General features: G+C 49.0%; 8 protein-coding genes across 14 annotated transcripts; 3 read left to right on the top strand and 5 right to left on the bottom strand.

Annotated features, from left to right (window-relative positions):
- Positions 1–4,518: 4,518 nt before the first annotated feature.
- On the top strand, positions 4,519–12,093 carry DYNLL2 (dynein light chain LC8-type 2). Its single transcript, XM_060082108.1, has 3 exons — positions 4,519–4,818; positions 7,816–7,954; positions 10,044–12,093. Exons 2-3 carry the CDS (start codon positions 7,823–7,825, stop codon positions 10,179–10,181), a joined length of 270 nt encoding a protein of 89 aa, XP_059938091.1. The 5' UTR covers positions 4,519–4,818; positions 7,816–7,822; the 3' UTR covers positions 10,182–12,093.
- Positions 12,094–72,992: 60,899 nt separating this feature from the next.
- Positions 72,993–87,134, top strand: EPX (eosinophil peroxidase). The gene is made up of 13 exons (XM_060080586.1): positions 72,993–73,077; positions 73,185–73,278; positions 73,476–73,651; positions 73,796–73,913; positions 74,002–74,131; positions 74,990–75,196; positions 80,103–80,421; positions 81,910–82,070; positions 82,426–82,681; positions 83,104–83,274; positions 85,413–85,650; positions 86,214–86,426; positions 86,739–87,134. Exons 1-12 carry the CDS (start codon positions 73,002–73,004, stop codon positions 86,413–86,415), a joined length of 2,148 nt encoding a protein of 715 aa, XP_059936569.1. The 5' UTR covers positions 72,993–73,001; the 3' UTR covers positions 86,416–86,426; positions 86,739–87,134.
- A 799-nt stretch (positions 87,135–87,933) lies between these two features.
- On the bottom strand, positions 87,934–98,711 carry MKS1 (MKS transition zone complex subunit 1). 2 transcript variants are annotated; one of them, XM_060080584.1, is made up of 18 exons: positions 98,625–98,711; positions 98,102–98,211; positions 96,915–96,985; positions 96,284–96,439; positions 95,153–95,250; positions 94,852–94,980; positions 94,483–94,587; positions 93,934–94,042; positions 93,344–93,400; positions 92,229–92,271; positions 91,906–91,971; positions 90,344–90,414; positions 89,923–89,992; positions 89,716–89,823; positions 88,906–89,039; positions 88,406–88,488; positions 88,222–88,319; positions 87,934–88,114 (listed from the first exon to the last, which is right to left on the bottom strand). In XM_060080584.1, exons 1-18 carry the CDS (start codon positions 98,702–98,704, stop codon positions 88,023–88,025), a joined length of 1,680 nt encoding a protein of 559 aa, XP_059936567.1. In that variant the 5' UTR covers positions 98,705–98,711; the 3' UTR covers positions 87,934–88,022. The 2 variants fall into 2 exon arrangements, with proteins under 2 accessions (XP_059936567.1, XP_059936568.1); XM_060080585.1 differs by lacking the exons at positions 95,153–95,250; positions 96,915–96,985; positions 98,102–98,211; positions 98,625–98,711 and having other exon boundaries at positions 96,284–96,433.
- Positions 98,712–124,387: 25,676 nt separating this feature from the next.
- LPO (lactoperoxidase) lies at positions 124,388–143,563 on the top strand. 2 transcript variants are annotated; one of them, XM_060081296.1, is made up of 12 exons: positions 124,388–124,463; positions 125,684–125,771; positions 130,193–130,353; positions 131,671–131,788; positions 132,118–132,247; positions 132,983–133,189; positions 134,285–134,609; positions 136,242–136,402; positions 140,871–141,123; positions 141,988–142,161; positions 142,932–143,169; positions 143,356–143,563. In XM_060081296.1, the coding sequence occupies exons 1-12, from the start codon at positions 124,388–124,390 to the stop codon at positions 143,561–143,563; spliced, it is 2,139 nt and encodes a 712-aa protein (XP_059937279.1). The 2 variants fall into 2 exon arrangements, with proteins under 2 accessions (XP_059937279.1, XP_059937280.1); XM_060081297.1 differs by lacking the exons at positions 125,684–125,771; positions 130,193–130,353.
- Positions 143,564–146,443: 2,880 nt separating this feature from the next.
- On the bottom strand, positions 146,444–156,557 carry MPO (myeloperoxidase). Its single transcript, XM_060082818.1, has 12 exons — positions 156,464–156,557; positions 156,221–156,314; positions 155,720–155,895; positions 155,401–155,524; positions 155,168–155,297; positions 154,891–155,097; positions 152,842–153,160; positions 150,875–151,035; positions 149,039–149,294; positions 148,409–148,579; positions 147,358–147,595; positions 146,444–146,651 (listed from the first exon to the last, which is right to left on the bottom strand). Exons 1-12 carry the CDS (start codon positions 156,537–156,539, stop codon positions 146,444–146,446), a joined length of 2,160 nt encoding a protein of 719 aa, XP_059938801.1. The 5' UTR covers positions 156,540–156,557.
- A 15,259-nt stretch (positions 156,558–171,816) lies between these two features.
- On the bottom strand, positions 171,817–193,885 carry TSPOAP1 (TSPO associated protein 1). 3 transcript variants are annotated; one of them, XM_060081257.1, is made up of 31 exons: positions 193,556–193,885; positions 192,634–192,741; positions 192,220–192,348; positions 191,400–191,579; positions 190,653–190,838; positions 189,347–189,424; positions 189,179–189,262; positions 188,840–188,929; positions 188,567–188,689; positions 188,207–188,311; positions 186,736–186,786; positions 186,384–186,404; positions 185,387–185,591; positions 184,614–184,786; positions 183,294–183,409; positions 182,896–183,005; positions 179,223–180,053; positions 178,902–179,053; positions 178,189–178,566; positions 177,863–178,102; positions 177,356–177,535; positions 175,936–176,772; positions 175,188–175,287; positions 174,946–175,100; positions 174,169–174,337; positions 173,723–173,794; positions 173,265–173,297; positions 172,970–173,073; positions 172,812–172,883; positions 172,488–172,598; positions 171,817–171,846 (listed from the first exon to the last, which is right to left on the bottom strand). In XM_060081257.1, exons 1-31 carry the CDS (start codon positions 193,883–193,885, stop codon positions 171,817–171,819), a joined length of 5,553 nt encoding a protein of 1,850 aa, XP_059937240.1. The 3 variants fall into 3 exon arrangements, with proteins under 3 accessions (XP_059937240.1, XP_059937241.1, XP_059937242.1); XM_060081258.1 differs by having other exon boundaries at positions 173,723–173,767; XM_060081259.1 differs by lacking the exon at positions 191,400–191,579.
- Positions 193,886–210,199: 16,314 nt separating this feature from the next.
- On the bottom strand, positions 210,200–217,193 carry SUPT4H1 (SPT4 homolog, DSIF elongation factor subunit). Its single transcript, XM_060081568.1, has 5 exons — positions 217,084–217,193; positions 216,403–216,509; positions 212,591–212,646; positions 212,027–212,080; positions 210,200–211,359 (listed from the first exon to the last, which is right to left on the bottom strand). Exons 1-5 carry the CDS (start codon positions 217,150–217,152, stop codon positions 211,292–211,294), a joined length of 354 nt encoding a protein of 117 aa, XP_059937551.1. The 5' UTR covers positions 217,153–217,193; the 3' UTR covers positions 210,200–211,291.
- A 2,927-nt stretch (positions 217,194–220,120) lies between these two features.
- On the bottom strand, positions 220,121–279,579 carry RNF43 (ring finger protein 43). Of its 3 annotated transcripts, XM_060082170.1 has the most exons (10): positions 279,328–279,579; positions 234,605–234,727; positions 232,978–233,079; positions 228,101–228,175; positions 227,861–227,992; positions 227,140–227,244; positions 225,516–225,677; positions 224,894–224,996; positions 222,533–223,888; positions 220,121–220,164 (listed from the first exon to the last, which is right to left on the bottom strand). In XM_060082170.1, exons 1-10 carry the CDS (start codon positions 279,577–279,579, stop codon positions 220,121–220,123), a joined length of 2,454 nt encoding a protein of 817 aa, XP_059938153.1. The 3 variants fall into 3 exon arrangements, with proteins under 3 accessions (XP_059938153.1, XP_059938154.1, XP_059938156.1); XM_060082171.1 differs by lacking the exon at positions 232,978–233,079; XM_060082173.1 differs by lacking the exons at positions 232,978–233,079; positions 234,605–234,727.
- Between the last annotated feature and the right edge of the window lie 3,257 nt (positions 279,580–282,836).

Genomic DNA, 282,836 nt, shown 5'->3' with positions numbered 1-282,836 from the left:
AGAGAAATTCTCTTTGAATTCTGACCACACGGACAGAGAGAAAGAACAGAAAAGGGGCATTTAAAGTTGGCCTGAGGTAGAGGCTCCTAGCCTGAGAAATTTCTCCCATCCACATGGAATGTGCCCTTTGGGATGGGGTATTGAAATAAGAGAATCATAGACTTTGGGGCTGACAGGGACCTTACAGACATGACTTGACTAGAGCCAAATTGGGCTTAAGACTTCTCCTTTGACTCCCAGTCCAGGGCTCACCTCACTAGCTCCCAGTCATGTGGTTGACCTTGGCAATCCTCCTCTAAGGGGATTGGAGAGGAGGAGGGGCAATATTTGGGGCTTGGTAAATGGTTGCCTAGGGAAGTATGTCTTGCAAGGCCACCCAAGAAATCAGCAATGAACTGGAGCAAATTCCAGTAGTCCTAGTCACACTGTTTCTTCCTTAAGTTTTCCCAGTGGGGACGTGGCAGAAGGGACTGATAGCAGGGTTTGCACTGCAGTGTGTCAATGTGTGTGTTCCCACTCTCTTCCATCCTCCTGGAGCTCTTGAAGCAAGTCAATAGCAAAAGGGATTTGGTGAAATGACCTCTGTCACTGCCATGGTCTCTCTTCTGTAGGTGACCTAGTCAGCTGGGGTGGGAGAGCCTTGCTAGTCTTTACCTGTCAGGTGTAAGGATATCAGGCAAATAACCAGAGAGTGTGAGAAGGAAATCAATTCAGAAATCAGGCCTGGACTTCCCCCAGGGCTGACAGTGTTTTACCTTAGTTAGCAACTTGCACTGGGCAGGAAGGACCCAGTGTAAATAGTGTGCATTGTTGGTTCTAGGGAAAGAGACAGAAGAGCCCAGACAAGGTTCTTTGGGTGGAGAAGAGATGAAGTGTGTCCTTCCAAAATGTATTTTTCAGCCATTAATGGGCATGATCAGTTTAACTAATACTGACAGAGAATATCCCATGTTCCAAGAACTGTGTCAGGTTCTGCAGCCCACACATAAATAAGATGTGATCCCTGTATGCAAGGAACTACAGACAAACAAAAGACCAACAAGTTTAATAAAATGGGGTGGTTGATAAGCCCTGGATGTTACCAAAGCATAGAGGCGGGGTATGCTTCCCACCTGGGATTCAGGGATGGCTTCCTAGAGGACAAAGAGCCAGGAAAGAAAGCCACAAGCCTCACAGGCAAGAGAACCACATAAACAAAGGTGTGGAATCTGGGTTCTGGGGGGAAACCACAGGCAACAGCTGATGGTGTTACTAGAGCCTGAAGAGGGAGATGGGAAGTGTGGGGAGATAAGGCAGAGAGGCTGGGGTGTGTGTGGCTGGGAGGGCAAGTAAGTTATGGGAAAGAGCATGGGTCTTTTTTCAGAGCAGGGAAGAGGGAAGTGCCTGGGAGATTTGTATTTTAGATAGATCACTTCAGTGTGGATTTGGGGAGGAGGAGTTAAGAATGGGGGCAGGAAGCCTACTGGAAGTGATGATGAGTACTAGATGCAAGGTATTCACAATGAGAATGAGGCACTCCTTATGAAAGGGGCATGGACTGGAGACATGGCCAGGAGGTGAGTGATGATAGAAATGTGGTAGGGGAGGGAGAGACACAAATCCAGAGGGGACCGCAGGTTTCTGACTTGGTACCTGGATGGATAATGGGGCGAGGAACTGAGGTAAGAAATGCAGGAAAGTGGGGCTTCCCTGGTGGCGCAGTGGTTAAGAATCTGCCTGCCAATGCAGGGGACACGGGTTCGAGCCCTGGTCCAGGAAGATCCCACATGCCGCGGTGCAGCTGAGCCCGTGCACCACAACTACTGAGCCTGCGCTCTAGAGCCCGTGAGCCACAGATACTGAGCCTGCGTGCCACAACTACTGAAGCCCGTGCACCTAGAGCCTGTGCTCCGCAACAAGAGAAGCTACCGCAATGAGAAGCCTGCCTGCACACAGCAATGAAGAGTAGGCCCCGCTCATTGCAGCTAGAGAAAGCCCACGCAGCTAGAGAAAGACCCAATGCAGCCAAAATAAACAAATAAAATAAATTTTAAAAAAAACCCCAATGCATTAAAAAAAAAAAAAAGAAATGCAGGAAAGGGAAATAAATCTGGAAGAGAGATGTTGATGATAGCTAACATTTATTAATCACTTATATGGACCACACATTGTGCCAAGAGTTTTTCGTGCATTTTTCTCATAACTCTATAAAGTAGATATTATTAGTCTCAATTTATAGATGAGGAAAATGAAATTTTGAGATGTTGAATAGGTTGGCCAGATCTGCACAGCTGGTTGAGTGGTGGAAAGAGGTTAAAATCCAGGCATTCTGGCTCCCGGGCCAATGCTCTTAATGACCAGGCAGTATATATGTGTATGTGAAGAGTCCAAAGAGCCTGTGGGACACCCACAGTGGAGGTCTGGAATTTAGACAGGTCATCAAGGCTCAGATCATGGTATAAACTACTTAAGTTGACCACAGTGCCCTGGGGAACCCTTAAGTTAAAGAAATAGCCAGTGGGTAAGGGGCTCACAGATGAGACAAAAACAAAAGTCCCATCTGATTTTTAAATCTGAAGACATGGCTCTGCTATCGGGGCAACAGAAAACTGGACAATCATGAACATGTAGTGGCATCAAATAGAAATGTCCACCAAGTTAAGTAGACATATTAATTACAACAGTTACTATGTTGCATAGTAATTATCCTAAACAGTAAGCAGTTTACATAAATAGTAGTAATTAGCATAGCACAAGTTTCCCAAACTGTGTCCTGTGGAATAGTAGCTCCTGGAGATGTTAATAAATGTTTGGATAAAAAAGGTCTTTGGAGTCAGATAACCTTAGAAAATGCTGGTATAATTTAGATAGGACACCCAACACCTAGTTTACAGTTTTATCTTTTTTCTGTCAGGAGGATAGTGGAAAGGCTAAAAGTGTAGGCACTGGGAATTAAATACTGCTGCTGACAAGCTGGGGAATTTTGGGCAAGTTACTGAAATTCTCTAAGAGGTAGTTTCCTCCTCCCCACACATGCCCCACCCCCCATTCATTCACACTGAAGCTGACATCAGAATACCCTTGGTGTGAGGGGATACCACAGGGCTTGCCTATTTCTTTCAAATCTCCCCATTGAGGTTGAAGATGATAGAGCAGGTTGGGAAAGCATAAGTGAGAGGGGATGATTTTCTAGGTTTCCCCTGACTTATAATGAACACTAAATTATGATGCTCCAAATCAGAGCAGGTCAGGGCCAGAACAAGCCTGACTTCCTGACCATGGTTTGGGGCAATGAAGGGTTAGGGTTAGGGTTATAGGATGAACGGAAGCTTCTTAATCCATACTGTGTGGCCCAAATGCTTGGCTTCCCATAAAGACCCTCACCACCCCTTTAGGTAGACACTTCCTTTGGAAAGAAAAGAGCAGCTGCTTCCCGTTCTCCTTAGGAGGTGGGTGGTGTGGCATGGACGGCAGGCACTCCCCCAGTGTGCACAGGCACTTACACACACACCCACAAACCCCAGGGGGACTGCTGCCTAGAAGCACCACTTTTCAGCCTAGGAGCCAGGTCCAGGCCTGACCTGTGGTGGTCTGGCAAGGGCTCCCCCCTCTCTGTTCCTTGTTTCTCTCCTTTATAAGGTGAGGAATATGGATGGGGTGAATTTTAAGGCTCCTGGCTGTACAGACATGCTTTGGTTTGTACCTCTAGGGGATTCTATTCACTCCCCCTCTAGTCCTGTCTAACCAGGCGGGCAGACTGACTGGAAATGGCTTACTCTCATCTCTCTTCCAGGGGCCTGTGTGCCAAAGACAAACCTCCCCTCTCACAATCGTGCTTAGGGTTTGCCTCCATTGCTCTTGAAGGGAAACAGCACCTGGGGCCCCAGCTGGGAGTTTAGGTCCTGTGGCCTTGAGACTCCGGAACAAAGGCAGAGCAGGAAGGGGAAGGGGCCTTCCCAGAAAGTGAGCGGCGGGGAGCCCTGCGGCTGTTTGTGGCTTTACCTCTCCATAGGGCTGGCTGTCCTCTCCTTCCCACAGTTCTGGGGGGACGGAAGGGGTCCTGTCTTTTCCTCTAAAGCCGATGACGTCACCTCCTCCCCCTTCCTCGTTCTAAGGTCAGGATCGCTACCCCTTCCCCATGGACTCCCAGGGTCTGAAATCTCCATCCCACTCTCTTCCTTTATTTTTCCTCGAATTAGGGTCTTTACGCCCCTCCCTCTTTTTCTCTCTCATTGAACCCGGCCTCTTTATTCCTCTTTAGGCCTGGCCTCTCCAGCCCTGGATAGTGGGGTCTGTACACTTCTTTTTTCTCGTCTGAAGGCCACGTCTCCCTCCCCCAACCTTTTCCAGCTCCCCCTCCCCACCCCCTCCCTCCCTCCGCCCCGAGGCATTGTGGGAGGAAACAAGATGTGGGGCGAGAGCGGCGCGGGGAGAAGCCCGCAGTGCGGGGCCGAACGGGCCCAGCCAATGGGGAGCGCGGACGGCGGCGCGCGCGGCGGGGGGGGCGGGGCGGGGCGCTATTTCAGCGGGGGGTCGTGCGTGCGCCGAGCTCGAGGCCGAGCGGAGCGGAGCTGTGAGGTGCCAGCGCGGAGCCGGCTAGCTGGCAAGCAGGCGGGCCGGCGGGCGCGAGGCGGAGCGCGGGCGGCGGGAGAAGCTCGAGGGCGGAGGGCGGCGGCGCGAGTGCTCGGCCCGGGCCTGCGGGAGCCGGAGACCGCGGCGGCGGCGGCGGCGGCGGCTGCGGCTGCTGCCAGAGGAGCCGAGGGGACACCGCCCTGCCCGCGCTCTGCCGCAGGCCATCTCTGCTCCCCCGGGACCCCGCGCGGACTCGCCTCCGTGAAGGTGAGCGGTGGGTGGAGGTTGCCCCGGGGCGGCGGCCCGACGCGGGGGGTCCGGCCCCGAGGCCCGGAGCAGTGCTGGCCTCGGCGTGACGCCCCCGGCGCCTCTCCTGCCCAGGGCTGCGCCACCCTGTGCCCTCCCGAGCCCGGGGCCCCCGGCTGCAGCGGTGAGGCCTCCCGACCCCCCGGAATCTCTCTGCGTGCTCGGAGGCCCTTGCTGTCTGGGCCGAGGGAGAGCCGCGGAGCGGGCTCGGGCGTGACGCGGTTCGTCCCGCGGTCGCCACCCTCTGGGGCGTCCTTCCTGCAGCGAGGACGCCCAGTCACTACGGCGCTGCTCTAGGCCGGCCGGGGGAGGGCGGCCGGCCGGCCGGGCGGAGGTGCGGGGGGAGGAGGCTTTCTCCTGGCCCAGGTGCCGGCCTTCGGGATCGCAGCCACTGGAGGACGGGGTGGTGGAGGGAGACGGCCCCGTGGGGATCCGAAGGGAGGAAATACAAGCGTTTGTGCGTGTTGGGGGCTGGGGAGGGCGGGTCGTGTCGTTCGGAGGCTTGGTCTTTTTGTTGCAGGGCCGGGGAGAGAGGAGAGTGAGCTGTCCTGGAGTGCCCTCTTCGCTTTTCAGAGGAGCCCCTGGCTCGTGACTGAGGCAGCTGGCCTGGGGCCCTGTGGTCATCCTTCAATCTGGAGGCCCAGGTCCCTCGCCTTTTTCTTTTTTTTTTTTTTCCTTCCCGGGGGGGAGGGGCTACGTTGGCCCCTCCCTTTCCTTTTCTCATTGGCACCTTGGACAGGGGAGCCTGGGGCTGGGCCTCACCTCTCGGACGCCTGGGGGGTCGGGGGTGAAGAATCGTGGCATTGTAGTCACGAGAGCAACGTTATGTAACTGCAGGCTCTCCTGGAGGGTGAGGTGGTTTTCATTACTGTGACCACGTTGTTCCTTTGGACTTTGGGAATGCGGCAGTGGGCAGGTGAGCTTGCTGGGGAAACGGTGCTGGTTTCAGACTTTCATCAGGCCCCACCCCAGCCTTGGATTTGCAAACAGTGCCCCCTGCTGAGTGGTAACCTGGGAGAGGCCACCAGGTGACACCAGTTTTCTTCCCTGTGCTGCTGCTGTTGTACTTTTGCGCAAACCCGTTGAAGCTGCCACATGTATCTGATGTCAGCCATTGTTTTTTAAAAAGATGTTGGTTTGCCCCGGGTCACATAGACAGCTCGGCCTTGAACAGGGGTCTCCTGGCCTTTTCCTCAGCCCCAGCTGGTGCCCACAGACTCCTCTTGAGGCTCGGACTTGCCCTCGGGCGTGTGGGCGCAGAGGGTGCTGGGGCACTAACCCTTTGCTCTACCAGCCTTTGCAGGAGTGGAACCAGCCCTGCTTAATTGGCCAGTGTGAGACCGAGGTGCCCCGGATGCAGTAAAGGGTTGCCTGGCTAGCAGCTGGCACGCACGCATTCTTTGCGTCTAGTGAAGGCTGAAGAAGCAGTCATGAATTTTGCTTCCCTTTTCAGCCCACAGGCTAGTGTGGACTCAGATCAGGGTGGCCTGGAATGATACCAGGGATCTCTCCTTGAGCAGTCAGGTCCCTGGGTAGCTTTGTGTCGGACAGGGCTGCAACGACAACATCTTGTATCCACTGGGCAGGCCACAGAGTGGCGCTTTGGGGGAGTAGCACATGGGGTGGGGGGTGGATTGCTCCTGCTCTCTGTGATGGGACTGTGGCCAAGGACAGAGGATAGGATTTTGCAGCTCATCTCTTTCCCTGCAAAGCACCTCACATGCCATAGACTGCTAGGCAGGCCGAGGCCAGCCCTCTTGGAATTCCTGTCATCCTAGGAGGGGACCATGCAAGGTGAGCTCAGGACCTCTGGTTGCTATAGGATGAATGCAGTGTCTTAGACAGCATGGATATGAAAGAGTGCTATTAAAATCATAATTCTTTACCTTTTGTTGTCTCTGTCACCACTGGGCATTGGTAGCCTAGGGCTTGGCAGTCTTTTTCTGTGAAGGACCAGATAGTAAATATTTTAGGCTTTACAGGCCATACAGTTTCTTACAACTGTTCAACTCTGCCATTGTAGTGTGTTCCTATGAAACTGTTTACAAAAGCAGGTGGTGGGCTGAATCTGGCTAACGGGTGAGACCACTGTATAGACTGTACTTGTTTGCAGTGTTCTCATAGAACCTTAATTAATCCTTACAACAGCTCTTGATAGAGAGATATCCTCATTGCTAAAATAGAGGTAATCAAATGCACAAAGGCTAAGTAACTTGTCCACGGGCCAGAAGTCAGGCCTAATTCATCTTTCCACTTTGATACCAACGATATAATAATGGTCATTAAATCAAGGACTTATTATGTTCAGGTGTTATACCACCAGGCTTACCCTGAGGTTAACTCAAGTCCGCATTTTAAGATGATGAATGAGAGCACAAAGTTTAAGCAACTTGCCCAAGGACACAGCTGGTAGATGGTATATTGTAATATCTTGGCTATTGGTGCTATTCAAAATATTGGAAACAGATAAATTTAGAGTTGGAAAAGCCTCATTTTACATGTGATAACAACTGATGACTTATTATGTTTTTTAAATTATTTACCTTGTGTTTCCCAGACTTGGCAACCACGTGTCTGCTAAAATCTTAGGAGCTCCCTTTTCTGTTTTTTTTTTTTTTTTTGCGGTACGCGGGCCTCTCCCTGTTGCGGCCTCTCCCGTTGCGGAGCACAGGCTCCGGACGCGCAGGCTCAGCGGCCATGGCTCACGGGCCCAGCTGCTCCGCGGCATATGGGATCCTCCTGGACCGGGGCACGAACCCGTATCCCCTGCATCGGCAGGCGGACTCTCAACCACTGCGCCACCAGGGAAGCCCAGGAGCTCCCTTTTCTAATGCCTCGTATCTCTGTTTTCTATTGCCCTCATCTTCTGTGCTCTCCGCTCCCAGCCCCACGCCCAACTGTTAGTGTTCACTGCCCAGAGCATGGGATTGCAGCCTTACCTCTCTGCTTCTTCTGCAGTGTCACGATGTCTGACCGGAAGGCAGTGATCAAGAACGCAGACATGTCTGAGGACATGCAACAAGATGCCGTTGACTGCGCGACGCAGGCTATGGAGAAGTACAACATAGAGAAGGACATTGCTGCCTATATCAAGAAGGTGTGCGAGCTGGGGTAGCTGTGCTTGGTGGTCGGGGGAGGGGTGGACAGCTGAGCTATGCCCCAGGGAGGGCTGGAGCGGAGGCCTAGGAAAGTAGGTACATTCCATGCAAACAGAAACCTCGAACTTGCAAAGGAGATAAGTTAGGGGATGATTCTTATTTATTAAAGCATGTACCTTAAGAGTTCTTAATAGGAACTCTGCTGGGGTTGTGTGTACGTTTACAGATAGTTATGTGACTGCAAAAGCAATGGGGAGTGAAGCTTCAGGATTAAATATAACTGTCCCAATTCAGAACTATTCAAAATGAAGATCAAGGATGTTTGACTGGATAACATAAGATCATATACAAATTTTCAGGGAGCTGCATCATTTAAAATGGGATAGCCCTATAAGTGATTCTCATTATGTAGGAGGTTTCCTTTTCTTTAAAAGGACTCAGGTGGGGAGTTCCCTGGCCATCCAGTGGTTAAGACCTCGGTGCTTTCACTGCCATGGCCCGGGTTCAGTCCCTGGTCAGGGAACTAACATCCCACAAGCCGAGCTGCGCGGCCAAAAAAAAAGTGACTCACATACTAAATCGTCCCCTTCTCCCTACCTTCTTGAGGAAAGGGTGGGCTTGAATATATATATATATATATATATTTTAATAGATGAGCATTATTGGGGCAATAGGTTTAGTCCCTGAAGAATTCCTGGGTGAATGGATATAGTTTACATATATATAGTGAGGAAGCTGCTGAGCTAGAGGTGAAAGGTGGTACCCAGGGTCCCTGATTCCCAGTCAGGATCCATGTCCGTTGGTGGCATAGTCCCAGTCTTTGATATTCTTAACTCTGGTATCCCAAGGATGCCTAAGAGCCATGGCATAGAGCCATGGCATTCTGGTCCATACAGGTGGTAGAGTGTCCTTGAGTTTTACAGAACTCTTTCCTGTCTGTATGGGTGGTATGAGAAGAGGAAACGGGGGTCCTGAGAGACGTTTTCTTTCTGTGTGTGTAGCCAGGCGTGCAGAGCTGGCAAGGCTGCTAGGCGTGCTGGTTCCGTGTTGAGTGATGGGTTTTCTGTTCTATTCAGGGAGAAAATGTAGAATCATGGACTCCTAGGGCCAGCAGAATCGCTTTCTCGTTTTGCTGATGGGGGAACTGGGGAAGCAACTATGGCTCTCCTGTGTGACACAGGGTCTTCAGTCAGGAATAAGGCTGAGTGTGGTGACCCATGCCCTTTCCACCGTTTCCTAATACCTTTTGGAGTTACGTGGTATGGGGGCTAAACAAGTTGCAGGTGGAGCCCCCAGGGGCCAGAGCCCCAAGGTTGGCAGCATTGCTGGGCCCATGGTGGAGGGCTGCTGTCCTTTCACAGCCATGGCAGGATGCAGCTAGAACTGAGCCATCTGTTTCCTGCTGGGTCCACAGAGTGGGAAGGTCTGTCTGATAAGGTCGTGAGGATTTCCTTGCTGGCTTTGATGCTGAACTTGTACTACCCCTGAGAGAAGTGAGGGAATTGCCTTGATCTCATGGTTGAGGTCCTTTCTCTGGTGTTTACAGCCCACATAGTACCTGGCACACGGGAGTGTCTTTAATGTTGGCTTACACAGAATTGCTTCCTGGTACTCCTGCAAGTACTCCTGGTACTTTTGTTCCCCATCTTGCTTTAGTGTCTTGGTTTTGGGCATTTGGAAGTGCTGGTTTAGTAATGTGAGAGGTGGCAAGTGGCAAGTCACGGAGGCTTGCTCCTCTTTCACTCAATGCTGTGTGACACTGGAGTGGTCCTTTATTCCACTGGCTTTTCTGATTCCCTTGCTGAAGAATTGCGGGGTGGGCTTTTGAAAAGCAGGGTAGCTAGAGGAACGAGAGATGATCGGGGTGTAAAGTGCTAGAGAGAAATAATGGAGCCTTTGTGGTGTTACATTATTAATGAAGGAGTGTCCTAGCCAACCTCAGAACCTGAGCTCCTGAGGCTCAGAGAACCGAGGCCATGGACTGGGGGTGGGGTGGGGGTGACAGCTAAACTAATCAGACTCTCATTCTGATTTCTCATCCTCCCGCTGTCCTAATCACCTTTTTTCTCTTTTTTATTCTTCTTTCAGGAATTTGACAAGAAATATAACCCTACCTGGCATTGTATTGTGGGCCGAAATTTTGGCAGCTACGTTACACACGAGACAAAGCACTTCATCTATTTTTACTTGGGTCAAGTTGCAATCCTCCTCTTCAAGTCAGGCTAGGTGGCCGCAGTGAAGGTGTCGGTGGCGGCAGCAGTGATGGCAGGCAGGCGGCCTTGCTGGGACTGTTTTGCACTGGGGCCAGCATCAGGATGTCCTCTCCAATGGCTGTGCTACTGCATGGACTGTATACTCGATTTCATGTGTATGTCGCAGTAAACAAAACCAAACTTCTTTCTGTTTAGTTGCCTGTGGAAGAAGGCTGCTTTACGTTTATTTTTCAAGACTTAAATTTTTTTTTTTTTTTTTTTTTTTGGTTGTATTGCACTAGGAAATCTCTCCCACCCCTCTCTTTTCTCTTTCTCTCCTATACAAATAAAAAGCCCTCAACAAAGCCTGTGAGACTAGGAGGGCTGGGGAAAGGAAATAGGTTTCTGGAGGTGGAACTAAAACTGTAGCTGCTTCTTCCTGGTGGTGGATGCTGCTTTGGGAGGGCCAGGGAGGCTGCACGGGGGACAGTGTTAGGATTGACAAGGGGAGAGGGATAGGAAGGAGAGTAGGGAGATGGATCTAGTACCAGGGAGAATATTCCACTGAACTGTGATTCCACGCCTTGGGGCAGAGGGTGGGGCAGGGGCTGGATTCTTTAAGGGGCCCTGAGACGTGTTTGTCTGTGATGTGTGGGCGTGGGGAGCAGACTTCTCTTGCTGTCTTTGTCAGAAGAGTTTCTGAGTGAGGGCTGTGTCTTTTATTCTTTTATTCTTCCTGCCAGAGCTCATGCTAGGAGGATGTTGAGGGTGGGATTAGCTTGATTTTTTTTTTTCTTTTCATTCTTCTCTCCTCCTGTCTGCTCCCTGCTTAGCTCTCTGTTTTCTCATTCCTCCAGAGTTCTCTTAGAGCAGCCCCTGGTAGTTGGCTGGCAAGGGAATTTCTGGTGACTAGTTCTTAGTTAGGTCTTAGCAATCAAACCAAATCAGTGTGTCCCTTGATTTTCCTCTGTATATGTGTGTGAGTGTGTGTATATCTTGGTTTGGGGTAGAGGGGAGGGAGGGGCAGGACTGTGGAATCTCTAAGGTCTGTGGGTAGACAAGTGGGCCTTTATGTTAAAAACCTCTGGGGGCCTCTGTTTTGGGGGTGAAGACGGGTATCACCCTGCCCCCCCTCAGCCATCTGGCCTTGACACTGCTTGCCCTATGGCTGTCTGCTCCCAGGAGGGCTTTAGGAGGATAGTCCAGGATGAGGTGGTCATGCTACCATCCGTCCTGGAGCTGGGTCTCAGTGGAGAGGGAAAGTGACTTTGTGCATGGTGGCAGCCTCTTGTGGGAGGCCGGGGTGGAAGTGTGATAAAGGGCTGTTGAGGGGCTTTGGGGGAACTTTGGAGGTCAGTCTTGCAGTGGTGAAGCCAGGAATCGGGGGATGGAACAGGACCGCTAGTGGGAGGAGATTCCAAGGGGAGTGCTCGGGAAATCTTGTCTGTGGATCAAACAGTGATGGGGTGGGGGATGGGGTGGGGGGAGTCATTACTGATTGAGCTGTTGATTCTTGTAGATCGCATTAAAAACTCTCATGTGTAGGGTTGATGCTGTGGAGGGGGTTTGGGATCCAGCTCATTCTCTCTTTTTTTTTTTTTCCAAGTTCATCCTAGAGGTTGGTGAGGAGGCAGGAGAATGCCCCCTTCTCAAGCCTTTTGTGTGTGCTGAGCTTTCTTTTTGATGTTGACAAGGGAGAGTGGGGACCGGGATGGTGAGTGAGTTCCCTATATAAAACCCTTTGGTGTTGAGTTTAGGTTTATTTTTTTATGAGTGTCCAGATCTGTTTCCCCCTGCCCTCCCAGACTTGTGTGGCCAGTTGGAAATGTCTGGTTTGTGTTCATCTCTCCCTCATTTCTGGAGCAGGGGCTGAGACCCTGCCACATCTCCTGTGCTCTGCATCCACGCCTCTTTTGGACATTAAAGATCGATTGATGCACTTCTGAGCTGTTTGGGTTTCTTTGGGGGTAAAGGGGATGGCCTGGTGGCGGTGGTGCCACACATGGGTGGGGTGGGTGTCTAGGGTGGAGTAGAATGGGGTCCAAAGAGATACTGAATCAGGTCTGAGAGGGCCTAGGCTTGGGCCCCTTAAGTGGAGGAAAATAACCAGCAGCACTCACCAGCAAGATTTCTTGGGTCATTGGTGGAGGTGGTCTGGTGAGCCGCATTTTGAGTCTTCCATATAATAGGTGCTGAGACCTGGAGACTTTCTATCAGCTCTAGCCACTCAGGAACGGAGAAGCTGAGGGTCTTGAGAAAGGTGGAACCTGAGTGGTTCTCTGACTCTTGAGTTATCCTGGTTGTCCCACTTGGGGCTCCTGCCCACACACACCTGGAGAAGTCAGCAGTAGCAAGACGTTTCTGAGAGTATCTGCGCACCCCTGTGACCCTACGCCACTGGTGTCTGGGCTCGTGGCTACAACTCTTGTGGAGGGTGTCTGGGAGCAGAGATGCTTTGTACTCATTTCTGTTGTCAGTTATTCACTGAAAGACGTTTCTGAGTTTTATACGTGGGCCAAGGACGCTGTTCACATAGGAGAACAGGACAGGAAGTTCTGTTCTTTCACGGCACGTACATTGTAGTGGACAGAGCAGACGTACACACTAAAAAGTCAGTAGTGATCAATACTATCGAGGAAGTAAGCGGGGCAATGAGCTATTGGTGTTGGAGGTAGGTGGATCCGGCTCCTCCACATAGTTGAAAGTTGGTGGGCTGGATCCTGGGGGGAAAAACCTCCAGGGCAGTGAGGTCCTAAGGGAGTAAGACGAGGGGCTCTAGAACCTCCACTTCTGTTCCCACCTTTGCTGGTATGAATGATTTGACAGAGCTGGAGCTTTGGAGGAGGAGAGGAGGCCACGGTCCACATTTCATCTGCGATGGGTGCCTCTAGGGTCCAAACTCATCCTGTCCTGATGGGAGAGGCAGTCCAGGTAGCATCTGTGGACAGCACACTCCTGCACAGGTACGTACATGGTGCTCATCTAGAAGGTTAATTCTGCAAGGCTTCCTGATGAGCCCCCACCCCATGGGGCCCAGGAGGGGCAACACGGGAGGATCGACTACAGAAGGGGCTGTGGAAGGCAGATGGGAACTGTGGCAAAGAGGAATGCAGCCACTGTCGGAACTGTGGCCACGCAGAGGAAGCAGGAGCTTCAGTATCCCACCTCTTTCATCCTGTTCTCCAGTCTTCTGGGGACCTCCTTTTGGCTGAACCTAACAAAAGTCAGGCAGAGGATAAGGCTGACCCAGGGATGCAGTCTGTAGGGGTCAACCCCCTTCCCCCCAGGGAACATAGCAGGAGAATGAATCTAAGAGGGGCAAACCAAACCAGCCTGGTAGGAAATTCTCTGTTGCCGTGGACAATGTGTCTGTCTCTCCCCAGAGCTCTAGTGTCCTCTAGCCTAGACAGAAGGTGTGGCTGTCTCCTAAACTATCCCCTTACTTCCTTCAGGTCTTTCCTCAAGCATCCTCTTATCAGAGGGGCCTGCTGACATCCTACAGAAAAGAGTACCACTCCCCCATCACTGTTAACCTTACCCAGTTTAGTTCAGCATAGCACCTGCCAGAGCTTGACATTCGTTTACTTATTGATCTTTCACAAGTAGAACATAAGCTTGAGAGCAGAACCATTTTCTCTTTTCTTCACTGCTTTATCTTCAAGCCCCCAGAACAGCATCTGTGCTGTCGGGAATGCTTGATAAATGTTGATTGGCCAAATGAAAAAAGAGTGCAGGCAAGCATGGGCAACTCGGCTTTTCCTGAAGATACTTTTGCTTTTGGCTTGACTCCCCCTTGCTGGCCAAGCCCTGGAGAGGCGTCAGTGGGTCATTCTCCAAGTGTGTTCATGCCTCAGCCGTTCTTCCTTATCAGCTATGGGAGAATGAAAGAGTGTGTTCATAAAGTACATTTTATTTATTTATTTTTATTTTTATTTTTTGCGGTACGCGGACCTCTCACTGTGTGGCCTCTCCCCTTGCGGAGCACAGGCTCCGGACGCGCAGGCTCAGCAGCCATGGCTCATGGGCCCAGCCACTCCGCGGCATGTGGGATCTTCCCAGACCAGGGCACGAACCTGTGTCCCCTGCCTTGGCAGGTGGACTCTCAACCACTGCGCCCCCAGGGAAGCCCAAGTACATTTTATTTTTAAAACATTTCCGTTTATGTCCCTGAAACCTCCAAGCACCCCTCTGAGCTAGACCCCAGGCAGTCATTAGCCATGTTTTTGGATGGCAAACTGAATCAGAGAGGGTGGTTGACTTGCCAAAGCACACATAGCTGGTAGCGGTACTCGTGCCCAGGCACTGTGACTTATAAGGGCTGACCTGGGTTTGACAGCAGTGGCCTCACTGATCCTCCTTGAGATTTAGGCCCAGCTCTCCGAGCTTGGGAGTGTCAATGCCCTGTTCACTGACGTTCCCTTTCCTGGGCTCTGCTTCAGCAAAGGCAATGAGGGTAATTCCCAGGCCGTCTCTTCTCCTCACTACTCTTGTCTACTAAGCATTGAGGAAGTGCCCCTTCCTTCTTGAAGCTTCATGAAAGGGGTAATGAGCCTTCTGGATTTAGGAGAGAACAGACTCCCAGAGTTCTGGCTCAGGACTCCCCTGAACTAAAGGCATAGCTTCCCCACCACGCTGGTAACAAGGAGTGACCTCTCATCTGTGGAGGTCATGGGCACCGGTATGTATATCTTTGTGACACCATGAGCTTGGTGTCCACACCAGTGTACCTGCATGCTCCTACGCACAGACGGCTGCTGTACCAGTGTAGAAGGGTTCATAAGAAAAGGTCAAGGAGGACCCAAGTCCTTGTGCCTCTCCTCCCTTGCTTTGTCCAAACAAAGATGTGTTTGTAGTGAGGCTGCTGGACATGGCTGTCTTGGGCTTTAGAGAGAGGCCAAGCCTGCAAAAACAGTGTGGTGTTGTGGGCAGAACTGGAGTTGAGTCCCAGCTCCTACACTTAACCACTGTGTGAACTTGGGCAAGTCGTTTGACTCTGAGGCTTAATTTCTTCATCTGTAAAATGGGGATAATACCTATCTACCCTAAAGGGTGGTTATGAGGATCAAATGGCATCATGTATGTGAACGTGCTTTGAAATGGGAACATGATGATGATGAAGATGCTGGTTATTAGGGTCAGTGATGATAAATCTTGGGGAAAGAATAAAGGACTCTGGGAAGTCAGGCCCCCCTGAATCTCCCCTCATGTCTCATTGTACTGGCCTTCTCCTGCATTGTCCAATTGTATCATATTATAGAGAAGGAAATTAAGAACCCGACAGGAAAACAAACTTACCTAAGATCTCATGGATGTTTGGGATAATTGGGATGTAGAACTTGGTCCCCTAACTCCCTGGCTGGTCTGATCCTGAGGTGGTAGAGGGGACTAACTTATCACTCAGTGCTAAGCCCCCTACTGAACTCTGAAATGCCCTGTGCTTGGTGATGGTGTACAATTCAGTGGTTTTTAGTATATTCAAACAGTTGTGCAAACATCACCACTATCTAATTCCAGAACATTGTCACCACTCCTCAAAGAAACCTTGCACCCATTTGCAGTCACTCCTCATTCTTCTCTCTAGCCCCTGTAAACCACTAATGTATTTTCTATCACTGTGAATTTGCCTAGTCTGGACATTTCATATAAATGGAATCATACAATATATGGCCTTTTGTGTCTGGCTTCTCTCACTTAGCATAACGTTTTCCAGGTTCATCTGTGTTGTAACATTTATCAGTACTTCATTCCTTCTTCTGGCCAGGTAATGTTCCACTGTGTGGATATATCATATTTGTCATTTTGTTTATGTATCAGTTGAGTGACTTTTGGGTTGGTTCCACTTTTTGCCTATTGTGACTAGTGCTGCTGTGAACATTAATGTGTAAGTTTTTTTTTTTTTTTTTTGCGGTACGCAGGCCTCTCACTGTTGTGGCCTTTCCCGTTGCAGAGCACAGGCTCCAGACGCGCAGGCTCAGCGGCCATGGCCCACGGGCCCAGCCGCTCCGCGGCATGTGGGATCCTCCTGGACCGGGACACGAACCTGTGTCCCCTGCATCAACAGGCGGACTCTCAACCACTGCGCCACCAGGGAAGCCCAATGTGTAAGTTTTTGTGTGGACAGATGTTTTCAATTCTCTTGGGTCATTTTTTTTTTTAATGTCAGTTTACTTTTCTATTAAAAAAAATCTAGATTGATATTGGAAAATTTTTTCTGTAAAGGGTCTGATAGTAAGTATTTTAGGCTTTGTGGGCCATATGACATTGTGTATGTTGTGTATGTAGTTGTTCCAATTACTGAACTCTGCCATTGCAGCTTGAAAGCAGCCATAGCCAGTATGTAAACAAATAAGCATAAATGTGTTCCAGTAAAACTTTAAACAGACAGTGGGTTAGATTTGGCCTGTGGATTACAGTTTGCCAATCCCTAATTTAGATGATAGACTCACATAATCCAACATTCCAGAAGTACAAACAGTGAAAATCCTCCCTCCCACTTCTGTCCCAGAGCCCAGGGGCTCCCCTCCTTAGAAGCAATTAATATTATGCGATTTTGTATCCCCTTTCAGGGGCAGTTGATAAAGAGCATATTTTTAAAATTAATTAATTTATTTATTTTTGGCTGCATTGGGTCTTCGCTGATACGTGCGGCTTTCCCTAGTTGCAGCGAGTGGGGGCCACTCCTTGTGGTGCACGGGCCTCTCATTGCGGTGGCTTCTCTTGTTGCGGAGCTCGGGCTCTATGCGCGTGGGCTTCAGTACTTGTGGCACGCGGGCTTAGTAGTCGTGGCTCGCGGGCTCTGGAGCGCAGGCTCAGTAGTTGTGGCGCACGGGCTTAGTTGCTCCGTGGCATGTGGAATCTTCCTGGACCAGGGCTCGAACCCGTGTCCCCTGCATTGGCAGGTGGATTCTTAACCACTGCGCCACCAGGGAAGCCCTATAAAGAGCATATTTTTAAGTGGCCGTGTAGCATTCCACTGCGTTACAGATAGTTTAATAAATATGAAAGGACTAACATATGAAAGGACAGAACACTATTCTAGGAGTGTCGCCCTGACCTGCCCAATTGATTCCTCCATTAGAATAATCCTTTGAACTCCTGGAATTTGCCCAGGAGTTTTGGGGGGCATGTCTGATGAATATGTTGACTGACCCCTTTTGGATCAAAAACAAGCTCTGACTCTCAAGGGATGCAAGATTTTCTTAGGTGGTTTTTGTGGCAGTCAGTTCCACCACAGAGATAGAGAGATGCAAGCTGTGGATATCTATCCATCCATCCTCTATCTTTCACTTATCTATCAATCAATTTATCTATTATATCTATCTGTATCTATCTATCAATCTATATTTGTTGCGAGGAATTGGCTTTTGTAACTGTAGGGCCCAGTTAGGCAAGTCTGGAATCTGTAGTGCATGCCATGAGGAAGGTCAGGCTGCAAACTCTTAGGCAGGTGCTGACGCTGCAGTACACAGGTGGAATTTCTTGAGGGAAACCTCAGGCCTTTCAATTGGTTGGATCAGGTCCACCCAGATTATCCAGGAAATTTCCTTTATGTGAAGTTAACTGATTGTAGATGTTATCACATTTACAAAATACTTTCACAGCAACACCTAGGCTAGTGTTTGATTGAATATCTAAGTACTAGAGCCTAGCCAACTTGACACATAAAACTGATCATCACAGACCACATCTGGTCAACCTGGCACCAGTACACATCTCCTAAACCATACTTAATCTCCAAATAAAGACAATAACAAAGCCATACTTCCACCTAACATGATACAATTATCCTGTGTACAATTGAAAATGTGCTAACCCTTTCCCCAGAAGAGGAGGCAAAGTCTGTGGATGATGTTCACTCCTCTCCTTGATAATCCTATAACTTCTATAATGTAAACTTAATTTTTTGTTTTTTTTTTTGCGGTACGTGGGCCTCTCACTGTTGTGGCCTCTCCCGTTGCGGAGCACAGGCTCCGGACGCGCAGGCTCAGGGGCCATGGCTCACGGGCCCAGCCGCTCCGCGGCATGTGGGCTCTTCCCGGACCGGGGCACGAACCCGCATCCTCTGCATCGGCAGGCGGACTCTCAACCACTGCGCCACCAGGGAAGCCCCTAAGCTTAATTTTTATTGATACATTTTATGTTAGATGACAAGGGGATAAGAGAGGGAAGAAAAAATACACAAACATTCTCACAATAAAATAAGGAATAAATACTCATAATAATACAGCCTTCAGTTCTGAAATTGGTCAGGTGGTTGTAGCTGGTATTTATAACTACCCTCTTCTACTACACATTCCATATTTCCTTTACCCTCAGCAAGCACCTCAGTGCTGGTTGTGGTTCTTTTCCTGGTGGGATGCCCCCAAACATCCATTCTTGAAGGGTCTGTGCCATTAGAAGTCTTGCCTGAATTGTGTTGTTATAGTATTTCATTGGCTTTAGTCACAGGCTATGAGAGTACTAAGAGATGCCCTAAGGGATCTCCTGTATTCCAGAAAGACACACTTTTCCTTACCTCCATTATGTAGTAGCAGCCCGCTTTCCCCTTGGCAGTCAGAATCAATCAGCCCAGCCAGTACAGTAACTCCCGTCTTTGTCTGTTTATTTAGAAGGATGAGGACTCTACAATGGAGGTAGCACTCTTAACTTCCAATTCAATGGAATCATTGTTGTGTTTCCAGGTGGAAGCGTTCCTCCTTTTGGAATGAAGATGTCTATATCAGCAAGCATAAGGTTGCAGACAGGAAGCAAAATTTTTCTTATGAATCACTAGAGTTAATATTGAATGCTGCCATGCCATTTCCACTCCTTGATTCCTGGAACCATGAATCCTAGCTGTGGGAGAAATAACACCATACATGGAATGCTGATTTGAGTACGGACAGTCTCCTGAAGGACGTTGCCCCAGCCCTGCAAGGTGTTGCCACCTAGCTAGTTCTGTAACTGGATCTTCAAAAGGCCATTCAACCTTTCTATCAAGCCAGCTACTTCAGGATGGCGGGCAATATAGTAAGACCAGTAGAGTCCACGAACGTGAGCCCATTACTGCACTTCATTTGCTGTGAAGTGAGTCCCTTGACTAGAGGCAATGCTCTGTGGAATACCATGATGGTGGATAAGGCATTCTGAGAGTCCACAGGTGGCAGTTTTTGCAGAAGCATTACATGCAGGGAAAGCAAGTCCATATCCAGAGTAAGAACAAAGCACTATCCCTTCCACGATGGAAGCAGTCCAATGTAATCAATCTGCCATGAGGCAGCGGGCTGATCACCCCAGGGAATGGTGCCGGGTCTCAGGGTTGGTCTTTGCTGCTGGCAGACTGGGCACTCAGCACTGGCTGTAGCCAGCTAGGCCTTGGTGAGTGGACACCCACGTGGCTGAGCCCATGCATAGCCTCCATCCCTGCCATCTGGCTACTTTGCTTATAAGCCAGTAGACAATGTTGGGGTGGCTGGTCACCCTATCCACCCGATTACTAAAATCCTCTGTGGAGGTCACCCTTTGGTGAGCATTCACATGGGACATAAATATCTTCACATTCCTTGCCCATTCAGAGAGGCCTATGACCTAGATGTCACCAATTTTCCAATCACATTCCTTCCAAGTCCCTGGCTATCTAGTCAAACCATTGGCCACAGCTCATGAACCAAACTTATGCCTCTGGCCATTTCTTTTCAAAATGAACAACCAGGTGCCCTGATCAGAGTGCTGCCCACTGGGAAGATTTACCTTCACCACTGTCCTATAGGATGCACTAGAAAGGGCTGCAGTGCTGTAGCTATCCATTTTTGGGGAATGCCTACGTATCATGCAGAACCAACTGTGAACCAGTCCTGAGTTTTCTCTTCCTCAGTCAACTGGTTGTAGGGAACTCCCCATGAGGCCATAGGTGCAGGCTGGGAGAGAAAAGACAATGTGGCAGGAGTAGGGACTATGGGTGTTTGGGCCACTTCGTACCAAAGAAAAAGAACTGAGATACAGATATTTATATATATGTGTATATATCCCCAAACCATATATAATATACATTCATACATATATTATACTATTGATAATATATAAGCAATAAGATAATATCAGTATATGATTCTAATAAGTATGTTAGGATATATAATATATTAATATATAATGTATTCTCTCTGTGTAAAGAGATTTACTGTAAGTACTTGGCTTATGTGTTTGTGGAGGCTGGCTAGGCAAGTTTGAAATCTGTAGGCTGGCAGGCTGGGACTCTGATAGGAGCTGAAGCTCCAGTCCACAAGCAGGATATCTTCTACCTCAGGGAAACCTCAATTCTGTTCTTATTTATTTATTTATTTATTTGGCTGCGTTGGGTCTTCGTTGCTGCGCGCGGGCTTTTCTCTGGTTGCAGAGAGTGGGAGCCACTCTTCGTTGCAGTGCGCAGGCTTCTCATTGCGGTGGCTTCTCTTGTTGTAAAGCACAGGCTCTAGGCACATGGGCTTCAGTAGTTGTGGCACATGGGCTCAGTAGTTGTGGCTTGCAGGCTCAAGAGCACAGGCTCAGTAGTTGTGGTGCACGGCCTTAGTTGCTCCGTAGCATGTGGGACCTTCCTAGACCAGGGATGGAACCTGTGTCCCCTGCATTGGCAGGCGGATTCTTAACCACTCCGCCACCAGGGAAGCCCCCAATTCTGTTCTTAATGCCTTTCAACTGAGTGGGTCAGGCCCACCCATATTATCCAGGATAATCTCCTTTCCTTCTTTCTTTCAACTGATTGTAGATATTAATCTCATCTACAAAACACCTTCACAGAAACACCTAGATTAGTATTTGATTGAATAATTGGGTACCATAGCGTAGCCAAGTTGACACATAAAACAACTGACAGAATTTGTAAACTGAGAAAGTTGTAACTTCTCATAGAGGAACCCAAACATGTTCAAAGAGGCAGGTCATGTTTAAAAACAGTTTTATTGTAGTGTAATTGACATACAATAAATTGCATGGATTTAAAGTGTACAATTTAATAAGTTTTGACACATGTATATACCGTTAAAACTATCACCACAATTAAGATAGGAAACATTCCCATCACACCCAAAAGTCTCCTCATAACCCCTTGAAATCCCGCCCTCTCCCTTCCTTGCCTCCCTTGTAGCCCCTGTCACCAGACAACCACTGATCTAATTTTTGTCCCTATAGATTAGTTTGCATTTTCCAGAATTTTATAAAAATGGAATCATACAATGTATACTCTTTTTGGGTCTGGTTTCTTTCACTCAGCGTAATTATTTTGAGATTCATCCATGTTGTTCTTCTGTGTATCATAGTTTATTCTTTTTTGTTGGTGAGTAGTATTCCAGTGTAGGGATATATAAGATTTATTAATCCATTCCCCAACTGAAGGACACTTGGGTTTCCATTTTGGTGATTATGAATAAAGTTGCTATAAACATTTGTGTATAAGTTTTATATTAATGTCGGTTTTTATTTCATTTGGATAAATAAGAGTGGGATAGCTGGATTTTATGGTAAGTGTTTGTTTACGTTAAAAGAAACTGCCAAACTATTTTCCAGAGTGGCCACACCATTTTACATTCCCACCAGCAATATATGAGAGTTTCATTGGCTTCCATCTTGTTAACACTAGCTATTGTCAGTTTTTCTTTTTTAATTTTAACTTTTCAAATAGGTATATAGTGATATCTCATTGTGGTTTTGATTTACATTTCTCAAATGGCAAATGATGTTGAGCATCTTTTCATGTGCATATTTACTACCTGTATATCTTTGCTCATCTTCTTATTGTGCTGTTTGTTTTCTCATTGTCGAGTTTTCAAAATTTCTTATATGTTCTGGAAAGAAGTCCATTATCAAATATAAGATTTGCAAATATTTTCTCTTGATCTATGACTTGTCTTTTCATTCTCTTAATTGTCTTTTACAGAGAAAACGTTTAAAGCCTTTTGATAAGTCTAATTTTTTTTCTTTTTTCCATAGTGCTTTTGGTATATCTAAGGACACTTTGCATAACCCGAGGTAACAAAGGTTTTCTCCTCTTTTTTTTTCTAAAAGTTTTAGAATTTTACATATAGATCTATAATCCATTTGGAATTAACTTTGTATATGATATGAGGTATGGATCGTGGTTTATTTCTCTTCTCATCTCTTCCTCCCTCCCTTCCTCCCCTCCCTTTGTATATTGTTTCCCTTCCAATGGTTTCATCATCATTTTTGAAAAGACTCCCCATTCTCCATTAAATTGCCTTTGCACCTTTGTAAAGATTCAATTGGCCGTATCTTTATTTCTGGACTTTGTGTTCTGTTCCATCCATCTACTTGTCTATCTGTCTGCCAGCATTGTACTGTAGTTTTATAGTAAGTCTTGAACTTGGGTAATGTAAATCTTCCAAGGTTATTCGTTTTCAAAATTAATTTGGGTATTCTAGTCTCTTTGCCTTTGCATATAAATTTACAAATCATGTTATCAATATTTGCAAAATATCTTTCTGGGATTTTTGTTTGGATTGCACTGAATTTATAGATCAATTTGGAGACAACTGACATCTTAACAATATTGAGTTTTCTGATCCATGAACCTGGTATTTCTCTTTTTTTTTTTGGTCTTCTTTGATTGTTTCCCATAACTGTTCTGTAATTTTCAGTGTACAGATTCTGCACTTATTTTATCAGTTTATATCTAAGTGTTTCCTTTTTATGTGCTATTGTAATGGTACTTTTTTTATGGAAATAATGTAGAATTTTTATTCTGTTGTATTTATATATTTATTTAATGTGTCAACATTATTATCATAGATTTTTTAAAATGTTTTTTATTATCTAGTAGAGATAGTTACCTGCCATTATCCTTTTTCAGAGTATTTTTAGGTGTTTTGCTTGTTTAAATTTTTTTCTTTTTCTTTTTTTAAATTTAATTTTTATTTTATATTGGGGTATAGTTTATTTACAATGTTGTGTTAGTTTCAGGTGTACAGCAAAGTGGTTCACTTATACATATACATATATCCATCCTTTTTCAGATTCTTTTCCCATATAGGTTATTACAGAATATTGAGTAGAGTTCCCTGTGCTGTACAGTAGGTCCTTGTTGATTATCTATTTTATACATAGTAGTGTGTATATGTTAATCCCAAACTACTAATTTATCCCTCTCCTCCACCCTTCTCCTTTGGTAACCATAAGTTTGTTTTCTCTGTCTGTGAGTCTGTTTCTGTTTTGTAAATAAGTTCATTTGTATCATTTTTTTAGATTCCACGCATAAGTGATATTATATGATATTTGTCTTTGTCTGACTTACTTCACTTAGTGTGATAATGGCTAAGGCAACTTTAAAAGAATGTCCATTAACTGATGTATAGACGAAGGAAAGTGGTATATTCATACCATGGAATTTTTTGGGCCATGAAGAGGAATGGAGTGTGGATTCATGTATATAACGTGGATGAATCTTGAAAATGTTATGCTAAGCAAAAGAAGTCGGACACAAAAGGCCACATAAAACCTGTGAGATAACAGAAGTTTATTGTTTTAGGCCACTAAATTTTGGGGTAATCTGTTACATAGCAATAGATAATGAATTCAGTGGGTTTGTAAGGATTAGTGTGAATAAGGGAATATATGTGAGATGTTTAACATATAGAAGGCCACCATGGACTTCCCTAGTGGCGCGGTGGTTAAGAATCCACCTGCCAATGTAGGGGACACAGGTTCAATCCCTGGTCCGGGAAGATCCCACATGCTGTGGAACAACTAAGCCCGTGTGCCACAACTACTGAAGCCCGGCTGCCCTAGAGCCCATGCACTGTAACTACTGAAGCCTGCGTGCTCTAGGGCCCACGTGCTGCAACTACTGAGCTTGCGTACTGCAACTACTGAAGCCCATGCGCCTAGAGCTCGTGCTCTGCAACAAGAGAAGCCACTGCAATGAGAAGCTTGCACATCGCAACGAAGAGTAGCCCCCGATCGATGGAACTAGAGAGAAGCCTGTGCGCAGCAACAAAGACCCAACACAGCCAAAAAAAAAAAAAGAAAAAGAAAAAGGCCACCATGATGAATGGTAGCTAGTACGAGTGGGAAACATGTCATCCAGTTCCAGAGGTTGTCTCTTGTGGGCAACCAGGGATGAGGAGAAGGGTGGGCCCAGGGGCAGGCCCTCTTCAGGTCACTCTCTGCCTGCCCTGGAGGAAAAGGACATGGATACACATACACTCCTTCACCCCTTAATCTATATCTACCTCCCTTAGGGTGCTATCACTTCGTCTGTTGAATAGAGTTCTATAAAAACTAGTTATATACTATGTAACTAGCATATAACTAATAATTACCTATATAACTAATATATACCAGCTATGTAAATAATCTTTAGTATTTATGTGACTGAGGACAAAGCCTTGCCTCATTTACTTCTGCACATCTAACACAGTGCCCTGCACACAGCAGACACTCAGTGCAGATCTGTGAAAAGAACACATGAATAATAACGTGGGGAATAGCTGCTGAACTAAAAAAGAATGACCCACATGTATTGACCTAGCTCACTTCTAGGATCCATTAGAAAGGCGTGTGAGGAAGGAAGCCATATGTCCAAGGATGGGTATTGCAGCCTTGCTTGAAACGGTCAGGAAGGAAAACTTGGAAACAACCTGACTGTCCATCCTTAGGAGAGTGGGTGAGTAAATTGTGTCCCATCCATATTCTGCAATGTCATGCAGCCCTTCAGAAAGAATGAGTTGAGGGTCTACCCATTGACCTGAAAAGTTAAGATGATGTTAGTTGAGATAAGCAAGTGGAACTATCCTCTGTTGTCAAGGGATGACCAAAGCACCCTCTAAATAGGATGTGTGTGTTTGGACACGGCTGTGTGAGTATGGAGATGTGGGTAGAGAGTCACATCCAAGCAGCTAATATTGAGGGGGTGGGGAAGAGATTAATCACATTCCTTTTTTGGGGGTATTATACATACAACTGTCTCATTGGAAGCAATAAACATGTTATTTTTGTGATTTTTGAATAGTTTAGTAAAATTCTAAAGGAAACCAATGGCAAGATCTTGGACCTAACTGTTGCCACTCTCAGTTGCCTAGAGGTGGATCCCGGATGTTCTATTAATGAGCCAGGTGAGAGGAAAATGGATCCACTTCACCCTCAATTTTAAGGTACACCACCCTCTTGCCTTCCTGACTGAACCAGGCGAGAGTTGCCCATCTTCTATAGGGAACCTACTCTCAGCCTCAAAACAAACTGTCCCTGTCCCTGCCCCCAACGGCCGGGCAGGACTGGGGATGAGGGAAGGGATTGTCTCCTCACGGCCCTGCATCTGGCCTGGGAGTGAACTCTTCCCTGTTCTCTAGAGAGAGAGTTCCTTCCCAGCCAGAGAAAAAAATATCTGTGGCTACAGCCTCTTCTTTGAGGGAAGGAAGTATGGTCAGGTTAGGAAGTGTTTCTCTAACCTGACTGTGTGCACGATCCTTTTAAAGGGAAAGACATTCCCAGGGTCTCTCGGTGTTGACAAATTAATTTCATTATCATATTACTTAAGTATGTAGAAGCATAAAACTAGGTATACATGTATGCTTATAGCTCATATGTGACTATGAGACCAGAAACAAATTTACAAATTAAATACAAGCAAAATTACAAAATTTCTAAAATTCAAATGAATGACACTAATGCTATTTTTTCTTTTTATGTCTAAGTCACACTTCCCGCCGGGAACGAGTGCCCACCAGCCACGGCACAGTTTCGCCTGGCATGCTGCCCTGGGTGTGCCAAGCAGATCACTCACTTCTCCTCCTTGATTTAAACCCCTGTAAATCTTCCCTTCTAACAACGCATCTTGGGGTCATTTGACTTTCACGTGGTATGAGTGCATCATTTAGGTATTAGGTCTAACTCTCATTGGTGCTGAATAATTAAAGTAATTAAAGTAGCCGAAGCTACCGGAAAATACAAAAGAGGACACTGAAATTGGGAGGCAGCTGTTAGGTTTAAAGCAGCCGTTCATTAAAAAGAAAAAAAAATTATCATTTTGACAATATGAATAGCCCTTGAGGGCATTGTGCTAAGTGAAATGTCAGACTGAGAAAAACAAATACTTAATGAGCTCACTTAGGTGTGGAATCTAAAAACACTGAACTCATGGAAACAGTGAGTAGGATGAAGTGGCCAGGGGCTTGGGGGGTGGGGGAAATGGGGAGATGTTGGTCAGAGGGTACAAACTTCCAATTATAAGATGAGTACGTTCTGGGGGTCTAAGGTACAGCTTAGTGACTACAGTTGACAACACTGTGTTGTATACTTGGAAGTTGCTATGACGGTAAAACTTTAATGTTCTCACCATAACAACAACAACAACAAACTTGTAACTATGAGAGGCGGAGGATGTGGTAACTAAACTTAACTGTGGTAAAGGTTTCACGTTTTCATAAAACATGTCAAACCATCACATTGTGCACCTTAAACTCACACAATGTTATGTGTCAATTATATCTCAGTAAAGCTGGGGAAAAAGTGAACAATGAAAACACAAAGTGAAAAATTATTCTAGTGAGTTCTTGTACCCCCATAAACACTCGAGTTAAAAATGCACTGGTGTAGGGGATGAGGGGCAGACTCAGAAGCTCGGGACTTCATCTTTAGGTCTGCCCCTCAGCAGCTGTGTGTACTTGGGCAGACAACCTTGCTAAGCCTCAGTTTCCTCATCTGCAAAATAGAAATAGTAATACATACTCTTCACGGTTCCTATGAGGATTAAAATAAACAAAAGAGTGCATATGAAAGTGCTTGACCACTTATCAAGATCAATAGAAATAGCTTACAAACATTATTCTTAGGGGCAGGGCTCAATGTGCTTCGAAGTCACCTTGTGACTTTGCCAGGCCCCTTGTGACAGCCTCAGTTTTTCCATCTGTAAAATGGGGATAAAAACTATTGCCTTATGGAGTAAGGGATGATGTGGACAAAAGCACTTCATCTACTAATTCAGCAGATGTTTGGTGAGAACCTGCTTTGTGCCAGGCACATAGTTTTCTTTCTCTTTCTCTCTGGCCTTCATTTTATATCTAGAAATTGTAGTTTTGGACGGAATACTCTCTTTGGTCCTGCTACACTAGCTCAGCCTTTGGTTTTCTATCGACAGTTACAACTCAGTCAATCAATCAGTCAATCAGTCAATCAATACTTACTGATCATCAATCCAATGCCCTATGCTATGAAGGCTACAAAGATGGGGAAATCAAAGCAACATTTACTAAGCATCTACTTCTTCCTTTTATCATCTCTGAGCATGAGCGGACCTGGTTTTTAAAAGAAGGGTTGTAAAGTAGTGGCACAGTACCTGGCACGTTCCGGTAATACTTAGTTTCTTTCCAGAAAAGTCCCAATTCCCTTCTAATTTCGAATTGTCCTTGGTGCTTGTGATTCGAGAGTTCTGGAAAGGAAGGGACACACCGTTACCCTCTGCACTCGCTCTGTGCCCAGCTCGGTTTGTGCACATAGTAAATGCGGTTGAACGCACACGGAGAAGCAACACCACCTTCTGGCCTAAGGTGGTAATGCTGCACTAGAGCTGGTGAGGGAGAGCTAGTTCTACGTGCAAGAAACCTTTGGAGAGAGGCTCAATAAGAGGCTCTGCGCGCGCGCGCGTGTGCGTGTGCGTGTGTGTGTGTGCATTCCAACTGTGGTAGATACCACTCTGCTTTTCCAACTCTGCCATCCGTCACATCAGAATATTAGCCAAGGTATGACTGAGGCATCCTGGCTTCTGGAATGAGAGGGTTGCTTTGAGGAATCACCTCCTCCCCCTATCACAGGTGGGTGAATCAGTATCAGAGGGGTGAAGGCTGGCTCAAGGTCACCTTGAAAGATAGTGGCAGTACCCAGACTGGAACTAGCACCCCTAACTCTTCATTCAGGACTTTCCCCAGGACCCCAGCCAGAGAACACTTTCCTCCTGAAGTTGGAGTATTTGGGTTTTAAAAGCCATAATTTCTTTGAAGTACAAGTGCAGTTTGGGAAAAAACATTTGGTTGCTCGTGGTTGCAGGCAGGGAGGGAGGGTGAGGAGTTAAGAGAAATAGCATTTATTGAACATGCCAGCACTTTATATGTGTTATCTTAGACTTTACCATCTGTACAGTGGGGATAAAAACCTATTTGAAAGGGTTTTAATAAATAAAGTCATAGCAGTGTAGTAATATATGTAAAATGTTTATGTATATGTAAAGTTGCTGGAACATAATAAACACTCCTTAAGTTTTAGGTTTCTTATCAGTTAGATTTTCTGAGATGCAGTGAAGTTACTTAGACACAGTCTGATCATTTGAGATCGTGTTTTTATTAGGCAGGTCTGGAGGAGTGTTCTGTTTAGGACTAGTTATCCCCCCACTACTGAAGCATGACCTTCCTGAGTATTCCACTCAATGCCCTGTAGATTGAGTTTGTACAGTCTGGCTGGAGAAGCAGCCCCCATTTCTGGCTCTGGGTGAGTGTGGGGCACTGTTCTCTCATCCTTTCAAATGGGTCTTTCCCTGGCCTCAGGTAGTTTACTGACACGCATGTGCTAAGTACCCTGCTGAATACTCGAGGTGGGGACTTGCAGGTCTCCAGGGTTCTCTCTGGGAGCAACTCTCTCGTCTCCAGCACTCTGTCCTGAGAACACCACCCACCTTGGTCTCCCCAGGCTCTCAGTTATGTCTTCTCAGCTCAGACTCCATCTGGGTCCCCTCATCTGCACTGAAGCCTGGACAGTAAGCTGGGGTGATCTTAGGGCTCACCTCATTTGTTTTCCTGTCTTTTGGGGATCACCGTCCTTCAGTACCCACCCAATGTCCAGAGTCTTGCTTGAGTATTTTGTTTTTTTCAGGCAGGAAGATAAATCTGATCCCTGTTACTTCATCTTGGGCAGGAGCATAAGTCTATCAATTAGATTTTACTGGATAACAAACCACCCAAGACATAGTGGCTTAAAACAAGCATTTATTTGCTCATGATTTGGCAGCTTGGCAATTTGGGTTGGGCAGTTCTGCTGTCTTGGCTGGGCTAACCCATGGGCCTGCAGTCAGCTGTGAGTCAGCCACATGACTCTCCTTCCTGGGCATTTGCTGGCTGTTGACTGGAGTGATGGGGTCAATTGGGCCTCGTGTCTCATCATCCAGCAGTCTAGCCTGGCCTTCTTCACACGGTCTCTCGGTTCTAAGGGCATGAGAAAGCAAGGCTCCATGATTCAAGTCTATTCTAGCATCACTTTTGCTATTGTCCCTTTGGCCAAAGCAAGTCACGAACTCAGATTCATGGGCTTAAGAAATAGACTCCACCTCTTGTTGAGAGGAGCTACAAGGTCACATTGCAAGGGCATAAATACAGGAGGACAAGAATGTGTATGATTTTTTAGGATTAGTCTATCAATAGCCATTATTACTTCACTTTAATCCTCACAGCAAGCCAGGAAGTAGATCTTACCATTGTCGTTTTACAGATGAGAAGAAAACTGAGGCTCAGAGACATTTAGAGAGTTGCATACGATCTCACAGCTAGCAAAAGGCAGAGCCAGGACTCGAACCAGGGTCTGCTTGACTCTGAGCTCTGCCTGTAGTCACTGCCTCATATGCTTGGTGTGGCGTATGTGCACGCGTGTGTGATTCTGATTAGGTACGTCTGTGTTCACCACCATCAGTTGTTCATCCCCTACCCTGGTCCCTGCTGCCCTGTGGAGCTGCCCATGCTCTGGATCTTTCCTGATACTCCCACCCTCCCTCCCCAGACAGAAGGCCCTGGCCTGGGACCCTCCTCTCAGGCCCTCTGGGCTGATGGATGCTTGGAAGGGACAGCTGTGTGTCAGTGTCTGTGTGCAGGAGCTCGCAGGTGCTGTTGACCTCTCTTCCCACCCAGCTTGCTTCTCAGTTGGTTGGTCCTTTCTCTCCGTGCTGCTTCAAAAGCATCCTTACCTCCATGGTCTCCTTTGTCCCCATCTTTCCCTCAGGCCAAAGACAGATGGGCCCATGTCTGATCCCATCACTCTACTGTCATCAGACCTTCAGTGTCTTCTGATTTGTTTTCCTAGATGAAAGCTATATTTATGTTCCTGGCATCCAAGCCCTCCATGATCTCATCCTAACCTATTTTCCCAGCCTGTTTCTTACTGCTCATGTTCACTGCCTCCATAATTTAGCCAAGGGCACCATGGCTTTGCCCCCCTGGGTCTGGCCCCTGGATTGTCCTCCATGTCTGCATGGCCAACGCCTACTCCCTTGTAACACCTCCTTGCTCTAGTTTATGTGTCATGTCTGATCATTCCATTCAGGCTGTAACTTCCTGAGGGAACAGACCTTGTCTCATTTGTGTTTGACTAGTCGTAGAGCTTTCTGTGGTGTGTGGGACCGAACTGGTGTTCAGTGAAGTGCCCCAGAGAAAGACAACCTGAGAGGCACACTGCCTTACTCTCCACCCCTGGGAGGCTCCGCTGTCGAGTTCTGTGAGATGGACCTGTGTCCTTACAGTAAATTTCCCTTCTCTGCCCAAAACAGTTTAGATGAGTTCCTGTTACTGGAAATCAAGAGAATCTTGGTCAGGATAGGAAGAACGTGTGGTGTTTTAGCTTTCCTGGATAATATTTCTTGGAATCTTGCAAGCCTTAAACACAAAGATGCTCTTTAGTGGTGGAAACCTCAGGGAGCAGAGGCAGGTAAGAAGAGAAGATATTGTATTTGGGGATTAGGAGGGTGTGCTTTGCTGTTCCTCAGAGCCGAGTCCTCAGGGGACAGCTTCTCTGACTGTATGTATAGCTGGATCAGGGACAGGAGAGGGGAGGTGTGACAGAGGCCTCAGGAGACCACCAGTCGGCTCCCCATTTGGTAGATTCCTGGCTCTTCCTTGAATTACACTCTGAGGGACATCGCTTCTGTGACCACTTGTCTACAGCCTTGGTTTCCAGTTTGGACCTAAGCTCTGCCTTATTGTGACAAAAGCAGCTAGTGCTGCAGGAGAAAGCCCAGGCCCTGGGAGGGGATTGGGAGAATTCTCTGTCTTTGTGTGGTGCTTTCAGCCCAGAGACAGGCACAGAGAGCCTTTCCCAGGAACCCCTGCAGTTCCAGCCCAAGACTGAGGCCCTGACAAAGCAAGTGGAGCTCCAGTGGCGGAATAAAATCTTGTGGACTCTAGAGCAAGGTCAAGTGCCCCTCATGACCTTGGGGGGGTGAAGAGAGTACAAAAAATGCTGTGTGAATGCACCAGTGGGGTGGCAGAGAAGTGGGCAGTCTAGGGGGGCAGTGCCTCTGGCTGGGATACCCACAGTGCTGGCCATCAGACACTTCTCTTCTCCCCTCAGGCACACTTTGAGGTATGTAGACCATGAGACTTGCTGTGGCTAATGAAATATGAGTGAAAGTGACATATGTCCCTTCCAGGTGGAAGCTATTTTTAAAAAATCACATTGAGTATTTATTTATTTATTTTGGGCTGCGTTGGGTCTTGGTTGCTGCGCGCGGGCTTTCTCTAGTCGCGGCGCGTGGGGGTTACTCTTCGTTGCGGTGCACGGGCTCCTCATTGCGGTGGCTTCTCTTGTTGCAGAGCACGGGCTCTAGGCACTCGGGCTTCAGTAGTTGTGGCTTGCGGGCTCTAGAGCACAGGCTCAGTAGTTGTGGTGCACAGGCTTAGTTGCTCCAGGGCATGTGGGATCTTCCCGGACCAGGGCTCGAACCAGTGTCCCCGGTATTGGCAGGTGGATTCTTAAGCACTGTACCACCCGCTAAGTCCCAAGGTGGAAGCTTTAAAAGCCAGTGTTTGCGTTGCCACATCCCCTTGCCCATGGGCTGTGGTCAAGATGGATGAAGTCTCATTAGCCTGGTTTCCTGAGTAATGATGATGAGCAGATCTGCCCACCCTCCCGTGCTGACCATGAGATGTGGGGGTTATTTGTTACAGCAGCATAACCTAAACTGTCCTGAAGATACAAGAGAGGAGCGAGGATTTTAGATGTTTAAGGAAGGTGGAGAGACAGCTTCAGTTTGTTTCCTGGTATGTGTGTCAGCCTCAGAGAAGTCCTGCAGGGGAGGGTCTAAGAAGACAGAGACCACTTGTAGGGGCTCCGCCTCTCTCCAGCTGACCCTGGTTCCCTGGAGTTGGGGGATGGTGACACACTGACTATTCCCCCAAGTGTCAAACCTGCTCTATCTCCACAGACCTGGATTAGAATCTTGGCTCAGGTACTCACTAGCTTTGGCCTTTGGCAACTCACTTTACCTCTTGTGAATTTCAGTTTCTTTATTTGTAAAATGGAGTGAAGAGTACCTACCTTGAGGATTAAGGCAACACACATAAAGCACACCTCTTGTCATGTAGTAGACAGTCATTTAATGGCTGCTGATTTTTATTTTTCTTTTCCTCCATCTTCTATCCCTGGAGGTGGTGGATGGGTAGGGGAGAGGATGGGCCACTACCATTTCAGACTACCCTCCTTATCCACCTCAAAATTCTATTTCGCTTTGCTCAGCTGCCTCTGCTAGTGATGTTGGCCAAATGCAATCATGAAATATGGACCATCTCAGACAGATGTTGTATTGTAATAAAGATCCCTAGAGCTGCCTGAGTGTGTGTGCGTGTGCATGCATGCATACACATGCATGCGCAGGAAGGAGAGATCAGAGGAAGTGATAACCTGAAATCAGCAAAAAACAATTGTTTCTGGAAAAACTTGCACCGGCTGCTGGGGAGCCTGAAGGCAAAGGTAGGCACAGGCCAATTCAGAGAACAACAGGCCTAAATCAGGTGATAGTAATGATGGTGGTGGTGGTGGTGATGATGATGGGGAGGATGATAACAGCTACATTTGTTGAGCACCAGCAGATGGATGTAATGGTTCAGAACAGGGCTCTGATGTTAGGAAACCCTGAGTTTGAATCCTGTTGAATCCTGAGTTGAGGGGCATATTGGTTAACCTCTCTGTTATTCTTTCGTAAATGTGGAAACAGTGGCCTCTACCTTTTAGGGTTGATGTGAGGATAGAAAGAGATAATATGTGAATTCTTAGCAGAGTGTAGTTCATATTAAGTACTCAATACTTGGTGTCTATTGTTAGTATTATTATTCTCTTGGGCCACGTATTGTGTTAAGCACTTTACATACATTTTCTCCTTTGACCCTTCCCAAAAGGATGTCATGACAGTATTATTATCTTCATTTTGCAGGTGAGGAAAGAGAGGCACAGGGAGCCCAAATAGCTGGCGCAAAGTCACTTAGCCTGTAAATAAAAGCATAATTTAAACCTTGGTTGAACTTGCTCTGAGCCTTGGCCTTATGTCTAGAGGCTGTGATGGTTTTTATTACATCAAAAGGTTGAAAATATAAACATCCACTGGTTGGAAATTGGTTAAACAAGTTACAGGACAGCCTCTCAATATATGTAGCCATAAGCAAAGTATTTAGGAAGATTTTCAGATATAAAATTAAGGGAACAGGGCACAGTAAAGAACACTGTATAGCACATTACCGTTTCTGTAACAGGAGGAAATTATTATATGAGTGTATGCATTTACTTATATATGCACAGGATATGCAAGAAACCAATGACATTAGTTTCCTATTAGGAAGGAAACTGAGTGACTGGAGCACATGGATGTGGAAGACTTGGCTGTATATACCTTTTTATACTCTTTGCATTTTTCCATGTGGTTCAGAGCTGGTCTATAAATTAACATGTAACTAATCAACATGGCTTCACTGACTTAATTTCCTAGCATGCTCTTCCACTCTCAGCTGCCACAGCTACACTGAGCTCTTGTTGTTCCTCAAATACTTACTATATGATATCTTGCTCAGGAGAGTCTTCTAAGCCTGACTTGGAAGAAGAGCATGAATTTGACCTGCTTGGAAGAAGAGCATGAATTTGACCTGCTAAGAGCATGCATTTGACCCATTGCCAGCCCTGACTGGTCTCCTTGGAGGAACTTGCAGGGTGAGGGTTGGAAGCTTGTTTGGGCGTCTGTGGCTGCATGTTACTGTCCGTGGTTCTGAATCATTGCTCTTTAGGATGTGACTGATTCTTCTCACCCAGGGACACTAATGGACACTGATTCTTCTAACCCAGGGACTCCTGTGGAACATCTCTCAGAGATCTGGAAATGGGTAAGGAATAAGAAGGTGGAGGAAAATAGAAGAAGTCGAGGGAGAGAGCAAGATCGAGTGAGAGAAAATATAGAGGCTGTTAGAAAGGCACAGTCCCAAAAGAGTGCCCAAGAGTTTTGGTTTTGAAATATTTGTTTCCACCGTGAAAGAAATCACCTTAGACTTGCACAATGTCCAAAATACTGAAAAGCTGAAGACTATGGAGAAATTCATACACCAGCTTAAGCAAATGTGGGTGAGTATGGATGAGATTGGGAGAGCAATATCAAGATGGTTCAAGTGAAATGATATCAGTTATTATACTAAAGAGCCCATAGTTTTTATTTTCTTATCACATACTCATTATAAAATCAAACCATATGAAAATTTACATATTCATTGCATATTATTATGTATTTTTAATATTTGTAATATGAAATATTACATGTTTAATACATACTATATAATATATTAAAATTTATAATGTATAATATATTATACATAAAATATATTATAAATGATATGTAATTAAGATATATAATATTACATGTAATATGTAATATTCCTTATTATATATTCATTACAAAGTTAAGCCATATAGAAAAATTTAAAGATGAAAGCAACAAACCATCCAGTTATATCACTCAGAAATACCATATTTCATCAAATCCACGTTTTGATTCTGACAAATCATTTTTTGTATCATATAAAAATGCTGCCAATTAAACCATGACACAATGCTTTTTATCACTTAGAATTTTTATTGAAAAACTCTTTTAGACTTATTTAAACATATGTTTTATATTGTTTTTTTGTTTTGTTTTGTTTTTTTGGCTGCACTGGGCCTTTGCTGCGTGCGGGCTTTCTCTAGTGGTGGCCAGCAGGGGCTACTCTTCCTTGTGGTGCGCAGGTTTCTCATTGCAGTGGCTTCTCTTGTTGTGGAGCATGGGCTCTAGGCACATGGGCTTCAGTAGTTGCAGCACGCAGGCCCTAGAGCACGTGCGCTTCAGTATTTGCGGCACGCAGGGTCTAGGGCGTGTGGGCTCAGTAGTTGTGGTGCATGGGCTTAGTTGCTCCGAGGCATCTGGGATCTTCCCGGACCAGGGATCGAACCCGTGTCCCCTACATTGGCAGGTGGATTCTTAACCACTGCGCCACAGGGAAGTCCCTTATATTATTCTTATGCAAACATGAACATGGAAATATATGTGAAATAAATTGAGCAATATATTCCTAAACCATCTTCACATTTTCCCCCCCTTTGGCCACGCCGTGTGGCTTGCGGGATCTTAGTTCCCAGACTAGGGATTGAACCCAAGCCCCTGCAGTGAAGGCACAGAGTCTTAACCCCTGGACCACCAGGGAAGTCCCCATCTTCACATTTAGAGTTCAACTTTTCTGAATCACTTTTTGACTCCATGTCCTGTGTGTATGTGTGTGTGTGTGGGGGGGCGTTGTTTATCCTTTGTGGTTAAAGAATATGGGGGATGCGGCATTTCTTAAAAGAGTGCTCACGAATCGTCTCTGGACTTTTCTTTCGAAGCACTGATAACACAGTTATGCATTTTGATGCTGGCACTTTCTTCATCTTACCAGAAGGTGGCACCAATGTCAACTAGTGTACTCACTTCTGGCACCTGTCCAGCAGCCATTGCATGAACTTACTAGATTTCAAAGTTGCTTATATGTGAAAAAATAAATCTGCATTTTAGAATGGATGAAACAGAAACTCTGATAAACATGACTTCAAATATCTTTCTGTGCTTATATACTAAAAGAAGAATAAGTGGAGAAGTGAGAGAAAATTTTAGATAAGGTTAGACAGAAATGGTATTGTAAAATTGGTCCCTACTCTACATTTTATCAATATTTAAGCTTAATTTTAATAAAATTCAACACGAGAAATTGAAGTAGGTCTGAAGAAAATGCCATACTTTAAATATTTGTCCTTCACAGGAGATATTAATTACTGAAAGATCACCCCCCCAGAATAAAGAAAAATGATTATGAAAACCATAAAACCATAAGGAGGTTCGAGTCATTGATTTTTGAACCCCATGGTTCAGTTTTAGACAGTATTGATTGATTCCCTGCTCTAAAAGCTGAGGTGGTTAGCATACTATACTTCCTCCTCCCGTTATCAACCTCCTAATTTGTTACTTCTGTTGCTTTTCCTTTCATTGGGGTTTATATTATTTATATTGCATTCGGTAATCATAAGTTCCACATTATATAATTAAATGTATCTAAAGCTGATTGCTTTAATAATCATGAAATAAAAGAAATAGGGCCTCCCTGGTGGCGCAAGTGGTTGAGAGTCCGCCTGCCGATGCAGGGGATACGGGTTCGTGCCCCGGTCTGGGAGGATCCCATATGCCGCGGAGCGGCTGGGCCCGTGAGCCATGGCCGCTGAGCCTGCGCGTCCGGAGCCTGCGCGTCCGGAGCCTGTGCTCCGCAACGGGGGAGGCCACAACAGTGAGAGGCCCGCATACCGCAAAAAAAAAAAAAGAAATAGTCATAAGGGTTGGTCTTTTTTATACTGTCTTCTCCATCCTTAAGTTCTTTTGATTTTATAATTTTTTTTCAAAGTAATATGTGCACATAATTAAAAAGTCAAATTTTACCACTTGGCTCTAAATGAAACAGCATTTCTCTGCTTCAGGTCTTCACCCACCCAAATCTCACTGCTCCAAATCCCTGCCTCCTACAGCAATCTCCTTCGCTATCACATTCACACCACAAAGCATTGACTTCCTGCTGTTGAGGCACTTGAGGCTCTAGATAATTTACTTGGCCTCATCCTGACACATATGCATACACTCAACTTCTCATACTATATAAGTATCATTCATTTTCCATTGAATCAATATCCACCTTGCATATATGACAGGTGAATTGGATCTTTTTTTTTTTTTTTTTTTTTTGGTCGCGCAACTTGTGGGATCTTAGTTCCCCGACCAGGGATTGAACCCGGACCCTTGGCAGTTAAATCATGGAGTCCTAACCACTGGACCACCAGGGAATTCCCATGGACCTTTTTAAAAATTTATTGATTTATGGCTGCGTTGGGTCTCTTGCTGCGCGCGGGCTTCCTCTAGCTGTGGAGAGAGGGGGCTGCTCTTCGTTGCAGTTCGCGGGCTTCTCTCATTGTGGTGGCTTCTCTTGTTGCAGAGCACGGGCTCTAGGCGCATGGGCTTCAGTAGTTGCGGCACATGGGTTCAGTAGTTGTGGCTCACGGGCTCTAGAGCGCAGGCTCAGTAGTTGTGGCACATGGGCTTAGTTGCTCTGCGGCATGTCGGATCTTCCCGGACCAGGGCTTGAACCCACGTCCCCTGCACTGGCAGGCAGACTCTTAACCACTGCGCCACCAGGGGAGTCCCCCAAGTATCATTTTTTGGTACTCCTCTGTATGACAACTTTATTTACAGTAATAATCATGAAACAAAACAAATAATAATAAGGGCTTGAGAAGAAACAGAGTAAAAATTTTCTTTTATTGAACTTTGTATGTATGTATAATGCCAGTAAAAAAAAATTTAAGTACAAAAAAGAAAAAATAATCACTTGAATCTTTTTTTAAAATAAATTTATTTATTTTATTTTTGTGTTGTGTCTTCGTTGCGCGCAGGCTTTTCTCTGGTTGTGGCGAGCAGGGGCTGCTCTTCGTTGGGGTGCACAGGCTTCTCATTGCGGTGGCTTCTCTTGTTGTGGAGCACGGGCTCTAGGCACGCAGGCTTCCATAGTTGTTGCACGTGGGCTCAGTAGTTGTGGCGCACGGGCTTAGTTGCTCCGCAGCATGTGGGATCTTCCTGGTCCAGGGATCGAACCTGTGTCCCCTGCATTGGTAGGCAGATTCTCAACCACTGTGCCACCAGGGAAGCCCCATCACTTGAATCTTGTGTTGTTTCTGGTATAGGTGCTATGGATACACTAACTTGTACTTCTTTTTTTTTTTTTTTTTTTTGCGGTATGCGGGCCTCTCACTGTTGTGGCCTCCCCCGTTGCGGAGCACAGGCTCCGGACGCTCAGGCTCCGGACGCGCAGGCTCAGCGGCCATGGCTCACGGGCCCAGCCGCTCCGCGGCATATGGGATCCTCCCAGACCGGGGCACGAACCCGTATCCCCTGCATCGGCAGGCGGACTCTCAACCACTTGCGCCACCAGGGAGGCCCCTAACTTGTACTTCTTAAGATTTTTAAAATTAACTTTATGCAATGTTGAAGGTTTATATATTTCAAAATAGACCCATACATTGCTCTTTTACATTTTCCTTATTAAACTCCACTGGATTAACATTGTTTCATGTTAGTATGGGTACCACACTTCAAGTATCTTTATGAAATTAAAAATAATTACAAACTGAATCAGTTGCTGGTTTCACAACAGCACTACAAATGACTGCAAGTTCTTCCAAGTCCCTGCAGGACAAAAAAACACAACTATTTATCTAAGAGTTTTTATGTCTACCTAATAGAATTTTTCTTGAAATATAGCTGACAATATTATGTTAGTTTCAAGTGTACTACATCATGATTTGATATTTGCATACATTATGAAATGATCACCATGGTAAGTCTAGTAACCATCTGTTCCCATAAAAAGTCATTACAATTTTATTGACCATATTCCTTATGCTGTATATTACATCTCTGTACTTATTTATTATATAACTGGAAATCTGTACCTTTTAATCCCCTACATCTATTTCACCCCCACGCCCCTCCTTTCTGGCAACCACCCATTTTTTCCCTGTATCTCTGAATCTGTTTTTGTTCTGTTTTGTTTGTTTGTTTTGTTTTTCAGATTCCACATATAAGTGAGATCATTTGGTATTTGCCTATCTGACATCTCACTTAGCATAATACCCTCTAGATCCATCCATGTTGTTACAAATGGCAAATTTTCATTTTTTGGTGGCTGAGTAATATTCCATTGTGTATACATACCACATCTTTATCCATTCATCTATATATGGACACTTAGGTTGCTTCCATGTCTTGGCTATTGTAAATAATGCTGCAGTGAATCCTGGAGTGAATATACCTTTTCTAATTGCTATTTTTGTTTTATTTGACTAAATACCCAGAAGTAAAAGTGTTGGATAATATGGCCATTCTATTTTTAATTTTTTGAGGAACCTCTGCCCTGTTTTCCAGAGTGGCTGCATCAATTTACATTCCCACCCACCATGCACGAGGCACAAGGGTTCCCTTTTCTCTACATCCTCCTCAACACTTGGTTTTTAAGTTCTTTTTGATAATAGCCATTCTGACAGGTGTGAGGTGGTATCTCATTGTGGTTTTGATTTGCATTTACTTGATGGTTAGTGATGTTTAGTATCTTTTCATGTGTCTGTTGACCATATGTACATCTTTTATGGAAAAGTGTCTATTAAGGTCCTCTGTCCATTTTTAATCGGATTGTTTGGGTTGTTTTTTTTTTTTTTTTGGTGTTGAGTTGTATGAATTCTTTGTATATTTTGGCTCCTTATCGGATATATTGTTTGAAAATATCTTTCCCATTCAGTAGGCTGCCTTTTCATTTTGTTGATAGCTTCCTTCACTGTACAAAAGCCTTTTAGTTTGAAGTTGTCCCATTTATTTTTTATTTATTTCTGGCTGCTTTGGGTCTTCGTTGCTGCGTGCGGGCTTTCTCTAGTTGCGGTGAGCGGAGGCTACTCTTCGTTGTGCTGCGCGGGCTTCTCATTGCGGTGGCTTCTCTTGTTGCGAAACACGGGTTCTAGGCACTCAGACTTCAGTAGTTGTGGCACATGGGCTCAGTAGTTGTGGCTCGTGGGCTCTAGAGCGCAGGCTCAGTAGTTGCAGCACATGGGCTTAATTGCTCCGTGGCATGTGGGATCTTCCCAGACCAGGGATCGAACCTGTGTCCCCTGCATTGGCAGGCGGATCCTTAACCACTGCACCACCAGGGAAGTCCCCCATTTATTTTTGCTTTTGTTTCCCTTGCCTGAAGAGTCAGATGCAAAAAATATTGCTAAGACCAATGTCAAAAAGCATGCTGCCTGTGTTTTCTTCTAGGAGTTTCATGGTTTTAGCTCTTGCATTTAATTATTTAATCCATTTTGAGTTTGTTTTTGTGTATGATGTGAGAAAGTAGTCCAGTTCGATTCCTTTGCATGGAGCTGTCCAGATTTCCCATCCTTTTACTGAAGAGGCTGTATTTTCCCCAAGGTATATTCTTGCCTCCTTTGAACATCTAAGTGTGGGTTTCTTATGTTCCCTGCATCATTTTTGTTTTCTTCCCATTAATTTTTCTATTTATTTTGTTTTCACTCTTTCATGAAGAGACTTCCCATTCATTTTTCTATTTTTTCCACTCTTTTATCGAAGGCTTTCTTAAATGCCAGTTGATCCTTGATTGTCTATATCCATTTAAGAGTAAGGCACTAAAATGTTGATTGGAATCTCTGTGTATAGGCAGGGCTTTTATACTGATAGATTTTACTTTAGGGAATCGGGCGGCCAAATCAGTACTTCACAGGAGGACTTCCAAGTGCCAGCATGTTAAGGCCAATTTTTCTGAGGCTGTTGTTTCTCCAGAGAATAATCTTGGTTTCTTGTCTTTACATTAGTTGCTAAAGTTTTACACTGGGTTAAGGAAGTAGATGAAACTAAGTCCTCTTTTAGTCAGGGAAGTTCCCACCTACATCCTCTCATTTATATTGCCTACATTTGAGTTTGTGACCCCTGATATTATAAGAATTCTTTTGTACAAGACAGACTTCGTGTCATTCTCAAGATTCTCTTGCTTTTGGCCCATCATGTTCATTCTTGTTGCGAGGTGCTTTACAACAACATGGCAGACACTACAAATTGCCTACCCAGCACTTCCATTCCAAATCCCTCTCTCTTGCCTGCCTCCTACCAAAGCACCTAAAAAAGCCAGGTATTTATGTCCCCAAACCACTTGGTAGCTAGGAGTAGTCATGTGATCAATTTAGTATTGGCCAATAAGACACAGGGGTGTTCACTGGGGCGTTCTGGGGAAAGATTTCTCTTCCATGATTAAAGGCAAGAGATTCATAAAGAGAAAGATATTGTCCCACTCCCCTTTCCTCACCTCCAGCTTTTGAATGAGATTGGAAACATGTATGATGATTGAAGCTCTGAAGGCCATCTCGGCTCATGAGGGAGAGGCCAAGGGCACCAGAGACTCACTGAATCAGGGTCTTGATATCACTGAGCCATGGGTCCCTGTTGGCTCGTCAGCTTTCACACTCTGATTTTTCTTAATTATCTATTGATCCTCCTCCTTCTTTCCTTAGCTCCCATCTCCTTTTCCCTTTCTCCTTTAGCTCTTCACCCTTCTCACATCTTTAAGAGTTTTGAAGCTGGGATGGGCTGAGTCACAGACACAGGAAAAGTTATAGGCCCTCAACTGCTTTCACCAAGTCTTTTCTGAAACAGGGTGGGGTATGAATAAACAAAGGAGCTGCACCTACTATGTCCATCCTCTCAACTCTCCCCTCTCTCCCCCTCCCTGCTACCAGAGAGACCCTCGTCTGTAGGTCATTCTTCTGTATGACGTCCTCCACTGGCTTCTCATGTCCCACAGGATAAAAGCTAAACTCATTAACCTGGTCCCTCAGAGCTCTCCAGAGTCTGGCCCCTGCCTCCTCTCTACACACATCTTCTACCACGTCTCCTGTGCTCCAGCCTTGCTGAGACTCAGGGGGTTCCTGGAGTGTATGCTGTGCCATTACGTCTCTGGACCTCTGTTCTCCCTGCCAGAGACACACGTCTGCCTACATGGATAAACTTCCCCTTTATTTAAATGTCTCCTCCTCTGGGAAGGCTTCCTCTCTCTCCCAGGCATGGTTAGTTGCTCAGCCATTTAGCCTGTGAGCATTCCCCTAGTAGAACTATTTCCTCTCTGAGGTGCATTCATATATTTCTGGATCTGTTTTCCCCATCAGCCTGTGGGTTCCTTGGGAGCAGAATGTATGTCTGATTTTTGTATCCTCAGCATTGAGCATAGAGGCATACCCAGAACTGACTCACACTGCTTTTCAACTCTTCAAGAAATTTAATTTCAAATTATGAATACCTAACTTAACAAAAGTTTGCTGAATGCCTAAATAGACCAGGCATGATTATGCCAAAACAATAAATCACATTGTAATCAATTTGTAAAATAGAAAAAGGAAGAGGATAAACCATCCATAACCCCACAACCCTTAACACATTTGTTGTTAAATCTGGGTATTTACTACAGATATTTTAGAACAAAACTTTTAAAGTGGTTCCAGTGAGCCTTATTAGCTGCAGTGGCCGTGGCTCTCTGCCCGCTGTTTCCATTAAAATTTTATAGGCCCCAGGAGAGGTGGACAAGCCAGCTTAGACCTCCCTTGGGTTCTGACCTTCCTCTGGGGTACAGTAGTGAGTCAGTTTCCAGTGGGGATTGTCAATGAAGTTAATAACCTCTCATCTGAATACTATTTTCTGTTTTCCATATTCTTACAGCAGCATTAGCTCATTTGTTCTCATCTGTAATCCTAATCTTGCCCGTCGTGCAGCTGAGGAGTGGGGACACTCAGTAAGGGGTGATGGAGAGTATTTATGTAACAGTACTGTGTGTAAGACCCAGCTATGCCATTAGCCACTCATGTGACTTGGAGTAGGTTATATCATGTTTCTAGGCCTCAGTTTCTGCACATGTGAAAGTAGAAAGTTTAATTAGATGACCTCTTAAGGTTTCATAGAACTTCAAAATTCCATGACTTTATGTCCTGTTCAAGGTTACAAGGCTTGTTTGTGGAAGAACCATGGCAAGAATCCAGGTTTTTTGGCTCCTGGTCCAACACCTATTTGATCACACCACAAAAAATCTGAGTTTTCCATGAGAATTTCCTCCAGAATGACTGGATGCTGTGGCTTTTACCTCTTTCTTCCCTGTCCATCACTGGGATAGAAGGACTTGGCTGGAGGGGAGGAAAAGGGATGGGCTGGGCGGGATGGGAGGGTGGGTTAAAAAAAAGAACAGAACTGTAACACTTTGCACTTAAATCTGAGCTGTAAGGAAGCATGATCCAGGGTATAAGTGGTGGAAATCTGGGGAAGAAAGTGGTCAAATCACTTTTTGGGGAAAGGAATGAAACTTGGTCATCGAGTAAGGCAGATTTTAAAAGAGTGAGATAAGAATAAGTCTGATTTCATGAACAGAGACAATCTCTGAAAGATAATGTATGGCAAGGAGACAGGAGAGGCACCTGTCCAAGGGCAGATGCAAAAGTTTTGTGAATCTGTAAAATAGCCTCAAGGTTAAAGCAGGAATGAGCTAAGCCTTTGGATAAAGAAAACTAATCCAGGGCAATTGCCCAGGGAAGCTGAGAAACCTCAGAGCTCTTGAGGTCCTGTTAACTTCCATTTTTTCCAGCAATGAGTGACGTTTAAAGCAGAAAAGGGAAGGGAACACACACACACACACACACACACACAGACACACACACACACAGACACACACACACAAGGAAATGAGACCCTGGAGTGGTGGGAAGGTGGTGAGTCTAGATCATCAGGCCCAGATACATCATCTCCAGGGTGAACTCTGACCACGTGTGAACTCAACCATGACTGTGATCTTTTGTCTCTCTGTTGTCAGACTGGATAATTTGTATTGCTCTGTCTTCAAGTTCACTGACTCTTCTCTCTGTCATCTCCATTAAATGCTTTCAGAGAATTTTTTTTCCATTGTTGTATTTTTTCAGTTCTAATATTTCCATTTGATTCTTTTTACAACTTTCATATCTTTGCTGAGAGCTGCTATCTTTCCATGTGTTTCAAGGGTTCAATTTTATTGCAGGAAGCATGGTAACAATAGCTACTTTAACGTCTTTGATCATTTCAACATTGGCTTCATGTTAGAGTTGATGTTTGTTGTCTTTTCCTTGTAAGTTATTGAAGTTGTCCCTTTTTTTCTTTTAAATTTGAAAATTTTGGATTGCATCCTGGAAATATTATTTTATAAGACTTTGAGTCCTGCCATCATCCTCTGGAGAACGTTTATTTTGTTTGTTTTTTTTGTCTGTTTTAGCTGTCAGTTAACCCTGTAAGTCTTGACCTGTCTGGTGTGAGGCGTGGTTCCAAGGTCAGTGGCTTTTCAAAGCCTTTGCAGTGCTATTCAGTCCACGCCAGGTGGGTGCCACCTAGTGGCCAGTCTGGGACTTGGCTAGTGGTCTACACTCCACTTCAGTTCTCAAAGCCTTTGCTGTGCTGCATCAAGTCAGTTCCACCCATGCACAGACTTAAGAATTTCTTTCTCTCTGTGATTTATGCCTCCTAGGTCCTAGGGGCCCTTTTCCCCAGTGTTCTGACTACAAAGTCAGGGTTTTAGCCTCCCTGTGTTGTCATGAACTTCCCATGGTTGTGTTTGCCTTGGGGCAAAGTGGTGAAACTAAAGAGAGAAAAAATACGAGGATTCCCCTCACTCTATTTGGACTCCAGGAGCCTGTTTAGCCAGGTCCTCTGGCAAAAGAGGATTTTTGTTCAGAATTTTAAGTGCTTGTGCAGCAGGTGCAGGATTGTCACTCCATGACCGGGCTTCAGTTGGGATAGGACCAGGAGAAGAGAAAGAAAGGGGAAAAAATGGGTATTTCCCCACATAATCTCAGTCCTGCAGGGGCCCCCTTTCCCCGTCTTCTGGCCACAAAGAGAAGGCTTTTCTTGGACTTTTTTGTCCATGTCGATGTTTACACTTCTGGGGCTCTAGAGTCTAAACAATAGCTATGGAAGGAAAAAATAATCAGGGAGCGAACCACTACGTCGGTTGTTCTTCAAGGTTTGACTTCCCTCCCCAGACTGCCTGCTGCTGTTCTCGTCTCACAGCCCTCAGATTTCAGTTTTTATTTGCAATGGATGGGAATATTTGGATGAGCCTTAGAATTCCTAGGTTATAGTTTTGACTCGTGTGATGGAAATGTCTTTCTGCTGTGATCTCTTTGTTCTTGAGCTATTATTGTACGCTGCAGTCTTTCATTTCTTATAACAACTTTGTATCGGATTTTCCCTTGATATTTTTCGGTGGCTCATTTTTGTGTGAAAGTAGTTTTGCTGAACTTTCAGAAGGGAACACGATTCATCCATTCCCCTCTTCCGTTCTTTTCACGCAGTATTCAAAAAAAATGTGGTTTCTTGCTTTCTGGGTTTAGTAATTCTGTTAGAGCTAGCTCTATCCCCCTCCCCCCTCCCCCAGTTTTGTCTGTATTTTCTATGATCTTTGTCTCTGTTGTTCCATCTGGATCGGCTTTGATCCCACTCCCAACTGTTTCTCTTCCATATGGGATGTGTGCTGGAAGGAGGCTCTGGCTTGTTGGTTCTGACAGTTGCTGTGACTGAGACCATTCCATCCCTTGGCTTGTGACTCCAGGCTTTTTGCATTCACCATCCACTGATCTCAGTTTCAGCTGCTATTTTTGAATTGTTCTGCCATACTTTCCAGAGAATACCCCTTGGCTATTTTTTATTTTCATTCTTTTCAGGTCCATTAGGTACCTCATTGCTTTCCTCTGCTTCCTCCTTCACAGATGCTGATACCGTGCGTGGAGTTTCTTCACTCACTTCTTGGAGTCCATGGGATACCTCGTTATCTAGTTTTACTGTAGATGTTGTCCATGGATGTTTACTTTGCTATCTAATGCTCTGCTGGTCTTTTTTTTCCTAACTCTTTTATTTTAGAGATTTTGGAATAGAAGTTGAGAAACCTTACGTGACATTCCAAGGAACATACAGTTGATTTGTAGCCAAGCTGACAGTGGTGCACATGCCCCCTGAATCCTGGTCCAGTGTCGTGTTCGTGTTGTTTTGCTTTTTCGTTAATTGAAATTAACGTAGAGTGACATGCAGTTGTTGTAAAAAATAACAAAGAGAAATCTCTTTTACATTTTGTACGATTTCCTCCAGTGGTAATCTTTCGTAAAATTATCGTGTACGATCACCCCCATGATATTGCTGCTCTGCTGCTTTAGTACGGGGATTCTGGGGAAATTAAACACAGCGCTTCTGCCACCACTGCTTTTTCCTCAAAATCATCCCACGGAAATGTGGTGCAGGTGGGTCAACAATGCAACAAATCCTAGTAAAGTTATAGAAGTTCAAAGGTAGTGACAGACTTTTATGATACGTAGGAGAAAGAATCAAACCATCTGTAAGGAAAAAAATCAGATTGGCTTAGGCTTTTCCAGAACAATACTTAATTTCATGAGACAATGAGGCAAGGTCTATGTGGTCCTAAGGAAAAGAGAGTCTTGACGCTACACTCATATCCAGATACACCATCATTCAAATATAAAGGAAACAGATGTTTTTGTTTGATTGATTGATGGATGGATTTCAGATTTCAGGTATTTTCTTTTTAAAATTTATTTATTTATTTATTTATTGAGGTATCGTTGATGTACAATGTCATATAAGTTTCAGATGTACAACATAGTGATGTTATAGACCACAAAGAAGTGGAAATAGAAGTGGAAGAGAATAATAGGAAGTAATCTAAGCATACTAGTTTCTTTTTTCATTGTTTAAAGCTGATAGATCAAGTAATGGACATATGAGTTTAATTTACATTTGATAAAGAATGAATAGTAACACCACACCAACTAAGAAAGATAGTATACGCAACTAAAATTGAGAAATAAAACACAAGGGGGGAAGGGACCTGGGAGAGGGGGATATATCAATTTCCTTATATTTTAATATGAATAGTCAATAGATATTGTCTAAAGTTGGTAAGAAGTTTATATGTGTGTGTATCTATTTGTATATAAATAGATAACAAAGAAAAAGAAAAACATATATCATAAAAATAAAATACAAAAGAGTCATTAAAAATAGAGGATTTATCATTAAATAAAATGATATAACCAAATATGCAGGAGTGGCCAAGATGGCAGATTAGGAGGACCCTGAGCTCACCTCCTCCCATGGGCACACCCAAATTACAACCATTTACAGAGCAACTACTGATGAGAAAGACTGGAAGACTAGCAGAAAAGATCTGCAACTAAAGATATAAAGAAGGAACCACAATGAGATGGATAGGAGGGGTGGAGATGCAGTATTGTCAAGATTCATAACCCCGGGTGGGTGAGGATAGTTACAATTGTAGAAATTCTCCCCAAGGAGTGAGGGGTCCAAGCCCCACATTGGGATCCCCAGCCCAGGGGTCCTGCACTGGAAAGACAAACCCCCAGAGCATTTGGCTTTGATGGCCAGCAGGGCTTGCTTTCAGGAGCGCCAGAGGGCTGTGGGAAATAAGAGACTCCACTCTTAAAGGACCCACACAAAATCTCACATGCTCCGAGACCCAGGGCAGAAGCAGTGATTTGGAATGAGTCTGGCTCAGAACTACCTGCTGATCTCGGAGAGCCTCCTGGAGAGTCAGGAAGCAAATGGAGCTCACCCTGGGGACATAAACAATGGCAGAAGCCCATTTTGGGGAACTCTTTCTACCATGAGGACACTGCTGCTGGCAAGCACCATTTTGGAATCCTGCCTCTAGCTTATTAAAGCTGGGATAGCCACACCCACCAGCCTCGTGGCACCAGCACTGGGATGCCTCAGGTCAAGCAGCTAGCTGGGTATGGACACAGTCCTACCCAACAGCAGGCTGGCTTAAGACCTCCTGGGTCCACAACCACCCTGGGACCCAGCTCCACACACCAGTGTGCCTGCACTAGCCCGAGGACAACCAGGGCCCTGCAGCCAGCCAGCCAGATCCAGACCAGCCCACCAGTGGGCCTGGACAAATCCTGGGGCCAGCCTCACCCACCAGTGGGCAGGCACCAGCTCTGGAATCCCCTAGACCTCAGCCACCCCCCCCCCCCCCGCAAGCTGGCAAGCACCAGCTCCAGGACCACTACAGCCCCACGGCCTGTATGTCAGGACCCAGCCCCCCCACCATCAGGCCAGCACCAGCCCTGGGAACCCCTGGGCCCTGACCCTTCCCACCAGTGGGCCAACATACCAATTCCAGAATCCCCAGTGTCCTGCAGCTAGAGACCTCAGGACCCAGCACCACCCACCACTACGCCTGCTAGTCCTGGGACCCCCTGGGCCTTGACCCCCCCACCAGTGGGCTAACACTGGCCCTGGGACCCCACCCAACTAGCCCTGCCCACCAGCAGTCGGACACCAGCTCTGAGAAGCTTTGGACCCCTCAGCCAGCCACCCTGGGATCCAGCCCCACTGACCAGCAGGCTGACACCAGCTTTGGGACACCCTGGACCCTGCAGCCAGACATGTCGGGAACTGGACCCACTCACCAGGCTGACACTAAATCTGGTACCCCTGGCCCTGCAACCACCCACCCTGGAATTTGACTCTGCCCACCAGTCGGCCAGCTCTAGCCCAGGGACCGCCCCCCACCACCACCACCAAGGCTCCACAGCCAGCTCCTTTGTGATCCAGTCCCACCCATCAGGGGCTGGCAGCCTCCACACAAAGCATGGCCTGGCAACCAACTGCATGGGGGTCAGCCATGCCTACTAGACCACCCACAACAGTCAGCCCACCATAACAGAAGGGCACACATAGCACACAGAGCATATCGTTCTGGTGACCAGAGAGGAATGAGCTGCTGAGACACACAGGCCTTCTCCTGCAAAAGCCCACCTCTCCAAGACCGAGAAATGTAACAAACTTACCAAATACATAGAAATCAAAACAGTGAATAGGGCAAGATGAGGCAGCAGAGGAATATGTTTCAAACAAAAAAAAACAAGATAAAACCCCAGAACTAAGGGAAGTGGAGATAACCAGGCTACCTGATGAAGAGTTCAAGGTAATGATCATAAACATGCTCAAAGAACTCAGGAGAAGAATAGACAAACACCGTGAGAGGTCTAACAGAGAGTTAGAAAATATAAAGAAGAACCCAATAGAGATGACACATACAGTAACTGATATAAAAAATACACTAGAAGGAATAAACAGTAGATTAGATGATACATAATAATGGATCAGCAAGCTGGAAGACAGAGTACTGGAAATCACTGAAGCTGAACAGCAAAAAGAAAAAAAGAATGAAAAGAAATTAGGACAGTTTAAGAGACCTCTGGGACAACATCAAACATACTAACATTTGCATTGTAGGGGTTCCAGAGGGAGAAGAAAGGGGCAGAGAATATATTTGAAGACATAATAACTGAAAATTTCCCAACCATAATAGTTGAAACCTTCCCTAAGACATCTAGGTCCAGAAAGCCCAGAGAGTCCCAAACAGGATCAACCCCAAAAGGGCCACACTAAGACACATTGTAATTAAAATGGCAAAAATTAAACATAAAGAGAGAATATTAAAAGCAGCAACAAGTTATATACAAGGGAACTCTCACAAGACTATCAGCTGACTTTTCAGCAGAAACTTTGCAGGTCAGAAGTGGGTGGCCCAATATATTTAAACTGATAAAAGAGGGGGGGGATCTATGGCCAAGAATACTCTAACCAGTAAGACTTTCATTCAGATTTGATGGAGATATCAAAAGTTTTACAGACAAGTAAAAGCTAAAAGAGCTCAGCACCACTGCCAGCTTAATAAGAAATGTAAAATTCAACATCCATTTGTTATTGAAAACTCTCAACTGTACCAACCTTATAGAAATGAAAAGGGTTATAATGGAATAATACAAGCAATTACATACCAACAAATTAGATAACCTAGATTAAATGGACAAATTCCTAGAAAAACACAGATTACCAAAGAAATTACTCAAGAAGTAATAGAAAATCTCAACAGACCTATAGCAAGTAAAAATTGTATTTAGAAGCCTCCCGACAAAGAAAAGTCGAGGGAGGACCAAATGGCTTCGCTGGTGAGTTCTATCATTTAAAGGAGAAGTAACACCAATACTACTCAAATGTTCCCAAGAAATAGAAGCAAAGGGAACACTTTCTAACACATTGTACAAGGTCAACATTACCTGATACCGAAGTCAAACAAAGACACCACAAGGAAAGAAAACTATAGACCAATATTCCTTATAAATATAGATGCAAGAATCAATAAAATACTAGCAAACCAAATCCAAAAGCACATTAAAAGGATTATACACCATGACCAAGTAGGATTTATCCCATAAATGCAAATATGATTCAACATAAGAAAAAATCATCAATGTAATACAACATATTAATAAAACAAAGGTAAAACTCACATAATCATCTCAATAGATGCAGAAGGAGCATTTGAAAAAATTCAACACAGTTTCATGATAAATACACTCAGCAAATTAGAAATACAAGGGGGACATTTATGAAAAACCCCCAGCAAACGTCATACTCAACGGTGAAAAACTGAAAACTTTCCCCCACTAAGATCAAGAAAAAGAAGACTACTTTCCCCACTGCTATTCAATATTATATTGGAAGTTCTGGCCATAGCATTTAGGTAAGAAAAAGAAATAACAGGCATCTACATCAGACAGGAAGAAGTAAAACTATTTCTATCTTCAGATGACATGATTGTATATATACAGAAAATCCCATAGAATCCACAAAAAACTATTAGAGCTAATGAACAAATTTGGCAAAGCAGGGTCCAAGATCAACATACAAATGTAGGCTGTGTTTCTATAAACTTGTAAGCAATCAAAAAAAGAAGTTAAGAAAACAATTCCATTTACAATACCATCCAAAAGAATAAAATATCTAGGAAAAAGCTAACCAAAAAGATGAAAGACTTATGTACTGAAAACTATAAAACATTGCTGAAAGAAATTAATGAAGACCTGGGCTTCCCTGGTGGCTCAGTGGTTAAGGATCCACCGGCCAATGCAGGGGACATGATGGGTTTGAGCCCTGGTCCAGGAAGATCTCACATGCCGTGAAGCAACTAAGCCCATGCACCACAACTACTGAGCCTGTGCTCTAGAGCCTGCGAGGCACAACTACTGAGACCATGCACCACAGCTATTGAAGCCCACGCACCTAGAGCCCATGCTCTGAAACAAAGAGAAGCCACCACAATGAGAAGCCCACGCACCACACCGAAGAGTAGCCCCCGCTCACTGCAACTAGAGAAAGCCCACGTTTAGCAACGAAGACCCAAAACAGCCCAAAATAAAATAAATAAATTTAAAAAAAGAAATTAATGAAGACCTAAATAAATGAAAGGACATCCTGTGTTCATAGATTGGAAGGCTTAATGTTGTTAAGATGGCGATATTCCCCAAAGTGATCTAGAGATTCAGTACAATCCTTATCAAAATTTCAAATATCTTTTTTGCAGAAATGGAATAGCCAATCCTCAAATTCATATGCAATTACAAAGGGTCCCAAACAGCCAAAACAACTTTGAAAAGGAAAAACAAAGTTGGAGGACTCACACTTCCTAATTTCAAAACTTACTATAAAGCTACAGTTAATCGAAAGTGTTGTGTCAGAATAAGGATAAACTAACAGACCAGTGGAATAGAATTGAGTGTCCAGAAGTTAACCAAAGCATCTATGGTCAATTGATTTGTTTTATAATGGTGCCAAGACCATTCAATAGAGAAAGAATAGCCTCTTCAAAAAATGGGACAACTGGACAACCACATGCAAAACAGTAAAGTTGGGCCCCTACTTCACTCTCCATATAAAAATGAACTCAACATGAATCAACTACCTAAATATAAGAGCTAAAAAACTATATAACTCTTAGAAGTAAATCTTCCTGACCTCAAATTTGGCAACAGATTTTTAAAATTTGACACCAAAAGCATGAGCAAAAAATGAAAAAATAAATATATTAGACTTCATAAAAATAAAAAAACTTTTGTGCATCAAAGCACTTATCAAGAATGTGAAAAGACAGCCCACAGAGTGGGAGAAAATATCTGTAAATCACACATCTTATAAGAGTTTAATATCCAGAATTTGAAAAGAACTCAAAACTCAACAACAAAAAGACAGCTCAGTTTAAAAATGGACAAAGGACTTGAATAGACTTTTCTCCCAAGAAGATATACAAATGGCCAACAACGAAAAGACGTTCAATACCACTGATCATTAAGGAAATGCAAATCAAAACCACAATGAGACACCATTTTACTCCCACAAAGGTGGCAAAAATAAAAAGACAGATTATAAGTGTTGAAAATGATATGGAGAAATCATCACTGCTCATACACTACCAGTGGGAATATAAAATGGTGCAGCCACTGGAAAACAAACTGGCAGTTCTTTAAAAGGTTAAACATAGAGTTACCATGAGCCAGTACTCCTACTCCTAGGTATATACCCAAGATAAGTGAAAACATATGTCCATACCAAAACTTGTGTACAGATGTTATAGCGGCATTATTCATAATAGCCAAAAAGGAGAAACAACCCAAATGTCCAAGAACTGATTACTGGGTAAACAAAAGTGGTTTCCATGCAGTAGAATATTATTTAGTCATAAAAGAGAATGAAGTACATGCTACAATATGGATGAAACTTGAAAACGTTGTGCTAAGTGGAAGACGCAAGACATAAAAGACAACATATCACATGATTCCATGTATATGCAATGTCCAGAGTAGGTAAATCCATAGGAACAAAAAGTAGATTAGTGGTTGCCCGGGACGGAGGAGAGAACAGAATGGGTAGTGACTGCTAAAGCGTATGAAGTTCCTTTCTTTCTTTTTTTTTTTTGGCCCGCTGCGGAGCACAGGCTCCGGACGCACAGGCTCAGTGGCCATGGCTCACGGGCCCAGCCGCTCTGCGGCATGCGGGATCTTCCCGGACCGGGGCACGAACCTGTGTCCCCTGCATCGGCAGGTGGACTCTCAGCCACTGTGTCACCAGGGAAGCCCCGAAGTTTCTTTTTGGAATGATGAAAATATTTTGGAGTCAATGGTGATGGTTACACAAGTTTGTGAATACACTAAAACCCACTGAACTGTGTATTTTAAAATGATGAATTTTACGGTATGTGAATTCTATCCTGAGAGTAAACTTAGTTGATTTATATTGAGAAATTCACTCTGGCTGAAAGGACAGCAGATCAGAGGCTGGGGTGAGAGATACCTAAACAGTTGTACATGTGAAAAATGCTTCAGAGTTTACTCTCTAGAGGGTGTGACCTGGACCAGGTCCTAGGACGTAGCTCACTTTTTCACTGACTGGTGGTACAAGAGGGTGGAGGCCTTGCACTGCCCATGGTGCTGACCTCAGGGAATTTGGTTCTTGTAAACCTCCTTGGGAATTTATTTCCTTTAAGCACTCTTATCCTTCTTCATCTTGGTCCTATGATCAGAGCCCCTGAAGTATTTTGTCCCAAGACAGTTTCTCAATGATAATGTACAGCTGATGTAAAAGTTCACATACTTTTTAATAACTCCCATTGCTTTTGCCCTCAGCAGCCTGAACCCAGCTATATTTCATGAATTAAGCTTGAGTTTTGTCCCCTGAGGAATGTCCCTCCCCTTAAGACAAATCTTATATGTGTTCCGGGTCTGAGAGAGGCCAGGAGAAAAATGGAGCTGCAGGAGAAGGCTGGCCTGGATGATGGGAAGCTCTAAGTCCCCTTGGCCTCTTTGGGCTGGAGGTAGGTGATGGCTCCGGGGTCCTTCCCACGGACAAGTCAGCCTTGAAAAGGTTCTTGCCAAAGCCCATTGTAACACAAGCATGGGGTGGAGGGAAGCTATGGGGGAGTCTTTGGGCAGAATGCTGGGAAATGGGATTTGAGGGACAGTTGATTTTATCTGGAGCTAAGACTTTTGTCTGTACTGGTGTACGTGTTGGGTGGAACTTAGGACAGAGAGTGGGAGGGAGAGCAGTATATAGATGTGAAAGTTTCTCCTTCACCTCCCACACATGTACTACAGCTTCTTCCCACACCTAAGAGAAAACAAACCAGGGCTTTCTCTCTCCCTTCCCACCCTCTAATGTTTCCCTTTTAATCCTCTTTTCTCCCTCTTCCTCCTACTTACTGCCTCTCCCACTCACTTCAGATTTTTATTCCTTCTCTGTTGCTATTCCTCCATGTTTTCCTTTCTCTTAAATCTTGTGTTTAATAAAAACTCTTAATGTTTCCAAGATGACCACAGAGTAGATTCACCCCCATTTTTGGAACCACTTAGATCTCCTCCCCTCCTCTCTCTTTGTCCTGTGTAAACTAATTTCCTGAGAGCAAGACAGATGGGAGACAGGACTGAGTAATAACAGAAAAGGGTCTGGAATCCTTGCCTTACCCCACACATGTCCATGCCCCTCCTTCATGTCTCTTTATTTTCTTTCCCATCTAGAATCCCTCTAAATCTATTCTCTAGACATGCAGGTGAAACAATCACTTCCAAAGATTATTTATGAGTCTGTAGAAAGAATTCTGGCCGTGCTAAGATGGTGCTTCTAGGATTGTAAACCTGGTGTTGCTGGGAACCAGGATGCCTGGATGCCCTTCAAGGTCCCTCAAACTGAACCCCTCTGTTCAGTGGCTACTCTCTCTCCTCACCTCTCACAGAGGTCTGCCCATCTCTCCACCCACTATCAAGCAATCAAGCATTCTTTTGGGGACCATCTATGAGAAAGGTTTTGTGTGCCTAAGAACTGTATGGCACGCAATATGTCAGACTTGCACTGAAATTACAAACACATGTAAGGTGACAGAACCATCCTTATGGAAAAATACCAGTACATGGCAATGTATGGAAGAGCTAATTACTCTCAGGAATTGAAGGAGAGGTAAAATTCAGATAGGTGAACGGGATGCGAAGGCAATCTAGGTGGGGCACTAGCCTGATGAAAGGCACTGAATCCTGAGGAACCAAGGAGGAGATCAGCTTGTTTGAAGCCAAGGATTCTTAGAGGGGAGCAAAATAAGAAGATAATAGTAAGAGTGCAGATTCTGGGGCTAATCAGACCTGGTTCAGAGTCCCAGCTCTGCTACTCATTTTCTGTGTGACCTGGGGCAAATTATTTAATCCTTTTAAGGCTCAGTTTACTTATCTGTAAAGTGGGGATAATTAATAGTACTTACTATACTTTATAAGCATGAGAATAATATATGAGAATTAAACAGGATAATGCTTATAAAATGCTTAACATAGTGCCTAGCACATAATAAACACACAGTAAATGTTAACAATCATTACCACTACTGCTACAATGAATGTTTACTACTTCTACTACTATTAAGTGGCAGGTGGGTCTGGAAAGAAAGGTAGGAGCCAGTTTGTGTGGAAGTCCCTGAAAATCCATCTGAAAACCCTGAATTTTTTCCTGTAGACAATGAAGAACCATGGAAATTTTTTTTTTTTTTTTTTTTTTTTTGCGGTATGCGGGCCTCTCACTGTTGTGGCCTCCCCTGTTGCGGAGCACAGGCTCCGGACGCGCAGGCTCAGCGGCCATGGCTCACGGGCCCAGCCGCTCCGCGGCATATGGGATCCTCCCAGACCGGGGCACGAACCCGTATCCCCTGCATCGGCAGGCGGACTCTCAACCACTTGCGCCACCAGGGAGGCCCCATGGAAATTTTTTGAAAAAACTTTGAAGGAGAGGGAAAATATCTTTTAGGAAGTTGACTTATGTATAACGTTCCACAGGGTGCATCTCTGACTGATAAAAGCATATAAAAGCGTGTAATTGTCACCATAATAGGGGTAAAGAAAAAAAGTAGAGATAATCAAGCTATGCCGTCGGCATTTTAGGAATCAATGATCAGGTGGGAGAGTTGAGAATGAAGGGTTAGGTGTCAGGGGCTTTCTCAGAGAGGCCAAACCATGCTATTGAAGCTGCTGCCTACCCAGTCTGACCTTGACACCGTGCGTAGGAGCGAAGACACAAAGCCAGACTAAAGCGTATTACCCTTTGTAGGGCCTGCTCTGACAATGCCCCAGAAGTGCTGTTGTGCTCTTGCCTGTCTCAGGGCTTCCTGCCCTACTGTGCTAGGATAAACCCATTTTAACCCTGTTTCCTCACATCATTTCCCTCCAAAAGTCTTGCAGGGGTCTCAGTGGCCCATGGGGATGCTTTTCCAATGGTACTATTCAGAGAGTAGACACAGCCTGAATAAATAATAAAGGGCATCTTCCCGGAAAACCATTTTTACACAAATATTTGAGGATAAATGTGAGTTTTATTTTTTATTTTTTTTATTATTATTATTATTTTTGCAGTATGCGGGCCTCTCACTGTTGTGGCCTCTCCCGTTGTGGAACACAGGCTCTGGACGCGCAGGCACAGCGGCCATGGCTCACGGGCCCAGCCGCTCCGCAGCATGTGGGATCTTCCCGGACCGGGGCACGAACCCGTGTCCCCTGCATCGGCAGGCGGACCCCCAACCACTGCGCCACCAGGGAAGCCCAAAGAACATTCACTTTTTAATCACATGAATACAAACCTTACCACGTGTGAGTTTGGTAATATCCACTATGTCCCTACTCTCTCTGATAGAAATCTCTCAAATACAAAATGTGAAGAGTCCCTACTTCCCTGTGTCATTATAAAGACAAAATAAGATCACATCTGCAAAGCCCTTGACAAAATTGAACATGTTATGAAAACTCAATAAATGGAAACTCTTAATTATTGTAGACTCTTCTATTTCTTCTATTGTTAGATTTTAGATTATTTCCTATTTTTTCTAGAAATGACAGTGAACTACACATCTATTTTCATAAGTGTTTGTTTACATTTTATAGTATATTTACAGGCTCAAGTTTCTGAAGTCACAATACATATTTTTAAAACCCAGACATAGGTTAATAAGTTGCATTCTAGATAAATTATATTAATTTATACTTTTACCCCCAGGGTGTGAGAAGGCCTATCTCAATAATCCTTTACAAGTTGATTTTTTAAAGCTGATTTGAATTTGAATTTCTTTGATTACTAGAGAATATGCATTATTTATTTTTAATGTATCAGTCAATGATACTTCACCTTTTGTTTTTGTCCTTTGTCCTTTTTCTCATAGAGTGTTATTTATAAATATATATTTTTAAATGTTCTTCGCAATTGTGATTTCCAGCTTGTATTTATTAATTGAATATCATTTACTGGTTACATGGAGGTTTTCTTGTCTTTTCGGATGTCTGAGGTCTTCTGTCTTTTTATTCTACACTAGGAGGATTTTCTCAACTCTAACTTCCAATCTCTCTATTAAAGTTTTCATTTCTGTCAACATATTTTAATATCCAAGAACCCATTTTTGTTCTATGATTTTTAATACCATCTTGTTCTTATTTATGGATTCTATGTCTTCTTGTTTCTCTGAAAGGATGTTAATTATATAAACTTTTCTTCTATTTGCTATGTCATTTCTGTTTGCTTCTCATTTATTTTTCTATTTATTTTTTTTCCCTTTTGTATTAGTGGTCTTCCTGTTGATCCTTAGCTATCTACATTTAAGAGTAAGGGAATAAAATATGAATTCGTACCTCTATGTATTAAAGCTTTTAAACTTTACCTTAGGAGTTCAGGTGGAAATCAGCTCTTTACTGGAGGACACCCAAGTACCGAAACATGGAGATCTATTTTTCAGGAGTTGTTGTTTCTGCAAAGAATAATCTTGATTTCCTGTCTTTGGCTTAGATGCTCAAATTTTGTCCTGGGGTGAGGAGAGTGATGATCCTCAGTACCTCTTAGACAGAGAAATTACTGCTGACCTCACATTTGAGTTCATGACCTCTGCTGTTAGAAGAGTTATCCTACATAAGACAGACTTTGCATCCCTGTCAGTATTCTCTTGCCTCTGGTCCATCATGTTCATCCCCGTTTCCAGGTGCTTTATAAGAAGATAGCCTTGTTCTTGGGTGTCTACCCAAAGCCATTCCGAACCACCTCCCCCTTGCTTGTCCCCTATCATAAGTGTTCACCTTCCCAGAACACTTAGAAGCCAGAAGTACTCATGTGTTCATGTGATCCAGTTCATGTGATCCGGTTCATGTGATCCCAACAGTGTGTTAGCCTAGGAGATTCTGGGCAAGATTTCTCCTCCAGAAGTAGAGGCAAGAGATGCAGGAGGAGAAAGAAACTGCCCTCCACCCGTTTCCTCCCCACCAACCTTTGAATGAGTTGTGTGAGGACATACACCATAAGGAAGCATGGAGGCCATCTCGGCTCGTGAGGGAGAGGCCAAGGGCACCACAGACTCACTGACTCAGGGTCTTGATATCACTGAGCCATGGGTCCCTGTTGGCTCGTCGGCTTTCACACTCTGATTTTTCTTAATTACCTATTTATCCTCCTCCTTCTGTTCTTAGCTCCCATCTCCTTTTCCCTTTCTCCTCTAGCTCTTCACCCTCCTCACATCTTTAATGATTTTGAAGCTGGGATGGGCTGGGTCACGAACACAGAACACTTATAAGCCCCTAAGTGCCCTCACGAAGTCTCTTCTGAAACAGGGTGGGGTATGAATCAACAGAGGCGCTACACCGCTATGTCCATCCTCTCAACTCTCTCCCATCTCTCCTCCCTGCTGCCAGAGAGGCCCGCATGTGTAGGTCATTCTTCTGCATAACGTCCTCCACCGGCTCCTCACCTCCCTCAAGGTAAAACTTAAGTGTATGAGTCTGGTCTGTTAACACTATTCACAGTGGTCCCTGCCTCCTCTCTACCCTAATGTCCCTTCACTTCCCCTGTGCTCCAACCTTGTCAAGGCCCTGCGGGTTCTTGGAGTGTATGCTGTGCCAGTTCACCCCTGGACCTCTGTTCTTCCTGTCAGAAACACACTTTCCCTCCTTTGTCTGCCTAACACATTTGAACTTTACCTCTGTTTAAATGTCATGTCCTCTCCGAAGTCTTCCTTCTCTCCCAGTCATGGTTAGCTGCTCAGCCTTTTAACCATTGGCCATTCCGCTAGTAGAGGTATCTCCTGTCTGAAGTGCCTTTATGTGTTCCTGGGTCTTTGGCATCAACCTGTGAGTTCCTTGAGAGGAGAATGGATTTCTTGTTTTTGTATCCGCAGCATTGTGCATTGAGGTGTACCCAACCTGCCTTTTACTGCTCTCCTATTCTTAAAAAAAGATAACTTTCAGTTATGCTAACAAATAGACTGCCAAATATTTCCCAGCAAAGATGGGTTTATTCAGGATCAGCAGAGAATTGCAATTCAGGATCTGCACCCGTAGTGAGCCACGTGCAAGTCCCCAGTGGGAAGGGAACTTCTTTCTTTAGAGAGAAAAAAGGAGGTGGCAGACTGTAGTTAAAAAAGAGCCCATGGCTTTTCTTTGGCTGAGTCCTTGCCAGGAAAGAAGTAGAGTCTTTCTTTCTCCTGTTGGGCTCTGCTATTGTCACAAGGTTTGAGAGCGCCCCCTTCTGGTCTCTCAACTCTATTTAATTGAAGTTTCTGTTTATTAATTTTTACACATTTATTGAATGTTCACAACGGCCCAAGTACAATAACTCCAAAACAATAAGCCACATTGTAATCAATTTCTAAAACAGATAACTCATCCACAGTCATGCTCTGAGGAATCAACTTTGGGGTTGAAATGTGTTTACAGACATTTATGTGACTTGAGAGGAGAAATATATAAAGTAGAAGATATAATGGCTTTCTTATTGAAAACCAAATCAGAATTATAATTAATTAGTCCAGGTAATTTAATTAGTTATTGTTAATAATGTTACAGTTAGTGACATCTGACAGTCAAGGAGATTTGATAAGACCTAGTCCCTTCCCCAGCATCAACCCAGGCTATTTTAACGAGTGGTTGGTTTTTAAGTGGAATAAAGCTCTAAATATTGGGAAGAATTCATGTTTTTTAAATCTATATCTCTTGTATTTGGACAAAACCAGAGCTTCAGATAGTGTTTTTCTATGTTCTTGCTAAGTATAAATATTTGTAACAAAAGAACTCAGATCATCCTGGAAATCTCATGTAGAAAGGAAAGCTACTGTACACCAAGATTAGAAATTCCAATTCTGGTTCATCATAATAAGAAAATATATGCACTTCCTGTACTAGTCCTTGTATGAAAGGAAGGATCTTACTGAGTAATAATTCATATATAAAGGTTACTAGAATGTTATAGATGGTGCAATAGAATTGGATATGGATGGGGAATCAAACTTGGGATCCGGTTGACAAAATAAAAGACAGATTTATAGGTTTTGTTTCCAATGTAGTATACAAATATTTTCCCACCTCTAATGTTGTCCAAGTCAAGGTCAATTCATTCTTTTTAAAAAGGTAAACTATTAAACCATTTGCCTTGATGATGCTGTGAGAAAGAACTGTTCATTCTGCTGACAAGAGCAGTGAAACTCAAAGTGAGTGGTTCTCAAACTGTGGCCCTAGATAAGCAGCATCAGCATCACCTGAAAGCTTGTTAGAAATGTAAATTCTCAGGTTCCACCCAAACCTACTAAATCAAAAATTCGGCATGGGAGTGTCTGAGTTTTAACATTCCCTCCGGGTGATTCTAATGCATGTTTATGGTCTATGAAATGGGTCCTTCCAAAAATGGTCTATGAAATGGGTCCTTCCAAAAATCCCAGAAATTTTGAGAGATTCTGGCCTTTCTAATCTTGATCTCCTCATCTTGATCTCCCAATCTTACATGTCATGAATCTCTACAATTTTCATTGTCATTGGTGGGTTTTTGTTTTGTTGTTTTTTGTGGGCTTTTAAAAAAATTTTTGTTTGCTTGCTTGCTCTTTGCCTGGACCTCCATGCCACACACCCATCATTTCTCTCCTCCACTATCACACTGGGGCTTTGGGGTTAAGCAGAGTTGAAGAGAAGAAATAGGCTATGGTTAGAGTTGCAAGGGGCTGCAAACCCCACAAGTTTGAATAAAAAGAGGGTGTTTATTTTTTTTTATTTTTATTTTTTTTGTGGTACGCGGGCTTCTCACTGCTGTGGCCTCTCCCGTTGCGGAGCACAGGCTCCGGACGCGCAGGCCCAGCGGCCATGGCGCACGGACCCAGCCACTCCGCGGCATGTGGGATCCTCCCAAACCGGGGAACGAACCCGTGTCCCCCGCATCGGCAGGCGGACTCTCAACCACTGCGCCACCCGGGAAGCCCGAGGGTGTTTATTTTAAGGATATAAAGCTCTCCTTGAAGTAAAGTGAAGTCGGGTATCATGGGAATAAGCAACTGTCAGGTCTGACACAGCAGCTGGTCCCTCCTTCTCCCCGCCTCCATTCATCAGTCCCTGCCTATGCAGTCGCCTTGTACATGGCTCACATGGGACCCTCTGCCCCCAAACCTGACCTTGTCATGCTCCTTCCACCGTCAGCTAGCTCAGTGTCTCTGGATTCAAATTCCAAAGTTCTATGAGAATAGTCTGATTGGCTGAGGTTGGACCACGTATCCCATGTGGCTGAGGGATGTGCAGGTCGTGTGGCATACGTGTGGCCATCCAAGCCCACCCCTTCAGCCGGGATTGTGGGTGAGGGCTGTCCCCAGAGGAGGAGCGTGTGGGTGGACAGACTCCCCCCAGACATGTCTGGCATGAAAGGAACAAGTAGCGCACCTCTTAATTGGCACTATCCAAGAAGCTTGTCATTAGTTGTGTCTAGACATTCATGTTTTTGTTCATTCATTAAGTATTTATTGTGTCTACAGTTTACTCCTGCTGTCCTACTTCGTTCTTTTTACCCCTAGGTTCTTGGAAAAGTTCCTGAATTTGTTTTGTCTGAACCGAAGAAAGAAAGGACGGGAGCCTGAGGAAGCAGGGCCTTCTGAGAGGACACAGGTGGCCGTGGCAGTGGCTGACCCAGGAGGAGCCCTCAGCAACTCCTGAGGGAGCTGGAATAGAGAGAGCTCAAAGCAGGAGGAGAAGCAGCTGGGGCACCCAAGGGCGGTGACGCCTGCCTGGGTCTCCGCCTGTGGCCGTGTCTCCTGCACCGCATTGACACAGGGACATACCAAGGACAGGGCAGAGGGTGCCTGTACAGGCCATAAGGGTTTTCCTTTTCTCTGTTGAGTTTTAAAACAACAGGAAAACTGACTAAAGGTGCTTTTATAATTGCCATGCTCACTAAATAATGTCAGTGCTAAAATACTCCTCCCTGCCCGGTGGGTTGTTCCCTACTCTTCATAAACCTGGTGCGTGTGTGTGTGTGTGAGAGAGAGAGAGAGAGATACAGACAGACAGACAGACAGGATCCCGAGAAAGTGGGAGAATTAGAATTAGAGAGGGAAGAGCAGAGGCCTTACGAGGGAGGAGTGTGAGCGGTTGAAAGAGGGGATCACGTGCTCCCTTCGATTCTGCAGAGGTGTCAATAAAGCAGCAAGGCTGTGGGGTGGCCGCTGAGGTGAAGGCTTGGGGGAGGGAGGAGGGTAAGCTGCAGCCTGTCTTCCATGACAGAGAATGTGCCCCAGGAGTCCCTGTATAGCTCTCCCAAGAACCTGGACACGGGGCCATGGGCCTTGGGCTAACCCCGCAGTGCGAACAGACAGAGGAGCCACGATGGCCAGGAGGCCCGCTGCTTTGCACTGGGAACTCTCATGGGGAAAGGACATAGTGTCTCCCCCTCTCATCCTCCCCACCTCAATACCAGACAGGAGGGACCGGAAAGAGGAAGGAAGAAGTGTGAGGAGATACACAAGTAACAAATGGACAAATAAATAAATAAGATAAGTTCATAGAATAACAGCTATGAAGGAAATGCAAGGGGTAGTGTGACTGATAGGATGGGTAGCATTGTAAAATGTGGCTGGGGAAGCAATCTTTGAGGAGGGGACAATTCAGCAAACACCTGGACAGTGAGAAGGAGACAGTCAGACAAAGATCCAGGCGATGGGCACGCATTCCAGAAAGAAGAAACAGCAAGTGCAAAGGTCCTGGAGGTTACAATGAACTTTTTGCCCAGAGGAAAAAGAAAAGAGGACACTGTAACTGGAGTGTTATGACAAAAGTGATCTTGGTAGGAGGTGAGGTCTGAGGTGTTATGTTAGTTATCTACTACTGCCTGACAAATCAACCTCAAACCTAACAGCTTAAAACAGAGCGATCATGTATTATCTGTCACAGGTTCTGTGGGCCAGGAATTCTGACAGGGCATGGGGGAGACAGCTCATCCCTGCTTCCAGATGTGTGGAGCCTCAGCTGAAAGACTCAAAGGCCAGGGATGGAATCGTTTGCACTTTCGTTCACTTACATGTCTGGCTGTTGATGTTGGTGTCAACTGGATGCCTAGGTGAGGCTACTGACTAGTTTCTCCATGTGGCCTGGGGTTCCTCACAACATGGTAGTTTCCAAGGACAAGTGTCCTAAGAGAGAGAGGGAGGTGGGAGCTGAATTCTTTCTACATCTAGCCTCAGAAGTCCCATAGCATCACTTCTACCACATTCTATTAGACAGAAGTGAGCATTCAAGGGAGGGGAATTAGACTCCATCTTTTAGATGAGGAGAGTCAAAGAATTTGTGAACATACCTTTAAATTACCACCGATGTTGATAGGAGCCAGATCATGAAAGCGTTTGAATTTTATTCTAACTGCAGTGAAAGGCTTTGGAGGGTTTGGGTGAAGAAGGGAGTAGTGGCATGATATAATTTTTTTTTTTTTTGCGGTACGCGGGCCTCTCCCTGTCGTGGCCTCTCCCGTTGCGGAGCACAGGCTCCGGACGCGCAGGCTCAGTGGCCATGGCTCACGGGCCCAGCCGCTCCACGGCATGTGGGATCTTCCCGGACCAGGGCACGAACCCGTGTCCCCTGCATCGGCAGGCGGACTCTCAACCACTGCGCCACCAGGGAAGCCCATAAATGGGTATATATATATATTTTTGGCATGATATAATTTATAATTTAAAAAGGTCATGTTGGCTGCTAGGCAGAGAATGGTTACAGAGGTCAAACCTGGTGGAGAGGGTTAAGAACTCGACTTGGATTCAAGTTCAATTTCCTGCACTAGCAGCTGTTACCTTGGGCACGTCTCCTAACCGTGGAGGGTAGGAGTACGCTTTTACATTTATATGGATTTACGTAGAGGTTTTTCCTCCCTCAGACCTACAGGGGCGTGTTTGTTTCATGCCTCGCCTGTTAGATGCCTGTTTTTGTTCACCACCATAGCCCTAGCACTCAGAGCAGGCCCTGGATCGTAAAGTCTCTCTATAAATTTTTGTTGAAAACATAAACAAACAAATAATATTGTAAACCCTGCATTAGTCCTTGAAGACAGTACCCACCAACCCAATAAGCCTTTAGTAACTGGGAGAAGTATCGGGGGAGCACCTGACTCCATCTCTTCTGGGATAATCCTGTACCCATTCTGGATGTGAGACCTGATTCCATTCAGAACCATTATCACTGCCTAGATAGACACAAAGAGAGCCAAGACCTGCCCTTGCCCCAGAGCCCAGCACAAGTGGCAGACCCAGGATAGCCCACTCTGGCATCCAGTCATGGTGCATTCACGGGACGATGTGCCTTCCAGGGACGAGGGGGAGGAGCAGGGCAGAGCCTTATTCCCTCCCGTGACCATCTCAGAAGACTGCACTGGGGCGTAGGACAGCAAGAGGGGCGAGAGAGAGGAACCCTCACTTAGCACAAAGGGCTCTGGCTAGTGGACTTTTGTCCTTGACACGGGATGCTGGCTCCAGCCACCTCCAGTGCTGCCAAGGGGCTGAGACCACAGACCCACAGACTCATCACCTCACCAGTGAGAAGCTGAAGAAGCTGTGGCTGGCGGGATGGGGATAAAACCCGCATAATCGTTCAAGTCATTGTTTGCATTTTTGAAACTTCTAAATTGTAAGTGCCCCAGGCAAGAGACTATTGCATTCAACAGGGTGTCTAAATTCCTACAGCTTTCAGGCATTCATTCCTTCTGGATGCATTGAGATGCCAGGAGGCAAAAATGGATGCGTGTGGGCTCTTTCTGGTGGAGAAACTGCGCAGCCGTCCCTCTCAGGCTCTGGGACCCTGCCCACCTGCCTTGCTCCAGACTGGCTCCCATCCCCGTGCTCCAGCGGCCACCCTAGAGGTGGGGAGCTGAGGGGGGACAATTGGAGCAGCCAGGGCAGCCTGCTAGCCTCTCCTCCAGTCCCACCCGTGGGGCAACCTTCTCAGGCCTGAGGCACCTTCCAGCCTGTGTGTGGAGGTTTCTCTCATCAGGTCACACCCATGCCCTTGGGAGCCTGGGGGAGAAGGAAGCAGCTTGTAGCGTCAGACCCAGGTTGAGAACCCTTCCTGGCTCCAAGATGGTGTGACACGGTCTTCCCTCTGTACCCCAACGATAAAACTGAGGTCCCAGGTGGCAGCAGCTGACTTGTAGGGGTGTTGTGAGAACTCAGATGAGTGTAGTAAAGCACAGAGCACAGGCTGGCGAACAGCAAGGGGATGGATCACCCCAAGGCAGCCGCAGTCCCCCCCCCGCCCCTGCTGGAACCTGCACCTCCCAGCCTGTCACCCTACAAGCAGCAGTGCCCGGCGGCTCATGTCCCACTGAGTCCTCTCACTCATGACGTCGCTCAGGCAAAACACGGTCTGCCTGGTGTGCAAGCCCACGGTCCTCCTCCCCTAGCCCCGTCCCTGCCCCTGGGAGTCCCCAGTCTGATGGAGGAGGCGAGGTACAGCTCTCAGGTAAGGCCAAGGCAGGCGGGAGGGGAAGGGCTGGCCCTCGGCTGCCCCCACCCCTGGTCTGGACCTGCACGTCTCAATTGCTCACCAGGGACCACCCCTGCCTCCTGAACATCCCTGCCCTGCGCTGATTTTACCAGCTGATCAGAGAGGTCAAGCAGCCGGGGTGGCCCTGGGCTCCCAGGCCAGCTGGCCAAAGCCCCACGGTGTTTCTCCTGGCTTTGCAAAAACCAGAACATTCTGAGCTGCCTCCCTCTGGGAGCCCTCAGCTCTGGTGCACACCCATACACACAGGACCACACATGTGTGGCACACACCCTTGGCCTGAGCCAGCCGCTGGCACGAGGTGCAGCCGCTGTCGTTTGAGCCAAGCCCCTTAGTCTCCCTGCAGACCTCAGTGTTCTTGTTATGAGAACAGAGCCAAGCGCCCCATTCCCAGGAACCCCTGGGAACAGGAGCAGGCCCTGAGCCCTGCTCCACTGCAGCTGTCCCCACGGGGGCCGTTGGAGCTGAACAGATAAAGAGATCCAATCAGGCCTGTGGCCAGCAGCTCCACCGTGGCTGGCAGACGGTTCTTGTGAAAGCGGTTGCAGAATCTTGAGGTTTCAAGATGGCCAGAGGAGGGCAGGAAGGAAATTTCTTGGGTATTGGCAGCCGAAAGATGCCAGGGTTGGAAGGCTCCCTCGTGGTCCAGGGTCTGGGCGTCAGCCTGGTAGGGCCAGGCCTGCAAAAGAATCCACTGACCCAGGGCTTGCCTGGCCCAGGGACAGCAACAACCCTGACCAGAGGCACAGGTCCTAATAGATGTACAGGCACAAATCCACCCCCTGACCCGAGAGCTGTGACAGGCGAGGCCGTAGATGCATCCATTCCACACACATGTATTAAAGCCCCACCAGGCGGTGGGTTAGATGCTGAGGCTACAGTGCAACAGAGCAGGCACGTATCTTCTCTGTGTGGCTCTCACAGACCTGCAGGAAGCTGGGGCTTAATAAAATTCAAGCACAGAAATACATGTATAATCACAACGATGTTAAGCTCTAGGAACGCAGCTGCAAGAGTAAGGAACAGGAAGACCTGGCCACCCGAGTCATGGCCAATGGGGCCGGGACAGGAAAAGCTCCGTGTGGATGGGGCCTGGAGGGTCAGCAGGAGTCACCAGGCACAAAGGAGCGGGGCCTTTGGGGTTGAGACCCATCGCAGGTGGCGGGAGGCCTGTCTCAGGAGTTGAAGCCAGCGGGGTTAGAGGGCAGAGGAACAGAGAGAGGAGACGGGGCTCTGGGGAAAGGGGGTGGCTCACCCAGTCTGGCTCCTTAGGAGACGCTGCTTGGAGGGCCAAGATGAGTCCCAGAGGGGACGGCATGCTGGGCCCAGTGTGCCAAGTCCCCCAGGGCCTCATACTCCCGTGGTCATCAGGGAGGGAGCTGGCGGAACATAGTTGAGGAGCTGGCTGCTCAGGGCCCCAGTCCCCAGGTGTTCCCAACCCTTCTTATGGTGCCCTTACTCCTAGTAGCCTCATCTCCTGTCACCCCAAGTGGTCTTTTTTTTTTTCCAAGTGGTCTTTTTGATGGGTCTCACTACAAACCTTTTCCTCTTGTGTGGCTCCATCTTGGACCTTTATTTTGCCCATTTCTCTTTCCGAGGAAGAGCTCTCCCACACAACTCCCCAGCCGCTGAGGTCCAACCAGGCCCCCAGCCTGTAAGGAGCCTGGTTCATCCCCAGCAGCGGGTTCTTGACTCCACATATAGAGGCAGGAGCTCACGCAGGCCTCGCAGGGAGCTGAGCTTCTCAGACACCCAACCCAGGGGGGCATCCCACCCTGGCCTCCCTGCTCAGTGGGCTGCCTGTTCTCACATCCTTCCTGCAGCACCCACTTCAACCGCCTGCAGCTCCAGCTCCTGCCCTCTTGGCCTTGCACCAGGAATAGTCATGGGGCCCACCTAGTGCCCACCCGAAGGCTCCAAGTCACCACCATGGTGGCGCTCAACCCCCTGCCCCACTCCACCTACCTGGCCTATCGGGGTCAGGACCCTGGGAGCTCCAAACTGGAAAAGAAAGAGGAAATCGCATCTGGTGGGGGAAGGGACGTGTCCTCCTTTGCAGGGTGAAAGAGGGCGTGTGGACTCATGGAGCTAAATCAGGACATGACACGGTTCACTCACGTTCCACAAACATTTCTGAGCACTGGCCAGGCCCCGTGCGTCGGGTCCACAGCTGCAAACAAGATCAGGCCTGGGGTCCCCGTGGTCAGTCCAGGAGGGCGACGTGGTGACAGCATGCCTTCAGTGCGGCCCATTTTGTGCTGACAGAGCATCAGCATAGGTTGCTCTGCAGACAGAACACAGACCACGTTGAGGGGTGAGCAGGAAAGGGATGAGGGAAGGCTTCCTGGACGAGGTGATGTCTCAGCTGGGTTGTGAAGATGAGTAGAGGTGAGTCAGGCAAAGGGAAAGCGTAGGAGGACCCAGAGGCGAGGGAGAACATGGTGCATTCAGGAAGCTTCTGCGGGGGGCTTCCCTGGTGGCGCAGTGGTTGAGAGTCCGCCTGCCGATGCAGGGGACACGGGTTCGTGCCCCGGTCCGGGAAGATCCCACATGCCGCGGAGCGGCTGGGCCCGTGAGCCATGGCCGCTGGGCCTGCACATCCGGAGCCTGTGCTCCGCAACGGGAGAGGCCACAACGGTGAGAGGCCCGCGTACCGCAAAAAAAAAAAAAAAAAGCTTCTGGGAAGTCAAGGCTGGAGTGTGGTGGGCAGTGGGGAGGGGTGAGTGGAGGCTGCAGAGGTCCTATGGGGCCTGGGAGCGTGGAAGGATTGGGGGGTCCCTGGGCTGCTGCTGAAGAGACATTGTGCATAGGCCCTGCGGACCATGACTGTGCACACTAGGATCCCGGAAGGGCCCGGGCTCATCCCCGGTTCGGCACATGAGCAGCCCCTTCCCCACCCCCAGGCACTCAGAGCCCGGTGCTCCCCCTTGACCCCCTCCCCAGGGACCCAAACTTGGGATGTGTGTGGAAGGACTTGAAAGCTTCCTGACTTGTCATTTAGTGAGGGCAAGAGGAAGGGGCAAAATGCCAGTACCAAGGCCAGGGCAGAGGATGAGCAGGAGATAGGGGGGCATCGTCTGTAGGGAATTTAAAAGTACCAACAGCACGGATGGAGTGTTGGACTGCTTCCTATGCTCGTCACACCTCAGCAATTCTGAACAATGTCAGTGATGAAACGCTTCTCCCCAAAGACATCTTTCGTCGGTCTAGATTCTAAACAATTGTTGCAATTACCGTTGCTTTAACAATTCTACGTGTAAGCTTCAAATGAATGCATTTTTATGGCGTATCCTCTAATAGGTACTGTGTTCCATGCGGAAGTCAATCTGGAGAATTCCCAGGTATACGGTGGCTCCCTCAGTTACCTGCATTTGCTTCGAGGGTAAGTTCTAAGGGTTCAGGATCATCCGAGCTGGCTCTCGCTACGTCAGCCCCTGCAGCATCACGTATTCTTGCTTTCAAACGGTTGGCTTAACATAAACACTGTTAACGACTGTGACTGCAAAGAATGAAGAGACGGAACTTGACTTTCTTCCATTCTGTCACTCTCTGTGACCATTTGGAAGGAGAACTTGTGTTTAAGATTTAAAACAGTGAAACAGAGTGCACATTGTGAAGTGTAATATTTTTAAAGTGCAAATTTAAATTAGTATGTGAATATTTTACTGAGTTTGAATATCGTTAATGTTGAGATTTGTTCTTTAAAATTTTTTTGTTTATTTTAAAACTAAAAAAACGCATCAAGAACACAGAAACTGTAATGATACATTAAGTATTAAAACCACCAATATGTAGGTAGTTTTTTCCCTTTATTTAAACACATTCATGTAATGAAAGAGTATTAATCCACTACTCTTTTCCTTTTTATTTATTATTTTTTTTTTTTGCGGTACGCGGGCCTCTCACTGTTGTGGCCTCTCCCGTTGCGGAGCGCAGGCTCCGGACGCGCAGGCTCAGCGGCCATGGCTCACGGGCCCAGCCGCTCCGCGGCATGTGGGATCTTCCCGGACCAGGGCACGAACCCGTGTCCCCTACATCGGCAGGCGGACTCTCAACCACTGCGCCACCAGGGAAGCCCTTTTCCTTTTTGTACTGCAGTATTTTATTTTTATTTCAGTACTGGGATGATTATGTCCAAATTTAGTAAGTGAGAATTTCCACACATTTCCTTTCTAGCCATTATTATTACTTTTTTCCATTTAATGAGTGTTACTGAAACTAATTTTGTGGTGGAAAGGAGGAGGTGTCAAAAACCAGTCTGCTCCCGTATCAGATGCTCCAGGCCGCCACTGGGCACCACTTAGCCCCGAGGAAAGTCTCTCCAGTGAGGTCCCAGTGGGCATCATGAAAAGCCCATGGGGGCATCCGAGGGACCTGTGGCCCTTGCCCACACTCCTCTTCTGTCGTCTCTGTGTGGCTGACCCTGACCACAGAAAAAAAGCAGATGACACAGCTGCCCACTGTGAGACCTGGCGAGGGCCACGCGTGTCCAGGCCTGCCCCCCAGGGAAGGTCAAAGCGGGAGAGGGGGCGGGTCCCCAAACTGGAGACCCCCAGGAGGGCTTCTCCCTCCATCAGGCCTCCAGTGGCCTGGCTTGGGCAGCCGGCACGCGACAGGAGGGTGCTCGGAGACCAGGATCTGAACAGCCCTGGCTCTGGAGGCCTCCCTTCCTTCCTTCCTGCTCTCCTCCTCCCCAGGCACCGGGGCCTGGATGCTCTGCAAAGCTCTTGCACTCACTGCCCCCCACCCTTCCACCTCATGGTAACTGCTGGAGCGGGCTCAGCAAAGGAAGCAGCAATAGGGTGGAACGACAGGGCTTGTCAGACAAACACCGTCCAGCACCGGCTACACGCCTGGCCCTGGTAGCGTTTCACCTTTATTCCATAACAGCTCTGCAAGGTAAACAGAGCAAGGCCTTCAGTTAGACAGGGAGGAGGCAGGCTCTGAGGCGGCTGAGCCGCTGAGCCAGGTGAAGGGCGGTGCTGGGACCTGGGCCCAGGCCAGCTCTCTATCACCTCTCTATACTGCTCTCGACAAGCTCCTGGGTGCAACGTGCTATGGCTCCCGGAGGGAGCCTTCCTGCAGCACCAGCAGCAGCCTGGGAGCAGACAAGAGGGTCAAGCTGGTTGCAGCGGAGGGGCAGGGTCCCTTGCCCGGACGCTGCCTGCCTGTCCAGCCCTGCAGCCCTGGGAACCCGCCCTCCATCGATGGGTTGTGCAGGGTTTCTTGGCGGCTCCTTCCTATCTGCTTTCCTCTCATCACCACCTGGAGCGGTCAGCACGCCAAAACCCCCCAGAGATGGGCCAGCATGGCAGGGATGGGCCTAGGGCCCGGGTTCTGTCTCAAGCTTGTCCCAGGGACCATGGCAGCCCGCAGCTGCGGCAAAACCCGTGCACGCCTCACTACTGCTGAAGAATGAGAGTCCTCTCGCGGGGAGAGCTGAGCTCAGTCTGAGTCCTCTCGGGGGGTGGGGGGGACCCTGGAAGGAGAGCGACCTCGGTTCCATACGCCCTGCCCCAGCTTCCAATCTCCTGGGCGCATCTGGGCTCCTGAGGGCAGGGGAGGTGAGCACATCTGGGGAGCACTCCACATTTTTGCAATCTCTCTCCTTCCTGAGGGTCACTGTCCCACGCTCACAGGCCTGGAAGCTGAGGTCCAGGGAGCGCTGCGGTCTACCCCGGTCACACGGGGGGTCAGCAGCAAGGAACTCGGTGGGCTTGCTGCAACTGCACGGTGACGGTCCGTCCTGACCCTGTGCAGGAGAGGGGCCCCCGCTGAAGACAAGGAGATAAGATCAGCAGGCCCAGGCCCTCAACTGGGGCTTGTGAAAGGGGCTGCTGAAGGGGCTGTTTCGAGAGCAACCGGCGGCGGGCCGATGCTGCTGCTGTGGGAAGAGGCTGCGGAGGGCGTGGCGGCTGCGTTAGGCGGGGCGGGGCTCGGAGGGCAGGAGGCGGGGACACCCAGCAGGCACCGGGACTGCTCCGAGGAAGGGAGGGACACGTCCACCTGAAAAAGGGGCGAGCACAGGCAGGCTGCAGGGTGCAGCGGGGGTGACTGTGGGGCTGAGCGCGGAGGCGGGGGTGAGCGCTCTCCGGGCAGACCAGGATGGGGTCGGAGCAAAGGATGCGCTTGGCTCCTCCAGTGGCGGAAACCAGGAGGAAAGGCCAGGCGCGGGTGCAGGCCTGGGCCCTGGGGGGAGCGCCGACTGGGGGCGTCCTACCCTTCAGATGCAGAAATGGAGGCCCAGCCACGGTGGTGCCGGCCGTGGCAGGGTGGGGTCCAAACCCAGGTGGGTCGGAGCCCGCCGCCTCCCCTAAGGAAGCCACTGCTGACCAAGCCCATAGAAAGTCAGAATTTACACCCAGCACGTGGTGCACACCTGCTACTGACACGCACTGAGGAAGCACGCAGAGGAGCGCTAAGCCCGAGGCGGGTCCTCGGCTCGCACGGAAGCCCGCTGCCCTCACGCCGTGGGGTGCTTCCCGGTGACGTCGCACTGTGTCCCCCAGATGGCCCATGAGCACCTTAATTTTCACTGCTAGGCCCTGCTTCCACTGTCACCTCACCTTCCCCTGCGTCTTGGAGAGAGCTGGAGCAAGGGGGGGGGACCGAACCATTGACCCCACATCATTCATCCCCTTGATCAACTTACTGAGCACCTACTGAATACCAGGCCTTGGGCTGGGGGCTGGGGAGATACGACGGTAAGGCAGACCCGGCTTCTGCCCTGTTGGAGGAGGAGAGGGGCCTTTCCTATGATTTAGCCCAAGTCCCATTTTAGGAATGTGGAAACCGAGGCTCAGAGAGGGGAAGTGACTTGCCCAAGACCGTACAAAGAGTTAGGGGCAGGAGCAGGCGCAGCGCTCTTCTGGGGCACACCCGGCAGCTAGTCACCGAGCAACATCTGTGTTCTAGGCACTGCTCCGGGCCCTGGGAGAAATACATCAGTGACCCCGACAGCAAAGAGGATGGGGACGGAGCGAGCAGATGAAAGAACGTCTCTAGGTTGGTGGGGGGTAAAGTGGGGTGCTCCGGTGTCACAACGCCCGCCAAAACGAGAGGAAGTCCCAGAGCTCCGCCTCAAGGGGCTGGGCTTCTGAGGCCCAGAGTTCCCCTCCCTCCCCCAGGACAGGCTGTAAAAGTCCCTTCCCAGCTACGTCCACAGAAGAGCCGGAGGAGGTGAGAGGTCAGCTCAGCATCCTCTCTGGGTGAGAAGGCATTAGGGGACACCCACCCGTGTCATCGCTTACCCCCCTGTGGCTGGGGTCTCACTGCAGAGATGAAGTTGCTCCTGGCCCTGGTTGGGATCCTAGCCACCCTCCTCCTGGCCCGGCTCTCTGAGGGCACCACCCCAGGTAATAGCCCCTTGGACAGCCAAGGAGGAGGGCAATGGAGGGGGAAGCACTTGGGTCTGAGGGACCTGTGGCTGCCCTGGACCCTAAGCCTCCTTCCCTCTGAACAGCCTCCCCTAGGGTAGTGGAGACCTCGGTCCTCCAGAGCTGCATAAAAGAGGCCAAGTTGCTAGTGGATGCTGCCTACAATCAGACTGAGAGGAGGTGGGCCTGCGCCTGGGTCTGGGGACTGCATGGGCCTGGAAGGGTTGCTGATGGGGGATGGATGGACTCCAGCCAAGGTCACCTCACCCATCACCTGCCCCTGGGCACCTTGGGGCAGTGCCATGTCGGTAGAGAGCCTCCCTTCTATCCATCCTTCTGTTTACACTGTGCTGACTGTCCTCTCCTCTTCTGGGCAGCATCAAGCAGCGCCTTCACAGTGGCTTGGCCAGCCCCATGGACCTCCTGTCCTACTTCAAACGACCGGCAGCGGCCACCAGGACTGTCGTTCAGGCTGCCGATTATATGCATGTGGCCTTGGGACTGCTGGAAGAGAAGTTACAATTCCAGGGGTCCAGATCCTTCAATGTCACTGGTACTGTGGAGTGGAAGGAAGCCAGGAGGGGCTTGCAGGGTGCACGCCTTGGGGTGTTGGGAGGGGAGAGGGGAAAGGGATGGGAGGTACAGGACAGACCAGCTCTAGAAGAAGCTAGAACCCTGCCCACTGTCCCACCCCCAGATGTGCTAACGGAATCCCAAATGCGGCTGCTGTCCCAGGCCAGTGGCTGTGCACCCCAGGATGAAGCCGAGAAGTGCAGTGACAAGTACCGAACCATCACTGGGAGATGCAACAACAGGTGGGTGCTGGGGCGGCACGTGACCTGGGGGGGCGGTTCCCTCCTCTCCTCCCCAACCCTGCTGACCCCAGCCCACCCACCACTGCAGGAGGAGACCATGGCTGGGGGCCTCCAACCGGGCCCTGGCGCGCTGGCTGCCAGCCGAGTATGAGGACAGGCTGTCCCTCCCCTTCGGCTGGACCCCCGGCAAGAGGCGCAATGGCTTCCTCCTCCCCCTTGTGAGTCAGGGCTGAGGGGCTGGAGGACGTTCCATCTCTTCTAAACGTGGGGAGTAAAAGCACAGCCCGGAGTCGGACAGGGCTCGAACCTGGCTGTCCCACAGGCTGGCTGATGACTCTGGGCAAGGACTCCAGCTGAATCAGTTTCCTCAGCTGTAAAATGGCAGTAAAACCCACTTACTATTGCTGTTGTGACTATTAAATAAAGTCTGATAGAAACATCCACGTAGGATGCGATATATTAATGCTAGCCATTACAATATTGTTTTTTCCAAAAGAATTCATGTCAAAGTACCTTGCTAAATATAAGAAGCAATACATCTTAATGTAGTTCTATCTATTGACCTCAACTATTTCACATTTAACAATTTATCAGTCTTCTATTCATATGCCAAAATAACAATCTGTCATCTACCCATCTATCAACATCCATTTATCAATTTTTCTTCTGTTGATCTTTCCATCTATCCAATTCTCTATTGATTATCCATCACCTAGCAACCAATCCTTGCATCTATCAATCAGTTCTACCATCTAATTATCCATTAGTCTATAAATTGATCTATCAGTTTCATCTATTTACCTCTCTGGAGAAGCTGGTGGGGTCTGAGCCAGCCAACCTGGCCCGTCCCCTTCCTGGAATTACTCCTGGAGTCCTCAGGAGCTGGGCTGGAGAGCATCCTTGTAGGAATGACAGCCACATAGGAAGTGGGACAAAGCAGGAGAGGGGAGGGGAGGGCAGGGGAGGAGGAGGGACTGTGTTAACTCCAGCAGGGGCAACCTGCCACCCCCTGAGTCCTGGGTTGGCTCTGACACCCTGCAGAGTCAGCACCCTACACTGATCTGTCTCCCCACCAGGTCCGAGCTGTCTCCAACCAGATCGTGCGCTTCCCCAGCAAGAGGCTAACCACCGACCGGGGCCGGTCCCTCATGTTCATGCAGTGGGGCCAGTTCATTGACCACGACCTGAACTTCGTCCCTGAGTCCCCAGCCAGAGTGGCCTTCACTGAGGGCGTCGACTGTGAGAGGACCTGTGCCCAGCTGCCCCCCTGCTTCCCCATCAAGGTACTTACCCCCGACTCCCAGGCTCCTGATGTGGCCTCCACCTCTGGCCGAGAGCTGGGGCTGGGCATCTGGCACCTAGTACACCTGCCTTAAGGAGCTGCTTGTGACGCTGGAGTATCAGACAGAGACAAGATGCACAGTCCGGCACAGACGCCTGGTTCTGTGTGTGTTTGGGGGGGGGGGGGCGGGCAACCTGCCAGGAGGTCCCGGTGCTGGCCTCACGGAAGGGGAAGAAGTTGAGACTAGCCTTGACCCCTGGGTCCCTTTCCAACAGGGGAAGCCTTTAGGGTCTCTTAGCTCTTGCCCTTCTCTCCCTCCTGGGGTGGTCTGAGGGCCCTGCAGTTCTCACCATTTCCTGGGATCGGGTTGTGAGCACAGTGCTCTCCTTCAGCTGAGAGGCAAGGATGGTGAGGGACACTAGGGAAGAAAAGATGGGCTCCAGGGAGCACAGCCTCTGCTGGGGACAGAGGGGACCCTCTGTGCACACACACACGCGCACACACACACACACATTCACTCGCCCCTACCGGGTAGGGCAATGTTCTTGCGACATGACATGTGAGGGCCTCTGGCTGGCTCCTTCCTCAAGTTCCTCTGGGGGACTGTCCCCTATCTTCCTATTATACCTTTAGCTCTTGACTTTTATTTATTTATTTAATTTTTAACATCTTTATTGGCGTATAATTGCTTTACAATGGTGTGTTAGTTTCTGCTGTATAACAAAGTGAATCAGCTATACATATACATATATCCCCATATCTCCTCCCTCTTGCATCTCCCTCCCACCCTCCCTATCCCACCCCTCTAGGTGGTCCCAAAGCACCGAGCTGATCTCCCTGTGCTATGCGGCTGCTTCCCACTACCTATCTATTTTACGTTTGGTAGTGTATATATGTCCATGCCACTCTCTCACTTCATCCCAGCTTACCCTTCCCCCTCCCTGTGTCCTCAAGTTCATTCTCTACATCTGCTTCTTTATTCCTGCCCTGCCGCTAGGTTCCTCAGAACCTTTTTTTTTTTTTTTTTAAGATTCCATATATATGTGTTAGCATACGGTATTTGTTTTTCTCTTTCTGACTTACTTCACTCTGTATGACAGACTCTAGGTCCATCCACCTCACTACAAATGACTCAATTTTGTTTCTTTTTATGGCTGAGTAATATTCCATTGTATATATGTGCCACATCTTTATCCATTCATCTGTCGATGGATACTTATGTTGCTTCCCTGTCCCGGCTATTGTAAATAGAGCTGCAATGAACATTGTGGTACATGACTCCTTTTGAATTATGGTTTTCTCAGGGTATATGCCCCGTAGTGGGATTGTTGGGTTATATGGTTCTGTTTTTAGTTTTTTAAGGGAACTCCATACTGTTCTCCATAGTGGCTGTATCAATTTACATTCCCACCAACAGTGCAAGAGGGTTCCCTTTTCTCCACACCCTCTCCAGCATTTATTGTTTGTAGATTTTTTGATGATGGCCATTTTGACTATTTCCTTACCCATATTAGGGAAGTTTTCAACTGTAATATCTTCAAATACTTTCTCAGTCCCTTTTTTTTTCTCTTCTTCTTCTGGGACCCCTATAATTCGAATGTCGGTGCATTTAATGTTGTCCCAGAGCTCTCTGAGATTGTCCTCAATTCTTTTCATTCTTTTTTCTTTATTCTGCTATGTGGTAGTTATTTCCACTGTTTTATCTTCTAGGTCACTTATCCATTCTTCTGCTTCAGTTATTCTGCTATTGATCCCTTCTGGAGAATTTTTAATTTCATTTATTGTGTTGTTCATCACTGTTTGCTCTTTAGTTCTTCTAGGTCCTTGTTAAACGTTTCTTGTATTTGCTCCATTCTATTTCCAAGATTTTGCATCATCTTTACTATCACTACTCTGAATTCTTTTTCAGGTAGACTGCCTATTTCCTCTTCATTGTTTGGTCTGGTGGGTTTTTGCCTTGCTCCCTCATCTGCTATGTGTTTCTCTGTCTTCTCGTTTTGCTTAATTTACAGTGTTTGGGGTCTCCTTTTTGCAGGCTGCAGGTTCATAGTTCCCATTGTTTTTGGTGTCTGTCCCCAGTGGCTAAGGTTGGTTCAGTGGGTTGTGTAGGCTTCCTGGTGGAGGGGACTATTGCCTGTGTTCTGGTGGATGAGGCTGGATCTTGTCTTTCTGGTGGGCAGGTCCACATCTGGTGGTGTGTTTTGGAGTGTCTGTGACCTTATTAAGATTTTAGGCAGCCTCTCTGCTAATGGGTGGGGTTGTGTTCCTGTCTTGCTAGTTGTTTGGCATAGGGTGTCCAGCACTGTAGCTTGCCTGTCATTGAGTGGAGCTGGGTCTTAGCATTGAGATGAGATCTCTGGGAGAGGTTTCACCGTTTGATATTACATGGAGCTGGGAGGTCTCTGGTGGACCACTGTCCTGAACTCAGCTCTCCCACCTCAGAGGCACAGGCCTGACACCCAGCCAGAGCACCAAGACCCTGTCAGCCACATGGATCAGAAGAAAAGGGAGAAAAAAAGAAAGAAAGAAAAAGAAAGAAAGAAAGAAAGAGAGAAAGAAAATAAAGTTATTAAAATAAAAAAATGTATTAAAAATTCAAAAGATTCTTAAGTAATAAAAAAAAAGAAAGAAGAGAGCAACAAACCAAAAAACAAATCTACCAATGATAACAAGCGCTTAAAACTATAGTAAAAACAACAACAGGGCTTCCCTGGTGGTGCAGTGGTTGAGAGTCCACCCGCCGATGCAGGGGACACGGGTTCGTGCCCCGGTCCGGGAAGATCCCACATGCCGCAGAGCGGCTGGGTCCGTGAGCCATGGCCGCTGAGCCTGCGCGCCCGGAGCCTGTGCTCCACAACGGGAGAGGGCACAGCAGTGAGAGGCCCGCGTACTGCAAAAAAACAAAAAAAAAAAAAACCAAACCAACAACAACAATAACTACCAAAAAAAAAAAAAAAGATAGAACCCTAGGACAAATGGTAAAAGCAAAGCTATACAGACAAACTCACACAAAGAAGCATACACATATACACTCACAAATAGAGAAAAAGGAAAAAAAATATATATCTATATACATAAAAAAATGGAAAAGAGCAACTAAATCAATAAACAAATCTACCAATGATAATAAACTCTAAATACTAAAATAAGATAAACATAAAACCAGAAATAAATTAGATGCAAAAAGCAAACCCCAAGTCTACAGTTGCTCCCGAAGTCCACCTCAATTTGGGATGATTCGTTGTCTATTCAGGTGTTCCACAGACGCAGGGTACATCAAGTTGATTGCGGAGCTTTAATCCGCTGCTCCCGAGGCTGCTGGGAGAGATTCCCCTTTCTCTTCTTTGTTCGCACAGCTCCCGGGGCTCAGCTTTGGATTTGGCCCCACCTCTGCGTGTAGGTCTCCTGAGGGCGTCTGTTCCCACTCAGACGGGACTGGGTTAAAGGAGCAGCCGCTTCGGGGGCTCTGGCTCACTCAGGCCGGGGCGGGGAGGGAGGGGCGTGGAGGCGGGGCGAGCGTGCATCGGCGGAGGCCGGCGTGACGTTGCGTCAGCACGAGGCGCGCCCGTGCGTTCTCCCGGGGATGTGGTCTGTGGAGCCCGGGACCGTGGCGGTGGCGGGCAGCACAGGCTCCCGGGAGGGGAGGTGTGGAGAGTGACCTGCGCTCGCACACGGGCTTCTTGGTGGCGGCGGCAGCAGCCCCAGCGTCCCACGCCCCTCTCTGGGGTCCGCGCTTTCAGCCGCGGCTCGCGCCCGTCTCTGGAGCTCCTTTCAGCAGCGCTCTGAATCCCCTCTCCTCGCGCACCAGGAAACAAAGAGGGAAGGAAAAGCCTCTTGCCTCTTCGGCAGCTCCAGAGTTTTTCCCGGACTCCCTCCCGGCTGGCCGTGGTGCACTAACCCCCTTCAGGCTGTGTTCACGCCGAAGCCCGAGCCTCAGCCTCCAGCCCCGTCCGCCCCGGCGGCCGAGCAGACAAGCCTCTCGGGCTGGTGAGTGGCGGTCGGCACCGGTCCTCTGTGCGGGAATCTCTCCGCTTTGCCCTCCGCACCCCTGTGGCTGCGGTCTCCTCCGTGGCTCCAAAGCTCCCCGCCTCCGCCCCCCTGCAGGCTCCGCCCGCGAAGGGGCTCCTAGTGTGTGGAAACCGTTTCTCCTTCACGGCTCCCTCCCACTGGTGCAGGTCCCGGCCCTATTCTTTTGTCTCCGTGTTTTCTGTTTTCTTTTGCTCTACCCAGGTACGTGGGGAGTTTCTTGCCTTTGGGGAAGTCTGAGGTCTTCTCTCAGCGTTCAGTAGGTGTTCTGTAGGAGCTGTTCCGCATGTGGAGGTATTTCTGATGTATTTGTGGGAAGGTGATCTCCACGTCTTACTCCTCCGCCGTCTTGAAGGTCTCCCTAGCTCTTTTAAACCAAGCATAGGAAATGCCGCCTCAATTTAGAGTTACATTACTCTATGTGCAGGTCTGTTTTCACTGAATTGCCAGCTTCCTGCAACCTGTCCTGGGTTTCCTCGACCTTCACAGTCTCCGAGGCACCCGGCACAGAAAGGGGCTTAGGAAATGTCTGTTGAATTGAATGGAATGAAAGGAGCACAAGCCTCATGTCAGGAGAACTAGGTTCTCATCCCTCCTCTCCCGCTAACGAGTTGTCACTTCCCCTCTCTGAGCCTCCGTTTCCCCACCTGTAAATGAGGATCTAAGGCCTCGTCCATTTCTAACCTTTCATGCCTCTATGACACAACGTGCTAAGGATGCTCAGATGACCTGGTGAGCAGCGTGAGTCTGGATGAGTCAAGGAGGGCTTCCTGGAAAAAGGGAGTTTTAAGAGCAAGGTTTTGAAGCAGGTGGGGGATGACCAGGAGGAGCGAGCTTGCTCGGGAGGGGCCCCAGCGTCACTGGCTCCTCTTCCACCTCAGATTCCGCCCAATGACCCCCGCATCACGAACCAGTATGACTGCATCCCTTTCTTCCGCTCGGCACCCTCGTGCCCCCAAAACAAGAACAAAGTCCGCAACCAGATCAACGCGCTCACCTCCTTCGTGGACGCCAGCATGGTGTACGGCAGCGAGGACCTCTTGGCCATGAAGCTGCGCAACCTGACCAACCAGCTGGGGCTGCTGGCCGTCAACACCCGCTTCCATGACAACGGCCGGGCCCTGCTGCCCTTTGACAACCTGCACGAAGACCCCTGCCTGCTCACCAACCGCACCGCGAACATCCCCTGCTTCCTGGCAGGTCAGACTGGGAGGACGGAAGGAGGAAACAGCCAGTCCCTGGGTTCCGGGTTGGGAAAGCCCCGTGGGACTCGATGGGGGTGCACGGCTTCAGACCTCAATATTAGGCGCACAGATCTGTGCATCGTCATCCCAGAATCAGTAAGTTGGCAGGAGTCCCTTTGTGAACCCGGTGTGTGGCTGGAGATCACCACCTGACTCTCTTTGGTGATTAGGGGCTCTCACCCCCTCTGCTGTCCATCTGGTGCGGCCCTGACTGCAGAAAGCCCCTCCCCCCCATTTTGATCCACTGCCCATCTGTTGCTCTTCATCATGCTTCTAGAACCTCGGAGAAAAAGCTCTTTCACACAGCAATAGCCTCTTCAATAACCTGAAACTCGCTTTCACTTCCGCCTAACTTTTTTTTCTTCTCTGGGCTAAATTCCCTTAGAATCTTCAGTTTCCCCCCCCTGCTCTTGCTAGAGACGGTCACCTGGTACCTTCTTCTGGATGCATAATCTGAACTCTGCTGGGGGTCTTTGCCCCTGCCCCCCATGCTGGTTATCATAATGATGGGCATTGCTTCTGGTTATTTAATATGTTTAAATGTGCCATGTCTAATCCTTACAGCAGCCCTGAAAGGAGGGCATTATTAGCACCCTCGTTTTGCAGATGAGACACTCAGGGAAGAGAACTAATGCGCTCCAGAGCAGAGTGTCAGATGGCAGAGTCCGCAGTGAGGACTTAAGTCAGTGTAGTGGCCGGGCCTGGGCTCTTTCCACGCTGCTCCACCACCTCCTTTGCAGGGCGTCAGCTGCAGCCCCTTTTCTAAGGATTGTATGTTTCTTGGCTCCTGGCAAGAGCGGCATGCGCCTTCACCAGAGGTTTACTTAAGAGTAGATTGAATAAGACCACACACAAGGGCTTAGTTCAGAGCCAGCAGGTGACTGTGTGTAAGGCCACCTTCAGGAGCGTACCTTCCTCCCCGGCCTCTAGGAGAAGGTCTGGCTACAGGAACAGGCTCTGCCCAAACTTCCTTCTTTCTCCTTCCGTGGGGCTCCCTGGGGAGAGCAGCATGACACCAAGCCCAAAGTTGGGGGGAGGTCCAGCCCCCGGAAGAGAACGTGCAGAAGGATGCAACCCACAGGACAGGTTCCTAGGGTCACCCAGGACCCTCCACAAGCTGTGGATCTGGTAATCCTGCAGAGCAGCATCATTAGGCAAAAGGGCTCCCGCCCAAGACCAGCAGCTGCCCTGTGTCACCTCACGCGAACTCATTCCAGTAACTTAGGGACCCGAGACGCCGTTGTCCTCCCACTCCTGGCCCATTGTGTTTGTGAGTGGAGCCTCACAGCACAGCTGAGGAGATGGAGGCCCAGTGAGGGCCAGGAATTGGGCCCAGGTCACAGAATCCCACCACCTCTTTCTAGTCCCCAGAGCTCTGTCTGCCTTAGCAGAAAGACATTGCTCTGGGAAGGACTATGGTGACTCTGAACTTGGGGTTTTCAAGGTGACAGCCGGTCATCCGAAACCCCGAAACTGGCAGCCATGCACACCCTCTTTGTGCGAGAGCACAACCGGCTGGCAACTGAGCTGAGACACCTGAATCCTCAGTGGACCGGATACAAGCTGTACCAGGAGGCTCGGAAGATCGTGGGGGCCATGGTCCAGGTAGGGGGCCCTGGGTCCCAGCATCCCTTAGAAGGCAATCTGGCGTGAGAAGCCATCCTGGGGGATGTGCCCCAAGTCAGCTAGGTCTGGGTGATTGGAAGTGTTCTTGAGATCTGACCTGTATCCCCAACACTGCCGCTCACTCTCTCTGTGACCCCGTTCATGTCACCCAGCCTCTCCGGGCCTCAGTATCTCCATCAGACAATGGGAGGTTAACATCACCACATTTGACATACTGCCAATAAAGAATCAGTATGTCTGAGCAGCACTTCGAAAAGCAAAACGTCTGTCCAAAGGCAGGGGAGTGGGGTGGGTGGCCACTAAGGTAACGTTCCTCCTCCATCTTGTCTTCCAGATCATCACCTACCGGGACTTTCTGCCCTTGGTTCTGGGAAAGGCCAGGGCCAGGAAAACCCTGGGGCCCTACCAGGGGTACTGCTCCAATATAGACCCCCGTGTGGCCAACGTCTTCACGCTGGCCTTCCGCTTCGGCCACACCACGATCCAGCCCTTCATGTTCCGCCTGGACAGCCAGTACCGGGCCTCAGCACCCTACTCGCGGGTCCCACTCAGCTCCGCCTTCTTCGCCAGCTGGCGAATCGTGCACGAAGGTGACCAGGTTTTCCAGAGGCAGACAGGGCGAGGGGGTGGGGCCCAGCTTAGTGCCGGAGGCCAGGCTACTGCTAATCATCTCCCCAAGCGAGTGAAAACAAGGCAGGTGCCACCAAGACCTTCAGTCACGGGCCTCCCATCCCCTCCAGGATTAGAGGATTTCTAAAAGGGGAGGAGACTGGTGGTTGTGGCCCTGAAAGGAGCTTGCCTTCCACTCCTTCTCGGAGAAGTGGGGGTGATTGCTTTTCTTGCCGGCTCCAGCTCCCTTCATGTCCACCCAGGCCACCGTTTCCGGATACAAACATTATAGAATGTAAGCGACTGGCTTGTCCAGCTCTGAGCTAGCTTGGCATCATGTGATGACCCTAGGGGCTTCCAAAAGGCTGGTCCAGTCTGTGTTGCTCATGTTCCCCGCCACCAGGTGGCATCGACCCCATCCTCCGAGGCCTCATGGCCACCCCTGCCAAGCTGAACCGTCAAGATTCCATGATGGTGGATGAGCTCCGAGACCGGCTGTTTCAGCAGGTGAGAAGGATCGGGCTGGACCTGGCAGCTCTCAACATGCAGCGGAGCCAGGACCATGGCCTCCCAGGTGAGGGGGCTGCCCCCCCTTCCCAGGCTTCCCCAGAGCAGGGTTGCTGGTGATGGCTGGTTGAGGGGAGGGTTCAGAGAAGACCCTTGGCGCCTCCTTTCTGACTGGGACTGTCTACAGGATGCGCTGAGGCTGATGCAACAAAGCATCCCTGAGACCTCCTTGTTGCTGTTCTGCCACATCTTCTCCGTCCTCCATAGGGTCTCTAGCTTTAGGGTCACAACAGGACCAGGACTTGGACACAGGAGCTGAACAAAGGAGATCAGGACTTTCCAAATAGAGAAAAACAATGGCTTTAAAAGGCAGGGAAGAGCTGCTCCATGCCCCATCACCCTGGCAAGATCCAGGGAGGCAGTTCCAGGGATATAGAAACTGGCTCTTGGCTCTAATTGGGCAAAGAGCCTGAGAGGCAGGGAACAGGCGGAGTAAAAGACAGACTGCCTTGGTTGTTGGCGAGGCCACAGAAAGACTTCATCTCAGGAAATAAGAAAACGTAGGCACTTTGCTAGGATCTTTAATGGATATTAACTCTTTTAGCCCTCCCAATGACCTTGAAAAGCAGCTGTGACAGACATTTTTATAAATGAGAAAATAAACTCAGAGACAGCTAGTCATTGGCCCAAGCCCACACAACTAGGAAGTAGTTTCAAAATTTCTCCTTTCGCCCCCCTGCTCAATCCACGGTGTTAGGGGAAGGCTTTGGCCACAGCCTCACTCATCTCTCCCTCTCCCCATCTCCTACGTCCCTGTCTAAACACAACCCGAAGCCCCATCTGCCTCTGCTCATTTGGGGCCATGAATAATAAAGGGTGGGCAATTTCTACGGCACCTAACACAGCCCCTGGCTGGCACACAGCAGGCACTCAAGAACCTGAGTTTCTTTCCTTCCCTACGCTTGGGTGGTCCTGACAGCTAGTGTGATGGGTGCCCCCTGCTGGAGATCTGATATCGCTAGCTGCCCAAGCTGCCACACAGTGAGTTTCTGTACCCTCTAACTGTCCCAGAAATAGCGTCCTGATCCCAGCTCTTGCAGTCTCCTCCAATCGCTTCCCAAATTTGGAATTGGAAGGCCTGGTCTGAACTCCACTTAATGGTGGGGTGACCTTGGAAAAGTCACAGTTGCTCAAGCTCAGCGAATATCCATTTTGATAACATTGGGATTACAAAGTACCTCACAAAAACGTGAGGATCCTGAGAGATACCCACACAGCAGTGCTCAGTAATGGTGAAACATTATATGGTTTTCTTTTGTTCAGCTTGGGGGATGGTGTTTGGGAGTTGTAGTTCAATGGACAACGTTGGGCTGGTGTTTCTTTGAGTCCTGGCAAAGCTATCTTCCTCCTATCTTAATGGTCCCCATCATATCATGTGACTTGTCCTGGTGTGGGATCCTGATGGCTGAGAAATCAGCATGGTCTTTGTTAGTTTCTGAGTAGGTGAAAAAAATTTTTTAATTTTAGTTAAAATTTTTAATTTTAAATTATAGAGATATAATTAACATATCACAAAATTTACCAATGTAAAGTATATAATTCAATGATTTTAGTATATTTAGGGTTGTGCATCATATCTAATATCACAACATTTTCATTACTCACAAAAGAAACCTAGTAATGATAGTCACTCCCCATCCCCACTCCAGCCCGACAATGACTAATCTTCTATCTCTACATATTTGCCTATTCTGGACCTTTCATATAAATGGAATCATATAGCATGTGGTCCTCTTCTGAGTCGATTAATTTTATCCATGTTCTTCATTTCTTGGTTCATTCGCTCATTTATTCATTCGGGCATTCTACAAATCTGAGTCTTTTCTGTTCTAGGTAATGTCTTACTTGTGCCTGATTAATGCCACGATAATATCACTGTGATTGTGAGCGTTGGGTTACGACAGCTTCTTACATTAGGACGCACTCCTCAGTGTGTGCACAAAGCATGGTTGTCTGCTCGCACTGAAAGTTAAGAGGGCAGTGGTGTGGTCTTTGGAAGGTTCAAGGCCGCTTCTGCCAGCAGGGATTTTGTTCTGCCCAGTATTGCCTGACCACAGAGCTCCCTCAGGAGAAATCGCAGCGAGCAGAAGCTAATGGGAATCCGCAGGAGTAAGACTAAACCGCTCCTGTCCCCTTTCCCTACAGGGTACAATGCTTGGAGGCACTTCTGCAGGCTCTCCCAGCCCCGGAATCTGGCACAGCTTAGCCAGGTTCTGAAAAACCAGGGTTTGGCGAGGAAGTTCCTGAATCTCTACGGAACACCTGCCAACATTGACATCTGGATTGGGGCCATCGCAGAGCCTCTTTTGCCAGGGGCCCGAGTGGGGCCTCTTCTGGCTTGTCTTTTTGAGAACCAGTTCAGAAGAGCCCGGAATGGAGACAGGTAAGTGCCCCTACCCTAAAGGGACCAGCCCCAGAGGCAGGGCAGAAAAGCATTAGAATTTCAAGGCTCAGCAATGAGAGAAAGTACTCCTTTTAGCTTCATCTCTTCCAAGTACACAGGATCTGAGACCAGGAGCTCCTCCCTGGAGAGCTTGGTAAGAGGCAGAGAGAGCGCTTGCCTGAGTTGGAGGCACCTTTAGCTCAGGAGAGAGACTTCTCAGCCTCACTGTTCCAGGCTTAAGGATCCCAGAAAACATGGGCACAAAGGCTAAATCTGGTTTCCCTCCAATAAGCTTGTGGTTTAAGACTTGACTTATTTGGATTTGGCATTTACCTGGGTTCACATCCAGTCCTGGCTACTTAAATTACTGTGCAATTAATACTGGGCAATTTACTAGACTGCTGAACTTGTTTCTTCCTTTATAAAATGGGAATCATACCTATTTTGCAGGGATTTTGGAGAATTGAATGAGATAGTGTATGTAAAGTACCTCACACACAGCAGGTGCTCATTCCTGTTCATCCCCGCCAAACTTCACCCCCATCTCTCCACTGTCTTGGTAGGTTCTGGTGGGAGAAACAGGGTGTTTTCACCAAGAGACAGCGCACGGCCCTGAGGCACGTTTCCTTGTCTCGAGTTGTGTGCGGCAACACCGCTATCGCCACCGTTCCGAGGGACATCTTCAGGGCCAACGTCTACCCCCAGGACTTGGTGCCCTGCACCTGCATCCCCCGCCTGAACCTGTCAGCCTGGAAAGGCAGATGAGGCTTCTGCAGGTAAGGGGCACCTCCTGCAACATCCCTGGGCTGGGCCAGGCCCTCACATCCTTCCCTGGACAGGACAGCTGAGTCCTCTCAGGCCCCTAAGCAGAAACAACAGAACTTGTCTCTGGCAACAGATCACGCTTTCACAGTGGCTTCCCAGTATGCTAGCCTCTGGGCTGATAGTTAACCCCAGGGCCCAGGACTTTGAGGGGGCAATTAAGAAGTATCCAACTAGCCTCAGCTCGATCATCAACACCCTAAGAACAGCTCAATCTCTGGACAACCAGCGAGTTCCTCACTTGCCCACTTGTGCTGCTTCCACAGGAGTCCATCCCAAGCCTCCGACCTTGGAGACAAGGAAACCTGGGGAGGACCACAAGGCTACCTCCTCTCCTGGAGCAACTGCTTCCTGCTGATGCTTTTGCTGGCTATAGCTCAGAGCTGGTTCTCTGGCTGGGAGTGACGGCCAGGGCCCCCAGCAGCAATGAACCCCCCTGCCACGCGAGCCTCTTATGTATCAGGTCACATGTCAGCTCCAGGTGCAAGCGCTCGTGAGCTAAGCAAGGGGGTCCTGAGGCCCAGGCAAGAAGAGTCATCTTCATCTCCAGCCACTTTCATCTCTTTCCCACCCTGTCCCTGACCCCTGCCTACGACTGGGAGGCCACAGAGTCCCAGCCTCCAGCCACCCCGTGGTCTTTCTCTGGAGCCTGCAGGCTGCACAGCACACTCTGCTTCTACCAATAAAGCACCCCTGAGGGCAGAAGTTGGTTTCTGCATCGGGCTCGGGGGCTGGACCTCAGCCCCATGCGTTGCTCCAGATGTTTAAGAGGAGTGCTGCTAAGACGCAGCTGGCACTAACCTTAAAGCCTCTCCTGGGGGCTGCGTTTAGAGCATCGAAAGAAACACTGTGGAGCAGGACAGGGCAGGGAAGGGCACCGGCGTTAGGGGCCCCGACGATAAGGAGAAAACCTTGTCCATGAAAGCGACCTGAGCGGAAAACCGGCCGACAGAACGTCCGTCAGTATAAACAGGTTTTATGTACAAAAGCCACGACAACAGATGACAGCTAGCTAGCAGCAAGGACTGGGCACTGCCTTCAGCCTTCATGTACTACAGAGACAAGCCCCCAGCAGGAAGCGGGGGCTCCCCTGGGAAGAGCAGGCGGGGTTCCCGGGCCAGGAGCGTACGCTCTCTCTCGCCTGCCTTCTTGTCTCGGGCCACCACGTGTAAAGCAGGTGTGGAGCAGGACGCACCGCTGTCCTCTGCCACTGAGACCGTGAGACAGGCCGGAGAGGAGGCTGAGTCGGGGACGGAGCTGGCTTTGGGCTTTCCCCCCCCAAACTGGCCTCAAGCCAAAAAGCCTGTCTTGTTGCGACGGTCACTTGCAGTGTCTGACATAGGAAGACGGGGACCATATGGGGGCCACAGGGTCTTTGGCTTTGTTGCCACCCAGCAGCTGAAGACCAGGCAGGGTGGCCAGCCCAGGATTCTCAGCTCTTCCGGTGCTCAGCAGGTCAGCGGGGTCTCTAATCAGAAAGACGAAGAGGGCCCAGGCCTTGGATATCCCTCGTCTTGTCCTCGTGCACGGCGGGCCAGGACTGCAGGGAGCTAGGAGACCATGGTTCCCGAGGGGCTCACGAGGTCCTGGGGAAGGCTTTCTCGGGCCTCCTGCATGCGGCGCCGGGCTCGACGGAAGGCTTCTGTGAGGGAAGCAGACACAGGAGTCAGCCGCCACGGCGTGGGGGAAATGGGGCCCACGTGGATGCTGGAGGCGGGTGTGGCTGGAACTGGGTGGGGGGAAGCCTACCTAGCACATTGTGAATGGAACTTTGCTGGCTGAATCCCTCCAGACGGTCCAACACGCTCCTCATCCTCTTCCGGAGAGAGCTTGACTCCATGAAGGCCCTGTGGGGGAGCCCACCATAGGGCCATGGCTGCTCTTGCAGCCCTCAGGATCAGAAGCCCCAAGGCGGAGGGCCAGGGCCACTCACCTGGACTGCTGCAGACAGTGCAGGCGGAAGGTGACGCTGCCCGTGGTCTCTGTGCGGAGTCCAAAGCGGCTCAGACGCTCCCCCTGCGGCATTCAGTTAACGTCAGGTTTCTGTTGGTTCCTAGATCCCAGGCACCACAGTGGCCTCGCTCCCATTCTTACTCCCATTCTTGGGGAGAACAGTTCTGTTGGGGAAACTTCATCCCAACATCCAGATTCCTGAGGACTCAGGGATGGGCTGGAAGGAGAGGCCAGTTACGCCGACAGGGACCAGGGGAAACCTCTAAGTGTACTATTTTCCAGAGCTCTCCTAGGATAGCAGTGATGTTTGTACCTGGTGCAAGATGTGGCCAAGACTTCCCGCTTAAGCCACAGGAAGGAAGGGACTAAGCAATAATGAAGCAATGAACAATTAAGAGTCCTTAACCCAGATTCCACCTACTCCAGAAGAAACACGGACATAAGTTCCCAGCATGAAGTCTCCCCAAAGACAAAAGTCACCTTGAAGGTTCCTGGTATCCGCACGTAGGAGAGGTCCTCCAGTTCCAGAGAGCCACCAATGAAAAACCTCCTGAGCTCAGCCACCGGGCCCAGCTCCAGGGGCCTCCATGTGGGGACTGTCAGCGTGTGTGAGCCTGTGCAGCAAGAGGAGAACGGGGCCGGAAACGGCACATGGTCCCTTGCTGCCTTCCCGGCAATGACACGGGCCTCGCCACCACCAAAACACCTGGTCTGGTGATGGCCTGACCTCTGGTGAAGGTCATCAGCGTGGTTTAGAGTACCCACTTGAAAATCAATCAGATGGAAATTCAGATCTCAGCTCTGCCAGTTGTAACCCGGGCACCAGGACAAGCTTCTCAACCTCTCTGAGCCCCATCCCCCTCATCTAATAACACCTACGCCTCACAGAGCGATGGGGTGAGTTAACTGAGAAGCACTTAGCACACTGCCTGGCGCACAACAGAAGACAGCGGCTATTATTTCAAAAGGAATGCTGATCCACTCAATACACACCCACCGAGAGCCCATCTGCCATGCGGCTGCTCCCTCAAGGCCACGAGTCAGATCAGAGGAGCCGGACGCAGAGCCCCGAGCTGCTCAACTTCCCAGTTAGCTGTCATTTCACCCACTTGTCCCTAACAGAGGGGGAAATTTTCCTCAAAAGGAGCAAGGAAATCTTGCAAGTGAAGTGCTTCTAACTCCCAATCATCCCTACTCCTCACAGGAAGTGGTCCAATCTTCTGGAGTGTTAGTCTTGTTTCTAGGAGCTAGGGCACATGGGCCACGTGCAGGGCAGGGATGAGAGGTCACCTGGGGTGGCAGGCAGCACCACAGCCCCGTAGCCTTCCACGCGGTACCTCTGCCAGAAGTCCAGCGAGAGGACCTCGCAGTAGAGCACAGGCCATGCCGGGAGAGCACCTGCAGCAAGGGGGAGAAGCGGCCAGGTCATGGGAGGCCTTCACCAGGAGAGGGCCTGTCTGAGGGGCCCCAAGGCCGAGCACCTGCCGGGCCACTCACCGGCAGATTCATCCTCGTGGAGGAAGGAGGCCTCAAACGTGAACGGGTAGGAGAAGTAAGCCACATTATGCTAAAAAAGAGGAATGTTATTTTATACTCAGTGTCAAGGGGGTGGACAAGGGCTCACCTGGAACTTGTTTTCCCTGTAGCCAATGACAAGGTCACCGTCCCAAGGGAAAGAGAAAAACTATCACCCCAGGTAGGGAATCAAAGGCTGAGAGGTGAAGGGACACCCAAACCCGAGCTGCTACCACTCTCTCTAAAAGGCAGAGGGAACCCCTGGACCAGGCATCCCCGCAGAGCCCACAGCGAAGGGCCGGACCAGCTCTGGAATCTCCCCCAGGCCGTTAGCCTGATAATCTCCAGAGGCCTCCCCCGGGCAGTCCTGTTCCCTTCTAGGTGCCCCCTCTCGTTGCCCTACCATTCCCAGGGACTTGGTGGCACAGGTCTGTGTTATTCCTGAGAGCTGCTGGAACGCTGGGCTTGACCAGCCTGAAAACCAAAGACCACATAGAGTAAGTCAACGGGGAGGAAAGCAAGCAGTTGAGAAGAAGACAAAGTTCCTTTCTCCATTCACTCACTCATTCATGCAATCATTCATTCATTTCACATTCACTGTGTGTCTGCTGTGTGCTATGACCGATCACTGGGGACATCTTGGTGACCAGACAGAAAAGCTTCCTGTCTCTCATGGGGCTACCATTCCAGTTGGGGGTGGGAGGGGGGAATAGACAACAAACCAACCAACAAAAGACTATCAAGTCGTAATAAATGCTAAAGTAAAAATAAAACAGGGTGAAGGGACTGAGTGGCCTGGAGGCTCATTTAGACGGGGTGGTGAGGGAACACCAGTCAGAACTGACACTTAGGCTGAGACCTAAACTAAAGCAGGACCAGTCGTGCAAAGATAGGACACAAAAGCTTTCAGACAAAGGAAATGGCCCTGAAAAGGCCCTAAGGTGGGAATGAACTTGGCCTGCTCAAGAACAGAAATTACAACTGCCATGTTGTAAGGGAGGGATAGGCAGGGGCCAGCTCGTTCAGGGAATGGAGTTTGGATTTCGCTCTAAGTGGGAAGGGAAGCTGTTGGGGCTTTAAGTTCACAAGAGACACGGCTGGTTGACATTTTAAAGGCTCGGCTAGGCTGTGGGGTACGTGGCAAATGAAACGTAAGAGGGAGCAAGACAGGAAGCGAGAGGATAAATTAGAAACCTAATGCTTTGGCCTAAGCAAGAGATGATGGTGGCTTGACCCAGGGTCCTCGAGAGAACAGAGGATTCAAGACATCTTTTGGAGACAGAACGGACAAGAACTGCTGATAGAATGAATGGCAGTAGGGAGCTAGAGAAAGCGAGGAATCAAGGGTGTCTCTTAGGTTTCTGGTATCAGAAACTAAGCAGATGACATTGCCATTCGGCTAAGATGGGCAAGACCATGAGGGCAGGTGTGAGGCAAGAGGGGGAATCAAGAAGCTTTTGGTCACGTTCAACGGGAACGACAAAGGGGTAGGTGGACATGGGTCTGGAGTTCAGGGGAGAGGCTAAGGCTAGAGAGGGAAATCTGGGAGTCTGAGACATACAAACAGTACTGAAGCCACAGGATGTATGAGGCCACCTGGAAAGACCGTGGAGAGAGAGTAACAGAAGGCCAGGCCCAGCCTTGGATACTCTAATAGTTTTAGATCAACAGAAGATGAGGAAACAGCCAAGAAGGCCGCTGAGCCACCAACGAGAGAGAAGAGAGGAGCACAGAGCCAGAAGCCAAGAGGAGAGTTTCAGTGAGGAACGTGAGCTGTGGTGAATGCTTCTGAGAGGCCAAGTAGGGTGAAGGCAGACATGTCACCACAGGATTTCACAACTTGGAAGTGATCTATGACCTTGAATAGTAACAATTTCAGTGGAGGAGTGAGGAAGGAAGTCTGACCGAATGCCTCTGGAAAACTGTCAGAACGGGTAAAAAGAGAGACTTATGCATATTACTTACTAGTAGTTGGCAGTTCCACGAAGAAGTGGACGTAAAGATTGTCAAACTCATAGCCTTGAGCTGAAACTAAGAAAACAGGAAACTGTTTCAGCTTATCCTCCTATCACCCTTAACACCCGCCCCAGTCCTAGAGGGCCTACCCATGTGTGGAAGCGAGTCCCTCAAGGGCCAGGAACTCTCTGTGTTTCCAGGAAAGACACATGCCTGAGTCTCCCGAGTGCTGCGGACAACCCAAGGGCTCTACTAGGGCGGGGAGGATTACTCCACAGCTAAATCTGGCACTTGCCAAGCATCAAGGGACTTCTGTCTGGTAAGACACTTACCTACCTCTCCATTTACAAAGAGCCGGAGGGCACCTGGTACCGTCTGAGGTAGAGAGAAGTGGGGACAGATCAGGAGGTCTGAGGGAAGCGACACCTCTCCTCCAGCCTGCCTGTAAATCCCCAGAGGACCTGACGCTGGACGTCAGATCCAGGTGTGTGACTAATCCTGCTTCCTCCCCACCTGCCACTTCTCCACAAATCTGCTTCCTTCATTTCTAAAAGTGTGTAATGTAAGGGGGAAAGCACCTAATTTAAATGGTGGGGAAGGCAACAAAGTGTGGGGAATTTACAAGAATGGCCAAGAGAAGCATCCACAGCTGCCTGCTGCCGTACAGCGAGAGGCTTAAGACCCCTGCTCCCTCTAGAGGGAGGTCAAGAAACTAGCAAGTTTCCTTTTTAAATTATTTGTGTATCTACCTTATCTAACTTTTTAACACCGAAAATCTGTTGCTAATACAACACAAAAATAGTGAAAGTTAATTTTTTAGAGAGAGAGAGGGAGGCTACCAGGTAACTCTCTCCTTGTTTCCAGGTCTAGAAATGGAACTCCTGGAAGAAGAGAAGATAAAGAATAGGACCACAGAACTACAGACTCAAACTCCTTTGTTTTAAGAGCCAACTATTTGACAAACAGAAATGACACCCCTCCCTCTCTATGGGGCATTAGGAAAAATATCTACATGAAGAGTAAGGAAGACACTTTTCATCTTTATATTTATTTATAAAATTAATTACAAAGTAATACATGAATGCACTCCCACTGATAAAAGTTCAAAACCACCTAAGTTTAGAGAATAAAAAGTAAACATTCCTGACATGTCCCTCTCAGCACCCAATAGCCATCTACCATTTCCCAATCCCACCCCCTCCCCAGAGAAAGCCACCCATAGGGTGTGTGCCCTTTGAGACCTTTTCCTTTGCATTAACAGTTCTATATCAATATGCAATGCTTCTAAAACATAACAAGGACTATACTCTAAATGTTATTTTTTACTTTTTTCCACTGAAGAGTATGTCTTTGGGACCTTGAGGAGAGAACTGTCACTCAGCTGCAGTCAGAATGCTCTGGCTACAGAAACCCAGCTGGCGGAGCTGCAGGAAACCCAGCTACTCACCGTCTCAAAGTCAGTGCCCACAAGGCTGTTGAGATACTCCTTGCGCCGGCCATAGAGCTGAGGAAAAAAACCACACTGAAACTCAAGGTGCGACCCCAGCCAGATCAGGGTTCAGATCTGCATGGGAGGGAGAAAAGCAGCAGTAGTGGGAAATGCCACAGAAAGCTGGAGGCCTAAGCATCCCAGACACTGACATCTGACAGTGAAGCACAGAGGCTCTGGAGTCCACTGGTCTGGGACCAACCTGGCTCTAGCACTTACATGACCTTGGGCAGACTGCTTAGCTTCTTGATCTCTATTTCCTCATTTATAAAGTGGTAATAATAAAAATATTCACCTCAAAGGCTTGTGGTACAGTCTAAATGAAATAAAGTACGTGAAGGGCCTAGCACAGAGCATGGTAAATGCTCAAATAAATGGCCATTATTATTATGATCTTATAATAGGATCGAAACCTTATATCTGATACGTCAGCAGTGCTTCCCAAGTCAGGGGAGGCCACTAAGAGCAAGACCTTGCACCTGCTGACCCAACCTCGACCGCGGCCTCAGCTCCCAGCTCTCTGGTTCTCGGAATGAACCAGCACTTACGTCCTTGAACACACGCTGTTCCCGCTCCTCCTCCTCAGGCTGTGCAAGGGAGGACACGTTGTCTATCGTATACTTCCACAGCTCCTGCTTCTCCCCATCTGTCTCGATTCTGTAAGGTCAAAGCCGCAAAGGGACTAACTCAGAAGACAGGAGGTGGGGCCCTCCAGACCCAGCCCAGGGATGAGCCGATTTACAGTTCTGTTATTCTAAGACGTAAGATGAGGAACAGTCAGCCCAGAGGAGAAGACCTGGCTAGTTCATCTCTCCCAGTTTTGATTAGTCCCTACACGCAGCAGCACAGAGAATTATTTTCACTTAACTACACTGATGAAGGTATCACTTTCAAATCAGGGTAGGTGCATATTTTCTGAGAACAGGATGCCCAGTGTCCTAAGGGTCTGTGACCTGGAACAGAATATGGACCACTGGCTGGGAATTTAAAAGTTAGAACACATGAAGGGCTTTCAGAGAATCTCCTCAACTTGGGGCAAGAAGTGAAGCCAAGGAAAGGAATGCCAGTCTCCACCATCCCTTTCTTCCTCTTCTCACCTGTAGGGTCCTCTGGAGCCAGTGAAGTCAGGTTTTACTGTGATCACACCATTACTGTCCACCTTCAGAGTACAGAGGACATGTTCATACTTCTTATAGCCAAGCCTAGAAACCAGGGAATTAACACCAGGGTTCAAGATTGCTGCCCCACCCCCAGGGAAAGAGGAAGAGGTGTTCGGGACGCGTCAGGGGAGAAGACACAGACTGGAGTGAGAACTGTCATGGTAAAGTACTCCCTTCCAAAGAAAAAGAAGAAGGAAAAGCATCCCTCCCTCCCACATACCTGGGATGATTGTAACAGGAGAGAGATGGTTAGTGACAGGAGAAGAGAATGAAGGTCTGAGCTGGGCAGTAAGAAGCTTCACTCACTTTCCATAGGGACCCAGGTCTGCCATGATGTACATTGTCTGAAGAGGGGTGTTGATGACATGGCTGTTCCGGATGAACTCTTCTGAGGGTTCCCAGGTGACGATTCGTGACTTAAGGATGCCACCCTCCCTGGGAGACACCACAGGAAGGGTCACTTCCCTGGCACCCCCCGAACAGCCTGAAGGAGGAGCTCAGGGGAGCACACGAAGGTGGAGGCCTGCTGCAGGATGGGACGCTCGAGTTGGTGGGCATACCGACGGACCACAGAGGCCGCCACGGCCCTGTACACACTTGCACTCACATCCCTCGCCTGTCCTGCCGTCGCCGCCTGACATTTGCCATTCGCTCGACCAAGAATGAGGGTATTTCGCTGGCCGCGGTGGTCATTTTCTGACAGTGCTGGGAAAACAGAGCAGCCCAGTGTAAGCCTGCTCAGGGCCGTACGGGACCAAGGACCTGGAGGGAAGTCTTCCTTCTGAAACTGCACACAGAACCTGAACCTCAGAGCACGGCCACCTCACAGCCATGCTAACGGCGGGCACAGTGGCACAAACAGCCCAAGGAAGAGCCCAACCAAGCCTTGGTTTGCCTGAAGGTTGCAGCAGCACACTATCCTTGAGAAATGAGTTTATTTATGCTCATCTTAAAAGGAGCCTGCAATCTCTACACACACCCCAACAAAAAGTATGGTGAGTCTGCCTGGTAGATGTTGACGTCACTAGGTGGCTGGAAGATGTGAAGTGTAACCCAAGTATTCTGTGGAAAACCCTCCCAAGGGTAACAGAACACTATCTGTAATTTTCTTTTGTTTACCAAAACAGACGACCCAAATTTTATATGCTACCGACCCACAGCTTTCCTGATATAAGCATCGACCTTTCAAAAACATTCACTTAACACCTGGCTCCTTGCAGAGATCTACAAGGTCAGAGACAAACATCAGATAATATAGGCACTCCCCTCCCTCAAGGAGTTTAAAATCTAAGAAGACAATGTAAACCAAGTCCCTGAGGGTTTGCTGTCACAGGCAAACTGAGGACATAAGCCAGTCCCCACCGCAGTACTGAATTCTTCTTCAAACCCATATATTCAGTTTTGGCTGAATCCATGATGAATTTTATCTAGATGGCTCGAGGCTCCATCCACCTGTCTGATCTCATGATGCACGGAGGAAGTCAAACCCAGTGGCTGCTTCTCCCAGTTTGTAGGCTGCAAGCCTATCATTAGAGACACTGTCGGCTCCCCCAGGCCCTCCAGCAGATGGAGCAGGGAGCAGCAGCCACACCACCCGCAGACTGTGCCCATCTACCCCAGCTTGGGTGCCAGAAGCTCTGTATCCCCTTAACAGGCTTCTGAGTTAACACACAGAGAGGCCGGACAGCTAGGGGAGACAAAGGTGAAGGGAGCTACGGTGCTTGGGAAAGAATGCTACCTCCTCCAAATTGGTGTATCTATCAGAGTCAGTGTAGGTAAAGATTCGTCGGTTCTTCCTGCCATCCAGATCCTCCAGCTTCAGAATCTCTTGGCGGTACTGATGATCCAAAGGGCTCTGACAGGCTGCTTCATTTTGGTACAGATCTACTTCAAACTGAGGTCACAGGGAAACAAAGTTCTACTGAGAATATGTCAAATTTTGTTCCTGTAACAGTTTGGTCAAATTAGTTCTATAGAGCTGATGCAATGTGACATGTTCTCATAGCCAACTGTCGTTTATCTAAACTAATGGAGGACAGGAGACCCAACGAATGTTAGAGCTAAAAGGAACCACAGTGATAGTCTAATTCAATTCTGCTATTACAGAACTGACATACCAAAACAGTAATTCTGCTATTTTGGTATGTGGCCCAGAGATGAGAAGTGTCTTACCCAGGATTATAAAACTGGGTAGTGGCAGGCACTATATTCCACTGACCCCATAAGCACAACAGTGGAAAGTATAAACTGTTATAAGCTTTCTGGAAATCAGTTTAGCAAAATATGTATCAAGAATCCTTCCCTGTGACTAGTCAGGTGGAGGTGGACCAGGGCGAGGCAGACTGAGCAGACAAGGGACACTGGCTCACCTGGCTGAAGAGCTTCTCTTGCCACCCAATCACGACCTCCTCCTCTTCATCTACCTCTGGGCGGTGTCCACCTCCAAAGACAACAGAGTGAGTCAAATGTTGGAGCCAAACTAGCACCACTTCTTGCTCTGTGGTTGGTTATAAGCAAAGTCCCTGCTCTTATATTTGCCACAAAACCAGTTGGAGTTCACTGATCTATGAAGCACTCACTCTAGACTTACTCTATAGAGGCTGTGGATATGTGTAGAAGCCAAGATTAGGACCCAAGAAGTCTTAATCACTACTCTGATTTGAATAAAAGGAAGTCATGCCTTCCAGGAATTATTTGATCTAATTCAGTGTCAAGAGCTGAAATTTATTAGATATAGGCTGAAATACTCTTCCTCAATCCCAACTGCCTACATTTGCTAGACAGGAACTGTGGCATTTTTATCTTCACTATTCCTGAAGCCATATTTCTAGAATCACAAACACTATAACCTTAAGAGACCAAGTATCAGGAGAGAAAAGGAAAGACATATAACTGATTTTTTTTGAAAGAACCAAATCTAATACACACACTCCTAGCTGAGTATGCCTTTTTCAAAGACACGTGCTTCACAACCTGCCAGCTCACACTCTTGCCCAGGAATATTTTTGAACAGAAACAACAAAAGCAGGGAGACCAGTGACCTAACACAAACACACTGTCTTCTCTTCCTCACTTTTCTGGCTTCCCAGAGAAGGAAAACTGCTAGAACACAGATGGTGTTAATATGTACATTTTCCAAGCAGACCCCAATTTTTAAGCTGTTTTAAAAAGTGTTTAGTTGTATGTTTCAAGCTTGGAGTGATATTTTCTCTTAGAAAAAAAATGCCACAAATGGTATTTAGGTTGACAGGCAAATTTATAACATATCTAAAGTATGGTATTTGCTATTTCCTTACATTTGACCACAATTCGGATCAGCATCTTGACGGCAGGAATCAAGCCTTGTTCAATTTTACACAACATAATGTAGTAGTTAAAATTGCCTGGGATCAAATCCTGGCTTCAACATTTACCAGTCCTATGACCTTGGACAATAAACCCAACCTCTCTATACTTTTCTCAGACTATAGACCTGGGTACTCTGTCTTAAGAGGTAACCTCCGCCCTAGGCCCTTCCCCAGATCCCCAAGCGGCCACATTACCACCATTCACCCACTGGTGGATGGGTGAGGCCTAAAAGTGGCCAAGTCTATGAGGTCCTTCCCGGGCTGGGCAGCAGGCTGGTAATGGAGGTAGCTGCTTGATGTGATTCTTTGCAGGTGGACTCTGCCAGGAAAAGAGAAGCCCAAAATACTCGTTACAATACACTCCACCAGGAGATGAACGCAGAGCAAAGATGGGGAAACAAAACTCAGAAGAGGGTACGGCTACCAAGAATGTGGCGGGGTGTAAGCAACAGAGGGGATGTGAGTGGGGCACGGGGACCTAAGGAGAAGACGATGGGAGGGTGTACTGGAGACACAGGGCCTCGAGAAACTTGGGAGGGGCAGGGTCCTGAAAGGGTGGGTCTGGAAGTTGTGAGTGAAGAGGGTGCCGGGTAGTGAGGGAGACGCGGGGAGACGAGGTGACAGCGGTCAGGACTGCAAACGCAAGGGAGGGTCCCAGCAAACAAGAAGTGAAGTTCAGGCTCTAATTATCTGACAGCATAAAAGCAAGGGGCTCTGGGGTGATGCGACTACCGGAGGCGGAGGTTGCGCACAGGGTCCCAAGAGCGATACACGGCCTCTCCGGTGTCGGTGCTCCAGACGGCCTCCGCCATGACAGCTACGCTGCGCGCGACTGCGCCGCAAAGCGCGCCGCCCCAGTTCCCCTGGCAACGGAAACGCTGGGTGAGGGAGGCGGGAACCCGGTTCCCTACGCGGCGCGGCAGAGCCCCGCCCGCTGCAGGCGCAGGCCCGTAGGTGCCGGCGCACGCTTCGTCTGGGGCACGTGCGGGCTTGCCGCTGATCCTGAGTGGGAACAAAGCTCGCTCACACCCAAGACCAGACTTGATGCACTTTATAAATGAGTAAACTAAAACAGCGCTATACTTTTATACAGATTCAGAGAGAAATGGTGAGGGACACCAAACCCAAGCGTCCTGAGTTCTCAACTACGGCTTTTTCCACCACACGACACAGCCTCCCACTGAATCCTGGGAAACTTTGGCCTCCTAATCGGTGGAGGTGACTCACAGAATGCACCCATTCTTCCCAAAGGAGTCAGGGGAGGTGATGACGGTTACCCAGACATGAAAATATATTCTTGGAAGAAGACAAAAAAAGTGTCAAGATTTATTAATCCTTGTGCTGGCATTCACTGAACCAGAGAAAGAAGAAACAAGGAAGCTAACAGTAAGGAAGGAAAAGATGTCATTATTGCACTGGGTTTTCCCCTGCGTGTGTTATTTCCGGATTTTTAAGCCACCTTAGATACCTCACTGGCCTTGGGAAAAGTCAACAAAATGCCATTATGAAGACGTGCTTGGCTGGACTGCCAAAGGCAGGACACACCATAACCTTGAGTCTAGCTCCCTGACACCTTGGGGATGTCAACAATTTTCAGCCTTTGACATTTGCTGCTTCCTCAACAGAGTAGGCAATTGTCCCATGGACTCAAGAATCTCATGCCAGTTTCATTATATGGCATTGGGAGCCCTAAGCAACAAAGCTGCTGTTGTGTAACACTAAGGACTCACCGTAACAATAACCCTATTTATTTAAGATCTGATACAGCCTGGGTGCTTTGTTTGTATTGTCCCTAACCCTCCTAGAAACCCCTTAAGTAGGTATTTGTTATTCTCACTTAATCAATGAAGTTATTGAAGGCCAGAGCTTGAAGGTTGAAATCTAGTAATTGGTGAAGGAGCTGAGATTGCAGCCCAGGTCTGTCTTTTGAAGCCTGAACACCTCCCACTCTGCTTCACGACCTCTCACCTACCAATTTATTCTATAAGAGCACACAGTTGCCAATCTGGGAAATAATTATTTCAACAGATGAAACCATGGAGGTAGAATATTAGCTTTTAAGAGAAAAGCCACTCTAATTTTTTCTTTTAAAGTTGTGAATAGGCAACACTGTGCCACATGAACAGCAAATGATAAAGGTGGATCCTGTACCTACAGTTTAGTTTTATACCAAATCAAACTTATAGCAAAGTCAATCTGACATAGACAAAGTAGGTACTGTACCACATGCTATGGAACTATAAGTTATTTGTCTAACCATAGTTGAATTATTTTTATACAGGTAAACTAGATTTTTATTCTCCTTATTTACTGGTATAAGTCAGGATTCTTAAAATTGGGATCCATGAGCAGAGTTCAAGGGGTCTATTGACTCCCTTACCAGTAGGGGATACCAGTATGAGATTAAGAGATACAAAGTACTATGTATAAAATAAATAAGCAGCAGAGATATATTTTACAGCACAGGGAAATATAGCCATTATTTTGTAATAACTTTAAATGGAGTATCTATAAAAAATATTGAACCCCTATGTTGTACACCTGAACTAAAATGTTCTAAATCAACTCTACATCAATTTAAAAAAACCTCCCTAGATTTTTGTGGGGGGGCATTTTCTGGAAAGAGTTCATGGCTTTTATCAGATTCTGGAAGGAGTTTGTACCCTGATATCAAGAGTAGCCTGATCCCCACTACATTTATATACTGACATCTTCTTAAACATCAAAAGTTTGGGTTATATAGCATAAAGGCCAAAATCCCTTGTACTACCCCCAGCAACCCTTCCTCTCCCATCCCCAGTCAGGAAGGTTCAGAGTTGACATTTAATGTGTTCTCCCTAAAATAGAACCATTATTTGGAAGTTTTTTGTTTTTTTGGCTAGAAAACACTTACACAAACCATCCCAAAGGGTAGAGATTGCCTCCATTTCACATATTTATAAACCAAGACATTAACTGTATTACTCAGTCTTATGACCAAGAAGTATAGAGCCTGAACTTAGGTTCAGGGTGTTTTGACTCAAGCCTATGGACTCTCCTTTGAACTGTGATGCCTCCTTACATCCACTCCCACCCCCAACCCCAATTGTTTCTTTCTTAAACCACATCTGAGCTATATCATAACAGTCCAATTGCCCTCTCTTTCCCCTCTCCAGTTGGTACTTTATAACTTACTTGGGCTCTCCCCACTACAAGACTTTAGGAAAGCAGAAGAATATACTACAGTTCTTCAAAAATTCTTCTGGGGCTTCCCTGGTGGCGCAGTGGTTGAGAGTCTGCCTGCCGATGCAGGGGACGCCGGTTCGTGCCCCGGTCCGTGAGGATCCCACGTGCCGCGGAGCAGCTGGGCCCGTGAGCCATGGCCGCTGAGCCTGCGCGTCCGGAGCCTGTGCTCCGCAACGGGAGAGACCACAACAGTGAGAGGCCCGCGTACAACAACAACAACAAAAAATTCTTCTGGGTCCCACAGTGTCTATGCTTTATGCCTAATAACTACCCCTTGAACTCACCTTGGTCCAGAGAAGAGATCCTACTGAAATGGAACAATCTTATGAGGAGTAATAGACTTGACTCTTGCTTTTCTCTCTTTCTCCCTGACTTTGAAGATGGAGGAAGGGGCCATAAACACACCATAAAGCAGAAATTGTCAGATTGGATAAAAAGCAAGATCCAACTATATGCTGTCCACAAGAAGCTCACTTTAAATATAAAGATGTTGATACTTTAAAAGTTAAAAAAATGGAATGAAATCTTGCCATTTGTGACAACAGGATGGATATAGAGGGTATTATGCTAAGTGAAAAAAGTCAGAGAAAGAAAAATACTTCATGATTTCATTTATATGTGGAATCTAAAAAATAAAACAAGTGAACAAACAGTGAAACAGAGATATAGATACAGAGAACAAATAGGAGGTTGTCAGAGAGGAGGGAGGTGGGGAGAGGAAAGAAATAGATGAGGGAGATTAAGAAGTACAAACTTCTAGTTGCAAAATAAATGTCATGGGTATGAAATGTACTTTGTGGAGAATATAGTAAATAATTTTGTAATGTCATTGTATGGTGACAGATCAAAACTAGACTTACCATGGTGATCATTTTGAAATGTATAGAAATAACACATCACTATGTTGTATAACAGGAACTAACATAATGTTGTAGGTCAGTTACACTCCAAAAACAAACAAACTCATAGAAAAAAGATCAGATTTGTGGTTACCAGAAGTGGGGGGTGGGGGGAGCGGGAATTGGATGAAGACAGTCAAAAGGTGCAAATTTCCAGTTATAATAAAAATAAGTACTAGGTATGTAAGGTACAACATGATAAATATAATTAACACTGCTGTATGTTACACGTGGAAGTTGTTAAGAAGGTAAATCCTAAGCATTCTCATCGCAAGGAAAAATATTTTTTCTATTTCTTTAAGTTTGTATGTGTATTTTTGTATTCTGTAATTTTGTATGGGATTATGGAAGTTCACTAAACTTATTGTGATAATCATTTCATGACATGTGTAAGTCAAATCATTATACTATACACTTTAAATTTACACAGTGCTGTATGTCAATTATATCTCAATAAAGCTGGAAGAAAACAAAACTTGAGAAAGAAAAAGCAGGAAAAGAAAAAAAATGTTTTTAAAAGTTAAAGGATGGAAAAAGATATACCAAACAAACACTAATCAAAAGAAAGCTAGAGTGGCTATATTAATAACAGACAAAGTAGACTTCAAAACAAGGGATATTATCAAGAATAAAGAGGTATATTTTGTAATGATAAATGCATCGTTTCATCAAGAGGACATAAGAAACCTAAATATTTATGCAGTTAATAACAGAACTTCAAAATACATGAAGCAAAAATTGGTAGAAATGAAAGATATCCACAATTATAGTTGGAGATATCAACACTTTTTTATTTTTGTTTGTAATACAAGCATTTATTTATTTTCTTTTTTAAAAATAATATCACAATATTATATTAATTTCAGGTGTACAGCATAGTGACTCAATATTTTTATAGATTATACACCATACAAAGTTATTACAATATTATTGACCATACTACTTGTGCTGGACATTTATCCCCGTGACTTTTATTTTGTAAGTGGTCGTTTGTACCTCTTAATCCCCTTCACCTATTTTACCCATCCCTGCACGCTCCTCCATTCTGGCAGCCACAAGTTTGTTCTCTGTATCTGTGAGTCTGTTTTTTTCTGTTTTATTATACTTTTTTCTTTTTAGGTCCCACATATAAGTGAAAATGTTCAGTATTTGACTTTCTCTAACTTATTTCACTTAGCATAATACCCTGTAAGCCCATGCATGCTGTTGCATATGGCAAGATTTCATTCTTTTTATGGCTAATATCCCATTGTGTATAATATTCCACATCGTCTTTATCCATTCATCTATCAATGAACGCTTAGGTTGCTTCCATACCTTGGCTATTGTAAATAATGCTGCAATGAACATTGCAGTGCATATATCTTTTTGAATTAGTGTTTTCATTTTCTTCAGATAAATACCCAGGAGTGGAATTGCTGAATCATATGGTAGTTCTATATTTAACTTTTTGAGGACCCTCCATATTGTTTTCCACACTGGCTATACCAATTTACATTCCCACCAAAAGTGCATTAGGGTTCCCTTTTTACCACATCCTCACCAACACTTGTTATTTGTTCTCTTTTTGATAATAGCCATTCTGAAAGGTATGAGGTGATGTTTCATTGTGGTTTTGATTTTCATTTCCCTGATGATTAGTGATGTTAAGTATCTATTCATGTGTCTGTTGACCATCTGTATGTTTTCTTTGGAAAGCTGCCAATTCAGGTCCTTTGCCCATTTTAAAATCAGATTGTTTTTTTATATATTGAGTTGTATGAATTCTTTTTTTTTTTTGCGGTACGCGGGCCTCTCACCGTTGTGGCTTCTCCCGTTGAGGAGCACAGGCTCCGGACGTGCAGGCTCAGCGGCCATGGCTCACGGGCCCAGCCGCTCTGCGGCATGTGGGATCTTCCCGGACCGGGGCACGAACCCATGTCCCCTGCACCAGCAGGCGGACTCTCAACCACTGCACCACCAGGGAAGCCCTGAATTCTTTATATATTTTGGATATTTACTGTTAACCTCTTTTTAGACATATCATTTGCAAATATATTCTCCCATTCAATATGCTGTCTTTTCATTTTGTTGATGATTTCTTTCACTGTGCAAAAGGTTTTCAGTTTGATGTGGTCTCATTTGTTTATTTTTACTTTTGTTGCCCTGGCCTGAGAAATCAGATCCAAAAAAATATTGTTAAGACCAATGTCGAAGAATGTATTGCCTGTGTTTTCATGGGAGTTTTATGGTTTCAGGTCTTATATTTATGTCTTTAATCCATTTTGAGCTTATTTTTGTATATGGTGTGAGAAAATGGTCTAGTTTCATTCTTTTACATGTAGCTGTTCAGTTTTCCCAACACCACTTATTGGAGAGACTATCTTTTCCTCATTGATTGATTTGTGGAAACTGAACCATCCTATTGTCCCTGGAATAAATCTCACTTGATCATGATGTATGATTCTTTTAATGTATCATTGAATTTGGTTTGCTAATACTTTGTTGAGAATTTTTGTGACTATGTTCATCAGGGATATTGGCCCATAATTTTTTTTTTGGTAGTGTCTTTGGTTTTGATATCAGTGTAATGCTGGCTTCATAGAATGCATTTGAAAGCAGTCCCTCTTCTTGGAAAATTATATGTTTCGAAATTTATCCATTTCTTCTAGGTTGTCCAATTTGTTGGCATATAGTTGTTCATAATATTGTCTTATGATTGTTTGTATTTCTGTGTTATTGATTATAACTTCTCTTTCTTCATTTCTGATTTTACTTGGGCTCTCTATTTTTCTCAATGAGTCTGGCTAAAGGTTTATCAATTTTGTTTATCTTTTCAAAAAAGAGCTCTTAGATTTGCTGAATTTTTCTATTGTTTTGTTTTTTCAGTCTCTTTCATTTATTTCTGCTCTGATCTCTATTATTTCTTTCATTCTACTAACTTTGGGCTTTGTTTGTTCTTTTTCTAATTCCTTTAGGTATGAAGTTGTGTTCTTTATTTGAGATTTTTCTTGTTTCTTGAGGTAGGCCCGAATTGCTATGAACTTCTCTTAGAACTGCTTTTGCTGTGTCCCATAGATTTTGAAAGTTGTGTTTCTATTTTCATTCATCTCACAGAATTTTTAAAATTTCATCTTTAATTTCTTCAGTGATCCATTGGCTTTTTAGTAGCATGTGGTTTAGTTTCCATGTGTCTGTATTTTTTCCAGTTTTCTTCCTGTAACTGATGTCTAGTTTCATACCATTGTGGTTGGAAAATATGACTGGTAGGATTCCAGTCTTCTTAAATATATTGAGACTTGTTTTGTGGCCTAGCACGTGATCTATCCTGGAGGATGTTTCATGTGCACTTGAAAAGAATGTGTAGTCTGCTGTTTGTGGATGGAATGTTCTATCAATGTCTATTAAGTCCATCTGGTTTAATTTATTGTTTAAGGCCTATGTTTCTTTCTTATTTTATTTATTATTTATTTATTTATTCATTCTTTCATTTATTTATTTATTTATTTATTTATGGCTGTGTTGGGTCTTTGTTGCTGTGTTCAGGCTTTCTCTTCTTGTGGCGAGTGGGGACTACTTTTCATTGCACTGTGCAGGCTTCTCATTGCAGTGGCTTCTCTTGTTGCAGAGCACAGGCTCTAGGCTTGCGGGCTTCAGTAGTTGTGGCACACAGGCTCACTAGTTGTGGCTCCCGGGCTTAGTTGCTCCATGGCTTGTGGGATCTTCCCGGACCAGGGATCCAACCCATGTCCCCTGCATTGGCAGGCAGATTCTTAACCACTGTGCCACCAGGGAAGTCCCAAGGCCAATGTTTCTTTATTGATTTTCTGTCTGTATGATACATCCATTGATGTAAATAGGGCATTAAAGTTCTCTATTATTATTGTATTACTATCAACGTCTCCCTTTATACCTGTTAATATTGCTTAATATATTTAGGTGCTCCTATGTGTATATATGTTTACAAATGTTATATCCTATTCTGCTATTGACACCTTATTCAGTATGTAATGCACCTCTTTGTATTTTCTTATAGTCTTTGTTTTAAAGTTTACTTTGTCTGATATGAATATTGCTACCCCAGGTTTTTGAGGTTTTTTTTCCATTTCTATTTGCATGGAACATCTTTTTTCCATCCCTTCTCTTTCAGTCTGTGTGTGTCTTTAGCTCTGAAGTGAGTCTCTTATAGGCAGCATATAGATGGGTCTTGCGGTGGCTTCCCTGGTGGCACAGTGGTTGAGAGTCCGCCTGCCAATGCGGGACACACGGGTTCGAGCCCTGGTCTGGGAGGATCCCACGTGCCGTGGAGCGGCTGGCCCTGTGAGCCACAATTGCTGAGCCTGCGCGTCTGGAGCCTGTGCTCCGCAATGGGAGAGGCCGCGATGGTGAGAGGCCCGCGCACCGCGATGAGGAGTGGCCCCCACTTGCCACAACTAGAGAAAGCCCTCGCACAGAGATGAAGACCCAACACAGCCATAAATTTTAAAAAAAAGAGCCGGTGACATGTACGTGCGCCGAGAAAGTGTGAATTGGAGAAAAAAAAACAAAAACAAAAAAACCTCACTAGGTTACCAGGGTAATTCAAGGTAAACTACAAATAAAGGATACTTGAAACAGCCCCCAACTTTAACAACAATAGTTTAGATGTGGGTCCTGCTGTTTTTTTTTTTACCCATTCAGCCACTCTGCCTTTTGACTGGGGTACTTAGTCCATTTACGTTTAGAGTGATTATTGATAGGTATGTACTTATTGCTATTTTGTTACTTGTTTTCTGGTTGTTTTTGTAGTTCTCTGTGTTTTTCTTCTTCTTTTACTCTCTTCTCTTGTGATTTGATGACGATTTTTTTTTTTTTTTTTTTAGTGTTATGTTCAGGCTCCTTTCTCTTTGTTTCTGTTGGGGTTTCTTTGGCATTTATTGAAAGTTTTTGGTTTCTGGTTACCATGAGTTTCATGTATATTGACTTCTACATGTATCTGTTTGTTTTAGTTGATAGCTGTTTAAGTTTGAACACATTTTAAAAGATCTATATTTTTTATTCCACCCTCTACGTTTTATGTTTTGATGTCATATTTTACATATTTTTGTGTATCCCTTAACTACTTATTGTAGTAATAGTTGATTTTATGACTTTTGTGTTTTAATCTTCATCCTAGGTTTTTAGGTGGTTAATCCACTGCCTTTATATATATTTCCCTTTACCAGTGAGATTTTTTTTTCTTCGTGTATTTTCTTATTTCTTGTTATTGCCTTTTCTTTTTCACTTAAAGAAGACAATTTAACATTTCCTTTAAGGCCAGTTTGGTAGATGAACTCTTTAGTTTTTGCTTGTCTGGGAAGCTACCTCTCCTTCAATTCTGAATGATAACCTTGCTGGGTAGAGTACCCTTGGTTGTAGGCTTTTTCCTTTCAGCACTTTAAATATATCATGCCACTCCCTTCTGACCTGCAAACTTTTCACTGAAAAATCAGTTGATACCCTTATGAGGGTTCCCTTGAATGTCACTCTTTGTTTTTCTCTTTCTGCCTTTAAAATTCTCTCTTTAACTTTTGGTATTTTAATTATGATATGTCTTGGTGTGTATCTCTTTGGGTTCATCTTGTGTGAGACTCTCTATGATTACTGGAAATAAGTATCTGTTTCCAAGTTAAGGAAATTTACAGCCATTATTTCATCAAATACATTTCCTGCCCCCTTCTCTCTCTCGCTCCTCTCCTTTTGGTACTGCTATAATGTAAGTGTTAATTTGCTTGATGTCCCTTAAGGTATCCTCATAAAAAAAACACATTTGTTTATTTATTTATGCTGTTCTGATCAGGTAATTTCCACTATTCTGTCTTCCATGGTCCTTATGCATTCTTCTGTATCACCTAATCTGCTGTTGATTCCCCCTAGTGTATTTTTCATTTCAGTTACTGTATTCTTCACCTCTGATTTGGTTCTTTTTTATATTTTCTAATTCTTTGTTGAAGTTCTCACTGTGTTCCTCTGTTCTTTTCCTGAGTTCAGTGGGCATTTTTATGACCACTGCTTTGAGCTCTTTATCAGGTAAACTACTTACCTCTATTTATTAGGATTTTTTCCTGGGGTTTTATCTTGTCTTTCCATTTAGAACATATATCTCTGTCTTCTCATTTTGTTTAACTTTCTGTGTTTTTATCTCTATGAATTAGGTGAAACAGTTACCTCTACCAGTCTTGAAGGCATGTCTTTGTGTAGGAGCATCCCTTTGCAGGCTGTGTGTGACTGGTGGCTTTGGTGGGAGGGCTGGAACTGAAGCAGTTATGGGCCAGGGCTTTCTCTGGGGTGTGCTGGAAGCTGCAACCTTGGCAGGTGGCAGAGGGCAGAGGACTGGGGCTAGAGCCCTGCACAGGCTGGGCTTCTCCTGGTGCATGCCAAGGGCCACTGCCTTGACAGTTGAGGTGGAGATGTTGGAGGTGGAGCCCAGTGAAGGCTGCAGGAAAAGCTGGTGTATTCTTGACAGGCCAGCAGAGAACCAGGTGCTTTTCAATCTGCTGCCTCTGTACTGGGACTTGGATTGAGTGAGTTTATAGGTGATCCCTTTAAAAGTGGAGTCTTGGTTTACTACAGCCCTCCAGCTCTTCTGGTCATAAGTTCCACTTGTTTTCAAAACCAGTTAAGGGGGCTTATTTTCCTGGTGCCAGTCCCCACTGGGGTTCCTGAGTGAGGTTCGAACCCCTCACTCCTTGGGGAGGATCTCTGAGTTTGTGATATCCCCTTCTGCTTTTGGGTCGCCTGGTGTGGGTGTGGGCCCTGACTAGATTGTGTCTCTGTCCCTCTTACCCATTTTGGTGTGTTTTTTTTCTCTTTATATCCTTAATTGTAGAAGTGCTGTCCTGTTAGTCTTGAGGTCATTCTCAAAGAGAGTTGTTCTACATGTAGTTGTAGTTTTGGTGTGACTGTGGGAGGAGGTGGGCTCCAGCTCTTCCTACTCTGCCATCTTGATCCCTCTTTCTCAACACTTTTTCTTAGTACATGATGAAACACATGGACAGAAAATCAGTAAGTATATAGACCTGAACAACATTATCAACAAATTTGACCAAATTGACATTTGTAGAATGTCAACAGACATTCTCTACAACAGAAAGCATATTATTTTCAAGTTCACGAGGAATACTAAGATAGACCATTTCTGGGCTATAAAACAAATTCTAATAAATTTAAAAGGACTGAAATTATACGAAATAAATTCCCAGACACAAAAGAATTAAACTAGAAATCAAAAACAGAAAGGTATCTGGAAAATTCCCAAGTATTTGGCTTATAACAACATACTTCTAAATAATCCATTTTTCAAGAGAGAAATCATAATGGAAATTAGAAAATGAGTTGAGTGAAAATGAAAACATGATATCTCAAAATGTTGGCTATGCAGCTAAAGCAGTGCATGGAGGGAAATTTATAGCATGAAGTGCTTCTGTAAGAAAAAAAAGCTCTCAAATCAGTTATCTAAGTTTCAATTTTTTTTTTTTTTTTTTTGCGGTATGCGGGCCTCTCACTGCTGTGGCCTCCCCCACCGCGGAGCACAGGCTCCGGACGCGCAGGCTCCGGACGCGCAGGCCCAGCGGCCATGGCTCACGGGCCCAGCCGCCCCGCGGCACATGGGATCCTCCCAGACCGGGGCACGAACCCGCATCCCCCGCATCGGCAGGCGGACTCCCAACCACTTGCGCCACCAGGGAGGCCCTAAGTTTCAATTTTAATAAACTATGAGGAGAAAATCAAAACTAAGTAAGAAGTAGGGGAAAAATAATAAACATAAGAGCATAAATTTATGAAATACAATTTAAAAACATAAAAACTGGGACTTCCCTTGTGGTCCAGTGGTTAGGACTCTGTGCTTCCACTGCAGGGGGCACAGGTTCGATCCCTGGTTAGGGAACTGGGATCCTGCATGCCATGTGGCACAACCAAAAACAACCCAAAGACAAAAATATAAAAATGCATTTTAAAAAAAGCCACTTCTGGAGTGGTGAAGGAAGGGCCTTTAAAAATTCACTCTTCCATAAAGCAACGAGAACCCTGGCAAAAATTATCAAACTCAACTTTTTCAAAACTCTACGAATTCTTGAAACAATCCAAGGAACATCTATCGAAAAAAGAGAGCCAAATTTCAGTAAGAACAGCAGGCTTTGTGGCATTTTAGCTGTCCTATTCCTTCTCTCCTCTCCCCAGCATAAACTCATTGTGACTAGCCTTTTCCCCTGAGGGTAATGTCAAAAGGAATGAGTGGCAATTGTTTAATATCGCAGCTGCATCAGATGATGATAATACCTGAGATAAACAAGAAACTATCAAAAAAAAAATAAAACTTGAAAGGAAAAACTGGGGCCTGATAAGTTCATGGGAGTTTTCAAATGCTCTAATATATTCTTCAGAATCTAGGTCACGCACATGTGTGGGGAGGTGTGTATGCCCAGGAAAGATACGAGATGACTGAATCTCTCATCTCTGGCTGATCTTGAGGCTCTGACAATCATGATGTGAAGGCTAAGACAGAGTTATAAAGTGTACGCCAAGAAACTGACAGTGAACCGCAACATGTTCAGAGAGCCTTAGACAAAGGCTGAGAGACTTATTGGTTTAGGGGAATTAAGGAAACCTCTATCCAGTCATTAGCTGACCAACAAGCTAACCAACCGAGCAGACTTCAGTTGGTACACATGACAAAGAACACAGACTTTACAGAATTAGTTCAGAAAAGTCATTAAACAAATAAGCAGCAGCATCACCACCAACAAAGAGCAACAAGAAGCCCTGGAAAGGAGGGAGAGAGTTGCCACTTTATATTATTTTAAATGTCCAGTTTTCAACTAAAACTTACAAGACAAGGAAAGTATTGTCCCTACACAGGAAGAAAAGCAGTCCATAGAAATAGTCTCTGAGAGAGCACAGATAGTTGGAATATTTATGTGCATCTAGTAATTTTTATATAAATATGTCTAAAGAACTCAAGGAAACCATATCTAAAGAACTAAAGGAACATATGAGAATGATGTTGCACCAAGTATAGAATATCAGTAAAGAAATATAACTTATTTTTTAACAAGAAACATATATAAATTCTGGAGTTGGAAAGATTAATAAATGAAATGAAAAATTCACTAGAGAGACTCAACAGCATATGAACACTGGCAAAAGAAAGAATCAGTAAACTTGAAGACAGGCTGATTTAAATAATTCATTCTGAGGAACAGAGAGAAAAATAGAATGAACAGAGCCTCACAGACCTATAGGACACAATCAAGTATACCAACAATTAAATAATGGGAATCCCAAAAGGAGGGGAGAGAGAGAAAGGATTAGAAAAAATATTTGAAGAAATAATGGCTGAAATTTTCCCAAATTTGATGTAAAAACTATTAATCTACATTCCCAAAGAGCTTAATGAACTCCAAGTAGTATAAACTCAAATGAGAATCTGGAAAGCAACATGAGAGAAACAATTTTCATGTACAAGGAATTCTCAATAAGATTAACAGCTGACTTCTCATCAGAAAATATGGAGACTAGAAGGCAGTGGTATGACATATTTCAGGTGCTGAAAGAAAAAGATTGTCAACCAAAAACTCTATACCAGCAAAACCATCCTTTAAAAATGACAGATAAATTAAGGCATACTCCAAAAAAACCCCCAAAACTGAGAGAATATGTCACTAGCAGATCTTCCCTAAAAGGGAGACCTTCAGGTTGAAAGAAAAGGACACAAGACTGTAGCTCAAAGTCACATGAAAATAAAGAACACCAGTAAAGGTAACCACATAGACAAATATAAGAAAGCGTAATTTTTGTAAGTCTTTTTTTCTCATATATGATTTAAATGACAATTTTTAAAAGTGAGAATTTAAAACTGTGTTAATGATCTTATAATAAAGAAAGATGCAATTCGTATGACTAATAGTATAAAAGAGGGGGCAGAGAAAAGAGCTATATAGGAGCAAGGCTCTTGAAATTAAGCTGGAATTAATAGGAACTAGATTAATTTAAGTTGTTAATTGTTAAGATTTTAATATGTTAATTGTAATCCTTAGGGCAACCACTAAGAAAATAACTCTAAAGAAAAAAAGAAAGAAAGAAAGAAAGAGAAAGAGAAAGAAAGAAAGGGAAATAATAAGGGTACACTAGAAAATAACATAAAATAAGGCTGTAATAGAAGAACAGAAAACAAAAAGACAGAATACATATAGAAAACAAATAGCAAAATGGCATATGTACATTCTACCTTGTCTATAACTATATTAAATGTGAATGGATTAAACACACTGATCAAAGGGCAGAGACTGGCATAATGGGTTGGAAATACATGATCCAATCGTATGCTATCGATAATAGACACTTTAAATTCAAAGACGCAAATAGGTTGAAAGTAAATTGATAGGAGAAGATATACCATGCAAGCAGTAACCAAAAGAGAGCTAGAATGGTTCGACTAATAATGTTAGGCAAAGTAAACTTTAAGACAAACATTGTTATAGAGACAAAGGACATTTTACAATGATAAAAGTGTCACTCCATCGGGGCTTCCCTGGTGGCGCAGTGGTTGAGAGTGTGCCTGTCGATGCAAGGGACACAGGTTTGTGCCCTGGTCCGGGAAGATCCCACATGCTGTGGAGCAGCTAGACCCGTGAGCAATGGCCGCTGAGCCTGCGTGTCCAGAGCCTGTGCTCCACAATGGGAGAGGCCACAACAGTGAGAGGCCTGTGTACTGCAAAAAAAAAAAAAAAAAAAAAAAAAGTGTCACTCCATCAAGCAGACATAACAATTCCTAAATTCAAGAATAAAGTAAGGAACATTACTACTAAACTTACAGAAATAAAAAGGATAATAATGGAGTGCTATGAAAAATTATATGTCTGTAAATTAAAGTTTCAACGAAATGGACAAATTCCTAGAAAAACGAAAACTAAATCTTACTAAAGGATAAATAAAAAATCTGAGAGGAGCTATATCAGATTGAATTGTTAATTTAAAAAATTCTCCCCTAACACACAATCCAACTTAAAAATGGGCAGAAGATTTGAATAGACATCTCTAGAGAAGACATACAGAGGCCAACAGTTACATGATGCTCAACGTCAGATATTATCAGGGAAATGCAAATCAAAATCACAATGAGATATCACCTCATACCTGTTACAATGACTTCTACAAAGCATCCTTAGATACAACACCAAAAACACAAGCAACTAAAGAAAAAGTAAATTGGATGCCATCAAAATTCAAAACTTCTGCACTTCAGAGGACAATATCAAGAAAGTGAAAATACAACTTACAAAATGAGAGAACATATTTTCAAACCATATATCTGACAAGAGACCTGTATCTGGAATATACACATAACTCCTACAAATCATATGTATTAAAAGATACACAACTCAAGTACAAAAATGGGCAAAGATCTGAGTATACTTTTCTCCATAGAAGATATACAAATGGCCAATGAGCACATGGAAAGATGTTCAACATCATTGATCATAAAGGAAGTGCAAATCAAAACCACAAAGTGCAAATTTCACCCCACTCAGATGGTTATAATAAAAAGACAGATAATAAAAGGTGTTGGCAACGATATGAAGAAATTGGGACACTCATACACTGCTGGTGGGAATATAAAATAGTGTAGCTGCTTTGGAAAACAGTGGAATTTCCTCAACATGTTAAACATAAAGTTACCATATGATGCAGAACTTCCACTCTTCGGTATTTACATGGAGAATTGAAAACATATATCCACAGAAAAACAGCTAACTTCATACTTGGTGATAAAATATTGAACACTTTCCCGAAGATTGGAAATCAAGAATATTTGGTATCACAACTTCTATTTAACTTTATACTAGAAGGTCTGTCCAGTGAAATAAGGCAAAAAAAAAACAAAAATGAAAAGCATAATTTGACAGGAAGAAGTAAAACTATCCTTATCTAGAAATAAAAGCAAAAATAAACAAATTGAACCTAATCAAACTTTTAAGTTTTGCACAGCAAACGAAACCATAAACAAAATGAAAAGACAGCCTACAGCCTGGGAGAAAATATTTGCAAATGATGTGACCGACAAGGGTTTAATTTCTAAAATATATAAACAGCCCATACAACTAAATATCAAAAAAGCAAACAACACAATCAAAAAATGGGCAGAGGGCTTCTCTCATGGCACAGTGGTTGAGAGTCTGCCTGCCAATGCAGGGAGACATGGGTTCGTGCCCTGGTCCGGGAAGATCCCGCATGCCGCGGAGCGGCTGGGCCCGTGAGCCATGGCTGCTGAGCCTGCGCATCCGGAGCCTGTGCTCCGCAATGGGAGAGGCCACAACAGTGAGAGGCCCGCGTACCGCAAAAACAAAAAAACAAACAAAAATGGGCAGAAAACCTAAATAGACATTTCTCCAGAGAAGGCATATGGATGGCCAATAGGTACATAAAAATATGCTCAACATCACTAATTATTAGAGAAATGCAAATCAAAACTACAATGAAGTATCACCTCACACCAGTCAGGATAGCCATTATTTAAAAATCCACAAATAACAATTGCTGGAGAGAGTTTGGGGAAAAGGGAACCCTCCTACACTGTTGGTGGGAAGGTAAATTGGTGCAGCCACTATGGAGGTTCCTTAAGAAACTAAAAATAGAGCTAACATATGATCCTGTAATCCCACTCCTGGGCACATATCTGGAGAAAAGCATGGTTTGAAAGGATACATGCATCCCAATGTTCACTGCAGTGCTGTTTACAATAGCCAAGACATGGAAGCAACCTAAATGTTTATTGACAGATGAATGGATAAAGATGTGGTACACATATACAAAGGAATATTACTCAGTCATTAAAAAGAATGAAATAATGCCATTTGCCTCAACATGAATGGACCTGGAGATTATCATACTAAGTGAAGTAAGTCAGACAGACAAATATCATATGGTATCGCTTCTATGCAGAATCTTTAAAAAATGATACAAATGAACTTATTTACGGAACAGAAACAGATCACAGACTTAGAGAACTTATGGGTACTGGGGGGAAGGGTGGGGGGATAGACTGGGAGTTTGGGATTGGCACATACACACTGCTGTATTTAAAATAGATAACCAACAAGGACCCACTGTATACCACAGGGACCTCTGCTGAATCCTCTGTAATAACCTAAATGGGAAAAGCATTTGAAAAACAATGGATACATGTATATGTAGAACTGAATCCCTTTGCTTTGCACCTGAAACTAACACAACATTGTTAACCAAATCTACTCCAATATAAAATAAAAAAAATTTTAATAAATAAATAAAGAGCATTACCCATGCCCTGTTGTTCGCAGAATAGAAGGACATTCTACAGCATCTTGAAAACCCCGCATTTCTTAAGAGAAGAACAAGAAAGCAGGACAGTAAGGGCTCCTTCCCTCTCCTCCCCTGGCCTCTGCCCCCTTCTTAGCGCTATGAGAAGAGTGACATGCAAATAATCACTTAGCCCTTCCCAGGTTCCCAGGAGAGCAGAAAGGATTCTCTTACAGCAAGTCCGCTCCAGCACCTCACCCCATTCCAGCCTCCACCACAATCTTCCAGAGATAAGTATCTTTGCACAGCCCCAAATTATCTGGGTGGAGCCCCAGAAAGAAGTAGTGAGATCTCAGCCATTTACGGTAAGTCCCAGAGCCTGCACACCCTGGCACCTAGTGGGCACCGTTCACTAGTTCCAGGGCTAGTCCGCAGGGGAGGGAGGTGCCTTCTCAGGAATGTCCATGCAGAATTCCAGTCTCCATCTGGCAAAGAGACCTAAGGATGGAACTTCACAAGACTAGGGTATGTGGGTTCTGTTGCTTCTGAGAGATTCTTCTGCCATCTGGAAAATAAGCATTGAAGTTCCACCTTCAGGTTGGAAAAGGGGCTCTAGCTGCTGTCTTCACCCAACTGTAAAAGGACCAAGATCCAGATGTTCCTCACAATCTCCTGGCTCTCTCTGCTTTTGTGCAGCTTAAGATGGGCAGTTGGGCTCTAAGTTGGGGAAAACGAAAGAGAAGAGAAAAATTCAGAAATTATACCCTCTAGTTACACTTTGAATAGCCACCGTGTTTTAGTTAAGCCAGAAGTGATTTCCAGAAACAGCTTTAGGGCCAACAGCCAAGACCTTGGACTTGAATGACTGAGTTAAGGCAAGGTCATTTTTACACCGATATCATCATCTTTATCAATCAAACAAATATCATTGATTGCCCAATACAATCTGGAGCTCTTAAGGAATTTATGATCTAATTTGGGTATCAGGAAAGATGCATAAAGAGATAATAAGTAGGAAAAGCAAAGGAGAGAAAAAGAGAAGCAATATCCGATGCTCCCTGGAGGTTGGCAGATAGGGAAGTCTCCATGGACAAGAGAGGGCTTGAGATACTGGTCAGACAAGAAGGGAGAGAACCAGCCAGACATGGAGGACAGCAGTGGGAAAGGCACAGAAGCAGGACAGTGCCTGGCGTGGTAGGGAAAAAAGAGTAGGTGAGTTTGGCTGGAATAAAGAGGTTGGGTGGAGGAGTGATGTCTGAGGGGCTGGGAGAGATGGGAGGGTAGGCAGGCTAGAACTTTGGCTAAGACTTGAGACTGTGTCCTCTGGGTAGTAGGGAGCTCAGGAGTGAAAACCCTGGTATAGAGGAGGAAGCGGTGGAATGGATTGGTGGCAGGGAGACCAGTGAGAAGGATGCGATCTTGGAGTAAAACTGAGGTGAGTCAGAGCAGAACCAGAATGTGGGGAAGGCAAGGAAGTGACCAATGCAAGTGACTGATGAAGAACAAATGGGTAGGAATCAGTGACTGAGGTGGGAGATGGGAGGAAGGCAGAGGAAGAGAAAAGAAGAGAAAAAAGAAGAGCAAAAGTACTTGGGATGACTCCCTGGTTTCCAAACTTGAGTGACCGAGGGAATGATCACATTCCCAGCAGAATTTTTCTTCCCATTTCTCAACAAGATTCCTCTTGTTTTTTATTCTGGTTGTCCCTCAGAACTAAAGGAAACTCCATCCTAGCTGGTCCTAACAGAGAATAACATAGGATTCTGATGCCCTTTTTGTATAAAGAGAACCTGAGGCTATGTGACTCGTACAAGATTGAACAGGTGGGGAAGAAGCAGACAGGTACCAGGAGCTCCTAGATCTGATGATTCACAGGAAAATCCTAAACACCAGAGCCTCGGGGAACCACCACGAGTATTTAGTGGATCCACTTCTCTTTACAGACAAATTGAGGTCTGCAAATGAAGAATGACCTCCCCAAGGTCACACAGCCAGTAGATAGCAAGGTAAGCCTAGAACCTGGCTTCCTGAATCTTAATCCAGAGTTCCTTGCATTTCCACTTGTTGCTTAGTGTTTTATCTCTGTGTGTGTGTGTCTGTCTGTGGTGTGCACATGCTTGCTGAGTGACAGGGGGTATTTTATTGGAATGATATTTTCTCTGTGGATTTACCACAAAACATACCTCACCTGACTTCTCACTTAATAGCAATAATAATTCAAGATTGGCTTTTGTTTAAAATCCTGAGTTTGTGACTTATATGAGAGTTGGTTTGTCTTCCCATCTCTACCCCAACCATCTCTGGATCTATTTTAGGTCAAATGGTCTCCGCTGAGCTCTAAGATCTGTCTGTCACCTTTCCCAGCTCTGTCCCTAGACAATTCTGCCAAGGCATGGAACAGATACGACATCTTTTTCATTTGAAGCCAACTTTATCAAAATGCATCATTTGTAAGCTAATTGTGAAGAAGGAGGATTGGAGGTAAGAAAAGGAAAAAACAAGAACACATAATACCAGGTGCTCACTGAACATCTAAGAGGGAGATAGAAGAAAGGAAGGAGAGATGGAACACTGATGGAAAATAGGAGAATGGCCTTGACCAAAAGGGATTTTCGATTAATGGAGAGAAGGGAGGACATTCCACCCGCTTCAGCAGAGAGGTTCTTGGTAATTCCCTCTGCCCGCCCCACCAGAGTGGTCCCTGGAGGAACCCTGAATGAGACCCAGCCCTTCCGCTCCCAACATTCTGTGGCTAATTGGAAAAACTCATTGATACTGGTTTACCAGTCAGAACCCTAATGTTATGCCAATCTCAGAAGCCACCAAATATCCAATGAATCCTCCCACTAAAAAATACTTACAGGAGGCAGAAGACCTCTTCTTGCCTGCCGAGGAAGACACACAAACCATCCCAGACACTTTTCTCTTCCTCCTGAAGGGGGCTGCCTGGCAATGTTCCCATCCCTCCCAAGACCTCGTGCTGCCAGGGATACCATTCAGAGAAACTTTGTTATCTCTACACCTGTCCCAAGGCCAGGATGGCTGATGCCAGAGCACCTGGGTTCCTTCCTTCTCTGGGGTGAACAGCGGATGTGTCCCAGAGATGGTAAACATTGACATGTGGAGCCATACTGGGGTCAAGAAGTCCGTTTGTTTGGTGTTCTGAGAACCAACAAGAGGAAATGCATTTTAGCCAGGAAAGAAAAAAATTAACGTGTCCAGCTGTGAATGACAGCCAAGCCAGCGGAAGGTGGGTGAAAACAGACAGCTGAGAAAGGGTCTGGCTGGGCTTCCAAGAAGATATCACCTGAAACGGTGGAGATGGCTGGAAGGCCAGGGCCCAGTGCGAAAGCTACGGTCACCTCATACACAGTGGTCAGTTTGTCACTCACTGACCATGAATGTCCCTTGATCAGCATGCAGAATTGTACTTCCAGAAGTGAAGGAGGAAAGCCAACCATGTCTGAGGCCAGCCTTGCTTATAAACTGTGAATTCTTGGAAAGTGTATGTGTGTGTGCCCGCACGTGCACTACCATGTGCCAGTGGCAGACTTCATCTTCATTGGGTATTTCCTGCTGCTGCTATTACTAAAATATCTTGGACTCTCTGTGCTGATATATGAGAAGCAGTTGGCCTTTTTAGCTTTCTACTGGGCTACCTGTCTTCCAGTCCATTTCTCGGGCCAGTTCCCTCATGGGGAGACATCTAACTGTGCTAAACAGATTTAACTAAACTGAGATAAGTCCATGAATACATGTCATCACACATCAGCAAAGCTGAAGATACAAGTATTCAGAACCAACCAGGTCAAGATCCACCTAAAGACACAGCTTCATTAACTCGTAAAGCACAAAACCCAGAGGTGAGAGCCTTGAGAAGCATGCTCCAACGTTCAAGGAGTGGTCAGACAAAGAAAACCTTGGCTGACAAGCGGAAATGTCTTTCAAAGAAAACAAGAAAAGCCTGATGTCTTTCACTTACCTTTCCTGGACAGCTGCCTTCTTTTGAGATGCCCAGCTCATTTGCCTGGATTCATCACAAGAGAAGCAGATTCTAACTACCTTCCATCAGCCAGAGAAAAGGAATATTACATTTTGGAAGGTAAATTCAGGGGGCTGGTTTTGGGATGATGAAGTTCTGACAGTCCCCCAGAGTATTTTCAACCCAAAGTAAAATTTTATAAAGAAGCTTATGTTTCAATTTGCCTGTCTGTAAAATACACTCATGAAATTTCGTTTTCTTTAAACCTTCTTATTTCCTTCCTGTATGGATCTAATGAACTTGATGGTATATAACATTATACTTGGACTTTAAGTCAATAAGTTCCTGTATAGTGGTGTTTTTTTTTTTAATGGCTCACCCTATAGAAGGTATGAAGTCATAGAATCCTAGTAATCATCTAAGCCAACCACTGGTTTTGCAACTAGAGTATACAAGGAGACAGAAGGTGGAGTGACTTGTCCAGAGCCACACAGTGACAGAGGCAGGGATCTAACCTACCCCTTGACAACAAGTCCAGGGCTCTTCTCACTTCTCTGGTGGCCCAAAAGGGGCAGTATTTTGAAATTTTGACCCCCCCCCAAAAGGGAACATTTGAAAACTATTGAAAATCCCAAAGATGAATCTAGTGGCTTCCACAAAGATTGGGTGAAAGGTAAGGGAGGGATCAAAAGGCACTGAATAAACAAATGGGTAAGAAAGCCATTTAATTGTTCCTAATTTTAAGAGCTATTCAGATCTCATTAAGGGCGTAAAAGGGACAAGCCTGCTCAAAGATTGGAGGTTTGCCTTCCATGACTGCAGCAAGACCACGTAGTTCACCTGAAAAATAGGAAGAAGAGGATTTGCTTCATCCAGGATCAGTGATAGTGTATCAACCAATCTCTGTCATTTGGCAGTTTCCTCGTGCATCTGCCCAGAGTCACAGGGTATTTCCTGCTGAACCTGAGATCCTCCTCCAAGCCACATCAGCCCCTCATAATCTTTCTTTCTGGGCCTTTCCCTGAAATTAATTCCTGATAGACGGTATAAAAGACCAGCTCCTCCAAGGACAGAAACTCCCCTGGCTGCCACAGGAGACCAAGGCACTTGGCAGGTAAGACTCATTAACTGGAATCTGCAAAATTGATGATGAAATTTCCTAAAGGCTTCTCAGAAAGCTTGGTACTGCATTTGGACTTGTCTTCCTCAGGCATTTTCTGGTGTCAGATTTGGCTGCCAACCTGGCAGGTCATCCCTGTTTGGGAGAATGTGATTGAATCCATAAGGGACAATGTGATTGAATCCATAAGGGAGAATGTAATTGAATCCATTGTGGGGCAAAGAGGCTTTTCTGAGTCTGAACGCCGAGCCATAGAATCATAAACTCTTAGGGCTGGAAGGTACCATATTCCTCTCATCCATCCTGTTTAGGAACTAAGGTCTAAGAGATATCATGTGTCCAGGTCGCACAGAAAGTTGGGGGAAAATAGTAACAGAATGATGCTCCATGTGGTGTTCTTGAGACTGATGCAATTATGATATGAACGCTAATGAAAATTCACTCTAGTGAAAATTTTGCAGTGTTTAAGGGGTCCCCTAAGCCAGGGATCTCAGATCTTCAACCTGTTTCTAGTGTCTCGTGCTATTTACAGCAGACCTGAACATCTAGTTGGCCCTGAATGTCTAGTCCCAGGTGTTTCCAATGTCCTGTGGACAGTATGTTCTCCATCAGATTTATGAATTGCATCAATATTTAAATGGGTTTCATCTTGGGAAAATTGAGTGATTGAATCATATTGTTTTTTATGAAATCGCATATCCTAAACCCTGTGGCTAAGGGGGATTTTCTCTGCTGTAGAGAGCTTGATAAGAGCTTGTCTCGTCTCTATTTTCCTCTTGATACTGGAACTGCTCAAAAGATCAAATAGAACATTCTTGGGGGTGATGGTGAGTTCATTGGTTTTCTTTCCGGCTCATCCCACTACCCTCAACAGAGCATTCACCATTCACGGAAAAGAACCCTACGGATGCCTTCCCCTCTCAGGCCTTCCTGAAGCCCCCATGGTGACTTCTCAGCAAGTCTGAGAGCTGGACTCTGGGAGATCATGGTACTCAGTGTGGTCTGTAGACCTGCAGCATCGGCGTCACCTGGAACTTGTTGCAAGTGCGGGCTCTCAGGCCCCTTCTATAACCTTCTGAGTTAGAGTCTGCATTTAACCAGGTCCCCCGATGATTAGTAGCCACATTAAGGTGGGAGAAGCCTGTTAAGGGACCATCACCACCCTCTCCTTCTGCACCATCTGGATGCTGAACTTCTCTACCGTGGGAGTTTCATTCATTCAGCATGTACCCAACACCTATTATGTACCAACACTAGGCTTGGGCAGTGGAAAAAACAAAAATAGGACGTAGCTCTTGAGAAGCTTATGATCTGACGGGGAAACAGACATGAAAACAGTGACACGAAATGTGAGTAAAGTACTGTGGGAAGAGAGAAAAAAGAATGACCTAATTTTCCCTAGATCTGGTACACTTCACAGAGAAGGTGGCATTTGGCCTGGGTTTTAAAGAATGAATAGGAGTTCACTGGGCCAAGAGGGCATTGCATAGGAGAGTGTGAGTAAGAGGCAGGGGATTGCGGACCAGACTGGCATTTGAGAGGCAGAGGCTGTGCTTCTGTCTCCAGATAACGCTTCATGTCTCAGGGAAGGCTCCAAGCCTTGATGCACACCAAAGGGCTTGGGAAAGGGTTTCTGTACTGAGCATGAGAGCATGATGATAAGAATGTGGGAAAATATCCAAACATCCCAGAAGCCTCTTGGCTCTGGCTGCAGATAGAGTCCTCCAGGATCTTTCTGAACACCCCTTTCCCAGCAGCATGACCTCGTGTTTGCTTTTCTCTGCTTTCTGTCCCACGTGTTTCCTTCACACCCACCAGGAAAGATGGCAGAGACAAGGAAAATAATTTAGCTTTTGCCTGAGGTTCCCTCCCACCACTTTTCAGTGATGGAGAGTATTAAAGAGGTTCCAAGGGAGCTTCCCTAGTGGCGCAGTGGTTGAGAGTCCGCCTGCCAATGCAGGGGACACGGGTTCGTGCCCCGGTCCGGGAGGATCCCACATGCCACGGAGCGGCTGGGCCTGTGATCCATGGCCACTGAGCCTGCGGGTCCGGAGCCTGTGCTCCGCAACGGAAGAGGCCACAACAGTGAGAGGCCCGCGTACCAAAAAAGAAAAAGAGGTTCCAAGGAAAGGAGAAGAGAAATGAGTATCTAAGGACTTTTTCCTGTTCAGATTTCTCAACTTTTATTTCTTCGGCTATGATATTTTTCTTCCTCAATCTATTTCAGATGATGCCTATTTTCATAGACTAACCTTTCACTTTTTGTTTTTGATTTATCATGAAACACACTAGTCATTGAAAGAACAATATAATGAATACTTGTGTGCCCATCAGCTCTCTTTAAAATCAATGATATGGTGGTTGTCAGGGGCTGGGCGGAGGGAGGAAGGGGGAGTTGGTGTTTAGTGGGTAGAGAGTTTCAGTTTTGCAAGATGAAATAGTTCTAAAGATCTGTTGTACATCCATGTGAATGTACTTATCACTACTGTACTGTCTGGTTAAAATGGTTAAGGTAGTAAATGTTATCCTGTGTGTTTTTACCACAACTTAAAATAATATCAGTGATGCTTTTTACTCCAAAACCATCGTATCTGTTTGCTTAAAAGGGCAGATTTCTGCTGGCTCAGTGGTCTCCTCGAAGCACAAAGAGGAGGACTATGCGGGGCCATAGAGGTGTAAGGACAGGAGCCCACTGAGGGGTCAAGCTGTTTTCCTCTTGGGGAAAAAAAAAGTGCCAGGGAGAATCTTGGCCAGAGAGGTATTTATTCACACCTTGGTTTTTTTTTTTCTACAGTTAGCTTACAAGAAGTACATTCAACAAGATAAAAATTATTAGGGGGATCATCAAAGTTCAGAGGAAAAGATTGGGGGAGTGCAAGGGAAGCTGATATTACCTGTCCAGATACACAGTTCTCCTTTTCTGGTGATTATCTGGAGAGTGTCTGGAAGACCTCCTGGGTGGTCTCTTGGGCAAAACTCTAGAACCACGATTTCTCTTAGGGAGCTTTGAGTAGATACAGAGGGGGCAGCCAATCTGAGGACGCTTCTGGGGTCCAACCAGTGAATGCACACTATGGGGAGAGCCTGTGCCCTCTTGTGAAGACCATGGTCTAGACGCATGATCGTTCCATCTGTACAGCATGGGTGCCTCCTGGGCTGGAACTAGAATCTCCTCAAAAGACATTTTGGGTCTATTCCACCAATCCTAATGAACACTCTGAGCCCCAAAGCCCCTCGTCAGCAAACAAAGCTGCACAATTTTAATCTGATGATTTAGGTTCAGAGTTAAAGCTCATGATGACGGCGTTGATCTAAGAGCAGGAACCTCTTCAGGCAACCTGGAACCCGGCTGTGGGCTCTGGAGAGCTCTGAGCTTTGCCACAATTTTCATTCGTGTTTTCCCATCATGTCGACTCTTTGAGGGAGGGTGGAGTTCCTTGCCAGTTCCCATAGGAGGAACTGAGTGTCTACTTCTCAGGCACACTCCCTGGTGCTGGGCCAGAGGAGGATGGCTTTCAGGGAGCAATACATCCCGAGGGGAACAAGGAAGAGGAACTCCAAAGTTGTGTTTTGGGTTTGGTAAGAGCATTTGTCACCGGTGACAGGACAGGTACAGGAACTTGGGTCACGGGGTGTCAGGGCAGAATCAGACATCTTGGATCACGTGGTCCAACCCTCTCACTCAATCAGGCTGGGGCCCAGAGATGTCAAGTAACCTGCTTAATGTCACAGAGCTAGTTAGAGCAAATGCATAACTACAACTCAGGACCTTCTGACCACAAAGCCTGTCTCTTTCCCTCTCCCAGGACCTACCATGGGCCTGCACATATGGTAGATGCTTAGTTAGTTACTGTGGTTTCCCCTCCTCTGTTCTAATGTTAGGGTGTCTCATGTTCTCTGGGCTTTCTCTGCTTTACCACCCCCTTTCTGTGATTCAGTCCTACCCATGGGGACTCTACAAGGCTCACATCCTGATCCTGGTCTCATTTCAGCGATGAGGGCTCTTTTCCATCTCCCAGTCCTTTTGGCTTCCCTGAGCTTGTTCCAGGTTGCAGAATCTAACACAAATGGTAAGTACCACCTTGTATTGGTTTCCTGGGGCTGCTGTAACAAAGGACCACAAACTGGGCGGCTTAAGACAACAGAAATGTATTCTCCTACAGTTCAGGAGGCTGGAAGTCCAAAATCAAGGTGTTGGCTGGGTCATGCTCCTCTGAAGGCTCTAGGGGAGAATCATTCCTTGCCCCTTCCAGCCTCTGGTAGCTCCCAGCAATCCTTGGCTTATATGTGCATCACTCCAATCTCTGCCTCCATCTTCACATGGCCTTCTTCTCTGTGGTGTCCTCTGTGTGTCCTCTCCTCTTGTTATAAGACCACAAGTCATTGGATTTAGAGCCCACTCTAATCCTGTACCTGTATGACTTCTTCCTAATTAGCTACATCTGCAAAGACCCTATTTCCAAATAAGGTCACATTCTCAGGTGCTAGTTGGACAAGTATTTTGGAGGGACGCTATTTAAGCCACTACACTCCCCTTGTTCAAAGACTGCATCCTGATCCTCCCACCATTCCAGACCCCAATTCGAGTAAAACGAGGAATCCCACCTCTACTCTACACCGTCCCCTTCCCTACCTCAGGGTCCTTGTGATCAGCTAAGCCCTTTGAGGGACTTGTTTTCAGGTCCACCTCACCAAGAACCAAAAAAAACCACACAGCCCAGAGCCCAGAGCCAACCTGAGTGGTCACACACCTTCTAATCCCAACACTGGGTCCAGTCAGACCTCTGTATCCACAGGTTCTGCCTCAGCAGATTCAACAAGCAGTGGATTGAAAATATTTTTTTAAAAGATTCCAGGAAGCTCCCCCCCCAAAAAAAACCCCACTGTGGCAACTATTTACATGACATTTACATTGCATTAAGTATTATAAGTAATCTAGAGGTGATTCAAAGTATACAGGAAGATGCACATAAGTTATATACAAATACTATGCCCTTTTACATAAGGGACTTGAGCATCCTGGGGGGTCCTGGAACCAATCCCCTGTGGATACTGAGGGACAAATGCATTCTACTGGACTTCTAAAGAGTGCTATTGACACCTTATTGAGTATCAGAGAGTATTCTTCCCATTCTGGGCTTTTCCTCCTGTCGAACATTTCCTAATCTTGATCTTCTGTCTGCTCAGGTTTGAGTGGTGGGGATAATAGTAGAGAAAGAGGGAGACAGACCAAAGGGCTTCTCCAAAGAGGGGTGTCTGATACCCTGCTCCTTGTTTCTCCCCCTCCAAGAGCAGGCCACCCGCACCGTCACCATCTCTGATGCTGTGAGTCAGGTCAAGATCCAGGTCAACAAGGCCTTCCTGGATTCCCGGACCAGGTAGGTGAGACACACATACCACGTGCTTCTCTTCCTGGGCTGACGAGTGCCTCCAGGTCAGTCCTGACAAGCCAACGAGCCAAAGCAATCTTACAACCTGCCCTTCCACCCCCAGCCCCTGCCCACCTGCGAGTATGGGGCAAGTATGGGTAAAAGCCAACAGCTCCTAAAATCCTCAGCCTCTAAGTTACCTGGAAGGGGATGTGGTCTCATCCAATCCTAGAAGCACTTTCTTCCACGTGGCTGAGTGATTCCTTAGGTCATGCATTGCAGAGTCTCAGAAAGCCTGTCCCTAGAAGTTCTCCATTCATTCAACATGTCTTAGGTCAGGTCCCCTTGAGGCAGAACCTGAGACCTGGATTCACATGCGGTGGCTTACCGGGGAGCACTCTCACGAAAGCTGTAGCAGAGTGAGGGAGTGAGCCCAGATAGGTAAAAAGAAGGGGTTAAGCAGGGATGTGGTTTAAGGTCTAGCCCCAGCTGACCCCACAGGGAGATCCGGAGTGTAGGCTGCACTCAGAGCCTGTCCTACCCCAAGCAAGAGAGCAGAGGTTTCACCTGCCAAAGGGGTCCTTGATGTCAGCCAGACGTGCTGCAAGCTTGGCACTGGGGGTGGGGGTGGGGGGCGCAGCGTAGCACACTGTGTGACTCCCAGGCACCTCCAGCCAGGAAGCCACCCTGACTCAGAAGCAATTGCCCAAGAAAGTTACGGGAGTGAGCCATCAGCGGCTAGGGGAGGGGCACGCCAAAGCTATAAATGGGCCCAAATGAACTTGAGAAACATGCAGGACACCAGCAGAGTCAGCCACCTCCCGACCACGTGTAGGGCCTGGGTTTCCTGAAATAAGCAATGCAGACTGGGTCCCTGCCCTCAGGAAGCCCAGGCTGGAGCTAGAGAGGCAGGAAAACAAGAGTAACCACTTCACCGAGCAGAAAACAACCTCACTGGTGCCTCTTGCTGCCCCTCTCCTGGACTTGGGGTTTCATTCCTCTCTGGCCCTTGCATAAACTCTCAAGAGGTCCCATAACTTTTCTGCCGACTTTTAGATGACAAGATGTGCTCTGATCACTTCTAGTCCTTTCAGGAACCCAAATGTCAGCAGAAGAAGACAAAGCCCAGAGCCTCTCACTTTCCTCCCCTTGGAGCTGCTTTAGGGTTTCATAGTGTGAGAAGGGCGCGTGGTCCGTCCGTCCGTCTTTCCCGAGCTTCTCCTCATCCCCCAGCCCAGGATTGTCACTCTTAGGGGTCAAGCTGGGGGAGGTAAGAGAGATACAGGATGGCAAAGTCTAAGTGGCCTGGACAGCTTAGTGCCTGGGTGTTAGGGGTTGGGTCAGAAGCTCCTTCCCTCCTTGGGTGCTTTTCGGCTCTCAGAGATTCTGCTGCCAACTCTCCGACCCAGAGAAGTTTCTGACCAGTAGTTCACAGCTCCACCCCTCAGCCCTGGAGCTTGTGGCTCCCTCCCTCACCCCTCCTCACACCACCTTGAGCCAGGTCCCCTTTAAAGATGCTCCAGAAGACTAAAAGCTTTGCCCTGCTGCTGGAGGATGTGCCGATTTGGGGCCGAGGGCTGCCCTGTCTGGCTTACTCTGCTGTTAGGCGCACAGCACGAGCCACGTCTGCTTTTCTTGTTTTCTTTAGGCTCTTTGGGCAGGGGTCAACCACCAGCCATAGCTCCAGGACACACAGCAGGGCCCTCCTCTCAAGGCCCTTGTCACTAGACTGAGTGCAAAGAAGAAGCCCCACAGTGGCAGGAGGGAAATGGCTGGTATTTCAGCAACTACCCCCAGATGAACATTCTCTCTCCCTCCTTAACTCAATCTTTTTATAGCCCAAGGTCGGGGTAGGATAAAAGCCACACAATTGGTTTTCATCACCTCCTTTGCAAGTCGTGCTGCACAGGACGACCCAACCCTGCCTTGGAAATCATCCCCACCGATTAGTTCTTGGATTTAGGGGTCTCATGGAGACATCAAGAATCACATTTAAACATCTTGTTCACAAGCACACACACAATCCAGTGACTCACAATCTGTGATAAGGACAATGAAGGAAATAAACAGGGCAGTGGCTGCTACTCTAGGCGCAGGGAAGCCTGACGGAGGATGAGAAGGAGCCGGCTATGTAGCGAGCCAGGGTCTGGGGGCAGCAAAGGCAAAGGTCCTGAGGCAGGAAAGAGCTTAGGGTGCTCAGGAAACAGAAAGGAGGCCCACGCTGGTGGCGGCAGTAGGGAAAGAGGCCACACAGGTGGAGCCTGAGGGCCAGATAGTCGGAGGCACAGCAGTGGCTGACAGGGGCTGGGGGAGAAGGGAGGGACTGGGCTGGCTGTTCATGGGTGCGGGGTCTCCTTGGAGGGTGATGAAAATGTTTGGGAACTAGATAGAGGCAAAGATCCCACAACGTCACGAGCCCGTACACAGTAAGCCTGTGGATTCATGCACGTCACAGGGAGAGCCAAGAAAGTGCTTCAGTCAGAGTGGCCTGGTCTGCATTTCGTTCAAAAAAAGCGCCTTCCTGCAGCCGGCTGGAGAACGGATGGGAGAAGGACAGGAGAGGAGGCATGAGTCGCATTAGGAGTCTGCTGTGGCCATCCAGATGGGAGAGCATGGGGGCTAGGACAAGGGGGTGGGCCTGGAGATGGAAAAAGAGTTCCTCCGAGGCCCTGCTTGCTCCCGTGGAGCCCGGCCCTGAGTCAGAGCAGGAGGTAAGTCCCCGGTGAGTCAAGGTCAGGCAGGAGACCGCGCAGAACGCTAGCCAGGGGAGAAAGGCAGGAACAGGTAGGGCCTTGCATGGGACCTTTGGGTGGAGCCCTGGGAGGCCCAGCAACATACCTTCTCTCTTGGGTGGGGGGGCCCTTTGGGACCCATGATGATGGTGATGGCGCTGATGCTAACACGTGTGAGTGTTTACTCTGTGCCAGAGACAGCTCTCAGCACTTCACATGCCTTCCTCCCCCAAATCCTAGAAAGTGCTAAATCCAACTCTGTGAAATAGCTGGTTTTGAAGTCAAAATGATCAAATAACGTGATTACGATCAGTATCCTCGTTTTATGGGTAAGGAAATTGGGTACAGAGATGTTGAGTAACTTGCTCAAAGGCACCAGCTACTAGGTAGCAGCAGGAGTGAAACCCAGCCAGCGTGCTCCAAAGGCCCTGATGTAAGTAACACAGGGAGTCCTAGCTCACTCAGAGGTCAGGTCTGTAGACCAATCCTGGGGGAACCAGGGTTCAAACTCTAGGTCAGTGCCGTCCAATACAGGAGTCACTGACTACATGTGGCTACGGAGCCCTTGAAATGTGGCTAGTGACACTGAGGAACTGAAGTTTTAATTGTATTTAATTTTAATGAATTTCCATTTAAACAGCCACATGTGGCTAGCGGTTACCATATTGGACATGCCGTGCAGCAGTCTGGGCCACTGGGCCATGATGTCTCTTGTAACAGCAACAAAAGGCAGTCTGGCTTATCTTCTTGGGTCCTTTCTTACCGAGGTTGGGGGGAGGTTGGAAGGGGTCAGGCCTGGTGACTACAGCTCAGTCATCGCCCATTGTTGCCCCTCAGGCTGAGCATCAGGCCCCCTCATGCTTGAAGTAGAATCGATAACCTGATCCACAGGGACAGGCCAGGAGTTACAGCCTGTGACGCATATCCCCGAGCAGGGTTGCCTTTGTGAGAATTTGAGCCACTTCCAAAATTTCAGTCTTAGAGCTGTAAAGATCATCTCATAGGACCCCTCATCTCACACACAAGAAACTGAGGCACAGGACGGGGGAGAGGGTTCTCATGCAGGGGCTTTTCTGACACCACCTTGCCCTTGGTCACCAACTTCTTGGTAGTAGAAAGGGTTTTGGCTTCTCTTTTTATAGATAGGTAATTAAGACAAAGCCCGAACATCTGGCCCAAGAAATGGTCAACAAGAGGCTAGATGCTACAGCCACAACTAAACAAACTCCACACTAACTCTAGGGCCAGATGGGATGAAGGATGCTTTCATGGGCAGACCTGGGGCCCATAGGCATGTTATTTCCAGAATTCTCGGTGCACGAGGCCAGCTCCACGGTCAGGGGTTCCTCGGTCTGAATCGGTACGTCCTGGGACTTAGGTGTTTTTAGGGTTCCCCAACGGATTCGGAAGCAGCCAGCACAGCTGCAACCCTCTGACTCTAATTCAGGAAGTGCTCATGTCCATCTGTCTGCCTTCCTTCAGAACCAGACTTAATGAAGCTTAAAGACACACGGTAGCTTCCTCCTCCCAGAGGAGATTTCCCAGAGGCATCAGAGGAGAGCTAAGAAAAGATCCTGAGAGCACAGAAGTGGGGGTCTCCTGCATGCTGCCCACTGTACACACACAGCACCTCACACCCCTGCTACAGGGTCAGAGCTGAGGGCCCGGTCATGACTCCCCCGTTGCTCTCCATTGTAGCCTGAAGACGGCCATGAGCTCTGAGGTGCCCACCACCCGACAGCTCTCCAAATACCTCAAGCACGCCAAGGGCTGGACCCGCGTGGCCATCCGCCACGGGCAGGTGTGGGAGGAGTCCTTAAAGAGACTGAGGCAGAAAGCGACTGGGATCAACGTCACAGGTACAGAAAAAAAACCCCAGCCCTCTGATGGCAGGAAGCGGTCATCTCTCCGCAGGAGAGAACACAAGCCACCAAAAGCCACAGTTCGTACTGGGAGCCACATCCTCTCTCTCCGTCAGAATCACGGACTGCAGAGCAAGGAGGGGCTGGGAGGACAGCCAGGCCAATGCTCCTTTTGCAGAGGAAGGAACTTGGGCCCAGCAAGGTCACATTGCCAACTCCAAATGAGGGGACATTTGTGCCTTTTGTTATAACACCATCTGTAAGGCCTCTGTCCAGAGGAAGGGCTAAAGTTAATAAACACGGGCTCCCTGTCCCAAACCACAGTGTCACCATTTCCGCCTGTGGAGGGGACATTTCAGCCACCTGTGTCAGGGGGGATTTCCTGGGATTACGTCACAGGTGATGAGCTGTCTCGCCTGTTCTGGGTACCGTGGAGCTGAAACAATGAGCCGATGGATTGATCGTGACCTCCTCAACCCCTCCCCCCCCACCCCCTACCAAATGTCACTGTTCACGGTGGGTCACGGAGGAAGGGGATTGGTCTTGACGGGAGGAAGAGGCTGCACGTTCTCCCTGGGGAAACCTCAAGAGGGGGAGGACACCTGGCCTAGGACTTGGGCAAATTCCAAAGCTCCAAAAGGAGGAAACCAGGACAAGGTAGGAAGAAGTAGGAAGCACTTTGGACCCTGAGACTCTTAAGGTGCTGGGGCCTGAACCTCGGCCCCTGCCAACCTCCGCAGGTGAGCCCCCAAAGAAGGCCCCCAGAGCCGGATTCCCTTCAGGCTGCATTAGGACGTTGGCGGCTCTTCCCATTCTGCGCCCACGTGGAGGTCTCTGATGCCTAAAGCTCCCCACTCTGTTACTCCCGCCGAGATCACGGCGCCCCTCACCTAAAAATGCCCTGTCCGTTCCCAACATCTTTCCTATCTAGATCCCTGCGTGCTTGGGACCTTAGACGTCAGTGGAGCTTTAGAAGAAAAGCAATCTTCTCAAACTAACTCATACTAACATGTACCTGACCTCTCAGGGGTATTGTTCTAAAAGAAAGATCTGTTGATCCAAAGGGTCTGATAGACAAAGAACTACTAACAGCTCTGGAGACCGTTACTATCTGTGTGGCCTTGGGCAAGTCTCGTTCTCTCGTAAAATGAGAATTTAAATTCTTACCTTAATGAATTGTCAGGATTCAATGCGAAATGCTCACTTAGAACGTAAAATGTATTCCCCCAAAAATCAAGTTCAAAAAATGAACCTCCCCTCAGGGCCTCAGAAGGGAGAAAGAACTCAGCCCTTTGGGCATCCCTTCTCTTTCAGACCCTAGCCTGGACTTGACTGCACTCTCTCAGGAGGTGGGCTGTGATGCCCCAGTTCCTTTGGTGAAATGTGATGAGAACAGCCCTTACCGCACCATCACGGGAGACTGTAATAACAGGTGAGTGGCCAGTAGGTGGGTTTAGGAGGCAGGTTCTCCCGATCACCACAGCCAACCCCTCTGCCCAGCCCACCTGCCCTGCTCAGCCCAGCCAGGGGCTTTGCCACTTGGGCATTACAGGCATAACTCCCACCGCCTTACGCTCCTGGACTAGCGTCCCACTGGAATCTGTTCTGTTGGAACCCCGCTAACTTCCCCACCTTCTAAAGAGACCACTGCATCCCACTGGCAGGAGCACCTTTCCCCAGGGGATCCCCGTGGGGTTTGCGGAGAAGCGGACCCCGGAGCGAACCCACCGCCTAGGCTGAGGGCCGGTCTTGCGGTTTCAGGAGGAACCCCGCGCTGGGCGCGTCCAACAGGGCGCTGGCGCGCTGGCTGCCGGCGGAGTACGAGGACGGGCTCTCCCTGCCCTTCGGCTGGACGCCGAGGAAGACGCGGAACGGCTTCCCTGTCCCGCTGGTGAGAGCGGACACGGGGTGGGGGCGAGCCCCGAGCAGGCGGGTGAAAGATGGGAGTAAGAGGGGAAGGGATGCCCTCCCACAAACACACAAGGAAAGGAAGAAGAAATAGGTGCGAGGACAGGCGCGCGGTAGAACCTCATCCGGAGAGAGATGGAGATTTGGACGTCCTCCCTGGTGCTGTTCCGGAAAATGCCACTAGAGAGCAGCGGAGTCCAGGTCCCGGAGCCCAGCCACATGTCCCAGCTGCCGTCAGGCCAAGTACCCTGGGGTCTCCCAGGCAGATGGCTTCCCTGCCCCATCCTGTTCGCGCTTGCCCTGCCCCAGCCCCTGGAGTGCATCAGCTGGTGCTTGCCGGGACCTCCTATCTGTTGGCCTCATCTGAGTTGGCGGGCCCTCCCCAGAGCCCCTCTTCTATCCCCGGACACCTGGCACCTCCGTGGCACTTACTTCAGGGACAGCCTGTCTTTGTTTTCCCTCTTTGAGTGGAAAGGGCACTGGCCTTGAAGCCAGCAAGTCATACAGACCTGGCCCTTTGTAGCGGCAGGACCTTGGTGAGTTGACCTCACCTGTCTAGTCCTCAGTCTCCTCATCTACAAAATGGGGTAATGCCACCTACCTCATAAGCTTGTCATGAGGATGAAGTGTACCTGTTACATCATAGGTACTCTATAAACTGCAGCTGAATCTGAATCCTCAAAACACCTTTTCCTCCCTGTCCTCTCTCCACCTGTAGGCCCGTGAAGTATCCAACAAGATTGTAGGCTACCTAAATGAAGAGGGTGTTCTGGACCCAAACAGGTCCCTGCTCTTAATGCAGTGGGGTCAAATTGTGGACCACGACCTGGATTTTGCCCCCGACACGGAACTGGGGAGCAGCGAGTACTCCAAAGTGCAGTGTGATGAGCATTGTATCCAGGGAGACAACTGTTTCCCCATCATGGTACGTCCTGCAGCTGCGGGTCCCTGGCAAACCCCTTGCCTCCCTGATGTGGCAGACAGTACACTAAACACTTAGAATTCAAAGGTGAACAAGACACTGTCCCTTCCCTCAAGGACAAAGAACCTGTGTGGGAAATGGACAAGTAATCACTAAGGGCAAAATTGGGAAGCTCTGGGGAGTGTTGTCTTCATCCCTGGCCCAGCAGCACTGATGTCACCTGGGGTCTTATTAGAAAGGTAAAATCTCAAACCTCATCCCAGACATTGGGAAGCAGAATCTACATTTTATCGGAATCCCCAGGAGATTCATTTTATAGACAGTGAAATTTGTGGAATGCTACCGTAAGTCATCTCAGAGTCGGGAAGGCTACTCCCAGAATGGATGAGTCAGGATGAGTGGCAGGCATTTGTGGGCATTTCCAGCAGGAAGGGAAGGGAACTTGCAGTGGTGCACCTTTCTTCTTATTCATGATTTTACAGTTAGAGAATGATTTATTCACTCACACACATCGGGACTCTGTGTTGTGGTATAAAGAGCATAAGGTGTGAAGTAAGGTCAGCCTCGATCTGAATCCCACATCTTCACCTTTCAGTTTGTAAGATCTTGGGCAAATTACTAACCTTTCTGAGCCTCCGTTTTCTCACGTGTAAAATGGGACAGAATTGTCTACCTTACAGGGTTTTATGAGGACCAAAATGAGATAAAGTATGCATAGTGCCAAGCACATGGTAGGTGCAGAATAAATAAATGGTAGCTGTTGTTAGTAGTAATTATTAACAAACCCTTTCCTGCCTCATGTCCTGCTTCCTTATGCCAGGATCTCAGGACTCCCTCTCAACCAAAAATTTGGAGCTTTTGCTATGAAAGATTGAATGATTCCCCCTCAGCCCTTTTACCCAGCAGATGTCATGACCTTCAGGGAGTTGGGGGCCCAGGATTTATAGCATCAGCAGGAGGCACCTGGAGCCATTGTCTGGTCCCAGGGTCCCAGGAGGGCACCATCAGCATCTTTGCCAGCTGCATCCAGACCTACCCTGGGGAGAGGCTGTTAGCTGTATCACCTCTGCCCAGTCACCCACCCTGATCTCTCTGCAGTTCCCGTGCAACGACCCCAAGGTGAAGACTCAAGGGAAATGCATGCCTTTCTTCCGAGCCGGCTTTGTCTGCCCCACTCCACCTTGCCAGTCACTGGCCCGAGAGCAGATCAATGCTCTGACCTCCTTCCTGGACGCCAGTTTAGTGTACAGCCCTGAGCCCAGCCTGGCCAGCCGCCTCCGGAATCTCAGCAGCCCACTGGGCCTCATGGCCATCAACCAGGAGGCCCAGGACCATGGGCTGGCCTACCCGCCCTTTGACAACAAGAAGCCGAGCCCCTGTGAGTTCATCAACACCACTGCCCGTGTGCCCTGCTTCCTGACAGGTGAGTCTAGGCTGGCAACGGAGGGACCAAAGGACAAGGGGATTATCCAGGGGATTATCCTGGGGCCTGAGAGCAGAGGAAGGCCAGAAAAGCTTCTCGAGGCCACTGGGCGGCTTCCAGGGAGGCTTTACCATTGCTTCTTCTCATTGTCTTCTGGAAAAACACACACCAAGCCACCACTGCTGTGGGCAGTGGTCCAGGACTGGCAGAAGGGTGCAGATGAATACAGAATCTAAGAACATGTGTTCACTGTATTAATAAAAAAATATTAAGGAAGTCCAGTAAAGCACAAAGAAAATAAGAAAATCCACACAGTCCCACCACTCACAGATAATCATTGTTAGCATTTTAATGCCTATGTTTCCAGTTTTTTTCTATCCTAGATCTAGTTCTACCTTGTTTTACACAATTGGGGTCATACTAGAAGTAATTTTCTGTAAGCTGATGTCTTCTCTTAATGTGTCACATCTTTAAATATTCTTCTACATCATGATCTTTAATGGCTGCCTGGTATTCCATGACATATATTTATCATAATTTATTTTATCAACCCTACTTGGAGACATTTGTGTCATTTCTAGTTTTTCTGTGATTTTTTGTTTGTTCATTTTTGTTAAGGTCCTGAGCATCCTTGTTGATGAATTTTTGTGCTCATTTTTAATAATTTTACTAAGATAACTTCCTAGAGGAGAACGTTCTAGATTAAGAGGAATGTATATTTTTAAGGCTTTCTATAAACTTGGCACAAAGTCCCCACTCCACGTAGCCTGTACGCAGCCAAAGCCCTCCACTTCTCCTCATTCTGGAGGCTCATGCCCTCCTGGTCTTCTCTGCCTTTGGCTTCTGGAGGCCTTCTCTCTTCCAAAAATCCACTCTCCCAGGACAAACCCCCAGCCCACGCAGACATGGCAGAAGACCCAGATCTCTTGGTAGAGCTCTTGGATTCTGTGTCCATACACATCTCACATCAGTCCAGACACAAAACTAAGCCCTTCCTGTTTTCCATTAAAATATCCAGTAAGACCAAGCATTCATGAATTTAATAGACTTTCCTGAAGATTAGAGGACACAAGGAGAAGTCCCCTTATGAAACAGCTGGTCTTTTACCATCTATATGACCCTCTCCTCCCAATAGCCTCCATCTCTAGATTCTTCTCCCTTATTACACAGAGGAATTCAACCCTACCCAAGCTCTTACCCTCAAACTTGCATTCCTAAAACCATCCAAATTGTTCCGCACAATAAAAAGCCCCTCGTTTATTTGTAGGTCCCGTCTTAGAAGGCAGTTGGGATTTAATTAGCAAAATTTTACTTTTTAATGTCACCTGTATGTAGTCTTTCTTTACCACAGTCTTGTGGGTTCGACCTTATTAGCCCCCTTTTCACAGATATGAAGACTGAGGCTTAGCCATGTTAAGTAACTTGTCCAAAGTGACAGAACTAAAAAGTGTGTGTGGAGACCTGGGATTCAAATCTATGAATCGCAACCCCGATCTCTCTCCACCTTAAACTAACTGGAAGGAGGGTCTTAGGAGAGCTTCCCTCTGGGACACCACATTTATTCTTTGTGCAGTTACTGGGTTCTGGGGCTGCTCAGGGAGGGACACACCCTTCTGCCTTCTGGGCTTTCAGGAGATCCCCGAGCCTCAGAGCAGATCCTGCTGGCCATTTCCCACACCCTCCTTCTCCGAGAGCACAACCGGCTGGCCAGAGAACTAAAGAGACTCAACCCTCATTGGGATGGAGAGAAGCTCTACCAGGAAGCCCGGAAGATCCTAGGAGCCTTCATGCAGGTAAGAGGCTCAGGGGAGCTGCTTCATGTGCCAGCCTCACTTCTGCTCCTGGCTCTGCCCTCTGCCCGCGGCCACGCGGCCAGTGACCTCCTCGGCTTTCCACACCTCCATTTCCCCCTCCTCTCCTCTGCTGCTTCTTTCTCACTGTCTCATTCTTTTAAACCCTCCCTTTTGTTTCTTCAGCTTCTCGGCCCCAAAATGAATCCCTGGATTCAGGGTGCTGGAGAGTCATTCATATGCCAGCCCCTCAGTGTGCCCGCCCAGGGGCCACCACTTGGACCACAGGCCCCATCACTCCTGGGACCGTTACGTCACAGTTCTTTTGATTGTTTTGATTGGATTATCTTCTACAATTTTCCACACCTAAGCCACATGTCACAGGCATAGTCCATTGCTATTGTTGATTGACTGATTGACTAACTAGAAGAGACTTAGAAAAGTTGATATGTCGATATGAACCATACACATATTTTTTAAACATTTTATTTAAAAATAATTGTAGATGCTCAGGAAGTTGTATCAAAAAAAAAAGCACATGCACCTAGTCTCTCCCAGTGCTAACAGTTTGCATAACTATGGTACAATATCAAAAGCCAGAAGTTAACATAGATACGAACCATAAAGTTTATTCAGATTTCACCAGTTATAAGTGCAGTCAGTTCATGTGAGGGATGTGTGTGTGTGTAGCTCCATGTAAGTGTATCACATATGTAGTTTCATGTAACCACCACCACAATAACGACACTTACCTCTACCATCACCACAGACTCCCTTGTGCTACCTTTTTATAGCCACATCCACCCTCCCCCTTCCCACATCCCTAACCCCCGGCAACCACTAATCTGTTCTCCATCTGTACAGTTATGTTATTTCATGAGTATTATATAAATGAAATCATGCAGTATGTATTCTTTTGAGACTGGCTTTTTACTTTCAGCATAATTTCCTTGAGGTTCATCCAACTTGCTACATACATCAATTGTTCACTTTTTTGTTGAGTAGTATTCCATGTTTTGTTTAACCATTCACCTATTGAATGACATTTGCATAGCTTCCAATTTGGGGCTATTATGAATAAAGCTGCTATGAACATTCGTGGATAAGTTCCTGCATGAAAATAGGTTTTTATTTCTCTGGGATATATGCCCAAGAGTGCAATTGCTGGGTTATATGCTAAGTCCATTTTTAGTTTTAAAAGGAACTGCCAAAGTATTTTTCAGAGTGGCTGTACTGTTTTTTACATTCCCACCAGCAATGTATGAATGATCCAGTTTCTCTGCATTCTGGTCATTATTTGGTGTCATCACTTTTTTTTTTTTACCCTTTCTGATAGGTATGTAGTGATATTGCATTGTGGGGTTTTTGTTTGTTTGTTTGTTTTTGTGGTATGCGGGCCTCTCATTGTTGTGGCCTCTCCCGTTGCGGAGCACAGGCTCTGGACGCACAGGCTCAGCAGCTATGGCTCACGGGCCTAGCCGCTCCGCAGCATGTGGGATCTTCCCGGACTGGGGCACGAACCCATGTCCCCTGCATCGGCAGGCGGACTCTCAACCACTGCGCCACCAGGGAAGCCCTGCATTGTGGTTTTACTTTGCATTTATCTGATGGCTGATCATATTGAACTTCTTCTCATGTGCTTTTTTGCCATCTGGATATCCTCTTCAGTAAAACATCTGTTCATATATTTTGCCCATTTTCAAAATGGATTTTGTCTTTTTGTTGAGTTTTGAGAGTTCTTTATATATTCTAGATATGAATCCTTTGTCAGATATGTGACTGTAAATATTTTCTCCCAGTCTGTACTTTGTCTTTTCATTTTCTTAATAAGGTCTTTTGCAGAGTAAGAGTTTTTAATTTTGATGAGGCCAAATTTATCAGTTTTTTCCTTTCATAGATTTTGTTTTGGTGTCAAGTTTCAATTCTTTCCCTAGTCTTAGGTCCCAGAGGTTTTTCTCCTGGTTTTATTTTTCTAGACATTTTATAGTTTTATCTTTTACATTTAAGTCCATGATCCATTTGAGGTTAATTTTTGTATAAAGCATAAGGCTTAGGTCAGGGTTCATTTGGGGTGGGGGGTATGGTTGTCTAATTGCTCCAGCACCACTTATTGAAAGGCTGTCTTTCTTCTTTTGAATTGCTTTGGCTCCATTGTCAAAAATTATTTGGGCATTATGTGGCAGCCTGGATGGGAGGGAAGTCTGGATACATTTATATGTATGGCTGAGTCGCTTTGCTGTGCACCTGAAACTATCACAACACTGTTAATCGGCTATACTCCAATATAAAATTAAAAGTTTTAAAAAACTATTTGGGCATATTTATGTCCATCTATTTCTAGGTTGTCCATTCTATTCCACTAGTCTATGTGTCTATTCCTACACCAGTACCACAGTGTTTAATAACTGTAGCTATATAATAAGACAACATTAGGAAGAATGACTCCTCACTTTATTCTTTTTCAAAATTATTTTGGCTATTGTAGGGTCTTTACCTTTCCATATATATTTTAAAACATGCTTATCTATGTCTACAAAGAAATCTTGCTGAGATTTCTATAAGAATTGTATTAAAACTATAGATCAAGTTAGGGACAATTGACATCTTTACAATGTTGAGTTTTCCACTATATAAACATAGTATGTCTCTCCAAGTATTTAGATTTTCTTTATTTCATCAGCATTTTATAATTTTAATCATACAGATCCTATACATGCTTATTACATTTATACCTGAGTATTTCATTTCCTTTGCAGGAATTGTAAGTGGTATTACATCTCTTATTTCAGTTTCCACTTATTCATTATCAGTGTATAAAAATATAATTGATTTTTATGTGTTGATTCTGTATCCTATGACCTTGTTGAACGCAATTCGTTCCAGGAGTTCTGTAGGTTCCTTGGGATTTTCTACATAGATAGTCATGTCATCTACAAATAATGTCAGTTATATTCGTTCTTTTCTAATTTGTATGTTTTTCATTTCTTTTTCTTGCCTTGTTACAGTGGCTACAACTTCCAGTACTATACTGAATAAGAGTAATGACAGCAGACATTCTTGTCTTCCCAATAGTAAAAGAAAAGCATTCAAGGTTTCACCATTAAGTATAGTTAGTTGTGATTTTTTTTTGTAAATGCTCTATATGAAGTTGAGGACGTTCTGCTCTATTCCTAGCGTACTGAGGGTTTTTATCATGAATAGATGTGGAATTTTGTCAAATGGTTTTTCTGCATTGATGTAGATAATCATATGACTTTTCTTCTTTAGTTTATTCTGCTTGCTTTAGGTTTACTTTGCTCTTCCTGCTAGTTTATTGAGGTAGGAGCTTAGATTATTGATTTGAGAGCTTTCTTCTTTTCTAACATAAGTATTACAAGTGATATAAACTTCCCTCTTAGCACTGTTAGTTGTATCCCACAAATATTGATATGTTGTATTTTCATTTTAATTCACTGTGTATGTTTTGTTGTTGTTGTTTCTCCGTTTCAGACTTTCTCTTTGACCTATGGGTTATTGAGAAGTATATTGTTTTACTTCCAAGTGTTTAGGGATTTTTCTGCTGCCTTTCTGTTACTGATTTCTAATTTGATTCCATCATGGTCAGAGAATATACTCTTATGATCTCGATTCTTTCAAATTTGTTAAGGTTTATTTTATAACCCTGGTATGGTTATCTTGTTGAATGTTCCATAGGTCCTTAGAAAGTATTTGTATTCTGCTGTTGATGGGTGTAGAGTTACACAGTATATCATTCTTCTTTCCTTTCTGGAGGTCACACGTCTTTCCCCTGTGCGTGCGTCTCTCTCGTCTTATCAGGACACTAGTCTTTTTGGATTAGGACTCCATCCTATGACATCATTTAACCTTAATTACCTCTATACAGGCCCTATCTTCAAATACAGTCAAATGAGAGGGTTAGAGCTTCAACATATGGATTTTCATCCATAATAAGGCTTCTTGGACCACAAGAAAAAGAAACCCATGCAAGCTAGTTCAGATGTTCAGTACAGGTTCACTCTATACATGTATCAACTGGAAGCTAGTAAGGGTTTCTCCCAGAACCTCCAGGCAGGGAGTGTAGTTGGGCCTCAACTAGGGTGAGAGCCAGAGACTGGAAACCATCTGGAATTACGCAGCTACTCTCACTCTCTCTCTCCCTCCTCTCTGCTCCTCTCTTCACTTCTCCACTCTCTTTCTCTGCAGATGGGTTTTCTCTGCTTTTCTGCACATGATAGAAAATGACAGCCCATATCACCCCATCTGTCCCCTCAGATAGAGCGCCACCAGAAATAGCTTGAATAGCTATTTCTATTCAAGCTATAATTTCTTGAATAACTGCGTCTGAAATCTAAGTTCCTGAGAGAGAGAATCTGACTAACCAGCTTAGTCTGGTGCCACAGCTGGGCCCGTCCACTGTGGCCAGAGGTAGGGCTTCTCACACCCTTTTCTCATGACTTGTTTCTCCTTCCAGATTATCACCTTTAGGGACTACCTACCCATTGTGCTAGGTGATGAGATGCAAAAGTGGATCCCTCCATACCAAGGCTATAACAACTCTGTGGATCCCCGAATTTCCAATGTCTTCACCTTCGCCTTCCGCTTTGGCCACTTGGAGGTTCCCTCCACTGTGTTCCGCCTGGATGAGAATTATCAGCCATGGGGTCTGGAAGCAGAGCTCCCCCTACACACCCTCTTCTTCAACACCTGGAGGATAGTCAAAGATGGTATGTCCTTTCAGGGAAGCATTGTCACTAACTGTCTCACTCTGTAGCCTGCTTCTAGGGAAACCTGTCTTGGAAGTCAGACTCCAGGCACTTCCTGTGTGACCCTAGGCAAGTGAATTCACCTCACGGAGCCTCAGTTTCTTCATTTGTAAAATGGGGACAGTAATAATACCTATCTCATAGGATATAAAAAAATAGAAATATATGTATAAAGCACCCTACAATGGTTCCCGACACACAGGAGGTGGTCACTAAATATTACTTATTATTCTTTCTTTCTTCCGCTGGCCTTTAAGATGCTGAGTTTTCCCTGTTTTCTTTCCCTGCCTCAAGCTTCTCTGATCCCTGCAGAAATAATTCCTGGGTCTGGTAAAAAAAAAAAAAAAAAAAAAAAATTGCTCTTTTGTGCTCTCCTCTACGGCTTTCCACCTACATTAAGTGCCAAAGGTTGAACCCAGCTCCCCTTTATCCTGAGTTGGGCTGTGTTGAAACTGGCTTTACTTAAGGCCTGACAAGTCAGGGCATTTTCCAGAGATTTCTGACATCTCTTCCCAAGCTGCACAGTTCATTGGGGGAACATATGGAGGAGGAGGAGCCAACTCTCTGAACTGGAGCTTGAAAGAAACCCTAAGTTTATGCTCATGCCATCACCCCAGGACGGCAGGTGGTCTGGACTGACCCCCAGCCCCCAGCATACCCTGCAGGCTGCATTGTGCTCCTCTCTCCCCACTTCCAGCCCGAGAGGTGCAGTTGGCCCTTCTTTCACCTGAGAAAGAGAAAATGTCTGGTGGAGGGAGGAGCCAGCAGTGGAAGATGTCCCCAGCTGCCCCCATCCCCAACGTGGCCTCTGGGTCTCCCTTGCAGGTGGAATTGACCCTCTGGTGCGGGGCCTGCTGGCCAAGAAGTCCAAATCGATGAATCAGAATAAAATGATGACCGGCGAGCTGCGCAACAAGCTTTTCCAACCCACTCACAGGATCCACGGCTTTGACCTGGCTGCCATCAACATACAGCGTTGCCGGGACCATGGGATGCCTGGTGAGTGGGCCTAGGGTCCTGCCAGGCCTGGGGAACTTTTAGCTACTTTCTGGGGTTCCAAGGGACTCTCGTCTGTAGCCCTGAGGAGCTGATCACTTCTAAAACAGAAGGCAGAGATGCCCGTTTTTTTTTTTTGACCACTCCACGCAGCATGTGGGATCTTAGTTCCCCGACCAGGGATAGAACCCGTGCCCCCTGCAGTGGAAGCACAGAGTCTTAACCACTGGACCACCATGCAAGTGCACAGATGCCCTTTTTTAAAACTCACTTTGCTCATCTGTGAAATGGAATCTTCCATTCACCTTAATGCAGAGGCCAGAGAACACATCTGGTACTTTCTTTGAGCTCCTCAAATGAAAGAAATCAACAACTGACTTGTAAAACCAGTTTAAACGTCCAGAAACTATGAAGAAAAGGATAACAGAGGGAAAACAACGACAATCGGATCTTCCTAAATGCAGTACTTAAGAGCCAGACTGCCTGGGTTCGAATTCCAGCTATGCCCTTTCTACTTATGTGACCTTAGGCAAGTTACTTGACATCTCTATTCTTCGATTTATGTTTGTGTACAGTGCTTAGAATAGTTCCTGGACCCATAGTAAGCACCATATAACCTACAAGCCCCCTCGAAGCTTAAGTGCCACAGTATAAAACAATGGCTCACTGACTCCCTATTCCAAGGGCTGTGAACACAGACTTTCTGGGGCTGATGGAGCTGGAGTGGGCACGTCTTCAAGGGGGAAGAGACAGCCCCAGCCTCTCTGCCCTAGGGTACAACTCCTGGAGAGGCTTCTGTGGCCTCTCACAGCCCCAAACACTGCAGGAGCTGCAGGCCGTGCTGAAGAACAAGGTGCTGGCTGAGAAGTTACTGGATCTCTACGGGACCCCTGACAACATTGACATCTGGATAGGGGCCATCGCTGAGCCCCTGGTAGAAAGGGGCGAGGTGGGGCATCTCCTGGCCTGCCTCCTGGGAAGGCAGTTCCAGCAGATCCGTGATGGAGACAGGCGAGTGAGACCTCAGCGGGGAGGGCGTGGAGGGCATCCCTTCTCGGAGGTGGGCCGTGGGCGTCCTACAGGAGGACTGACGCCAGACCTTGGCATGTTCCGGTGACCTCCTTCCTTCCCCTCTGGCGGACTGGGAAGGGTCCAACAGCTGGGCTGTATGGAGAGACCCTGCTTCTGTCTCTGCAGGTTCTGGTGGGAGAACCCTGGGGTCTTCACTGAGGAGCAGCGGAACTCTCTACAGAAAATGTCCTTTTCACGCCTTGTCTGTGACAACACCCACGTCACCAAGGTCCCGCTGCACCCCTTCCAAGTCAACAGCTACCCCCAAGGCTTTGTGGATTGCTCAGCCATCGATAAGCTGGACCTCTCACCATGGGCCTCCAAGGAGAATTAGGGGCCTGGACTCCACGGCCTCCCAAACTGTGCAGTAAAGGTCCCCTTGGTCCACGATGCCACTTCAAGCAAGCTCAGTGACCCGGTCCCTTAGAGCTCCATACCTAGTCTTCTTTCCAGCCGGGTCTCTCTACACTCCCTGGATGCACACCTTGCTCAAGCCCGAGGCCAGCCCCTCGGCCTCTCCAGCTCTTCCTCTTGACTCCATTCTCTCTGCCTGTGGAAACCCACCTTTCTGTCAAGACTCCGAGATACCCTCTGAGATACCTTCCAGTCTAGCTTGCTAGATGTCAGCCATCCTCTCCCCTGGACAAGTCAAGGCCTTTACACCCTTATCTTTCCTCCCTGTGATTGTAAACTCCCCGAGATTGTAAACTCCTTGAGCTGGGGACTTCAGCCCACTTCCAAGCGTGTCCCGTGGCCCCCAGCATGGTGCTCAGCACATAGTAAGTGCTCAGTAAACATCTGGTGATTGACTACAGGTGCTGGCAATGACCTTGTTTCCCTCCCAAGGCAGGCCTTGGAATCACTGCCAAATGAGTAACTGGATATTTACAGTTCAGACATGTCTCAGCACCAACAGGTCGTGTGCACGAGTCTATGGGGTGACAGGGCACAGTCTGGTGGGATTTCAAAGTGCTCTCAAAGAAAAGGAGGAGGCAAGGGGCTCCTGGGAAAAGAAGCCACGGTCGTGGGGTGGCAAGAGAGCACTCAGTGCCACGGGGTCAAAGAGGGAGGAAATCCAAGCCTGGATCCCCCCAGAGCTACAGTTAATTTCCCTTCCGGGGGCCCTTCAGGGCAATAGCCTCTTCTAGGCCAGTCCTTGGAGCCTGCGAGGCCTTTGATGGGCAGCTCCAGAACGTTGCTAGAGCTGGCGCCCGATACATATTCATGATTTGTTTTAAAACGACCTTCCCGGGCTTCCCTGGTGGCGCAGTGGTTAAGAGTCCGCCTGCCGATGCAGGGGACACGGGTTCGTGCCCCGGTCTGGGAGGATCCCACATGCCGCGGAGCGGCTGGACCTGTGAACCATAGCCGCTGAGCCTGCACGTCCGGAGCCTGTGCTCCGCCACGGGAGAGGCCACAACAGTGAGAGGCCCGCGTAGGGCAAAAAAAAAAAAAAAAAAAAAATGACCTTCCTGGGTAAGGTCAGCCCAGCTGGGGCCTCCAGATCCCCAGACTGGTGGGGCGGGGGTGGGAGGCACTTAGCCATCCTGTGGGGAAAGCCCAGGAGCCAGAAGGCCTGGGCCGCAGCCCCGACTCTGGCACCCTCTTCTCTGAGACCTCAGATGAGGCCCTTAACCTCACTGAACACCCCTCTCGTCATCAGTGAAATGGAGCCGAGTAGTATTTATCCTGCTAGGGTGAAGTGCCGGGGGCTCCTATGGGCATGGGAGCCCCAGCATCCTGCATGCTTTCAGGCTCCGGCTGTGGGTGCCCCTGCCCAAATGTGGGAAGAAGGGAGGGAATCCACCAGTCAGAGGGATTAAGCTCCAGGCAAGTCTATTAGGGAAGTATATGCGCCTTCCCCGCCCTCAGCCCAGCCTGCTGTCCCAGTCTGGGAACCCGGCCCCGTGAAGGCAGGAGTGAGAAGGAGTCTACTGTCCTAGGGCCTCCGAACCACGGTGCCAGCTGCAGGGATGCAGGATCCAGAGGTGCCTTGCTATCTGGGGAAGGAACTACCTTCCCATCACCCCTCTGCTCTTCCTCTCCTGCAGGAAAAGTGTGTGTCCCCTCTATTTCCCAGCCTGACACAGAGTGAGCACGTAACAAGTACTTCCCAGAGCAATGCACGAACAGAAGGGCTTGGTGACCGCAAGTCCTGTTCCCTGGGGAAGGTGAGGGAAGAGGGTCTGCTTGGTTTGGCCTGGCCCCTAGGCTTCTAAGAACTGACTGCCTTCCACGCATGAATCAGCCAAAGGAGGACTCCTGGATGTCCTGACCCCCAGTTCAGAAGGGGCCCTGAAGCACTGACCACCCTGGTTCAAGTTCAGAGCCCAGAGCAAGCCTCATGCTGAGGGTCCAGCCCCACTGCAGACAGAGCAAAGATCCCCATCAGTGATGTTTTATTATCATAATCATCAGGTACAAACAAATGGTACAAAAGGGCCAATGGGCCCCAGTCCCTCTCCAGGCAGAGGCTCCTGTGAAAAAGCAAGAGAAGAGGGTAAGGAAGAGAAAAGGCAGCCAGGGGCGGAGCCGGGCTTGCACGGGCCCATAACTCCACCACCACCCACAGCCCAGCCGCTACTAGCCACGCCTCTGGGGCCGCTGGTTCACCTCTGCTACCCGGACACTCTCCAGGTATAAGCTCCGTGAGGGCAGAAACGGTGTCTGACTTTTTCTGTATGTTTCCCATGCCTAGCACAGTGCCTGGCAGGTAGTAAGTGCTCAATAAACCGAGTACTAGAGAATGCAAATGGACCTTCTAAGGAGCCCTGAGAGCTGTTATTTACAGAGAAGAAAATTCAAGCTTAGCAAGGTTGAGGAACTTGTTCAAGGTCACACAGCTGGTGAGCTGCAGAGGCAGGATTTGAACCCAAGCAGTCTGGCTCCTGAGCTTGTGTTCCTCACCAATCCACTCTGCTGCCGTCCATACTTAGTAATAAAGAGCAAACACACACTCACACGTACACACACACAAAATACTACCCATGTTCACACACTACACACACAAAATGCAATTTGTATTCATTGTGCACGTACACACACACACGCACACACACACATACACATGAATGAATGTCTAGTCATTGGTTTTTCTGGCTGGCACCCAGAACAGGGATGGGTCCACCTAGGGAAGGGAGACCTCTGTGGTTCCAATTGGCCAGCCCAGGTGTGCCCAACCTTCACCTCACCACTGCACCCCCTTACCCAGCCTCTAGTCCCTGTCCCTCCAGGAAGCCAAGTCCAACGCAGGGAGTGCACTGCAGTTGACAAAGTCCCGAGGGAACGTGTTGGACTTGAAGATGTTGTTCTTGGACACGACGGTGACGCCCGTATTGTCACAGATGATGCGGGGCAGGGAGACCTTGGCCAGGGCCTGCCGCTGCTGCGGGCTGAACACGCCTTCGTGCTGCCACCAGAACCTGCACGGGGACACCGCCGGCCACTGTGCCTGAGGCCCTCCTGGGCCGGGAGGGCGTCCGCTGGCTAGAGCTGCCCCCGGAGGACACGGGCCCCACAGCACGGGGGAGCTCCAGGCCCTCAGGCGGCCCGGGGGGGTTCAGACAAGCAGAGCCCCACTCACAGCTGCCGGGCTGCCTCCCCCGGCCACGCCCCAGCAGCCTCCGGGCACCGCTGAGGACAGACCGGGAGCCAGGCCCACACTCACTCACAGTGTAGCCAGGGCTACATCCACGTGGGGAGAGAGGCTCTTGGGGGTGGTGTATAACTTGTCCACCCGGAGTGGGACACCTTTGAAAAATGATCCCAAAGGCGCGATTCAGGCTACGGTAGACCTGGCTGTGATAGAGGTCAGGACCCCAGGGAAAGGACAGTAGGAGCAGCCGTGGGAAAGCGAGGAGGGGACCTTTCAACAGAGACCGGCGGTGCCGTGGCGGCGGCCCCGGGCCCGGAGAAGAAGTGACTGCGAGTGGCATTTTCTCTCTTCCCTCCTTTACCACCAGGGGTCCAGGTCCCTCCTTGCTGCGCCCCCAACAGATTCAGGGCGCATTAGGGATGACCCTGGGGCTCCCCAGGACGGACTCCCTCTAGCAGGAGGAAGCGGGGGCCCCCGAGGGTCGGGGGCAGGCCCACCACCGCACAGCGGAGCCCCTCGGCCTCCGTCCTCACCGATCGCCATCACGGAGCTTCCTGAACTGGGTCCCGATGAGACAGGCGAGGAGCAGGCCCACGCGGCCTTTCCTGTTCAAGGGCTCGGCCACACCCCCCATCCAGACGTCGATGTTGTCGGGCGTGCCGTACTGGGCCAGCAGCTTCCTCGCTAGGTCCAGGTTCTCCAGGACCGTGCCCAGCTCGCCCACCGTGCTGGGCTGCGGAAGCCCGCAGAAGCGCCTCCAGGCATTGTACCCTGTATGGGGGGGACGGGAGAGAGGCCCGTGGGTGGGTCCCAGAAAGGCCACCTTCCCAACACAGCGAGGCCACGTACTGAGGTGCCTGAGGGAGGGGAGGACACAGAGGGGCTGCTACCAGGCTATAAACCCCACAGGGAGCCCTCCGGCCTCTCCAGGGGCCTGGGGACAGCTGGGTCTCTCCAGGAGCCTCTCTGTCTTCCCCTTGCCCTCCCGCCCTACGGGAGAAATCCTAAATTGCCATAACTCCTGCTGGGTCCAAGAAGAGGAGCATCTCCCGGCCCCCTGTGGAGATCTCAGGCCCGTGATGGGCGCAGTGTGTCTAGAAGGATCGGCCACACCAGCTGTCCTATAACACAGGCACGGGCGTGGCGTGAGGCTGATCTGGGCTCCAATTCCAGCTCTGCCATGGACTTGGCTGGAGAACCTGGGCAGATTCTGAATTTCTCCAGGCCTCGGTTTCCTCATCAGTAAAATGGAGGTGATAATCATCTCTTCCCCTCAGAATTCATGTAAAATGAAGCAAAGTGAAATGAGATGGAGACAGATTTTCAGAGTGTGGGCGGGGGCTTGTGGTTATTACGATGATGCTCTAAGTTGGAGGGTTACAGCAACACAAAGGAGGCGGGAGGTGCTGGAAACGGGGCAGATGGGCCCAGGGAGAGGTAGGGGCCTGACCTCAGACCGCATCCTAAGAGCAACGTTCTGGGGGGTGCGGGGGAGCCCCGGGCAGCTGGGGGCCCTGGAGAGGGCAGGCACTGGAGTGGGAGGTGGGGAGGGGCGGGGCCGGGGAGACCCCTACAGCCCCTCACCTGGGAGGCCGTGGTCCCGGCTGCGCTGCATGTTTAGAGCGGGCAGGTCCAGCCCGATCCTCATGACCTGCTCAAACAACCGCTCCCGGATCTCATCCACCGCGATTTGGTTCTGGAGATTCAGCTTCGCAGGGGTGGCCATGAGGCCCCGGAGGATGGGGTCAATGCCACCTGGGGGGCGAGAGGAGCAAGGTTGGGGGAAGGATCTGGCTCAGTATCAGAGCTCAGACCGGAGTCAGGTAGCACTGGGGGGATTGCAGAAGAGGGCTGGGCACATGTGGCTTCTGGTGCCCAGCTGTCCCCAGCGGGCAGGTCCTCACTGAGGCTTTGAGGTCTCCACGGGTCATGCCATTCAGACTGGCCAGGCTCAGGTGCTCCCAGCCCCTGGCCTCCTGGGTCACTGAGAATTATTCAATACAACACACAGGAAGGATCTCCACCCCACTCTTTGTTATCAGATGTGCAAGCAGAGTCAGGTGAACTCTGCTTGAAAGTCAGAGGCTGGAAAGTCAGATCAGATCCCCAAAGACGGAAGGAAAGAGGATTTGTTCCACCCCAGCTCCCTGTGACCAAGCCCACCCCCATCTCACCCTCGGCTGCCCGCTCACTCCTGGCCTCGGTCCTGCTCACCTTCCAGCACAACCCTCCAGCTGGCAAAAAAGACCTTGCTGAGCGGCACACGAGGGTTGGGCTGCATAGGCTGGTACCGATTGTCCAGGCGGAACATGAAGGGCTGGATCAGGGTGTGGCCATAGCGGAAGGCGTTGGTGAAGACGTTGGCGATGCGCGGGTCCACCGAGTCATTGTAGGAGCCGTACTGGGGCAGGTACCTCCTCATGGCCACCGGCCCCAGCACCAGGGGCAAGTAATCCCGGTAAGTGATGATCTAAAGAAAAGTCACGCAGAGCAGCCTCTCCACTCACCCCGCCCAGCAGACCCTTCGCCTGCTCCTGCCTCGGGGGATCCCTCCCTCATATATACGGCCAGGGATTTGCCTCCTACAGCGCTGGAGCTGAGTCTCACAGAGTGGCACCGAGTGGCATAAACAGAGCTCTGCTGTGTGCCCTTGGGCCAGTTATTAACCTCTCTGAGCCCCAGTTCCTCAAATGTAAATTACAGGTAATTATGCTGCTCTCTGCCCTAAAGTATCACATAAAAAAAGGGCTTTGTTAGTCCTTGCAATAGCTCCCTTGCCCTTGTTACCCATGGTCCCATTTCTCCTACAAACTGATTAGCTCCTCGAGGGCAAGGGTTGTATCTCATTTCTCTTGAAATTACTCAGTGCCCAGCAAGTGCCTGGCTTACAGTAGGGTTCAATACATTGCCTGTAGGAGGAGGGGAAGCAAAATGGAAAAGGGCCACCCTAGATGCTTTCTCCCAGTGAAAAGAGAAGAGATGGAACAGTCCCACTCTAGATTCCAGACTCTGGAATTTCCTCTGAGGTTTAAATGAATCTCGCTTACTTTCTTAGTGCAAATTGAAAACTCACCCTCAGCACCAGCAACTCTCTCCCCTCCAGGGTCAAGGAGTATTAACAAGGGGTGTGCATGTGCATGCATGCGTGTGTGTGTGTGTGTGTGTGTGTGTGTGTGTGTTTATGTCTTGGGGAGACAATGGGGATGCTGGAGCATCAAAAGTTGGGAGAAGGGAAATCCCCTGGCGGTCCAGTGGTTAGGACTCTGTGCTTCCACTGCAGGGGGCGCGAGTTCGATCCCTGGTCGGGGAACTAAGATTCCACAAGCCATGTAGTGTGGCCAATAAATAAATAAATAAAGCATTTAAACATTTCAAAAAAGGTTGAGAGAACACCCCCCACGGGTAAGCGAGGATAAGGAGAGCAGGTGAGCTGTGATAGAGCTATAAAGAAGAGGGAGGGCTTCCCTGGTGGCGCAGTGGTTGAGAGTCTGCCTGCCAATGCAGGGGACACGGGTTCGTGCCCTGGTCCGGGAAGATCCCGCATGCTGCAGAGCGGCTGGGCCCGTGAGCCTTGGCCGCTGGGCCTGCGTGTCCGGGGCCTGTGCTCCGCAACGGGAGAAGCCACAACAGTGAGAGGGCCGCGTACCGCAAAAAAAAAAAAAAAAAAAAAAAAAAAAAAGAAGAGGGAGCGTGCAAAGGAGCTAAGGGTGCTGATGAGATGAAGGAAAGGAGAAGCATTTACTGAACAGCTACTGTGCGCCAGGTGCTTTAGAACCACCTGCTTAAACCTCCCAGTACCATTCCCAGTGGACAGGAGAGTATCCGTAGAAAGGTCAGCAAGCCTGGGAAAGGGGTTGGAAGGCAAGTGACCCTCGTCAGGCACTTAGTATCTGCTAGGTGTTTTCATATGTGTCCTTTAATCCTTACAGTATCACGGATGAAGAAACTGAAGCTCATGAGGGTTCATTTGCACTGCTAAGATGTGGCAGAGGCATGTCTGGATCCCAAGCCTGCCGACCCCTGGCATCACTGATGCGCAGGACTGCCTACCTGGACCATGGCTCCCACGATCTTTCGGGCTTCCTGATAGAGCTTCTCTCCATTCCAGCAAGGGTTCAGGCGCTTGAGCTCTGTGGCCAGCCGGTTGTGCTCCCGCAGAAAGAGTGTGTGCATGGAGGTGAGCTCAGGCATCTCACTTGAGCGGGTGTCCCCTTGGGGAAGCAAAAGCTACTGTCGTTCTTAAGACCTCCCTCCCAGAAAGGACTCGCTCCACTGAAACCCTCTCCCAAGCCAAGGCCTCAAATGCTCCTTACCCAGCCCTCCTCTCCACCCATCTTTCCACGCCATGCTCAGTTTACACCTCCTCTAGGAAGCCTGCCTTGATGCCCTGGTCCACCATGATAGCTCTTCCTCTCTTTAGTGGCACTGCTGGTCAGAGATGCTCATTCACTAAGCACCAGATCTGACACAAGACTTGCCACCTTCCCACACCTGAGACTGGTAGCACCTTGAGGACAAGGACCGTGGCTCGTGCCTTTTTGTACCTGACCCTCCCACCCAATGTATACATAGACACATGGGGTTTAACACAGTGCCTGGTACAAAATAGGAGATCCATGAATACAGCTTGATTGACTTATTCTCTTGATTCAGGGAAGGCCAAAAAGTAGCATGCACATTGGCTCTCCCTATTTTCCTGTCCATGTGAGACACAGTGAATGATCACAGCCCTCTCTCCTTCTAAAATTGGATACAACCTCAGAATCCTTCTTAACACAGGACTCTAGAAGGCCAGTACCATCTGCTCAGAACTGCCATCCGCACCTTACTGCATGCTAATTGTGCAGCCTGCTCAGGGCAGGGAGCCAGGGCACAGGATGTTTGAAGTCCACCCCTGAGACTGTGCAAAAGAACAAAGTGTGACCCTCTGATCCCTCAAGTCCTCCCCTAAACCTGCTCTGGAAGTACCAGAGGGTTAGGGCCAGGCTCATTTCTGCAGGACACTGGGTTCAGCCCTCCACAGCTCTAAAGTTTGTTGAGAAGGATATTCTCTGAGAGCAGCTTTTCCTTCCCACAACCTGACAGAGGTCATGACCATCCAGGCTGGGAAAACATGTGGCTCAACACCATGTGGAGGCCAAGGAGTGCTGCTCTTCCCCCACTAGCCCAGAAAAGCCCACACTGGTGCTGACCTTGATTCTCCTCCCCAGGGCCCAGCCATCAGGAGCCACCAGGAGGTGAGGTTGGGAGGCCAGAGAGAAAGGCCTCAGACCCACCGTTGGGTTTAAAGGTAAAAGCGTAAAATTTCTGGGCACTACCCCCATCATTGCCCCAACCATATCCCCAGGAATGCCAGTTGTTTACATCGAAAATCCCACCCTCTCTTATTACAGGGAATCCAGGTGGATAGGTGGTGATGTGCTGGAGCAGCTCTGTCCAATAGAACATGAAGATGGAAATGTTCTACATCTGAGCTGTCCTATATGGAAGCCACTAGCCTACAAGGCTGTTGAGCACCTGAAATAGAGCTAGCGCAGTGGAGGAATCTTGTTTTTAATTTAAGTTCATTTAAATTAACTTACACGTAAATGAAAATAGCCATGTGTGGCTAGTGGCTACCAGATTGGATACTGTGATCCTAGAGGGTGAGGGTGCCGCGGTGCTCTCTGCCCTTCAGTGCCCTGTCCCTGGAGGACTCAACTTGCCTCTCTCCCAGAGTCCAGAGGGAAAGAGAGCGACAGAGAAAGGGCTGAACAGATGGACAGAGGCTCGCTCCTTGGCCATCCCTGAGTCTCCTTCTTAGGTTTGGGGTTATTGTTTCTGTTGGTTTGGGGTTTTGTTTTTGTTTCGCCTCTCTGGCTCCATCCAACTCGTTACCAAGGCAACTGGATTAATATCATGAGGTTGATGAGGACAGTCTCTCTAAATGCAAACCCACAAGGGGCTCTCAAACAGGCCCGCTGTGGCTCCGGTAGGGGGCACCCCTGCGGCAGCCCAGGTCCCTGCCCAGGACTGACCTGCCAGGAAGCAGGGGATGTTCGCGGTGCGGTTGGTGAGCAGGCAGGGGTCATCGTGCAGGTTGTCAAAGGGCAGCAGGGCCCGGCCGTTGTCATGGAAGCGGGTGTTGACGGCCAGCAGCCCCAGCTGGTTGGTCAGGTTGCGCAGCTTCATGGCCAAGGGGTCCTCGCTGCCGTACACCATGCTGGCGTCCACGAAGGAGGTGAGCGCGTTGATCTGGTTGCGGATGGTGATGTTGCTCCCTTTGCAGGCCGGGCTGGAGCGGAAGAAAGGGATGCAGTCACGTTGGTTCTTGATGCGGGGGTCATCGGGCGGGATCTGCGGCACAGAGAGAGGCCCGGCGGGCTCGCCGAGGGCAGGGACAGCGATCAGGAGTGGCTTTCTCCCGCCCACCGTCCTGAAGGCCTTAATTCCCACCTCGGAAGCAGCCTAGAGCCCAGAACCAGAGGGGGCAACCCAGACACTAAAACGGAGCTCCTCGGCCCCCTGGGCGGGCAGGAAGGCATCTCAAGGCCCCCAGGGGCTCAGCCTGAGGTTCCACTGGCAGAGCACCTCCGAGCTGGAGGGGTGAGGAGTCGGGCGCTGGCGTGGGGGACGTGGGGCCCCCTGGAGGGGGAGTGGCCAGTCCTCTGACCCCTCCCCGCAAACCTCCTTTCTCTCCTCTTTTCTGTCTCTGCTCCTCCTTCCCCTGTTCTCTAGATCTGGTCTCTACACTCTCCGGGGGCCTCCTCTTCCTTTCCCCTTCCTCTCCCGTCTCTGTCTCTTCCCTGTCCCTTTCCTCTCTCTCCCCCCGGCCCCTGTGTCTCTCTCCCCCCGGCCCCTGTGTCTCTCTCCCCCTGGCCCCTGTGTCTCTCTCCCCCCGGCCCCTGTGTCTCTCTCCCTCTGGCCCCTGTGTCTCTCTCCCCCTGGCCCCTGTGTCTCTCTCCCCCTGGCCCCTGTGTCTCTCTCCCCCTGGCCCCTGTGTCTCTCTCCCCCTGGCCCCTGTGTCTCTCTCCCCCTGGCCCCTGTGTCTCTCTCCCTCTGGCCCCTGTGTCTCTCTCCCCCTGGCCCCTGTGTCTCTCTCCCCCTGGCCCCTGTGTCTCTCTCCCCCTGGCCCCTGTGTCTCTCTCCCCCTGGCCCCTGTGTCTCTCTCCCTCTGGCCCCTGTGTCTCTCTCCCTCTGGCCCCTGTGTCTCTCTCCCCCTGGCCCCTGTGTCTCTCTCCCCCTGGCCCCTGTGTCTCTCTCCCCCTGGCCCCTGTGTCTCTCTCCCCCTGGCCCCTGTGTCTCTCTCCCTCTGGCCCCTGTGTCTCTCTCCCCCTGGCCCCTGTGTCTCTCTCCCCCTGGCCCCTGTGTCTCTCTCCCTCTGGCCCCTGTGTCTCTCTCCCTCTGGCCCCTGTGTCTCTCCCCCTGGCCCCTGTGTCTCTCTCCCTCTGGCCCCTGTGTCTCTCTCCCCCTGGCCCCTGTGTCTCTCTCCCCCTGGCCCCTGTGTCTCTCTCCCCCTGGCCCCTGTGTCTCTCTCCCTCTGGCCCCTGTGTCTCTCTCCCCCTGGCCCCTGTGTCTCTCTCCCCCTGGCCCCTGTGTCTCTCTCCCCCCGGTCCCTGTGTCTCTCTCCCCCCGGTCCCTGTGTCTCTCTCCCCCCGGCCCCTGTGTCTCTCTCCCCCTGGCCCCTGTGTCTCTCTCCCGCTGGCCCCTGTGTCTCTCTCCCTCTCTCGGATCCTCCTTCCTTCTTTCTCCCCTCGTCTACCTACTCTGCACGTGCCTCGACCAACCAGCCCACCTCTCAGTCCTGCTCCAACCCCAAAACCCAGCCTCTGTGTGATGTGGGCTTGGGGAGAGGGAGCCCGTGAGTGGGGAGGGAGGAGGACTGAGCCCCCACCCCGCACCTGCACACAGAGGTTTGAGGGACGGTGGGAAGGTCCCTAGCCCAGAGTGGCGGGGGATGGGGGCTCAGGGCCAGCCTTGCTGGGAGCCAGGGAAGGAAGGCTGGGCACGGAGGGAGGTGGTCCCTTCCGGGAACGCCGTCCCTCCCGCGACCCGGCAGGCTGGCCGGTGGGGCAGGGAGGGCGTACCTCGAGCGGGAAGCAGGGAGGCTGGCGCAGGCAGCTGGTCTCGCAGTTGACGCCAGTGAGGAAGGAGACGGGGGCGGCCGGCTGGGGGGTGAAGTCGAGGTCGTGGTCGAGCAGCTGGCCCCACTGCATGAACATGAGCGAGCGCTCCTGGTCCGGGGTCAGGTTCTCCGTGGGGAAGCGCACGATGGCGTTGGAGACGGCGCGAGCCTGCGGGACACGGGGCGTCAGGGGCCCTGGCCTCGGCCGGGCCTCTCCCACTCCGCGGGCCCGGGCTCACCAGGGGCACCGGGAAGCCGTTGCGCTTGACCCCTGGTGTCCAGCCGAAGGGCAGGGAGAAGCCATCCTCGTACTCCGCCGGCAGCCAGCGCGCAAAGGCGCGGTTGGAGGCCCCCAGCGTGGGGCTGCGCCTGCAGGGATGGGGGAACAGGGCGCTGACGCCATGTGGCCGGGACCACCCCCCTCTAGCCACCGCCCGCCCGCCCGCCGAGGGGCGGTCCCCAGCGGCCGCACCTGTTGTTGCACTGCCCGGTGATGGTTCGGTACTTGTCCTCCCCTGTGCACCTCACCCCCAGGTCCTGGTAGGCGCAGCCGCTAGTCTTGGACAGCAGATTCAGCTGGGCAGGTGTCAGCACGTCTGCGGGGCCGGGAAAGTAGGGGGCGAGTGGGAGCTGAGACCCTATTTTCTATCCTCTGCTGGGGAGCCTCGGTTGCGGGGTGTGGTCTGAGGACATGGAGGGGAGGCTAGGATGCCCGCTGAGACTCCCTGGAAAGAGGGGTTGGGGGAACCACTGGGACTGAGCGAGGGTCTGGGATGTAGAGGGAATGGTACCCGTGACATTGAAGCGGCCTGGCCACAGCGGCTGCAGCTTCCTCTCCAGCAGGCCTAGGGCCACGTGCAGGTAGTCAGCAGCCCTCACAGCTGTCCTGGTGGCTGCCACTGGCTGCTTGAAGTAGGACAGGAGTTCCATGGGGCTGGCCGAGCCACTGTGAAGCCGCTGCTTGATGCTGCTTGGGGGAGGGAGCGGTGAGGGCCAGAGAAGGGAGGCAGGGACACTCAGCAGAGCCCCAGCCCGGGGTTCTGGACACAGAGGACAGTGTAGACCGACCCACAGTTAGGAAGCAGGTTTCTCTTTTTAAACAGGGTTTGGACCTGGGTGCCCAGAGGCCAGGCCGTGGGAGGCATGGTTTGGAAAATGTTCTCACAGCCAGAGATAAAAAGACTGACAGACAGAGGGCCCCACGCCCAGCCACAAATTCCCCACTGCCTGATCCTTCTCTGAAAGGCCTGGGACAGCCTTGCCCAGAGCCACGCCGTACCCCGGCGCCCCACCTTTCCCGCTGCTCCTTGTAGGCTTTGTCCACTAGACGCTTGGCCTCCTCCATGCAGGTCAGCACCACCGAGGTCTCCACTTCCCTCAGGACGGCTGCCCAGAACAGGGGTCACGAGGTCAGGAATGGGCCCAAAGGCCCCATCAGGCCCTAGAGCCCGGGTGGCTTACACTGAGGAAAGGCATCCCGGGGACTCAGAACCTCCCCCAACACACCACCTTTTCCCTTCCTTCTGAACTGTTACCTGGAGCGGCACCCTCAGAAGGCTGGGGCGTGGCTAGAATGACCAGGAGTCCTGCTAGGCCCAGGGGCAGCTTCATCTCTGCAGCAAGACCCCAAGCCCAGTAAGTGTCCAAAGCCCACAGGGCATTTAGGGAGAAGAGAGCCCCACATCCCTCTCCTCCCAGGCTGCTCACCCCCACCTTCACCCCCCAGGGCCCCCTCAGTGGGTTCTGCCAACAGACAGTGTCCAGGACCCTACCTCCAAAGTTCCAGTGCTCCACCTGGCATTGACATCACCTCTTAGCTAAATCTGGGCTTTTATGTCCTCCAAGCTGGGGGAGGGGCAGGGCAGATGAGGCCCGCCCCTGGAGACTGGACTCTCTCTCCTCCCCTCCTGGGCCCGGGGTGCCTAGAAAGAGTTCTGTGATACGGGTGACACGGGCAGGAGAGGAGGGGCCAGAACCGTCTCCAGCCTTTGAACTTAGCCCCCCCAGAGCTTCTCAGCTCCCCACTGTGTGCCTAGATCAGTGCTGTCCCCACGGGGTGCGGACAACTAACCGCCCCCCTCCAACATCCTGGTGCAGCAGAGTATCCAAGGTTCCTTTGAAAGGGACAGAAGTTAGGAACTGACAACCTAAGGAATTACGGGGAACAGAAGGCGAAGGGGAGACCTGGAGTGATGATGGCCAGACCTGCCGCAGGGCACCATGCCCCGCCCCCAACAGTAACCCGACCCCTGTGGCCAACCTTGATGGGCAGCCCTCCGTTCTTGGAGAAGGCTAAAGGGACAGGAAATCTGGCTGGGGACCGTTGGGCTTCACAGGAAAGAAGACCCCGGGGGCCGTGGGCTGAGGACCAAGGTTAACTTCCTCTATCCCTCTCTTCATCCCCTTTCCTCTTGGCTTTTGGTAGGGGGCTGTCTCCAACATCCCCACCATCTGCCCCCAGATTTCAGGAACCAGGAGAGAAGCAAGCTGGTTGTGGTTAGCGATCAGTTGGGTGACACAGCCCAGTGCCTCCCAGGGACAAGATCAGTGTCGTTAGGATTTGCATTAAACTTTTGAAATAGAAGAGGGGAAGACCGGCAAAGGGACTACCATTCCGCAGCAGGAAAGGTACCCTACGACTAATGACTGTGTCTGTCCACCTCCCTGTGCCCTCGTCAGGCTGGGCACGTGCCAACCGTGGCCCCCATGTCCTGTTTGGTCTACCCACACCTCCTACCTTCAGGTACCCTCCTGCACTCACTCTCGCCTTCTACGCCCAGACCACATCTTGGCCAAGGAACAAGGGACAGTGACATCTTCCCCATGTGCCCAGTGATCCTGTCATCTGCCAGGAAGCAGAGTCCAGGGGCCCGTGAGAGAGGAGGCCATTCTTCCAGCCTTGTCCTGCCAGAGACTTGCTGTGGGTGAACTTGGACGAAAGGCTCTTTGTGAATCAGGTTCTAGAATTTTATAGGCTTTTGAAAATACATTTTTTTCATCCTGTAACATATATTTCCATGCATGAAATGTTATAGAATAAGTAAATAAAATATGTACAATCAGGTGAGGTTATGGGTAATTTTTTTTCTTTCCAGGTTTGCCATCTTTCACATAAATAAGAAGCAGGAAGGAAAATAATTTCCCATAATCCCACCACTCGCCAATAACCCCATTTCATAATTTGATATCCTATATGTAGATATAATATGTATTTTAAAGTGATAACATACTTTAGGGGAGTTCCCTGGCAGTCCAGTAGTTAGGACTTGGCGCTTTCATGCCATGGCCCAGGTTCAATCCCTGGTTGGGGAACTAAGATCCCACAAGCCACGTGGTGAGGCCAAAAAAATATATTATTTTTAATATTTAATATTACTTTAAATATTATTTTACAATCTACTTTTTAAATTTTATTTATTTATTTTTGGCTGTGTTGGGTCTTCATTGCTGAGCATAGGCTTTCTCTAGTTGTGGCAAGCGGGGGGCTACTCTCCGTTGTGGAGCACAGGCTCTAGGCATGTAGGCTTCGGTAGTTGTGGCTCGCGGGCTGTAGAGCGCAGGCTCAGTAGTTGTGACCCAAGGACTTAGTTGCTCCGCAGCATGTGGGATCTTCCCAGACCAGGGCTCGAACCCGTGTCCCCTGAATTGGCAGCCGGATTCTTAACCACTGTGCCACCAGGGAAGCCCCTACAATCTACTTTTAATACTTAATTTAGCCTGGACATCTCTCTGTCAATAAAAAGAGATTTATTTCATTCCTATGTCTGCGTAATATTTGGTATGAAATACTATGTTTTATTCACTAATCCTTTCTTGTTAGGTACTTGAGTCATTTCCTATTTTCACTGTTATAAGCAATACTAGGGTCATTATCCATGGAGTTAAATCTCTAGTCAGATCTTTAGTTATTTCCTTAGGCAAAAAGTCCTAGAAGTAAAATTGCTGCATATTTGGGTATCCACATTTTTAAGGCTTTCACCCTCCCATCAGCCATGCGTGGGAGCACCTGTTTCCCATCGCCTTCATCAACTCTGACAATTAGTGTTCCTTTACTCTTTTTTTTTTTTTTTGCGGTACGCGGGCCTCTCACCGCTGCGGCCCCTCCCGCTGCGGAGCACAGGCTCCGGACGCGCAGGCGCAGCGGCCATGGCTCACGGGCTCAGCCGCTCCGCGGCATGTGGGATTCTCCCGGACCGGGGCACGAACGCGGGTCCCCCTGCATGGCAGGCGGACTCTCAACCACTGCGCCACCAGGGAAGCCCTCCTTTACTCTTTTAAGGGAATTGTCAGAGCCCAAGAGGTAAGAGAAATTTAATACAAGTTCCTCATGGCACAGATGAGAAAGATGGCGGTCTGGGAAGGAAGTACCGTTGCCTAGGGCAGCAGTGCGGCACAGCTGAGAACAATCCAGTTGTCAGGTGTCTTGACTTACAAACGAGTGCACTTTACCCAGTGGCCTCTGCAGGTTTCTTCCTGACCTTTCACTCAGGCATTTATTCAATGAGTAGGTACCGAGCCCCCGCACATGACAGGTACTGTGCTGGCCACTGGGTGCCCTCCATTGAGCAAAGGCCTTTTCCTCCGTGAGCACAGAGGGATGCAGACCGACGGCTGCCCAACAACCTTGTGCAGGGTTCTTTGGGAGCATCAAAGAAGGCTTTTTTGAGGAATTGGTGCTTCAGACTGTCTTGAAGAATGTTTACAAGTTGGACACAGGGAGGAAGAGCATTCTGGACCCAGAGGATGACACAGCAAAAGCCTTGACACAGGTGGGCTTCGTCCAGACGGTTCCAACATGGGGGAGAGGGTGGGGCAGGATGAGGCTGATAAGGCAGGCAGAGGCCCAGGACACAGGGCTCTTGCTGACCTCCCGGGAAGTTCTCGTCCTGAAGGCTCCAGGGAGCCATGAAGGCCCTGAAGTGCATGGTCAGAGCTCATTTTAGAAAGCTCACTTGGGCTGCCAAGTGGAAGGTGCACTGAGGGGAGAGGCCCAGAGGCCAAGTACCAGGCAGGAGGCGTTGCAGTGACTCATGGGCGTCAAGAGACCTGCCCTGATTTCTCACGGGTGGTGTCGAGGCAATGAATGAAAAAAGCCTTTTCAAAGGATGACGTTAAAATGCGCTTCACTCTCCATCCATGTGGAGGGGGTAGAATTCTCAAGATTTATAATCCCCAAGCCACCTGCCTTTGGCTCAGGGCAGGGGCTGTGGGTCTCCATTTGTGTGCAGAGGTTTGAGATGCTCTGTGATGATGTGAGATGCTCTTTATGATGTTTCCAGCCAATTAATAATGGCCCAGGTGGGATCACTGTAAGGCTGCCCAGTCTGTATCTCTGTTGATCCCTCATCTAGGCCCTATTTGTCTGGCTCAGGTGTAAATGAGGCTCAGAGGGCTTCTCAGCATGCAGAATAACCAGAAGGAGTATATGTCTGCCAGAGGAGATATTTCAGACAAGCCTTGTCCCACAACTTACCCCCTAGCTCCCTATCCTGGGGGCGGCCTCTGGAGGGCACTGCTGAGACTGCTTCATCTCATGACTCTAGTCCTTTGAGGGAGCCCCTCCACCCACCCACACCCACTGCCCTCCTTCTCTCCATTTGCCTTCCCAAACATCCCCACTCCTAGGGTGAAGTCCAACTGTCTGTGGGATAACGGGCTCTCTCTGCTACTGCTTGCAAAACAGCTTGTTCTTTCTTAATGCTGTTTAGGAAACAGTTCAGTTGGGATTACAGCCAGATTTCCTGTGTGTATGTGTGTGGTTGGAGTAAAGGGGGCTTATGGAAGCTGGGGAGGGGACGGGGGCAGTGATTCCTCAAACACCCCAATTGCACCCAGTCCAAAGTCCTTGTTTTCTCTCTCTTTAAAGTTTTAAAAGTTAATTTAGAATTAGGCAGGTAATTAATACATGGATATCTTTTGAATAAAATTAAAATATTACAGGTCAGTTTCAAGCTCCCTCTAGATTAGGTTATTACATCATTTCCAATTACAGTCCCTTTCCCCCAATCCTGAGACATAAACACTTTTGTCATTTTTGTGTTTGTCCTTCCAGACCTTTTTACATTACATTCATTTATACATATGGATCTGTGGGAAATATTCTTTATTTTTCCATAAATGATATCACATTATACACATTGCTCAGCAGCGTGCTTCTCTCACTCAATAATACCTCTCGCAGATCTGTTATCATGTGCTACTTAGAGAACTATCTCACCTTTTTAACTGTTACCCAGTATTCAGATGAGGTGTACCTCCACTATGCCACCCTTCCTCTATTGATGGAAGCTGACATTTTTCCATTTTTCACTATTAAAAACAATGCAGCAAGAGCCTCTTTGTGCACACACACGTGTTCTCCTGGGTAAAGGTTGAGAAGTCGGTCATAGGTTTTGTGCATTTAAAATTTTTAATAGATATTACCAAACTGTCCTCCAAATGGTAAAATTCTCATAGGCAAAGATTAGAATCACATTACTGGTTCAATTTTTATTTATTTGATTAAGAGTGAGATTGTGCATCATTGTATGCATATTATCTCCTCTGTAAATTTCTTGTGCTTGGTTTTGTCCAGTTTCCTATTGATTATCACTCTTTTTATTGAAGTGCAAAAGTTATTATATGTTCTGGATGAACAGTCATCTGTCAGCTGTCATGTACGTTGCTAGTATTTTTTTCCAGTCTTGTCACTTTTCATTTATGTTTTTTGTAGGGTCTTAATTTTGAGGTGGTCAAATTTATCAATCTTTTCCTCTATGGATCTTCCTTTTCAGACTTTTAAGAGGATCTTCCTTTTTTCAAAAATCATATGTATATTCTTCTAAAACCTTAATACTTTGATTTTTCACAGTTAGATCACTAAATCATCTGGAATGTGTGTGTGTGAACAGTGTAAGAAACCAAGCTACCTTCATTTCTTTCCAAATGGAAAACCAGTTGTCCCACTGCCTTTAATTGAACAATCTGTCATTTCTTCACTGAGCTGAGATGCTACTTTTATCACTCACCATAAATGTGTGTGTGTTTCTAGATTATTCTATCCTACTGATCTACTACTCTAGCTGTCAGTTCCGATGTCGACACCTAATCATTGCAGTTGCCACAACTTTCTAATATGTTTTGATTTCTCGTGAGATAAATTCTCCCTCCTCATTCTTCTTTTTCAAAACCATCTTCAACATTCTAACATATTTTCTCTCTCTTGTGAATTTTTGAGTGTCTAGTTCCACGAGAAATCCAGTTGAGATTTTTACTGATATTGTATTCAATTTATACACAAATTTGGTGACAATTGGCATCTTATGATATTAAATCTTCCTATCCATGCACATTCATCCATTCAACATGTATTTACTGAGCACCTCTGTGCCAGCACTGTTCTTGGCACTGGGGATAGAGCAATTAACAAATTACTTGGTCTCACGGAGCTTACATTCTTGAATAATACAATATACCATTTTATTTGTCTACTTTTATAGTCTTCATTGAAGTGTTATTGTTTTACCCTCATTAGGTTTATTCCTAAGTACTCTCTTTTTGAAAAATGTATATACATTTAGCCTTTGAGTTTCTCCACAGAACTTGTAAAATCTTATAAATATTCTCTTTCCCTTAAAAGCTTTCAAGGTAAGGATTTTTTTTTAATTAATTATTTATTTGTTTTTGGCTGTGTTGAGTCTTCGTTGCTCCGTGCTGCTTTCTCTAGTTGTGGTGAGCAGGGGCTACTCTTTGTTGAGATGCATGGGCTTCTCATTGTGGTGGCTTCTCTTGTTGCGGAGCATTGGCTCTAGGTGCGCAGGCTTCAGTAACTGTGGCACGCAGGCTCAGTAGTTGTGGCTCGCGGGCTCAGTAGCTGTGGCTCGCGGGCTCTAGAGTGCAGGCTCAGTAGTTATGGTGCATGGGCTTAGTTGCTCCGCGGCACGTGGGATCTTCCCGGACCAGGGCTTGAACACGTGTCCCCTGCATTGGCAGGAGGATTCTTAACCACTGCGCCACCAGGGAAGTCCCAAGGTAAGTATTTTTAAAGAAAAAAATTTAGTATGCTTCTTTTGGTTCTCTTTAGAAGGTAAATTCATAGAGCAGAAAAGCGCTGGACATTTTTAACCCTCCATTCTAGAGAGGTTGCACATTCTATTTACTGAACAAGATTAAAACATTTTAAGGAGTGAACATTCAAGCTTTTGTTAGTTTCAAATAATGGTTCCCAAATTTGTTTAGGGTAGTATCGTAAAGGTAAAGACAGTTAAGTTACATGACTATGCAAATGTTTAATGGTTATTCAGTTAACCCCCTTTATACTTGTGGTTATTGGTGGTGGGGGTGGGATGGGAGGTAAGCTTCCATGAGTCAAAGTTCTACAAAATAACACTAAAAATAAGAAGCAATGAAACTCAAAGTAAAAGAATTCAACAGCATCTTTATCCATCGGACAGACTAGTTAAAATTTAAAAGGGCTGATAAAGCCAGTGCCAGTCAGCATGTGAAAAGATACGTGTAGATTGGCTCCATGCCATGGGATGGCAATTTGGCAATGTCAGTTAAAATCCAAAATGTACACTTGCTCTGACTCAGCAATTCTGCTTCCAGGAAGGAATTTATCCTTCAGATGCATTCTTAGGAAAACAGAAAGCACAGGGGTCTTCATTTCAGCCTCATTTGCAACAACCAAAAGAGTAGAAACAAGCCAAATGTCCATCAAAAAATTTTTGCCATACTGTGGTACATCCACATAATGGTGTTTTATGCAGGCTTTAAGACTAAGAAGGGAGGTCTATATGTAGCAATAAAGACAAATACGTAGCTGAAGGAAAAGGGCTAGTTACAAAACATTATATACGGCATCATGCAATTCGCGCAAAGCACACATACACACACACGCCACGCACACGCACACACGTATTTTAACTATACGTAGAACATTCTAGAAGCAGACGCAGAAGCCTATTAACAGTGGTTACCTTTGGGGAATGGAACGGAAAAGGCTGAGGAGGTGGAGGCTTTACTTTAAAATCAATGCCCCTCTGTTTGAGAGTTTTACCAGGAAAATATAATAATTTTTTCACAAAAGAATTAGTAATCTCTCTCTCCACCTCAACCCCCCCGCGAAGTAGCAAACTTTGATTTGTTTTACATAATCCATGGTTTGGGATTACTTTGACTTCGATTTCTTAATATGAGGTCAAACGTTACCAAAGCTTGAAATGACGACCTTGACACACCTAGCATTCAGGGGTAAGTGCTTCCCCTGTGGGGGACTTCAGTAGTGTGATTGGTAATTTGGCTGAATATAGAATTCAAGTCCAAATTTCTTTCTTTTCGGCACTTGGAAGATATTGCTCTATTATTTTTATGCATCTAGTATTAGAGTTAAATTCTCTGTTACAAGTAGACTTCCATCTCCTGCAATACGACGTTAATCCTGGTTTCAGGCAAAGCAGAGTTAACATGGGCTACAGGATCCATCGGCCAAACTTGACGGTGAAGATGTCACAGAAGTGAGACATAGAAGTGAAATTGTTGGAGAGCAGAAAATAACAAGAGTTGTGGGAAACCCCCGGGGAGCCAGAAGGAGCCTGGGACCTGGTGACAGAAAGACAGACTAAGAGGGGATGAGGGCCAGGTATCTCCAGCAGGGGGTGGGGCTAGGGAGAACCTTCTAGTTATGCCGTCCTCTCTGCAGGGACTGCAGGAAGGAAAACAGGCTGTCAAGGCCAACAGAAGTTTGTGAGTGGTGCTGGACCCTGGCCAGGTTCGAGAGTGGAAACAACAGGGCAGAGGAAAGCCCTGAGGACCAGAGTACTATGACCTAAGGGGAAGTTCTTGCCTTGACAGAGGAACATAGAGACTCCCTAATGGGAAAGGACCCACGGTTGAAGGTAGGTAGGAAACAGAGAATGGATGAGTCTAGATTTTAACACTGGAGTCTCTCTACGCTAAGGTGAGTCTCCCACCATCCCCGCTGCCCCCTTATCTTTGCCCTGTACACACTCCTTAACTCAACAAAAGGGGCACATCCTGGGGAACAGGCTTTCATCCTCCTCCCAGGTCATGACCAAGTAGAATTGATCCCAGGAAAGTAAAGTTGGCTTAATACTCCAAAATCAATCAATGAAATTTGCCATAACTAAGAAAAATGGTATGATCTCTCCTTACATGCAGAAAGATCATCGGACAAAATCCAACCTCCATTACTGATTGATGATTTTTTAAAAAAATGTGGAGAAAAGGGAACCCTCCAACACTGCTGGGGGTCGGGGGGATGTAAACGGGTGCAGCCACTACGGAAAACAGTGTGGAGGGTCCTTAAAAAATGAAAAACAGGGCCTCCCTGGTGGCGCAGTGGTTGAGAGTCCGCCTGCCGATGCAGGGGATACGGGTTCGTGCCCCGGTCTGGGGGGATCCCATATGCCGCGGAGCGGCTGGGCCCGTGAGCCATGGCCGCTGGGCCTGCGCGTCCGGAGCCTGTGCTCCGCAACGGGAGAGGCCACAACAGTGAGAGGCCCACATACCGCAAAAAGAAAAAAAAAAAAAAAAAAAAAAAGAAAAACAGGGAATTCCCTGGCAGTCCAGTGGTTAGGACTCGGCACTTTCACTGCCGGAGCCCCCTTCAGTCCTGGGTCGGGGAACTAAGATCCCGCAAGCCTCGAAGTGCAGCCAAAAACAGCAACTAAAAATAGAGTTACCATATGATCCAGCAATCCCACTCCTGGGCATCCATCCAGAGAAAACCATAATTCAAAAAGATACATGCACCCCAATGTTCATAGCAGCACTATTTACAATAGACAAGACATGGAAGCAACCTAAATGTCCATCGACAGATGAATGGATAAAGAAGATGTGGTATACATATACAATGGAATATTAGTCATAAAAAAGAATGAAATAATGTCATTTGCAGCAACATGGATACACCTAGGGATTATCATACTAAGCCTGAAGGAAGTCAGACAAAGACAAATATCATATGATATCACTTATATGCTGAATTTAAAATCTGATACAAATGAATTTATTTGCAAAACAGAAACAGACCCACAGACATAGAAAACAAACTTATGGTTACCAAAAGGGAAAGGGAAGAGAGGGATAAATTAGGAGTTTGGGATTAACCTATACACACTACTATATATAAAATAGATAACCAACAAGGTCTTACTGTATAGCACAGGGAACTATATTCAGTATCTTGTAATAAACCATAATGGAAAAGAATCCAAAAACGAATATATATATATGTGTGTATATATATGTATATATATGTAACTGAATCACTTTGCTGTACACCAGAAACTATTACAACATTGTAAATCAACTATACTTAAATTAAAAATAAATTAGGGGCTTCCCTGGTGGCGCAGTGGTTGAGAGTCCACCTGCCAATGCAGGCGACACGGGTTGGTGCCTCGGTCCGGGAAGATCCCACATGCCGCGGAGAGGCTGGGCCCGTGAGCCATGGCCACTGGGCCTGCGCGTCCGGAGCCTGTGCTCCGCAACAGGAGAGGCCACAGCAGTGAGAGGCCCGCGTACCGCAAAATAAATAAATAAATTAATTAATTAATGCTGATTCTTTTTAAAAATTTATTTATTTTTATTGAAGTATAGTTATTTTACAATGTTGTATTAGTTTCAGGTGTACAGCAAAGTGATTCAGTTATACATACATATATATCTATTTTTTTCAGATTCTTTTCCCTTATAGGTTATTACAAAATATTGAGTACAATTCCCTGTGCTATACAGTAGGTCGTAGTTGATTATCTGTTTTACGTATAGTAGTATGTATAAGTTAATCCCAAACTCCTAATTTATCCCTCCCTCCCCTTTCTCCTTTGGTAACCATAAGTATGTTTTCTTTCTTTCTTAAATTTATTTATTTATTTATTTATTTATTTATGGCTGTATTGGGTCTTTGTTGCTGCGCGCGGGCTTTCTCTAGCTGCGAAGAGCGGGGGCTACTCTTCATTGTGGTGCTCAGTCTTCTCATTGCAGTGGCTTCTCTTGTCACGGAGCGCAGGCGCTAGGCATGCTGGCTTCAGTAGTTGTAGCTCGTGGGCTCTAGAGCGCAGGCTCAGTAGTTGTGGCGCATGGGCTTCGTTGCTCCGCGACATGTGGGATCTTCCCAGACCAGGGCTCGAACCCGTGTCCCCTGCATTGGCAGGTGGATTCTTAACCACTGAACCACCAGGGAAGTCCCTGTAAGTTTGTTTTCTACGTCTGTGAGTCTATTTCTGTTTTGCAAATAAACTCATTTGTATCAGACTTTAGATTCAGCATATAAGTGATACCATATGATATTTGTCTTTGTCTGACTTACTTCAGGCTTAGTATAATAATCTCTAGGTCTATCCATGTTGCTGCAAATGGCATTATTTCATTCTTTTTTATGACTAATATTCCATTGTGTATGTATACCACATCTTCTTTATCCATTCATCTGTCGATGGACATTTAGGTTGCTTCCATTGTCTTGGCTACTGTAAATAGTGCTGCTATGAACATTGGGGTGGATGTATCTTTTTGAATTATGGTTTTCTCTGGATGTACCCAGGAGTGGGATTGCTGGATCATATGGTAAGTCTATTTTAGTTTTTTAAGGAACCTCCATACTGTTCTCCATAGTGGCTGCACCAATTTACATTCCCACCAACAGTGGAGGAAGGTTCCCTTTTCTCCACACCCTCTGCAGCATTTATTATTTGCAGACTTTTTGATACTTCATTGTAGTTTTGATTTAATGCGGATTCTCTTTAAAAAAAACAAAAAAACAAAAAAAAAAGCAAAAAAAAACCCTCTCTGCAAACGAGGGATAGAAGAGAACTTCCTCAAACCCAGCAAAGGGCATCTACAAAAAAAAACCCTGTCACTGACATCATAAGAGAGAAAGACCGAATGGTTTCTCCCTAAGACCAGGAACAAAGCAAGTGTGTCCTTTCCTGTTATTTCTATTAAGCATTGTACTGGAAGTTCTATTGGTGCAGTGAGGCAAGAAAAAGAAATTAAAGACATCAAAATTTGAAAGGAAGAAGTAAAACTGTCTTTGTTCATATACAATATGATCACATATGTAGAGAATTCTAGGGAATCCATAAAAAAGTTACTAGAATAAGTGAGTTTAGTAAGGTTGCAGCATACAAGGCCAAAATACAAAAAACAGTTGTGTTTCTGGGGCTTCCCTGGTGGCGCAGTGGTTAAGAATCCGCCTGCCAGCACAAGGGACATGGGTTCGAGCCCTGGCCTGGGAAGATCCCACATGCTCTGATCCAAGCTGCCACTCCCACTATTCTCATCTAAGGGCAGCCATCCTCACCTTTGCCCCTTGGCCCATGGAGAAAAGGAGAATGTGCAACCATCGGCCTGGTGGTTCCCCACATAGAACCCCAACTAATCACGCTGTCACTGCCCCTGTGGTCCTTCTGCTGTCTGTGCCACCTCTAGGCGCGGAGCTCTGTGCAGAATTCTCCCACAGGTGCCCTGCTTGGAGGTTTCTGAGTGTGATCTCCCATCTGTTTTCGGTCCTTTCTGAAATCCTGCTGTTTCTAGTCTATTGGGTGTCCTCCTTCCTCAAATGGAACTATGTATGTTGTTTATTTGCATGTTTGGCTGGGTTTTTTTACCTCTACTATTCCTATGAATTTGGTCCAGGAGAATCAAGATTGCAGCATGTAATCAGTTCAGTCCACCACCTTGAAACAGGTGCCTTCTCTCTTCCTGTCTCCCCACCCCCTTCCCAGGTCACTTTCTTCCTCCAGGACCCTGACCCAACTCCGAACACCTGGCCCTGCAACCAGGAACTCAGGAAGCTGCCAAACCTTCCTAGGAAGAGAATTCCAGAGCTGCTTGGTCTTCTTGGTGTTCATTAGTTTTATCCCAGTCACCTTCAGATGTTAACTTCTCGGTTCTAAAGTGGAGTCCGAAGCCCACCATGACCCGCCCCTCAGGAGTCCTTCATCCCAGGTAGAGCCCAGCATGGGTTTTGTGAAAATAGACTTTATTGTAATAAAATGTCTCTTTAAACAAACGCCCCCACCATTCCACACCCCTGAAGACCAAGGTGGGGGGGGCATTCAGTCCAACAATCAATCTCCCACCACAGCAAAGGAAACATGCAGAGACACTCACCCAGCCGGAGGGGGAGGGGGGGAGGTGGCTAGGGTAAGGGGGGAGAGCCCCCCACCCCAATCTGAACAGGGAATGTATGAAAATAGCTGCATAAATCTGTCCTCTTCCCCAGGCCCCCGACTCCAACACAGGCCAGAGGAAAACGATGCAAAAGAGAAGTTGAATCTGATGAGCAAAGTAAGGCAAACCCAACTCCTGCTTTCTGCCGGCTGGCCCGGGGCTCAGGCCAGGAGGGCGGCTGGCGGGAGGGGAGCGCTACGGGGCAGGGTCAGGCCCGCTTTGACTTGGCCTTTGTCCCTCCCGGGCCTGCGCAGTGGAAGGGAGACGGAGGAAGCTGGGCTGAGGCACTGAGTATGTACATATATACACGGCTCCACGCCCCTGCCCGCCTGGGGGTGGGGGGCTCGGCAGAATCCAGTGCAAACTCTCCTTCAGGGAGGGAAGTCTTGGTGAGGATGGCCAGCGCCGTCGGAGGGAACAGGGTCCCCGGGCCAGGCGTGTGGAGGCCAAGAAGGGACTAGCATCGCATGCTGGACACCAGGCGGAGGTGGGAGAACCAGGAGTCACGAGTCCACAGCCAGGCCTGGCTCTGTGACCCAGGCGCTCAGCCCCTGTGGCCGACTCGCTTCCGCACGCTGCGGCTCAGGCTGCCCTCCTGTCAGAGGAAGATGCCCATCCACAGGACTCATCCGCAAGGGCTCATCTAGCTCTGACCTTCACCGAGTATAATTCCCATCCGAGTGCCAGAGCGCTGGCTCGGGAGAATGAGAGTCCAGGGCCTTCCCCAAGCAGCCAGGACAGTGCACCGGGGCCTCGGGCCTGCAGGACGGGATGCAGCGTCACTCCTTCTTCCCAGAGCCCAGTTTCCTGAGGAGCTGCTTCCCCTTGGAGAGGAGACCCCACACCTTCTTGCCCGGGCCCTGTGGCGCCCCCCATTCAATTCCGGCGAAGCGGCCAGGGCCAGGAGCACAGGGCCAGCCTGGGGGCGCTGGAGGCCCTTGTGTTGAGCTGGCCCAGTGCTAGAATGGGAGAGAAAAGGGGCAAGGTCAGGGCCTGACAGCCAACCCAACCCGCCTCCGTTCCGCCACAACCTCAGGGGCCTGCAGACCCCAGGTCACGGAACCACGGTCGCAAACCAAAACCCACCGCCTGGCTACTGGCCCCCACAGAGGGCGGAGAGGCAAACGGGCGCGATGATGCTGAGGGAGCACTGAGCTGGGAGTCGGAGGGGACGGACGTGGGGTCTCACTTCTGCTCTGTTCACTTGGACCTGGGCAAGCCCCTCCCCTTCTCTGGGTTTCTCTGTAGGATGCTGGGCTCAGGAGTCCTTGGACTTGACCCTCGGGTTGGGTGCTCCAAATTCCCCACGGCATCCCCTCCCAACCGAAGGGAGAGCAGGGACGGGGACGCAGGAGGGCGCCGCACTCCAGGAACGGTGGTTCCTGCACAGCGCACAGACGGAGGAGCAGGCCCGCACAGGCCAGCAGACGCGGCGTCCGAGGGCCTTCAGGGAGTGGCGGAGTGCCCACCCCACGGGGAGGAGATGGAGACTGTTCCTTGAATGGCCCCCGAGAGGGGTGCAGGGAGCCCGGGGCCACGGTCGGGCGGCGCTCCGCGCCCACCACAGCTCTGGAGGCTGTAGCCCCTCCCTTACCACGGCTCCCTTGCAGAATCTCCTCCTCGCGCTGTTTGCCACCGTGAGTGGCTCCCTCTGCCACAGGCCCACCCAGACTGTGCGGTTAGTGGCCTAAGAACAGCAGCTGGGCTAAACAAGAGCCACGAGCAAGCCTCCCCGCTACCCGCCAAATTCCCACATCCACTCTGCGACCTCCTGTGCCTGGTACAGCCCCGTCCGCTCCTGCCAGCCTGTGTGTTCTCCATCCCCTGCCCCCCACTCCCTTCCTCAAACCCCCGCTCCCACCAGAGCCTGGCAGTCTGCTGGCAGGTGCTGGGTGCCCAGCCTGGGGCCCGCCCTCACCTAAGACCCTGGTGATGTAGCAGGGCCGCCCACAAAGAGCTCTGCTAGCGCCCAGAGGTCCAAGAGTTTCTTGCCAACTAGCCAGGGCTGATGGCTGGCCGGGCTGGGGCGGAGCGGGGGTAGGCCCTTCCCACCCCCTCCCAGGGCTCCCAGGAGGGAGGGGTTGCTGGGGAAGCAAATGGAGGGAGACTCTGAGCCCCCGAGATGAATGGTCTGGGGTAATCTACGGACTCCAACTGTTTAAGCCTCCCCGTTTATGCCCCCCAGCGGAGAAAATGGAGAGTTGGACATAAAATCATGCATCTGATCCCCTAACAGGTCATGACACAGAGGAGTCTGTGGTGGGGGAGACGGTTGTCACTGGAGGCGTCAGTGTCATCCATCTGTCACCAGTGATAATCACAATGTTACAATACCACAGTCGTATCGTATCATAATATACTGATGAGCCATATGAATGTCACATAATATTCTATAAGCCGCATGGGCTATAGAATATGAGGACTCAGCTAATATGGGACATTATATCTTAGGATGACATGTATTCCTGTGGCAGCTGGCATTGCCCAGAGTAAAGCAAGGGGAGGGGCTGATCCTAGGCCCAAATCCGGCTCACGGCAAGAGCTCCGTCCCCTGTTGCCTGGAAGAAGGTGGAAAAGCCAGTTCAGCTCCGCTGTCTGAGACAAAGGAGCGCCGTCTGATTATGGTGACACGAGGAGCAGGGTGACGTGGACATAGGGGGTCGGTCCCCACTTACATGTCGCTTTCTCTGCATATATCTGTCTCCATCTAGCACTGGACTCGCCTCCTCCTCGTTCTCTGAAGAACAGGGAACAAAGAGAGGAGATGGGTTACGGCCAGACCATACGCTCTCCACCCGGTCACCAGGTCGCCCAGGTCACCAGGCCTTAGGGGCAGGTGCTGCTTTGCATAGCCCCTGCCTTTGGAACGATCGCACATGGAGACCCAGGGCTTTCCGTTTGGCGCCTGGCCTCCTCACCCTCTCCCTGCCCCGTGAACCTGGAGCTTAATTGTACTCCACCCACCCAGGAAGCTGGGCCTTGCTGGGCATCTGGCTTTAAAAGGTACCTGGGAGACAGACAGATGCAGCAGTGGGGTGGGGAGGGTCCCTGTACCAGGGGCTCTGACGGCTAGAGGTGTGGGAGGCTGGAGGGTCCTTTTCCACAGGGCCCCTCACCTGCACTGGCCGGGGGTGTGGGCAGCTGGGGATCAAGGTCTCGGCCTCACCCCACTGCACAGAGGGGCACACGCTGGGAGGGAGCCACCCGGGCTGGGCTCCCTCTGGCGGTAGCTCGCAGCCCCGCCCTGGGTGCAGTGCATACCTGGACCACTGCCCGGCTGCACTCCTCGCACGACGCCGCCCTGCCCACCCCTGCCCCCCTCCAACCACACCAGCAGCATAGAGACCCAACTGCTGAGCCGGGAGCCCCGGTCCTCACCTGCCCCTCGGCCTGGGGTGTCCCGGGCTCCCTGTCTGCGCCGCCTGCCTCAGGCCCAGGGCCCTCCAAGAAGTTGGATGGAACCAGGCCCCGCTGTCCATTCAGTTCCCCCTGGGGAGGAGGTGCTGAGACTAAGACCAGGAGAGGCCTCGCCCCCACCCCCTTGACCCTGAAGCCCCCGGGGGACGGCCTGGGGTCAACGTCACTCTCGTGGGAGGCTACCTGGTCCACTCCTCCGGGCTTCCGTCATCCCCCTCCCTTGCTCATCCCCCTCCCTGGCTCTGGGAGAGCCCTCTTGGGCACCCCCCACCCCCATGTTCTCACATAGTAGAAACCATCATCGTCCATGCCCCCGAACACAGTGATCACGTCCCCTGCCCGGAAGGGCAGCTCTGCCTACGGAGAGACCAAGAGGCACGTGTCAGGCCCGGGGAGTGCCTGCCACCACCCAGCGTGGCTGGGCTCTATCCGAGGGTCCTCACCTCCACATCCATGTTGGGGGAGCTCTCTCGGGGGTTGTAGTCAAATGCAGCCACCATGGAGCGGCGAGCTTTCAGGCCAGGAGAGGAGACCAGCTGGGGGGCGCCTGGAGGGGGAGGGGGAGAAGACTCAGGACTCGCTCTAGAGCCTCCCCCACCCCCGACTATCCTTGGCACTGGAGGCCTGCCGACCCCTATTCACCACCTGCCCGCTAGTCGTAGCCCCTGGGGAGAGGTCGGAGGGGCTGCCCCGCCCCGTCTCTCTCCCCAGTCTCCGCTGCACAGGGAGGCCCCTCACCTGCACAGGGCTGGGCAGGGCCTTCCGACTCAGCTGTGGAGAGAATATGACTGTGAGCCCCGCCCCTCACATCCCTCTTCTTTGGGGGCGGGGGAGGGGGGTGCTGGTGCAGGGCAGGCAGGATGATCAGCCTCACACAAGGGATGCAGGAGGAGGACGCTCACACATCAGCCCAGCCCTTTGGTTCTCGCAGTGAACTAAGGCCCAGAAGGGGTAAGTGACTTGCTCCAGCTGGCAGAGAATTTACAGTCGGGTGCTTTCTGGAACAGAGGTCCCAGCAAACCACTGCCCATCTCCATTAGAATGAAGCCGCCCGCTGCGGGGGTGGCTGGGGATGAAGGTCTGGCCCGATTCCCTGAACCTGCTCAAGACCTCCCCTGTGTCTCCCCAGGGAGCCACGTAGTGTCCCCACCCTCCCATCCTCACAGGCCCCCGAGGGAGAAGGGGGTCTCACCCACCTTTCTTGGAGCGGCGGGGCTTGGGGGGAGGCCCAGCTGTGCGAGCTGCGGAGTAGACAAAGGGACCGTTCCCTGGTCCAGGAAGGCAAGCAGATGTCAGAGAGAAACCCAGGCGAGGGAGGGAGATGGACAGTGACTTCAATCTTCTCTCGGGGCTGTACCAAGGCTCCTGCACTAGAGCGTCTAAGGGCATTCCTCTCTCATCCCCCACCTCCCGGATCCAAAATACAGGGCCCGTCGCCCAGGCAGTGAACCCCCATTCCAGGCAGCAAGCTCACTGCTGCAGCCACACTGGCCTCAGTCTGTGAGGGCCCCAGTGGCTCTGCCAGACTCTGGACCAAGCAGGCACCTCGGCCACTCCAGACATACAAACTGCTCTGGGCGGGGGCGGTGTTGGAGTTGGCACTGTGGTGGCGGGGGTGGGGGGGGGCAGGAGCAGGTCATACCTGAACCCTCGACGAGAACATCTGGGGACAAACGGCCCCGCTGGAGCAGCTGCCGTCTCCCTGCAGGACTGTCCGCGGTCACCTCGGACACCATGTTGCAGGGGATGTAGCCCATCCGGCCCCCGCCTTCACCCCGATAGAAGCCATCGGCATCCTTGTCCCCAAACACCTGGACGCGAAGAAGACCCGTTGTGTCAGGAGGCCAGTTCAGCTTGCTCCCTGCACCCGAGGCCCCGAGCTCAGAGCACCACACTTGGGACTGCAGAAGGGTGCTGTACCTGTTGTGGAATAGGAGATGGGGGAAATAGCCAAGAATACGGATCAGAGGGGCGACAGAAAACAGCCCTTTCCGTGTGGTCGTCACCCACTATCTGCACAGCCATCCCCCCAGTCCGGCCCAGACTAGATCCCCCTGACCTCAGAGCCATAGCCGAAAGCCTTCAATAAATACTTGGAGGCACAATAAAAGTTACAATGCTAACGGCAGCCGTTATCACGTTGTGCTATGCGCCAGGCAGCTTCAGGGCTCTGTGGGTACTGAATCATTTCATCCTCAAACAGCCCTGTGAGGGAGACACTTAATATTATCCCCATTTTACCAATGAGGCCCAGAGGCGTTAGCTAATCTCCTCAACGTTTCACAGCTAGATGTGGCAGAATCAGGACCCAGCCCCCCATCACCTGGCTCTAGAAGCTGTGTTCTCACCCACGCGTGGCTATCGTACCCCCAGCGCAGGAAAGGAGGGAGGAAGGGGGACCAGAGAGTGAGTCGGTCACCTTCAGGATCTGGCCCTCCTGGAACGGGAGCTCCTCTTCGCCGGCATCAGGGTTGGGAGACATCGACACGGGGTCATAGTCAAACAGAGCCACAAAGACCCTGACAGGTAGGTCCTGGCAAGCCAGTGCTTCTCCTGGAGGGCTCCTCGGAGGGGCTGTCGGGGAGAGCAGTGGCAGTAAGCTCTGGCCAAGGGGACAAGAAAGCCCCCTCAGCCTGGCCCAGCGCCCCCACAGGTGCTCACCCAGCTCCACGGAGCCTGGCCTGGGGGCCCGGCCCCCTCTCCGCTGGGGGCCCCTCCGCCCAGAGCCGTCCTGCCCTCTGGGCTCCCCAGTCTCTGCTGCCTGCAAAGAGAGGGCAACAGACGGCAGAAGTGACACACCGCCCTCTGGCGGGCACCGCAGCAGGGGCAGGACCCCGCAAGCGCTCCCCCAGCTCAGCCCGGTCAGCGAAAGCGGCACAGCAGAGCAGGGACACACGTTCCTCTCCTGGAGCCGTGGCCCAACCTCACTGGAGGCATCAGACGCCCCCACGTGGGGAGGAAGGGCAGGAGGGCAGGCCCAGCTCCGGCCACCTTAGCAGATGAGTGCAGTAGAGGGACTAAGGTTAGATCTGAGAGCTGGCCGCGGAGCGTGGGAGAGGAGCGCCTCTTCTCGGTGTCGGGGCCGGGTGATGCGGGCCATCACAGTCAGCGTCCTGGAGACGTAACTAGCTAAGCAGAGGAAAGGGCCCCCCGGCCCAAAGGCAGGGGGCTGGCTGGCGGCAATTGGCGACTTATGGCCACAGAATATTGTGCGTCCCAGTTCCGACTGGCAGAAGCAGCAAAGCAGTGGAATGTGGGTGGGAAGAGGCAGGTGAGGGAACCCGGAGGCCCAGCCCCACCTCTGCTGATGGAGGCGGCAGCGTGGAATGGGAGCGGCCGGTGGGCAGCAAGCAGGGCCACCAGGCGGCAGCAGGCGGGGGGCTGCCCGGCGTGGGGAGAGGGCACGGACCCGGGAGGGCGACTCCGTGGCTCTGCCGGCTGCACTGCGGCCTCTCCGCTCTGGCTCCCCTTTCTCCCAGGCCGGGAGGCGTGGGTAGGGGCTGGGGCCTGAATCGGCCTTCGGAGGCCCCCTGGGCCTCCCCGTGGGTGCTGCACCCCACGCCTCCCCATCTCCGAGGTAGCGGGGGCTGGTGGCGCTGATGCCCCCGCCGCCCGTCTCTTGCTCATCCTCAGAATCATATTCGATGCTGATTTCCAAGCACTTGGGGGAGAGGCAGCTGGCCAGGCCCGATTCTGGGGCTGGGCCACGGGGGCACCTCCTCGAAGGGGCCGGCCGCCCTCTCCCACCAGCCTCCGGTCCAGCCCTGGTGCCCTCGCCCACGGGGGCGCCGCCCCTCTCCCGGGCGGGGCCTGGTCGTCCAGAGGCCTGGGACCCGCCGTTGCTGAGAAGTCGGCTGCAGTGTTCACGGGGATCTGGGGACCGCCTGCGGTTGGGGGGCTTCTCGGGGGAGCCACTTCCTTTTCTCCAGCTGCTTCCACCAACTAGTCCAGGCATGTCCTCCAGGCGGTCCGCAGCCCTGGAGGGCTCGGGAGACAAAGGACATAGGCCAGGTCCTCGGGGCCGACCGCTGTCACAGCCCAGCCCCAGGAATGCAGGCTCAGGCGGGTCAGGGCCTCGGGAGGAAGAGCCTGTCCCCCGCATCTTCTCGTCCTCCTCGTCCTCTCCCTCCTCCTCCTCAGGGATGCTAAAGAGCTTCTTGCTGCAGAACTGCTGGAGAGGCAGCTCCAGGATCTGCTCCAAGATCTCCTCGTCGCTGTCAGTCTCACAGAAGGGGTCGGGCTGGGGCTGGGGGGAGGGGGGAGGGCGGCAGGGAAGAGAGGTCCGTGGGAAAAGGACAGAGCTGTGACCTTTGCCCTCAAATGAGGCCAGGGGTTTCAGGTAACCCATAGCCCTCTCTCAGCTTCCTCCAAGAGGAAAGACCAGAGAGAGAGGCTGGCCCAAAGCCACACAGCATGTCCGGGGCAGAGCCAGAGGAAGAATAAGGGGGCACCCCCAAGAGCGGGCTGCCCAGATGCTGGGATCCCGAGGGGTATAAGCGTCAGGGAACAGGCCATGCCTGTAACAGCAGGGAGGCCTCCCACCCCCTCCTAGGAAGCTCCCAGCACGAGCTCTCGGATGGCCAGGGCGCTGCGTCTGGTGGGTTTGATGGGGAGACGTTACAGAAAAGAGCGCCTCATTCTCTCCGTTCTTTCCAGGAGGGCGGAGGCCAAGCCTGAGCCACTTCCTATCTGCTGCTCAGGACAGGGCCCAGGCCACACACCTAGAATGTTGCCGGCACCCGGTGGCATTGGAGCCGCTGCCGACACGTAGGGCAGAGGCCCCCAGAACCCGAGGTCTAGGGCCCACCAGGCCCTCCTCACCCCGGTACCTTGGCCCCAGTGTCCCTGAGGCTCTTGCCAGCAACCTGCTTCTGGAAGGAGCAAGTCCTGACACCCAGCTCCTCGGCCTCCGCCTCCTCCTCCTCTTGGATGTCTGACAGGTCTGAGTTGCGGCCATGGTCCACAAGGGAGTTCCCCAGACGGACCCCAAGCTCGGCCGTGTCCTCTCTCTGCAAGAGGCCAAAGGAGAAGAACAGGGAGGTGAGGGAGGGCGCTTTGGCAGCGTCAGCCCCAGCCAGAATGAACGGGGTCCCTTGGCAGAGGGAGACAGGGTCCTGCCCCAAAACGGGGGGGACGCAGAGCAGGGGGTGGGGAAGGAGGAGGATGGCAGCCAAAATGGAAAGAAACCTGGAAGGCAAAGTGACAGAGAGCTGGCCAGACATAGAGCACGGACCAGAGCAGAGGACAAGCAGAGAGGACAGCCAGATCTGGGCTGGCAGAGGGCAGGGAGGGGGGCCTCGATTCCTTGAGGCGGCCCAGTGTCCCCAGCCCCGTACCTCAGCCCTGGGCCTCAGCCCAGGCCCCGTGTCTCCCGCACGGCAGGCCTCAGCACAGGGCAGCCTCTGGGCCAGCGCTCCCTGGGTGGAGCCAGGGGCCGGGCGGGCCTCTCCCGCGGTCCACTCAGCCTCCTCCTCGGCCAGGGGGGAAGCTGCAGGGCCAGGAACTCGCTCTCCCCAGGTTGGCTCCCTGGCCTTCCTGTCCCCTGGGGCACCCAGCACCGCTGGCCCAGCCTCCTCCTGGAATGGCAGGCACTGAGGAAGGGCCCAAGCGCCAGATCCTTCTCCCAGGCTCTACCTGCCCCCCCTTCTCCCCAGCAGGGTACCTGAGAGCCAGGCACTGGGGGCTCCTCTGAGGATCCTTTTGGCGTCTCTCCGGGAGGGCTTGCTGGGGAGCCCCCGGGGGGCTCTCGAGTTCCACAGGGGCTGGGGCACCGGAGGGGAGAGCTGGGGTCTCCAGGCCCTGGGGAGGCTGGCGCAAGGGGCGGTCTGGCCTCCGAGCCCAGTCGTGGGGAGGGGCAGGAGACCCTGGCTGGCGAGGAGGCCTCAGCCAGGGCGGGGGCGACGGGAGCCGGGATGGAGTCGGCCGACTCGCCGTGGGGCGACATGGTGCGCACGGCCACCGCGCGGCACGCCTGCAGCGGCTGCAGCTGCGACAACTCCACCAGCACGCTGCCTGCCGTGGGGGAGGCCACCTCCATGACCTGCAGGGTGGGAGGAGCAGAGCACAGGAACGGGAGGCTGAGGTGGCCAGGTGTGAGGACTCCGCGACCACCGACCACCGTGACCAGCATCACGCCAGGCACGGCGCCCTTGGCGTGCCACGTCTCCTCTAAGCCTCCTGGCCACGTGGTTTCAGTGGTGGAATCCCAGTCACCTGCTACCAGAGCCCATGCTCTGAACCAATCTGCTACTTAGTGCCCAAATGCCAGGGCCCGGCAGCCTCTGTGCCAGGTTGGGGAGACTAGGCCTCTGAGCATGGCGAGGAGAGACGCACATCTCGATCCCAGGGTACAGGTGGGCAGTCCCCAGGGCATACCTTCTGCCCGTCAGCATAAATGGCATAGCCTGTGACCCGGACGCCGTTGGAAGTGCCAGCAGCATCGATGGTCACCGGGAGCCAGCCGATGACCAAGATCCCAGGGGAGGGCCCTGGCTCGATCCGCACGTCCAGGGGGGCATCGGGTGGGCCTGGGGGGAGGGGGCACAAGACCCAGTAACGCAGCACACTCCCTGCCAGACGTAACAGCCCACTTTGCCGTTCCTCTAAAAACGCAGGTAGCGACAGTCTCCCCTTCGGCCACCACCCGTGGCCTGACCTCCCAGGTGTTAAAGACACCAGGTGCCCAAGCCCACCTACCTGCTGGGAGTGTGGTGAACTGCAGGGTGGCAGCCCGTTGCTCTGGCCTCTCCAAGCCTGGTTCCCAGGTCCCTCGAGGTGGGAGCTGAGCCTCCACTCGGGCCTCATAGAGCGTACCAGGCCGCAGGTGGCAGAAAGTGGCCCAGTAGGTGCCAGGGCAGGCGGACGGGCACTCCTCCCCATTGAGGTAGACGGCATGGGCCAAGCTGCTATTGCCGGGCGCCCAGGTGATCTCAGCGGACGTGGCTGTCAGTCGATGGACCCGCAGCTGGCTAGGTGCCACCCCGGCCCGGGCCCCTAGCACCAAGCAACAGCGCAGAGGGTCAGAGCCGCCCCAGCTGGTCAGGGCCTGAACAGAGACACGGAGGGGCCCAGTCTGCAGGTCCAGATTCTCAAGCACAGCCGTGGGGGGCGCCCCGGGCCCCAGGGCCTGCCGCAGCTCCCCATTCACACAGACGTGGTAGCCACGCAGCTCCACGCATTCAGGAGGCGGCTCCCAGGCCAGCACCACGCTGTGGGCCAGCTGCTTGAGGACAGCCAGACAGCGGGGGTGAGGCGCGGCAGGGGGCTCACCCAGGCGCTCGGGCGAGGGGCTCAGCCTGAGCTCGGCCCCCGCAGCCTCTTCCTCTGTTCTGGGCTGGCTGCGTCCCCCGCTGCTCTGGCCCCCGCTGCTGCTGCTGCCCGCGCCGCCACTCAGGAAACTGAGTTCAGGGCCTGAACTGTGGGACAGATCAGCCAGCTCTGGAGGCAGGGAGGTCAGGAGGTCGTCGTCGGACACACGCTCTACAAAATTGGAAGGGACCAGGCCCCTTCGGCCATCCATGAGCTCCCCTGGTGGCGGGAGGGCAGGGGAGGGGAAGGCAGAGAGGAGGTAGAGAAAAAGCAGTCCAATAAATGCATTTTAGCAGTGGTTAGTGGGTGACCTTAAGCGTCTGGTTCAGATCAACATTTACCTGTCACCGCTTTTTAAAAGACAGGAGCAGTCAAGATCTGGATTAGGGAGTTACTGTTAATTCTCATTGGTGTGATAACAGTATTGTAGTTATATAGGACAGGCATCTTACATTTTAATGTGCATATGAATCACCTGGAGATTTGTTAAAATATAGATTCTAACTCAGCTCGGTCTGGGTGGGGCTGAGATTATTTTGCATTTCTCACGAGCTCCCAGGTGATGCTGCAAGGATGCAGAAGAATGTCCTTAGAAGGAGATGCATGTTGAAGTACGTCTGGGTAAAATACCATCTGTCTACAACTTGCTTTTCAATCATCTTTTTAACCTACATACAGAAAAGGCAATTATGGCAAAATGTTAACAACTGTTGAATCTAGGTGGTGAGCACCTAGGTATTCATCGTACTATTTAATTTTTCCGTATGTTTGAAAACTGTCATTTTACACAGGCCTGAGGAGTGAGGGAGGGGGTGCCCCTCAACTTCCCTGTGTGGAAAACAGACATCCTCAAAGGGAGAGGGACGCCCATCTGGTCAGAGTCTAGGAAGGAATCTTTAGACACAGAAGACATACCTGCCAGAGAAAGGAATCCCCTGTGGGTTCTAGAAGGGGTTGAGACCCACAGCAGGCCTGGGTCCAGGAGCATGACTGGCAGTCAGTTCAGACAGCGACTGAAGGTAAGTTCTGTTACCCTGTGCCAGTTGCCCGGAACACTTGGCAATAAAGTATTATAAAGCGTTTGTTTTTTGCTTGTGAGACATCAGAAAAACAAGAAATTGGACACACAGTCTGTCACGTCACAGCCGATTTGGGAAAAGGAGAAAGATTCCCGGGGCACAGATGAGCTGGCGGCTGGTGTGCCTTACTGGGAGAAAGGAGGAGCGAGGGCCAGGGTTTGGAGGGTGTAGGCAGGCCTGAGCTGCAGGAAGGCGCATAAGTTCCCCAACACCCTCTCTCTCTACTTATGCTAGGAGGGAAAAACAAAAAGTAAGGAAACTTGAAGAAGAAACAGAAGGGACTTTCAATAAATTAGATAACGTGAGCACTGTAGGGGGTTGAAAGGTGGCCTCCCCCAAATATGTCCACATCCTAAACCCCGGATCCTACGAATATGACCATATTTGGGAAAAGTGTCTTTGCAAATGCAATTAAGTTAAGGAGCTTGAGATGAGATCATCCTGGACTATCTGGGTGGGTCCTAAATCCAATGACAAGTGTCCTTAGAAGAGACACATAGGGAGAGAGAGACACTGAGAGAAGAGGAGGAAATGTGACCACAGATGCAGAGACTGGAGCGATGTGGTCACAAGCAAGGAACACCTGGACCCACCAGAAACTGAAAGAGACAAGGAACAGACTCTCCCCTAGAGCCTCCAGGGGGGGAGTGTGGCCCTGCCAACAACTTGATTTCACACTTCTGGCCTCCAGAACTGTGAGAGAACACATTTCTGTTGTTTTAAGCCACCCAGTTGGTGGAAATTTGTTACAGAAACCCTAGGAAATTAATATAAGCACTAACACTATGGGGTGTGAGGTTAACGGTAAGAACCATCACACTAAGCAGATCCACAGCCCTGAAAGGCTGGTGCTGGAGCCTGGGCCAGAGTCAGTCTCGTGCCCCTGAAGCTTGAGCCACTGAGAGCAGGCCAGGGGGGACCAGACACAGATGAAGCAGTCACTTAGCTGAAGTATGAGGAGGAGGAACAGGGCATCCTGCACCCAATTGTCTACATGCCTTTCAATCTATCCCAAATTGCATAGTTCAAATTCTAGTAATTAGTTAATATTTATGTTTTAGCTGCCCCCCTCCAAACAAAGGTGTTGGTGTTTTTATTATTTTTTTTTTTAATTAAAAAAAGCGTTTTCCCGGGAGCTGTTTAATCCTGCTCTCCATTATCCATCCTTATGGAGAATTGAGCTGTTCACCATCATTCCCAGCACCTGCTCAAACAGCAGGCGCGGGGCCCAAGGAGGGGAGACTGAGCAGGCTCTGAAAGCTTTGCGTGTTACAGGCCCAGACCTAACCGCTTTCCTAAATCCCCACCCACGGCTGCAGCCCTCACCCTGCCCTGCCCAGCCCGCATCCCAGTCTCCGTACGGTGCCATCCTCCCTACTGTGGAAGGATGCAGCCTGGTGCCTGGCCAGGGCCACCGTGCGGAGTCACCCAGGCCACTTCTTCTGCAGGCCCCGCCCTGTTGCCTAGTCTCAGTAATGGGGCATCTGCCGCGGTCGCCCCATCCCACGGGCACTGTAGAACTGCCCTGAAGCTCACGCCCTGCCTGGGCCCTGACAACCGCTAACCACTTGTTAACACCCTTTCCTGGGCTCTGGACCCTGATTCCTCCTCCCCACACTGATTGGGGTCCAGCATCAGATCTATGCCACATGCCTGACCTCGAGGTCACTCGTGCTAAGCGCTGCCATGCCCTGTCTGCCAGCACAAGAGTGAACTTAGCCGACATTCCCTGGGGCATGCTGTCCGCCACCTGGACCGTCGTAGGCCCTGTCTTGCTCTGGGCAGGTCTGGAGTCAGACCAGCTGCTCCCACAGCCCTTCCATTCCCTTTCCCCGCGGGCTGCCGGGTCTCTGGATGCCTTTCCGCTGAGCCTGAGAAGTTACAGTGGGCTGAGAGCATACAGATGGGTGGAGGTCTTCGGGAAGAGGAGCTTCAAAGCAGGCGGATGGACGGAATGACCCCCCCCCCCCGCTCCTTCCTACCTTCAAAGAAGCCATCCTCGTCCATGTTGCCATAGATGTAGATGTACTCGCCAGCCGTGAGCGGAAGCTCCGCCTCTGGGTTCTCATTGGGGCCCTCGAAGGGGTTGTAGCTGTTGGGGGAGGTGGAGAGGAGGAGGAGGAGGACAGCGACTGACGTTCCGTCTCCGTGTCCCGTGTCCTCTCCCCCAGTGCACTCGGCCTCTACGGAGACTTAGTTGTCCCCCTTTAACCACGTGGAGCACCCACTGCGCCCACCCCATTCCAACGAGGCTAAGAGGGCATGTCCCGCTGGGGTCCCTGCCCCACCCCCGCCGTCTCCAGAGGCCGCGCTCTTCACCGGCCCCCCCTCCCTTACAGCCCAAGTGCTGGGGAAATGGGGAGCAGGGGTGAGGGCCCACCTGTAGCGAGCGAGGAAGACCTGGATCCTGGCTCCTCCCCGGCTGCCCTCCGGGGCTGCTGGCGGCAAGGAGACGCTGTCTGCCTCCAGCTCCTCCACCTCGCTGGCTGTGTCCACCTGCGGACACGCAGAAAGGGCCAGTCCCCCCAGGACCCAGGGGCCAAAGGCAAAGCAGGCAGAGGAGGACCCACCGTTTTGAGAAGAGAAACTGAGCAGATGCTGGGCAAGGCCGGCAGCGATGGGCCCGATGTTTTCTAACTCAGCACCTGAGCCGGCAGGGCCTGGCGGAGCCCAGGTGCCCTGGCTCAAGGGACGGGAGGGAGGGGCGGGGTACACTAGATCCCTCCCTGAGCCCCGGCCTCTTTTCTGCACCAGCCCAGTAAATAAGACCACTTTCCCCATCGGAGAGGGGGCCAGCCACACCGGTGGCGGAGGGGCTGGGGAGGGTGTCCCACGACAGTCTGTCTCTTTAAGGTAAAAACGCCGCCAAGCACTCGGATGGTGGAGAGCTGGAGGCCGGGAGGCAGAAGGGGCCGAGAAGGCCCCGTGACGAGGGTACCGGGAGCCGAAACCGGGGCACCCAAAGCCAGCACCACCGCTCCATCCCACGAGGGGGCAGTAGAGGCCGCGGCCGGGTTCTAGCCCCCGAAACCACCCGCGACGGCAGGGCTGCTCCCGACCACCCTCCCGGCCCACACACTTGCTGGGGTTTGGAAGGTAGAGAGAGGGATGAGGTGATCAGAGGGGTTGTGAGCGACACCAGAGAATTTGGTAGTGGTAACAGCTGCCACACGTTAAGCGTCTACGGTGTGCCCGGCACCGAGGGAGGTGCCACCCTTGTATTTTTTCGCGTAATCCTCACAGCAGCCTCACGGGGCGGGGTTATTAGTTCCAAATGCAGACAAGGGAACCGAAGCCCAGAAAGAGGCAGCGACTTGCCTGGGACAAAGCTGGGACCTGAACCCCGGAACCTGTGCTCCTTCTCAAAGGACCGCCTGCTTCTGCCACAGGCACTCAGGACCAGCCTCATTAGGTGCATCCTGGCGCCAAAGTGCCTGCCTCCATCCAGCCCAGGACTCCAGGGCCTCTCTGGGCCCCAGAGGGGTGGGGCTGGGCGGCCCCAAGGGAGGGCTTGCAGGAGGGTGGGATGGGCCCCACCTGAGCTCCCCGCCCACCGGGAGGAATCCACGGGCCCCTCTCTCCCGGGGCCTGGCTCCACTTCGGACCCCACACGGGCCAGCGGCCACCCAACTCCTGGGTCACCTCCCCACCCCCCTTCCCCACGGCAGAGCCAGACCCCAGGCCCCGCCCCAGCACTGACCTCGGGCGTAGGGCATGACTTGGGGCTGTTGTGGATGGACTCGGAGCGAGAGGAGTTGGAGAGAGACTCTGCCTTCTTGGCCGTCCTTCGGGGGCCCCCCGCAAGGGTGGCAGGGGCAGGCTCGGAAGACTTTGGGGTGCAGCGCCCTGGGGAGCCTGGCGGGAGGTCAAGGTCTAAAGAAAAGATGACATGTAGCCTTGGGGTCTGTGGCCTGAGGAGCGACCAGGGACCAAGGGTCCTCTTGGATCTAGGGCTCAGGCCCTCCACGGCCAAGTTTCCTTACAAGAAGGGAAATACTGGGTGCAGGGGGGGGAGCTTACTAAGTGGAGGTGGAGGTGATTTACATATATTATTTCATGGGCTCCTCAGAGCAGCTTGATGAGGTGCATTGGATGCTCCTGTCTTACAGCTCAGAACACGCGGCCCACAGAGCGTTAGCAGCATCAAGAACTGTTACGTGAGTGGAGCTGGGACCACGAGATCCGACTGACGCCCAGCTGGCTCTTCACCAGCCCATACTGCCTGCTACTGACTCCTAGTGCCCACCTCCCAGCCACGGCCACAGAGACCTTGTTGAAGGGGAGGAGCAGCGGGCCGAGGTGCTCCCCGCGGGCTTGTTTCTCCCCAGTGGAGCCTGGCTCAAGCCACACCTGGCTCCAACTTGCTGTGTGATTGTGGGTGAGTCGCTAGCCTTCTCTGACCCTGAGTTCTGCTCTCTACAAAAAAACCCAGACCTGGGGATTCCAGGCTAATGTCACTGGGGTCTACCTTACCTTTGGGGCCAGACCCCCGGCAGGGCTGGGGGGTGGAGCAGCAGCAGGGGGCTGGCGGGCGGTCCCCAAGGGTACTGTAGCCCAGGGCGGAGGTGAGCAGATCCAAGGGGCCCGGGTGCAGGCGGAAGGCCTGGAGCTCCTGCGCCAGGAGGCTGAAGCGCTCGGTCTGGCTGCGGCACTGCTCCTCCAGCTCTCGAACCCGGACCTGGGCCAAGACCCACGATAAGCCACAAGACCCACCAAAGCTGCCAGATCCAAGCTGTGCCATCTCCACACAGCCCCGCACTAGGCTTCAGTTCACATCTGCCCAGCCCCTAGGCCTGGGCACCAACCCTCAGCCTGGCTGCCCCACTGCCCCGAATAGTGGGCAGCTGAGGGTAAAGACCGGGAGCTGTGGGCCAGCCTCACTCCCAGCCCTGACTCTCGCAGCAAGGCCTCGTGCCCCAGGCAGCGGCACTTCCTGCTTGTGGCTGCTTTCTAGGCCAAAAGGGGTCGCCCTACCCCCATCACCACCACAGTATCACTTGAGCAGTTTTCTCAGCTCCGTGGCTTGTCACCCTGCCACAGTCGGTGACCCAAATCCCTGCCCTCAGAGAAGTCCCCGGAGAGATCCCACACGGGAGCCAGGGACATCTTTGTGACAGGAATGAACCAATTCCCAGGAATTTTTCTCAGGGATCAGGAGAGTCCCCGTCAAGGAGATCATGGGTTAGACGGGCGAGGGACTTCCTCAAGGTCTCAGCGGCTAGGTTTTAGAGGAGGGCAGGGCCTGTGTCTGCCAAGCACAGTGGCAGATCTGGGACGAGGTGGTGGCCCACATGTCCTGTGAGAATCCCAGCCCATCTACGGAGTCTCAGGTCTGCTACCAGTCGCACCCCCATCGTTGGACATGAGGGTTGGAACCCCTTAGACCTAAGGGAGGAGACGCAGCTCGGCCAGCCTGGAGAGGTGTTGGGGAGGCCCCCCCGCAGGGAGGTGGGGAATCAGGAGGACGTACCTGCATGGAATCCAGGGTAGACTGTGGCAGGGGAGGAAAGCACAGAGGAAGGTTAGAGCACAGAGGAAGGTTAGAAGCCTTACCCTGGAGGTCATTGCCCGGAGAGGGAGGGAAGGAAGGAGGGACCCAAGCGGACCCCGCCCAGTCAGCTCCCTAGACTGACTAAGCAACTGCTAAAGGGAAGGATATTGCAGGCCCAAAGGGGGAGGGGATCCCCCCAGGCCCCAGAGCACTTAGGGGCCCTTCCTGGGAGCCCACTCCCCACACACCCACGCCACCCGTTCCAGCGCTCTCTGAACCTCTCCAGCCTCCCCGAAGCAGGCAGAGCTAATGGCCACCCCCAGGGACCCACCTCCAGCAGCTGCACAGCCCCTTCGTGTTCCCTCTGGGCTTCTGCCTGGGCCTACAGGTGGGAGGAGGCAAAACGCTAGAGGAGAAGGATGAGGAATGGGGGTGGGATAGAGTGTGATGGAAGCGGGGAGGGTAGGGAGGGCGAAGGGAGAGAGAAAGGGGAGGAGGGGAGAGGACGGGCCGGGGGAGAAAGAGGGAAGGGGGCTGGGAAGGGGCCGAGGCCTCCTCCCGCTGACCCCCACCCGGAACGGAGCCAGAGCGCAACAGGGTCGAGAGGGGCCTCAGGCTGCTTCTCTCTTCCCGGGACCTCCTGCCCCAGGGTTTCCCTCCTCTCGACGCTCTTCCTCAGCCTCTGCTGCTGGCTCATCTTCTACCCCTCTGGAGTGTTAGGGCGCCGCAGGGCACAGTGCTGGGCCTGCTTTTACTCTCTCCCAAAGGGTCCCCTCGAGTCACCCGACTAGACACACTGAATACTCCAAAACCTGTCTCCAAGACCAGCGTCCCCAGGACCCGAGACTCATAAACCCAGCTGTCTACGGACATCTCCACTTGAGTGTTTAACCCACAGCCCGAAGTTGGCCAAAACGGAACTCAGGATTCCCTGCCTCTCACATCCGAGGGCCTTCATCCCTCACTCCTGGAGAGTGAAAGGCCTCGCCCTCCATTTAGTCAGCAAATGGGTGAAAGAACGGGCACTCAACTGGAATCCCATGGTGAATCCTGTCAGTTCTGTGCCCAAAATAATAGTCCACATCTATCCACTTCCTTCCATCTGTGTTGCTACACCCTAATCCAGACAGCCACCATCTCCCGCCTGGACCCCTGCAGCCACCCGACAGCTGACGGCCCTGTTTCCGTGCCCACTGCCCCATCCATCCTCCGCCGTGCTGCCAGCGCGATCCTCTAAAATGATGAATCAGATCATGCCACTCCCCTGCTTAGGACTTTTCAACAGCTTCTAACTACTCAGAGAGCAAAATATCCAAACCCTTCCCGTGACCTCTGAGGCCTGGCTCTTGCCCACTCAGGCTGTTCCGTCCATCCTGCCACGTTCTAGCCGCACTGGTCTGCACCCCCAAGCTCCTTCCTGCCGCAGGGCATTGGCACATCTATTCCCCTTCCCTGGAGTGCTCATCAGCTGGCTCCTTCTGGCCCCTGAGGTATTAGAGGCCTTCCTTGCCGAGCTCTCTAAAGAGGCCGCTCACCCCATCCCAGCTACTCTGTGTCTCATCATCCTGGTCACTTCCCCCACTGCGCTTCTCCGTGACTGGGATCGTCTCACTCCTGGATCTGTTTACTTGCTGATCGGTCAGGGACGTGACCTTTGCCCCCTCCCGGTCCCTCCAGTGCCCGGCACGGTGCCTGGCACACAGTGGGTTCTCAGTAAATACCCACTGGCCGAGTGACGGTAAAGCCGGGGTCCGGCAACCTACCACCCTTCCCCCGCTCGGCCCCCCCAACCCTGCACCCACCCGCTGCAGGCTCCGGACCTCCTCCTGCTTCTCCTGCAAGCTAAGCCGAGCCTGCGCGTGCTCCGCCTCCAGCTGCTGCTTCCGCTGGGCCACCTCCCGCATGTGCTGAAACGCAAGAGCCCGCGTCAAGGCCCAAGCCCTGCTCTACTGTTCCTATAGAAGATCGAAGGTGAGGGTGCCTCAGACACCGTGTGTTCCAGATACTCTCTGTCGAAAAGGAAACTGAGGCTAGAGAAGGGAAGGGCCGGCGGCACCAGGACTCGGCCTACACCCCAGTGCCCCACAGAGGGCCACTGTCCCACTTTCTCCCTGTGCCAGGGACCGATGCCCCCCGCCCCCCCCCACACACAGGCCCCTCACCTTCAGCACCTGCTCCAGGCTCTCCAGCTTGCTCTGCAGGCCCCGGCTCTTGAGAAGGGCCGAGTCCCTCTCCTGCGTCACTCCCAGGAGCTGGCCCCTCAGCTCCACGTTCTCCCATTCCACCTGGAGAGCGGGCAGCGCCAGGGAGTGCAGGGTGTGAGCCTCAACCCCCAGCATCCTCGCCAGGGGTAAGAGTATGCGTCATACTCTAGCCCAGTCCGGGGTGGTGGGTGGAGGACCGGGGGCCTAGCAGGACCTGGGCAGAGCCGCTACCTGCTCCTTCTCCGTGGCTCTCCCACTGAGCCGGGAGTTCTCCTCCACGAGGCGGGCATTCTCACTCTGGGCTTCCCTCAGCTGCAGTTCCTGCGAGACCAGAGGACCTCTGGGGAGGGTCCCAGCGCCCACCTTCCTCCTCCCCCCACACAGAGGACACTGCCCTCCCCGACCTGGAACCTGCATCAGCCAGGAAAGCGGAGCCCCGCAGAACGGGAGGACAAGCGCACTCCCTGGGCAGGAGGGAAGCAAGCAGAGCTGAGGGGAGCCCACCACCTGGCTGGCCTGAGGGAAGGGTGGAGCTGGCCCCCCGGGAGGCCCTCCAGGCTGGGCGCTCACCAGCTCCTCACATCGCCTCTGCTTTTTCCGGGCTTCCTGCTCCAGGCTCTCGCATTTCTTCCGCTTCTTGCTGAGCTCTGATTCCTGCGAGGTCAGAATGGAGCTCCTCAGGTGGGAAGGCAGATCCACCCAGAATGGGTCTCCTCCAGCCCTTGACCTGGGACTTACCAGCTGCTGCACCCTCTGCTGTGTCTCTGGCTCCCCTAGGACCACGGGTGGGTTGTCCACATCCTCCTGGGGCGTGGCCTGGAAATGGCCAGGGGCAGAGAGCTGGCACCTGAGAAGAGGGCCTCAGGGCAGCCTACCCCCAGCCCCGCCTGTCTGAGGGAGGGTCCCACCCCATCTCACGGTCAGCAAAGAGATCCCTGCCCGGGAAGTAGGGGTGCCGTCTGCCCCCCACCGTATCCCCTCATCTCCAGCTGATGTGGAAGAGCAGAGGCCGCACCCCCGTGTCCTCCAGACACAGTGCTTTGAGATCCTGAGACCCACGCGTGCCCTGGGAGATGGGTCCCTTATCCAGGCCAAAGCTTTCCCTTTTTAGCTTCCAGCCCTGCTCTGCGCTCAATAACTGTCCTCGGTGTCCTTCGGCGACTGGCAGAGAACTAGGAGGCTGCCTGGGCCCCCGGGGATGTGGTGTCCCCAGAGCTAAGGGTTATGGATCCATAGAATCTGGGCTCGGCCCAGAGCCTGCAGACCTGGCCAGACCCTCCTCCCAGCTTCCACCAAGCCCACACTATTGCACGTCCCAGTTATCCGGGCAAACTCCGGAGGAGGACAGGTCTTGATGGGCGATGCATCTCCCTCTCTGGGCCAGGCAGAGGGGCAAAATCTGAGCAAGAAGCATCCCACACCCTGAGGCCTTGGTCGCCAGGAGGTCCCTTCTCCCTCCCCTCTTCCCGGAAGGAGGCGCACCTAAGTGCTGCCCAGTACAGAGGATGGAGAGGAGCCAGACCTCTAAGTCCTGGGGGTCCGGAGCGGGGTCCCTAGCCCTCGGACCAGGGGCCACCTCAGCCCGGCGCCCAGTGAGGGTCGCCCGTACCTGGAGCTGGGGGCGGACACACTGCCGCCCCCGAGTAGCCGGGCCGGGCCTGACGGACCAGGCGGGCGCTGAAGGGGGCGTCCCCGCGCTGCGGCGGCTGCGGCGGGAGGCGGCGGCGCGGGCTGGGCCCCGGGTGGCTGCCAGGGCAACCGGGGATTTGCAGCCGGGCCGTACCACTGGCGGCACGGCAGGGGCGGCGGGGCGCGCCGCGGGCCTCAGGCCTGCGGAGGGCGGACCTCGAGCCCCTGGGGGCGGGCGCGGCGCAGGTACGAGCCCCGGGGGCCGGGCAGAGGACCCTGCTCCCTGCTGGGGACAGTCCCCCAAGCCCTTGCAGTGCGCACGCCACCACCGCGTCGTCGGGGCCCTGAGCGGCCCCGAGCCGCTCCCACCCCCATCTCCGCACACCCACACACCTGCCCATGCGCCGGCGCTCACCTCTCCCGGGGCCCCGGGGGCGGGCGCCCCTGCTCTGGCCGGGGCGGCCCGACCTGGGGGCCGAGGCGGCGGGGGCGGCTCCCTCTGGTTGCGCAGGGCGATCTGCCTCTGCAGCCGCAGCACCTCCCGCTGGGACTCCCGCAGCAGCCGGTCGAAGTCCCGCACGTGGAGCCACTGGGGGCCCTCCTGGAGTCGCGGGACAAGGAAGGGAGTCGGGCCTAACCCCTGCCCAGCCCCACGCCATGCCCAGCAGAGCCCGCCCTCCGCCTGACTGGAGGGGCTCCGGGGCGGGGGAGGGTACACATCCCCCCATGCATACATGCCTGGTCATAGATGCATGCTTAGAGAGAGCCACATGCTTCCGCTAGCCCGTGTGCAAATATTCCCAGGAACTCGTTTACTGGGCACGCACGGCATACCCGGCACTGTGCTAAATGCCTTGAGAACATCTCTTCACACTAGTGTGAGGTATGTGTGGATTCATACAGTCAGACCCACTGGCATGCAGCCTGAAGCCCGGAGCACAGAAATTCCCAGGTCTGGGACTCATGGCTCCACCCACTTCGGTTCCGGCTCCTTCTCTCCCCGCTGCCACCTGGGCCGTTGCCAGGGGAACCTACTCCCCAGCAGCCTCCACCTTCTCGCTTTATTTACATCTCATTAACATCTCAGTCCACATCCCACACTGCGGAGCAGGCGGCCCTGTGTAGGGCTGAGCTGGAAGGGGTGACCAGGGCCTCCTCGCACCTTGCCAGCCAGGGTGAGCCTGGCCTGCAGCTCCCTGCACTCCCGCTGCAAGGCGGCGATCTGCTTGTCCTTGGCCAGCAGGGCGCTGGCTGTCTCACTGAGGTCCCGGGCTCGCTGGCGGGCCAGGGCCTTCCGGCACCACTCCAAGCTGGCCCCCGGACTGGGCATGGGAGCACTCACCTGGCCAGAGGAGGGGTAAGGCCAACGTCATCCGAGGGCTGGGGCGGTCCTCCCACTCCTCAGCGCCTCTCACAGGAGGGGTTGGGATGAAAACCTACAAGTGTGGCCTCCTGCTTCTACCCGGGGTCTGCATCTACCCTCAGGAGACCAACAGCCTCCCTTTGACCCAATCCCTGCCATCCTCAAGCGGGAGTGAAAGGGTTAACTGCACATCCTAGTTTAGGCCCAAAGGATGCTGCTCGTTGAGGGCTGCCCCTGTGATGGGTTTTCATCCCTGCCCCCAGCAGATCTGCACCCACAGATGAGCTCAGCGGACGCTGCAGTCAGCACCAGCACGTGGTGACCCGGAATCCTGCTCAGGACCTCCCCGCCCAGCCCTCCCCTCCCTCCTGTAGCTCCAGAAACCCTCAGCCTCCTAGCCTGGCTGGCATTTGCCCTTCCTACACCTCAGCCCCTGGGTTCCTGCTCTCCTAGGTGCTAAGGGTCCGTGACTCCCAAGCCTCACAGTGGGGTCCTTGGCCACTCTAGGTAGGGGTTCACCCTCTCCGGGTCTTGGGGTCATGTTCTGGTTCTCCGGCCCAGCCCTGGCGCCCCTCTTCCCTGGTCGCCCAGCCTCCATCCAGTGGCTTCCCAGCCTCACCACCCGCAGGTTAGTCTCCTGCAGCTTCTGGGCTCTCTCCTCCAGGCGCTTGGCAATGACCGCCAGCTCCGCGTTCTTCCGCTTCAGTCTCCGCACCTTCTCCTCCGTCTCGGGGAAGCTGCTCTTCCTCTGACAAGGGGTCAGCCAGAATTGGGGCATGTGGGGAGCACCCCCCAGACCCGATCCTAAACAGCCCGGGCCTTGGGCTAGAGTCCTGGGCTCACAGTGGGGTTCTTGGCAACTCTAGGTAGGGGTTCACCCTCTCCGGGTCTTGGGGTCATGTCAGCTCCATGGAGCTCCCACTTGGAGCGATGCTCGTGGGATGAGGAGGACGCCGAGGCAGAGGCCCGGGGTGTCTGAGTCTGCCTCCCCCCAGCGCCAACCAGGACCCAGGACTCGCTTTCCAAGCCTCACCAGCATCTGGTTCTCCTCCTTAAGGATGGCACAGCGCTGCTGCAGCTCCCCCACGGCCCTCAGCAGCTCCAGATGGGGCCTGTCCCCAAAGCCCACTTTCAGCTTGCCCTGACACGGGAAAGGACAGGGCACAGCGACTCAGGAACCCACCCTACCTGTGGAAACCAGAGCCCTCCATAGGGAAGCATTCCCCCTCCACAGTCCAAGGAGACATGGAGACGAGAAGGTTCTCCCACACAGTTCAGGCCTTCGGGGGGAGCACAGGAGACCCAGGAGAAGGGGTTGTTCAGTCCAGCCTGCCGACACTAGCGTCCCCCAGCCCTGGCACCCTGTCTGCTAGTCCTCGATTCTTCCCATCCCTGCCCATCTTCCCCTCTTGGGAAATGCCAGCTCGAGCTCCCATCCGCACTCCTCCAGGCTCCTCAGGGCCCCTGAGTCCCCCAAAGTCCTGGTCCCTCCATCTTCTACAGGAGACTGCTCGCACCGACCCCAAAACTTGTCCTCCCTGGCTCAGCCCAGCACTGAGCCCCCTCCCCTGAATCTGCTTCCTCTGGACTCTGATTCCATCACACACCTCCACACGCCCCCAGTATCCTCCAGCCCCCAAGGACAGAGACTTGCAGAGGAGACACACAGACACAGACAGACAGGCAGGCAGAGAGAGACTCACAGAGGGAGGGGGAAGGGGGAGGGCCAGAGGTAGACAGAGAAGGCAGAGTCAGAAGGACAGACAGATGGCAAAAAACGGAGCCAGTGAGATTCCTGACCAAAGGAGGGAGGACAGACAGTCACAGAGACGAACCCACAGACAGAGATGGGCCCGGAGAAGAGAGGTGGGCGGTGAAGTTGCGTGTCATGCCAGGCTGGAGGGCATGGTGAGATCCCCGACCTCGCAGACCCCAACCGTCCACAGCACCCTTACCTTAGAGAAAGCCTCCACCTCCTTGCCCTCCAGCCTCTGGCAGCTGAGTCCAGAGCTCAATGCTCCCGGCCCGGGGCTGGGCAGCCCAGTTTCTGTTCTTTCAGGCTGGATGCCCCCCACAGACCTGGGGCTTCGGGCTCCCTCGGGCTCGGAGCTCTCCTCGGGCCTCAGTTCTCCAACACGCAGAGCTGCCGGAGTATCGGCAATGCTTGGGGATGCACCTCCAGGTTCGCCCCCCTGGCCTGGAGTCCAGCTCTGCCAGGCGGGCAGTGCCCATGACTCCATGTTTCCGGGGTCCCCCGGCCGGGGGAGGGGTGTCAGTTGCTCCATGGTTCTGCCAAGTGTCCCCAGGACCCGGGCGGGGGGACATCACCCAGCCAGGTGGAGGGGCTGGTGAGGGTCACGCCAGGCCAGACCCTTTCCTCTCTGAGCTCTTGGCTTCACCGAAGCTCCATCCAAGGTTGACTGGGTTCTTCCTCACCCACAAAGGAGGCTGCAGGAGTCGGGGCTGCCAGGGCTGAGCCGGGGGTACGCGAGCTGTGTCTGTTCGTGGCTGTGTGTGCGCGCAAGTGTGTGGAGGAGCACGGGTGTCCCCGTGGGGGTGGGGAGGATGTGCAGAGGCCACCGACAGCCGTGCCCGGGTGAGGGTGAGGGTGTGCGCGTGTCTCCAGGTCTGCCTGTGCCGGTCAGCGCTGCTGTGTGTGTTTGGAGGATGGGTGCCCCCACTTGTGCGTGCCACGGGGTAGTGGTTCTGTGTGTCACTGTCTGTGCCTGTTTCAGAGTTGCCGGTTGTTTCTCTGTGTGTGGCTCTCTGTATTGCAGGGCTGTGGCAGTGTGTGACGCTGTCACCGTTTGTGTCTGAGTGTCTCAGTGCTGTGCTGCTGTGTGCATCGCTGTCATGGTGTGTCCGTCAGCGTCTGTGAGTCTGACCATCCATCACGATCCCTCAGCCTGGCTAGGGTCCACGGGAGCTGCTGGGGTGATCCCCAAAGGTCTGCTGTGGTCCTTTATCTCCTGCTTCTCTCTCCGCTGCTGCTCGCCAGCTTGCTAGGAGGCTGGGCTGGTCTTAAGGAGGCCTGGGTCGGTGGGCTGCTTGCCTCATAGTCTCTGTCCCTGCTGGCCTCGGCTCTGGGGACTGTAAGGGTCCCCTACAGTCCCGGAGCCCTGAAATGGTGGGCGCCGAGGAGGTCTGAGCCTCAGAATAAGGGGGTGAGTGAGGGAGAGCCAGGTCTCCCCTCCCCCCTCCCCTCCTCCCCACCAATAGGAAGTCGGCTGCTGGTTTCCATGGTGATGGCGCTGGACTGGTGGGCTGGACCGGCAGGCAGTGTCGGGACAGAGGGAAGAGCAGGTTCCTTACAGGATCTCGGCCCAGTGCCCCCAACATGTGACCTCCCACCCCTCCCACACACACACCCACATTTTCCAGGGTACAGAGACGGGGGGCTGCAGACAGTTCTCCCCACATCAGTCCCAGCCCAAGCCAGGTAGAGAGAGCGACAGGAGTTGGTATGACAGATAGACAAGGGATCCAGCCATGGAGAATGGCAGGAATAGAAAAGATGGAATTTGAGATGAAACAAAGAGAGAGACAGGGAAATCAAGGTAATGACAACAAGAAGATAGAAGCAAAGAGACGGAGGTGGAAATAGGCTGAGGGAATTGCTTTCGCTTGCTCCTGGCAGGTTGAATTTTGGGGGCAACCTGGCCATCTCGGGCCGGCAGGGAAGGCCACGCGGCCTGTTGTGCTGGCTTAGCCCCAGACTGTCAGGAAGCTCATCTTCTGTCTAGTCTTGGGCCTTTTTGCTATGGGAAAATGGCATCTGGGGACAAGGATGTGGAACTCCCAGACCCGTAAGCCAGCCTCTATATGGGGCCAGAGGCCTAGGTGGAGTCCCCAGAGACACGGATGTCGGCAAGGGCCTCAGAGAGGCCTCTGAACCTGAGACTCAGTCCACCTGAACCTGAGACTCAAGCCAGTCTTGCCTAAGGTCGGGGGCCCCCGTGTGGTGCCCCTGTGGAATAGCACCAGCCGCACTGAGCCACAGAGCCGCTGACGGTGGGCTCCACCCAGGCCAGAGCTGATGGAACTGTTGCGGGGCAGTGGGGCGGGGCATGAGAAAGAGGTGACCTCCTCACTTCCCTAAATCAGTGTACGGATCAGTATGTGCACCAGTGCACGATGTGTGTCGCTGATGTTTATGTCAGGGTGCATGTGTGTGTATAGTACACGTATACAGGATAGACATAAATTTGTCTCTATATATGTGGGGGGACACTGTATTATTTTATATACATACTCACACAGATATATGTATGTATGCATGTGTGCTATTATGTGTCTATGGTCTCATTGGGTATATAGGTATGCATGTCTCTGTGTATGTGCCATTGTGTATATATCTCCTTGCCACAGTGTCATGCGCTGGGATGTATATGTGAGGCTATGATTGTGTGAGTGTAAAAATTACAACACGTATGTCATGATAAATGTATATGGATGACATTACACAATATATAATGGCACACTCTCATAGTCATGAGAATATGTAATGACATAAGTGACATGGTTTTACTGATATCTATATATCTAGATATATATAACCATGTCTCTATTGTATATTTACCGTGTATGAACATGTCACTATATGCGTATGTGTACAGAACCAATGTGTTTATTATGTGAATGTCACCATGTGTATATTCGTATGCTTTTATCTGTGACACACATCATATGTGTTTATATCACTGCATGTGTGTGTACTACTGAAGATGAATGTGTCCTGAGTGTGGGTATATCCTGGGTGTCATTGTGTGACATGCCGGCCATGTCACATGTATATATACCACTGTAAATGTGTGTGTGTGTGTGTGTGTGTGTGTGTGTCTTCTCTTGGCCGCACCACGCAGCCTGTGGGATCTTAGTTCTCCGACTGGGGATCGAGCCCGGGCCCCCGGCAGTGAAAGCGCAGAGTCCTAACCAACGGACCGCCAGGGAATTCCCTATACATGTGTTGATAGCTTATGTGTATGGGGCCCTCTGTGTAAATGCACTCATGTGCTGGTGTATGCTTTGCGTATTAGCATCTGTGCCCTTGTCTACATATACGATGCTTTTTGTACGAGCCACGGTGAGTTTGTGCCCAATTCGTATACTAACAGGACCCCCTAGGGATAGGGAGGGTGGACAGGAGACAGGAGGGAGGAGATGTGGGGATGTATGTATATGTATAGCTGATTCACTTTGTTTTACAGTAGAAACTAACACACCGTTGTAAAGCAATTACACTCCAGTAAAGATGTTTTTAAAAAAAAAAAAACAGGACTTCCCTGGTGGCACAGTGGTTGGGAGTCCGCCTGCCAATGCAGGGGACACGGGTTCGAGCCCTGGTCCGGGAATATCCCACATGCCGTGGAGCAACCGGGCCCGTGCGCCGTAACTACTGAGCCTGCACTCTAGAGCCCACAAGGCACAACTACCGAGCCCACGTGCCACAACTACTGAAGGCCCCGTGCCTGGAGCCCGTGCTCCGCAACAAGAGAAGCCACCGCAATGCGAAGCCTGCGCACCACAGTGAAGAGTGGCCCCCGCTTGCCGCAGCTAGAGAGAGTCCACATGCATCAACGGAGACCCAATGCAGCCATAAATAAAAAAATAATAAATAAATAAATAAATAAACAGGACCCCCTAGACTTTCTAAGATTAGAACTTAGAGGTAGGCAGCCTTCAGTATGGGGGTGTGAAAAGCAGGGGGAGGGCAGGGCGGAGCCAGAGCCAGGGTAAAAGGCGGGGGGGCCCCTCGCAGCCGTGCCCCTTGAAGTCCTACCCACTTCCCTCAGTTTGCAGGGAGGTCCTCGGCCCAGGCATGCCCTCCCTCCTCGGGGTGAGGCCCGACCAGGCCCAGAGCCCTCTTCTGGTCTCACAGGCAGGGGCAAACCCATTTCTCTCAGGAGAGAGAGTGGTCCCCCCCCCCCAGCCCTTCTGTGTGCCCACCGCATCCATGTGCCTGCTAATAAGCCCATTCAACAGAGTCTCAGACACAACAGCAGCAGAGTCCATTCTTTATTAGTGTTGGGGTCCCAGGCGCGCCCCCCCACTCCCCTCCCTCTCCCCCGCCTTCCCGCCTCTTCCTCATCCTGGCATCTGTCGTCTGGTGGCTGGGCCTGCACTGGGGCCTCTCCCCAGCTGCATCAGGTCCAGGCGTCCACCCTGCCGGCCCTCGGGGCAGCCGAGGCGCTGACGCGGCATTTCCCGGGTTGGCCGGACCCAGGAGGGGCAGGCCATGGGGGGCAGTGGCGACCTTTCAGGGGTCTGGGCGGGGTGGGGAGGGCACCTGAGGGGCTCACCTGTCACACGCGGTCCCGAACGCGGAGGAATTCGGTGGCGGGCGGCGGCGGCGCGGTCTCTGAAGCCCACAGTACACTCATCCATAAAGTAGGAAACACTACACCCTCCAGTGCTGTTAGTAGTGCTTTCTACTTTATGGGTGACTGCACTGTCTGTCTGTCCGTCGGCAGGTACTCTTCAGGCCGCCCGCTCCTCCTCCTGACTCCTGCTTCGAGGGCCCCCAGCCCTCCCCGTGGCTCCCTGAGACCCCGGCGCCCGGCCCGTGGCCCCGAGGGCCCGCCCTGGGCCCTGTGGGCGGTGACTCAGCATGGCGCCAGCCCCGGCCTCGTCTCCCTCCCTCCCCCAACTTCCTCTTCGGTTCCCTCTTCCCTCCCCTCCCCCCGACCCCGGGCTCCACCCCCCCACCCCCCCTCCCCCCCACTCTCGGGGACCACCAGGTAGAGACCACGGCTCTTCTGGAGGCCTCACCCTAGTGCCCAGTTCTGAGCCCCTGGGCGACGCCCTCCAGCCATACCCTCCCTGCGCTCCCGAGTCAGACCCCGGGCCCGGGGCCGCAGCCTCCTCCGCAGCCCAGGGCCGGACTCCCTCACCCGCCACCCCGGGGGCTCCCCAGCCAGGAGCCCAAGGCTCCCCTGACAAGAGATGGAGACCACGCTGAGGGGAGCGGGGCGCTCGGCACCGCTCACTGACAGCGAGTCCCACTTGTCAGCCTCTGGCCGCCCTCTGCCATGCCCACCCTACTCTCCGGCCCTGGTCCCTTGAAACCTTGGAGCCCTCTTTCTTCACCGGGGGCCAGGAGCCCTTGTACCCTCCTTGTCTAGAGGGAAGTCAAGGCCCGGCATCCCGAGGGCCTGGCCCAGCACGGAAGCCATCGAGGCGAGGGCTCCTGCACCCCTCGGCCTAGAGCCCTGCTCGTACGCCTTGGCACCAAGCTTCCGAAGCCCCTGCCGAGCACGTCTCCGCCCAGGGCCTGCGGCCCCGGCCCCTCATCGGCCCTTGAGGCCCAGAGTCAAGGAGCCCTGGCTGGGGCTGAAGTGACGGTTCGGATCCTTACCTGACGCTGCCGGGCTGAAGGGAGCGAGCCCTGTGCCGCAGGCTCCCAAGTGGGGTCCCCTTCAAGGCGGGCAGGGCTTATAACCCCGAGGCCACGTGGGTCAGATCTCAGGGCGCCCAACGGTCCTGGAGCCCGCCTCCACACCGCGGGGCCGATGAGCCGCCCCTCCCCTCCCTGGGGAGGACAGACCGACAGGAAACCAGAGCCGAGGCTGGGAATTGGCGGGAGGGGGGCTGAAGAGACATCGCACACACCCTGGGCAGGTGGCTTCCGGGACCCCGGGCCTGCCCTCCCCCCATGGCACCAGCTCCGGGGATAGGTTAGGAGTCTGGGACAGCCACAGGGGTGACCCCGGGAGGTCAGGGCTCCCTGCCAGGCCCTTCGGAGAGGACCCAAGACAGAGGCTTGAATTCCAGCACAAGAACCCTCTCTCGGAGCCCTACCCCGCTGACCCCAGCCCAGAAGACTCCCTTCCCTTCAGGACAGCAGTGGCGTTCAGACCGGGCCGTGGCTCCTCTAAATGTGCTGCCCAGGGAGGCCACAGAGGTGCGGTGTTTGACGGGCTCTGGGCCAGCACGTCACTGTACCCTCCAGGCAGTCAGCTGTCCTCAGCACCCCGCAAAGCCACCCCTCCGCCCAGCACCACCCGCAGGAGACCAGGCCTGAGCTCTCAGCACAGTCAGGGGGGTCACACTTGGGCCCGGTGAGCCTGTAGGCACTGGACTCGGTGTCCATGCTTCCCCCAGGGCCCGTAGGGCAGGGCAGAGCAGTGGTGAGATCTAGGGTCTCGGGCAGGGTCTGGGCGCCATGGGGCTTGGAGGACTGGAGGGAAGGAGGCTCCGAGGAGGGGTTCTAAGCAGCTACCGGATGTGGGCACGGGGCCCGCCCACCTGCATGCCGCCCCCGCTTTCCCCATGGGGAAGGCAGGAAGCTGCCCATCCCGGGGCCCCACAGGGTGTGGGACTGGGTGGGGGGCTGGGGTGAACTGGGTCCGGGTCACACATTTTCCCCAAGGCTCTCCAAGCCCCTCGGTGGGCTTGGCTCTGGAGTCAAGACGGATGGACTGAGCCAGGGGTAAGGAGGCGGGGAAGCGGCGAGGAGTGGACGAGAATCACCCAGTGGCTCCTTCCCAGAAGGCCACGGGCATCTCCTCTGGGTCCCCCATTCCGTGTCAGGCCCACAGAGACTGTGGGACCTCTCAGATCCAGAGGCCCAGACGAGGACTGGCACCCGGGGGCAAGCAGCAGGGAGGAAACCGCCCTGCACCCCTTCCTTCACGGCCAGCAGCCCTCAACCTGGAAAATGGTTATCCATCTCCCGGCCCCTAAATGGGACAGAGAACGGGGAACAGGGTCCTCCGCCTGCAGGGTCTGGAGAGCCAGTGGTGAGGAAGGCGAGCTGGCCGGAAATGGGACCGTGCTCCTTTAACAGACCACTGCTCCAGACCCTGGGTGCAGGGGAAGTGGCTGCCCTAGGCGATAAGAGGAGGAGGACATCAAAGCCGTGCAGTAACCTGGGCTCCTGGACCCTCACCCTTCAGGGCCCCTCCTCCGCGAGCATCTTGCCCGCCCTCCCCACCCCGACCTTCTGTCTAAAGCACCCTAGAGTCATCACCGCAGACGTGTTTTGTCCCAGCAAACAAGAGTCACAGGCTGGGAGCCAGGGGGCCTGGTTTGGGGGCCCAGCTCTGCTACAGGCTCCCTCGGCTTGTGACCTGCGTCAAGTCAGACCTGAGCTTCCTTCCGAGAGACACACTTGTCCCTCAGCAGTCCCCAGCCCCAGTGGGCCTCTCTCCTGTCCTGAGCAGGGTGGGGCCGTCCATGAGGCCTGCTCCCGCGTGACATCAGAGGCTGCATTTCCTCTGTTTTTCCTCAGTGCCCTAGGCCAAGACCGACACTGATTCCACACACCCCCCTCCACCCAGGAGAGAGATTAAGGCCCAGCCTCCCCATCCACAGAGCTCCCAGGGTCAGGCTGTTTCTGGAAAGGCTGGGGCTTTCACTCGTTCCACCCTGACGCTGGGGCTGAGGAAGGGTGGAACTGGGGCGGGGACCGGGGGTCGGGGGTGGGTGGGAGGGGGGCGGGTCAGGGCCTCCATACCCTGGAGTTCTCCCCCAGCCCTGGTGGGCCTCAAACCAAGAGAACAGGGACACGAGAAACAAAATCAAGGACAGGGAAGGGGCAAGGTCTGAGATAAGGACACAGAGACAGTAAGAACCACCAGGTGAGGGGAACAGGAGCCCTGGACTAGAAGCCCTGCTTGGGGCTGCAGGACCCATAGGTGTGGCCTGAGTGACTGAGCAACAGGAACCTGAGGGACGAGCAGTGGATGCCTGTGTGCGGGCATGCCCCCCCACACACACGTGCGTACACACAGACACACATACATACACACAGATACGCATACACACACACACACACATACACACACAGCTTGAGGAGCCCAGAGGACCCACAGTCCCCATTCTAGAGAGGCACAGCAGGCCCAGAACCACACACACACACTGGGGGTGACGTCCCAGCTCAGGCCTACAGATGCGCTTTGGGGGAGGCCCGCTGCAAACTCCTGGACACCCCTGCCTCTTCCCCGGAAATGCCCAGGAAGGCTCACTTGGGAATCTGAGGCCCGAGCTTGGGAGGTGACTGGGGGAGGTGGGCGTGGATTCGGAACACAGGCGCCTCTGGGAGAGACACGGCTCCCACTCCTGCTTCCAGAGGTGCCCAGGATGAGAGAAACTAAACCTTGATGATGGCCAGTCACTGAGCGAGGAGGTGCCTGAGACAGGAGGCCTCTCTGTGGAGAGAGGAGTTCAAGTCTATTCTTCAAACTCTGCCCCTTGGTGGCAGGTCTGGGCTCAGCCAGGCACTCAGTGGGCAGCCTGGGCTCACTTGGACTCTGCTAGAACGTGTCCTCCGTGGTCCTTTCCAGTTCTGGCGCTCCTCGTACCTGCTCAGAGATAGCCAAAGGGGAGGAGGGGTAGGGGCCACGCTAAGAAGGAGTAGCGGTGGGGCAGTTGGCATCAGAAACAAAGCGGGACCAGAACAGGGGCCTGAGGCTGCTGGGCCTGGGCTTGGCCTCCCGGAGGGCTCCGGGCTCCTAATCCCCAGCCCCACCCCACCTCACTGACCTTGGGGACAGCCACCTTTGTGTGCCAAGCTGGGGCTGCGGGCAGGTAAAGGTGAACCTGAGGAGAAAAGGGCACAGCCCTGTCTTCAGGGCCCCCCAGTCTGATAGGCAAGACACAGATACATGTGCAGGGCACGGGAGCTTCGTCGGTTGGTGTGAGTGAGCAGCACGTACCTAAAGCAGGTGCAAGGCTTCAGGCCTAATGGGGACGGGGGTTCTTACTTGAGCGAGCCCTGAATCAGACAGGTGATGCAGAACACGTGCCTACGCCTCCACGCGTACTGACAGCTCACAAAACGGCAGCAATAAGAGCACAGTAGTCCTGGGTGGGGTTGAGGGGCCTATGGGGCTAGACTAACAGATGCTGCAGTGGCGGCCTCAGAGTCACAGGGGCCCATCAGAGGGGGCTTCCTGGAGTACGGATGGAAGAGGGTTTGGAAGGAGAGGAGATAAAGAGGGCAGAAGCTGACCGGGCAAGGAGGAGAAACGGGGAGCAAATGGTCTTTTGAAGGCCTAACACCTGCAAGGGAGAGCAGGCCCAGAGGGTGGGAGAAAGGCGGGGGTCTCGTCTGCACAGGAAGGTGGAGAAGAAAACGAAGCCTCCCCTCCAGCTGCACAGGCCTGGGGCCCGCACTCGGCAGGCAGGCGAAGATGGCAGCCCAGATAACCTGCGGGGTGTGGAGACAACAAGAGAGAAGCCGCAGGGCCCACCGCGCACAAACAGGAAGTGCCCGCCCTGCAGCGAGCAAGGCTGGGGGACGGGCCTGGCCACAAAGGAGGGACGTTGAGCCCCCAGGCACTGCACAACGGGGCTGAGGACAATGCGCGTCGACAGCCCCAAACGTTAGGACCTTTGGCCTCCCTCCCTGGGAAGGGGGGCCACCGAGGGAAGCAGGTGCTGAGAAACGGAAGCGCCTCAAGAACCTAAGACAGCCCGTGTCCCTGGCAGAGGTCATGTTGGCACCGAGGAAGGCCCCTGCCTCATCCCGGAGCCTGGGGCTGGCTGTGGGGTGGGCCCCAGGAGTGCTGAGAGGCCTCCAGACAAGGAGGGTGGGCATGCTCTGCCCCCAGCCCTGCCTGCACTGCCCAGACACGCTCCAAGTTGAACCTCAGGCTCTCCTGTGCCACCCCGGCAAGAGGCGGCTGCAGTGCACCCTGGGAGGCCAGCTCTGCCCTGGGAGGGGCTCTGGCTCAGCTCTCTGGATCACAGTATCCAAGGCCTTTTAAGCAGCAAGATCAGGCAGCAAACTGACCTGAGTCGGGAAGCTGAGCTGCAAGACCAGAGAGAGGCATCAGGCAGCCTGAGGTCACACAGCAGGTCAGGGCCAGGTTCAGGGTTTTGTCCACAGCAGCTAGAAAGAGGCAGGGTGGGCTGGGCAGGAAAGGGGGTGTGAGCGTGAGGCTCGACCACTGCTGGGGGTGTGGCCATGAAACCAGAGGCGTCCTCCACTGGGATCTCCTAGGGACACAGGAAGGAAATGAGAGAAAACCCCCTCTTGGCTCCTTCCACACAAAGGTACAAATTTGCCTGGTTTAAGTTGCAGAGCTGCACCTGCTCCAGTTTTAACTGCTACAAATAAACTCTGTGTGTGTGTGTGTCCCAAGAGTGGGGCCAGGTCAGGTCATCCCTGCCTGGAACCCACTATGATCTCTCATCAGCCTAACTACCTACCCCCAACATCAGGACCATGAAACAGAGGGCGAAACTAGGAGGTGGGAGACCAGGCGTCCAGTCCCCGCCCTTCGGCTATTTACAGGGTAACTGTGGATCTGCTTCCCCAGCCCCCAGCCCTTACTTCATCCATAAAACTGAAGAGGAGGTTGACCAAAGGACCTGTTTGTAGTCAGGAAGTCCCCAAGAGCAAGGGGCCCCAAGGACCTTGGAGGAGGAAGCAGCGAGGCCTATGTTCCAAGACCTTCCCATGGATTTCCCCAGCGGGCTCAAGGGCAGACCTCCCATAGCTCAGAGAAGGCAGGTGGCTGGGAAGAGATCTCGAGTAGAATCTGCCCCTCATCTTGGCTGGGAACAGGGACAAAGGGCTGGGGGACGCCTCTGTCTATCTGCCAGCATCCTGCTGTATCCCGCCTTCCACAGCAGTCCTCACATCCCAGGGGCAGCTGGAAAAGCAGAAGGTGAAGGCTGGAGAGAACAGAGGGCACCGTGAGGACTGCTCTGTGAGCCGTTTCTTTATTCACCACCACGTTCTACACGCGGAGCTGGGGTGGGGTGGGGTGGGGTGGGGAAGGACAGAAGCCAGGGCGTCTAGAGGACTTGATGGAACCTCATTCGATCATCATGCTGACCCAGTGATGTAAACGATGGTGTCCCCATCTCAGAGACGAGGAAACGGAAACTCAGTGAGGTTAAGTTTCACCCTCCTGAAAATCAGCCAACAGCCTGCAACCCATTTCTGTTTCCCTACGGGACTCAGTCCAAAGTCCCCCAGAGGACCAGGCCTGGCAGACCTCATTGTGGATACTCAACAGACAGTGGAGATGCAGCCTTGTCTGCTCACAAGCCCAGGTGGAGAAGGGGGTTGGAAAAAGCAACGGGAGGAGCTCGGGGCAGACTTCCCAGGCCCCAGGCTTGTGGGTGGGGGCAGCAGAGGGGTCTAAATGGGTAACCAAGTGGTCTGCAGAACCCAGCAGTGAAGAGCCACACCAGCTCCTTCCCTCAGAGCCCATTAAGGCAGTCAGGTGGGGGAGGTGGCCACGAAGGCTGGGGCCACGAAGGCTGGGGGCCACGAAAGCTGGGGACCACAAAGGCTGGGGACCACGAGGGCTGGGGCCACGAAAGCTGGGGGACCACAAAGGCAGGGGACCACGAGAGCTGGGGCCACGAAGGCTGGGGGCCACGAAGGCTGGGGGCCACTTGTGCAGCAGCAGCTGTAGCAGCTCCCAGCACTGGAGCCGTTAAAAAGTGACTCAACCAGAAAGTGCGTTTGAAGCGACGCCCGCCAGGGCCCCATAGTCAAACCTCAAAAAGACGAAGTGAGAGAGACAAGCCTGCCTGGGCTGGGCTGGGGGTGGAGGCGGCCTGGAGCGGCCTGGCCAAATAAGGGCAAATGCTCCCGGGCCGGCCAATAGGGCGTGGGCAGCTGCGTCCTGGGGCTGCAGCTGGGGGGGGCTGGTGCTGGTGAGAGTCCGGGGGCAAAACGAGAGAGGGGACGGGGCCAGAGGCCCAGGTCCTCCAGGAAGGGTCCAAGGGTGAGTGAGCACGAGGAGTTGCTGAGGCCTTCATCCCCAAAGACCTTAGCGCTGCACATGGCAGACCCGACCCCCAAGAGCCCCACCTGCAGGTGGGGGTCAAGGGGGAAAAAGGAAGAGCTAGCCCTCACCCCTGCCCCAGTTATGGGCCCTGGATCCCCAGCTGCCACAGCGGAACCGAAGGGACGCCATAAGGGACGGCTGGGCCGAAACACCAGCCCAGACTTGCCTGGCCGCTGACCTTGGGCAAATGATGTAACTGAAACTCAGTTTTCTCATCTGTGAAAGGGAACTAATGCCCCACGGGAGGGCACTGAGGATCAAATGCAGTAATGGAGGGGCCAGTTTTTGAACCTGGTAGCGGTCACACTGGTCTAACGAACTCTTCTTGTGGAAGCACCAGCCCAAGGGCTGCTTCTCACTCTACTCTTGCCCCCCGGGGGCTGTGAAAGACCCCTTTGCAGGGACACCACGTGGCTCCCAGTTCTGGCCTCTGGTAGGGGGAGGAGCGGTGCGGAGGCCAGAGGGGTCCTTCCAGTCTAAGCTTAGTCCCTCCTGCTGCAAAAGCAACAGACACGCCTTCCTCAGACTCAGTCACGGAAACGTGACGCAAAGCGCCCACCTCGACCTCCCCCATCTCCTCATCTTCCCGCCTGGCTCCACGGAGCTCCAGACCCCGCCCCATCTCCCTGCTCCCCGGAGGTGCAGGGCTGAGGAAGTGAGTCTACTCGGCTGCCCAGAGAAAGTGCCCGTGCCCCGACGGCAGCTGCCTGCACGGGGCGGGGGTGCGGGGGGGACAGCTGCTGGCTTCTCCCAGGGCCTGTGATCACTCCCTTGCCTCAGGCCTCCCCAGCGCCTGCTCGGCCTTGGCTGCCACCCTCTTCCTCTCCGTGCATGGATTTGCATTTTCCCCTCTGCCCTCTGCCACTCAAGCCCCCAGGGACCAGGTGACAGTTAAACCCCCTCTTCCGGCTAGTGGCCCAGAGCGCTCACTTCCTTCCAGGTATTTTCCGGGCTTGGGGGAGGGGTTGAAAGGGTGGCAGTTGCCGGGTTTGGGGAAGAGAGAAGGAGGGCTCCATTTTGGATGGAAGCTGGGGTCTCCCCACCCTGGCGTCTGAAGCTGTTCCTTATCTTCCCCCAAGTTCTCTCTGGAGCACGAGACTCAGTGTGGAGGAAGGAGAGAGCACAGGCAAGAAGCAGCACAGGGTCTCGAAACGGGGCCTTCCGGCTCCCTGACTTCTAAGAGGCACAAGCCTCCCTCTGCTGTGGGACGGACCCCTGGGCCTCAAGTCCTCTGTCCGTGACCCCATAATGCCTGCCCTCCACTTCGGGGCGAGTGTTGAGACTAGGAATGCCGAGGTCTAGAGGGGAGACGTTTTCTGTCACATTCTCAGAGGATCTGGCATCTAGGAACCAGCAGCCCAGGGCAGAGTTTTCTCTGCACTCAGTTCCTGCTTCCTGGGGTCTAAAAGCGAGAGAAACACAAGCATCTGTAGGCAAAAGGTGCTGAGCCAGGCAGTGGAGGACATACAAAGTAGCAGTGACCCCCTCTTGAGGGCAGGCTGACCCTTGACTCTGGGGCTCAGTTTTCTCACTCGTCAAGTGAGGGGCTGGCCTAAGCCCTGAATCCCCCAGCCCTGGAATTCTCCGCAGGGTCTGCCTCCACTCTTTCATCCACCCCGACACTCCAGACCTCCCCCTCCCAATGGTGAAGGCCTCTGAGCCCCAAGGCGCAGGCAGACAGCCATGTGCTTTCTTCCTCAGTCCAAGACTTACTGGCTCACCCAACAGCAGTTTTTACCAGCATGGCTAATCTCCTGGTTCAGACAAGACTGGAGGGGGGACAGCCACACATGAGCAGCAGAAGTGACAGCTGACAGGCTGACATGAATCTGAGAGGTAGAGAAATAATTAGTCCCAGAACCATTTCACCACATGATACAAAAATGGAGGTTTCATAACAATGACTTTAAGCCAAGTAGAGGTTAAATCACATTCACAATCTCATAGCCAAATAGAAAGGAAGTATATATTAAAAAAATAAACAAAACTTAGGTCGTAAAAATGAAAGAACAGAAAGAGACAGAGATTAAGATAAAAAGCCACGGTGCTTGAAGAAAAATGTTTCAGTTTTGATATATTTGCGGATAGATACATTTGAACATCTATTGCCCAAGAAGGCTAGAGTGATGACGTTCTTAGCTAGCACTTATCTAGAGGGGGACAACTTGGAATGACAATCCCTTAGGTAGACTTAGTAGTTTACAGCTCTCAAATTGCTTTTACCTAAATGACTGTATTTGATTCTCAAAACTATCCTAAGACAAGAGCTGCCAACTGCATTTTTAAGCGAACTTTTTATTTCAGGTATAACGGACAAACAGAAAAGGGAACAAATCATGAGTGTATAACTCAGTAGATCTCCAGAAAATGAATCGACCTATGTAACTAGCATCCAGATCAAAAGCAGACCATAACCAGGGGCCCCTCATGACCTGCTCCACCCCACCTTTCACAAGGAACCACTATCCTGTCAACTAACACCAGAGTTTTGTCAACTGCATTTTTTTGAAGAGGAAGCTTCTTTTAGAGAAGTAAAGTGACTTAGAAAAGTCAGGGCTAGTGGGTGGTGGAAGCAGCAGGGCTGAGAGGCAGGGACACTGCCCCTAGTTCCAGGGGAGCGTGAAGGGGCCATAACTGGGCTGCAGGTGGAGGAAGGTGGTGAGTAGAAAATAGCGGGAGAGGTTGGAGAGACCTGGCACAGGCCAGCAGATACCCGAGAGCTGATGGAATGGAACAGAAGATGCAGCCAGGCAGGAACTGGAGGACTGGACCGGTTTCCCCATGCTCTGCACAGGGATCCTTGAGTAAATCCCGAGTATCTCCTCTCTGGCCATTTCCCCACACTGTCTCCCCCCTCTCTGGCTAGTTTTGGACTTGAAGACCTAGCGATTGTAGGTGGTGGGGGTAGGGGGGTTAGGGCAGCTCAGCGTGCAGGCACATGCAGCTTGCTGGTTCTGTGGAAAAATCATGAAGGGAGCAAAGCTGCTGCGTCTGGGGAGAACTACGTGAAAACGCAGCCCTAAACCAGACATTTCTTGAGCTAAGCCTCCACTACTTGATCATGACCAAGTCACTTTAACTCTTTGAGCCTCAGCCTGTGCATCGTTACCTAAGGATGTTAACTTTGGCACAGGGGTTTTGGGGGATCAAATAAGATAATGGATGTGAAAGCCCCCTTGTCGACTTGTAAAATGCTATTTAAATGAAAGGCTTTACGGATACCAAACATGAACCAGACTTCCAGACAGACTGAGATGTTATTAGTCTGTTCTTAAACATTTACTACCTGTCGCCTTTACACACACACACACCCCCCCCAGGTGTCAGGGAGGGGACTCGAGAATTCATAGCAGGTTATAGACAGGCTGGCACTATGAAGGTAACGGCCATGCCAGAGGAGAGAGACCTCAGTCCCTAAACCTGAAGGTTAGGCCCTCGCCAGCCCGTCCCATTACTCTTGGGAAAATCGCTCCCTCCAAGACCAGAATGTTCGGACCCTTGTTCCATCAGCTACCAACCCCTGCTTTGGGCTGGAGGCTGCACGCACTGCCGGTTAGCCCCTCCATTTGGGGGAGACCCTGACCCCACGGTGAAGGATGAGGAGCAGGCAGGCAAGGGGAAGGCAGCCGGGCCACCACTGTTTCTGACTTGAGTCCGTCCTTGTTGAACTGGGGAGGAGGCTTGCCTTGCTCAAGGAGAGAAGCCAGGCTACTAAGCAGGAGACTGAGAGCTTCCGGCCGATGTGGGACCTCAGCGGTCAGAATGGGGCTGAGACTTCGACGGGACGGGCTCCCAGGCGGGGCGCAGCCCTCACGCACGGGGAGGCCGGCGCCCGAAACCTCCCCTCGCCCGCAGAACTGCTCACTCGCGGGGAGTGAGCCACCGGCCCGTGCTTCAGCTTCTTTGGGTTCCCAACGGAGGACAGGACTCCGGCACCTCGGCGCCCGTCTGGACCACCGAGAGAAAGCACGAGAGCCAAGTCAGACGCAGCCCCCCGCAGAAGCGGCGGGGCGCACGGAGACTGAGATCCGGGCACTGCGGCCGGCCGCCCTCCCCCACGGCCGCCAGCGCCCGTCTCTCGCTTCCGGCGAGGCTGACAGTTGGGGCGTTGGGGCGCCGCCGGGTGTGGGGCCGCGGCGGCGGGAGTGTGGTTATCTGCGCGCAGCTCCTCTTGCCCCCGCCCCGCCCCCCGCAACTGTTTCCATTCTCGCCGAGCAGCCACGTCCGGGTCGGACACGCGGGACGGCGGCTGGGGATTTCCAAGGGACTTTCTGAGAAAGCCAGTGAAAGTTGGGTGCCGGCTGCGTGGCCCCGGCACTCTTGCTAACACCCACGTCTTCCCTCCGGGACGTAAACTCTAGCCTGGTGGGGCTGTTTCCCAAGGCTTCTTTCAGGTTGAAACTGAACGACAGGAACCGCCGCCCCCGGAGCTCAGCGTGCTGGGCTGGGAAAGTCCTGGAAAAGCTCAGTTGGGATTGGGGTTAACAGACCGCTCCCTGAGCTTGAAGGCATCAGAGACCGGTTCTGGTTCGACAGGACCCGTGAGTGGTGACATGAGCGCCCGGGCCAGTCCCAGCTCCCTCCCCTGGGCCTGGGAGGGTCACCGGAGCAGCAGCATCTCTCCCTCGTTCGCACACGGTCCAGGTCACAGGTAACAGGAGACACTGACTCACTAGCAACACCAGGCGGCTAAGACGCCACAAGCTAAGACGCCACAAGCCCGGGCGCAGGCGCCCCTGCCCGAGTCAGAGCTCTGCCCGCGCGCCCGTTCCAGGCACTTGCCCCACTGTTCGGGTGGATCGTGTACATGCTGCATACACTGCAGAATGACGAATAAAGGAGAGCAAATGAGTTTTACCTTTTATAAAACTTAAGTTACAGAATCTTCACATTGCTTTATTTTTAGAATCACAAAAATCCTGAGGTAAATAGGATGTAATCACTTTCGTTTTGCAGATGGGGAACAAGAAACTGAGGGAAATAAAAATGAGGACACTTAACAGGATTTTCTGTGGAAATTTAAGTAAATGAGAATTTATGGTAACTAATTCCAAAACAAGTAACTCACCTTGGCCAATACCGTGACATCACTCAAGGCCCTCTTACTAGGCCAGAGAGAAAAGGAGAGGCACGAACTAGCCAGACCAAGACCCAGCAGCAACCTGAGGGTCTCCAGTTAGGGGAACGCAGGAAAGTAGTGGGGGGGGGGGTCACGGGCGTCACTGGTGGGCCTAAGGTATAGGAAGAACAGAAAAAAGAAAACAAAGAAGGGGAAAAAAGGTTTTAAACAGGGTCAAGGGCAAGTAATACGAGGAAGCCTCAGGATTTCTTCAAGGGACACCTGCTGTGCCAGGTCTGGCGGGCAGAAGGCTGCGACCACCAGACACCAGGAAGACCAGGCTGACGGAGTTGCCGAGACTCAGGACAGCAGACCTCCGAGACCCAGGGAAGCTCACTAGAAAGGCTACAATCCTGGAGGCTCAGAGACAGATGACGAAGAGCAGAAGGGCCTCTGCTGCTCTGGGAAGATGCCTCCTGGGCGACGAGTTCTCACTGTGCCCAGTTAAGACAAAGGAAGAGGGAGGCAAGGCATCTGTTCGGGGCTTAAGAGCATTCCTAGGGGTTCGTGTTTGCTGGCATCTGACCCAGAGTCCTGCCCATGCGCAAGGGCGCAGCCCCGGGCTGTGCGTAGGAAGGCCCGCATCCTACTCCCCACTGAAGTCAGTCTCCGCTAATCCCCCAACCCAAACCACTCCCACCCCCCAGCAGCCCAGAGAAGGTAAAATGGCCCAGGGACACACTGTGCTGCTCTTTCAACAGTCTGCTGAACCTCAGACTCGGAGGGCGGCACGTATTTGAAGTTCTGCCCATTTAGTTTCACGACAAAAAATAAGCAGAGGCAGAGACAAGGAGCAAAGACGCTGGCGGCCGTGCATCTCGCTAGGTCTTGATGGCTGTGTCTCTGGACTTGTAGGCCACGCCTCGACTCTTCAGCTCCCGCACGATTCCTGCAGCAGGAAAAGAAACAGCTCTGTGAGGGAAGAAGACTCCAGAAGATACGAAAGGTCCCTCGGGGACCACTTGGTGAGGGGAAGGGGTGGCGTGCTCTAAGCAAACTGGAGTTCCTGGACGGCTCATCAACCGAACTGCGTGGTCGGCTTGTCACCCTTGAAGATCCAGGCAAGTGCTTGGCAATGACTTGGTAAGAATGAGAAGAAAAAGAGAGACACATTGTAGTCGTCAAAAGCAAGGGTTCTGGGGCCTCCCTGGTGGCGCAAGTGGTTGAGAGTCCGCCTGCCGATGCAGGGGATACGGGTTCGTGCCCCGGTCTGGGAGGATCCCATATGCCGCGGAGCGGCTGGGCCCGTGGGCCATGGCCGCTGAGCCTGCGCGTCCGGAGCCTGCGCTCCGCAACGGGGGAGGCCGCAACAGTGAGAGGCCCGCATACCGCAAAAAAAAAAAAAAAAAAAAGCAAGGGTTCTGGAGCCAGGATGCCCGGGTCCCCAAATTCTGGCTCGTTACTTACTAGCTGGGTGACCTTGGACACGTTATTTAGCCTCTCTGAGATCTGCTTTCCCTCATGGAGTTGTGAGGACTGGCATTAATTCACATAAGAAACTTCCATAGAGCTTGGCACAGTAAATGAACATTGGCCGTTACTATGATTATTATTACCTTGGGGCAGGCGACCAGTGACGGACACTGCATATACACCTGGCTTAAAGTTACCTGAAAGAGAAGAAAAGAGACTGCAGTTTAAGAGTGAGTTACAGGGCTTCCCAGGTGGCACAGTGGTTGGGGGTCCGCCTGCCAATGCAGGGGACACAGGTTCGTGCCCTGATCCAGGAAGATCCCGCAAGCCGCGTACGGCTGGGCCCGTGAGCCACGGCCGCTGAGCCTGCGCGTCCGGAGCCTGTGCTCTGCGGCGGGAGAGGCCACATCAATGGGGGGGCCCGTGTACCGCAGGAAAAAAAAAAAAAAGAGAGTGAATTACAACTAAAGACCAAATGGAAGCTTAAGCTAAAAATGAAAGAAATGCCGCCAACTCCCAGAGAAGAGCAGTCACTTCTTTTGGCTCTAAGTGTTAAATGACAGGACACAGGACACTTTCCTTGGCTTTCCTCCAACCTCATCGTTCTCACTCTGGGGCCACCTACCCACTGATTGAAGACTCCCCCACACGCACCCTGGCCCTGACAACACAACCAGGCCAGGATAAAGAGAAAGGGAGACACTTACTGACTCGCTGCCACTTGGAGACCCAGCTGTCCTCTGGACTCATCATCGCAATGATTCTAGAAAGGGGAAAGAAACAGACAGTCAGCCTGAGTTGCCTCTACTAGAGAACAGAGAGACCAAGGGAACTGCCCCCCCCGCCCCCCCCCCCCACCCTGCCCCTTTACTCTGTTCCCAGCCAGCACAAAAGTTCTGGGAGAGGAAACCTAGGAAAAAGCCAAGTATTGAGTTTCTACCAGAAAGCAGGGGAAACTAAGTTCTAGTGCTGGGAAGGGACTGACTCAGAGCTAGTACTGACAAGGTCCTTTGCACTTATGTCCCTGGCCCCCCAGTCACGGGTCAGTCAGCAACCCCCAAAGGCTATCTCGCCATGCTCAAAAGCATCCTTGGCCTACCGATTCCCTGGGAAATGGGACAGCTTTTGAGGTAGATGGCATTACTGATTACAACCAACACAACCACTGAGGCCTGGAGCCTGGTGCAAAGGGGAGGGTGAGTCAAAACAATGGGTCCTCTTACTAGAAACAAGTTAGACTTAAGCAAGCTCCGCCTTTAATGAGCTGTACAGCCTGACACACGTACGGAGACCTCCCTCAGAATGTCATCAGTAAGATGAAACGAGAAGGTTGTACACACGAGCTCTCCTTTATTATCCTAATCACTCTTCTCAGGGTAGCTCTAATCCCAGAGCACAGGCAACAGAGGCTACGCAAGGGCCAGAAGCCTGCTCCCGAGCAGGACAGGTAAGCTTCAGGTGCTTTCAGAAGCTACAGAGGTCACTTTTGTCATTCCCCCATTCGATCAAATACTTACTGATCGCCTCCTGTGACAGATCTGTACCAGGCACTGGTATTTGTTGACTGCCTCCTCAGTATCCATTCCCCCTTCTCTTGGTAGCAATCCTGGACTCTTATCTGGGAAGCCTCCCTCCCCATCCAAATCCTACATTCTCAGCTATATGCTTTGAGTGGAACTGACCCCACCTCCAGGGGTGGCAGGAAGGGTAATACTTGCCCTGGCCAGGCAGACCAGTCTGGGGTAGGCACGTATGCAGGCTGTTCTTCTGACCAAACGTATATTCTCCTCTGTCCTTCACAATCTATCCTGCCAGCCTTACAGTGTCTGTTATCCAACCTTATGATTTAACCTGAACAGAATTCCCACCATTCTGCAAACATACCCTGGTTTTCCCAGCCCATGCCTTTGCTCGGGTCAGTCCCTTTGTTTAGAATGCTTTTTCTACGTTTCTCTCATCTCAACCTCCTCAAAAATCCTGTACGTCTTCCCTTAATTAAGAGCCTGGCTCATATGCTATCTCCTCCACTTCGGGCTGAGTTCATCAAGCCCTCCTCTGATCTCCTTTAGCCTTTGATATCCTCACTCTTCGAATCCTAATACGCACCAGAATACATAAATAACTCCTACAACTCAACAACAAAAAACCAAAAACCTCATTCAAAAATGGGCAAAAAACTCTACTTGCTCAGTTCTCATCATCAACTCAACTCTTAAGGAACTCGAAAACAATGACAGCTTAACCTGGACACGTGCAGCTATTATGCCCAGACTCTGATAAATGGTCGTAACCTTTTGTTTTTTAATTGAACATAGCATGCTTCAGAACTCTCTCGACAATCCTTTAGTAAGACACTGACAATATCAGAGTTGTCACTTAATGTAAAACCCAGAACCGTGGCCCAAAGATGGGAGTCCTCAGAGACTTCTTGCTTAGAAGCTGTAGTTATTTCCAAGTTTTTATAACTGAACTATATTTGAAGAGACTTTTTTCCAAAGAAGATATACAAATGGCCAATAAGCACATGAAAAGATGCTCAACATCACTAATCATTAAGGAAATGCAAATCAAAACCATAAGATAGCACTTCACACCCAACAGAGCAGCTATTATCAAAAACAAAACAAAAAACAGAAAGTAACAAGTGCTGACAAGGATGTGGCGAAACTGGAACCCTTGTACTCTGCTGGTGGGAATGTGAAATGCTGCTGCTATAGAAAACAGTATCGCAGTTCCTCAAAATGTTAAACATAGAATAATCCAGCAACTCCACTTCTGCATATATACCCCAAAGAAGTGAAAGCAGGGACCTGAACAGGTATTTGTAAAGCCATGTTCATGGTAGCATTATTCCTAACAGCCAAAAGGTAGAAGCAACCCACGTGTCCATCAACAGATGCACAGATATATAAAATTTGGTATATACATAAAATGGGATATTATTAAGCTTAAAAAGGAAATTCTGACACATGCTACAATATGGATAAACCTTGAAGACATTATGCTACGTGAAATGAACCAATCACAAAAGGACAAATATTGTAAGATTCCACTTACAGGAAGTACCTAGACTAATCAAATTCACAGGGAAAGTAAAATGGTGGTTGCCAGGGGCTGCGGGGAGGAGGAAATGAGAAGATGAAAAAAGTTCTGGAGGGACTCCCCTGGCGGTCCAGTGGTTAACACTCCACGCTTCCAATGCAGGGGGCGCGAGTTTGATCCCTAGTGGGGGAACTAAGATCCCACATGCCGTGTGGCAAAAAAAAAAAAAAAAAAAAAAAAGTTCTGGAGATAGAAGGTGGTAATAGTTGCACAAAAATACGAATATATTTAATGCCGTTGAATGAATTCTACACTTAAAAACGGCAAAAAAATTTATATATATTTTACCAGATTTTAAACAAAGAAAAACAAAACCCTAACGTGCAAAACTTTACACTGCGTCTCTCTCACTTGTAAGTATCTCATTGTGTAACTCTTGCCATCTCTCACAGCAGCCACAGATGGGAGCCCATTCATTTGTTAGCACTGGATGGTAACAGCGCTAACGAATGAAGAAGCGGAGTATCTGAGCGTGCACATGCACGTGTACATATGTACGAAGTAAAGGTTCCACGACAACATCTGTTTTGCTCAACCCGTTACTCTTCCTTAAAGGCAAACAAAGGAGGAATGAAGTTGGCCCACCTTGAAGGAACTTTAGCATGCACTGGTTTGGGCCCAGTTTGCATGTAGACCCTTACTTGGCCTAGAAACCAAAAGAAACTTAACCCCCAAAGAATACTGCCCTCTGGCTCCTCCCTTGGGGAAGGAAAATTGAGCCCTAGCCACTCACACTTCTCTCATTCCCCTTCCCGCCACTGGGCAATCTCACCAAGGGAAAACTTTTCTCTTAGGGCCTCTTAGAGATATCTAAAAGCATCAGCTTTGGGGCCAAAATTTACCCTTCATTTTCAAAAAGGATCTTCATACATTCAACAAATGTGTATTAAGTATCCGTCACCCTCCAGGCCCTATGCCAGGTCATGGTGCATGACATAAACAGTCCCTATCAGCAATGGGCTAATAGTCTAGTGAAGACCTGTCCAGTGGAAATATAATGAAAGCCGCGCAAGTCATTTTTAAAATTTCCTGTAGCCATGTTAAAGGAGGAAAGACAAGAGGGGAAGTTAACTTCAATAATATATTTCATTTAACCCAACATATTCAAAGTATTATTATTCTGGCATGTGATTAAAACACGAAAGATCAAGATATTTTACATTCTTTTTCCTTGTGCTGAGTCTTCGAAATCCACTGTACGCATTACAGGTAAAGCATATCTGAACTTGGACTAGCCACATTTCAGGGACTCCATGCCACACATGGCTAGTGGCTACTGTACTGGACAGCACAGGACTCGTGTGTCTCAAAATAACTTTGAGACCAACTAGGATTAGGGTCTCAAGAGTCTGTCCACATTTACGTGGTGGGATACGGGTAATGTAAAAGAAGGGATGCAGCCGTCTAAAGGGCTTACCCGTCAAAGGAAGAGCTGGTGCAGTCATATACCATCTCTCGGTTACCCTTCATCTGAAGGTATGCATCACAATTATCACAGCCATCATATTCAAACTGGTCTATAGTCTGGGAGGGGAAAAAAGGAGGGAGGTGAGCATGAACAAGGCGAAGAGAAAAAACAGCTTTCCCCATACTTTTACCTGGTCAAGTACAAGGCTCCCTATGTTGGTTCCGTCTCATCAGGTCGCCCACCCACCATTCCTACAGCCCCTTTCCTAAGTTCCACTCTCACAATCCTTCTTCTCTTGTTCCCAACTGCGTTTTACCTATTCCTTCCCCTAAATCTCCGTGGGGTCAGGCACCTTCTCCGACTACTCCCTCAGCTGCAGATCCCCACCCTCCTCCAATTCCTAATGTCCTTCGGCTATAACGGAAGTTCGCTGAACGTCTGTAAAGGGTCAGGCCTGTGCTGAGAGCTGAAGTTGCGAAGGCATGTGAGAACGCCCATGCCCACGGCTGCAAGATTTGCCTGCGTTCCTACCGACTTAAACGATGGCCTCCTGCTGCTTCCCACGTCCCCCTGCCACCCCCTGGGTCCTGGACCTGACTTCTCTCTTCACTGTTCCTGTAGCCCTGTTTCCCCCCACTTTCCCCCAGCTTGGTCCCCCATCGCCCGTACAACCACGTTCCCCACAGACACCTTGACCAGCGAACACAGCAAACAAGCCCGCAGATGCCGCAGGTCTTTCGGCACCGTCTCCAGGGCCATCTTCTCCCACGGAAGAACAACGAAGGAAGGAGCCACAACCTCCTCTCGCAGGAAGTAAATAGCAAATTACCCAGAATGCCCGCACTTCCGGTGTCCCAGACTTCCTCTTCCGGCTTGGGAGGCCGCCGGCCCCGCCCCTCCACCCGCCTTAGGAAATGGTTTCTCCCGCCAGGAGGCGGGGCCGGCCGGGAGTCACCTGTGCCGGCGCGCACCCCCGCCACCTGGGCCGGCGCGAGGGCGAGGCCGGGCGGCCGTTGGGCCTGTGGGCGGGGCCCGTGGGGGAGGTGCGGCGCGGTTGGCGCCTGCGCGCGCGTCGCGACCCGGGCGGAATCCCGGCGCGCGGACCGTTTGATCTAGGCCCCTGGCCCCGGGCCTCCGGTCCCCTGGAGGATCCTGGATGACAGCGGAGATTCTTTTTTGTCTTCCCGTCTTAAAAGCGCAGAGCCAGCGAGTCCACTGCCTCCCTGTGGATTATCTCTGCAGAGACGAGAAGAAATCCAGGGGCCGCCCCCCCATTCCTAACAGGGAGGGAGCGTGATTGGGTTTCCATTTGCGTCCACAGGAACGCTGGCCGGTGAGCAGACGGCCGAGAAAATGCATATTTAATTATTTCTAAAAGCTCTTCCTGTACGTTTCCACGTTCCAGCTGATAATTTACGCTTTGTGCAGCTTTTAGCATTTAGACACAGTTCCTTTACTTCAGATCATCTGTAGGAGAGTGTGTCCTTTTTTTTTTTTTTTAATTTCACCCTATGGGATGCTAAATGCCTTTCTCGCTGGTTCAGAACTGCGCACCAGACAACGACCGCCTCTAACATACCTTTCCTGGAGAAACAGAAAGGGAAGATGTGCTTTGTGAGGAGGAGAGCGAAGGCTCTCCAGGCCCTGTGGAATCCTTCATACCTCCAATAGCACCAGCTCTGTGGATCCTCACAATAGTGCCGTGTGTAGGCAGAGGACAGTCGTTCGTGTTTATCTGAACTGGAGCTTGGGATATAAATCGTTTCAGGCCCTGCTGCTCTGTCTTCCCAACCAGGCCTCCTGAATGGAAACTGAGCTTCTTCAAGACCGGTCTGCTGCTGGTGCCCGTCCCGTGTCGTGCTCAGATGGGCTCTGTGACTGGGGTTAGGCTGTTCTCTGTCACTGCATACTTTCTACCTTGGGACACAGTTCACTCTCTCGTCTCACGGAGCTCTCCAACAACTCCGTGAAGTGGGCCCATCTCACGGGTGGAAAAAGGCACCAGGGTATGTGAGTATACTCAGATATATCTGAGTATTTGCCCAGGGTCACAAAGAAAGTCACTGAAGCATTATAGAGTGTGAAGTAAACAGTACGGTAACAGTACAGGTAACGCACTGAACCACAATGAGAATCCAGTCATACTCACTAAGCCACGCTTTTAGGGGCTTACAAGCCAAGCCCACCACTCTGCTCTGTCCTTGCATAAATCAGAGCCTAGCCTCTGATACCAGGAATAATTTATCTTTGCCCACGTAGAAGACAAAGTTGTCACCCTGAGCGACAGTCATGATAGAAGAAAACGATGAGACCAGATGGAATTTATGGATAAATATATTAGCAAATAAATACAGTTCTCAACACAGTGCCTGATTCAAGCGTCTTTCTGTCTGTTCAGATATAAATACCCACGTGGGTGCCTAGGTGCTAGTTCCCCACTGACGTAGAGGGAAGAAGATTCCCAGGTGGGGTCCTGTGCCCACTTTGCTCCCACATTCACATTCCAAATGGGATGATGCCTGAGGGGCCAGCAATGGTCCAAGTGCCCTGGGGTGCATGGCACCCTGAGGAGGCCCCTCAGCCCTTGCCCACTCGATACCAGCTGCCCAGGCCAGGCTTCCTGCTCCAACTCCACTCCTTCCTGTGTGTCTCTGGCCTGCGTGGCTTATACTGGGAAGCCGGGCCTCTGGGCCATCTAATCCCAAGGGCCCCATATTACCTCTCCTCTGTTCTCCCGTTCCCTATCCCTGGTCTGAGAGAAAACGCCCAGAGAAATCTTCCTTGTTCAGCTGTAATTTTGCCTTTTCTACCTTCCTTCCTTCCTCTTCCTAAATAAAGTCCAGCAGAAATCCTCTTCTTTCCGCCTACTTTGGGACTTTGAGATAGGAGGTCCCCAAGGAAGAGCTATTCCCTTCCCACTACCCTCACCCCTACCCCCAGAGGAACTGAGGCTGCTGGAGTGACAAGGGAGTTTGACGATCCGAGGCTTCGACCCAGTTTCTTCGAGGTGCTGTACCACATCAGGGACAGAACTGCACACCCTGGCTTCCCCTCTGACTTAATATAGTGGATCTGACAAGTACGGACAAGGAGGGGAAAACATCCTCCCTTGTGCACCGGGGGAGGCCCTGCCTGGTGAAGCTGCAAAGCCCCCCTTCTTAGGGCTCAGGGCTCACCTATGCTCCTGATCTTTTTGCAAAGAAGGAAAATGATAAGAACCAGGGTTGCCGCTGATGCAGCAGAGCCTTACCAAGGAGGAGCCAAAGCCGGTGTGCAGGACTCTCCCAAGCAAGGAGGTGAGAAGGGTCATGCGTTCAGCTGGACCCGTTTGCTGAGTATGAACATGAGGCTTGGAATGAGGGAGACCTGCTGGGGCTGGGGAAGGAGCACCACCTTTATAACACCTATCTACCTATACCTAGCTTCCTGCTCTCAAAAAGTCCCAGCCTGCAGGGGAGCCAACCCACACAAGTGGTAGCTGGTTGCCTGGCTGGACACAGACTTGCTGCCCTGCAGATGCTTCCGCAGACAAGGTCTGGAGCCGGGAGCGGGAGACAACACCTCCTGCCGCCCACCATCACGCTCCTCCGCCAGTGGTTCCAGGAGGTATGGCAGAGCAGAGGGGTGTTTTCTGAGGTCCTTTCTCTTCTCAGGAGCAGGACTCTGTGCCAGGTAGGGCCCTGAGTCATCTGGCGAGCACCCTTGGTTGGAGCTCGGCCTGAACATCTCACACGGCCTGTTCACACAGCTCCTCGAGCTCCTCTTCTGAGCCTGCATTTAGAGAGAGAGGAGGAAAGAGGTCACTGAGGGTCAGGCCAGTCTGCTGCTTGTTCCACCGGCAAGAGAGTATGGCTGGGAGGGAACTAGAGAGAGGCAGGAGCAGGGAATGGGTCCAGAAGGGTGATCAGATTGAAAGCTGAGAGGGGCCCCCGTTGGGACACCGGGGAGAGAAAACCGAATCTAGAGAAAGAGATACGTAGATAGCAACCAGTGTGTTACCAATACTTACTATTCATTCATTCGCCCAGTAAATATTTATTAAGCACTTGTGGATCTGGCTTGCTACCATGTGCCAAACAGAAGACCAAAAAGACTAGGCAGGGACCTGACAACCTTGTAGGAGAAAAGGTGTGCACGTAAGTGGCAATTATGCCAATGCGGGCAGGACTGGGGTCATAAGAGATGAATCACGGAAGGAGAAAGATCATGTCCAAGTGGAGCATCAAGAAGGGCTTCCTGGGCTTCCCTGGTGGCGCGGTGGTTGAGAGTCCGCCTGCCGATGCAGGGGACACAGGTTCGTGCCCCGGTCCGGGAAGATCCCCCATGCCGCAGAGCGGCTGGGCCCGTGAGCCATGGCCGCTGAGCCTGCGCGTCCGGAGCCTATGCTCCGGTGACAGGCCCGCGTACCACAAAAAAAAAAAAAGAAGGGCTTCCTGAAAGTGGGGATAAATGAGCTGGTCCTGCAGGAATAGGGAAGAATTAGATTTATGGGAACAGGAAGGCAGCAGAATATTCTGGGCTGCAGAAACTGCAGGAAGTGTTTACCTAGTTTGGCTAAAGCTTGGAGCAGGGGAAGGGAAGAGGAAGAGTGGAGAATAAGATTGGGAAGGAAGATGGGGACTGGCTGGTACGAGGGCCTTGAAGGCCAAGCCAGGTGGGATTCTTCTTTACTCTGAACAAAACAGAACATGTGAAGATTTCTAGAGAGTTTGTTTGAGGAGGATGACCCCGGCAGCAGAATGGAGGGTAGGTGAGCAGGATCACAGTACTGTGTGGCCCTACAGAAGGGAGGAGCCGGGGGGGGGGGGGGAGGTGTCCCGCCCCGATCTTTAGGCCGCACCTAAGACATGGACCGGGGCCAGCAGTACTGGAGGAGACTATGGTAAAGCTAGCAGAGACATGGTTAACAGAACCTGGCGTGGATTAGATCTGAAGAGCAGGGGAAAGGGAGGCACTGAAACCAGTTGCGAGTTGGAGAGAGAGAGGGGAGGTAGTGGTCTGGCACTGGCAGCACTGAAAGGATACACATGACAGGATTCGCAAGGAGCCACCAAACACATGGCCAAACCTGCATTACATGGCCCTATGGGAGCAACTGTTTTCTATACTATAACAGCTTGCATGCCTATCTCTCCACAGACTTGGGCCTCCTGGTTGACAAGTTCCATGTCCTCAGAGCCTGGAACCTAGCACATAGCAAGCATACAACGCAGAAAGAAAAATGGAAGGAAGAAATGAATGGATGGATGGTAGCAGCTCTCAGGTCCTGCCTGTAGGATTCCTAGACCCCAAAGTCTTATATTTCAGGACCTTTGAGGGCAGAGGGGTCCTCCTAGTGATGGCTGTAGGCAAAGAGCTGTGTCATCCACACAATGGGAAAAGATGGGGAAGAGTAGGGGTTGGGGGATCCGGAAGAGGAAGAGGAGGATTTGAGCAAATAGAGACCCAGTTAAAGTCAAGGATTTACATTATCACCATTGGCTGCAATACAGTAATAGGGATGCACTGAGTCCCCAGGAAAATGAAGTCAGTCTTATTAACAAAGATGCATAGAAGGGAAAGCCCTAGTAGTTCTTTTACCCAGGGGAAAGGAGAAAACCACAGGGCTGCTACGAACCACCTGTGATCTCTCTCCTTTTTTTTTTTTTTTTTTTTTTTGCACCATTCACATAGCTCTTCTCATATAGCCCAGAATTATGGTTATCTGTAGTTATTTCTCCTATAAGATCTCATATGGCCTGGGATTATGGTTCCCAGTAACTATTTGTCCATTGCTCTCCTCAGGAGCAGGGAACAGCTCTTGGCCTTCTGTGTATTTACAGCTAATACTGAGCTGTATGCTCAGCTGTACCGATTTCTAAAGTATGGAAACACGCATGATGGAGCTGCCGCCCCCAGTACTGTCTGCCGTCTCAGCCACACTGGTACCTCACCTGAGACCTCCCTAGGATCTGGCAACTAAAGGATTAACACCTGGCAGAGCCAGCATCCTACGCTATGCCAGCTGTCCGCTATTTTGAATGTCACCCCTGCTGGAACCTTCTCAGCTTCCATCAACCCTTTGGATGACTTCACCCGTTCTGCCATACGCAGCTCTAGTCTCCTGTCCCCGCCAGACCCATTTCCCCTGAAAACTCACCAGGCTGGGCTGGCAGCACCTGGCAGTGCGGGTAAGGGCATGGCCTACCCTCTGGGGTGTCAGAACTCCATTCGGAAGGCCCCTCCCCAGATGGGTATGGTCCTAGGGGCTGGCGTGTAGTCAGACACAACCACACCGGCTGTGAACTTGGGTAAGTAGGGCCTGGGGTTTCTGGTAGCAGCCTCCTGTCCAGGCCCGGAGGTCCGAAGATCAATGGGTGGGCCTCTGGGGACCAAGGGTATGCCAAGCTGGGGCCATAATGGGGAAAATTCTGGCACACTCGGTGTGCGGCCAAGTCCTGGGGTCGAGAGGCTGGGGAGGGCTCTGAGGCACTCCCCCGCCGTTTCCTCTGTGTGTGTCGGACAGGGAGGCTGGATTTCTGCAAGTGGAAGAGGCTGCTGGGACCAGGGCTGGGGCTGGAGGCATCCGCTGGCCCAGGGGCTGGCTCGGTGAGCGCCCTGGGCCGTTGTGGGCTGGGGAGCTGTCCTGACGGGGCTGCTGGGTTGGATCTGGCTGCTTGCGGATCGGGTGAAGGCAGCCCTGGCTGGAGGTGTGTCCGAGGAACGGCGGGCCTGGACTGCGGGACTCCAGTTTCTGGGCCAGACTTCCTGCCGTGCCACTGGAAACGCTTTTTGTAGTGGTGGTGCCGGTGGCGGTGGTAGTGGACATGGCTGGAAACCTGGGTTTCCCCTGTGGGCACCACTGAGTCCAAAGAACGGGGCCGAGAGGTCATGCTGGGCTGAGCCTCCTCCCGCCGGCGCTCCCCCTCAGGGCTGCAGTATACCAGGGGGTCAAAGTCACTGCTCAGGGAGCTTCGGAAGGTGGAACTGCTGCCGTGGATGCCCTGCAGGCTGACGTCTGTGCAGTTGACCACTGAGTCACTCGAAGAGCCGTGACAGGGCCCTGAACTGGAGTCGCTGGCTGGCCCGTCTGCCAGGTAGCCGCTGCGTTCTGTGCAGTAGCTTTCTCCAGACCCGCTGCTGTCGTGAGGCCGGGCCCGGCGTGGGGGCGTGGGGCAGGCGGCAGGGTGCTGCAAAGTGCACCGCAGGCGGCTCAGCCCCCAGCCCTGCGCGGAGGGGCTCTGGGCCACGGCCAGGCGCTGCGGTGCACCTGGAGCCCGGGGATGTGCGCCCCTGGGGAGGCGGTGGTGCCGAGGGCCCACGCCTGGCTCCTGGGCTGGTAGGAAGGGACCAGGCCGTGTGGGCCGAGTCGCTGCACTCCGGGAAGGGCCCGACAGGTAGGCAGCAGGCAGGTGGTAGTGGGCATGGCCAGGATGCTGGCGAATGAGGTGGAGTCTTCGGCCTGGTTCTTGGTAAGATCTAGACGGTCCCAGGGACTGAGAAAGCGAATCTCCCTCTGGAAGAGAGAACCAAGAGCACAAGTGTTTGACTCCACAAACGGAAGGAGGGTACATTCAGAAAAGCGTGGCTGTAGCGTACTTATTGAGCCTGTATCGCCCGCAAGCTCCATCAGAGTTTGGATGACCAAGGATGCTCCTAACCTGCCTGTGCCCGGGGATGCCCTTGCTCCCTCCAGTCAGTTGTCTCCTTGAGGGTTCCACTGTGCATGGCAAGCCCTGCTCCTCCCATCAGCCCTTTGGGGACTTGCACCCAGGGCCACTGCTAGCCCACACTGTACCTTTGGGTGAATTAGAAAAAGGCTCTCTTTCCTGAAGATACTTCACTTTCATCTTTTAGAAGATTGTCATAATATCCAGGTTTTGTTCGAACAGGATACTTTATTGCCAGAAAAGTGGAATAATAAATATACAGATCTTGGACTTCCCAGGTGGCACAGTGGTTAAGAATCCGCCTGACAATGCAGGGGACACGGGTTTGGGCCCTGGTCTGGGAAGATCCCACATACCGCGGAGCAACTAAGCCCGTGAGCCACAACTACTGAGCCTGTGCTCTAGAGCCCGGGAGCCACAACTACTGAGCCCACGTGCCACAACTGCTGAAGCCCGTGCACCTAGAGCCTGTGCTCTGCAACAAGAGAAGCCCGCGCACCGCAACGAGAAGCCTGCGCGCCGCAATGAAGAGTAGCCCCCGCTCACCACAACTACAGAAAAGCCCGCGCACAGCAACAGAGACCCAACGCAGCCAAAAATAAATAAATAAATAAACAAACAAATCAGTCAGATTTAAAATCAGCAAAATTGTCATGAAAATACATCATGAAGATGCCTGCAATGGAACGGCCGCCCCCTCAGATGAGGCCCCTTCGAGCAGGGCACAGCTGAAAGAGCACCTGAAACAGTCCTGCCTTCCCCTCAGCTTCAAGGCAAAACACTTGCCCAGAGGGAAGCCCCTTCTAGACCCATCTGCCTGCACACAGGGGAGTCCTCGGCCCACCTCCTACCTACGATGTTGAACATGCAGAGGGGGCACGTGCGATGCTGATGCAGCCAGGGGTCCACACAGGTGCGATGGAACTCATGGAGGCAGGAAATGACCCGTAGCTCCTGGAGAAAACAAGGGGTCTGAACCAGAGCTGTCTGTGGCTACAGCCGTGGCCAGGAAGCAGGGCATTCCCGACTCCCTCTGGCCTCTGCGTACTGCCGCCATCTGCTTTCAAAGACCTCACGGTAGGACAGAAACGGTACGGGCTTTGATATCAAGTAGACCTGGCTTTTGCCACTTAGCTGCATGACCTTGGCCAAGTTTCTTAACAGACAGTTTTCTGCTGTAAAATGAGGCTAAAAAACTAATCTACCCCCACCCCTCACTGTCACGAGGCTAAAACGAGACGATGCCTCTAAAGCACCCACTGCAGAGCCTGCCACGTGGTACACACTCAACAAACAGTAGTTCTCTTTCCCTGGAAAGCCAGGAAAATAACCAAACCTCAGGGCTGTCTGTGCAGGATACACAGGACAGAGATGCAGCTCGAGCACTCACACCAGCCTTAAGTGCTTCCTCCCCCCAAGCTCCAGCCTCCCTCCCCAGCCTGGTCGTGGAGGTGAACCACGGCCCTGCCTTACCTGGCCCTCCGAGAACTCCTCCAGGCAGATGGCGCACACAGGGGCTGAACTGCAGCTGCTACCTGAGTCTGGCCACTCGGCCCGGGCCCTCCTGCAGCCGGGCTGGTACCTCTTGGTGGCCAGCTGGCTGATGGCCCAGGCTGTTCGCTGCTGAAGGGGATCCTGGGAAGAGGGGTGGGGCCAGAATGGGGCAAGGGCTCCTCTTCCCTCAGCCCTGGACTCCAGCTTGTACTAGGTTCCCAGCCACCCAGTTAGAGCCCGTGACCACTTGACCACTCCGAGGCGTTTGTATCCTCGGAGTTCATACATGGCTCTGCCAAGCAGGCGAAGCCCTCCCATCCCATTCCCCACTCATACTATTGACCCCATTCCCCACTCATACTATTGACCCCATTCCCCACTCATACTATTGATTTTCCTTCCCTCGATGACCCATGAGAGCAACTTTTTATCCAACTGCCTGCTTGACATCTCAACTTGGATATCTAACAGGCACGTCCAAGTTGACAGGCCCCACGCTGAACTCCTAATCCCATGAACCGCCCCACCGCACACCTGTCCTCCCACAGCCTTCCCCACCTCAACAAAGGCAATGCCATTCTTTTAATTGCTCAGGCCAGAAATCTTGTTGCCATTCTTGACCCTTCTCTTGCACTCCATGATCGGTCCATTAGAAACCTGTCAGCTTTGCCTTCAAAGCGTCTGGAGGGTCTAACGAATCCTCACCACTTTCACTGCTACCCTCCCTAATCCAAGCTACCACTACTGTCCCCTGGATTCCTGTCACAGCCTCTGAGCTGGTTTCTCACCACAGATCAGGTGAGGTCAGATCATGGCTCTCCTTCTGCTCAAAACCCTCCCATGAGTGAAAAAAAAATCCTGACAACGGCCTTAACAGTCCAATACCACTGGGCCCCCATGAACTCTCTGTCCCCGCCTCCTGCTCTGCCCTCTCACTCACTGGATTCCAGCCACAGGACCGGCTTGCTGTTCCTCAGACATAATGGGCACACTTCTGCCTCAAGGCCTTGGCACTTCCTGCTTTCTCGCCTCAATCACTTTCTCCCCAGGTATCTGCACAGGTCACCCCCTCACCCGTGGAGGGTCTTACCTGTAACGTCATCCTCTCAATGAGGCCTTCCCTGGCCTTGCTGTTAAAAACTAACCCTGTCCCCTTTCCATTCCCTCCCCTTTTCTATTTTAGGTTTCTCCCTGGCACATACCACCGTCTAACTTATTGTATATTTTACTTATTTATTTACTTACATTTTACTTATGTATTTACTCATTCATTTTACCTATTTATTGTCTGTCTCTTTCCACTAGAATGAAAGTTCCCCGAGGGGAGGAATCTTTTGTCTTTTTGTTCACTGCACTATCCCCAACACCTGGAACAGTGCCTGGCACAGAACAGGAGCTCACTCTACTTGTTGAATGAATGAACAAATGAGGACTCTCGTGGAGAGAGGCTGCTGGAAATCAGCAAAGTCAGTTGCCGGGGGATTTAGGTGTCAACGGTTCCACGGGCGTAAGGGCACCTTCTTCCTCACTTTGCCCTTCCCGCTCCCCACCTTCCCCCACATGTGCACCCGCCCACCTCCACCAGGGAGCCCACCCGCCTCACCGGTCTGCTGTGACGGGGGCGGCACCGGATGCGCAGCACCGAGGCCAGGATGACCACAAAGATGGTGCCCACCACCGTCAGGAGGATCCACACGTCATAGTCTGGCTGGGGGAGCGAGCAGAGAGGGAAAGGGTCACGCTTCTGGAAGGAGCGGGGCCAAGCCGGGAGAAACACAGGAGCCCAGGAGGCACACAGAGAACTGGAGGGCCCCTTGAGTCGTCCAGCAGAGGGGATGAGGTTGCAGGTGGGCTTAGGTGGTCCCTCTCTGCCCACGGGCACTCCTCCAAACGTCAGCTGAGAGAGATACTATCTCGAGCCCCATGTGCTTGGGAAAAAGGGGGACAGGGACCCCTCTACAAGGTGGAAGCTACCCAGTGAGCAGCTGGCCGAGCTTCCCAGTCGATGGAGAAATACCAGCCAGGCGTCAGGGGGCCTGGGGACCGGGGTTTCATTCTGGCTCTGCTACTCTGTGCCATGAAACCACGATGCTGAAAAACAACTTTAGAGCTCAGCAGACCCAATGTGTTCATTCTGCAGATGAAGCTCAGAGAGGGGAAGAAACTTGCCTAGAGGTGCACAGCTGGTGGACAGAGTTGCGCTAGAGGATTTCCAAGGTCTCTTTAGCTCCAGGACTCTAAGGGCTTTTGGTGAGAGTCACCGCAGGAAAAAGTGCGGGTGACAGCAGGTGCTGGGGCCGGGGCTGGAGACCTGGCGTGCTTACCCACAACGGGGGCTCCTTCAGCTCAATCCTCACGTGGGCCTTTCGGTTCTTGTACACAAACTCCATCAGCTTCTCGGCATCATTACCCCAGATCAACACCACTGGCCACGTCAGCCCCAGGGGCTGCTGCAGCTGTAGGAGGGAAAGTGCCCACAAGGGTGGCTGTGTCCTGACTTCTTCCCCGGCACATTTCTCTTCCTCCGTCCAGCCCCCTCCTCAAACACCCCACGTCCCGGGTACCTGTTCAGCAGCAGCTCGATCCTCCGTGATGTCAAAGAGGACGGCGCTGGCTCCCCGCTCCCCCGCCATCCGGGCCTGCAGAGACACACAGCAGAGGTCCCGCAGGGGTCAGACACACAGCCCGTCCACGTCCCGGCCTCGCCCCCTCACGTCCCTTCCTAGGATTTTGCACGCACCACACCTCTGTACACTCCCACATATAACACATGCAAGGGGTCGGTGGGGTTAGGATCCCCTGCCCCGCCCCAAGCTCACCCAGGTCCACTGCCTTCCAGGACAACATTCAGTCCTTCCTTTCGTAGTGGAACAAACCACTGACAGGATTTGGTAGTGCCAGGAGGTGGACTAGGCTCTAGGCCTAAGGACAAATAAGACACAGCCCCTCCCTGCTGTCAGGGTGCCTCCAGTCCGCCTTCACTAAGAAGCGTGAGAACCGAGGGCAGGGAGCGACCAGCGCCCCCCAGGGCCTGGGCGGGGGGGTGACCAGTCCCCAGTACAGAGAGGTGGACAGCTCCTTCAGAACAGAACTGGGCTTTCCAGGGTCCAGCCCTGCCTGACAAGAGGAGCCTGCAGAGCAGCCCGTCCCCCACCGCAGGCCAAGTTCCAGGAGCCTGGGCCACTGCTCTCACCCGAGGCATCTATAACAGCCCCAGGCTCAGCCCATCTCACAGCTCTCTCTCCCGGCCACACTCTAGTCTGCAACTCTTTCTCTGGCTCCAGTTCAAGGACGTACTGGAGTCCCCGTCTGGTGCTTAACCCTTCACCCCCTCCCTGAGGGTGGCAGGAGAGACTCGGGTTGGGAGGGACCCGAGGGGCTGTTCCCACAGGGACGCAAGTGTGCGCACGTGCCACATGCACGTGCACACGCGTGCTCGCCAAGACTCTGAGAGGATCTAGCCAACCAGGCAAAGCAGAGAGCAGAGCCAGAAAGAGAACAAAAAGCAGGACTCTAGGGGCTCTGGGTGTGGGGTAAGACCAGGGAGATGAGAGCTGAGGGGGCGGTGGAGGCACGAGGGCAAAGGGCCGACGGACAGACCCTGCTCTGGCCTCACTGTCGCCGATGCTCTCCAGCGCTCCTCCCTAGAGCAAAGGCTCACCTTGCGAAGGCATCAGGCTAGGCCCTCAGGCCCCTGGGGCCTCTGATCCTTTCGGGCCTTCCTGCAGGCGCTGAAGGAGTTAACCCTTCCGCAAGTAGCGCAGTCAGGAAGAGGAGCCAGTGTCGGGGCTTATACTCCCCGAGCGCTTTGATCTCTGCTCTTCCCTTCCCTGCGAGAGCCTGTTGGGGCAGGTCTCCTGCCAGGCAGGCCAGGGGAGCGGCTCGGCTCCTGCTCCCTGATCCCTACACCCCAGGCGGCCGCAGGGGCCAGAGGGCCCCTCAGAACAGGCAGCCTGCAGGCAGGAGGGCCCCGGGAGGGTGGTGGAGACACTCAAGTGGGGCCTTTTCGGCCAGGAGGGTACCTTCCCTCTTCCCTTCCTCCTTCCCTGAGGAGCTGGGCCAGGCCCTCTACCAGCACCCAGGCCCAGCCCAGGCCCAGCCCAGGCCCAGCCCAGGCCCAGGCTCGCCAGGCTAATTGACTGGAAATTCACAGGACTCGAGAATGGAACCGCTGAAGAAATGGAGAGGTCACAGCCCTCATCCTCCTCCAGCCGGCTTATTCCCAGGAAGTCTCCCCGACCGAGGCGACCCCAGGCAAAAAGAAGTTGTCCAGTCTCCAGAGCCCCCCAAACCAGGGCATGGGAGCAGCCCTAGGGGAAAAGGAGAAGGACGCGTTCTGCTAATCTCACCGTCCATGACTTAACCAAGGGGTGGGGAGGTCACCCCAGTGGTCACAGAACTGAGACTCCTGGATGCTCAGGGCTACTAGGGCCTCATGTTTCCCATCCCCAGAAGGAGACCTTGAACCCAGCCCAGCCTGGAAGAGCAGGAGGCAAGGGCAGAGACTTCCTTCTCTGGAGATGTTCTCACTTCCCCTAGCCCTCTCTTCTTGAAGGGTTGGGGTAGGAACGGTGGAAAGTAATGACCCTGACGTTCAAACACCCCAGCCGATTACAGCCCATAATTGCAAAGTTGTAAAAGTGATCAAAGAGAGAGGGTTGGCCAGCAGGGGAAACAAACAGGCCTTTCAGACAGTGGGTGCCTGTGTCCAGAGTTCTAGGACTCAAAAAGCAAGATTTGGGGCCAGATGGCAGCCCACTCAGGGGCCACCCATGCCACCCTGCAGTCCGCCTGCACCCAAGCAAGAGGGAGGGAGGGAGGGAGAGAGAGAAGCACTTCTTCCAGACCAGAACCTGGAAGACAGAGAGGACGGGCAGGCCCTCCAGACAGGAAGAATGGGCTTTAGAAAGACAACCCAGAGACCTCTTTGGGAGCTGCAGAGATGCAGCCAGCCCTCTAAGAGCAGCGAGCAGGCTGCCCACGGCCTTTAGCAGTGGAAGCCAATACGTTTCAGGACTTCTGCACTTCCACACTCTGCACTTCCTTGCACCTTAGATTTTCCCCTCCAGACACAGTGACAGTCACTGTGTATCTCCTCCTCATCAAAGACTGACTGAGCACCCACTGTGCTCAGGGCACCAAGCCAGGGAAGGCCAAGTCCTCCAGAAAAACTCATAATCTAGCTGTGGAGACAAAGCATATACGTACGATTATAATGCTGATGACAACATTCTAGAGTACAAATGAATGAAACAGACCAGTCGTTTCCAAACCCTTTTTTCACTGCAGAGAGCCCTTCCCTCCATTGTGCCCCCCACAATGCACACACACACACACACACACACACACATACAGACACACACACAGACTGACACAAATCTTCAATACAAAACAGATAAAAGTGAGCTGAGGTTGAGGGTGGGATTAGGGGTAAGAAGGACCCTTGGCGTCCCCCCAACCCCAGCCCCTGCCAAGGCACCTCCATGAAACCTGGTGTGAAAAGCGTGGCCAGAGACCCTGGCAGCATTCCAGGAGGGAAGGATTTCTGCTCCTAGTAGCCCAGCTGGGCTGAGCCAGTTAGGAAAGATTCAATACAAGAGGTAGGATTCACCTAGGCTCGAAAGCAAGGGGAGGAGGAAGTAGAGGGGGTATAACCGTTACTGAGACCCACTCTGCCCCGACTGTTTAGGTCTGAGAGCTAAATCTGCCATCAGCCATTAGCTGTGAGACTTTGGGCAAGTCACTGAACGGCTCTGTGCCACAGTTTTCCTTTCCGTAAACTAGGGATAATAACAGGACCTACTTCACAGGGTTGTTCTGAGGACTATATAAGTTACTCCATGTAAAGCCTTATAATACGCGCCTGGCACATAGTAAGTATTCCTTAAGTATTTATTTATTTTTTTGTATCTGTCATTAAGCCACTCTTAAGTATTAGTTATTATCATATCAGCTATTGCCATGTGCTTTGCATACATGATTTCACTTACTCCTCACAACAACTCCATAAGACAGGCATCAGCTCCACTTTTGAATTGAGGAGAAAACAGAGGCTCAGAGAGGCTGAACAACTTGCCCAGGGTCACACAGCTGATAAGCAGTGGAGGCAGAACCCCCACCCAGGACTTCAGCCTTCCAAGTACCTGGTTAGCAGGGAGTGTTCTCTGTGGTAAGAAAGGCAGGCCTTGTACCCAACTTTTTTGCCTCCAGAGCCAGCTCCTTCCACCAGATAAAAGGCCACTGCTCCAGCCCAGGCATGAGGTGCTAAGGGGAGCCACAAGGATGGCTGTGGAGTTGCTAATAAAGAAACAGAAACCAATCTGGGTGACTGGGTAGGGGGAGGAAGGTGGTAGGTATGCTGACAAGAATGAGAGTCCAGAAGAACTACAGTGAGGGTCAGAGATCAAAAGAGGGAACCATGACAGAAAAAGGCCAACCTTGTTAACCGTGGAAGCACAGGACGATGATGCCAACGACAAGGACAGCGGTGACAGCTGCAGGCATTTACTGAGTGACTGCTGTGCGCTTGGCATCTGTAGTATCTCCTCAACTGCTCGTAACTACTATAAGATATGAGCCCTGTTGTTGTCCCCCTTTTACAGATGGCGACACAGAGGCTCAGAGAGCCGAGCTAAAGTGTCCAGGTCACACTGAGGGGCCGTGGAGAAGCCAGGCTCCAGACCTGGGGCTGTCTGGCTCAAGAGCCCCAGTTCCGGGGGTGGGGACAGTACCACTGACACGAATTGATTTGCCAGAGCAGAGCCGACCGAGGTCAGTGGTTTTCGAATTTCCTCACCAAAGACCCACCTTTCCCCATGCCTCCCACAAGCCCGATATTTAAATATGTTTTACCAAACTACCTGCATTTATTATGCACAGTTCATTTTCCTATGAGATAACTTGTATTAACACATTGAACTGAGAGAAGTCAACCAAAAGCAAAAAAAATGAAGAGTTCAGTTCAGCCTGTGGGAAGTCTAAAATATTGGAAGTAGCCCGAAGATCCACATTACTACCTTCACAGACCTCCTTTGGGCCAGGGGATCCCAGGTAGGAGCTACTTGGCCAGGTCAAAGGATGACAGAGCCGAGGGATGCCTTGGACCTGACCCGCGGGAGAGCTTGGGGCCACAGCAGTTCCGCAGAGTGATGGTGGCGGGGGAGACGGGCGAGGGGAAGCGGGGTGAGTGTGGGGCAGGGGGCGGGGGGTGGGCACGGGAAGCTCAGGCAGTGACCTCAGAAAGAAAAAAGGTCACAGGGCAGCAGCCAAGGTGCTTCTTCCGAACTCCTAACGGGTTTTTGATTTTGTGTTTCATTTAGCTCAGGGACTATTTGGCACTTGACGTACACTATTTCCATCCTCACGATGATCACTGGGGTAGGAAATAAAAGTCCCATTTTATGGTAGTGGAAACAAAGGCCCAACAAGGTTAATTAAGTACCTCAAAGAGCACTGACCACATGTTCCTTGTCACCCAGTGTCTATTCACATGGCTCATTTCTCCTACAGGAGAGTGGTCCTCTAGGGGCGAGAAGAAAACCTCCTAGGTGGACACATCCCGGCAGGTTGCCAAGTGCCCACACGCATGTGAAATCACACGCTGCTTCAGAGGCACAGCAGAGCTCTCAGAACTCGTCCTCCTCCATCTGTCTGTCTCCCTCCCCTCTCTCTAACTCATATTCACCTACCTAACACTGGGCACTCATCTACCAAATGAATAAATGAATGACATTTGCCCATATTTTGTCAAGCAATGGAAATGAAACAGTCAGAGGTAGGGTAGCCTCAGCCTAACAAAATGCTGCTGCCAGTAGGACACTTACAGTCCTGCAGAGACACCACACCCTCCAGCTCCTCAGGGGTGTCCTGGACGCCATCTCCCACCTCCCCAAGGCCCCTTCTGCATCAGCACCAGGCTGGGAGAATATCTTCCCCTATCTGTGGGCACCACATTCCGAGTCCTGCCCGAGTCCCTGCCCCCTGGGGGATCACGTAAGAACCCAGGCTGTTTCCTTGAGACTCATGGCCCAGGAAACAGCCCTCGGGAGGATCACGAATCCCCTGGGCCAGAGTTCAAGGAGCAGGCGCGTAGGGCGGGACTGTCACCCTCCTCTCTCACCACCCTTGGGAGCAGGACCCCCTCCCCCAAGTCTGCCTGACCGTGCCACCCGCAATCTAACTACACTCTGGCTTGGGTCACCACGAGGCTCTTTTCACGTATGTCCAGTTTTTCCAGCCAGGATGGGAGGTGACAGAGCACAGAGGTTAAACGCTCAGGTTTGAGACGTGGACGAGGCTCCGTTCACATCTCAGGTCTGCTCCTTCCTGTCTCTGTCAGCCTGGCCAGTTACTTAAGGTTTCTGATCCTCATGTGTCTTATATGTCAAATAGAGAATAACAGTGTCTAGTTTTCCTGACTGTTGTGAAAAGTAAATGAGAATTAATATATAAGAAGTATCTATCCCATGTCCCACCTGGCACGTGATAAGCACAAAGAAAATAGTAACTAACGTTAAAGCGGGGGTCACGAATGCACATGTTTCCAGGCTCGAGGAGGTAGGAGGCCAGTGGGGAGCACGGCAAACCAGAAAGCCCGTGACAGTGGCAAGGCGGCAGCTGCTGCCAGCTCCAGCCAAAGGTGCCGCGAGGAAGTGTGGGGCTGCCGGTTCGCAATCTCGGAGGAAGAGTGTTTGAATGGCTTCTGTTTCCACTCTTCTTGCACAGTGCTCAGTGAACATTTCTGAAAGATGGAAAAGCCCTCCAGCTGACTCCCTCTTTGCTCTGATGCTAGGCAGGGGAAGGGGTGTAGGAATTTCCAGGTGATGGGGAAAGAGCTAGGATGGGGCACGTGCTCTAGATGACAGCCAAAACGTTCTGCTGGCACATGGTTGGTGGGGAGAGGACAGTGGCCTGAATTTCCACGTCTCTCAGACCAGTCATGGGTTATAAAAACCTGAATTGAACACATCACTCTCAGGAAACAAGCAGACAAAGAGCACAGGACCTCTCACAGTCCAGAGCTGGGCGCGCAGAGGTTCAGGGTGTGCGGGGGTCAAGTGCGAATCTACCTTGCTGGCCAGTGACAGGCAGGGGCGGGGGGCCCGCTGGGGGCTCTCCAGCTTGACAATGCTGATGAATCCAGGCTCCAGATTGTCGTCGTCACTGGCGTTGCACAGGTACAGGGGGTGGGACTGCAGAGAGAGAGAGAGACAGGTTAGGGGGCTCTAGGGAGCAGAAGGCATGGCTGGGAGAGCCAAGCACGTCCCCACGGGTCTCACAGGTACCTGGCGGGTCTCCTGGTGCCATGAAAGAGGGGGCCTTCTTATCAGATGGCCTCATGGTGAGCTAGGAGCCACCAGCTGTCATTTCAGGGGTGCCAGGGCCAAGGACACATGGAGGTGGGGGCAGATCGGAGCAAGGGCTGTGTAAATGAAGAGCCTGCTGCAAAGCCGTTCCGACAATCCTCAAGCCCTGCTTTTCCAAACTGGTCAGCTGCAAAGGGCTCTTCTCCTGGCCCCAGCCTCTCTCACCTCCTCATTCTGCTCCCCAAATCCCAGGCTGCGAGCCTGTATCAGTGCCTTCAGAATCCTGCCTTCCCTCCTTGCTCCCCCAGGGCAATGCTGGGCGTTGCTGGAGCCTCCTGTCTCCTCGGCAGCTGTGGCCACGGAGAGTCCCATCTCTCCTGTGGCTTGGGTCTTCTCACTTGGTGCCATCTGGCTCCTCTCAGCATCCCCCTTTGCTTATCCTGGGATTAAGCAGGGTGCTGATAGGGAGAAGAACTATTTTGGGATGAGGCTTGGCTAAGAGTTAAGCCTTGAATAGCACAATTCCTAGGAGTTGGTCCTGTCCTCAGGAATGATGTGGCCTGCTCAGCCCACCTGCTCTGAGGGTAGGGCAGGTCCAGTCCGAGACCCTGAGCCTCTAGCCCGGCTGGTGCTGAGCAACGACTAAGGGGAAGTGGGCCTTAGACATGCTAACAGAGACCAAAGGGCCCCTCATCAAAGGGATGAGACTGCCTTTCTATACACACCCTTCTCCTTCAGGGTGATCCTAATACCCCCTTGAATCTAATTTTCCTAGAGTACTGTGACAAAGGATAATCCTATGGGCCAGGGGTTCCCACATGGTGGAAACCCAGTGTATTCTGGCAAGAAAGGGAACTTACTACTAGGGAGCTGCCCACGATTCCCTGGCTACTGCTGTTAGACTAAAGGACTTCCAGAAAGAACCATCAGAGGAACCAGAGAGAATTTTGAATTTATGAAGATGTTTATGAACATGATAATGTCAGTGATGGACTTAAAAGCACAGTCAGGGCTTCCCTGGTGGCGCAGTGGTTAAGAATCCGCCTGCCAATGCAGGGGACACGGGTTCGAGCCCTGGTCCGGGAAGATCCCACATGCCGTGGAGCAACGAAGCCCATGTGCCACAACTACTGAAGCCCGCACCTAGAGCCCGTGCCCTGCGACAAAAGAAGCCACCTCAATGAGAAGCCCATGCACCGCAACGAGAAGCCCGCACACCACAACGAAGAGTAGCCCCCGCTCTCTGCAACTAGAGAAAGCCCGCGCACAGCAACGAAGACCCAACGCAGCCAAAAAAATAAAATAAAATAACTAAAAGCACAGTCACTTTTTGAAAGCACTTTCAGCCTATTTCCTCTCACTGTATCACTGCAGTCCCTTGAACATAGTAGGTTCTCAATACATATGCACTACCTCACTTTGAGTTGTATCCTTGTGAATAAAAATCTTTGGGCAGGGGGTGATGAGATGGGAGGGGTGTCCATTCTTGCTCCCAGAAATTAAGGACTATTAGTCTGGTGGTGATCGAGGTTCAGTGTGGGAGAAAGGTTCTATATCCCCCTAACCCCCAGAAATGGGCTGGGGCGTGAGGGTGGGGGCTCTAGTGGAGCTGTAGCCCCCAGCTCAACAAGCTCCATGAGTCTGTCCATCTGCCCATCCATTTCTTCATTCTACCAACACTGACGGCCCTCTTGGCGCCAGGCACTGTTCAATGCAACAAGGAGTCAACAATGAATACGACGGGCTCCTTGCCTTTAAAGAAGCTCAGAAGACAAGCGTGCAAACACTGTGCATTGTGATGTTACGATGCAGGTTCATTCAAGGGCATCGGGGAGGACCTGAGGAGGGGGACCAACAATCCCATGCAGGAGGGCAGAGTGACCTCTGTGCTTCCCTGGGGACTAAATAGGTATGTGCTCACCCAGTGGACCCACAACCAGGGGGAAGGGTACGTTCCTGGCAGAGGAAGCGGCCTGTGCTGAGGGTTGGGAGGGGCAGTTAGGTCCGGCATGAAAGGTCGGCAAGAGCAGGGACCACGGATCTGAGCTTGAGAAGGACCTCCCTGGTGACTGCAGAGGACGGGCCGGTGTGGTGAGAAGTCAGGAGTCAGCTGCTCCAGCAGAACAAAAGATGGGAGACCTCCCTTCAGGAGCAGCCACAGAAGTCCACGGCTTTGCTCGCTCCCACACCCTACCCGTGGTCCAGCTTTCTCAAGATAACTCCAAGATGCCTCTCACTGACCAGAGGGTCAATGGAGACAGGGGAGAGTCACTTGGGAGAAGAGTAGTCTTTAGAGAAGGATTTTCAAATAGTTAACCACCACGCTGCCCCCAGGCCTTCGCGGGGGAACCAACGTGTGCTGTACTGTAGTGCCACGTGGTAGGATGCTGAGATAGAGGGGAAAAAACAGACTTCCGTGGTCCTGAACTAACTACTATGGAAGAGGAAGAGGAGGAAATGAACCATTAGTAAATGCCTTTGGCATGCCAGAGCCTGTAGATGTTATCTCATTATGAGGTAGGTGTGCTCATCCCCACTTAAAGAAGAGGAAGAAGCTTGAGGCTCAGAGAAAGTAAGGTCACACAAGATTAGAACCCAGCTCTGACTCCACCCTCTGGAGTTATGCAACTCCAAATGAAACACATGGCAAACCCACCACTGTCCATGCTAATGCTGATGATGACGATGCGAGTGTACATTTATAGGGTAAATATGGTGGGCCAGTGAGTGTTCTAAGCGCTTTTGTGTATTACCTCTTTTTATCCTCATAACAACCCTGTAATTGTCTCCATTTTAAAAAAGAGGAGGGGGCCTCCCTGGTGGTGCAGTGGTTGGGAGTCCGCCTGCCGATGCAGGGGATACGGGTTCGTGCCCCGGTCTGGGAGGATCCCATATGCCGCGGAGCGGCTGGGCCCGTGAGCCATGGCCACTGGGCCTGCGCGTCCGGAGCCTGTGCTCCGCAACGGGAGAGGCCACAACAGTGAGAGGCCCGCATACCGCAAAAAGAAAAAAAAAAAAAAAAAAAAAAAAGAGGAGGGCTTCCCTGGTGGCGCAGTGGTTGAGAGTCCGCCTGCCGATGCAGGGGACATGGGTTCGTGCCCCGGTCCGGGAAGATCCCACATGCCGTGGAGCGGCTGGGCCCGTGAGCCATGGCCGCTGAGCCTGCGCGTCCGGAGCCTGTGCTCCACAACGGGAGAGGCCACAACAGTGAGAGGCCCGCGTACCGCAAAAAAAAAAAAAAAAAAAGAGGAAACTGAGGCACTGAACAGTTAAGTAACATGCCCAGGATTACAGAGCTGAGAGCAGATCAGAGGAAATGGAAAGATGTAGGATAAAACAAAAATTAAGAACAATCTCCATTTGACTTTGAAAACATGATACCTTCCCCCAATTCATAACCAAGAAAATTTGCCTTCCTAATTATACATTCCTAAAGCATACAGGCCCAAACAAAAGTCCCCGAAATATTGGTGGTAACCTCCAGGAATGTCTTAGGCCCTCTTCTCTTTTCACTTTCCATGGTCCCCCGGGTGACCCCAGCCAATCCCATGGCTTTGGTTTCCATGTAGAGGTGGTTAATTACATATGTGCAGCCCAGACCTCTCTTGAGTTCCAGACCCCAGGAGGGGCCTGGATGTTTCTGCCTGAAGAACCTTAAATGAGACATCTCAAACTCAGCATGTTCAAAATTGAACGAATCATTTTATCCCTCAAAACTGTTCCTCAAGTGTTCCCTGTTTGAGGGACTGGAACCACCATCCACCTATTACCCAAGTCAGATGTTATCTTCTTCCTCTCCTCTCCTTCACGCCCTACCACGACCACCAACAACCAACCACCAAATTCTAACAATTCTATCTCCTAAACATTTCTCTTATTTGTCCTCTTTCTGCCATTCCCACCACAGCTACTCTGACACAGGTCACCGTCATTGCTATCCAAATTCACTGAAATAACCGCTTAACTAGCGTCAACTCACTCCCCAGCCTCCCCCTGCCCCCAGTTCCCTATACTGAAGCCAGAGTGGTCAAAGATGCTAATTTGGGCGTGTCACTCTTCCTCTCTAAGCACTGAAAAGGTTCCTCATAGCTCTTAGAGTGAAGTCTGCACTTTTAAACACAGCTTAAAAGACCCTGCCTGCTCCAGTGCCTTCATGGCCCACCTCACGGCTCACCACCCCTGTCAATACCTCTTCCCCCAGCAACCCACGCTCCAGAAAGACCTTGTTTCATGTCCCCAAACACTTTGGTGCTTGCTGCTCTGTCAGGGTGGGTTGGAGGCCCTCATCTGGGCCACCCTTAGTACACTGTATTTCCCCAGTCCTATATTCACCCCAGCATGTTTCAGTTGTCTGTGTACATCCCTCCCTCTCTCCCCCAGCCTTGACAGACCTCCACTGCCCCTCCAGTGCCTGCTACATAGGTTTTAAAATTAAATATTGAATGTCTACAACCAAATACCTATAAAGACAGCACAGTGCACACCAAATCCTGACAACCGTGGCTTTGGGAGAGGAATTACAGAGGAAATGGTGAAGAGACTTTGGTGTTTTGCTTTGAGTACTTTGATCATAGGCTAATATGTGGAGATATTAACTTGAGTTTCATTTTGTGCTGTTGTGGAAGACTAAAAAAGAATGACAGCTATTTATACATTGTTCCAAGAAGAGAGGCTCGCCTTCTATTTCCTTGCCTCAGGGGCATTGGCCAAAAGCAAATGTTGCTAAAGACCTATCTTCCTGACTTCCATGAAAGACTGAACTCATTGAGGAAATGTGAGTGTCCTGAAGGCAGAAAGGAGAGGCGGCTTGGGGGTGGGGGTGGGGAGCGGCACAGGTGGTCAGAGTCCCTGGAATCTTGAGGGTGGGGGGGAGGAGGCTGGAGATGTGCCAAGTTGTCGGAAGCTACAGCCCATGCCCCAAAAGGGATGGACCCCAGGAGGCTGGACCCTAGCAAAGATGCTGTGCCTACCTGGATTGTGCTCGGACAATGGGCATATTTGTGGAGACCAGTGTGAACAAGTATCAGAGATGTCCCTCAGCTATTTCAGTTTGGCTGCTCTATGAGGGGAGTTCCCATGAAAACAAATTTCCATTGACCTAGTGGGATAGGATCTTGAAGTCAGGTTTTTTTTTTTTTTTTTAATTATTTATTTTATATTCATTTTTGGCTGGTTTTTTTGGCCGTTGTTCCTGTGCGAGGGCTTTCTCTAGTTGTGGCGAGCGGGGGCCACCCTTCACCGCGGTGCGCGGGCCTCTCACTGTCACGGCCTCTCCCGTTGCGGAGCACAGGCTCCAGACGCGCAGGCTCAGTAGTTGTGGCTCACGGGCCTAGCCGCTCCGCAGCACGTGGGATCTTCCCGGACCGGGGCACGAACCCGTGTCCCCTGCATTGGCAGGCTGATTCTTAACCACTGCGCCACCAGGGAAGCCCCAAAGTCAGGTTTAATTCAATTTAAAAAAATAATAAAGTACCATGGTATTTCTTGTATAGTCATATTTGTGGCATGAAAATCATGCTCACTACATTTCTGTATGGTTTCTTTTCCAATGAGAGTTTCTCAAGTACGTATTCTCAGATTAAAAGCAAAAGCCAAGAAAAGGCCATTGAACCAGGGTGCTGTTCATTACCTAGCAAGGCAGTGTTAGTCTCCCTGGGGTGCAACACAGGGGTTATCTTTGCCCCCTCCTCCAGGGAATTTTCAGCTTGAAAGAGGGCTCCTGAGAAGAAAACAGATCTAAATGCATCTGCCTCCTTGGGATGCAAGGTGCCCTAATAACAAAGATGCAAACATGATTTCTACATCGGCCACCCGTCCTCTCAGTGACCCTAGGAGAGGGCCAAGAGAAATGGGCTTGCAGGATGCGGGGTGGGTGTGGCTGGGGAGCGTTCCTGGAAAGTTGGTGAGCTTAAGGATTGGTTATTTGCATATTCCTAAAAGGCCAGGAGATGCGACACCCCGTTCCCGATGCTGCTATGAGAAGCAGGTTAAGAGGACTTGCTCATAGTGTCCAGGCCACTCTGGCTGAGAACTCTGCTTTGCACACACGTTTTACACACCTGTGTAAAGACGCAGGTCTTTATGGCGTGTGCTGTATTTCACGCTCTCGTGTCTGTTCTCTAGGTCCCTGTCCTCCTCCTGAAACTTGTCTGTTCGGATTTTTCCCTTCCCTCCCCAAACAGAACTTACGTACACTTTCTGACTCCATCATTTACCTGTGTGACCTGGGGCAGGTGGTTACTTAGCTTTTCTGAGCCTCATACACCTCATCTTCAGAATGGGATAAAAAAATGCCTCCTGATTATCATGAAGACTGGATATAAATGGCCATAAGCGCCTAGCCCAGAGCCCGACACTCAGTAGATACTCATTAAAATGGTAGTTGTTTTTTATTATTGCATCTGCAATGGTAAAATCCCTCCTTATCCCTGGAAGGGACAAAGCCCTTTCTGACTACTTCTCCCTTGGCAGTCGTCACAGCGCCTCTGAATGCCAGTGTCCCACAAGGCACGGTCTGGGACAGCTCATTATCCACGGTCACTTCCCTCCTGGGCTCAGCCCTCCAAACCCCACTGAACAAGCTCTTCCAGTTCTCAGCCTGCCTCCTTCCCATGAGGGAGGCCATGTGATCTCATTACCTCCTCACAAAGGGCATTCCAGGGCTCAACTGAGCCCCGAACTTAACGCTGGTCTTCTTTTATCCGTGGCGTCTCCTCCTCTTGGGGTGTGTGCATTTGCAAGCAATTCGTTACTGTCTCCTGTTTCCCAGCCCAGCTCTGCCGCAGTAATCTCTCACTTCTCTGATTCCACTTACAGACCTTCACCCAGGCCTTGGACAGGTAACTTTACTGCCTGCTACAATTTTGCTTTTGTAATCAGGAACATTGGCCAGGCATCAAAGGCACCTTCTGCCCATTTCCTCTTTTCAGATTTTATAATCCGCCTCTCCTGTGCAACCTCCATTACCTGAACTTGGAACTACCTGACTTTTATCTCAGGCAGCGGGACACACCAGCTTCATAAGGTCAAGCTCCTGTAGCTGGGGGGTTGGGAAAAGCAGACAGGCCTGGAGTCGCTGCTTCTGGCTCCCAGTACCAGAACAGTCTCCGAGGTCCAGTTTGGTCATCTTGCCCTTTAGTTAAAAGAGGTGGATGCTCACATCTACAGGTTAGATCCTAATGGCAATTGTTTAGGCTTTGGAATTGTTTAGGATTTGGAAGCTTCTAGACCTCATTCCCATCCATACCTTAGCCTGCATCTCTACCTCTTTGGGATGGCTGAGTTTCTTAATCAATTAAGTTGGGAGGCTGGGGGGCTGTCAAGAGAAGTTTCCCTTTATCGATTTTGTTAAAATGCTTTTACAAGGAAAATGTATTCCTGCTTAACTGTGTAATTTGTTTAAGGTACAAAAGAAAATACTGTTGGTGGGATGAGAGAAGCATAACCCTGATGGAAAGGGATTAGCAAGAGAGAGGATGGATGACGGAGGCCTCCAGGATTTCTAACTTGATCCGGAAAAGCTTCCTGGGGGCAGGGGCACTGGTGAGCAAGAGGGCTGTTAACAGAAGAGCTGAAAGGACCCGCCAGCTTCCAGCAGGAGGCAGGGCCACCGTCCAAGTGGAGGAGCTGAGCCCACCAAGGGTCCAGTCCGGGGGCTTTGCATGCTGTAGGCCCTTAGTATTTGGTGAAAGAATGGATAAGACTCAACTTGCACCCAACTGTCATACAGTTTATAAAAGAGATGTGAACTGCTAACAGCTGAGCTTGGTCCAGACCTGCAAGGGACCTTTAAAGCTTGCTTTACACAGATGAGGAATGCGAGCCTCACCTTACAGACGACGGCCCATGGTTACATACGGAGGCACGCAAAGGAAGCTGAGTTCTAAATTCAATCCCAGCTCCCTGACTACTCCACCACGCCACCTCCAGGTCTACGTGTCGGGAAGTATTCCGTGTGGTACAGCAAACATCAGCCGAGTACTACAATGCCTGAACAGAAGGCTTCAGGAGGGCCTACGTTTCTAGAATTTTCAAACTTGAATCAGCCTTAGCAACAAGACAGGAGCCAAGTCTGTCTGCTCCTTCTCCCTCTGGGCCTAGGCTCTCTCTGCCCAGCATCCTCAGCTTCCTTCCTCTCCCCTAGGGCTTAGCTCATCTCTTCTAGCCACAGCAAGGCAGCCAGACCCAGACACTGCTCAGAGGTGCTTTCCCAGTGAATAGTCCCTGTTTGTCTAGGACAAGAAAGGTGTGTCCTAAAATTAGAGGTCACAGAAGCTCAGACCCAGATAATGGACATTCAACTAGACTGCCATCTCCCTCACTGTCTGCCCCCCACATTAGAGCCTCCATTCTTCAAGTTAAAAATTCACCTCTGCTTGTCTCAGATCGTGTCCAGGCTCCATGATGGAACTGGGGCCTCTTTACCCTATGATAGGGCCGTGGTGGGGCTTTCCTGACCGCACACTCTGCCTGGCGTCTTTGTAAGGGTGGGTCACAGGGTCATAAGCAGAGCCACAAGCAGGAAGAAGAAAGGGTGGAGAAAGAAGAGAAAGCTAACCATCTGAGCTGTTTTTGAAATAAAGTGATATCAGAGAAGAAACCTTATTTGGCAGTAACCAGAGAGAGAGAAGGAGAAAAATGACAACTACCCAACTACCTTTTGTCCACCAGCTTCCCGTATAGAAACAGGTTTTGCCCTGACTCAGTCCAGAATGACCTCTAGTTACAGGGGCACCAAGAAGCTACTCATGAAGTTAGGAGCAAAGGAGAGGGAGGAGCCCATCAAATACCATTTTAGTTACGTCAGCACACTTTGGAAGGAAGGCTGTGGAACAGAATGCCAAGGCTCCGAGGCCCACAAACATCAAGACCTTAGAAGACACGCCAGTCATGTGGTTTGGACGCTTTCCCTCCGCCAGGTGAGGCATTTACCTTGCCTCAAACTGCTAGGAATCCTACCAAGAGGTCCTGAAATGTCAGTTGAGTTCTGCACTCCGTTAGTGACCACTGTTGTGGGAGATTCTGACGCCCGCCCTGACCCCCGTCCTACCGGAGGCACCACTTCTGAGGCCTCTCAGTTAGCCGGGTCTCGTTCAAAGAGGCCCCTGCAGAAAGGCTGAGGCCTTCACACAGGTGGCAGCAACGAGAGGGCTAATACCTGCCCCTCACACGTCCAGGGCAAGGGTCTAAGGAGGCTCTGGACAGGGCCCTTCCCAGGCATGGCCTCCACTCTTGCCACAGTGAGAGAGTTCACTGAACTCTCACATTTAACCCAATGTGCTGTTTGCAAACAGCCTTGACACAGTTTGCTTTCTTATTTTGTTATTCTTGTTCTAGCCAAACTCATGCCAGAGATGGTAGGCATTTAGAAACCTGCTGGAAGCAGGGACTGTTTGTTTTTAAGTAATTATTTAGGTTCAGATTTTAATGCTGCAAAGGCCAAAGACTAAAACCAGACAGTCCTTGTGAAAAAGACCAAAGAAATGAAACTTGAGGAAATCAGATTATTCATTTAAATATGCCAGAGGTGTATCAGGACTATCAGCAGAGCTACTCAAGCATTGCTAAGTTTGGTGATTTCAGTGCAAGAGTGTGAAATGGCTACATTAACCTGGTTGTTTCACACACACATTCCAGGTCTTTCTGGCCTAGTCTCCTGCTCAGAGGTTGTAGGGATTTCAAGGTGCCCTGCAAATTCTGCTCCGTACTGCTGTCCTCCACGAGTGGCTTAGAAGCCCTTGGAGGGCAGATACTGTATCCAAATGGGCCACTGCAACCAAATCAATGCCCAGGTTGTAACTGTCACACTGGGAGCGGGGATGGGGTGAAGCTATAGAGTTTGCTTGGCTGATCACAATCCCCAGCTCCTGGGCAGTAACATACTATTCCATTTACATTGCAAAGTGGAAAAAAATATGGAACGTGGGCCTGTGCTTCAATACAGAAACAACGGAGGAAATACAGGGATAGCTGCACTTAGAAATTACATCAGGAGGAGGAGGACAAAATGATTCAAGCCGCAGCCAACACAGATGCCCAGAGTGTCTCCTCAAAAGCCACTGGGGTTTGAGATCAGGCCAAGGAGGCTTCCGTTCAGAAGAGGCAACTGTCAGGGGAGGCTTGTGCTGGAGACAGCCCAAGGGCTCCAGCCTGACTGCTGACAGCCCTTTGACCACAGGTCTGAACCCCTGTCCATGGGGTGGCCCTGGGGAAGAGGCCTGCTTTGGGGGGGCTGTTTAATGATTTGCCAGCAAAGAACAAGGCAAACAGACTGCTGGCAGCTGCCTGGATGCAACAGGAGAGTAGATTTTTATTCCCACCCATGGTGCAGCCTTCTAGGCAGGGGATAAAAGAAAAAGTAAGAGTTAGTGTTGTGAGAACCTAGGAGGTACTACCATTTTGGGCTCAGCATTTCGCTGGGTCTCTATGGATGGTGCCCGGATATCTTGGCATTTGTGCCATTGCTATTTCCATCCTCTGAATACTTTAGTAATTCCTAATAGCAGCAACTCTTGAGCTCCTAGGAACTAAAAAGTAAGACATCGAAGCAGCCTCCCATGGCAGAGTTCTAGGCATTAAAGAGAATGAGACCAGAAAAACACTGTCTTTGCTCTTAAGAAATCTTTTACAGGAAGTGTATAAGATGGGAAGCTAGTTTGGTTCGCTGCTATATTCCTTTTACTTTCTCTTCCTATGAACCTTTCCCCTATCTCCTTGGCTCTACAGAGAGAAAAGTGGCACCTCCCCTTCCCCTGTGAGCCAGAGACTCCAAGATCTAAGTCCTACAGCTCCCCACCCCTTTTTGCCCTTGACCTCCCAGCCCAGCCCAAACTGGGTCCTTCGCTAATCCTCTCACCAGGCTTCAGTCCCCCAAATTAAACGCTTTCCCCCATATAGTCTCCTAAAGTGATATATTCAAAAGCCTTAAATGACACTTACCTTTTACAGTTAGTTGTTGCAGTGTTCCACTGTGACCCACTCTCTTACCCATTTCCTTCAGGAGAACGCCTGGTTCTTAACAGATGTTCAACAAAACACTAGTCCTTTCCTCCTTCCTGTAAAGTAGATCCTGAGCTCCTTCAAGTCAGGGACTAGGTATTATTCATCCCTTAGTACATGGTAGATGTTAAGAAAAATATGCATGTTGAATTATCTGTTTTAATAAACAGATCTGAGATAAATAAGTTTGGTGGTTGCCTTGTTATTTGATCAGGATATGAATATTTTCAGATTTCTGCTTTCTCTTCAGAAACCTGTATATTCCCTATAAGTTTTAAAGTCAGTTTTATAGTATTTTGACCTCTTAGCAAGGGAGAGGTCTCTTCCTTCCCTTTTACATGATGCCTAAATCTTCTCCACAACCCTGAACAAAACTCACTTATTTTAGGAGGAACTTCCTACTTAATAACCCATCCCCAGATACTCTTATTTATTGTCTTTCCTCGGTATCAATGTGCAAAGTCGAGCGTAATCCTTAACACATTTCCCTGCCAAAAAAAAAAAAAAAAAAAGAGGAATAGCTCCTGCTCTCAAGAGACTAGAATCTAACAGTAGATCTATAGTCACGCATACACCCTCTCATGTAAAACAGTCCTAAGACCATCTGAGAAACAAGACATGGGGAATGCAAATTCACAGAGCACAGCACATACATACTAGGAGAACATGGAACGAACAGGTAGACTAACTTACTCTTGCTGTGTTGCTTTGGAAGTGCTCTCTTGTCAATGTGGGTCCTTAGTCTATCTCCTAGATCTGATGGGGAGCTCCTTCAGGGCAGGAGCCATTTAGATACTATTAAAACAATTTTATTTATCATCCCTATAGAATTGACTCAAAGAAAGTCTTGCTCCACACTGGCTTTAGGCCATAGTGTTGGCTGAGTGTCTCAGGTGAACTTCAGTCCCTACCAAGATGTTATGAGGACTTGGACCAGTGATCTGCACGGAACAATTCAGAGTTGATTTACTCCCAACAGTATTCCATGCTTTTTCTGAGTGCGTTCTTTTAACTTACCTTTAGTGGAATGAGCGATGAATTATATTTCTTTTCTCCATTCTTTATACCCTAAGAAGTTGATGTGGGGCTTCCCTGGTGGCACAGTGGTTGAGAGTCCGCCTGCCGATTCAGGGGACACGGGTTCGTGCCCTGGTCCGGGAAGATCCCACATGCTGTGGAGTGGCTGGGCCCGTGAGCCATGGCCGCTGAGCCTGCGCGTCCGGAGCCTGTGCTCCGCGCCGGGAGAGGCCACAACGGTGAGGCCCGCGTACCGCAAAAACAAACAAACAAAAAAAAAAGTTGATGTGTCTGAAGCCCAGAATTTAAAGACTTCAGTTGAGGGGCCATTTGACATCATCCCCTTGCTTTTGTTTCAGGTTCCCGGCAGCCTGATCAGCTCGCCAGCCTACCCTGCCCTGAGCAGAATGTTGGGAGGCTACCTCACACCAAATATGACTGTATGCTCAAATATTCCAAACATCCCTTGACTTATTCTTTGTGAACTATGAGTTCTTTGTTACTTCCTAATTGCCCAAACCCCTTTCTTTTTCTTGCTAAGCACAGATGGTAAGAGATACCAAAAGATAATCAAAGTGCTGATAACTGGAAGAGGAATCTTCTCAGTTACCAAGTTAGTCCTGCTGAACAGAAGTTCCTGTTTGCGTTTGTCAGGAGATTCAGGGAGGTGCCATCATCAGACTTAGTGGGTGAGGGAAGTACTTAGAGAGTTAGGGAGAGGAGCCAAATTCCCGGGTTGAGAGTTCACAGGGCAATGAGCACTTTTGATTTGTACACTGTTATCAAGGTACAAGGCAACACTACCCTTTGTCCTTTTTATTTTTACTCTGCTAGTGGAACCCTTCACCCTAAATTAAGACTATTATTCAGCTTTGATGTTGCAGTTTGTATTAGCAAAGTGCTTTATAAGCCTTCATTAGCTATTTTATTCTCCTTTATTAGTACCACCCATATCACAAATTAGGTTGAAGAAACAACGCAATGCATATTGGGCTTGCAACCAGGAATCCTGAATTCTGGGTGTGGATTTCATGTACTAAATATAATGAAAGGAGACTGGATGGATCACAGGAAGAATCACAGAGTCAAAGAACAGAAGCACCAAAATTACAAGAGCCTCCTTGGGAACTAAACCTCCAATGATTTAGCGCAAGACTTGAAATGTTTTACTTTATTTTGAAAGCACAAAAATTGAGAGGTTTCACTAGCTTAAATTTAAAATGTGACCAGCAAACACATTTTTAATAGACAGTTCTCTTGATTTCCTGATTTCCTCCATTACAGAGTTAAAAGCAGGGAGGAAAAAAAAAAAAGGGGACATACCTGAACTTAATGGTGCCAGTTGTTTCCTAAGAAAAGGGACTGAGGCTGAAGGAAGACAAATATTCCTAATTCCTTCTGATTTGTTGAATACCCATTCTTGACACCCTCCTCACCTGTGGTTCATGACATAATGCTACTTCTCTGACTGTCCCTCATCTGTTGCCTCTTTCTTTTTCTTCTCTTCTTCCTCTCATTTAAATATAGAGACATATTCTCTGATTTCTATTATTTCTCTCTGGTATTCTTATCACCCCAATATCTTCGATGATAATTCCCAAATTTGTCTCCAAAGTCAAATTCTCCTGCACTTCAAAAGGCCTATTGGACATTATTTCTTTGTCATCTTATGGTACCTCAAACTCAAATATTGCAAACCTACAGACCATCTTCGCCCTCTACACTACCCTAAACCAATAAGCCCTCTTACCTTACCCATTTTTGTTAATGGGGACATCATTTTCCTAGAGATCTAGCCTGAGCATCTCAGTCATTATGATTCCTCCTCCCCATAGCCAATCACTTAAACTCCTATTTGGAAACCAACCTTCTCTATGTCTCTGGAGTCTGAACAAGTACAATAGGCTTCTAACTAGTCTCCACTCTCTCACTGTTCTAAACCTCTGTATATCTCTGCAAGAACAATCTCCTAAAGATAGCACTGACCATATCACTGTCCTGTTCAAATACCATAATGACTCTCCACTGCCTTCTGAATTAAACTCAAACTCAGCCTATCAAATCAGGGCTTTAGAATCAGACAACTTGGTTGCACATTTCAACTACTGTCAGGTACAAGACGTGTGTGACTTTGAAGGGTGGCCTAACCTCTTGAGTCTTGGTTTCCTTATGGGTAAAAAAAAATGAGGGTACCACCACCCACCCAAGAAAATCACTGTACAGATTAAATGAAATAAATGCAATTAAAGTACCAGCCATTCCTGCATATAGTAGGCCCTCAAAAAGTACTAATTCCTTTCTCTTCCCCTCTCCCTTTTCAGCTTTATCTCCATTACCCTCCTAAATGTACTATACTACTTGTCCAACCAAATTGTATTACTCACTATTCTCTTACATTCTCTTGGAATGCCTCTTACTCCTATCCTGTCACTTTAAAACATCCTACTTATCTTTCTAGGACAAGTTTATATGCCACCTCTTTCATGAAGAATCTCTTCTTCAACTGAAATGTCCCAATCAACTTGTTTGTATTTATTGTAAGGCACTTTTCATCTTCTGCTTTATATTCTCATCTACTACACTGAGGTCAAGGGGTTTCTTTATATCCCACGTAACCCAGTGCCCTAACATAACAGGCAATCAATAAATGTGTATTGAATTATTACTTGAGCTTGAGCTTTTGGTCTCCCGAGACTCCATTCATTTGTGATTCATACTTCACACTGAGAACTCTTTAGAAACAATCTCTGGCGGGATATCAGAATTCCAAACAACTTTAACAGAGAAGCTGAGTCAGTCTAGGATTAAGTTCAGTCCTAGTTCAGCCAACAGGAATTGTCTGGACCCTGTTCCTGCTTGAGATATCATAATTTGGCAAACTGTGTGAGCCATAGGGGCTCATTTGAATACATTTAAATGAAAACACACATTTGTCTTTGGAAGAGGCAAGCAAAAATGTGTGATACCTATAAAAAGCAAACACTATTAGGTTGACAATGACAATCGTTCCACTGGTTTAGAAAGGAGTCCCAAAGAGCCATTTGGCTTCATAGGTTTCGAATGTGGCTCAGCTAAGAGATAACTATACCTTACTCTGGCTTTCATCCAGTCCATTTCCTCTTGGCTCAGTTAGTAAATAGGTAATTCTAAAACATCAGTCACTATGGGGTGGCTGGAACATAAGGTGGCTTCATGGTGCCATATAATGTGGCACCAAGTTTCTGAATCACTAACCACAGGTGCATCAGCTCTTCCCCTCACCGCCCCCCCATAAAAAAACCACCTTATCTGATATTGCTGTTGACACAGTGACTACACTGAGGTACTGGGCACTTTCCTTTGCTTCTTCTTAGTGTCTGTTCAGGTGGGTACCTCTGGGCAGATGCCTATAAATGAGTTCTTACACTGCAGGAGTCATCGGGCACCCAGTCATCGGGCCACGCTTTTGCCTTTAGGTAGGCTTACCTCAGAAAGTAGCAGTATATCTAATTGCTAAGCCCACACCTACCAGAAACACTTCAGACGCTGAACTCCCTTCCTAGCCAAATACCTAACTAGCGGAGTTGCTGTCTGTCACTAAGTTTATTCTTAGCCTGGACATTATCAAGCCTGTTTCTGGAGCCATCTTTCTCCCTAAAATATAACAACTGCTACAATTTCCCCCAAAACCCTTTATAACAGGGAAGAGCAATAGCTCCCCAATGTTCCTTGTCAAGATATAGAGAGTCATACGATGTCACTATCGAGTAGGAGGCTAGATGGGGACTCATGGAGATTTTCCCCATGGGCACTTCAGAATGGGCCTGAAATATGGCCTCTTAGTTGGCAAGTATTTGTAAACACCTATCTCCCTTCCAAAATTGTGTTAGGTCCTTCCCAGGAGTCACAGTTTTATTGGGGAGATAATACACACATATACACAAACTAAATGGTGGTACAAAATGATTTGTTATCAAACGTCACATGGTGTGGTACAGCCAATAGGTCCTGTGGGCTTTGTGGAGGCGACAGATCTTAAGCCAGCCCTTTGAATACGAGAAAAATAACTACGTAAGTAAAATAAGCACGATCTGGTCCATTGACATCTGTCAAATGGATTTGGGGAACTTCCCAGCTACAGCCTTGAGAAAAATACAAGGGTCCAAGTGAGAGGAAAAGTAGGGTTCTTGAACAGTTTTTCTCAAGTCTTCAAGGTACATGACTTGCATGACTAAAAAACAGATCTGCAGAGATAGTTTGGATAGCTGAGGTAGGGTGTACCTGTGAAGGCCACTGAATGACAAGATAGGAGTTAGACCTTTTTGGCCATCTGTGAAAAAGGAATCATCCTAAACTCTGAAGCAAGGGGAGCTCATGATCAAAACAGTATTCTAAGCAGAACAATATAGTATCAGAGTAAAAACTACAGTGGAATGAAAGGAAAACTGGGGGGTAGGAAAACCAATAAGAGAGCTATTCCAGTAACCTATTACTGGCATGATGAGAGCGTGAACTCTGGTGGTAACAGAGGCAAAAGGCAAAGGGGTGAATCACAGAAATTATGAAGGAAGTGTTGAAAGCACTTGCTGACAGATTGAACTATAGGGATGAAGGAGTTAAAGTTTCTAAACCTGGAGAACTGGGGGGAAATGTTGCATCAACCAAAAGAGGAATATAGGAAAAAGATGTTAATTTTGAGCAGGGAAAATTTAATTCAGTCTTGGGAAGGCCGAATTCGAGATGAACATGTAAACCCTATAGGCAATTTGAAATAAGAATTGGAGTTTGAGTCAAAAGACAGGGCTGGAGCTACAGATTTGCCAAACGCTGTTTATATCTTCAGATTTAGTACTATTGATGTAACACATTAAATGTTAAGTTTAATGAATGAAAATACTTAAGGTTAAAATGGCTGCATAAATGAATCCTATTAAAAGTAGAGTTTGTGGCTGTTGGTTCACTTGAGCAGGTCCCACTACAACAAATCCAGAAGGGAAGGTGCTGTGCAGGCTGCTACACTAGAGTGAAACTCGAATCACTTAGCTTCTAAAGTGATCTAATGTACAACCTAAGGGGTTCTGTAGTTCAGGGAAGTGGAAGGAAGAAAAATGAGAATTCCTAAAGGCAAGGCAACCTTGGAACCTTCTCTTTGAGGATGACACAGAAACTAATCAAAAGCATTGGTTTTATTCTCCTTATGTCATACTATTAGTTCTGTAGCCCAGCTAATAGGTTTTCCAAAAGCGAGCTCCCACCTGCTACTGGCTACCTGCTACCTGTTGCTTAAAAGAGTTGGTAAGCCATTTGCCAGGTGCCTGTAGGTAGATGACCTAGCCTTCTGGCCACTTAATCTCTCCAAGTAGGACAAAATCTCTTGTACCTAACTGTCTACTTTCAGACAGTAAAGCCTCAGTCACTTCAACACAAGTTGGATGCTCTGGCCCTGTGAAGATGGTCGGTACCTGTTAAAATCATCATGGTTATAAAGTAGGCAGTAACCTCAAGCACTGGATCTCAAAATGTGGTCCCGAAGACCCAGCAACATCAACATCACCTGGTAATTTGTTAAAAATGCAAATATTCAGGGCTCACCTCAGTCACACTATCAGAAACTCTGGGGAGAGAGCCCAGCCATCTGTGTCTTAGGAAGCTTTCTAAAACTGATTCTGATACACATTAACATGTGTGAACCACTGATCTAGAGGGACCAGAATAATGGTAGGCAGCTTCCTTACTAACAGGTACAAGGAAAGGAATGAGGGTGGGGAGCCAGAATTTAAGACCGATCATTTCCCAAAAGACAGGCTGTATTCAGGTGAAAGAGCAGGGCTTCCTCTATTATTCTCCATCATATTAAACCTGTAAACGACCTCAGAATGAACCAAGGCATTGAATTGAGTGGATCAGATAGCATGACTCAAAGCTTCCTTGTATAAGTACCTTCTACAATTCTGCTGTATAAATGTGATTTAACACATCCTTTCAAATAACCACTATGTTTATCATGAACAAATAACAATGCTGAGCAATTGGTAAGAAAAAAACTTGATTTTGTTTGCTCTAGTGCCTCTCTTCTTCTAAAGGATTTCTTGGGGCTTCCCTGGTGGCGCAGTGGTTGAGAATCTGCCTGCCAATGCAGGGGACACGGGTTCGAGCCCTGGTCTGGGAGGATCCCACATGCCGCGGATCCCACATGCCGCGGAGCCTGCGCGTCTGGAGCCTGCGCGTCTGGAGCCTGTGCTCCTCAACAAGAGAGGCCGCGATAGTGAGAGGCCCACACACCGCGATGAAGAGTGGCCCCCGCTTGCCACAACTAGAGAAAGCCCTCGCACAGAAATGAAGACCCAACACAGCAAAAATAAATCAATAAAGGCTTTCATTTCTTTCTTTAAGATTGAGCTGCTTTTTTCTATGAAGTATGGGAAAGTACTGTCATCCTAGGTAAAAGAAAGGATTTACTGGAGTTCATCCTCAGCAGACTGGTCAGTCAGAAGCAGAACACAGGATGGAGTTCAAGCTTGCACATCCTCAAGCCATGCCTTCTTTTTTATTTTATCCATGCTCTTCCAAAGTTACATTCAGAATCGGCACAGAAAACTTGGATGGTAGGACGGAGGCAAACCCTAAATCCAAAATATGAAAAGGGGATGAAAAGGTGACCCAGAAAGCTGAGCAAAATGGAAAATGAAACAAAGAAAATAAGAGGCGTGAGATCAGAGCTTTCTAATAAGTCATGAGGATCCCAGTCAAGTTAATTATATAAGACAGCTCCCCCCACCCCTCAAAACCCCTTTTTTTTCCTGGAAGAATGTCTTACGGCTCTATCATTTTCCTTCAGTTGAAGGAAGTGGGGCAAGTGTTAAGATATTGCTTTGTAAGGAAAAGAATCTAGCTGCTTTATACTTAGGATTCTGGTGTAAGGGGCATAACCTGGGGCTTTGATGCTCACCTTGATTATGGTGAGTATAGGATTTTATTTCACTTGTTTATTTAAAACTACAGCCTAATCTAAATTTTGCTCCAGTGCTATGTGGAACAAACCACTTCAGCAATAGTAGCCTTCAAACTAATCTGAACAACTTAAAATATATTCATCATCCTCTGCAATTAAGATGCTTGGAATAAGTTGTGCTTGGTTTTCCTGCACCATCTTCTGGTAATTCTAAAAGAGACTTACTGATTTCATTCACCAAACACCTACAACACTCAGTATGTGCCTAGCAAAATTAGCAATTCAATGAAAAAGGCAAAAGACAATGGATGAGAAACATGAAGGAAAAGAGGTCAATTTTTAAAAAGTCACTGAAAAAAGTTTTCTCACAGAATTGGAAAGGAGTTTCCCTGATCAGCCTCATCCACACTGCTGTGAACTCCAGTAGAAACTCAGTGTACACCATGTTTGGCACTTATAAATGTTCACGGTGGTACTTATCTCTAGTATATGCCTGGTATTATCTTAAAAGTCTCAATTAGTAAGTACCTTGAGGGCAGGAATGTTTGTAATCTTTACGTTCCTTTGGGCTCAGCATTGTGTCTTGCACTTAGGGTCTAGTAATACTGAATAACTTTAAAGCTAGTTGGAGGCCTGAGGTACCCTGAGGACCAATCTTAAAATCAATTTGGAGTAAAGGGACAACAAAAAGGTGAATGGTTAGGTTGTAAAGCTTTCAAAACATGAATGTGGGTAAGAAAATTGAGCTGAAAAATGAAATTCCCGATCCCAGGTGATATAATTCCTTCCCCACTATTTATTCCTGGTCAAGGTTTGTTGGGTTTTCTTCTTTTTCCTTCCAGCATCTTCCAGGTGCAGAACAAAAGGAAATGAATGATTTAGTTATTGCTCCAATGCTGAAAGTTTGAAAGGCAGTCATTGGAGCAGGTTCCACTGTCCATCCTGGTGTGGCTTAGGCCTTGGTGGCTGTGCACAGAGCACCGTGGCTCCAGTGGCCCCAGTGGGGGCCAGTGTTGGACGCCTGGCTGCTAAGCAAGAGAGATGAAAGGCTTCTTCTAATATAATAACTGATGGCCTCTCAGTGCCGTTTGAACTGTTTACAGACTGAGTTAACGATTACAGGCAATGTGTGTCTTGGCTAGGTGCCCGAATTTGTTACCCACCCATCAGATATTATCAAAGAGCCCTTCCATGCCTGGTTGGAGTCCTTCCAAATCACCTCACAGAGATGCCGACACAAAAGCAGGAGTGTTCAGAATGTGCTCTCTCTCCTGAGGCCAGAGCAAGAAAGTTAAGAGTATCAGACATGAATTAGGTGCTGAGGGGGCTGAGTTTCCAAGAGTGCTCAGGACTGGGAAAGGGTCAAGGTCAGCTCTGGGGCCAGGAGAAACAGATTCTTTTCTAAGCAGTTTAGGAGATGTACAGCTGACAGCTAGAGGATAATGGTGTAGGGAAACAAGGCCTTGAGATGAAGCAGAAATCTGCACTACCACACGATACAGAAGCCTCAGAGACAGAAGATCTGTAAGGCTGGATTTATTATTATGGGGTAGCACACAGAGGAGGGAGGACAGTATATTGTTTTTTTCTGAGAGCAATGTACAACTTGAAAAAGAACATCACCTAGAGACTCAGATAGAATGAGAGACTTCAAAAATGATAGTAAGTAAACTTAGGGGGAGCTAAGGGTGACCCTCTTTATTAGGGTGACTCCCAAGAGACTGGCGTCTGTTTGAACATTATCAAAATGTTTTCACACAAGTACGTATGAGTTTCAATATGAGTATTAATCATGATATACAATGGGAAACCAGCTAGCTTATGATAAATAGACTTAACACCAATAACGCCAGAAAAGCTTTTTAGGGGCTTCCCTGGTGGCGCAGTGGTTGAGAGTCTGCCTGCCAACGCAGGGGACACGGGTTCGAGTCCTGGTCTGGGAGGATCCCACGTGCCGCGGAGCAACTGGGCCCGTGAGCCACAACTACTGAGCCTGCGCGTCTGGAGCCTGTGCTCCGCAACGAGAGGCCGTGATAGTGAGAGGCCCGCGCACCGCGATGAAGAGTGGTCTTGGCTTGCCACAACTAGAGAAAGCCCTCGCACAGAAATGAAGACCCAACACAGCCAAATAAATAAATAATTAAAAAAAAAAAAAAAAAGAAAAGCTTTTTAGGGTCAGCATATATTAAAGAGCAGTCAAACCAGGGAACATCGAGTCTAATTATTATTTATTATATGTTAACTTATGGACTCCAAAGGAAGAGAGTGGAAGTTTTGACTACTTCTTTTTTTTTTGGTCATAAATAAATTTATTTATTTTTGGCTGCGTTGGGTCTTCGTTGCTGTGTGCGGGCTTTCTCTAGTTGCGGTGCATGGGCTTCTCATTGCGGTGGCTTCTCTTGTTGCAGAGCACAGGCTCTAGGCACATGGGCTTCCGTGGTTGTGGCACGTGGGCTCAATAGTTGTGGCTCGCTGGCTCTAGAGCACAGGCTCAGTAGTTGTGGTGCACGGGCTTAGTTGCTCTGTGGCATATGGGATCTTCCCAGACCAGGGCTCGAACCTGTGTCTCCTGCATTGGCAGGCAGATTTCTTAACCACTGCTCCACCAGGGAAGCCCCTTGACTATTTCTTTCTTTTTTTAAAAATTAATTAATTTATTTATGGCTGTGTTGGGTCTTCGTTGCTGCGTGAGGGCTTTCTCTAGTTGCGGTGAGCAGGAGCTACTCTTCGTTGAGGTGCGTAGGCTTCTTATTGCGGTGGCTTCTCTTGTTGCGGAGCACAGGCTCTAGACGCACGGGCTTCAGTAGTTGTGGCACGTGGGCTCAGTAGTTGTGGTTTGCAGGCTGTAGGGCACAGGCTCAGTAGTTGTGGCGCACGGGCTTAGTTGCTCCGCAGCACGTGGGATCTTCCTGGACCAGGGCCTGAACCCGTGTCCCCTGCATTGGCAGGCGGATTCTTAACCACTGCACCACCAAGAAAGTCCCTGTTTCTTTATTAAGTTCCTGTTGGCCTCTGAATACATTTGAAAGTAGAATAAATGGCAACTAAGACCTAGAAGTCTAAAGCCAATATATGATAGCTGCCCATTCACTCCAAAACTATTATCATTATTACAACTCTCTCAAAGAGGAATACCTGTCTTCAAAATCTAAGGAGGGGTTATATGGTTTTTTATTTCGTACTTGGTCTGACACTGAGGGAACAGACATCATAAAACCTATCACAAAATGGTCTCACAAGAAAATTTGGGGACAGTGGATGCAATTCGTGCTCTTTTATCCATGTATAATATTATAACAATATTATACACACACACACACATATATATATATATATATATGTATATATATATATATGAAATCATTATTACATTGTGTTTCCTTGAATTCCTCTGCTGCTTCTGTTGGCTATGGCTGTTTTCTTCTCCTGTCCTAACTTGCTGGCAATGTTGCTATTATGGAGCAACGGGTGACCCACCCTGTGTAGTGGAGGACAGGCCTTCATGTTCAAAGATTATTCTTCAGACTACCTACCTTGAGGTGGAGATAAACTTGACATTACTATTTTGATTACAGTGTAGGTCAGGAAAGTGACTGATTTGATTTTTGAGATTCATTGTAATGTTTTACATTTTCTACAAGACCACAACCCATGTGCATTTACTGGCACTGTGCCTTGAATAGAAACACAGTTGGATATTGTTGGGTTGCTCCTACCTACTGGGGACACCCTTCTCTCCTAGGGAAAGACTAGAGTTCATTTTGACTTTTAAAATACAAATCGAAATCTTGGTTGCACTGAAACTGTATAAAGACTATGAGTCAGTAGTAACCTTGAGAGGTAACACTTCCAAAGTAAATCCTCTCCATTGATGGTGAAGTTTATGAAGAAACTCCAGACAATCCTTTAGAATCTAGCCCCAAACACTTCTAGAAAAATAGCTTCAAGAGGGAAGAAAATATGTCTCTAGCCTCTCTGTATTGATGGTTATCAAAGACTTGACATCAGCTAGAATGAAGAAAAATAATGCCCTGGATATTATACAGATGGAGAGAAATCACTGACAAAGCTATTAGAGAAACAGAAGAAATCAAGTGAGCAAGAACTTAGAGTTCTTTTGCAGTTTTGAAATATGCAGAAACACGACAGTTCAACAGTCCTTCTCACACAGCATGGGTGAAAGTCTACCTAGAGTGTTTACTATCCCCTGCTTAGAGCCCTTACTTTGTAAAGGAGATTAATACACAAGAAGTGCAAAGCAGCCAACAGAAGGAAAGAAGGACTTGAGGAGATGATTCACAGTGGAAGGTCAAGGGCCACCTGGACGAATACCTTAGAGGATAACAACAGGAAGGCTACCGTGCAACAGTTACCTCTCCAGTAACTGGGCTGCTCCAGATGCACTGGCTCCATGGAACCCCAGAGCTGCGTCTTTGAACTTTAGGACTCTTCGAGGAAACGGCCCCCTTTCATCTTCCCAATTCCTCTCGCCTTCAGGGTTTTGAAAATCTATGGAGGCTCAATGGTTCAGCTATTTTACAGATATCCCACCTTATCTAGAGAGCTAAAACTCTACCACAGGGTTCTCCAAAGTGGGGCATGGTGCTGAGTAGGCAAGTGTATCAAGAGGAAAACAATGTTCCTTATCAGGTTTCCATATAGTGGTTTGTTTGGACAGACTGACAATATATGGAAAATAGATAAGAAACACTGGTTTCCTTCTTCGTGAGAATACCACTACTTCTCCGCCTCAGCACCTAGGAAAACTAGCAAATATTAAACAGGAACTGAAATTCCTTTGGGGAGAAATATAAAGTAACGGCTCTGAGGGAACCAAATAGTCTGTCATGGCATGACCTACCTATCCAAAGATTATGGAAAGGGTACTGTCAACGTGAAGCAAGACGTGATGGTAAGTTCCCTAGCTTTAAACATACACATGACTCAATGATTTCAGAGGTCTGGATCCACGGTAAGATGCATCCAAACCTACTATCATAGCAATAGCTATGAAATTATTCCTTCTTTTGAGGGATAGTTTTTTACAGTGTACACTTGAACTCCTACAGACAGTCACAGTTCCCTGATAAGTAAATCGACCATGGCAATGAAATCAGAAAGCTATAGAACACAAAAATCTGAGAAACATCCTTTTGCAAGGAAGATCATGTAACTTAGTCTCTCACCATAAAGACCAAGTGTTAAACTCAAAAAAAAAAAAAAAAAGATGAGTGGTTTTGCAGCTTGAGAAAGAAAAGAAATGTGATTTCTCTAGCTAAAAGTTTTCTAGATGATGCAGGAACCGCTGCTTAGAAACTACTTTCTAAACAAACTGCAAAAGGATGACTATAAACATTTCATCAACATATTACAATTAAATCCTCTAGGAAGCTGCCTTACCATTAAGGATAGAGAAAACCGCAGATGCTGTGATTTCAGTTCTTCTCTTTCATTTTCTGTATTTTGTAATTCTCTCTAAAAACTAAGCTTTCGTTTGATAGGCAGGGAACAAGGATCATTTTCTGATGGGAAGACACAGCTGTCAGCATGTAACCTGGCACGCAGCTGCCTATTAACGCAGCCTGCAGAAAACAGATGAACACTGGCAGCAACACACCAACTTGTTCAACAAAATGATGGCTATTTGATGGCATTCACTGAACACATACAGTGAACCTGGTGCAGTACATGACACAGAAGGGAACAGACCTGGTCATCAAAATCCCAACTGAATAAGACCAGCGTAATATGGAGGACACAAAAGTGGTAACCTTTCATAGTGAGAAGAGGCATTTTATCTGACAGTGGGCACAGATTTTTTTGGTGGTCCCAAAATGAAAAAGGGGGAAAGAAAACAGAAGGACCATCCTGTAGATTAAAATTCTTAAGGAGAGAGAGACAGCCAACACAACTGAGGTGAGATGAGTGAGCAGAACAGAAAAGAGAAGGAACTCAGCTCCAACATGCTAAATCTGAGACAAGTCTGAAACAGAAAGACAGTTTGTGAAGAGATCACAAATAGTCATTTTTTTCTGCTAAGTGATATTAACTAAAATTATAAGTGGAAGAGGAAGCTTCAGGGAAGAGAATACAGAGGGGGACTGTCCTAAAGTTATCCATTTTGCATGTGACCATCCTCTCAATAGGCAAAATTTCAAAGGCCAGATAATTAATTTGGCTTAAGGGTCTCCAAAGGCAGCTGTTTTCAGAGACTGAGCCAAGGTTTGCTTAAAGGAAGTAGTTTCCCCTAAAGGACTGAAAATAAGTGTTTATGTGTATATCATACAAACATATACATTACCATAGTAGTTTCAGGGTAGTTGCTTTTGCATAAAGCTAAACATGATGTTAATGTCAAATAATTTTCTATTCATGGTTAACATGATATATACCACCCTCATCTTCAATTTCTGTTGAGTTCCTTTGGTTCTGATGGAAAATTTCAATTTTTTTTCCTACTTTACATTTATGTGGTGACATCTAAGCTGAGAAATAAAAAAATCTGTGTGCCTATGTAGAGATGCTGAAATTGGGGTAGGAACTTAAGAAAACAAACTCAATTGAAAGACTAGAGGGGAAAAATACATGTGTGTATGAGCAAATTTGACTGTAGGATAAGCATTTAAAATCTAAAACAAATAAACAATTCATTAACTAGAGTTATGAAGAATGTGCCCACTTTTTTTTTTTTTATAAAACAACACAGTAATCCCGCAAACTCAAAAAAAAAAAAAAAAAAAAAAAGAACAGCAGCATTAAAAAAAAAAAAAAAAAGAGTGATAATTCTACTCAATTCTCAAATAGAACTGCCAGTCAGGGGACAGGATATTCTGATTAGCACAAGTTCTTGAATATAGAAGGCACAAAATAAAACTTTGTGATTTATTCAGACTTCCAAAGACCAGAAGGAAGTCCTTTTAAATTCAATCTGGGGCTTCCCTGGTGGCGCAGTGGTTGAGAGTCCGCCTGCTGATGCAGGGCATGCGGGTTCGTGCCCCGGTCTGGGAAGATCTCACATGCCGCGGAGCGGCTGGGCCCGTGAGCCACGGCCGCTGAGCCTGCGCGTCCGGAGCCTGTGCTCCGCAACGGGAGAGGCCACAACAGTGAGAGGCCCGCGTACCACAAAAATTAATAAATAAATAAATGTAGAGGAAACAAGTGAAAAAGGATCCTTTGTCTTAAAAAAAAAAAAAATTCAATCTGTACTATTGAAACCCTTTCTAAAATATATTGGTACTGGGAATTCCCTGGTGGTCCAGTGGTTAGGACTCGGTGCTTTCACAGCCAGGGCCTGGGTTCAGTCCCTGGTTGATGAACTAAGAACCTGCAGGCCAAGGTGCAAATAAGTAAAATGTATTGGTACACACTATCACTTAAATACATTATACTGAACATTATTTAGCCTTTATTTAGTATCTTTGGTATCTTGTAACACTACAAGGATATCATTATGGTCATTTTTAGCATGAAATAATTTACATTCTGACGTACAAGAAGCTGGAACTTATCGTGTCCCTAGGAAGTACTTATATTATTTCCAGAAGTTCTTACAGTATTTGTTTTTTAGATCCTTTATATCTGCTTCATTCTTTCAATTTATCTCTAATTCATAAGCACAGTACAGAAAAAATCCTAGCTAATTTGGTATTTATTCTATTTAATGAAAAATTTCCTTTAAAACTTTGGTTCCAAGGTAGGGAATAGAATTGGAAAAAAAAAATCAAATGGTCAGATGCTAAATTAAATTTGCCACCAACATTGCCAAACTTGAACAACAGGTATCCAAAGATAGAAACCTCAACTGTTCATTTTAAACACATTTTCAGTCATTCCACCCATAAAAAATGGAGGCTAGCAGTCATTCATTCTTAAGACCACATTGCTTAGGATCTCAAGACTTTGTCCAACAGCCTCAATAAATGTATAAAGATATCAAGAGGTAAAGGTCAAAAAAGGAACCAAGAACATCACACAAGACCGCTGGCAGGGACCCAAAACGTCACATGCTGGGCTTTCCTTTTTAATGATCATCACAGTGATACTGAAAGTTTATCCATGTCTTTATTTCAAAGAGCTTCAAATGTTTTGCAGACATCTCTCACTAATCTGTATTAGGACTTGAGAAGAAAACAGTTTTCCCCCAGAAGCACCTTCAGAGAAGAAGGATGTTTCCCAAAACCAACAGAAGGGAGAACACTCGCCTCTCTCCATCTTCCCCCATACGCACTTGCCTCCTGACTCCCACTATGTCCCACTGTGATTGAAATGGATTATAATACCATGCAAGTGTTGAAAGGATAATCATGGTAATTGAGTTTGTTTCTAAAAGAGTTATAAGCTATGTGTGTTTAATCATAACAGGGAACAGGTAAGTAGAAAAGATGAGAAAACCCATAATTGCCTTTATCCCATTATTTACCTGTTTTGGGGGGAGGCTTCAAATTGGTAAAGTTACAGTATGGAATACAGATTTTCCATACAGCATAATATTAGTCCCTGAGATGACTCAGTGATGATCTTTACCTGAAAATGATTCCCAGGCCACAAATATTTGATAGGTGCTATGACTGAAACTATTTATTCTCATTTTGATCTAATACTTCTCAGATGGGGAACTGGGAGTCTCGGGGACTTGTGGGATAATGTCCAAGCAGGCTACAGAACCTCATCTGCCGAGCTTCAAAGAACAACATGTTGAGACCAGCACAATACAAGTATAATGAACTGGGTGAATTAGTTTCCTTGATAATCCCGAAGTCCTTCCCTTCTAGCCCTTGGAAAGTTGCTACAAAGCTGGACAGCTGAAGCTTCAGCATTCTGAGCAATTGTTTCAGGGTAGCAGCCATTAAAAAAACACTCCAAAATTTCAAAAAATGAAAATGTAAAAGTGATGTGTAACATGGCTTTAGGATCCCTCTGACTCTGAGAAGTAAAAGCTTAGAAAGTAGCTGTTCTGCATTGTGTCGGTGATTATTACCTCATTGACCATGGAAGGAGGGTAATGCACTTACCAATGTGCAAAGGTCCAGGGAGGGCAAGTGATTCACCACAGCACAAACAAGGCAGTTACAGAACTTAAGTTCCCACCCTAGAACCTCTACACCATTAGTCATTCTCTAAGTCACCAAGGCTACCTGTTATTACATTATGGTTAATTTAATCAGCTTTTTGGCCCACAAAATTTTTAATCTAAAGCTTTGTCTTCTTAGCTACATAAAAAAACAAATAGTCTTGCTTAGTTATTTTAGGATAATGCCAAATTGAATTCAAACAGGTTAACTGAGCCTAAATCAACAACCCTCAAACTTAATAATATTTCTTACAGTAATTAGGTGAAAAAGAAAGAGCTTAGGACTTCCCTGGTGGTACAGTGGTTAAGAATCTGCCTGCCACTGGAGGGGACACGGGTTTGAGCCCTGGTCTGGGAAGATTCCACATGCCGCAGAGCCACTAAGCCCGTGTGCCACAACTACTGAGCCCAGGCTCTAGAGCCAGCGAGCCACAACTACTGAGCCCATGCACCTAGAGCCCATGCTCCGCAACAAGAGAAGCCACCGCCGTGAGAAGTCGGCGCACTGAAACGAAGAGTAGCCCCCGCTCACTGTAACTAGAGAAAGCCCGTACGCAGCAACGAAGACCCAAAACAGCCATAAACAAACAAACAAACAAACAAATAAATAAATAAGAAAGAGCTTAAGGGACTTCCCTGGCGGTCCAGTGGTTAAGACTTCGCCTTCCAATGCAGGGGTGCGGGGTTTTATCCCTGGTTGGGGAGCTAAGATCCCACATGCCTCGTGGCCGAAAAACCAAAACATAAAACAGAAGCAATATTGTAACAAATTCAATAAAGACTTTAAAAGTGGTCCACATCAAAAAAAAAATCTTAAAAAAAAGAAAGAGCTCAAGTCTAATTACTATTAATAACAATACTACCTTACATTTGCAATTTTCAAAGACAGTTCTCATACATTATTTCATTTCAGGTAGGCAGGCTATTTATTACTATTATCCCCATTTGACTCATGAGGACACAGACTCAAAGAGGTTAAGCAATTTTCCTTAAGGTCACACAGCTAAGAAGGATCAGAGCTAAGACTGAAACACAGGACTACTGAGAGCTCTTTTCACTGTAGGATGTTGCCACTCATTTTAGAATGCGTTTTGTGCCTTATTATCATATCATCATATGTGGATACTGTACAGAGGGCACTATTTGGTGGGCATATTATCTTCAATTACCTGACTGGTGATAAAAATTATGTGCTTAGGCCAGAAGGCCTCCAGCTATATATAAAGTTAGAAGATAATGAAGTAACTCTACCCTAAGGGAACCCAAGAAACACTCTGATAATTCAAAAGGAGAAAAGTCCTCATCAAGGAAGTTAGATTGCTTCCACAACAGCTGCCTAATCAGAGAGCATTCAATTGGTAGCCCATAGGGTAACTTACATTTCTGGGAAAAGGAAAAAGAAGGAGGAACAATGGTGGTTTCTCACTCCTGGAAACGCTGCCTGGTGTTCTGACTTCAGAGATATGCTCCTGATCTCCTTTAGGTAGATCATACTCTCCTTCATGCATACTAGGTGCATAACTGCACAGGACAATTTCCAAATCATAAAATACCAAATGATTCATCATCATTAATAGAGTCTCACAAAAATCTTGAAAACCAAGTGGACCAGAAAGTTTCATCTCCTCCATTTGATAAACAGTAAAATAATCATTGAATGCAATGCAAAAGACTACCTTTGAAGTCAATGGGAGGGTCTCCCTGGTGGCACAGTGGTTAAGAATCTGCCTGCCAATGCAGGGGACATGGGTTCAAGCCCTGGTCTGGGAAGATCTCACATGTCGTAGAGCAACTAAGCCTGTGTGCCACAGCTACGTGAGCCTGCGTTCTAGGGCCCGCGAGCCACAACTACTGAGCCTGCATGCCACAACTACTGAAGCCCGTGTGCCTAGAGCCCGCGCTCTGCAACCAGAGAAGCCACTGCAATGAGAAGTCCGTGCACCGCAACGAAGAGCAGGCCCCACTCACCGCAACTAGAGGAAGCCCGCGTGCAGCAAAAAAGACCCAAGGCAGCCAAAAATAAATAAATAAATAAATTTATAAATTAGAAAAACAAAGTCAATGGGAGGACTAGTACTAGTACTGAACTAGTACTGAATTGGGACATCCAAGTCCCAATTTGGGCTGTATTCACCCACTGTTCGGGTGCCAACGACTATAGTTTCAGGGTAGAGGTTGGCAACAGGAGAAAATCAGAACTTCTGGCAGCACTTACAAGGCAGGTGCAGTCATAAAGAACTTGACTTTGGATTCCATTGTCTCTGCCAGGACAGGTGGTTTGGTAGAAGTATGGAATCCTGCCAGACAGGCTCCAATTCAAAATTCCCTTTAGAAAACAAAACAATAAAAATGGAAGCAAAATGCCAAATCCTGTTCCATACCTTGAAGATTGTTATTGCTTGAAAAACTAGGGCATTTTCTATAATAACGTTAATTTGGTTCAAGCATACACCAACTCAGGAGAAAGGAGGTGACTAGAATGAAAGGTCAGTTTCGGGTTGTGCTCTTCCCTTATAGTTCAAGTCCCTATTTATTCCCGTATATAAGTTAAAGAGACACGCTTACATTTCAGTGAATTTTCTCCATATACTCTTGAAAATTACAACCTAATATTTGCATAGGAGTAGCACAGGCAAGTTAGTACTACTGAGTGGAATGAAAAACTTTGGCAAATCCTGCCTACCCCACACAGTCCTGACTTACTTTCCTAGTGCACTATGAACAAGTGCACTTAAAGTTTTGTGAGCATCATCAGTTGATGAGTCCATCAAAGAGACTGTATTTCTCTAAAAAAAAAACTATAGCGTGTTAGTTCAGAACACAGTAAAATACAAAGGATTGTTTCTGGCGGCAAGGACAGAGAACTAGCATTTTTACCAGGTTTGTCTTCAGGACAAGCCTTTGTGATTGACGATGTAGGCTCCTAACCGCAAGGACACCACAAGAAGCCTACGAGGACGAGTACTCAGAGGATCCTTGCGGGGGCACTGTAGCTGCCACTATTGAAACTGTGAGCATTTTTGGTGTTCCTGGAATTGTATTTCCAACCACTCCTTTGTGGTTGCTATGAAGGGATAGAAGGAGATTGGAAGTCTTCTAGAGCACATACTCTTTTTCTGTTCATAACCACAGAGCGAAGATCAAAATAACAAGAATGTTCTTTGCCCAGGGCATAACTCTGCCTAAATCTGCCCTATCCACCCTTTACTTTTCCTAATTCTTGTTCTTGTTGTTGTTAATCTGCCCTAGGAAGGAAAGTTAGATAATGTATAAATGGATTCCAGAAAAACTTGAAAAAATTCATGGATTCAGAGAAGGATATTTAAGAAGGAGCCATAATCTGAGAACAGGGCCCTATAAATGTCCCGAAATGCAAGAACCAAAATATCAAGTGAATCATTCTTCTTACCCAGAAAATAATTTTTTAAAGTCACAGTCTTAATTCTCCCTAACTGATAAATTCTTCCTATTCAGGGCCCAGAGATGAGACTATGAGGCTGGTACTTAACATGGTTGTGCCTTTTTACGCCTGACTCAACCAAACAGTTGAAACCCAGAAGTGCGTGCCTCCTTCATTTACCTGCCAAGACCTGAGTTCAGGCCCTCAGGGTGCTGAGGGTTTCCTTTGTGGGAGAAAATGACACCGACAGCACCTCGGAGACAGCAGGGGATGCAGGGAACGTGACTCCCGACGTTGGTTGTATATCGTCAACTGCCCTGGGAGAAGCCCCCAATTCCCAAGAGCTGAAGTACTGAAGGTTAAAAAAGAGGTTTTTCGTTTGTTTCAATAGATTTTGATGTTCGCTAATATCAGGTTTTAAAAGGGTAGGTGGAGTACGGGCACCTCTTCCCTTGGTAAGAACCTCAAGAACCAAGCCTAACAGGAGTTAAGTCCAGATAGAGCTGCTCAACTCATTGGTATCTTACTGGGGTATATGCAACCAAGGAAAAAGAGAGACTTAGTTATATTAGGCTCTCTCCCAGCTCTGAAATGAGTATATTCTTTGGGGGACTTGCTAATGTTGCAAGTTTGCATTCAAAATAAATTCTAGGCACTCACATAATCCCCCAGTCTCCTCCAAACTTTCTTTGATGTCCAACAACTAAGGACAAGGATCTTTGATTATAAAACAATTTCTTTGGTTGGAAGAAAATTCTTTGCAGGGCGTGAACAGCAGGAGAAAGAAAAGATTTTTCTGAAGTGCAAACTAGTTGGAAACCCCCTGGGGAAAGAATCTGATTCCCAGTCTTTGAGAGGAATGGGCCTGCCTGTACAAGCTGCCTCTGCTGCAGGCCTCTAAGAAGGCGCTTTTGTGTCTACTGTATGGCCCTCAGCAACAGCACGGCAGCCCTTCTCTTTTTTTTGCCAGCGGAAGTTTTCCAACTCTGGGGATACACAATGCAGAAAGTCACGGTTTAATAACAAGGCACAGTTACTAATCAGATGGCCCCATTTCCACTCCTCCCAGATGCCTCCAGATGCTTACTTACTGAAGCGCCAACCCTCAACTCCACACATGAACACCTATCAGCTTTTCTGAAATCTTATTTCTAATGTAACTATTCAACTTATTTCTAATAATTCAACTTTACAAATTATTTTAGGATCAGATTCATTATCCTCCTTCTACTACTACAGCTCTAGGTTACCTCTGGCTTCTTCAAGCCTTTCCAAAGGTTCAGATTCACTTAGATGTAGGTTCGTGATTGAAGTCAGTGTGGTTTGGTCACTGGGTCAGCCTTGATGAAGGATTTAGAATAAGGGTCCTCAATTTACTACACATATTTTAAAATATAAAACTCCAGAGAAAAAGTCCTTTTTGTGTGTGTTAACCGAATGTAAGGATAGTATAGGACCAAAGGACTAGAAGTGCAACTGAGTCTGGTGCTTAGTTTTCCTACTAATTTGTTGTGTGACTTTAAGGAATTTGGTCAGATTTTTTGTACCACCTACCAAATCAATTTTATCTCAGGGAAAAGAAATAAATAAGCAAGGTACATGTCCCTTTCGTATAATAAGTCTATTTCTGAAATAAGTATAACCTCTAAATGTCTACAGCTGGAAAGGAACTTAAAGGTCATTTACTTACCCCACCAACCCTACCCCAACAGATGAAAGGTTAAGTGACTTGCTTTTACCTTTTAAATGGTCATGAGGCACCTATGAACTTTTCATATATCCAAAGGGAGAAAACTAAATTTCAAATAATGTCCAATGACAATAAAAATATATGACGTACACCATACAGTTTACTAACTTCACAGCAGGTAATAATCTAATGTTTTTGTCATAGCAGACAGGTATATTCTTCTTGAGTTGGTCTCTATAGCCCTCATATTATACTATAACCAACCCAAGAGAATGGGAATAATAGATAATAATGACTAAAGTCAATAGTAATAATAAAAATCTTGGTACGGAAATAAGTTTTCTAAATAGAGATGGTATTCAAATACTTTTCACCTTCTACATAGACTTAGTGTTTATTTCTTCCTTTATGCAGTTTACAAAGAATTAAAACGAGCCAGTTAGATTATCAATTCAAACAGAACTCCCAATGTGTTCAATTCTGTTTAAAGCTAAATTTTCTGTTTTAATCTTACTACAACTTAACAGAAACTTCTCGTATATTTTAGAAAGTCAGTTTGCAATTTGAAAAGAAAGCCATGGTGTTTAGTTATTTGGACTTCTACAGAAAATGCTACTGATGAGTATTATACATACAGGAATATTTTTACAGGCAATATTATAACCTATACTTAACTGATAAAAGTGAAAACTAGAAGGTATGACTGTTTGGGTTGTAGTTGTCCTCTAGATTTAAGCTCCTTGAAGTTGCCTGGGTTAAAATTTTACGGTTTTTGTTTATTTTTTATTCAGTCATAGGGGATCTTGAGACAGAATCACCACAGTCATTTGAATGACTCCTGAGAAAATGAAAATTGGCACTCTAAGGCATTTATGCCTGCACTTCTTGCTTGGCATTCATCACGTACTGATTTCCGCTGTTGAAGGTGTATCTCCTCAGTTGGACTAGGCTAGGGTGCTGTTCTCTGTATTCCCACAGGATCTGCCACAGCGTTTGGTACACAGTAGGAGACCCACAGTGTAAGACATGGAGAGACTCCAGTGCACCCCCAGTCTCGGTAAGTTTCCTGGCCTAGACTTTATAAAGAGCCTCTGTTGCTTTGAGGAGACAATCCAGGACAAAAGGCCACCTGGTGCAGTGAGTCTATGGCGTAAATTACTTTATGCATATGCACCATATAAAGTAATGCTAAATTGCAGCAAGGTATTTTTTTGTTTGTTCCTTTGTTTTAAAGTATGCCTTCTAGTTGACTAGGGATCAAAGAGGAAAGAGACACTACGGCACTCCCTATCTTCTTAATGGAATGTTCAGGGGGAAAATCTCTGCCAACAGCTTCTTTTTAATCTTCCTGCAATGACCCAAAAAAGTTTAAAATAAATAAGGTTTGCTAAAAATGCTGGCCAGTAAGATACGGTAGTAGATTGGCAGTTCTTTGACTGGCAAACCACTCATCTCTCTGGGTTTACTTCTTCATCTGTAAAATGAAATGATTGGATTAGGTGTTTTTCCCAGCTGGAAACTTGATGATTATATTTTACAAACGGAATAGCCTGTGCCTCTGCCCTCCCACCCAAAACTGTATTTTACCCCAGGTGTGGAAAACTGAAGAGGACCTAATTCCAGTAAAAGGCCAATAAAGTCCTTCACAAAATTAAAAAGAACTTGGCCACAAGGTTCTTAAAGTCAGATAACCAATATGATTCTAAGTAGAAGATATAAAAGTGAAAGAACATGAAACCTGAACCATGTAAAAGATTTCTTTTTTAAGAGTGGATAATTCATAAGACTGTAGACAATAGTTTAGGTGAAAAAAGAATGGAAATCTGTAATCATTTTTTAGGAAATAGCAAGATCAGTAGGCATAAAACATAAAGCCTTCAGTCTCATCCAAATTATTCTACAGAAATAACAATAGCAACAGTGTTTCTCAATTGTCATATATTTATATACGCACAATAGTACCCTTTTGATACAACAGCATGCACAAAATTGATAGGTACATGATAACGAATATGCTATTTAAAATTACAGTAGTATATGGTTGATTTCCATCATAACAGAAGTACTCTAAATTTTTAAAAAACGAACAGGGGTCTTGTAGGTAGTTATGCTGTCATCTTGAACAAGGACCACTGCTTTAGATTTAGGGATCAGAGTATCTAAATAATCTAATTATTACCCAGGAAAAATGTGATACATTGTGTTTACAATTTTAAAAACCCTAACTTAAATCACTTTGATTATTCTGGTGTTTTTGAATATGCAATTTAAACACAAACTCTAATATATTAAAAAGTATCAAACAAAACAAAATGAACTGTAATGTTTAAAACCCAGATAAAAATAAGAGTATGTAAAGTAGCTTATCTGTTATTTAAAACCAAACAAGCAAGAAACAATAAACTTTCTAAAAGAGATTCAAAGTTTTCCATTATAGCAAATAGAAATTGAAGGGCCCAAGGACTCCTACACCTTAGGAAAAGCAATGGAGTCTAAAGGACAGAAGACAAACTGATGGAAAGTAACCAAAGTTTGCTCATTTTACAGCCTCTGTTCTCTGACTTCAGTAACCAAATAAACACATAAAGCCACAATTGTTCTACTTATGTCAAAACAAATTAGGAAAATATCTTTTATTCTTGTGGGCCTTTCAGTGAAACCACCATGATGAAGGGCTGTAAGCATTTCTTGAGTTGATGCAGTTTCACCTAATATTTGGAGAGCACAATCCCTTTACTACACTATATATAAGCAGATCTTTGTCAGATACCAATTTTTATATCTAAGGTCATCTTAGGTCAGGCTAACCTTCTTATAATTGCACTGTAGTATTGTTGTCTGTTTGACTTCTAGTAATGTACTTTTTAAATTAAGTAAACTGAGGGTAAATTAGTTTTGAGATTTTGGTTTCATTTCTTGAAATAACTGGGATTATTCTAGGATAACAGCTCTTAATCTGGAGTCCTTAGATTACTACACGTGTCTCAGAGATTCTCGCAACTCACTGAGATTTTATGCAAAATTGTACATTAAGTACATATGGTCAATAACGTTCAGCACATTCTCAAAGGGGCCAGTGACCCCCCCGCCCCACCAAACAGTTTAGGAGAAAAAAGAATGGAAAAAAAAAAGACTGAAAACCACTGTGTTAGGGTGTCTCAAAATTAGGATTGGGAATCGCAGGCCTAAGGACTACGAAGGTGAGGTCCTTTGGATACATGCTAATATCTTATAATCACAGATTTTAAATCAGTACTCCAATCCATTTGTCTTGGAAAATCAGAATTTTCTGTGTTTGGTTTTTTAACATCTTTATTGGAGTATAATTGCTTTACAATGGTGTGTTAGCTTCTGCTATGTAACAAAGCGAATCAGCTATACGTGTATACATATATCCCCATATCCCCTCCCTCTTGCGTCTCCCTCCCACCCTCCCTATCCCACCCCTCTAGGTGGACACAAAGCACCGAGCTGATGTCCCTGTGCTATACGGCTGCTTCCCACTAGCTATCTATTTTACATCTGGTAGTGTATCTATGTCCCTGCCACTCTCTCACTTCATCCCAGCTTACCCTTCCCCATCCCTGTGTCCTCAAGTCCATTCTCTACGTCTACATCTTTAGAATTTTCTAAAAAGTAGGGGTTGGGCTAGTTATTAAACTAAATAAGTGCTGGGTAAAGGAGCTCCTCAAACATACTGATTATAGCCATATTTACAATTTGAAAATGACAATCAAGGAGACACTATGCTGTCAGTAAGTCAGAGAAATAAAGGAATACAGCATGCTCTATCAAACCCAAAACACTCAAAATAATTGACTTCACAATATACTTTAAAAAATGTGATGAGATATAAATAAATCTGCTTCATCCTAGAGTTATGTCCAACCTATCACAGCCACTCAGCACCACCATAATGTTCCTCATATTCATTCTGTAAATATTTACTGAGTACCTACTGTGTCAAAGGCACTATCTAAGTAATACTAAAGCCCTAGTCCCCAAAAGCTCTGAACTAAAGAGACAAAATCCCTGCTTTCACAGAGCTCATAGTCTACTGAGGGGAGGCAGACAACTACAAAAGTATGTCACATGGCAGTAAGTTTATAAAGAAAAATAAAGCAGGGAAGGAGAATATGAGCCCTAGGGGGAGTAGGAAGAGTCCTTCGGAATTGGATGGTCTAGGAAGGCCTCACTGAGAAGGTGTATTTGACACGGGGTTGACATTTGAGACTGAGAGAAGAAAACACCCAGGGTGTAAGTGAGAATAGTAAGTGGCAAGGCCCTGAGGTGGTAATAGTCTTGGTTTAACTGAAGGACAACAAGGAGGTCAGGGTGACTGGAGGAGAGTGAGGGGAGAGGAGGTAAAAGGTGCAGGTGCCAGGCCAGATCCTGAAGGGCCTTACAGGTCCTTTACCATCTTTACAGTGGTAAAGACCTTGGTTTGTTCTCCAACAATTCTCAAAAGAACAATTAATGCAGGTCAGAGAGTAAGCTCAGAAGGCTTTTTGAGACATAAAGTTGGCAAACTGCTTCACCAATCGCTTTTAAACTGAATTGTCAAACTGAGCAACATCGGTCCATATAGAGGGTATCTCAGCCATTGACAATATTTTAGCTTTTGAGGATTTCCCTGAGAAATCCACATCCTTGGATAACTTAAAAAGTGGATTACTAGTCTATCTCCTGCAAAGCACACTGGGTCCATCTCTATGCAACTTTCTTCTAAGATAATTAACCTGCTTTCTCTCTCCCATTAAGTTTCCTTTTCTATAAAATGGAGTAAGTATCACCTGTATTTGGTTTGCAAGTATTTGTGAATCATTTTAAGCTTCTTGGAAGAAAATTGCTACCTAAATTCGATGGAACATCATCATCACACACTTCTCTGACAATACCCTGCTACCAATTCTGGTTCCTGACAGAACATTTATAATTGTACATTGCTCATTTATAACATCTTTTTCCCTCTACTGTACTTAGTAATTTGAAGGGAGTAAAAGGAGGGAAAAAAAGCACACGAAAGTTCCAATAAACACTTTCCAGTGAATGAAATGTAAAGCCTTTTTTTAAAAACAAAAACAAAACCTTGAGCCCCAGAGATATCTTTAAAACTGTATAAAAAGCTAACTATGGCTAATTTGTAGGTAAAGAAAATTACCACACACACACACACACACACACACACAGTTTACCACAAAAACCAAGGAAATGCATACCCCTAGAATCAGCTCAAAGGACACTAAATAGCCTGATAGGGGCAATAACCAAGGGCACAGCTCATTCATTACCTCCTATTAACCACAGAGGTTAATGAATTTGAACTTACAACAATTTTGCTGGATTTTCACATGAAGTATGGAACTATTATATACACAAATTTGTCTGATAGGTACTTTTATATAAATGAGATACCTCCTTAACTTGAAAAATTATCATTAAAAATATTCTGCAGCTTCCTTCTCTCTTCTGGGTGCCATGCTTCTAACAAAAAAGCCATATCAAGAAGGCTCTGAGCTGGGATCATAGAAGGCAAGCACCTAAGATTGCTTGGGTGCACAGAGGATTTACATCTGATGGTGGAGTACTTCTGACTACTTTCCAAAGTCAATTATAAATTAACTGAATTTTCTGCACCGCCATTAACATAAGTAACCAAGAGTTGACTGTACCTTGAATATCTATACTTCTTTTAAAGGCTGGCCTCAAAGCAAAATCACAAAATCTTTGAAATCTCTGCTTCCAAGGAACTCTAACAGTTAGATGCATACTATGACAGTTAGATGCATACTATTTCAAAGTTTATTATTTCAGGTTCCCGTATAAGATAACTTACCACAGACTGTTATAAAATGAAAAGAAAGGTAATGAAAGTTGTTCCACTCAAAGGGAAATACTAAGTAAATAAACATTCTGATTTGTAAATATCTTTGTAAATGTGTAAATGAAACACAAATGAGAGAAACAGAAGAAATACAGAGATTATTAGAAGTTAGCAGGATATTATATAGTTTGGATCAATTGCAGAGAATAGTACTCATCAGTTTCATTCCTTTCTATTCTGGAAATAAATTCATCATTTAGACAAAGCCTACACTGGTGTTTTGTTCATCTTTGGCATTCGTAGATGTACAGAATTTTATTTTTTTAAGTCTTTATTGAATTTATTACAATATTGCTTCTGTTTTATGTTTTGGTTTTTTTGGCCATGAGGCATGTGGGATCTTAGCTCCCTGACCAGGGATCAAACCCACACCAACTGCATTGGAAGGCGAAGTCTTAACCACTGGACCACCAGGGAAGTCCCTGTACAGAATTTTAGAGTTAGAAAAACATGAGCTCTGGGGTTCAAGTTCCAGCTATGCCCCCTACTATTAGACCTTAGCAAATAGCTTTGAGCCTCACTCTGAGCCTCAGTTTCTTTACCTATAATATGTAAAAATAAAAGTACTGTATTTCTACTGTGTGATATCACTTATATGTGGAATCTAAAAAATACAACCAACTAGTGAATATAACAAAAAAAAAAAAAAAGAAGCAGACTCACAGATACAGAGAATAAACTAGTGGCTACCAGTGGGGAGAGGGAAGGGGGGAGGGGCAGAATAGGGGGAGGGGATTAAGAGGTACAAACTGCTATGTATTATAAAATAAGCTACAAGGACATATTGTACAACACAGGGAATATAGCCAATATTTTATACTAACTATAAATGGAGTATAACCTTCAAAAATTGTGAATCACTATATTGTATACCTGTAACTTATATAATATTGTACATTAACTATACTTCAATTAAAAAACATCTGCCTTAATCTCAAAAAAAAAAAAAGTACTGTATTTCTCTCATGAAGGTATTACAAGGATTCAGTGAGTTAATACATGTGAAGTGCATAGCACAAGGTCAGTTTTACAGATGGGAAATCTAAAGCCCAGAAAAAGGTAAAACACTATTTTGTCCCAAATCACCCAACTACTTAGTGGCAGAGTCAAAGCTAAAAGTCAAGTCCCTTTAGTCACAGTTTAGTCACTTTGTCAACTACAGTTTGCTATAAAGCATTGTCTCTCTGGCTTTGGCTAACACTTTAATTATAAAGTTTTCTCTTCCTCCCCAAATAATTCACTTCAGGCCCTGACTACAAATAAAGTGAAAATGGAAAGATGGGATAACTATGTGTTGACTAATAGGTAAAATGAAGGGGCAAGCAGAGACATTGTGCAAGGGGGAATTTGTCCAGGAGGTGTTCACTGCTACTGGCCAAATGCTGCACTACCACAGCTCCCATTGTAGGTCTGAAGCCTCAGGGCAGCACATTCTAATCTTGATCATAACTTTAACCTGGAGTCTAAGAAAATCCAGGACAACCAGCTGAGCAGGAAGAGTGTGATAGTTAAAGAATCGGTGACCTCTCCTGCGCTACACAAAGATCCTCTTGCTCTTTTGCTTTGAGAAGAAGGAAGATTAATTTGAGTTGTCCCTCTAAGTAATATTTGTTAATAAAGAACAAGAATTGAGAAAGAAAATAGGACTGTAATCATTTTTACAGTGGTAAAATGGTAGCAACATTATCACTTAGATATGCTTAGAAGTGGTAGCAACAATATCACTTAGAAATAATATAAACAAATGTTGATAAGAGGTAAACAAACCAGAAAACTGGACAATGAGACAATGCATAAGCTCCAGCTCATTTTCCTTCTACAATGGTATAAACCAGGAGAAGAATAATTAGTCAAATGAACAGTCAAAATAGTAAGAATAATAGTAAAATCACTATCATTTAGTCCTCTTTATCAGTCACTGCCAAGTAATGAGGAGAGCCTTGAAAGTTTCCTTGACATGGATTTTTTTGTGTGTGTCTCCCACATTCTCTCTTTTTTTTCTTATTGAGATATAATTGACATATAACACTGTATTAGTTTTAGGTGTATAACATGATTTGATATATATATATATATATATATATATATATATATACACACTATATATATAGTGAAATGATCACCACAATAAGCTTAGTTAACATCCATCATTACTCATAATTACAAAAAAAATTTTTTGGACATGGATTTTTGAGGGCTAGTTAGGGAAATACTGAGGCAGAATAGTGGTGGAAGGTTATTCTAAATATAAAAATTCAATGGGAAACAAAGATTTAAAAAGTAGAAAGAAATCAGAGGAGAGGGAGAGACAGGATTTTGGCAAATGTAGGGGAAACCTAAGAAGCAGACACTTTAAAGACAATGGCAAAGCCGCACAGGGATTTGAAATGATATGGTAGTGCAAAGACGCAGCTCTTGGGCAAAATAGAAAGGAAAGCAATATAATTTGGTCAGGGCTAAGATGGGGAGTTTTGCAATGGAAAAGAGAAGACTTGAGAAATGAAAGGAATATAGCCAAGGCAACATTTCCTCTTCTATTTTGACTTTCTTCTAGTACTTTAAAGAGAATATCATAATTTAAGACTCTGAACATATCTTGTGCAATGGATATAACTGTTGGTAAAGAGAAATCTAAGTACAAAGAGTGAGGAATAAGAATCAGGACAAAAATTCACCAAGGCCTGGCCTTGTATATACAGCCATCAGATGAAGCTGAGACAAGCAAAAATATTTTAGAGACAGTTCTATGGCCTATTTTATTATTAAGCAAATTGGGGGCACATTGTCAAGGGACGTTTCTCTTTGTCTAAGGAAAATTAAAATTGTAATACAAATGAAAGTCCAGTTAATTTGGTCCTTATGAAAAAGTACATACCCTGAAATAGTTGAACAAAATGTAAAGAAATGTCAGATTTTCTGAAACTCTCTGGAAATTCCAGAAACCACAACAAGGTCATTATGATTTTTTAAAATCACTGTTCTCATAACTTCTCATCTCCCAATGCATAGCATGCCCAATTTTACAAAGACCTGACTGCATCTTTGAAGATAATCAAACTTAACAGGCAACTAGAATAATTCATAGGTAGAAGGAAACACAGAATTATCCAAAATTCTGCAAAGCCAACAGAGAAGATTGCATTTAGATCTGTGACACCAGGGGACAGATATCCATCAAGAAAGCTAAAGTGCAGCAAAGCACAGCTCTAGGACATTTAAACAGAACTTCAGTTGAGTGGAAGGCTTGGTTAACCACAGTTGAGTAAACCTGTGTTGCAGTGTAATCTGATAAGGAACAAACAGCATGGATTCTAGAAGTGTAAACCATGTGTCCCTGACATGCTAGACTTCTTTGAAAGAGTTAATCAAATAGTGGATAAAAATGAACTGAGGCATATCATCCAAAAGTTTTTTTTTTAAAATAGAGTCTCTCATAAGAGGTTATTAAGAAAATTTAGTAATTACTGTAGATTAAAAATTGATTAATAGAAAATAAACCAGGACCAATACTGAAAGTCTCCAGAGATTAATACTAGGCTAGTGTACAAATTTATTAATGACCTAGAAGAAGCTGGTATGGAGAGAAAAAGTGAAGAAAGACTGAAAATTGCCAATGATGCAAACTATGTATTGGAAAGCCTGGAAAGGCCTTGCTAAATAATAGATACAATGAAATTCTCTCTTCACAAAGTAAAGAATCAATACTTAAAGTACACTGATAGATTCAAAGTTAATAGGTTAAAAAAAAAAAAAAGGATTAAGCAACACTCACCAGAGTGAGAAAAAGGGCAAAATAAGAGAAGATAGGATACAGACTGACAAGGTAATAAATGGCAGAGAATGCCAGCTAGTATCTCTTATATACCTTTTCCTTTATGAATACACAGAAACTTTATGTGGAGCTTTATGATAATAGAAGACAAAACATTTAAAATAAAAGACACTATTTTATGCAGCATATAATTAACCCATTGAACATGCTGCCACAGGACATTAATAAGACACAAAGCTTAGTACAGTTCCCAAAGACCTCAGAGCCTCCAGAATATGGTTCTATAGTAAAATTACTTAGGGCAAAAAATTACAATGGAGCACATACCTCATGCCTCAAGGTATTAACTAGGCAAGGTCAGGATGGAAGTTTCCTTTCCAACTGTTGTATTCAAAATGATTTATGGTTTCAACTTTTAAATATTCCTAATTCTATCCTAAAGTTCAAATTAAGTGAACAGACTCTGATCCAAAAGATTCTTACACTATTTTTTCCAGATATATTCTTTTTGCCTGTTTATTTTTCTAAATAGCAGAGCCTTCCTTTTCACCCAATTCTTCTTCCACTTCACTTATCCCAGCTTCAAAATATTGCCTAAGAAGTGATCATGAAGAGCCACTAAGTCATATATGTAAAAATCCATGTTTGGCAAAGAGAGTTCTATAATTTGTTAAATTTTCTCACCTTTTTCGTCTCAGTGGACAAAAATTTAAATTCATACAATATGTTGGTTCTGTTCATGTTACAAAATAAAAATCTGAGCTTAGATGCTGAGATGAATGATATTTAACATTTTTCACCGGTGACTAAGAGCTACAGCAGGAAATGTCCTTTTATAAAATGAATTTTAATCAATAAGCAACATAATTTCATAGAGTAAGGTACTAGAACGCCACCTGAAAGACGCAGAGCCCTCAAGCCTCTATCTTCACCAGGGGGAATGAGCAAGTCATCCATGAAGTACCATGGCCTCAGTCAGTTCATACACTAAACGCGTAAAGAGTAGGCTGTGAATGAGTTAGAGGTGAAATCCACAACCTGAAAGCCTAAGAAACTGTGTCTGAAAAACTTTGTGGGTAATAAAAAACAGGTGTTAAACTTAAAAATTTTGAAAATAATAAAATTATGTGTAGACAAGACCAAAGTGATCAGGAGGCAAGTTTATACCTTGTGTCCATTTTGTAATCCAGTCCTCTCCATTTTGGGCTTAGCAATAGGGTGCCACACGTGGTATAAGGCCAGCCGTAGCATGCAAGCTTGACTGAATTTTAAAAGTGACACACTGATCAAATCTGCTCCAAGGACATTCTAGAATTTCAGGGTGCTACTGACCATTAAAATCAACCTCCTCAGTGCTCACTTCAAATCTAAACATGATGTAAAGTACAATCCTCGAGTTAATTAAATACAAGCCCATATATTTCATCTATAAAAAAATAGTGTCCAGAATATATCACTTGCAAAGAAAGGACTTATTATGTAATGCAGTGTAGTACGAGAGTTAAAAATAAGCAGATGATCTTATAAAATACAGGATTTATATGTTTCTTCTCGAGTATAAAATAAGAATTTGCTTTAGAAGGCCAATAAGGTAATATACTTAACAAGATGAAACACAGAAAGCTAAGCAGCAGAGCCCTTGTACGGAATTTGTTTTGGCAGACAAAAGAAGAAAGGCATATTCCAAACAGATGGAAAGTGAAAAATAATAAAGTCATCCTTACCTGCATTAATTTTCCTTCTGCTGGAGTTATTTCAGCAACACCAGCAAACACACCTTCCAAAGTGAGATTCAGTTTTCCTGTGGGGTCCATTTTCAAGGGGATCACTCTGATAATAGCTTTCTGCTCAGCTGATCTTTCAGACTCCGCTGCTGCTGCCAGTACCAGTCCTGTGCGTCCAAAGCCTGCCTGCAGGGTAGCCATCAGCAGCCAGGGCCAGAGGGCAGCCAGCTGTAGCTGGTGGCCACCACTCATGCTACCAGCTGCAGCAATGCACTTCGGCCATACATACTGCTTGCACTAGCTAATACCAAACACAGGTTCCTAGATCCAGACAAACGGAGGAAAAGAAACTTATGCTTCAGTTTCAGAAAGCCGGGTCGTAGTTTTGGTCCTTCCTTTCTCTAAAGTATATTCCCAAGAACAGGTGGTATTCCTGACCTGGTAGGGAAGAAGGTATTTTCAGCCTACTTCTGCTTCAGGTATGTCATTTTCTCCCATCTTCACTATGATTAGTAAAGATATCGCCGCTTCTCTTTGGAATTTTCAATTTTGCTTGAGGTTGAATGTCACATCCTGAATTTTAATTATGTCAGATCACTTGGTGCTGGTCTTCCATATGCATCAAGTTCTCGAGCCACTAAACCCAATGTTAATGAACAAAACAAGGCAAAGTAAATGACTAAGGCCATGCATCAAAGGTGAGAGTGAAAAACTCCAGCTCAGAAAACGAAGAGATGGTCCTTTAAAGCCACAAAATTTGTCAACGGTAAAAGACTAAAGATCACAGGAGAATTTTTTCTTAAAAAATGTGGAAGGAGAGGAAACACTATTTCAGACCACACCTTGAGAGATGTCCAAAGATGCTACAACATGTATTCATAAAAGTTTCAACATTAAACTGTATTTCATTGTAGCCAAAGTTCCAGGTCCATTGACCTTACAACGCTTTTCATGAATTTAAATATACTATGATTTTTAGAGTTTCTACCTAGATTGGCCTGTAAACTAGGTGCTAATTTATATGTCTTCACATAGTCACAGGATGAACCTGAGCATCACAAGCTTTTCCAACTTTCATAATTAGAAGAATATTTGAAAAGGTTGGCTTTCCAATTATTTTTCCCAGTTGACATTCATATTTCTATCTTTATTTTCCCTTCTCTCTTAGGGATTCCAGCTTTTATGCTCCTGCTTGAGAATGCCAAGCACTTTGATTTCCCATGAGATGCTTTTGGAAACTACTTTATTATCCAGATCTTATAATCTGTAATTTTCTAGGTTCATAAGTAAAACAAAGGACCATTCCTAACACGTTTTCAAATTCCTTGAGGGGGTGGGGAATAAAAGGGGGAGTAAGGAGGTGATTAGTCTACAGGCTCTAAGTAGAAAACCCTGAAAAAGTAAAAATAAACCTGAATAGAGTAGATCTGTGCTATTTCTAGGCACACTTGAGAATTTGGGTCTTTGTACAAACAACGTCTTATTCTAAGATTTCAAAATGTGCACCCTTAAGTAAATACAAATGCACTTCAACCACAAAGCCCACTGTGTTCAGAGGTCAAGTTAAAAAATCTTATTAAGTCTTCAGAATAAATGCTGAAAAGCCAAGCAATGGAACATGAACCTGTGATATAGATTCTTTTCTTTTGCTGAGGCAGAGGGAGAAAAAAAAAGAATTTCGAAAGAAATCTGCAAACCTGTTGTGCTGTCAGGCCCACTGGAATCCACGGGGGTGAAACAAATTCAATTATGCTTTTAAAGATCCTGCTCAAAAAAAAGGTTTCAACTGCTTAACCAAGTACAGCTCATTCTTCCACCTTCTTACTCTGCAACCAAACCAAGTGCCCCACACTGCAGCTAGGTGCCGAGAAATTCCGCAGCCCGAAAAAATAATCCATGCAGGTCAAAGGCAGAAACTTACTCCAAGGTTAGAGCTACTGTCCCCAAGAACTCTAAAAACACTTCTAGAGGATCCAAAACCATTTCTGAAATCTGCTTTCTAACAAAAGTCCTTTTTCTCCCCGAACAGCATATAAAAATGATCAAATCTTGAAAGAGAAAAGAAGCAAAGTAGCAAATACATCAGCAACAATTCACTACCAGGAACACAGAAAATCCCAGAGGGCAATGTCTCTGCATCATGGATAGACTTGGAAAGTTCAGGAGGATTCGAGTGCTTCCCTTCCAGAAAGCCAATTCTGGATCAGCTCCCTAGAGGAGGAAGCCCTGTGGTTTGTAACTGGTGTTCTAGCTCTGACTGCCTCCCCTGGGACTGCAATCACGCTCTCTACCTGCTGACACAAAGTGAGGGTGGAGCAGCTAGAGGCAACCACCCCCATCCCGCCCCTCCTCCTCCTGGCTGACTGGGGCCTGGTGCGCGCACACTTCACCAGACACGTTCCTGTGCTGAGAAGAGAGCCTCTCTCGGCTCCCCGACTCCCTCTATTGAGCCACAGACAAACTGCATCCAATTCAATCTTCAATACCTTTCTCTGGGTAAGCAAGCTGCCACATGTAAATCAGGGCCACACAAACAGACATGTAAGCAGCTTCTGCACCCAAGAGACATAGATGGTGGTATAAGGAAATAAAGACAAAAAAAAAAAAAAAAAAAAGGAAACCCAGAAGGTAAAATAATGGACACAAGGTTTTGCAAATATAAGTCCAAAGGCATTTCTGCTCTTTCCAGGTTTTAGTGTCTGTAAATGCCACAAAGCCAGAATAAAGTGATCCTGTGCTATAGTTCTTACTGATTTATTGCTGTCTTAAGTCTGCTACCCTGGCAAGAACTCTGTCCATTTTATGCGTAGTTTTTCTTCAGCCCTTACAAATTTAAATTCAGTAGCTCTTTTCTAAACTGTGCCTGTACCAAGCTTTTAGATTAGGTGATGTCAGAGGTCTGGAATCTGTTATTTTCTTCTCACATCCCTGGGAGGTGAAATAATACTATGGATCAGACCTGGGCCTTCAATGTGAGACTGAAGGAAGTCTATATCATAAATACAAACAAAGGGGTAAAATATATATGCTTAATGAGAAGAATATAGGCAAAAAGAAAACTAATTTTTGGTTAATTACCACACTCACGAACAATAACCCTTCTAGCAACCCTGTCTTTAGAAATAATGCAGAAGTTTCTAATATATGTTTCTAAAATTTGAATTTTCTAGTCGACCAGGTTATACTTGACTGTGCCCAGACATTTCATTTTGACCTGCTGCCAACAGTCTTCCCAAATTGTACAAATGAACAATGATGTGAATATGGTTAACACTGCACTTGAAAATGGTTAAGATTTATGTTACATGCTTATTGTGGTAAAAAGCACATTTTAAATTGTGGTTAAAAAACACATAACAAAATTTAAAACAATTTTTAGTTTGTACAAAAGAATTGTACAAACTGATCACTTGTAAAACGTGGAGAATAATAATTGCATTGTAGCTTTGTTGTAAAGATTAAAGGACATGCCTCTGAAGGCAAAAAGTAGGAGTGACCTAGCCACCTTG

This window comes from Mesoplodon densirostris, chromosome 18, assembly GCF_025265405.1.
Source record: "Mesoplodon densirostris isolate mMesDen1 chromosome 18, mMesDen1 primary haplotype, whole genome shotgun sequence".
Taxonomy (NCBI): Eukaryota; Metazoa; Chordata; class Mammalia; order Artiodactyla; family Ziphiidae; genus Mesoplodon; species Mesoplodon densirostris.
This window is presented reverse-complemented; position numbering and strand designations above follow the sequence as displayed.

What these genes read in the sequence shown, in the direction of transcription:
- DYNLL2 (XM_060082108.1), top strand. Translation starts at nt 7,823, where the DNA reads ATGTCTGACCGGAAGGCAGTGATCAAGAACGCAGACATGTCTGAGGAC. An exon ending in TTGCTGCCTATATCAAGAAG is followed by an intron (nt 7,955 to 10,043) that starts GTGTGCGAGCTG and finishes TTCTTCTTTCAG; the next exon opens with GAATTTGACAAGAAATATAA.
- EPX (XM_060080586.1), top strand. Translation starts at nt 73,002, where the DNA reads ATGAAGTTGCTCCTGGCCCTGGTTGGGATCCTAGCCACCCTCCTCCTG. An exon ending in ACTGGGAGATGCAACAACAG is followed by an intron (nt 73,914 to 74,001) that starts GTGGGTGCTGGG and finishes CCACCACTGCAG; the next exon opens with GAGGAGACCATGGCTGGGGG. An exon ending in TCGTGGGGGCCATGGTCCAG is followed by an intron (nt 82,071 to 82,425) that starts GTAGGGGGCCCT and finishes CTTGTCTTCCAG; the next exon opens with ATCATCACCTACCGGGACTT.
- MKS1 (XM_060080584.1), bottom strand. Translation starts at nt 98,704, where the DNA reads ATGGCGGAGGCCGTCTGGAGCACCGACACCGGAGAGGCCGTGTATCGC. An exon ending in AAGAGAAGCTCTTCAGCCAG is followed by an intron (nt 96,440 to 96,914) that starts GTGAGCCAGTGT and finishes CTGTGACCTCAG; the next exon opens with TTTGAAGTAGATCTGTACCA. An exon ending in TGGGCACTGACTTTGAGACG is followed by an intron (nt 92,272 to 93,343) that starts GTGAGTAGCTGG and finishes TCTCTACCTCAG; the next exon opens with ACGGTACCAGGTGCCCTCCG.
- LPO (XM_060081296.1), top strand. Translation starts at nt 124,388, where the DNA reads ATGAGGGCTCTTTTCCATCTCCCAGTCCTTTTGGCTTCCCTGAGCTTG. An exon ending in TTCCTGGATTCCCGGACCAG is followed by an intron (nt 125,772 to 130,192) that starts GTAGGTGAGACA and finishes TCTCCATTGTAG; the next exon opens with CCTGAAGACGGCCATGAGCT. An exon ending in TCCTAGGAGCCTTCATGCAG is followed by an intron (nt 136,403 to 140,870) that starts GTAAGAGGCTCA and finishes TTCTCCTTCCAG; the next exon opens with ATTATCACCTTTAGGGACTA.
- MPO (XM_060082818.1), bottom strand. Translation starts at nt 156,539, where the DNA reads ATGAAGCTGCCCCTGGGCCTAGCAGGACTCCTGGTCATTCTAGCCACG. An exon ending in ACGGCTTCCCGGTGCCCCTG is followed by an intron (nt 155,098 to 155,167) that starts GTGAGCCCGGGC and finishes CGTGTCCCGCAG; the next exon opens with GCTCGCGCCGTCTCCAACGC. An exon ending in CTGGAGGGTTGTGCTGGAAG is followed by an intron (nt 148,580 to 149,038) that starts GTGAGCAGGACC and finishes CTCGCCCCCCAG; the next exon opens with GTGGCATTGACCCCATCCTC.
- TSPOAP1 (XM_060081257.1), bottom strand. Translation starts at nt 193,885, where the DNA reads ATGGAGCAACTGACACCCCTCCCCCGGCCGGGGGACCCCGGAAACATG. An exon ending in GAGCCACGGAGAAGGAGCAG is followed by an intron (nt 188,690 to 188,839) that starts GTAGCGGCTCTG and finishes CCCGCTCTCCAG; the next exon opens with GTGGAATGGGAGAACGTGGA. An exon ending in CCCTGCCCAGCCCTGTGCAG is followed by an intron (nt 173,074 to 173,264) that starts GTGAGGGGCCTC and finishes CTCCCCCTCCAG; the next exon opens with GCGCCCCCCAGCTGGTCTCC.
- SUPT4H1 (XM_060081568.1), bottom strand. Translation starts at nt 217,152, where the DNA reads ATGGCCCTGGAGACGGTGCCGAAAGACCTGCGGCATCTGCGGGCTTGT. An exon ending in ACCAGCTCTTCCTTTGACGG is followed by an intron (nt 212,647 to 216,402) that starts GTAAGCCCTTTA and finishes TCCCCTTTCTAG; the next exon opens with AATCATTGCGATGATGAGTC. An exon ending in CACTGGTCGCCTGCCCCAAG is followed by an intron (nt 211,360 to 212,026) that starts GTAATAATAATC and finishes TTCCTGCTGCAG; the next exon opens with GAATCGTGCGGGAGCTGAAG.
- RNF43 (XM_060082170.1), bottom strand. Translation starts at nt 279,579, where the DNA reads ATGAGTGGTGGCCACCAGCTACAGCTGGCTGCCCTCTGGCCCTGGCTG. An exon ending in GCCTGTCACTGGCCAGCAAG is followed by an intron (nt 233,080 to 234,604) that starts GTAGATTCGCAC and finishes GTGTCCACCTAG; the next exon opens with GAGGTTTTCTTCTCGCCCCT. An exon ending in TGTGGTCAGTGCTCTTTGAG is followed by an intron (nt 228,176 to 232,977) that starts GTACTTAATTAA and finishes GTGTCTCTGCAG; the next exon opens with GCCCGGATGGCGGGGGAGCG.